This window comes from Psittacula echo, assembly GCF_963264785.1.
Source record: "Psittacula echo genome assembly, chromosome: 26".
NCBI lineage: Eukaryota > Metazoa > Chordata > Aves > Psittaciformes > Psittacidae > Psittacula > Psittacula echo.
Window position 1 is genome coordinate 3,749,862 of NC_137761.1, and position 281,160 is coordinate 4,031,021.

A 281,160-nucleotide genomic window follows, 5' to 3' on the forward strand; every position below is an offset into this window, starting at 1 on the left:
GGCACTGAAAATGTTGTCCAGAGAAGCTGTGGCTGCCCCATCCCTGGCAGTGTTCAAGGCCGAGATGACAAGGCTTGGAGCAACCTGGTCTAGTGGAAGGTGACCCTGCCTGTGGCAGGGTGTTGGAACTAGATTATCTTAAGGCCCTTTCTAACCCAAACCATTCTGACTCTATGGCATTCCAGTGATAGCAAAGGGGGGAGTTTTTGTTTCTAATGACCCCATTATCTTATCCTGTGACCATCCCAACAACTGCCGGTTTGCACCCAGACCTCAGCTGTGTCTATGCAGATGTTGCCTGTATGTGTGCCTTGTGCTTGTCAATCAGAAGGCAAACTGCTCCTTACACGTGATGTAATTAGTAGCCTTTGACGTCTTGAGACTCATCCTTTAAATTGGGTGTGTGCAGGTGTTCATCATAATGGAGTTCAGTTTGAAGAGCATGGCTCATGTAAAACATTAATGAGCATTTGTAAGGAGTTTTAAAAGGTCCTGTTCTGAAGATGCTATTTAATGTCTCTGTCTGTACTATTGTGTTATATATGGGTAAACATAGGTCTGCATAAACATGGCACCTGTGAAGACCATCTTAATTTATCAGTAGAGCAAAGCTAAGGTGTGGGGTGAGAATAGGCTATGATTCAGGTCACGTCATGAGAGATGACTGAGGTTTAACAAAGTTAGAATCACAGAATCACAGAATGGTTAGGGTTGGAAAGGACCTTAAGATCATCTAGTTCCAACCCCAAAGTTTAATGTTCTTGTCCTCTTTCCAGCTCAGAGTATCTCTTTAGAAAAAGGCTCACTGAAATTAGCAGTTTAGCTCCTGGATTTTAAAAAGCTAGTAAATATAATACAAGTGTGTCTATTATAAATGGGAATATAGTTATAACCATGAATACTGACTCCTGTTGCAACCCTTTTCTTTTAGGACCAAATGATGGATACAGGCAGAAAGCTCAATGCTTCATCTTGGTATCAGATGTTAAGCAATAGTCACTGCCATCTACTTCAAGGAAGAATATTGTTCCCGGTAGAATGCACTGTCCAATTAGTTAAGTTTAATTCAGAGGTAATGATCAGAGGCAGAAGCTTTTTCATTCCTGCATTTACCTTGGTGTATTTGCCTGAGTGTGGCAGGTCATTGCTCTTCACCTTTCCAGTACATAGCTCATAATAAAACATGAGACCCTCAACTGCTGGGTAATAATTCTTTTCAATGGAAAAATGCGTATTGCTTCTCTGGTTCTCAACCTTCCTGGTGAATTTGTGGCTCATGGTTTAATGTTGATGTATGAGCTATCACACAGAGCAATGAGAAGTATCAGGACTAGCTGATAAGATTGAAAGCCCCTTGTTTCTGTAGCTGTTCACATCTATAAAATTCAAAGCAACTAATGGAAGGCTAAGTTATGGGAAAGTGTGTAGTTCTCTGCAGAATAATGTAGTGATGCTGATGGTTTGAGGCTGGGCCAGTGGGAAATTATAGGTTTGGTTAAGTGTATAAGGCAACAGTTTTGGAGCTCTTCTATGGAGAACAGGCATCAAGGCTGACCTTTGGATGTTTGCAGTGTGCCTCCAAGCCTGTCCTGATATTTTGTAAGGTGGGCATCAAGCTGGTCTTTCAGAAGTAGTGTAGCTCTGGAAATTACTCATGGGATATCTGAAGCCTTGTTCATAAGAAAAAACCATGCATCACAATAGTATAATGCAATCATTCAATGCAAAAATCTGTTCCACACTCTCATAGTCACAAGTTCAACTCTCCTGCAGCTGCTGTCCCTTCACAGGCTTTGTGGTATTTAAGATAAATTTAGGATTAAGTTGGAAAAACCTCAGTGTCTTCTCATGTCTGTATTCTTTTTTAGGAAATGAAACGTGCTGAGCCTCTCAAGGTTACAGTCTATTTAGCTGTAATACGGTAGTTACAAAGCTGATCTCACATACCTGCTTTCGAAGGAGAATCCAAGAGAAATGGATGAAGCTCTGAGCCTCAGATTACTTTCATACACTTTCCTAGTCAGCCTGGTGAAGAGAACACCTTTTTGGGCACTAAATCGTTATTAGCCAAAGACCATGTAATTGATGTGATTATTTCTAAGGTTTCTGCCTCACTTGCTGTGGTGTGCACACTATACCACATACATTTTCAGTTTTAAACTTCATTATTTGTTGTGGTGTTTCAATGAGCTCAGGGATGGATTGACATCTTGATATCTGCTGTTTTGGCCAGTATAATCAAATGGATGTCTTCAGAGAGCTCCCTGCTTTTGTGGCAAGCTCTAGCTTGTTCCTTTAAGGTTTTATACAGATTTCCTACATATCCTTACAGAGAGAGGACTATTAAAGTCTTGAAGAATCTTAATGTATCAGTTAAATACAGAATAAATGTGTCCTGTCAGCACTTCTGAGTGATTGAAGGTGTTGATGGCTCTGGTGTTCTTTGTATCTCACGATGAATACAAAGATGGTGGGGTTTGAGTTTAGTATCTTGAGTTTTTAAGGTGTTGGGGTTTGATTCTTGAGCTTGTTTTAATGACTAAATAGAGTTGACATGTGCACTGTTTAGTTTCCTTATGGATGCACTCTTTAGGTGCTGAGTTTTGATTCACTGGTTGGCTCATCACTTTTATTTCCTTGTCCTCTTTGGTAGTGAGCTGGCAGTTGTAATGCTCTTGTTAAAAAAAAATACATATGTCAACATCAGTTGTTCAGAACATTAATGAGCGTTTATGATGTGCTTTGAAATGTTTTCAGAAAGCTTTGACATGCCTGATGTCAGTGTTGTTAACCTTTATGTTCAGATAAATGGATCCTGTAGTGACATTAACCCCAAGCAGTCTGCAGCAGAGAAAGCAACAAACTCCAGCAGTGTGGGTTCTTCTCACATTGAGTTGAAGATCTGACTTCTCAAGACAGAATTATTAATATATTTCCAAAATAAGACTTACTACTTAATTTTATCTTCTGCTGGCTAACTTCAAAATAGTAGTTAGGTATTGAATTCCAATGTTTTTGAGCAATTACTGTAGGGGTAAGTTGCTACCCAGACTAAGCTGAGATAAGGACATATGTTGCAATTCACATGGTTATCTTCAATTACAGAAAAGGCAGAGCAAATTTTACAAAGGAATTACAGGTATCTTGTGTCATCCTCAAACATAGTGACTCTATGAAGATAAATCTCAGTATGCAATTAAAGTAGGAAAGCACCCCAGTCATTTCCCACTGTTGAGATCTTGAGGTTTCTACTCAACAGCAGCATATACTGCTGTCCTTCAAATCAAATTTTTGCTGCCAATCTGATAATATAGAAGATGTTTCCCTTGAGATTCCTTGGAAGGAGGCAGCTTAAGTTCTGCAGTGTTACCACATACACTTCTATCTCTACAAAAGGAAGGCTTTTCCTTGCAAGCACATGCTGCTGAGAGAAAGGGAGAAGGCTTTGTGAGATTTAGTGCAGTAGAAGAGCCCAAGTTCTCTCTATTATTACAGAAGTAGAAAAATGTCTTTGTTTTGAAGTAAAATGAAGTGTAAATCAGAATGAACAAGTTGCTACCTCTTATGGTCAGGAGGGAGTGTCTGTGTGCCACACGCCATTGCCATACTTGGCATCTGTTGACTCTACAGCTGAGTGTCAGAAGTCTTCCTCCTCATTCTGGTGTTTAACACAGACGATAACCCCACACTGGCAGTTGCAATTCATCAGCCATTGGGATTCCAAACTGCATCTTCCACTCATTGTTCTATATGTGCAATGTGCATTATTAGAATTGCTTTAGGTGCTTCTTTACTGAAGAAGCAATTCACTGTAAAAATTGCTTGACAAGGTCTTGCTTAAGTCACACCCTATTTATTGTCATTTTGCTGAACTCTAATCAGGTCATGATTTATAGGTTCATATTATGAGACATTTAACTTCATATAAATATGGCCTTAGACTTTTTTTCCCTTTTTTTGTGGCTAAAGCTTGCATGTTGAAGGAAACTCGTGCTTGGTGTCTAATTGGAAGAGCTTCACTGACTTACTTGGATATAGAACTCTATAAAATTCAGGATTTCTGCAGGGTGCCAGAGCTTTGATCAGACTTTGCATTAACCTCATTTCATCACATGAACCTGTCTACCCCTAGGCCGAGGACATGGGTTATCCCTCACTTTTGCAACTCTTTCTGGGCTGGACCAAGTATGTTTTCTTCCAAGAAAATGGCTACTTGCCACCTGCCCCGAAACAAGTTCATTCATCAAGCATAAATCATATGAACATTTTATCTTTCTCCAAGGTGCAGGGCACAGTATCCCCTCTATATAAAGTTTTGAAAGAGCAGAGATCAGATGGCAGTAAAGTACAGGTCATATAGAGTAGGACAGACTAATAATTACAAAGAGCGATTTATTTAACATTCATTAACAAAGTTGAGTCTGACAGAAATGTGTTTAGTAATCGATTAGAATGTTATGCACGTAGGTGATTCATGCTTTGGGCAGTTTAAGGGCAAGTATAAAAGTGCTCAACAGCAGATCTTGTAAAATCATTTCTCTTATTTCTCTTGTGAAGTAGGTAAGTTACATCTGAATTCCTCTTTCTAACAAAGCCTTTCTTTATAGTTATAAATTAAGATGAATCCTGTGCAAATGTTTTATATCAGCCTGAACTTTTCTTGATATGAATCAATACCTTTCTGACTGTTCAGCTATTGGCTTTGGTAAATGCATATCTGGATGATGAGCTCTGATTAGTTTTTCATGAGAACTCATTTCCAGGACTTATTGTGTTCAAATACAAGATTTAAAAGAATCTTTTAGGAACTGAGCTATGAAAATTCTGCCTTTCCTTCTAGCCTGTTTTTGGTCTTTTATTATAAGGTTTGATTATGAAACTAAAAGAACTTGTGCCTTCTTTTTATACTATTTCCTTGCTCTTCAGATTAGCCACCCCCGAACAATGGTGCACTCTCTAAGCCCATGCACTGACGGCAGTGCTTCCCCATGTGGGGTGGCTGTGCCACAGCCCGTTGCTGATAGCTGCAATGAGCCCTGTGTCCGTCAGTGTCCTGACTCCAGGGTGGTGATCTACCCTCCGCCAGTGGTTGTGACCTTCCCTGGACCCATCCTCAGCACCTTCCCTCAGCAGAGCGTTGTGGGATCTGCAGGAACTCCTGAAGTTGGAAGTGGATTTAGTGCTGCCCGTACTCCTGGGACCTCTCTTGTTTATGGTGGTGCCAGATGGGGACGGGGATACCCAATTGGAAACTGTAGACCATGCTAAACCTGTTGCTGCTGAAACAAGAATATCCAGGACATGTCAAACAGGATGTAGATGATGTGGCTGAGCTCCAGGGCACAGCATTTAGGAAGGGTTGAGCCATTTGGAGCTGCCATTAAATCCATCTGTAGATGCTCAGATCTTCTGAAATATCCATTTACATCCTTCTTGGATTACTTCTGCTGTTTTTCTAATGCCTTCCTGTTTTTCTAAGTAAGTGCTCTGTTCTTGATGCTATGGGACTATATCGCTAATTCCTTGGGGGCTAATTCATTGTGGCAACGTAAAGGGATCTGGTATGACATTCATTTTAGGTCCCTTTTTTCTGTGGCAACTGATGCATAAAAGAGAGTCACGGAAACAACTAGCCTCTGTTTCTGTGTTATATGTGTCTTGCTCTGATCAAGGCTGAGTATCATCCCAGAGTTGCAATAGAGAAGCGCCATCAGTTATTACATGAATCATCTTGCATCAAACCACAGGTTGCAGGCAATTTGTAATCTGTACTATACAATCCTACCTCTGTATGATCTGCTTCTTTCATTAAAAATGACATTGCAACATGTTGCTGGCCTTGACGTGTGTGCGTGTCTGTGTTACCCTCTGCTCCTCCTAATTCAGGTGCCTTTGTCCTGCTGCACCAAACTAATGCCATCAGTCTGCTTCAGGATAGTGATACTGTTGAGAGATTTGGCTGTGGGTTGTGTGTACAGCTCCTTCCCACAACAAGCTCCATGCTGTATCTGTCCCTTCATGAAATTGCTGCTCACCTCTTTGCTTTCATTGCTCCAGGTCTTCCTCAATATTGGCTTTTCTGGAACAGTGCATGTTTCCTGGTGTCCTCAGGCTCAACCTCCCCATCTAGGTGGTGGCACAATGCATAAGGGCAGAGGTGTGTGGTATTGCCAAGAATGATACGCAACCATGTGTTAGGTAAAAGAACCTGGTTTTGAGTGTGTAAGTTAAATTTCTGGCTTTATTGCTCTGCTCAATGTTCTACAACAATGTAAGCTATGCATGTGAAAATGGATGGTGATGTTCATTCATGGAATTTCCAGTTTCTTTGGGAATACATCAATAATAAACATTCCACAAGCTTCCCATGTGGCTGTATGTGTTTGAAATGTTATGTAGCGTGTTAACATTTTGTTACAGAAACACTATAATTCAGTATCGCAGGGTGCCACGAGAATGTGGGATTATTTCATAGTAGTCACTCTTTGGAGAATTATTATCCTTATGTGTAAGGAAAACAAAGCTGACCAGGCATTGTAATAATGTGTAATTGAGTGTTGGTGAGCTGTAGAAGAGGTGATTAAACCAGATTCTCACCAACCACATAAATCCTTCCCTGCAAAAGCGAAATCCCCCAAACCTCAAAAGCCAGACAAAGGAATCTTCATTGTTATGTTAATGGCATATTTGGAAATGAATTCAAGTTTATTATTGAGGCCTCTCTGGTTGCACTTTCCATGTAGTAAGTTGAGACTTGCAGTCACCATGAAACAGCAAGTGCCAGTAAAATCAGGAAGTTTTGCCAGTGGATTTCTATGGGACTATTTATAATGCACCTTTTATTCAATTTGATATAATAGCTGCTCATGTGAAATGCTTTGAGGCTTTCAGAGAACTGAAGATATCAATTATCTTGTTAAGAAGCTACCAATGTCTTTTTAAGATAAAAGCATTTGTTAATGGCTTTTAGGTTAATTATTGCATTATGGGAGAAGGATATTAATCTAAATATGGTGAATTTTGAAATGCTTTTCATTTCTTTCATTGTAAGGCCAATTTTCCTATACCAAGGTGCACTTTCCCTTCTCTTAAAAGGTTTGGTGTAATACTGCACTCTTAAAACCTTCCAGTCCAGTTTGTGCAATAATCAGGAGCCAAATTTCTCATTTTGGGCTAAGCTTACCTTTAAAAAGGATTCTCTCTCTTGCAGTGAATCTTTGTGCTAGAGGCCTGTTCTGCAGCATGCCTCATGTGTGGGTTGCTCACAAGGTGCATTTAACTTGGTAATTTCCCACATGCATGCAGTAAATACATCCTGTTCCAGACCAGCATTCAGAAGTTGAAATGAAATTACAAGAGTTAGTTTTCTGTTAGCTAAATTAGCCATCCATCATCTATTATGATAATATCACGTACACAGTTCCTCTAATCATTCACCTTTTCCTAAGCCTTAGGGCATAAAACCCTAAGAAACAGGGAAGACGCTCTTCACACACCACTGAATAGGAATACGAGAAAAACTCAGAGCTTCCGAAGATGTTAGGTTGGAACCATACAAAATAGGCATCAGTGTTGTTGATTGATGGATGGGAGGGGCAGGGAATGGTGTGGACCCCAATTCTGCAATGATCTGGGACTCTTTGACTCATCCTGTTGTTTGAATGTATAGGTAATAAAATGATCCTTTTTGGTAGCTAAAGGCCCCTGTGGCAGGGGCACATGGAGTGAGAAGTTGGTTTCCCTCCCTGGTTGGTGGTTGGGTTCCAGTCTTTGCATAAGGCTGATCTGCAGCATGGCAGGAAATCCTGGCTGTGCCCTGGATCCTTGGAATGAGGAGAGGGCTGAGGTTGCTTAGGCGGGAGGCAGCAGCAAGATGCATTGGGGCAGCAGCAAGATGCATTGGGGCACCCCCAGTGCTGTGCAGGGAGATGGAGTCACAACTAGAGCAGTGGCATCTTCAAAACAGAAAGAGAAGCGAGGAGGTGGCAGGAGGCTCTGAAGCAGTGTGGTGGAGACTGGTGACAGGTCTGGGTAGGCTGGGCTTGGCAGGCTGGGCTTGGCAATCAATTACAGCCGGCTGGCAATGTTCCCCAGGCACTGGGTGGTGACTGCACTTGCTGTCGGAAGTGGTAGTGCCTCTGGTAATGAAACAAGTGGGATGTAGTGAAAGGAAGAGACATCATAAATACAGCTATGTTGGCAAACATGGATGGGGATGTTAAGCTGCGGCCAAAGGATCCTGGGCAGACTGAGAATTTCACGCAAATTCATGTTTTGTTATCTTCTGTGCATGTCTGTGTCAGCCCTTCTGCATAGTATGTGCCGATGGGAAAAGCCTTGTGTACTGGAGGGCATCCAAGGGAGATAAGCTGCATTTATTGTGCTGGGAGACTCCACCATTTCTTAATGTTTTCCCTGGGGAACCCAGCCCTTTTTGCTGCTGACAGCAGCTAGCAGAAGGATTACGGAAGATGTCTTAATAGCTTTGCCAGTTTCAAAGGGTTGTACTGGTTTACTGCCAATGTGCTCTGCTTAGGAGGCTAGGGTGGAGGTTGCTGCCCTCACCTTCTTCCTGGGGCATCCTGATTTGGCTCTGTCTTGCTCAAACTAGGGCTCAAAGAGCTGAGCTCCAAGCAACAAGGCAGCAGACCAAGCCCATCTCTTGGCTGTGACTGCTTCTTTCCCAGACAAGAAAATGGATCTGTGGGGCTCATCTGTTATAGTCCTGTTCAAGGACAAAAGGTTTAAGTGAAAACAATGTCATGGATATAAAGAAATGGACTTTGGACTGGAGGAATAGCATTTACAGTTTGCAGACTATCCTGCCTCCAGTTTTCTGCCTATGAAAGGGATTCTCTGATTTGCTCTCATAGCTTCTTGACCACCACTTTGCTCTGTCAGCCGAGGAATGCAGAAATGCTTGTGTAGGTGGCCACCATGGGAAGAGAAGGGGTAGTCACATAGTGTCTCTCTTGAAAATCTAAATGTAGCCCCTCACCATCACTTCTGCAACAAAAGTTTTGACCCTTGGTGATGTCTTTGATGTATAATTGGGCTTGCGTGGGATCCATGCAGTTTTGTCTAGGCTATGCTTGTTGAACCACCTTGTTCCATGCCAGATTGTAATCTTTAATATTATAAATCTAAATCAAGACTACTCTAAGGTGACATGGTAGAGGTTGACAGGAGCTCCCTGAATAACCTGGCTGTTCAGTTTGCAAAGGAGATGATCCCTCCAGCAGATGGTCATGGCTTGGTTGCCTTTGGTCTTTTCTCTTAGGTGTCTTTAACCTTGAGTGTCCTTGCTATCTTTCCTTAGCAGATCATGAGGCTTCCACTCAGTCTCTTTCTTTAGAAATTTAGTTTTCAAGCACAAAGCCCAGCTTGCTCCAGGAGTGTATGTGTTTGGTAATACAGAGTCAGGTGATGCCCTTTTCTGGAGAAGTATTTGTGTAAACCCAGGGTCACAGGTTAGCTAAAATGAGGTAGAACTTCATCCTACGCTGGGAAACAAGCTGGAGCTGGAGCATTTCAGAAGAAGACGTGGTGATACTCTTTAAAGTCTGGAGTCTTAACTTACCTTTTTTTTTGGTTGGTTAGAGTGGCAGTGCTGCTGGTCCCTGTAGTGTGGCCTAAGAGCACAGACAAAAGGAGAAGACTGGACATCTGATACTATTAAGCAGAGTAATTTTAATGAAAATGAAAACCACCGAGGAACTGAAAGAACAAGTTTGCAGTTTTACAGATGTGTCTTCAGCAAGCAGAGTGTGTCTAATGTTGGAGGATGCTTTCTCCTTGTGGAAACAGTGGAGTTTGACAGTCAAGACATGTTTCTTGCTTTCAGGGTTGCTTATAAATCATGCCAGGTGAGGAACAGCCTGGATATGTAACACAGCTTCTCTCCTAGGTGTCATCTTCAGTGAAGTTTATAGCTGAACAAAGTGCACTTGTCCGTGGTGGTTGCAGAAACTCCTATTACTATCGCAATACAAAGTGGCTGTGAATTAACTTAAAAAGCACTTTACTCACACCTGAAAGTCTTGCTTTACTCCATCAACATGCTGTAAAGACGGCTCAGTGCTTGCTCTAATTTAAGTTGCCCTTTAGAGTAATAGTTGAAGAAATGGAAAATATTAGAAAGGGTTATATATGGGGTAGTCTTACGCAGCTTGGCACCCACATGTCCCATTGAACACAGCCAGAGGTGTGGGTGCTCAGCGTTTTTCAGCATCATAACCTTAGCCATGAATCCGTGCCCTGCATTTCATTTCTTGGTTGCTATTTCTGTTGGTTCAGCATAGGTAGCAGTTTCAATAGAAGCATCTGCTTCCAAAACGAGAAGAGAAGGGGTAGCCATACCCAAATCCGTACATGTCCCCAAAGCCCCCATCAAACCCTCCATAACCGATCAAGCCTCTGTTCCCATACAGGCTCCCAAAGCTTCTGTAGCCACATGGGCTTCCATAGCAGTAGTAGCCATATGGGCTCCCATATTGGTAACCATTCAGGCCCCCAAAACCATAGAGGTCTTCATAGCCAAATCGTGAGTAGCACCCATCATCATAGAGGTCCCTGAAGAAAGTCATCGTTCGTCGACGCAGGTAAACCTGAAACACACACCCAGAAGCAAGGTGACCTTGTGGGCTGCTGACAGCAGGAGGAAGGGCTCAAAGCTTGGGCAGAGCTGATGAAATGCAACTCGCTCCCTCTTGTACGTCTTTTTCACCCTCTTAACCATCTGCCTTTTTTTTCTTCTCATCTGAATCCCAAACAACACTTGCATGGCTGACTATCCATAGAAAATAGACTTTTTACCAACTGAGAATTGAACTTTTCCACCCCAGAAGTTAGGGAAATTTGAATAAATTTAAGAAAAATATACTAGTTCAGATCCTAATGCTTATTCAGATGAGACCAACAGCCTATCACATGCTCCCCTCATCACCTGTAAAGCTGCGTGCCACTCGACATGGGATAAACTTGAACAGTGCAATGGAGGAATTTCCTTCCTGAGTGTCTACTTAAAGTAGTAAATGTTTCATAAAGTTTTTATCTAGGGATTTGAATTCCCAACACCTAATAAAAAGAAGCTGGAACTGGAAATTACTTCTGACTTCAAAACTGTGGCAGTAAACTTCAAATTTTCAGTGGTTTAAAGCCTACTGTCAAAAAAGCACAGGAAGAGCAAAAAAATATCAGTGAAGGAATTCTTTGATGTCACAGAGAATTCTGTGTTTGGGATTAGCTCCAAAATGACAAGAAATTGCTTAGGGTGTCGTACATATATGTATGTTATATATGTCACATATATATGCACACACCAGTGTCTTATTTATATATGTTCACATGTGCACAAACAATTATTTCTACTAACATATAGACATATATACATACATATATGCATACAACTATACATGCATCAGAAAGAGTATTGACTTACCTGGTTCACCAAGGGGAGTAACTCAAGAGAAGTTAATAGCATTTTGGAGTTGTAGGTCCCTATATATACCCTCTTCAACTTAGGTGTTAGTTCTGCAGCATATCTTCTTGCATGCATTATTCTTTCAATTGATGTAATTGGAGTCAGTGATTTTCATATTTTCAGAGTCTGATGTTATGACACATGTGTAATACCTATAGAATTTCTTTCATCTTAAAATAAGACGAAATTGGGCTCAGCATATTTCTAGTAAAATTGCATGAAATTCTTTGTAGTTGGAGGGATAGAAACAATTTGGGGAGATGTTTAGACCATATCCATTTGCACAATCTGCTTGTAGGTTCCCCAGTCACTTGGCTTTTACATCTATGGTGCAATGTGTGGGGGAGAGAAGGATTAGGCTTTGGTGTGCCGAAGCACTGTAGTAGAGCTTCTATTCAACAGCCTCGTGACCTCTAGTACTACTCAGTGATACTGGTGGGGAACTTCTGTCAAAAGCTTTGTTTGGGTTTTGTCCCAGTTTCTACAACAGTGGTTTGGAAGAAATCTTTCAATTCTCTTGTGAATGTTCCCAAATTTTTATTCCTATTTTAGATTTTTCTAATAGTTTCTGAGTTTCATGAAACATAAATGCATCACCTTATTAGGACTTCGACATAGGAGACCTTAATGTGTCTTGTGAGTGACCATATTATTAAATCTGGGGTGTCTTTCGGTGACAAACTATTAATATTTAAATACTGCAACACTTGGCAAATTGAGAACATCAATGAGTGTTTATGAAGTGCTTTGGTATTCAAAATTCTGAGGAAGCCTCAACATCCTGCTTGCTCATTATTGCCCTTATTTTATATTTAAATTAATGCCAGAAATTAGGTGAAGGTCACACAAGGATTTATGCAGTTAACTCCAGCGTTCCTCACTGTTGTAGTGGATTTGATACACGTGGTTGATTCTTTGCGAAGAAAATATTCATATGGCTCGTTGGAAAACAGAATTTAGTGCATCTCACAAAATCCTTATCATTTATTACTCCTCAGCCCAAGTTTCTACTTGCATTCTCTACTTAGTTCTGCTGAACTTGTGGTCAAGCCCTCCAGTGAACTAAACTGCAAACAATGCTGTAGTTGTCTTTCTGTCAAAACCATGTTTTCTGCTCGTGCAGCAGCATGACTTTTCTTCACCATGAACTCTGGAAGAATGCAATTAAGATTTATTTGCAGATCATGCTGGTCCAGTTTCCTGAGGTTGCCTATGTAGTTTAATATCAAATACCTACATTTATGTTTCATTTTCTTTAAACACACACCCTGGGCCATGGTGCATTAGAGTTTCCAGTGAACAACAGAGATTTTCAAACATGTGGGAAGGTTTATTTCTTCACCAAAAATTTCTTTCTCTTTGGGAACTTAGAAATGCTTTTAAATGATATAAAAATAAACTTCAGTTTTGACAGTGAAGACCATAAAATGGTATCAGGAATGTAGCTGACCCAGAAAATTTTAAGATGAAAGAAACCTGTAATACATGTGACATATGGGAGGCTGGGAACACACTAATAATCCCAAACAATGGAGAAAATTATATTAATTGAAGATATGACGTGTACAGGCAAATTTGTTTTCCAGCCAATAAGACTACAAACCTTTTGAATACACAGGGCGTCTAAGATAAGCCAGGCAGGCAAAGAGACAGTATAAAAAGGGCTCAGAGCTCTAGGCTCCTCATCAGCTCTCTTGCCTTCCTCCTCCTGGTGAACTCGGTAAGCCTCCATTCATATTCTTCATAAGGATTAGAAATTTTGAGTTAATAATTTATGTTAGGATTGTGGCTTCTCTGAAAGTTAAGATTTCTCAGTACCTTGTATCTGTGCTTATGTATTGGTGGGTTCAAGTTTTAAAGATGGGGCTGAATCTTTCCTGGTCCTGTTGATAACTGAGTACCTGGCTCCATGATGAGGATTGCTGGTTACTAGGTCTGCAGAAGTAGAGAAGGGTTTCTCCTCCATAGCCCTCAGAGAGGTCTTCCATAAATCTTCTATTTCGTTTTAAGGGAGATCTTCAGGTCTGTTTGGCAGGACAGCACATGTTCACATGTGTGCTAATGCTCCATGGTTTCTTGCATGTGCTGTCAGCATTTCCAGATTCCAATCAAAATTGGTGTAAATTACTGAAATGGGACCTTCTACTTTCAACCCTGCTGCAATCATAGAATCATAGAATCAGCTAGGTTGGAAAAGAACACCAAGACCAACATTTATCCCAGGATTAAACCAAAAGCTGAAGTGTGTTATCATGGCAAGTGTTAGACACTTTAAGCTTCCTTAAAGACTTTCTTGAAGGATTTGGGAATGTAGAGCTCTATCCAAAGCTGATATCCTGAAAGAAATTTAGGATTATTAACTCCTAACAGTATTCTCTAAGTAAAATCTTAAAACAGCAGCAAAGAAGTTTTGGTCTGTAACATGAATATGCTGTAGCCACTGTTTCACAAATCTCAGTGAGAAAAGACATAAACCCCATTGTTCCAAAGCAGTGGGAAAATGGTAAAATGATAGAAATGGGATGTAATAAGGAGAATAAGGAGCTGAGGAATTTGGTGATAATTTTGCTTCTGTCCTTGGTCTCACACGGCTGGTCTTTTGGCTCTGGGACTGTTCCTGCCACTGTAGTAATCATTATTTTTGCTTTCCTTCCTGCTGCTGCATTTCAGGTTTGCCTCCATCGCAGAAAGATGACTTTCTTCCAAAACCAGTGCGAGGATGACTGCTATTCTCCCTGCAATTATGGGAGCCTGTACAGCTACCGCAGCTACGACTGCGGGAGTCCCTGCGGCTACCGAGGCTATGGCGGCCTCTATGGCTACCGTGGCCTCTACGGCTTTGGGGACCGGTACGGCTGTGGTGGTCTCTACGGATACCGGGGCATTTATGGCTCTGGGGACTACTATGGCTCTGGAGGTCTGTATGGCGGCTATAGGGGCTACTATGGCTTTGGAGACTGCTATGGCTACCCAGGCTTCTATTCTGGCCGCTATGGTTACCCCTTTGGTTCACGATATGGCCTGAGGTTTGGCTACGGGAGCTGCTAAACCCAGCAGAAACGTCCCCGAAGTGAAGATCAACTCAGGCCCAGCAAGCACGGACTGATGGCGAATCTTGGCAGCAGTGGTCACTGGTGTGAAGAGCCCTGGTGACAACAGCCACCCACCCATCATGGAGGCTTTGAGTGTTCTGTGCTGCTGTTGAAGTGCTTGCGATAATTTATCTTCTGCTGTGTGTCTGCTTGCCCTCTTGCCACCCAAACCCTCCTCTTGATCAAAAGCTTGCTTCTGCAGTTCTTTGTGAACTGCTTTTCATGTTTGTTGCCATTATGTACACAAAACCTTAATGCTGATTGAATGGAATCAGCAGGGTGTAATGTGTCTTTGGGAATGTGGTCTTTCAGTTCTGTATGCCTTTGAAAGTCTATCTGCCTTTCGCTCACATTAAAAATTATGCTGCATCAATACTGCATCTCTGGTTTTATTTTTTACCTACATGCCTCAAATATCTTGAAATCAATAGCATCAAACAGATAGTGTGACAAAGTTATTAACTTTGTATACTCATGAATTTGCTTGTAGAGACTTGCCCTCCTCAAGCTGGGAAACATGGACTTCTGTAGATGCAAGAACTTTCAGCTGTACCTCTGGTTATACATGTTTCTGCAACTCCAGGCTTTGGCTTGGTGTATTCCAAATAAGTGGTTCATTTAAAGTACTTCATTGTTGCTGCTGGGATAATGTCATGTGGTTCGGACATAATCTATCACTGGCTGCGATCTGCAAATGTGTGGACTCATCAGGTTTTACATTTTGAAACAAGTTTGTGTTTTATATATTATCCTAAAATCATTAAACAGCCCAGGTTGGAAGGGACTTGGAAAGATCAGGGTTGAAAGATTAGGGATTCCCTGATGGAAAAGGGGTAGGAATTTTCCCTTTACAGTGTATAGAGTTTAGTTGGATTAATGGAAATCCTTTGGCCAGCACCTCTGAGGCATATTTTTGTCTGTCAGTTCAGGGAAGTACACTCAGAGCCCACAGTTTGGAAGGAGGCAAAGTTACAACTGATTTTTACTGACTTTTTTTCTTTTTCCCACTGAATATTATGGGCAGATGCTATAGAACCTCTGGGTTCACAACTGAGAAGCTGTGGCTGCATTAGGAGGAAGATGATGTGATGGCACTTTCTCACTGCTTCCGTGGCTGGAGGCAGCTACCCAAACACCCTGGAGACATTGAATACTGTTTCACTTGATTTTATTTTTTTAAGAACTAGTTGACTCTTTTTTTCCCCCACTTTTCTTTCTGTCTTTTAGCTTTTAGTCCACAGATTTAGTGAATTCTCATAACTGTAGAACTGGATTTTGTTGTACCAGTGTCTGTGTGAAATATGATAGGAAATTGTGACTCTGCTCACTTGAACATCTTTATATACTTTCTATAAAGGCTTGTGACTAATTCTCCATTTTAAAACATTATTATAAAGACTACTGCAGTCCTATTATGCTGAAATATGTTAACCTTAAATCTGGTAATAGCTTCAATTAAGTCAAGGGAGAAATTGTGGCATTTCCTAAATTTCTGAGGGGTAAAAGGGAAGAGAAGGGTGTATTTACTGGGACCAACTGCTCTGGAGGTGGAAGGGTATGAAATGCTTTGCCAACATTAGGAATACAAAGTCCCCTCAGGATGCTACCACCCTCTGTATATCCATGTAAACTAAAGACGGGAAAGAAAACAAATGGAATTCCAGGTTGGGTTTTTTTTCATGCAGAAAGAGTTTAATGCAATAAGAAAGGAGTTGGCACAGATACAGAAAGATTATAGTTTTGGGATACTGGAAAGAGCTATGGAAGATGAGTCATTGCACTACGCTACCTAGAACATTCCTTTTGTTGAAGCTGTGTTGTTCATCCCTTAGGTACTTGTAAATCGAGATCAAAGAAGAGACAGTTGTAATACTTCTCCATTACACAGTCCTGCAGCACCTTACTGGAAGTAGTTATTGAAAATGCAGATGACACAAAAGCTAATTTTGCAGAAGCCCTTTAACACCATTGCAGAAACTGTAAGAAGCTTCAAATGAGCTGCAGATCGTCGTCCCCGTTGCTGAAGAGTTTACATAGGGTATCTGTCAAAAAGGGTTTAAATGCAGAGTATCAAAAGAGAACTCCTACTTGTGAAAGACAGGAAGAAGCAGACAAAAAGAACAAAAATACAAATGCCAAAAAATATTAGAGAGCAGCCAAGCTCCTCGTTCTCAGTAACTTCAGTTGCTGCCACAGGGGCTCAGCGCTTCTGTAAGCATTGCCTCTGACATTAGCCATTCTTCGTTGCTTGCTGGGTTGGGGTTGATTCTTGTTTCAGGGGTATTGCCACTGGGTTTAACAACAGGGGTAGCAGCACCTGTAACTGTAGTTACAACAGGAAGGGTAATAATATCTGGTGGCACACGTGCCGTAGCTGCAGCAGTCTCCACAGCTGTATCTGCGCCGGTAGCTGCACAGGGTCCTGTAGCTGCAGGGGTTGCAGCAGCTGTAGGTCCGGGAGCAGCGCACGGTCCTGTAGCAGGGGGAGTAGCAGATGCTGTAGCACGGGTACACGTAGCAGCAAGACATCTTGGTGTGGTGGACGGGAGCAGGCAACCTGAAAGAGAGAGGAAGGTAAGGGGTAGGCTCAGCTTGCAGGGAGCAGCAGAAATGGCGTGGTGGCAAGAGTATCCAGTCCCTTTCTGTGCTCCCTCCTTGTTAAATCTGACTGTGAGACACAGTTTCTTTAGTTTTTCATCTTAAAAGTGAATATAATACCCTCTTTTTGGACTTTGGACACACGAGGTTCAGATTACAGATGTACATCCTCCTTGTCTGGTTTTAATCTTGTTATATAAACTATTCCTTTTCCTGTGCAACCTTGGCTTTGTTAGTGCCAGCTCTAGCAAGGATACTGAAAAGACTCTGCCAGGCAGAAAAATTTTAATGTTTAAGTCCTCTATTGCCACAGGTCACAGCTGCTCCAATGACTTTGGAGAGACTAAAGCAACTTATGTGACTTGTTCATATTCATTATTGCAACATCTTTCCATCCAAAAGCCATTTCCGCTTTGCATAATATACAATTCTGCCCACGAACCAGATTTCAGTTTAAACAGCTAAAGCAATAGAGCTGCTGCTTTCTGTTACGTGAAGACAAAACTTCTTACCAGGCTTCACATCTTACCAATGATATCTGAAAATTCATTCATCAATGTCCCCATCTTTTTTTACTGTACAGATTAAAAACATACAGGATAAAATACTTCCACCACTGTTACATATGAGAGAACGTTAGTAAAGGAGTCATTCCCAAGTTAAAGGAATCTCTGTGAGAACAGGACCTGAACTTACCGAGTTCACTGAGGAGAGTAAACCAAGAGGAGCTCTGGGAAGAGCGTTGGGTTGTGAGCACTTTTATACAGTTTCTCGGACCTCTGGAAGTCAGTGCAATTCCTTGTGTGCTTCCACTACCTGTTAGTCACAAAACACATTTCGGAAGTACATCACCAGTGCAATTGCTATAATTGTTTTCCTCCACATTTAGGTCAATTTTCAAATTCCTCTGGTAGCACATTGTGATTATGCCTTGGGAGGTTCTTTCATCTTAAAACTTTCCAGGAGAAATGGATTTCTAGGAATTCACCCAAGGGACAACTGGGAATGAAGCTGGAATACATGGAACTGGAATACATGGAACACTTCCAGCCACGCTGCCTGCCTGGCTGGGGAGTCAGTAGACTGTTTCTTTGTTATGCCCATACAAAAGACATGGATACCGCACATTGTGGGGTTGTGTAAAATACCTGGCCAGGAAAGAGGCATTACACTATGTGCTTAGGGCTTTTCCCAACCATTTTGATTCATTTCCGTCACAATTAATAACAGGCGTTCCATTGATTCCTTTAGGTTCTGCTATTGTCTATAATTTGGCATACACACTATGAGAAGTCTAGGCCAAGGCACAGGATCAATTACGTGAACATCTGACCAATGTGCCCGAGACTTGCTGTCTGGTTTATTTTGTCTTTTGTCTTTTTTCTTTCTCTTTTCTGGATGAAATCATTAGAAAATATTTTTTGAGTCAGTATCTTGTTATATCACACGCACATGCTATTTATTATATATTATTTTATATATATTATGTATTTATTATATAAATACTATCTATTTATTATAGAACTCATAGCAGACTTCCAATATGGGAATAAGGGTTAATGGAAAAAGTTTAAATAGGGGGAATACAGGTTAGATATAAGGAAAAAGTTCCTCCCTGTGAGGGTGCTGTGAGGGTGCCCAGAGAAGCTGTGGCTGCCCCATCCTTGGCAGTGCTCAAGGCCAGGTTGGATGGGGCAACCTGGTCTAGTGGGAGGTGTTCCTACCCATGGCAGGGAGTTGGAAATGGATGAGCTTTAAGGTCCTTTCCAACTCAAATCATTCTATGATTTATATGGTGCACATATATATGAGATACATAAATGCATATATTATACTGGGGCACTATCACTGCAGGTTCTAGTGGTGCAGAAAATTCTGGGTTTTCTTTTGGTCTACCATAGGGACTGCAGTGGAGAAAAGGAGAACAGCCTTTTAAGACTTTTAGAAAGGCTGTGGAAGGTTTCCAGTAGGGTGGAGACCATGTGCTCCTGACTGATTGGAAGCATTTGCTGGGGAGGGTGGATGGAGACCCTCTAGCAGTGAAGGGTCCTACGAAGTCTCTTGCTTTGCAATGGACTTTAGGATAATAAAAAGGTTTATGAAGTGCCATAAGGTGCCCACTGAAGAATGAATTTTTCTAAGCCAGGAATGGAGAAATCACTGCTGATTTTTTTGTGGTGGTGTTATCCAGTCAGTTACCATGAGGGTGATGAGGCCGTGGCTCAAGATGCCCAGAGAAGCTGTGGCTGCCCCATCCCTGGCAGTGTCCAAGGCCAGGTTGGACAGGGCTTGTCTAGTGTGAGGTGTCCCTGCCTGTGGCAGGGGATTGGAACTGGATGAGCCCTAAGGCCCCTTCAATGCAAAGCAGTCTGTGATGTGATGAGATATGGCTGTATCTCTGCCTACACTGAGTGAGGACGATGACTGTAACGCCTTAGTTTTAATAAAAAGAAACAGTGCTTAGCCTAGGGGTTCCCTTGTTGTTTATTGTCCAACATCAAGGTGCTTTTCAGCAACGATCCATTAATATTTAAATAACACAAACATTTCTAAAGTAAGTTTTAATGACTGTTTTGGAAAAACATTGATACCATAAATTCTGATGAGGCTCAGCACTTCTTGAATGTCTGTTATTATCCTCATTTAATATGCAAATGGGGAATGGCTCACTGCAGTGAAGGTCATGCATTTGTTGAGTTAAAATAAAAGGCTCTTGACTTTATATTTTGTGCTCTGCTTCCTTTGGGAAGCTGGTGTTTGGTGAGGTTGAAAACAAGCATCAATAAGATTTGTTGTAAAAGACTGTGTGTAATTTTAACTTCTCAATATTCTGATAACATCATTGTCACAGAATTTAATTTACATTTGCTTTGGTGATATCCTGAAAGAGTTTTATTATGGTATGAGCAGATGCAATGACAAGGTATAGACTCTGTGATTAATTCTTCCTCCTTCCTATTAATATGTTTGAAATTGTTACCCAAATGAATGCTGAACTTCTATAAATTCCCTGTGTTTTGATAGTGAACAACGCTGAAAGGAAATATTAAAAGTATAAAACAAAAAGTATTTTAGAGGAAGAGGAGAAAATACTTATTTTTTTCTCAGATACAAATCTCAGTTTGAGAGGTACAAGTAAGAGACAAAGTGGCATAAAATGATTTTGCATCCTCTATTACTCTAGGATTAGGATTTTTCATTCTGTGAGGAAGAGGGCATGCACTAGGGTTTATTTTTAAATGTATATTAGATAGATGTAAACGTATGGAACTTTTCCTTCTAGGAAATGCTGACATAATTCAGGTTACATACACGTTTAATACGTTAAAAAGACCCCAAACAGAGAAATTTTGATTCTCAGCCATCTCTAGCCTGAGGATCTGGCATTTTCTTGCCCATTTTGGTATCTTGATTTGATAATTAGAAGTGAGGATTACCCAAAAAGTTTTTAAGATGAAACAAGCCCATAACTTTTGCACCGTCAAAATGAGAAATAATGATCCCTGACGTTGAAGAAACCAATTATATTAACTCAAGTTGTGACGTGTACAGAAAAATTTAGTGTTGCTATTTGCACAGGTCAGAAGATCATAATTTTGGAGTGATCAAGAAACCTGTTGCGTTGTGGTTGAGGTCAGGTCCCTCACAAATACCTGAGGAGCACTGGAATGGCCATTAATTGTCCTGAAATATTTAAACACGTATATGAGGTTTTCCAAAGTTATCCAAGTGCTCAAAATTCATGGAATATTTTGATGTCCTTAATATTGAAAATCAGAAATTGAGCTTCGAAAGTGTCAGTTCAATAGTGCCTGAACTTCTGTACCTACAAATCAAAGTAATATAGAGAACTGCCCTAAACAGACTTCAAGATGTGCAGCAGTGTTCAGTCAGTAACTGGAAATACAACTCATAAAAAATCTTGGTAATTATAGAAAGATGGAGTCAAATTCACAGAGGGAAACATATTAAGACATTCAGTGAAGAGCCGTGATTCACAAGAACGTTACAGGTTTAAGTGTCTTAATCGCTATAAGATTTCAATTGCTTTTTGCCTTTTTTGTCAAATGATTTCTCCTATGTTATGCCTTTGTTGATGTAATTTTCCAGCTGGACTGTGGTAGATTTTACACCAGAACTAACATAAATATTTGAAAAAATTGAAAAACAATTACCAGTTTCTTTGTTACTCTGAAGTAGAAAAGTCTATGATATAATGCATCAACTGATAACTTCTCTTTAACCTTTAAAACAAATGTATGCATAAGCCACAGTTACTTTTAAATAATAAACCCCAACAAAAACCTTCAGATGCTGAATTTGCACTTCATGACCAGTTGAGGGAAACCTTGATTTGCATTTTTAGATTGCTAGATTAAAATATTTTCAGTAAAAGGAAATTAATTTAACAGTTGAGCACAATGAATATAAAAAGCCTTTGTTTTAGTAGGTAATTTGTCCAAAATAAGTTTCCAGAAGTGCCAGTTACTGTAGAACAGGATGGTGAATTTTCGAAGCATGGTTTGATGTATGTTTCTGGCAGCTCACCCAGGACTTGTGGGTTTGTTTTCTTGAGGTTTCTCTTACACAGCCTCCTCTGCAACCTCTTGAATAACCTGTTGAATAAGTGTTTAGGTTCTGCTTCATTTCTATGTTCTGCTTTTACATGGATGCAAATTCACATGAACCTCACTTCTGCTGGGAATTGGTGGCAACTGGCACTTACGGGATGAGAAAGGAAACCCTACAGCAATCCCTTTCCTTGCAGTCTACCCACCAGAGAAAGTCAGCATCATAGTCCATTAATTGTGCCTCCTACATGAAGATCAGTGTTAGCTGGAGAACTGAAGCTCCTGCAGACCAGGAGAAGGAGCATTTCCTGTTGGAAATCACTTGCAAAACTCAGTATTCTTGTAGCTCCAGATGGCTCCTGCCTGGGAACAGTCCTGGTAGGTTCACCCCTTTGTCATCAAGCTGGTAGCCACTTTTGTTTAAGCAACTCTTCCTTCTCCCTATCACATGTCCTCTTGGTAATTACGAGGAGGAAGAGGTTTCCACTCCAAGCCTCTCCTTATCTGGAATCTGCATGCTTCTGCTCTTCCTTTGTAGAACAGTTTTTGCTGATGGTGAAGGCTGGCAGATGATTACAGGATGCATGCCAGAAAGCCAGCCCAGCCAGGGCAGTGGTAGGAAGGACTGATCTCACAGCTCATTCACAGGACATCATAGAGTCATATAATACTAGAATGGTTTGCGTTAGAAGGCACCTTAAAACTCCATGTCCTTCTTATGCTGATGCCCCAGAGCTCAATGTAGAGCTGCAGGTGTATGTGTGTGTGTGTGTTTCACCAGAGTGGAGTAGAGGAGGAGAATCCCCTTCCTCAGCCTGCTGCTCATGCTGCTGGGGATGCAGCCCAACTGTGCAAAGTAATCGCTGGTGGAGAAACAGCAATATTGAAACCTTGAAACACATTGGGAAGAGATGAATGTGAGCTCCTGTGTGTTCTCATATTAGGTACCTACTTAGAGCTGCAGAAAGCCGAGGGAGTCCAGCATTTTGGGTCTCAGTGCATTTTGGATCCTCAAATAAAAACATAACTTGGGCTGGAATGTAGTTGGTAAGCACTGATTTAATTTTCTTTAATCTTTGTATTTCTAAGTTAGTATTTTGGAAATGAACAGTGTTTTGGTGTGTTTAGTGGAAGAGGGGCAGAATTAGGACATGGCAGACATGAGTTTTCAGGACTGTCCTGGAGGAGACAGAAATTTAAGTGCTCAGTACATCCTCTGTACAACCTCAGATTCTACAGGATGCTTGAAACTGCAGATGTGAGAAGTTTGTGCCTCCTTTTTTGCCATGTTTCAGGTAAATAATTAGTAAAGTCAAATATAAAAGAAAAACATATAACAAAAAATATTGTGATGCAAGATCTTTTAATGAGAGTGAGAGGCAGTTACAGCTTGTAGTAGTAAAGAGAAGCATTCAGGGATTCACACATCCTTTAAACAGAGTCACAAGATTGCACAGTAGATGCTTTTGGCACTATGGTGGTTGGCGAGGAGCAGAGCTGTCAGCACACCATATGGCAAGACGAGGTGTCTTCTCCTCTCTGCATCTTCTGTTGTAAAGCTACACATCAAACTACAAAGTACATCCAAAGGTTATGAAGGAAGAGTTCACCCTAATAGCAAGTTACTCAAAGTAGCTGCAGACATTGAAAAGAGGTGCTAAGCACTCAGGACCATTTCTGACTGCAGTAGCTGTCACAGAAGCTTAGCAAAGGTCAAATTCACACATTACTATTTTGCCTTTCATTTCCTATCTGGTTGTTCTACGGCTGGGTTTAGCAGGGGTAGCAGCTCCCATAGTTGTATCTACGGATGTAGCGAGAAGAGTAGGGGTAGCAGCAGCGAGAGCTGTAGAAGGGGTAGCAGTCACGGTAACCACACAGACTTCCATAGCTCTGGTAGCCACAGGGGCTCCCACAGTCGTAGGTCCGGTAGCTGCAGGGGCTTCCACAGTCGTAGCTCCTGTAGGTGTACACGGTCCCGTAGTTGCAGGGTGGGTAGCAGGAATCCTCACACTGGGTCTGGTAGCAGAAAGTCATCTTGGTGTGATGGATGGGGAGGCAAGTCTGAAACACAGCAGAAGAGAAGATAAAGTCTGCTCCAGAGACCAAGCAGATGCTTGCTGCTTCTAGAAAAACCTATGTAAGTATAAGTAAGAGGGAGGAAAGAAGTGCGAACATAGGAACTAGTCCAACACCTCCATTCAAAGCTATACCCTGACTCCTTGCCCAGCTCACTCCTTTCTGGTTTTCCTCCTTGGTTTTGCCATAAAAATATTTTATCCTGCTTGTTACCATTGCTTAGATTCGGCAGTCTGTTTTCAAATAGTATATGAAATAGGATCTTGCTAGGATTAGCTTGTATCAGTGTCTGACGTTTCTCTAAAAACCATCAATGAACAGACACTAGATTAGGAATGAATTCTGTCAGTTCTTGCCATTGAGACAAGACACCACAGAAGAAATCCTCTTCTTGTGCAATGATCTGATGAAAAAAGCAGCTTGTTTGTTTGAACCCGTGACCATGCCTTAAATACTTGCTTTTTGTTCAAAATAATGAAAAAACATGTAATACATTTCCTGCTTCATAATAAAGAAGCCTCAAAGGCTTCAGTATATCATAAATAAAGATAATTTCTCACAGTGCATTGCTAGTTGACACAATCTTCTAAACTTACGTAGGCATATATCCCATTTTAAACAAAATGGATTGTGCTTGCTGTGAAATCACAGCCTTTTCTGGAAAAAGCCTTTGCTTTTAAAGTATAACTGCTGTCTGTATAGCAATATAGTAAAAACACAGCATCTACACAGAAATAAAGACATTGTAGTAAGTCTGACTTACCAAGTTCAGTGAGAACGTAAGTCCGAAGATGCTAGTAGAGAGTGTTGAATTTCTCTCCCTTTTATATATTTATCTGACTAAGCCTACTGTGCTTTAAACTCCTATTCATCACAAAACAAATTTACTTATGCACGTCACTCCTTCAGTTGATGTAATTGTTTTCCTTGGTTTGTGATCATTAGTCAGTTCTTGGCTTCCAAAAGTATGACATTGCATTGCAGTTTTCTTTCATGTTCAGACTTCCTGGGTGAATTATATTTGTAGAATTAGTGTGGTGAAATCTGAGTTATAACAGGAAAGGGAAGGAAGGATATTGAGAGCAGAATTGATTGATGCTCACAATCCCAATTTTAGAGGAATGGATGAATTTCAGTCTATGAAGCCTGCAATGACTCTGGATTGGCTTGAGGAAGGAGGAATTTCAGGTTTGGTTTTTTTTTTTTCAGAATTAATAATCCCTAGAAAGCATTTCTTGTTCGGTTGTTCTTTTTTTTTTTTCCTCTTTTTTTAATTTCAAAATTACATTTTTAGGTCAGAATATTAGCAGTATTTGTATTTATAATATCATTTGTGTTATATCCAACTCAATAACAGAAGTACAAGAAAGGTGGTTGGATTAGAGGACATGTCTGGTCTGCACCTTGCTGCAATCAACATGCATGGACATGTTAACTGTTTATTGTGACCTTCACAGGAAAGTCATGTAGATTTGCCTGCTAGAAATGCTCTATCAATTACTTTTGCCAAAGTTCAACAGTCAACTCCTTTGTCTGCATAGAAGGAAACTGGAGTCTTTTTCGGTGTAAGAACAGTGGAAATAGATCTGAATAGATTAAAGTCACTGACAAGACTTTATGAGATCCCTGAAACAGGTAGCAATAAATAATCAATCTAAAGGATATTTTAAATTTTAAATTGAATAATATATTAAATAAACTAACAAATTCAGGCTCCTGGAGAGTCAACGCAATCTAGGCAAGTTTTATGGATCCAGAAATATCTCCTTAGAGATTGTTTATGCTTAGATCAGAAATGATTCACTCAGGCGTTCGTTACAAAAGAACAAGATAAGCCTAACAGGAGCATATATGTGTAATAACTGAAGTTTTCGTAAGGAGTCCCCCAACTGCTAAATATAGTTTAACATGACCTTTTCTTAATGTTGTTGAGGTGTTTAACTTAATGTTGTTAATGACGGTGAATAATGCTGAGCCCTGTGGATGTGACCTGGTAAAGCAGCAACGTCCTGGTCTTCTCTGTTGACCTTCACCTCAAAACACTGCTGTTTACTTGCATCTAAGGGAAGGATAATAACAGACATGTCAGACGTTCAGGGCCTTTCTCAAAATTTTGAATATCAAAGCCTTCATTAATACTTATTAAAGATTCACATGTACAAAGAGATTTATTATTTAAATATTAATACTATGTTAGTGGAAAACGCCCCAGCATTATGTAACACAGTTTCTAAAAACGTGTATCACGTTATCCTGTTTCTAGGCTTTATTAAGGATGTAATTTATAGCTGCAGAACTGAGTCTTGGAAAGGTGTTTTCTCAGAAAATACGTCATATACATGCCTTTTTAATGCTTCTACACCAATTTTCTAGCTGAATCAATGAGCACAGCAATATCATATTCCATGACAGCATCAATGCAAAGGTCTTAGCCGCTTTGCTAGTCACAGGAAATATTGGAAGGAATTGGTAGGAACGTGCTGTTTCACTCATCATTGAAATTATTAAATACATGAAAATGAGAGGCTCCCCCTCCAACAAGCATTTCAGGAAAAAAACCTGTACCAAAAAGCACATGGACCAACATGCACAGTGAGGCCAGTCTGCCAAAAATGAAGTTTGGCAATTTATACATCTTTGCATATGTTGCTGGACTGAAGAAGTGAATTCAGCACGATGATACCAAGGCTTAATTGCCCTGGTAGTTTTGAGATGAAAGAAACCTGGAGGGTGTAGCCTATATGTCACAGTGCTGGACCAATAATCAGAAACCCTGGGGAGAACCGGTATATCAATGAGAAGGAGTCATGAAGGAAGCAAAATGTGTATGGTAATTGGACCCTTTCATGCATGGGGCGGGACTAGGAGCTCTATAAAAACCCCAAACCACCGAGGATAATGCATTCGCTTCTCCTGCCTTATTCTCATTGCAGAGTGGGTAAGTTGGAATAGATTTAGGAAACCTAGGGAATAATGATAAAATTTTCCCTCTCTTCCCCCCCTTCCAGTTACCAATCTATGAGTGTTGTAGATTAATTCACTGGGAATTAGGGTTGTGATTTGATGGGATTTATTTATATGTAAGATATTTTTTCCTGCCTGGGTTTTCTTTGGTATTTCAGAGTTTGAAACTGTGACAATTCTGCACATATCCCTCTTTTCCCTTTAAGTCTTCATCTCTCTACAGCTATTAAGGATTTTCCAGCTTATTTCCTGACAGCTTCCTTTTGACACAGGCATCGCGATTCGCAATCACATCTCCCATCATGATCCAGGCGTGCAGCCAGTGGGGATGTGCAGCAAAGCTCACAAAGGCTGGTCAGGACAGAGGATTATGGGGAAGACCTGGCACTAAAAACAAAGATAGAACAATAGTGTCAGGCAATATGCCTGGGTTTGCTGGCTCTTTCTTCCCTGCATGCTTGCAGCGTTTATTTGGGTTTTACTTGCTGTTGGGAGCATTGTCTTACAGGCTTTTCCTTCCCTATGGTGTTTTAGGCTTGCCTCCCTCCATCACACCAAGATGACTTTCTGCTACCAGACCCAGTGTGAGGATTCCTGCTACTCACCCTGCAACTACGGGACCGTGTACGCCTACAGGAGCTATGACTGTGGAAGCCCCTGCAGCTACCGGACCTACGACTGTGGGAGCCCCTGTGGCTACCGGAGCTATGGAAGTCTGTGTGGTTACCGTGACTGCTACCCTTACTATAGCTCCCGCTACTGCTACCCCTACTCCTCTTGCTACACCCGTAGATACAGCTATGGGAGCTGCTACCCCTGCTAAATCAAGAAGGATATAATGGAAAACAAGGAGTGAGAATTAAACACTGAATTCATGGCTGCTCTTAAAAGGGAGGGTTTGCAGAAGCTCTGAGTCCAGGACTATAACTGAAAGCTGTAGTATTTTGGAGAGATCAGTGTTTCTGTAAAACTTCTGCAGTGTGCTTCTAAAATGTCTTCCTTCTTTCCTACAGACTTCTTAACCCTCCATGAGTTTGGTGGTGTAAAGGAAGCCGGGCTTAACATGGATGAACAACTTCTTAACTGACTTCTGTCTCTTTCCCAGCTAACATTAATGAAATCTGGAGTGTACTTGCACTAGCCTTCCTATGGATATGTTTTTGACTTAACTGCTTTTGAAGCTGTACCAAAGAAACAGTAAATCATCTGATCCGATTTGTTTCACTGGACTGAAAGCAAGTGCAAAAGGTTGAAAATGGAAATTAATAGTCCAATGCTACAGCTGTAGCAGCAAAAATAGTACTAATGAAACCAGATCTTCTGCAGATAAAATCTCTGTATGCATTCTTTCTGCTTCTGCTTCTTGTATTATTTTAGATTGTAACTGTTAGCTTTATTCTTATTAAAAATGTTATAGCATCATTACATGGCCCTGTTTTTGTTATTCTCATTTGGATGTACACAGATTTTTGTTCCCTGCTTGATGCATTTTACGATGACATACTGCACCCTGTAGCTCTTATGCATGTCAGCTGAACCTGAGCACACATTTTGCCAACTAAAAACTCAGTAAAATCTCAGAAAATGAAGCCACCCATTCTGGAAATTCCTAGGAAGGATTTGGAAATATTAACTTCAGCATCACAGTGTGTGTGCATACACTGGACATGACAGCACCACATCTTAGTGATTTGCAAATGCACTTTTGAATGGTTGAAGGAAAACTCAATATAACTGAGGAATAAGCTAAGAAGTTGGGAGAGAATCACTATTTCTCAAGAGCTTTTGTGCTGGCAATGTCTGGGATGACTTCTGGGTTTAGAGATCTGGTTCTGTTATAGAGCAGAAAACTGCACTCTTTCCATTCACCTAATTGTAAGTGTTACTGTAAGGTTCCATTTGAACGACAATGAAATGGCATGAAGTTCCCAAGCTGCACAATCACAGGGTGAGATCCATTGCCCAAGTCTGCAGTGACTTTATTATTCATGACTGAAGGACCTAACTGGCAGCAGGAGTAACCTCTTATTAGTATGATGCTGTAATGCAGTCTAGGCATGTAACAGCCGGTGAAGTGCTTTGGAATCTCTATTAAACCCTAGAACCTTTATTGTGAATGTAATTACTGTCCTTTGAACACACACAGCTGCCCTTTGATGTCAGTCTCACATGAGGAACAGAGCTCAATTGTGCTATAATACAAAATTCATTGAAAACCTTTGCACCGAGTTTCACCACCAGCACTTTTTGGGATGGAGCTTTCTCATTCCTTCTGAGGAGGTGTGTTCATAGGGAAGTTACTAAGTAAAAATTGGAAAGTATTATATCTCTCAGAATGCACAAGTAAGAGACAATATCAGCTTAAAAGGATTCCTAATATCTCAGTAGTCCTACAGACTGCTTAGGGACTTCGCTGCTTTAACACGTGGCCTAGTTAAAAGAAAGAGTTAGAAATCCATGGAATGCCTCACAGATGTATGTTTCTTTCACTCCAGGATATCATCTTCAGATAAGACCAGAAAGAAATCCAAATTTCTGGGATTAGAAAGCAAAGTAACTAATTGCAGGATCTACTAGAGTTGTTTGTACAGGGCCACATTTGAATGAAACATTTGAAGGCTATAAAATCTCTGACTAAAGCATACATTGAAATGTCTCAACTTGTACATTTGGAGTGACTATTATTCCATAAAGAAACTCCTGATAAAAGTTTAAATGGATTAATAACAAACTGTAAATATAGCTATGAGCATCTGAGTTCTTTGAAATTCCCAGACTATCTAGTGTTGTAAAAAGTGATGACATTGCATGCTTCTGTTTCAAAGAAGAACCACAAAGCAATAAATAAATTCGCCCATATATTTTCCTTCAAAAGCTATCCTTTACAATGGGCCTGTTTGTTGTGCGCTGCAACAAGGGAGTCTGTCAGAGGTCTCTCCCTTCCCCAATTAACTTCTCATCGTGTTACTCCAGCACTGCACATTGGTCTTGCAAACAGACAGTTCCAGTCAAAGCCATCAGCAAGGGCAATGTGGCAGCACACTGATCATTGCTGGAGAGACCAGGATAAAAAGGGTCATCTGTCCCATAACTACCCAGGTTTCCCTGCACTTTTTCTTAGCCACATTCTATGTGGTGGGGGTGAACTTAGTGCAGGGATGCAGGAACATGGAGGCAGTGGAGGGAAGGAGTATGAGGAGGTGCTTGGGATGGGTGAGACAGGTCCTGCAGATGACCCTGACAAGGCCCCACGTGGGCCTTTGCAAGGTGGCCCAGGGAGCAAAGGAAACTACTTGGCGTAATGTCTGTGGGGAAAAGAAGAAATGAAGCCAAGGGCAGACACTGCGATGCAACACAGCTTTTATTGCAGTTTAAAGGGGGAAGGAGTGGGGAGCAGAGCAGGGCCCTGGAAAAGGGCTTCCTCTGTCTCCTGGCTGTGGGCACATCAAAAATTAACATCAACTATGCGTCAGGAGCAGGCGTGCAGCATGGGGCTGCGATGTCAGGGGACAGCAAGTCCTGAAGTGAAACTCAAGCAGGGGAGGAGGAAGGCAGAGTTGGGCTTCAAGCAGACCAGAGACTTCCAAGCTCTGGATCCCAGAAGTGCCAAAGAAATGTTCCTCCACAGAGCATCATATAGGGATGTGCCAGGATATCTTCTGAAGCTCTCCCATGTCTGTGGCCGTACCTGGTGTGTGGTTAGCAGATTCCGCAGTTGCCACTGAGATATGAGCGGCCTCGACGCCAGCCTCCATATCCACAGCCCCCAAAGCCTCCATAGCCGCCAAAGCCTCCATAGCCTCCACAGCTACCGTAGCCTCCATAGCCACCGTAGCCTCCATAGCCTCCATAGCCTCCATAGCCCCCATAGCCACCATAACCTCCATAGCCACCAAGGCCTCCATAACTGCCACCATAGCCCCCAGCAATGGCAGGGACTCCAGCCGAGCCCACAACGCTGTGCTGAGGGAAGGAGCTGAGGATGGGTCCGGGGAAGGTGACCACCGTGGCTGGGGGCTGGATCACCACTGTGGAGCTCTGGCACTGACGCACGCAGGGCTCATTGGTGGTGTCAGCCACTGGGCACGGGGCGGCCACCCCACAGGAAGGGGCACACAGGCTGGAGCAGGACATCTTTCAGGCAGGCACGGAGTCCTGGAAAATGCACCATGGATTAGGCAAGGGTGAGGGCAAGAAACTCTATGAAGGGAGGCAGGGAGAGATCTGCAAGAGGCTCCCAAGAGCTGCACTTACCCGTTTGATCAGGAGAGTCAAGCGCAGGAATCTGGATAGAGGCTGTGAAGCCTTCAGCTCTTTTATACATGTCCCAGACTGCCTGGGGCATTGGTCAGGCGTGAGGGCAGGAACCCCTCAGTCTCATAAAACTCAGTGGAAAAGCTTCATGAAACAGAAAATGATGCAAGACAATTATATCCCTCTTCAATGGGGACATTGGCGTGCAAATGTCTCCTGAGTGTAGAAGGTTGATGGGAGGGCGAGACCTTGACACACCTTGTCATGAAACACAAAGTGCTGCTGTAGCTGAATTAGAAACCCCAATAAACCTTGCTCTGTTCCTAATCCCTCACTTTGCCTCAGTAGGAGAGTCCTGAGCATCTTGCAGAAGTGCTTTGCAATCCTGGGCACAGCCATGACGCCTCTCATTACCTCTCTTTTACAGGCTGGTAAACAGGGGCATCAAGATGTTGGGTAAATGGAGAAGCTTTTCAACACATTTGAGGTGATATTGACATCCCTTCCATCTCCCAGAGCAGCAAGACCTGTGCATGTCACGATCTGTGGGTCCATAGACATGTCTATGAATTGCCCAGCTCTTAAGAGTCTAGAGAGCAGTGGGATTTTTAGGTCATGATTTCACTTGGTGGCCATGCAAAGAGTGGAGGAGATGTGCCGGTGCATGGCAGAACTGGAAACACACAGCAGGCTGGAAGAGATGCAATGGGCAGACAGTGGGATAGCACATGGGAGATCTCTGATGGGGAAACACACACACACATATATGAAGGGGCAGAAGCGCAGCACTGGGGCCAGGTCACTGTCATTTGGTTTATCCTCATGTCCGTGAGCATGGTCTTCTACAAGGTTTGATATGGCCACATTGCCTGGAGGCACAGGCATGCTGGGCACTGCTGGTTTTGAGAGTGTGGCTGGATGGCTGCTGAACTTGGTGTAGCTTGGCACAGTTATATTCTGCAAGATGCTATTGATGGTTCTTAGGAGGCAAAGTGGACACAGTGGCACACACCACCAAAAAGACAAAGCACAGCCGCTACTGTGGTATCTTTCATCTAATCATAGAATCATAGAATAGTTAGGGTTGGAATGGACCTTAAGATCATTTATTTCCAACCTCCTTGCCATGGGCAGGGACACCTCACACTAGACCATGTCACCCCAGATCTGTCCAACCTGGCCTTGAATACTGCCAGGGATGGAGCATGACATGGTTAGTCCCTCCCATCACCCCCATTCTGTCAAGGGCACATTTGCATACCAGTGTCCCCAAAGAAAAGGAATATCTTTGTATCTCATCACTATGTGTCATGACTCTTGTCAGGGTGATTTTCAAGAAGACATTTGAGATCTGCCTGGCTTCCACCTGCTTTCCTTCAGGAATCACATCTTGCTATGTGAGGTTTATCCAGAGTAGGAACTATGCTCATCCCCATTGACCAAAGCTTTTCCCTCTTTGCCTTCCCTGTCTTCTCCCCATCTTATGCTTTGTCACTGCGTAGCCCAAGAAGAAGTGTTAGGACCAGCAGTGAGTTTACTGCCCACTCAAGCCATTCCCTTGGGCTGCCTGCATCCCCTGGCCTCCCAGGATTGGGACTCCAATGGAACCACCCAAACAGCAAAGGCCCAGCTCAGAGTCACTTGGGAGGCCATGAAACAAAGAGGGAGAGTGTCATCAATGCCCAGGATCTCCCCAGATGCCTTGCTTCAATACCCTATTCCATCGCAGTGCCCTCAGGGTACACCATGTGAGCCATAACCTGTTCTATGGTCAAGTGTCACTGCAGGGGGGTCTGGCCAGATGTGAGGATGGGCAGAGATGGAAACAGTCTGTGTCAGGAACAATAGATAATGGTCCATGGTGAAACACACAAAGATAGAAAAGTACTGTTTGTACGCTTTGGTTCCTCCCCAGAAAGTTCTGCTTCAGAACTCTCTGGAGAAGTCCCGACTTTTGAAGATCTTTCTAGATATTGCTGGCCAATTCCTCCGACATAGGCTGGCTCCCTGTGTTCAGAATGATTGTGCATTTTCGTTAGTATAAAAGCCAGAGCCTCACGCGATGAGGGGAACCAGAACTTCATACCACCCAGGCCAAAGTTGCCTCCGCGGGGATGCCTGCTAAAGTTGAGCCTGCCACCTTGCACTGTGATCGTGTTTCTCGAAGCTGGTTTCCTGATCATCATTGCATGGTCCTTGGGGTTGGTAAGATAACTAAACATCAGAGATATCCTTTACTGTATCTTTTGTTACCTCTATTATTTTCCCTGTATTCATAAACTAGCTATGATTCTTTATTGTGTTGCATTTCTCTCAACCTGGAATCCTCAAATTCGGGAACACAGCCTCAAGAAGAAAGACATGCAGACTTCACTTCTGGCAGTGGAAGAAGAATATATCTGCTGTTGCCATAATGCTGCTGTTTTCCCAAATCTTTCTGTTCACATTGCAAATGAGGGACTATTTCTGAGCTGTCCAGCAGTGACCAAAGAGCTGCCATTCTACACTTCCTGGTGGCTGTGGCTGGAACTGTTTCTGTGCAGAAACAGTGTCCAGTGCCAAGATAACCAGATCAAAAGTTATCCAGAGAAGGGAGGGACCTTGGAAGAGTCAGCAGTACAAACTCCCGTTCAAAGAGCTTTATGCTTCACGTGACTTGGATACCCATGGAGAAACCGTGTCTCTGAGAGGAAACTTGTGAAGATTTGGCTGTGTCACATCACTTCTCACTGGCCCACAGCTCTAGTTCGGGAAGGGGACACGGCCAGCACATGGCAGAAGCATGAATTTAATCTCCATTTCCCTTGACCTCCAAATGCAACCAATAAGAAGCCAACAAAAGGAGGCAATGGCAGCATGCTGGTTTTGTAGAGGATTTGGGAGAGCTTCTACAAGAGGATATGGTGCTTTCCTATCATCCAAGTGGGCTTTGAAATACATTGTGTTTATTGCAGGAGGGAGACCAAAGGAAGCTCACCGGGATGTGCTCTACAAGACTGATATGGAACAGTCATCATCAGTTAGAATGCAGTGAACAAACTGTCTAAATGACAAAAGGGCACAATCATGGGGAATTCAGGCAGCCAAGACCAAGAAGCCCAGAGGTTTAGGGCATGTGGGAAAGAAGAAGAAAGGATCAGGAAAAAGAAAGGGACAACATTGTGATGCAACACAGCTTTTATTGAAGTTTGAGGTGGGGAATTAATTGGGGAAAAAGCAGGGCCCCAACCAAGGCCATCCAACATCTCCGGGCTGCGGGCAGAACTACATAGAGCATCAGCCCTGTCACTGGAGCAGGCATCTGGTGTGAGTCTCTGTCATCAGAGTAAAATGAGTCTTAAAGGGATGCTCAAGCAGAAAATAAGGAAAAAGAAAAAAGAATTGGGACAAAAGCTGTCAGGAGGCTTCCAAGCTTTGAAAACTGGAAGTGCTGAAGGGAAGATCTTCCTTTGGGCATCATCACTTCGGGATGTGCCAGAGACTTTCCTGGAGCTCTCTGTTTTCTGAGGCTGGACCTGCGTGCGGCTTAGCAACTCCCGCAGCTGGCACCGAAGGACAGGAGGCCTCGTCCCCAGCCTCCATATCCACAGCCCCCAAAGCCTCCATAGCCACCAAAGCCTCCATAGCCTCCACAGCCTCCATAGCCACCAAAGCCCCCGTAGCCTCCGTAGCGGCCAAAGCCTCCATAGCCTCCACAGCTACCATAGCCTCCATAGCCACCGAGGCCCCCGTAGCCTCCATAGCCACCATAGCCATAACCACCATAGCCTCCAAAACTACCGCCGTAGCCCCCAGCAATGGCAGGGACTCCTGCTGAGCCCACAACGCTGTGCTGAGGGAAGGAGCTGAGGATGGGTCCGGGGAAGGTGACCACCGAGGCTGGGGGCTGGATCACCACTGAGGAGCTCTGGCACTGACGCACGCAGGGCTCATTGATGGTGTCAGCCAGCGGGCACGGGGCGGCCACCCCGCAGGAAGGGACGCACAGGCTGGAGCAGGACATCTTTCAGGCAGGCACGGAGTCCTGGAAAATGCACCACGGATTAGGCAAGGGTGAGGGCAAGAAACTCTATGAAGGGAGGCAGGGAGAGATCTGCAAGAGGCTCCCAAGAGCTGCACTTACCCGTTTGATCAGGAGAGTCAAGCGCAGGAATCTGGATAGAGGCTGTGAAGCCTTCAGCTCTTTTATACATGTCCCAGACTGCCTGGGGCATCAGCCAGGGGGTGTGGTTAGATTCCCCAAGGACACATGGAAACCAGTGGATAAACTTCATGAGGCAACTACTAAGACTAGAAACTTTTGGCCCTTTGCATTGGGGTCAGTGGTGCGCGAACGTGCTCTGGAGGGCATATGGGTGATGAGATATGGCATGGCACATTCTATGATAGGAAAGTTGTTGCTGTAGCTGACCTTGCAGCACCAGTGAACACGGATCTGTCATTAATCCCCCACTTTGCCAACCTACTGCTGAGTGAGTCAGCAGTGCCCAGCGCGACAGTGCCTGCGGGGAGCATGGCCACGCGCACCTTGGCTCGCTGTAGGTGCTCATCACCCTCTCCTGTCTCAGCCCTTGATGTCCAGTTGAGGAACTGAATCCCTCCAAAGAGGGCTTGACGCGGATCATTCTCACAGACACGTGGCCAAGGAACCTGGGGGAGTCCTGATTCCCTTCCTGCCCTCCTGAACCTCTGTGCATGTCTCCCTCTCACACGTGATCCTGCTGTTGGATATCACTGCTCCCCTAACACATCAGTGTTGAGCTCCCAGCCTGTGGCTCTCCCCACACACAGCAACTGCAGCTCCTACTCTTACCATGGTTCTTGGTCGGTAAGGACCAGTCACACCCTGATAAGCAAGGTCATGGAGATGGCCCAGGTTTAGGAATGGTTCTGAACTGCTGCCCCAAAAGGGTACTGGAATGTATTGGGCCTTTAGCATGTGGAATGTCCTCTCCCTTTGCTTAACCTGCCTGTACCGCTGTTCACCTCCAGGTAAAAGAGAGGTAATGCCAGGAGTGATGGCTGTGCCCAGGATTGCAAAGCACTTCTGCAAGGTGCCCAAGACTCCAACACATGAGCCAAGTGGGAAGATTAGTGACCGATCGGGGTTTATTGGTGCCATGAGGTCAGCTACAGCATCGCCTTGTCATTCGTGTCATGGCGCGTCAAGATCTGTTCCTCCCATTCTGGTTTTGCTCTCCAGGACACATTTGCTCGCTACTCTCCCCAGTGAGGATGGATTCACTTTGCTTCATAAGGCTTCACCGCTTGATTTCATCATTAGCTGGGGCTTCTGTCGCTGACACTGGCCACCGCCCCAGGCTGTGTGGGACATGTATAAAAGCGCTGAGGGCTTTGCAGCTCCCTATCCAGCTTCTTTCTCTTGACTCTCCTGACCATTCAGGTAAGTCCAAGTCTCAAGTCCTTCTTGGTTTCTTCAGCTGTGTATCTTTGTCAACATCTCTTTGCTGTCTTCTCCACCACAGAATGGATAGGATGCAATGGTGCTCTATCAGAGACAGGGAAATGTCTGAATTTTGATCTTAGGTCAGATGTATGAGTATACCAATGCACTCAAGTCCCTTGTGAGGGCATTGATGTCTTATCTGCGTTTGATGCAGGGACTTTTCTTGTTTCCTATGTGGCAGTCAGGCTGAGGATTCATGGAGGAGAGCAAGGGATTTACAGCAGCATGCCAGCTATGGGATGGGTTTTTGCTCTGCCTACCTGAGATGATCAGAGCATGTCCTGGAGCAGAGGTTGCAGGCGCAAGAGAGTGAGGAGGGATTTGTTGTCAGGCCTCGTACTGCACCGTAACTTTGTCTTCTCCCGCAGCTTGACCTTCTGAAGAGAAGAATGTCCTGCTCCAGCCTGTGCGTCCCTTCCTGCGGGGTGGCCGCCCCGTGCCCGCTGGCTGACACCACCAATGAGCCCTGCGTGCGTCAGTGCCAGAGCTCCTCAGTGGTGATCCAGCCCCCGGCCTCGGTGGTCACCTTCCCGGGACCCATCCTCAGCTCCTTCCCGCAGCACAGCGTTGTGGGCTCAGCTGGAGTCCCTGCCATTGCCGGTGGCTACGGAGGCAGTTACGGTGGCTATGGTGGTTATGGAGGTTATGGTGGCTATGGCGGCTATGGAGGCCTTGGTGGCTATGGGGGCTATGGAGGCTACGGTAGCTGTAGAGGCTATGGAGGCTTTGGTGGCTACGGAGGCTTTGGGGGTTACGGAGGCTTTGGTGGCTGTGGAGGATACGGCGGCTGGGGCCGAGGTCTCCTGTCCTTCGGTGCCAGCTGTGGAAGTTGCTAAACCCCACCTAGGTCTGGCCTCAGACAATAGAGAGATCCTGGAAAGCCTATGGCATATGCCAACATGATGACGCCCAAAGGAAGAACATTCCTTTCATCACTGCTGGGATCTAGAGGTTGGATGCCTCTTGCTTCTTGAAGCCCAACTCTACCTTCCTCCTGCTCTGCTTGAGTATCCCCTCAAGTCTTGTTACCCCCTGATGACAGAGACCCACACGAGGTGCCTGCTCCTGCAGCATGGTTGATGCCCTTTGGAACTCTGCCCACTGCCAGCAGGGGTGGATTGAACTTGCTTGAGGCTCTGCTCTTGTCCCTACTCCTAACTCCCTGAAAATTCAATAAAAGCTGTGTTGCATCGCAGTGCTGACCCTTGGTTTTATCTGATTCTTGCTCCATACAGAAGATCCCAAGTGGCAGTATGGGTTTCCACGAGTGTCCCAGACAGCTCCCTGCCATGTCCTTCTCGTGGAGACCTTTGGGGAGTGCTTGGCTTCCTCCTGCTTTCCCTCAGAAATCACATGTTGCTACGGAAGGGTTGCTCAGAGCAGGGACCATGCTCACGTTCATGGACCACAGCTAATCCTTCTTTCCCTCCCCAGCTTCTGCCTCCTTAAGCTCCTGCACTGTGCAGCTCAGAAAGAACTGTAAGGGCCAGCAGTGAGTGTGCTGCCCACTCTGGCCATTCCCACGAGCTGCCCGCAGCTCCAGCTCTCCTGGGACTGGCATACCAATGGAGCCATCTCAACGGTAGAGGTCCGGCTCAGAGTCACTTGTGAGAACACAGGTTGAAAGAAGAGTGCCACCAATTGCCAGCACCTCCCCAAATGCCTTTCCTCCATCACCCCCACATTCCTGCAACCTGGCACCATGTTCACCTAGAGTGTTTCCTCCATCTTCTCATGCTCCTCTGAGCACTTTTGGCCCCATCTGCCCCTCACTGCTCCTCCAGAATCTCTTCCCAGCCATGTCAACCACCTCACACTGCAGACCCAGAACTTCTCCGGAACAGCAGGAGGGCTTCCTATAGCCAGTGCTCCGAAAAAGACTTTGCTGCCTTTTCCTGCCCTTCCTCACACACTGGCTCACAATCTAGCCCGTGCTGCCAAATGGCTCCAAAAGCACCCAGATATGGCAGCAGAGATGGGATCACCCAAATGCCCTTCCACCACGGTGCCCACAGCAGACACACAGGGGACACCACGTCAGCCCCCACATTGAAGGTGTCTGAGAGAAAGTGCAGGTAAACCCGGGCAGATATGGGACAGAGGCCATGTCTTTACCTGGGCTTCCCAGCAATGACCAGCGTGCTGTCAACTTGCCCTTCTTGATAGCTTTGTCTTTAACTGTCTGTGTACAAAACCAGTGTGCAGTCCTGGGATCCCACTATGAGAAGTTACCTGGGGAAGGGAGGGATCTCGGCAGAGTTGCCAGTGTAACCTCCCTCTCAAAGAGCTTTACGCTTCGTTTAACTTGGATACAGGTGGAAAATCCTGGCTCAGAGAGGACACTTGGGAAGACTTGGCTGTGTCTATTACACACTTTCACAGTAGTACCCATATTTGGCTGGGCACAGGGACATGTCCAGCATGTGGCAGCAGCACTGCAGAAGCTGAGTTTTAATCTCCATTTCCCTGGACCGCCCAATGTGGCCAATACAAATCTGACAAAGAGAGGCAATGGCATCATGCCAGTTTTGCAGGGGACCTGGAAGACCGTCCAAGAGACACCTGTGGTGCTTTCACATCCTCCAAGAGGGCATTTGGTACGTATTATATTTATTGCTGGAGGGAGACCAGAGGAAGCTCACAGTGACATCCTGTACAAGACACAGTTGGGACAGTCATCAGTGTACGAATCACACTGAGCAAGCCACTCAAATACCCCAAAAGCACCACTGTGGGTTATTCATGTAGCCCAGCCCCAGAAGCCCAGAAGTTTCGGGCATGTGAGAAAGAAGCAACAGGGATCAGAAAAACCAAAAGGTTGGTACTGCGATACAACATAGCTTTTATTGAAGTCTGAGGTTTGGAAGGAAATGGGAGAAGTGCAGCAACACAACCAAGGCCATCCAAGGTCTCCAGTCTATGGGCAGAACTATAAAGAGCATCAGCCCCGTCACTGGAGCAGGCACCTGGTGTGGGTTTCTTTTATAAGTGGGCAATGTGTGTGAAAAGGGTGCTGAAGCAGAGGAGAAGGGAGGGAGAGTAGGGCTCCACCAGGCAAGAGGCATCCAACTTGATGCCACCAGTGCTGAAGGGATGTTCTTCTTTTGGGCATCATCATGTTGGGATGTGCCAGAGGCTTTCCTGGAGCTCTCTGTCTTCTGAGGCTGGACGCGGGTGCGGCTTAGCAGCTGCCACACCAACCACCGAAGGACCTGAGACCTCGGCCCCAGCCTCCATATCCACAGCCCCCAAAGCCTCCATAGCCACCAAAGCCTCCATAGCCGCCAAAGCCCCCATAGCCTCCACAGCTACCATAGCCTCCATAGCCTCCATAGAAACCAAGGCCTCCATAGCCACTGTAGCCCCCATAGCCCCCGTAGCCTCCAAATCCACCATAGCCTCCATAACTGCCACCATAGCCCCCAGCAATGGCAGGGACTCCAGCCGAGCCCACAACGCTGTGCTGAGGGAAGGAGCTGAGGATGGGTCCGGGGAAGGTGACCACCGAGGCCGGGGGCTGGATCACCACTGAGGAGCTCTGGCACTGACGCACGCAGGGCTCGTTGGTGGTGTCAGCCACTGGGCACGGGGCGGCCACCCCACAGGAAGGGACGCACAGGCTGGAGCAGGACATCTTTCAGGCAGGCACGGAGTCCTGGAAAATGCACCATGGATTAGGCAAGGGTGAGGGCAAGAAACTCTACGAAGGGAGGCAGAGAGAGATCTGCAAGAGGCTCCCAAGTGTTGCACTTACCCGTTTGATCAAGAGAGTCAAGCGCAGGAATCTGGATAGAGGCTGTGAAGTCTTCAGCTCTTTTATACATGTCCCAGACTGCCTGGGGCATCAGCCAGGGGGTGTAGGCAGAATCTGCAAATACTCATGGAAGACAATGAACAAACTTGATGATATGCATAATTAGACAAATAACTCTTATCCCTATTTACTGACGTCAGTGGTATGCAACTGTACCCTAGAGTGGAGATGTGTGACGGGATATGGCACAGCACATTCCATGATAGACAAGGTGCTGCTATAGCTGACCTTGCATCACTCATAAACACAGGTCTGTCATTAATCGCCCACTTTGCCTGCCCATTACTGAGAGATTCAGTAGTGCCCAGCATGCCTGGGCCTGTGGGGAGCATGACCACGTGCACCCTGGCTCACTGTGGGTGCTCATCAGCATCTCTGTTAGCAGCCTCCCTGTTAGCAGCCTCCAATGTTCTGTTAAGGAATTGAGTCCCTGCAGAGAGGGCTTGAGGAGGTCCGTGCTCACAGACACATGGCCAAAGAAGGTGGGGGATTCCTTTTTTCCTTCCTGCCCTCCTGTCCCTGTGTGCATGTCTCCTTCTCACCCATGACTCTGCTGCTGGATCTCATTGCTTCCCTAAGAAGTAAATTGACATCCCAGCGTTTAGGTCTCCTACCTCACACATCAAATGAAGCTCCAACTCTTCACATGGCTCTTGGCCGGTAGGGCACAGTCGCAACCTGATAAACATGGTTGTGGAGGTGGCCCAGCTTTAGGGATGGTTCTGAACTGTTGCCCCAAAAGGGTACTGGAAGTATCATATCATCAGAAGTCATTCCAAGCATGTGGAATGGCTTCTCCCTTTGCCCAAGCTCCCCGTGCCTCTGTTTACCACCTTGTAAAAGAGGGGTAATGACAGGCGTGATGGCTGTGCCCAGGATTGCAAAGCACTTCTGCAAGGTGCCCAAGACTCCAGCACATGAGCAAAGCGGGAGGATTAGGGACCGATCAGGGTTTATTGGTGCCATGAGGTCAGCTACAGCATCGCCTTGTCTTTCATGTCATGGCGTGTCATGGTCTGTCCCTCCCATTCCCTGTTTGCTCTCCAGGGCAGGTTTGCTCGCTACTCTCCCCAGTGAGGATGTGTACACTTTGTTTCATGAGGCTTCACCGCTTGATTTCATCATTAGCTGGGGCTTCTGTCACTGACGCTGGCCACCGCCCCAGGCTGTGTGGGACATGTATAAAAGAGCTGAGGGCTTTGCAGCTCCCTATCCAGCTTCTTCCTCTTGACTCTCCTGATCATTGCGGTAAGTCCTAGACTTATGTCTTTCTCTTCTTCTTTAGCTGTGTGTCCATGTCAACATCTCTTTGCTGTCTTCTCCATCAGCTTTCATAAGAATAGATAGGATGTGATGGTGCTCTTTTAGAGACAGGAAAGAGCTTGAATTTTATTCTTCAATGTAAGATCTGTAAATATTGGAAGGCACCCAAGTCCGTTGTGAGGTTCCTGATATCAAAGCTGTGTTTGATGTTGGGTCTTTTTCCCAAGGGGAAGTCAGACTCATAGAGCATGGAGGAGTGCAAGGGTTTACAGCAGCCATATAAACTGTGGAACAGGTTCTGCTCTGGCTGCTTGAGATGATCCAGGGAATGTCCTGGAGCAGAGGTTCCAAGTAGAAGAGAGTGAGGAGGGATCTGGCATCAGGCCATGTACGGCACCGTAACTCTGTCTTCTCCCGCAGCTTGACCTTCTGAAGAGAAGAATGTCCTGCTCCAGCCTGTGCGTCCCTTCCTGTGGGGTGGCTGCCCCGTGCCCGCTGGCTGACACCACCAACGAGCCCTGCGTGCGTCAGTGCCAGAGCTCCTCAGTGGTGATCCAGCCCCCGGCCTCGGTGGTCACCTTCCCCGGACCCATCCTCAGCTCCTTCCCTCAGCACAGCGTTGTGGGCTCAGCTGGAGTCCCTGCTATTGCCGGGGGTTATGGTGGCAGTTATGGAGGCTATGGTGGATTTGGAGGCTATGGGGGCTATGGTGGCTATGGAGGCTATGGAGGCCTTGGTGGCTATGGAGGCTATGGAGGCTATGGTAGCTGTGGAGGCTATGGAGGCTTTGGGGGCTACGGAGGCTTTGGTGGATACGGAGGCTTTGGGGGCTGTGGATATGGAGGCTGGGGCCGAGGTCTCAGGTCCTTTGGTGGTTGGTGTGGGAGTTGCTAAGCCCCACCTGGGGCTGGCCTCAGACAACCGAGAGCTCCAGGAAAGCCTCTGGCACATCCCAAAATGATGATGCCCGAAAGAAGAATGTAATTTCAGCACTGCTGGGATCCACAGCTTGGACGCCTCTTGCTTGTTGGAGCACAGCTCTGCCTTCTTCCTGCTCTGCTTGAGAATAACTGCAAGACTCATTGCTGCTGGATGACAGAGACCCACACCAGGTGCCTGCTCCTGCAGCATGGTTGATGACCTTTTTAGCTCTGCCCACTGGAGCAGTGGTGGACTGACCTTGCTCAGGGCTCTGTTCTTGTCCCAACTCCTTTCCCCCTTGAATTGCAATAAAAACTGTGTTGCATCGCAGTGCTGACCCTTGGTTTTATTTGATTCTTCCTCCATGCACAAGATCGCACTGTCATTGTTTAAGCACAGGCTGTAAATTAGAACCATGCAGTCTACTTCCCCCCACCCTTTCTTGCCCCTGCTCCTGGAGGGATGGGAAGGAGAATCGAAAGAATGCAACTCCCACGGGTTGAGATAAGAAGAGTTTAGTAACTAAGGTATAACACAAACCACTACTGTTACCACCAATAATAATGATAAAGGAAATAACAAGGGAAGAGAATACAACACCTCACCGATCGGTACCTCACCCCCACCCAGCAGTGATCTATCCCTTCTAGGAACTCTCAGTTCTACATCCTGGCCACGAGGTGCTGTGGTATGGAATACCTCTTTGGCTAGTTTGGGTCAGGTGTCCTGTCTCTGCTTCCTCCTGGCTTCCCGTCCTCCCTGGCAGAGCATGAGACTCACAAAGTCCTTGGTCAGAGTAAGCATTCTGACCAGCAACTGAAAACATCGGCTTTATCAGTATTATTCCCAGGCCGAAAGTCAAAACACAGCACTGCACCAGCTACTAAGAAGGAGAAAAAGTGACTGCTGCTGCTGAACCCAGAACACCCACGTGGCATTATGGCTTCCCATGAGTGTCCTACACAGTTCCCACACATGGGTTTCTCATGGAGACCTTCATGGAGTGCTTGGCTTCCTCCTGCTTTCCCTCAGAAATCACATGTTGCTATGGGAGGATTGCCCAGAGCAGGCACCATGCCCATGTTCATTGACCCCCGCTTATCCTTTTTTCCCTTCCTCGTTTCTGCCCTCCTTAAGCTCCTGCACTGTGCAGCTCAGGAAGAACTGTAAGGACCAGCAGTGAGTGTGCTGCCCACTCTGGCCATTTCCACGAGCTGCCCGCAGCTCCAGCTCTCCTGGGACTGGCATACCAATGGAGCCATCTCAATGGTAGAGGTCCGGCTCAGAGTCACTTGTGAGAACACAGGTTGAAAGAAGAGTGTCATCGATTGCCAGCACCTCCCCAAATGCCTTTCCTCCATCACCCCCACATTCCTGCAACCTGGCACCATGTTCACCTAGAGTGTTTCCTCCATCTTCTCATGCTCCTCTGAGCACTTTTGGCCCCATCTGCCCCTCACTGCTCCTCCAGAATCTTTTCCTTGCCATTTCCTGTGTTGACCACAGTCAGTCTGCAGTCCCGGCTCTGGCCGGGAACAACAGGACGACTTCCTCCACCCAGTGATCTGAAACAAATTTGCTGGCCTTTTCCTGCCCTTCCTCACACACCGGCTCACAATCTAGCCTGTGCTGCCAAGTGTCCCCAAAAGCACCCAGATATGGCAGCAGAGATGGGATCACCCAAATGCCCTTCCACCACGGTGCCCTCAGCAGACACACAGGGGACATCACGTCAGCCCCCACATGGAAGGTGTCTGAGAGAAAGCGCAGGTAATCCTAGGCAGATATGGGACAGAGGCCATGTCTTTACCTGGGCTTCCCAGAAAGCATTGGGGATATATGGTTCTTACTGCTGGAGGAAGACCAGAGGAAGCTCACTGTGACATCCTCCACAGAACCCAGGTGAAACAGTCATCATCATTCGCATCACACTGAGCAAGCCGCTCAAATGCTCCCAAAACACTACTGTGGATTATTCAAGAAGCCCAGCCCAAGATGCCAGAGGTTTAGGGCAAGGGAGAAAGCAGAAGAAAGGATCAGGAAAAACAAACGATCGACATTGCGATACAACACAGCTTTTATTGAAGTTTGAAGCAGGGAAAAAATTGGGAGAAGTGGCGTGCCCCAAGCAAGGCAATCCAACCACTCCAGGCAGTGGGCAGAACTACAAAGAACATCAGCCCTGTTACTGGAGCAGGCACCTGTTGGGAGTTTCTGATCTTAGAGGACAATGCCTCCGGAGCGATGCTGAAGCAGAGGAGGAGGAAGGCAGAGTTGGGCTCCAACAGGCAAAAGGTGTCAAAGCTCTGAATGCGAGAAGCGCTGAAGAGATGTTCTTCGTTTGGGCATCATCATGTTGGGATGTGCCCTAGGCTTTCCTGGAGCTCTCAGTCATCTGAGGTGGGTCCCAGGTGTGGCTTACCAGCTGCCACACCAACCACCAAAGGACCTGAGACCTCGGCCCCAGCCTCCATATCCACAGCCCCCAAAGCCTCCGTAGCCTCCACAGCTACCATAGCCTCCATAGCCCCCGTAGAAACCAAGGCCTCCATAGCCGCCATAACAACCAAGGCCTCCATAGCCACCGTAGCCCCCATAGCCCCCGTAGCCTCCAAATCCACCATAGCCTCCAAATCCACCATAGCCTCCATAACTGCCACCATAGCCCCCAGCAATGGCAGGGACTCCAGCCGAGCCCACAACGCTGTGCTGCGGGAAGGAGCTGAGGATGGGTCCGGGGAAGGTGACCACCGAGGCCGGGGGCTGGATCACCACTGAGGAGCTCTGGCACTGACGCACGCAGGGCTCGTTGATGGTGTCAGCCACTGGGCACGGGGCGGCCACCCCACAGGAAGGGGCACACAGGCTGGAGCAGGACATCTTTCAGGCAGGCACGGAGTCCTGGAAAATGCACCATGGATTAGGCAAGGGTGAGGGCAAGAAACTCTATGAAGGGAGGCAGGGAGAGATCTGCAAGAGGCTCCCAAGAGCTGCACTTACCCGTTTGATCAGGAGAGTCAAGCGCAGGAATCTGGATAGAGGCTGTGAAGTCTTCTGCCCTTTTATACATGTCCCAGACTGCCTGGGGCATCAGCCAGGGGGTGTGGGCAGAATCCGCAAATACTCATGAAGCCAATGGACACACTTCACGACACACGTAATTAGACAAGTAACTCTAGTCCCTCTTTACTCGAATCAGTGGTATGCTACCATGCACTGGAATGTATATGTGTGATGTGATATGGCACAGCACATTCCATGATAGACAAGGTGCTGCTGTAGCTGACCTTGCATCACTCATAAACACAGGTCTGTCATTAATCCCTCACTTTGCCTTACCATTACTGAGAGATTCAGTAGTGCCCAGCATGCCTGTGCCTGTGGGGAGGGTGGCCACGTGCACCCTGGCTCACTGTGGGTGCTCATCAACCTCTCCTGCATCTGCCCGCAATATCCAGCAAAGGCACTGAGTCCCTTCAGAGAGGGCTCGAGGAGGTCCACACTCACAGACACTTGGCCAAGGAACCTGAGAGAGTCACGGTTCCCTTCTTGTCCTCCTGCACCTCTGTGCATGTCTCCCTCTCATCCATGACTCTGCTGCTGGATCTCATTGCTCACCTAACACGTAAAAGTAGAGCTCCCAGCATATGAGTCTCCCCTCACAAATCAAATGAAGCTCCTACTCATGGCAAGTCTCTTATAGTTGTTAAGGCCCTGTAACGCGCTGAAAAGCAAGGTCATAGAGATGGCCGAGTGTTAGAGATGTTCTGAACTGTTGCTCCAGAAGGGTACTGGAATGTATTGGGCATTCAGAAGTCATTCCAAGCATGTGGAATGGCTTCTCCCTTTGCCCAAGCTCCCCGTGCCTCTGTTTACCACCTTGTAAAAGAGGGGTAATGACAGGCGTGATGGCTGTGCCCAGGATTGCAAAGCACTTCTGCAAGGTGCCCAAGACTCCAGCACATGAGCAAAGCGGGAGGATTAGGGACCGATCAGGGTTTATTGGTGCCATGAGGTCAGCTACAGCATCGCCTTGTCTTTCATGTCATGGCGTGTCATGGTCTGTCCCTCCCATTCCCTGTTTGCTCTCCAGGGCAGGTTTGCTCGCTACTCTCCCCAGTGAGGATGTGTACACTTTGTTTCATGAGGCTTCACCGCTTGATTTCATCATTAGCTGGGGCTTCTGTCACTGACGCTGGCCACCGCCCCAGGCTGTGTGGGACATGTATAAAAGAGCTGAGGGCTTTGCAGCTCCCTATCCAGCTTCTTCCTCTTGACTCTCCTGATCATTGCGGTAAGTCCTAGACTTATGTCTTTCTCTTCTTCTTTAGCTGTGTGTCCATGTCAACATCTCTTTGCTGTCTTCTCCATCAGCTTTCATAAGAATAGATAGGATGTGATGGTGCTCTTTTAGAGACAGGAAAGAGCTTGAATTTTATTCTTCAATGTAAGATCTGTAAATATTGGAAGGCACCCAAGTCCGTTGTGAGGTTCCTGATATCAAAGCTGTGTTTGATGTTGGGTCTTTTTCCCAAGGGGAAGTCAGACTCATAGAGCATGGAGGAGTGCAAGGGTTTACAGCAGCCATATAAACTGTGGAACAGGTTCTGCTCTGGCTGCTTGAGATGATCCAGGGAATGTCCTGGAGCAGAGGTTCCAAGTAGAAGAGAGTGAGGAGGGATCTGGCATCAGGCCATGTACGGCACCGTAACTCTGTCTTCTCCCGCAGCTTGACCTTCTGAAGAGAAGAATGTCCTGCTCCAGCCTGTGCGTCCCTTCCTGTGGGGTGGCTGCCCCGTGCCCGCTGGCTGACACCACCAACGAGCCCTGCGTGCGTCAGTGCCAGAGCTCCTCAGTGGTGATCCAGCCCCCGGCCTCGGTGGTCACCTTCCCCGGACCCATCCTCAGCTCCTTCCCTCAGCACAGCGTTGTGGGCTCAGCTGGAGTCCCTGCTATTGCCGGGGGTTATGGTGGCAGTTATGGAGGCTATGGTGGATTTGGAGGCTATGGGGGCTATGGTGGCTATGGAGGCTATGGAGGCCTTGGTGGCTATGGAGGCTATGGAGGCTATGGTAGCTGTGGAGGCTATGGAGGCTTTGGGGGCTACGGAGGCTTTGGTGGATACGGAGGCTTTGGGGGCTGTGGATATGGAGGCTGGGGCCGAGGTCTCAGGTCCTTTGGTGGTTGGTGTGGGAGTTGCTAAGCCCCACCTGGGGCTGGCCTCAGACAACCGAGAGCTCCAGGAAAGCCTCTGGCACATCCCAAAATGATGATGCCCGAAAGAAGAATGTAATTTCAGCACTGCTGGGATCCACAGCTTGGACGCCTCTTGCTTGTTGGAGCACAGCTCTGCCTTCTTCCTGCTCTGCTTGAGAATAACTGCAAGACTCATTGCTGCTGGATGACAGAGACCCACACCAGGTGCCTGCTCCTGCAGCATGGTTGATGACCTTTTTAGCTCTGCCCACTGGAGCAGTGGTGGACTGACCTTGCTCAGGGCTCTGTTCTTGTCCCAACTCCTTTCCCCCTTGAATTGCAATAAAAACTGTGTTGCATCGCAGTGCTGACCCTTGGTTTTATTTGATTCTTCCTCCATGCACAAGATCGCACTGTCATTGTTTAAGCACAGGCTGTAAATTAGAACCATGCAGTCTACTTCCCCCCACCCTTTCTTGCCCCTGCTCCTGGAGGGATGGGAAGGAGAATCGAAAGAATGCAACTCCCACGGGTTGAGATAAGAAGAGTTTGGTAACTAAGGTATAACACAAACCACTACTGTTACCACCAATAATAATGATAAAGGAAATAACAAGGGAAGAGAATACAACACCTCACCGATCGGTACCTCACCCCCACCCAGCAGTGATCTATCCCTTCTAGGAACTCTCAGTTCTACATCCTGGCCACGAGGTGCTGTGGTATGGAATACCTCTTTGGCTAGTTTGGGTCAGGTGTCCTGTCTCTGCTTCCTCCTGGCTTCCCGTCCTCCCTGGCAGAGCATGAGACTCACAAAGTCCTTGGTCAGAGTAAGCATTCTGACCAGCAACTGAAAACATCGGCTTTATCAGTATTATTCCCAGGCCGAAAGTCAAAACACAGCACTGCACCAGCTACTAAGAAGGAGAAAAAGTGACTGCTGCTGCTGAACCCAGAACACCCACGTGGCATTATGGCTTCCCATGAGTGTCCTACACAGTTCCCACACATGGGTTTCTCATGGAGACCTTCATGGAGTGCTTGGCTTCCTCCTGCTTTCCCTCAGAAATCACATGTTGCTATGGGAGGATTGCCCAGAGCAGGCACCATGCCCATGTTCATTGACCCCCGCTTATCCTTTTTTCCCTTCCTCGTTTCTGCCCTCCTTAAGCTCCTGCACTGTGCAGCTCAGGAAGAACTGTAAGGACCAGCAGTGAGTGTGCTGCCCACTCTGGCCATTTCCACGAGCTGCCCGCAGCTCCAGCTCTCCTGGGACTGGCATACCAATGGAGCCATCTCAATGGTAGAGGTCCGGCTCAGAGTCACTTGTGAGAACACAGGTTGAAAGAAGAGTGTCATCGATTGCCAGCACCTCCCCAAATGCCTTTCCTCCATCACCCCCACATTCCTGCAACCTGGCACCATGTTCACCTAGAGTGTTTCCTCCATCTTCTCATGCTCCTCTGAGCACTTTTGGCCCCATCTGCCCCTCACTGCTCCTCCAGAATCTTTTCCTTGCCATTTCCTGTGTTGACCACAGTCAGTCTGCAGTCCCGGCTCTGGCCGGGAACAACAGGACGACTTCCTCCACCCAGTGATCTGAAACAAATTTGCTGGCCTTTTCCTGCCCTTCCTCACACACCGGCTCACAATCTAGCCTGTGCTGCCAAGTGTCCCCAAAAGCACCCAGATATGGCAGCAGAGATGGGATCACCCAAATGCCCTTCCACCACGGTGCCCTCAGCAGACACACAGGGGACACCACGTCAGCCCCCACATGGAAGGTGTCTGAGAGAAAGCGCAGGTAATCCTAGGCAGATATGGGACAGAGGCCATGTCTTTACCTGGGCTTCCCAGAAAGCATTGGGGATATATGGTTCTTACTGCTGGAGGAAGACCAGAGGAAGCTCACTGTGACATCCTCCACAGAACCCAGGTGAAACAGTCATCATCATTCGCATCACACTGAGCAAGCCGCTCAAATGCTCCCAAAACACTACTGTGGATTATTCAAGAAGCCCAGCCCAAGATGCCAGAGGTTTAGGGCAAGGGAGAAAGCAGAAGAAAGGATCAGGAAAAACAAACGATCGACATTGCGATACAACACAGCTTTTATTGAAGTTTGAAGCAGGGAAAAAATTGGGAGAAGTGGCGTGCCCCAAGCAAGGCAATCCAACCACTCCAGGCAGTGGGCAGAACTACAAAGAACATCAGCCCTGTTACTGGAGCAGGCACCTGTTGGGAGTTTCTGATCTTAGAGGACAATGCCTCCGGAGCGATGCTGAAGCAGAGGAGGAGGAAGGCAGAGTTGGGCTCCAACAGGCAAAAGGTGTCAAAGCTCTGAATGCGAGAAGCGCTGAAGAGATGTTCTTCGTTTGGGCATCATCAAGTTGGGATGTGCCCTAGGCTTTCCTGGAGCTCTCAGTCATCTGAGGTGGGTCCCAGGTGTGGCTTACCAGCTGCCACACCAACCACCAAAGGACCTGAGACCTCGGCCCCAGCCTCCATATCCACAGCCCCCAAAGCCTCCGTAGCCTCCACAGCTACCATAGCCTCCATAGCCCCCGTAGAAACCAAGGCCTCCATAGCCGCCATAACAACCAAGGCCTCCATAGCCACCGTAGCCCCCATAGCCCCCGTAGCCTCCAAATCCACCATAGCCTCCAAATCCACCATAGCCTCCATAACTGCCACCATAGCCCCCAGCAATGGCAGGGACTCCAGCTGAGCCCACAACGCTGTGCTGCGGGAAGGAGCTGAGGATGGGTCCGGGGAAGGTGACCACCGAGGCCGGGGGCTGGATCACCACTGAGGAGCTCTGGCACTGACGCACGCAGGGCTCGTTGATGGTGTCAGCCACTGGGCACGGGGCGGCCACCCCACAGGAAGGGGCACACAGGCTGGAGCAGGACATCTTTCAGGCAGGCACGGAGTCCTGGAAAATGCACCATGGATTAGGCAAGGGTGAGGGCAAGAAACTCTATGAAGGGAGGCAGGGAGAGATCTGCAAGAGGCTCCCAAGAGCTGCACTTACCCGTTTGATCAGGAGAGTCAAGCGCAGGAATCTGGATAGAGGCTGTGAAGTCTTCTGCCCTTTTATACATGTCCCAGACTGCCTGGGGCATCAGCCAGGGGGTGTGGGCAGAATCCGCAAATACTCATGAAGCCAATGGACACACTTCACGACACACGTAATTAGACAAGTAACTCTAGTCCCTCTTTACTCGAATCAGTGGTATGCTACCATGCACTGGAATGTATATGTGTGATGTGATATGGCACAGCACATTCCATGATAGACAAGGTGCTGCTGTAGCTGACCTTGCATCACTCATAAACACAGGTCTGTCATTAATCCCTCACTTTGCCTTACCATTACTGAGAGATTCAGTAGTGCCCAGCATGCCTGTGCCTGTGGGGAGGGTGGCCACGTGCACCCTGGCTCACTGTGGGTGCTCATCAACCTCTCCTGCATCTGCCCGCAATATCCAGCAAAGGCACTGAGTCCCTTCAGAGAGGGCTCGAGGAGGTCCACACTCACAGACACTTGGCCAAGGAACCTGAGAGAGTCACGGTTCCCTTCTTGTCCTCCTGCACCTCTGTGCATGTCTCCCTCTCATCCATGACTCTGCTGCTGGATCTCATTGCTCACCTAATACGTAAAAGTAGAGCTCCCAGCATATGAGTCTCCCCTCACAAATCAAATGAAGCTCCTACTCATGGCAAGTCTCTTATAGTTGTTAAGGCCCTGTAACGCGCTGAAAAGCAAGGTCATAGAGATGGCCGAGTGTTAGAGATGTTCTGAACTGTTGCTCCAGAAGGGTACTGGAATGTATTGGGCATTCAGAAGTCATTCCAAGCATGTGGAATGGCTTCTCCCTTTGCCCAAGCTCCCCGTGCCTCTGTTTACCACCTTGTAAAAGAGGGGTAATGACAGGCGTGATGGCTGTGCCCAGGATTGCAAAGCACTTCTGCAAGGTGCCCAAGACTCCAGCACATGAGCAAAGCGGGAGGATTAGGGACCGATCAGGGTTTATTGGTGCCATGAGGTCAGCTACAGCATCGCCTTGTCTTTCATGTCATGGCGTGTCATGGTCTGTCCCTCCCATTCCCTGTTTGCTCTCCAGGGCAGGTTTGCTCGCTACTCTCCCCAGTGAGGATGTGTACACTTTGTTTCATGAGGCTTCACCGCTTGATTTCATCATTAGCTGGGGCTTCTGTCACTGACGCTGGCCACCGCCCCAGGCTGTGTGGGACATGTATAAAAGAGCTGAGGGCTTTGCAGCTCCCTATCCAGCTTCTTCCTCTTGACTCTCCTGATCATTGCGGTAAGTCCTAGACTTATGTCTTTCTCTTCTTCTTTAGCTGTGTGTCCATGTCAACATCTCTTTGCTGTCTTCTCCATCAGCTTTCATAAGAATAGATAGGATGTGATGGTGCTCTTTTAGAGACAGGAAAGAGCTTGAATTTTATTCTTCAATGTAAGATCTGTAAATATTGGAAGGCACCCAAGTCCGTTGTGAGGTTCCTGATATCAAAGCTGTGTTTGATGTTGGGTCTTTTTCCCAAGGGGAAGTCAGACTCATAGAGCATGGAGGAGTGCAAGGGTTTACAGCAGCCATATAAACTGTGGAACAGGTTCTGCTCTGGCTGCTTGAGATAATCCAGGGAATGTCGTGGAGCAGAGGTTCCAAGTAGAAGAGAGTGAGGAGGGATCTGGCATCAGGCCATGTACGGCACCGTAACTCTGTCTTCTCCCGCAGCTTGACCTTCTGAAGAGAAGAATGTCCTGCTCCAGCCTGTGCGTCCCTTCCTGTGGGGTGGCTGCCCCGTGCCCGCTGGCTGACACCACCAACGAGCCCTGCGTGCGTCAGTGCCAGAGCTCCTCAGTGGTGATCCAGCCCCCGGCCTCGGTGGTCACCTTCCCCGGACCCATCCTCAGCTCCTTCCCTCAGCACAGCGTTGTGGGCTCAGCTGGAGTCCCTGCTATTGCCGGGGGTTATGGTGGCAGTTATGGAGGCTATGGTGGATTTGGAGGCTATGGGGGCTATGGTGGCTATGGAGGCTATGGAGGCCTTGGTGGCTATGGAGGCTATGGAGGCTATGGTAGCTGTGGAGGCTATGGAGGCTTTGGTGGCTACGGAGGCTTTGGTGGCTACGGAGGCTTTGGGGGCTGTGGATATGGAGGCTGGGGCCGAGGTCTCAGGTCCTTTGGTGGTTGGTGCGGGAGTTGCTAAGCCCCACCTGGGGCTGGCCTCAGACAACCGAGAGCTCCAGGAAAGCCTCTGGCACATCCCAAAATGATGATGCCCGAAAGAAGAATGTAATTTCAGCACTGCTGGGATCCACAGCTTGGACGCCTCTTGCTTGTTGGAGCACAGCTCTGCCTTCTTCCTGCTCTGCTTGAGAATAACTGCAAGACTCATTGCTGCTGGATGACAGAGACCCACACCAGGTGCCTGCTCCTGCAGCATGGTTGATGACCTTTTTAGCTCTGCCCACTGGAGCAGTGGTGGACTGACCTTGCTCAGGGCTCTGTTCTTGTCCCAACTCCTTTCCCCCTTGAATTGCAATAAAAACTGTGTTGCATCGCAGTGCTGACCCTTGGTTTTATTTGATTCTTCCTCCATGCACAAGATCGCACTGTCATTGTTTAAGCACAGGCTGTAAATTAGAACCATGCAGTCTACTTCCCCCCACCCTTTCTTGCCCCTGCTCCTGGAGGGATGGGAAGGAGAATCGAAAGAATGCAACTCCCACGGGTTGAGATAAGAAGAGTTTAGTAACTAAGGTATAACACAAACCACTACTGTTACCACCAATAATAATGATAAAGGAAATAACAAGGGAAGAGAATACAACACCTCACCGATCGGTACCTCACCCCCACCCAGCAGTGATCTATCCCTTCTAGGAACTCTCAGTTCTACATCCTGGCCACGAGGTGCTGTGGTATGGAATACCTCTTTGGCTAGTTTGGGTCAGGTGTCCTGTCTCTGCTTCCTCCTGGCTTCCCGTCCTCCCTGGCAGAGCATGAGACTCACAAAGTCCTTGGTCAGAGTAAGCATTCTGACCAGCAACTGAAAACATCGGCTTTATCAGTATTATTCCCAGGCCGAAAGTCAAAACACAGCACTGCACCAGCTACTAAGAAGGAGAAAAAGTGACTGCTGCTGCTGAACCCAGAACACCCACGTGGCATTATGGCTTCCCATGAGTGTCCTACACAGTTCCCACACATGGGTTTCTCATGGAGACCTTCATGGAGTGCTTGGCTTCCTCCTGCTTTCCCTCAGAAATCACATGTTGCTATGGGAGGATTGCCCAGAGCAGGCACCATGCCCATGTTCATTGACCCCCGCTTATCCTTTTTTCCCTTCCTCGTTTCTGCCCTCCTTAAGCTCCTGCACTGTGCAGCTCAGGAAGAACTGTAAGGACCAGCAGTGAGTGTGCTGCCCACTCTGGCCATTTCCACGAGCTGCCCGCAGCTCCAGCTCTCCTGGGACTGGCATACCAATGGAGCCATCTCAATGGTAGAGGTCCGGCTCAGAGTCACTTGTGAGAACACAGGTTGAAAGAAGAGTGTCATCGATTGCCAGCACCTCCCCAAATGCCTTTCCTCCATCACCCCCACATTCCTGCAACCTGGCACCATGTTCACCTAGAGTGTTTCCTCCATCTTCTCATGCTCCTCTGAGCACTTTTGGCCCCATCTGCCCCTCACTGCTCCTCCAGAATCTTTTCCTTGCCATTTCCTGTGTTGACCACAGTCAGTCTGCAGTCCCGGCTCTGGCCGGGAACAACAGGACGACTTCCTCCACCCAGTGATCTGAAACAAATTTGCTGGCCTTTTCCTGCCCTTCCTCACACACCGGCTCACAATCTAGCCTGTGCTGCCAAGTGTCCCCAAAAGCACCCAGATATGGCAGCAGAGATGGGATCACCCAAATGCCCTTCCACCACGGTGCCCTCAGCAGACACACAGGGGACACCACGTCAGCCCCCACATGGAAGGTGTCTGAGAGAAAGCGCAGGTAATCCTAGGCAGATATGGGACAGAGGCCATGTCTTTACCTGGGCTTCCCAGAAAGCATTGGGGATATATGGTTCTTACTGCTGGAGGAAGACCAGAGGAAGCTCACTGTGACATCCTCCACAGAACCCAGGTGAAACAGTCATCATCATTCGCATCACACTGAGCAAGCCGCTCAAATGCTCCCAAAACACTACTGTGGATTATTCAAGAAGCCCAGCCCAAGATGCCAGAGGTTTAGGGCAAGGGAGAAAGCAGAAGAAAGGATCAGGAAAAACAAACGATCGACATTGCGATACAACACAGCTTTTATTGAAGTTTGAAGCAGGGAAAAAATTGGGAGAAGTGGCGTGCCCCGAGCAAGGCAATCCAACCACTCCAGGCAGTGGGCAGAACTACAAAGAACATCAGCCCTCTTACTGGAGCAGGCACCTGGTGGGAGTTTCTGATCTTAGAGGACAATGCCTCCGGAGCGATGCTGAAGCAGAGGAGGAGGAAGGCAGAGTTGGGCTCCAACAGGCAAAAGGTGTCACAGCTCTGAATGCGAGAAGCGCTGAAGAGATGTTCTTCGTTTGGGCATCATCATGTTGGGATGTGCCCTAGGCTTTCCTGGAGCTCTCAGTCATCTGAGGTGGGTCCCAGGTGTGGCTTACCAGCTGCCACACCAACCACCAAAGGACCTGAGACCTCGGCCCCAGCCTCCATATCCACAGCCCCCAAAGCCTCCGTAGCCTCCAAGGCCTCCGTAGCCGCCAAAGCCTCCATAGCCTCCACAGCTACCATAGCCTCCATAGCCCCCGTAGAAACCAAGGCCTCCGTAGCCGCCATAACAACCAAGGCCTCCATAGCCACCGTAGCCACCATAGCCCCCGTAGCCTCCAAATCCACCATAGCCTCCAAATCCACCATAGCCTCCAAATCCACCGTAGCCTCCATAACTGCCACCATAGCCTCCAGCAATGGCAGGGACTCCAGCCGAGCCCACAACGCTGTGCTGAGGGAAGGAGCTGAGGATGGGTCCGGGGAAGGTGACCACCGAGGCCGGGGGCTGGATCACCACTGAGGAGCTCTGGCACTGACGCACGCAGGGCTCATTGATGGTGTCAGCCAGCGGGCACGGGGCGGCCACCCCACAGGAAGGGGCACACAGGCTGGAGCAGGACATCTTTCAGGCAGGCACGGAGTCCTGGAAAATGCACCACGGATTAGGCAAGGGTGAGGGCAAGAAACTCTATGAAGGGAGGCAGGGAGAGATCTGCAAGAGGCTCCCAAGAGCTGCACTTACCCGTTTGATCAGGAGAGTCAAGCGCAGGATCTGGATAGAGGCTGTGAAGTCTTCTGCCCTTTTATACATGTCCCAGACTGCCTGGGGCATCAGCCATGGGGTGTGGGCAGAATCCGCAAGGACTCGTGGAAGCCAGTGGACAATCTTCATGACAAACAGAATTAGACAAGTAACTCTAGTCCCTCTTTACATTGGTCAATGGTACGCGAAGGTGCCCTGGAGTGCATATGCGTGAAGGAATTTGGCACAGCACATTCCATAATAGACAAGGTGCTGCTGTAGCTGACATTGCAGCATCAGTAAACACAGATCTGTCACTAATCCCGAAGTCTGCCTACATGGAAGAGTCCCAGGCATCTCCTAGGAGATTACTGTCATATAGCTTGTCCACAGGTAATCAAGAAGAGAAGCATGCAAACTTCATTACGCAAGCATTAATGTGAGAGAATTATATGCTGTTTAATTGGGGAAAATTTTGTGTTAAGAAGGAGCTGATAGGAAGCATAAACTGTGACACATCGTTCTATGCAATATGTCTCTATTATTATTCATGCAATGGCAGTTGTAAATCCTCATCTCTCCCTAATCCTCCCACTTTGCTCATGTGCTGGAGTCTTGGGCACCTTGCAGAAGTGCTTTGCAATCCTGGACACAGACATCACACCTGTCATTACCTCTCTTTTACAAGGTGGCAAACAGAGGCAATGGGTGGATGGGCAAACAAAGAAACCATTCCATATGCTTGGAATGGGTCCCAAAAGACCACCATCTTCCAATGCACTTTTAGGGAAACAGGTCAGGAGCATGTTTAAGCCTTGGCCGTCTCCATGACCTTGATAGGGTGTGATTGAGGATCATAATTGACAGAAATGCTAAGAGTAGGAGCTGCATTTGCTGTCTGGGGCAAGACCCACATGCTGGGAGCTCAACACTGCCGTGCTTGGAGAGCAGTGAGATCCACCAGCAGAGTCATCTGTGAGAGGGAGATGTGCACGGATAGCAGAAGAGCAGGATGTGAACCAGGACTCCCCCAGCTTCCTTGGCCATGTGTCTGTGAAGGTGGTCCTCCTCAAGGCCTCTCTGGAGGGGCTCGATTTCTCAGGTGGACACTGAGGGCTGTGACAGAGGCTGATGAGCACCCACAGAAAGCCAGGGTGCACGTGGCCATCTCCCCGCAGACACGGGCAGGCTGGGCAGTGCTGGCTCACTCAGTAGCAGAGATGCTGCTGAGGGCAGCATGGTTGGGCACGGCAATCCTCTGAGAGATGCCTGTGACTCTTCCATATAGGCAAAGTGGTGGAATAATGACAGACCTGTGTTTATTGATGCTGCTATGTCAGCTACAGCAGCACCTTGTCTATCATGAACTATGCTGTGCCATATCCCATCACCCATACGCACTTCAGGGCACGTTTGCATACCACTGACCCCAATAAGGAGGGACTAGAGTTACTTATCTATGTGTCATAAAGTTTATCCACTGGCTTTCATGAGTCCTTGTGGATTCTGCCCCCGCCCCCTGGCTGATACCCTGGGTTGTCTGGGATATGTATAAAAGAGCTGAAGGCTTCGCAATCTTTATCCAGATTCCTGCACTTGACTCTCCTGATCAAACGGGTAAGTGCAGCTCTTGGGAGCCTCTTGCAGATCTCTCCCTGCCTCCCTTCATAGAGTTTCTTGCCCTCACCCTTGCCTAATCCGTGGTGCATTTTCCAGGACTCCGTGCCTGCCTGAAAGATGTCCTGCTCCAGCCTGTGTGCCCCTTCCTGTGGGGTGGCCACCCCGTGCCCGCTGGCTGACACCATCAATGAGCCCTGCGTGCGTCAGTGCCAGAGCTCCTCAGTTGTGATCCAGCCCCCGGCCTCGGTGGTCACCTTCCCCGGACCCATCCTCAGCTCCTTCCCTCAGCACAGCGCTGTGGGCTCAGCGGGAGTCCCTGCCATTGCTGGGGGCTATGGCGGCAGTTATGGAGGCTATGGTGGACTTGGAGGCTATGGTGGCTATGGAGGCCTTGGTGGTTATTGGGGCTATGGAGGCTACGGTGGCTATGGTGGCTATGGACGCCTTGGTGGCTTTGGAGGCTTTGGTGGCTATGGTAGCTGTGGAGGCTATGGAGGCCTTGGTGGCTATGGAGGCTTTGGCGGCTACAGAGGCTTTGGGGGCTGTGGTTATGGCGGCTGGGGCCGAGGCCTCCTTTCATTCGGTGCCAGCTGTGGCAGCTGCTAAGCCATACACAGGTCCAGCATTAGACAACAGAGAGCTCCAGGAAAGCCTCTGGCACATCCCAACATGATGATTCCCGAAGGACGAACATTTCTTCTGCACTGCTGGGATCCAGAGCTTGGATGCCTCACTCCTGCTTCTGGGCCAACACTTCATTTCTTCTGCCTTGCTTGAGCATTCTTTCATATTTGTTGCCCTTGATAACAGAGACCCAGTCTTGTTGCCTTCTCCTGTGGTAGGGCTGATGTTCTTTGTAGTTCTGCCCACAGCCATGAGATTTTGGCTGGCCTTGGTCTGTGCTCTGCTCTTGTCCAAACTTCATCCCCACTTCAAACTGCAATAAAAGCTGTGTTGCCTCGCAATGTGACCCTTGGTTTTTCCTGATCCTTTTTTCTTTCCTTCTTGCCCTTAATCTCCAGTCATTAGTCTGCCCTGCTTGAAGCTCCCACAGTAGTGTCCAGGTAGTCCCATTAGGACTGTTGCTCAGTGAGTTCCAGCTATTGATGACCTTCAGTCTTGGTCTTGTGAAGTGCAATATGCTGAGCTTCCTTAGATGTCCCTACAGCAATAAACACAATGTATTCTCAAAGGCCACTTGGAAGATGTGAAAATGCTTTACAGGTCCTTTGGAAGTTCTTCCAAATCTTCAGCAAACTGGCATGCTGCCATTACCTCCTTTTGTTGGCTTGATATTGGTCACATTGGGAGGTCCACAGAAAGGTAGAAACAATAAGTGCATGTATCATCCGTGTCCCCATACCCAGTGGGAAAGTGTATGATAGACACTGCCAAATGCTCCCAAGTTACCTCTCAGAGCCATGATTTGTCCCCAGGTAATCAAGTCACATAAAGCACAAAGCTCTTCTAGTGAAATGTTGCACTGCTGATCCTTCGAAGGTCTCTTCCTTCTCCAAGTGTCTTCTTACTGTTGTATCTAGGCACTGCACAGTGGTCTTGCAGTGTTCCGGACAATCCCCCATCAGGAAGGGGAATGTGGCAGCATGTTTGTCACTGATGGGTATTCAGGAAAAGAGGAGTCATCCATCCTCTTATCTACCCAAGTTCCCTGAACTTTCTCTCAGTCATCAGCTCTGTCCTGGCTCACATGGTGTTCCATGTGAACCTACTGAGTGTACCGTGGTAGAAGAGGGCTTTGGTGATCCTGTAGTGGCTGAATGCTTTGGGAGATGTTTGACGGTGTGGGCTACACTGGGGGGTTGCATATCAGGAAGAGCAAGAAAAGGTCCAGCAAAGTTTGTTTCAGGGCATGGGGCTGTGGGAAGTTCTGCTGTCATTCCTGGGCAGAGCCATGTTTGCAGGCTGAACGTGGGTGACACTGGGAATGGACAATAAAAGCTTATGCTTCCCCAGCAAGGGTAGACGAGGCCAAAAGTGCTTCAAGGATCCTTGGAAGACAGAAGAAGCCTGGAGGTGAATATGGTGAAAGGTTGCAGGAATGTGGAGGTGCTGGAGGCAAGGCATACAGGGAGGTGCTGGGGACTGGTGACACTCTCCCTATTTGACCTTTATTCTCCCAAGTGACTCTGTGGTGGGCCTTTGCTGTTGAGATGGCTCCATTGGCATGCCAATCCAGGAGGCCTGGGGCTGCAGGCAGCCAATGAGAAATACCCCAGAGAGGTCAGCAAACCCACTGCTGGTCACAGCAATTATTCTTGGTCTGAAAGATACAGGAGCCAAAGGTGGTGAAAAGAAAAGGGAGGGAAAGAAGGATAAGATGTAGTCCCTCCAGCTGAGCACGGTCCCTGCTCTGGGCAAACCTCCTGTAGCAAGACGTGATTTCTGAGGGAAAGCCGAAGGACGCCAGGCATCCTCTGAAGGTCTACATGGGAAGGCCGTGGGTGGGAGCTATCTGGGACACTCATGGGAACCCTTACTGCCACTTTGGATTTTGTGTATGATGGAAGAGCCAGCATGGCTTCACTAAAGGGAAATTCTGCCTGACCAATTTGGTGGCCTTCTATGATGGGGCTACGAAACTGATGGACAGGGGCAGAGCAGCTGACGTCATCTACCTGGATTTGTGCAGTGTTTGACACTGTCCCACACGACATCCTTGTCTCTATATTGAAGAGACATCAATTTGATGGGTGGACCACTCGGTGGATAAAGATCTGGCTGGATGGCCACATGCAGAGTTGTAGTCAATGGCTCGATGTCCGGCTGGAGACCGGTAATGAGTGGTGTCCCTCAGGGATCAGTGTTGGGACTGGTCTTGTTCAACATCTTTGTCGGTGACATGGACAGTGGGATTGAGTGCGCCCTCAGCAAGTTTGCCGATGACACCAAGCTGTGTGGTTCGGTTGATACGCCGGAGGGAAAGGATGCCATCCAGAGGGACCTCGACACGCTTGTGAGGTGGGCTGATGCCAACCTGATGAAGTTTAACCATGCCAAGTGCAAGGTCCTACACCTGGGTCGGAGCAATCCCAGGCACAGCTACAGGTTGGGCAGAGAAGAGATTCAGAGCAGCCCTGCAGAGAAGGACTTGGGGGTGTTGGTCGATGAGAAAATGAACATGAGCTGGCTGCAGTGTGCGCTCGCAGCCCAGAAAGCAACCGTATCCTGGGCTGCATCAAGAGGAGCGTGACCAGCAGGTCGAAGGAGGTGATCCTGCCTCTGTACTCTGCTCTCGTGAGACCTCACTTGGAGCATTGTGTGCAGTTCTGGTGTCCTCAACATAAAAAGGACATGGAACTGTTGGAACAAGTCCAGAGGAGGCCACGAGGATGATCAGGGGACTGGAGCACCTCCCCTATGAAGATAGGCTGAGAAAGTTGGGGCTGTTCAGCCTGGAGAAGAGAAGGCTGCGTGGAGACCTCATAGCAGCTTCCAGTATCTGAAGGGGGCCTATAAGGATGCTGGGGATGGACTCTTCATCAGGGACTGTAGTGACAGGACAAGGGGTAACGGGTTAAAACATAAACAGGGGAAGTTTAGATTGGATCTAAGGAGGAAGTTCTTTACTGAGAGGGTGGTGAGGCACTGGAATGGGTTGTCCAGGGAGGTTGTGAATGCTCCATCCTTGGCGGTGTTCAAGGCCAGGTTGGATGAGGCCTTGGGTGACACGGTTTAGTGTGAGGTGTTCGTGCCCATGGCAGGGGGGTTGGAACTAGATGATCTTAAGGTCCTTTCCAACCCTAACTATTCTATGATTCTATGATTCTATAAAACCAAGTGTCAACACTGTGATGAAACAGTGTTTATTGCAGTTTAAGGGGGGAAGGTGCTGGAAGAATAACAAAGCCCTGGCAAAGATCAGCCCAAGTCTACTGGCAGTGGGCAGAGCAACAAAGAGCATCAGCACTGCGAGAGGAGCAGGTGTCCCGTGTGTGCCTCTGTCGTTAGGGGGCAATGTGTCTTGAAGGGACGCTCAAACGGGTCAGTGTTTGGCTCCAGAGTTGGGCTCCAACAGGCATGAGGTGTCCAAGCTATGGATCCCAGCAGTGCTGAAGGGTTGTTCTTTCAATGGGCATCATCATGTTGGTATGTGCCAAGGTCTTTCCTGGAGCTCTGTGTCATCTGAGGTGAGCATCAGCTGGAGCTTAGCAGCTCCCACAGCTGGCACCGAAGGACATGAGGCCTCAGCCCCAGCTGCCATATCTGCAGCCGCCATAGCCACCAAAGCCTCTGTAGCTGCCAAAGCCTCCATAGCCTCCACTGCTATCATAGCCTCCACTGCTACCATAGCCTCCATAGCCCCCATAGCCACCAAGGTCTTCATAGCCACCATAGTCCCCAGAGACTCCATAACTGCCACCATAGCCCCCAGCAATTGCAGGGACTCCAGCTGAGCCCACAACGCTGTGCTGCGGGAAGGAGCTGAGGGTGGGTCCGGGGAAGGTGACCACCATGGCCGGGGGCTGGATCACCACTGAGGAGCTTTGGCACTGACTCACACGGGGCTCATTGGTGGTGTCAGCCAGTGAGCACGGGGCGGCCACCCCACAGGAAGAAATACATAGGCCTTAGCAGAACATTCTTCTCTTCAGGAGGTCAAGCTGGAGGACAGGCAGAGCTACAGTACAGTAAAAGGTGTTACTCCAAATCCCTTATGACTCTCTTGCACTTGGAACCTCTTCTCCAGAACATTGCCTGGATCATCACATGCAGTCAGAGCTAAGTCCCATTCCACAGTGGACCTGCTGCTGTAAACCTTTTGCTCTCCCACATGCTCCCTGAGCCTGATGGCCTCATAGGAAAGAAGAAAAGCCCCCTCATCAAATGAAGATGGGAAATAGATTAGATTAAAAGTAGATGATGGGAAGCCGATGAATTCCAGAGGGACCTGAGTGCATCAGTGTTACCTAATCCTAAAGCAAGATCTTAATGCAAGTTTAAGTTCCCAGTATTTCCCTTGTTGTGAGAGAGCACCATCACATCCTAAATATTCACAATGTAAGGCAGGTGAAAAAGACAGCAAAAGAGACATAGAAGAAGACAGAGCTGACGAAAGAAAATGGGACATAAGTCTTGGACTTAAAGTCTTGGACTTACCACAATGATCAGCAGAGTCGAGCGGAAGAAGCTGGATAGGGAGCTGTGAAGCTCTCAGCTCTTTTATACTTGTCCTACACTGCCTGGGGCAGTGGCAAGCATCATTCACAGAAACCCAAGCTAATGATGAAATCAAGTGGTGAAGCCCCATGAAATGAAGTGAATCCATCCTCACTGGGGAGAGCAGCAAACAAACGTGCCCTGGAGAGCAAACAGGGAATGGGAGGGGCAGATCATGGGTCGCTATGACATGAATGACAAGGCAATGCTATAGCTGACCTCACAAAACCAATAAGCTGTGATCGATCTCTAATCCTCACACTTTGCTCATGCAGGAATGCTTTGCAATCCTGGGCACAGCCATGACGCCTGCATTACCTCTCTTTAACAAGGTGTTCAATAGAGGCATTGGAAGGTTGGGCAAACAGAGAAGCTATTCTTTATGCTTGGCATGAGTCTCAAAGGACCATCATCTTCCAATGCACTTTTGGGAAAACAGGTCAGGAATATACCTTAGACATCTCTATGACCTTGCTTATCAGGGAGTGATTGAGGCTCACCGATTGACAGACATTCATAGAGTAAGAGCTGCATTTGCTTGGAGCTCAACATTGACGTGTTTGGAGAGCAGTGAGGTACGACAGCAGGGTCATGGGTGAGAGAGAGATGTGCACGGAGGGTCAGGAGGGCAGGAAGGGAACCAGGACTCCCCCAGGTTCCTTGGCCATGTGTCTGTGAGCAAGGTCCTCCTCGAGCCCTCTCTGGAGGGACTCAATTCCTTACCTGGACATTGAGGGCTGCTACAGGAGAGGCTGGTGAGAAACCATAGAGAGCCAGGGTTCATGTGGCCATCTCTCCGCAGGCCCAGGCAAGCAGGGCACTGCTGGCTCACTCAGCAGCGGGGCTGCTGCTATGGGCGGCATGGTTGGGCACAGCAATCTTTTGAGAAATGCCTGTGACTCTTCTATGTAGGCAAAGGGGGGGGGATATTAATGACAGATGCGTGTTTATTGGCTGCAAGTTCAGCTTCAGGAGCACCTTCTCTATCATGAACTGTGCCATGCCATATCCCATTGCCCATATGCACTCCAGGGCACCTTAACATACCACTTACCCCAATAAAGAGGGACTAGAGTTACTTACTTGTCTAATTCTGTTTGTCATGAAGTTTATCCACTGGCTTTCATGAGTCCTTGTGGATTCTGCCAGCACCTCATGGCCAACGCCCCAGGCGGACTGAGAAATGTATAAAAGGGCAGAAGACTTCACAGCCTCTATCCAGATTCCTGTGCTTGACTCTCCTGATCAAACGGGTAAGTGCAGCTCTTGGGAGCCTCTTGCAGATCTCTCCCTGCCTCCCTTCATAGAGTTTCTTGCCCTCACCCTTGCCTAATCCATGGTGCATTTTCCAGGACTCCGTGCCTGCCTGAAAGATGTCCTGCTCCAGCCTGTGTGCCCCTTCCTGTGGGGTGGCTGCCCCGTGCCCGCTGGCTGACACCACCAACGAGCCCTGCGTGCGTCAGTGCCAGAGCTCCTCAGTGGTGATCCAGCCCCCAGCCACGGTGGTCACCTTCCCCGGACCCATCCTCAGCTCCTTCCCTCAGCACAGTGCTGTGGGCTCGGCTGGAGTCCCTGCCATTGCCGGGGGTTATGGTGGCAGTTATGGAGGCCATGGTGGCTATGGAGGCTACGGTGGCTACGGGGGCTATGGAGGCCTTGGTGGCTATGGGGGCTATGGTAGCTGTGGAGGCTATGGAGGCTTTGGTGGCTGTGGAGGATACGGTGGCTGGGGCCGAGGCCTCGTGTCCTTCGGTGCCAGCTGTGGGAGCTGCTAAGACCCACCTGGTGGCAGCAACACATGACAAAGAGCTCCAGGAAAGCCCCTAGCACAGCCCAGCAGGATGATGCCCATTGGAAGAACATCCCTTCAGCACTACTGGGAACCAGAGCTTGGATGCCCCATGCCTGTTTTTTTCCCAGCTCTTCCTTCCTCCTGCCCTCCTTGAGTATCCCTTCAAGACTCATTGCCCCCTGATGACAGAGACCTGCACTGGGTGCCTGTCCCTGCAGCCCAGTTAATGCTCTATGTAGGTTTGTCCACTGCCTGGAGACATGGGCTGCCATTGGTTGGGGCCCTGCTCTTGTCCCAACTCCTTATCCCCCTCAAACTGCAATAAAAGCTGTGCTGCATCGCAATGTTTGCCTGTTTTTTTTTCCTGATCCTTTCTCCTTCTTTCTACATGTCCTAAACCTCTAGACATGTTGTCCCGCTCTGTTTGAATCTCCCGTGTTGTGCCTTTGAAGAATTTGTGCTGAGTTTGCTCAGTGTGTTCTGACTGATGATAACCGTGACAAGATGGGTCTTGTAGAGCATTCCCCAGTGTGCTCTCTCCCGTCTCTCTCCATCAATAAACACAACAATCTCAATGCTCTCTTGGAATATGTAAAGGAAACATCATGGGTCTGGTGGCAGTTGTTCCTAATCCTCTGTAAAACCTGCATACTGCCGTTGCCTCCTTTTGTTGGCTTGGTGTTGGTCAGGTTTAGAGGTGCAAGGAAATGGAGAGAAAATCTCTGCATGTACAATTCTTTTGCCACATGCTGGACATGTCCCCATGCCCTGATAGAGGTGGGGACAAGTAGGAAGGGAAGTGATAGACACTGCCAATTCTTCCCAAGTGTCTCTCCAAGCCATGATTTGTCCCTGCGTTGCCAAGTCGTATGAAATACAAAGCTCTTTGAGCAAGAGGTTGCACTGCCAACGATGACGAGGTCCCTTCCTTCCCTATGCAACTTCTCATTGTGTGACTCCAGCACTGCACATTGGTCTTGCATATAGGCAGTTCCTGCCAAAGCCATCAGGAAGGGCAATGTGGCAGCAGGTTGGTCATATCTCGGGAGCTCAGGAAAGGAAGCATCATCCATCCCCATATCTATTGGGTTTGCTGTAAACTGTTTCTCAGGCATCTGTTATGTGCTGGTTCATGTGGTGTCCCCTTTGTGTCTTCTGAAAGCACTGTGTTGGGGTTTGTTTGACCCTGTCACGACAGTTGTGGCTGGATGCTTTGGGAGGTGTGTGGCCGCATGGTTTAAACTGTGGGCTGATGTTTGTGGAAGGACAAGAAAAGGTTCTCAAAGGCAGTTGCAAGGCATGGGGCTTTAAGCAGCTCTCGTGTCATTTCTGTGCAGAGCCGTGTCTGTAGGCTGAAGGTGGGTGACACAGAGACTGGCTGACAAGATCTTCACCTGCAGCAGTTGGGGCAGACAAGGGCAAAAATGCTACAAGCAGCACTGGGAGACAGATGAAAAACTGGAGGTGAAAATGGTGTAGGGGTGCAGGAATGTGGAGGTGATGGGGGCAAGGCGTCTGGGGAGGTGCTGAGGACTGCTGATGCTCTCCCCTTTGACCAGTGGCCTTCTAGAGACTTTGGACTGGGCCTTTGCCCTTGGGCTGTATATCCTTCCATGCCGATCCAGGAAGCCTGAGGCTGCAGGCAGCCAATGAGAAATGTCCTGAGTGGGCAGTAAAGTCTGCGTGGGGCAAATCATGCCTTGATGGGCTGCAGAGTGCAGGAGCCTAAGGTTGGGAGAGGAGAGGGACGGCAAAGAGGGGGAAACTGTGGTCAATGGAGATGAGCATGGTCTCTGCTCTCCGTAACAGTCCCGTAGCAATGTGCTGATTCCTGAGGGAAGGCAGGAGGAAGCCAGGCAGCTTCCAAAGGTCCCTCTGAGAAGGCAATGTGTGAGAGTCTCTTGAACTCCATGCTGCCACCTGGAGTACTGCATGTGGAGGAAATAATATAAAATCAAGGGACAACAATGTGATGCAACTCAGCTTTTATTGCAGTTTGAGGAGGGAAGGAACTGGGAGAAGTGCAGAGCCCCAACCAGGAGAAGCCTAAATCTCAAGGCAGTGGGCAGAGCTGCAAAGAGCATTAAGCATGCTGCAGGAGCAGGCACCCATCATGGGGCTGCATTGTCATATGATGCATGCCCTCAAGCGATACTGAACTGGGGCATAAAATACTTAGAGCTGGCCATCAACAGGTACCAGGCCTCTGAAATCTGGAACCCAGCAGTGCTGACGGGATGTTTTTCTTTGGGCATCATCATGATGGGAAGTGCAAGTGGCTTTCTTGCAGACTGCTGTCATCTGTGGCGGGACACAGGTGGGGCTTAGCAGCTCCCACAGCTGGCACCGAAGGACACGAGGCCTCGGCCCCAGCCTCCATAACCTCCACAGCCACCGAAGCCTCCGTAGCCGCCAAAGCCTCCGTAGCCTCCACAGCTACCGTAGCCTCCATAACCTCCATAGCCACAAAGGCCTCCATAGCCCCCATAGCCACCATAACCTCCATAGCCACCATAACCTCCATAGCCACCATAACCCCCATAACCACCACGGCCTCCATAACTGCCACCATAACCCCCGGCAATGGCAGGGACTCCAGCCGAGCCCACAACGCTGTGCTGAGGGAAGGAGCTGAGGATGGGTCCGGGGAAGGTGACCACCGTGGCTGGGGGCTGGATCACCACTGAGGAGCTCTGGCACTGACGCACGCAGGGCTCGTTGGTGGTGTCAGCCAGCGGGCACGGGGCGGCCACCCCACAGGAAGGGGCACACAGGCTGGAGCAGGACATTCTTCTCTTCAGGAGGTCAAGCTGCAAGAGAAGGGAGAGGTACGGTGCAGTACAATGCATAACCCCAAATCCCTCCTCACTCCTGCAGTTGCAACCTCTGCTCCAGGACCTTGCCGGGATCATTTCAGGCAGTCAAAGCAAAGTCTCTTTCCACAGTGGATGTGCTGCTGAAAAGCCCTTGCTCTCCCACACTTCTTCAGCCTGTCTGACTTCCCCATAGGAAAGAAGAAAAGCCCCCTCAACAAATGAAGATTGGCAATCAATGAGATCCAAAGGTGCATTATTATTCCCTACGGATCTTAGGTGGAAGTTTAAATTCGCAGCCTTTCCCTGGTTGTGAGAGAGCGCTCTCAGATCGTAACTATTTCTGATGAAACGGGGGTAGATCAGAAAGAGAAAAGAGCCGTTGAGGAAGACAGAGCTGAAGAAAGAAAGAAGGATATAAGTCTTGGACTTACCACAATGATCAGGAGAGTCGAATGGATGAAGCTGGACAGAGAGCTGTGAAGCCCTCATCTTTTATACATACCCAAGACTGCCTGGGGCAGTGGCAATGGTCAGCGACAGAAGCCCCAGCTAATGATGAAATCAAGCAGTGATGCCTCCTGAAACAATGTGAATGCATCCTCATTGGGGAGAGTTGCGAGCAAACGTGCCCTGGAGAGCAAACAGGGAATGGGAGGGACAATGACTCACCTTGACATGAAAGGAGATGTGATGCTGTAGCTGACCTCATGGCACCAATAAACCCTGATCAATCCCTAATCCTCCCACTTTGCTCATGTGTTGCAGTCTTGAGCACCTTGCAGAAGGGCTTTGCAATCCTTGGCACGGCCATCACGCCTGTCATTACCTCTCTTTTACAAGGTGGTCAACAGAGGTATTGGTAAGTTGGGTGAAGGGAGAAGCCATTCCGTACGCGATGGTGCCTTGGAGTACATATGGGTGACGGCATATGCACTGCACATTCCATGATATACAACTTTCTGATTTAGCTGACATTGCAGTTTTAATCAACAGGATCTGTCACTAATCCCCCACTTTGCCTACATGAAAGTGTCACAGGCATCATTCAGAAGATTGCTGTGACCAGCCACGCCGCCCTCCGCAGCAGCTCCACTGCTGAGTGAGCCAGCAGTGCCCAGCGTGCCTGTGCCTTCGGAGAGCGTGGCCGCGTGCACCCTGGCTCTCTGTGGGTGCTCACCAGCCTCCCGTTGTGCAGCCCTCAATGTCCAGCTGAGGCATTGAACCCCTCCAGAAACGGATCAAGGACAACCACGCGCACACTCACGTGGCCACGGAAGTTGAGGGAATCCTAGTACCCTTCCTGCCCTCCCGCCACTTTGTGCACATCACCCTCTCACACGTGATCCTGCTGCCGGATCTCACTGCTCCCGTAACACGCCAGTGCTGATCTCCCAACGTGTGGTTCTCGTCCCACACACTAAGTACAGCTAGCACTCTTTCTGTTGTTGTCAAACACAATCCTCAATAACACCCTGACAAGCAAGGTCACGGAGATGGCTAAGGCATGCTCCTGACCTGTTTTGCCAAAAGTGCATTGGAAGATGGCGGCCCTTTGGGACCCATTCCAAGCACGTGAAATGGCTGCTCTGTTTGCCCAAACTCCTCATGCCTCTGTTTACCTCCTTGTAAAAGAGAGGTAATGCAGGCGTGATGGCTGTGCCCAGGATTGAAAGGTGCCTAAGATTCCAGCACATGATTGGGAGGATCAGGGATCGATCGGGGTTTATTGGTGCCATGAGGTCAGCTACAGCATCGCCTTGTCATTCATGTCATGGTGTGTCATGGTCTGTCCCTCCCATTCCCTGTTTGCTCTCCAGGGCACGTTTGCTCGCAACTCTCGCCAGTGAGGATGGATTCAGTTTGCTTCATGAGGCTTCACCGCTTGACTTCACTATTAGGTGAGGCATCTGTGGCTGATGCTGGCCACTGCCCCAGGCAGTGTAGGACATGTATAAAAGAGCGGAGGGCTTCACAGCTCCCTATCCAGCCTCTTCCATTTGACTCTCCTGATCGTTGCTGTAAGTCCAAGACTTATATCCCTCTTTCCTTCCTCAGCTCTGTCTTCCTCAATGTCTTATTTGCTTTCTCCTGTACCCCATTTCATCATGAATAGTTAGGATGTAGCACTGCTCTCTCATAACAAGGGAAAGGCTGGGAACTGAAATTACACTTAAGATCTATAGGGAATAATAATGCAACTTTGATCTCATTGATTTCCCATTTTCTTATGATGAGGGGATTTTTCTTCTTTCCTGTTGGGAAGTCAGACACATGGAGTGTGTGGGAGATCAAGGGGCTCACAGCAGCAGTTCCACTGAGAAATGGGACTTAGCTCTGACTGCCTGAGATAATCCAGGGAATGTCTTTTACCGGAGGATCCAAGTGCAGGAAACTCAGGAGGGATTTGGGGTTATGCATTGTACTGCACCGTACCTCTCCCTTCTCTTGAAGCTTGCCCACTCGAAGAGAAGAATGACCTGCTCCAGCCTGTGTGCCCCTTCCTGTGGGGTGGCCGCCCCGTGCCCGCTGGCTGACACCACCAACGAGCCCTGCGTGCGTCAGTGCCAGAGCTCCTCGGTGGTGATCCAGCCCCCGGCCACAGTGGTCACCTTCCCTGGACCCATCCTCAGCTCCTTCCCTCAGCACAGCGCTGTGGGCTCGGCTGGAGTCCCTGCCATTGCCGGGGGCTACGGAGGCAGTTATGGAGGCCGTGGTGGTTATGGTGGCTATGGCGGCTACGGAGGCCTTGGTGGCTACGGGGGCTATGGGGGCTATGGTAGCTGTGGAGGCTATGGAGGCTTTGGTGGCTGTGGAGGATACGGCGGCTATGGAGGCTTTGGTGGCTGCGGAGGATACGGTGGCTGGGGCCGAGGCCTCGTGTCCTTCGGTGCCAGCTGTGGGAGCTGCTAAGGCTCACCTGGTGCCAGCCACAAATGACAGTTCTCCAGGAAAAACCTTTGCACATCCCAGCATGATGATGCCCATTGGAAGAACATGCCTTCAGCACTGCTGGAATCCAGAGCTTGGATGTTTTGTGCCTGCTTGTTGTCCAGATTTGCCTTCCTCCTGCTCTGCTTGAGCATCCTTTCAAGAGACTGGTTACCCCCTGATGACAGAGACCTGCACTGAGCACCTTCTCCTGCAGCATGGTTTATGCTCTTTGTTTCTCTGTCTACTACCTGGAGATGTGGGCTGACCTTTTTGAGGCCCTGCCCTTGTGCAACTCTTTACCCCCCTTAAACTGCAATAAAATCTGTGCTGCACTGCAATGTCGACCCTTGTGTTTTCCTGATCCTTGCTTCTTTCCACGTGCCCTAAGCCTCTGCGCGTGTTGACCTGCGCTGTTTGAATTTCTCATGTTGTGCCATTTGGTCACTTTGCTCAGTTTGTTCTGACTGATGATGATTGTCACAGATGGGTCTTCTAGAGCACTACACAGTGAGCTCTCTCTCATCTCCCAACAGCAATAAACACAATATACTGAATATGCCTTTTTGGAAGATATGAAGGAGCCACAGGGTTATGGAGGAAGACCTTTCAAATCCTCTGCAAAACTGGCATGCTTCCATTGCCTGCATTTGTTGCCTTGTTACAGAATCATAGAATCATAGAATAGCTAGAGTTGGACAGGACCTAAAAGATCATCTAGTTCCAATCCCCCTGCCGTGGGCAGGGACACCACACACTAAACCATAAATTGGTCATATTGGTATGTCCAGGGAAATGAAGAGAAAATCTCTGCATGGACAGTGCTCCTGCCACACGTTGGACATGTCCCCGTGCCCAGACAGTGATTGGGACCAGTAGGAAGGGATGTGATAGACACAGGCAAATCTTCCCAAGTGTCTCTCCAAGCCAAGATTTGTCCCTGGGTATCCAAGTCACTTGAAACATAAAGCTGATTGAGAGGAATGTTGCAATTCCAACACTGCTGAGATTCCTCCCTTACCCAGGTGTCTTCTCATTGTGTAATCCCAGCACTGCACGTTGGTCTTGCACAAAGACAGCTACTGCCAAAGGCATCAGGAAGGGCAATGTAGGAGCAGCAGGTTGGTCATTTCTGGGGAGCTCAGGAAAAGAGGCATCACCCATCTCCATGTCTATTCAGGCTGCTGTGAGCTGTTTCTCAGGCATGTGCTATGTGCTGGCTCACATGGTGGCGTGTGTCTCTCCTGAGGGCACTGTATTGGGTGGTACGTTCGAGCCTGTCACGACTGCTGTGGCTGGATGCATTGGGAGGTGTGTGGCAGCGTGGTCTACACTATGGTCTTCTATGTGAGGAAGAGCAGAAATGGTCCTCAAAGGCAGCTGTAAGACATGTGGCTTTAAGAAACCCTCTTGTCATGCCTGAGCAGAGCCGTGTCTGCAAGCTGAAGGTGGGTGACACAGGGACCGGCTGGCAAGATCTTCACCTACAGCAGTTGGGGCAGACAAGGCAAAAGTTCTCCAAGGAGCACTGGGAGACAGAGGAAAAACTGGAGGTGGAAATGGTGCAGGGGTGCAGGAATGTGGAGGTGATGGGGGCAAGGCGTCTGGGGAGGTGTTGGGAACTGTTTACTCTCTCCCTCTTTGACCAGTGGCCATTAGAAGCCTTGAGCTGGGTCTTTGCCCTTGGGCTGCGTTTCCTGCCATGCCAATCCAAGGGGCCTGGGGCTGCAGGCAGCCAATGAGAAATGCCCAGAGTGGGAAAGAAAATCAGTGTGCGACCCCTCATGCCTTTTTGTGCTGCAGAGTGCAGGAGCCTAAGGTTGGGAGAGGAGAGGGACGGCAAAGAGGGGGAAACTGTGGTCAATGGAGATGAGCATGGTCTCTGCTCTCCGTAACAGTCCCGTAGCAATGTGCTGATTCCTGAGGGAAGGCAGGAGGAAGCTAGGCAGCTTCCAAAGGTCCCTCTGAGAAGGCAATGTGTGGGAGTCTCTTGAACTCCATGCTGCCACCTGGAGTACTGCATGTGGAGGAAATAATATAAAATCAAGGGACAACAATGTGATGCAACTCAGCTTTTATTGCAGTTTGAGGCGGGAAGGAACTGGGAGAAGTGCAGAGCCCCAACCAGGAGAAGCCTAAATCTCAAGGCAGTGGGCAGAGCTGCAAAGAGCATTAAGCATGCTGCAGGAGCAGGCACCCATCATGGGGCTGCATTGTCATATGATGCATGCCCTCAAGCGATACTGAACTGGGGCATAAAATACTTAGAGCTGGCCATCAACAGGTACCAGGCCTCTGAAATCTGGAACCCAGCAGTGCTGACGGGATGTTTTTCTTTGGGCATCATCATGATGGGAAGTGCAAGTGGCTTTCTTGCAGACTGCTGTCATCTGTGGCGGGACACAGGTGGGGCTTAGCAGCTCCCACAGCTGGCACCGAAGGACACGAGGCCTCGGCCCCAGCCTCCATAACCTCCACAGCCACCGAAGCCTCCGTAGCCGCCAAAGCCTCCGTAGCCTCCACAGCTACCGTAGCCTCCATAACCTCCATAGCCACAAAGGCCTCCATAGCCCCCATAGCCACCATAACCTCCATAGCCACCATAACCTCCATAGCCACCATAACCCCCATAACCACCACGGCCTCCATAACTGCCACCATAACCCCCGGCAATGGCAGGGACTCCAGCCGAGCCCACAACGCTGTGCTGAGGGAAGGAGCTGAGGATGGGTCCGGGGAAGGTGACCACCGTGGCTGGGGGCTGGATCACCACTGAGGAGCTCTGGCACTGACGCACGCAGGGCTCGTTGGTGGTGTCAGCCAGCGGGCACGGGGCGGCCACCCCACAGGAAGGGGCACACAGGCTGGAGCAGGACATTCTTCTCTTCAGGAGGTCAAGCTGCAAGAGAAGGGAGAGGTACGGTGCAGTACAATGCATAACCCCAAATCCCTCCTCACTCCTGCAGTTGCAACCTCTGCTCCAGGACCTTGCCGGGATCATTTCAGGCAGTCAAAGCAAAGTCTCTTTCCACAGTGGATGTGCTGCTGAAAAGCCCTTGCTCTCCCACACTTCTTCAGCCTGTCTGACTTCCCCATAGGAAAGAAGAAAAGCCCCCTCAACAAATGAAGATTGGCAATCAATGAGATCCAAAGGTGCATTATTATTCCCTACGGATCTTAGGTGGAAGTTTAAATTCGCAGCCTTTCCCTGGTTGTGAGAGAGCGTTCTCAGATCGTAACTATTTCTGATGAAACGGGGGTAGATCAGAAAGAGAAAAGAGCCGTTGAGGAAGACAGAGCTGAAGAAAGAAAGAAGGATATAAGTCTTGGACTTACCACAATGATCAGGAGAGTCGAATGGATGAAGCTGGACAGAGAGCTGTGAAGCCCTCATCTTTTATACATACCCAAGACTGCCTGGGGCAGTGGCAATGGTCAGCGACAGAAGCCCCAGCTAATGATGAAATCAAGCAGTGATGCCTCCTGAAACAATGTGAATGCATCCTCATTGGGGAGAGTTGCGAGCAAACGTGCCCTGGAGAGCAAACAGGGAATGGGAGGGACAATGACTCACCTTGACATGAAAGGAGATGTGATGCTGTAGCTGACCTCATGGCACCAATAAACCCTGATCAATCCCTAATCCTCCCACTTTGCTCATGTGTTGCAGTCTTGAGCACCTTGCAGAAGGGCTTTGCAATCCTTGGCACGGCCATCACGCCTGTCATTACCTCTCTTTTACAAGGTGGTCAACAGAGGTATTGGTAAGTTGGGTGAAGGGAGAAGCCATTCCGTACGCGATGGTGCCTTGGAGTACATATGGGTGACGGCATATGCACTGCACATTCCATGATATACAACTTTCTGATTTAGCTGACATTGCAGTTTTAATCAACAGGATCTGTCACTAATCCCCCACTTTGCCTACATGAAAGTGTCACAGGCATCATTCAGAAGATTGCTGTGACCAGCCACGCCGCCCTCCGCAGCAGCTCCACTGCTGAGTGAGCCAGCAGTGCCCAGCGTGCCTGTGCCTTCGGAGAGCGTGGCCGCGTGCACCCTGGCTCTCTGTGGGTGCTCACCAGCCTCCCGTTGTGCAGCCCTCAATGTCCAGCTGAGGCATTGAACCCCTCCAGAAACGGATCAAGGACAACCACGCGCACACTCACGTGGCCACGGAAGTTGAGGGAATCCTAGTACCCTTCCTGCCCTCCCGCCACTTTGTGCACATCACCCTCTCACACGTGATCCTGCTGCCGGATCTCACTGCTCCCGTAACACGCCAGTGCTGATCTCCCAACGTGTGGTTCTCGTCCCACACACTAAGTACAGCTAGCACTCTTTCTGTTGTTGTCAAACACAATCCTCAATAACACCCTGACAAGCAAGGTCACGGAGATGGCTAAGGCATGCTCCTGACCTGTTTTGCCAAAAGTGCATTGGAAGATGGCGGCCCTTTGGGACCCATTCCAAGCACGTGAAATGGCTGCTCTGTTTGCCCAAACTCCTCATGCCTCTGTTTACCTCCTTGTAAAAGAGAGGCAATGCAGGCGTGATGGCTGTGCCCAGGATTGAAAGGTGCCTAAGATTCCAGCACATGATTGGGAGGATCAGGGATCGATCGGGGTTTATTGGTGCCATGAGGTCAGCTACAGCATCGCCTTGTCATTCATGTCATGGTGTGTCATGGTCTGTCCCTCCCATTCCCTGTTTGCTCTCCAGGGCACGTTTGCTCGCAACTCTCGCCAGTGAGGATGGATTCAGTTTGCTTCATGAGGCTTCACCGCTTGACTTCACTATTAGGTGAGGCATCTGTGGCTGATGCTGGCCACTGCCCCAGGCAGTGTAGGACATGTATAAAAGAGCGGAGGGCTTCACAGCTCCCTATCCAGCCTCTTCCATTTGACTCTCCTGATCGTTGCTGTAAGTCCAAGACTTATATCCCTCTTTCCTTCCTCAGCTCTGTCTTCCTCAATGTCTTATTTGCTTTCTCCTGTACCCCATTTCATCATGAATAGTTAGGATGTAGCACTGCTCTCTCATAACAAGGGAAAGGCTGGGAACTGAAATTACACTTAAGATCTATAGGGAATAATAATGCAACTTTGATCTCATTGATTTCCCATTTTCTTATGATGAGGGGATTTTTCTTCTTTCCTGTTGGGAAGTCAGACACATGGAGTGTGTGGGAGATCAAGGGGCTCACAGCAGCAGTTCCACTGAGAAATGGGACTTAGCTCTGACTGCCTGAGATAATCCAGGGAATGTCTTTTACCGGAGGATCCAAGTGCAGGAAACTCAGGAGGGATTTGGGGTTATGCATTGTACTGCACCGTACCTCTCCCTTCTCTTGCAGCTTGACCTCCTGAAGAGAAGAATGTCCTGCTCCAGCCTGTGTGCCCCTTCCTGTGGGGTGGCCGCCCCGTGCCCGCTGGCTGACACCACCAATGAGCCCTGCGTGCGTCAGTGCCAGAGCTCCTCGGTGGTGATCCAGCCCCCGGCCACAGTGGTCACCTTCCCTGGACCCATCCTCAGCTCCTTCCCTCAGCACAGCGCTGTGGGCTCGGCTGGAGTCCCTGCCATTGCCGGGGGCTACGGAGGCAGTTATGGAGGCCGTGGTGGTTATGGTGGCTATGGCGGCTACGGAGGCCTTGGTGGCTACGGGGGCTATGGGGGCTATGGTAGCTGTGGAGGCTATGGAGGCTTTGGTGGCTGTGGAGGATACGGCGGCTATGGAGGCTTTGGTGGCTGCGGAGGATACGGTGGCTGGGGCCGAGGCCTCGTGTCCTTCGGTGCCAGCTGTGGGAGCTGCTAAGGCTCACCTGGTGCCAGCCACAAATGACAGTTCTCCAGGAAAAACCTTTGCACATCCCAGCATGATGATGCCCATTGGAAGAACATGCCTTCAGCACTGCTGGAATCCAGAGCTTGGATGTTTTGTGCCTGCTTGTTGTCCAGATTTGCCTTCCTCCTGCTCTGCTTGAGCATCCTTTCAAGAGACTGGTTACCCCCTGATGACAGAGACCTGCACTGAGCACCTTCTCCTGCAGCATGGTTTATGCTCTTTGTTTCTCTGTCTACTACCTGGAGATGTGGGCTGACCTTTTTGAGGCCCTGCCCTTGTGCAACTCTTTACCCCCCTTAAACTGCAATAAAATCTGTGCTGCACTGCAATGTCGACCCTTGTGTTTTCCTGATCCTTGCTTCTTTCCACGTGCCCTAAGCCTCTGCGCGTGTTGACCTGCGCTGTTTGAATTTCTCATGTTGTGCCATTTGGTCACTTTGCTCAGTTTGTTCTGACTGATGATGATTGTCACAGATGGGTCTTCTAGAGCACTACACAGTGAGCTCTCTCTCATCTCCCAACAGCAATAAACACAATATACTGAATATGCCTTTTTGGAAGATATGAAGGAGCCACAGGGTTATGGAGGAAGACCTTTCAAATCCTCTGCAAAACTGGCATGCTTCCATTGCCTGCATTTGTTGCCTTGTTACAGAATCATAGAATCATAGAATAGCTAGAGTTGGACAGGACCTAAAAGATCATCTAGTTCCAATCCCCCTGCCGTGGGCAGGGACACCACACACTAAACCATAAATTGGTCATATTGGTATGTCCAGGGAAATGAAGAGAAAATCTCTGCATGGACAGTGCTCCTGCCACACGTTGGACATGTCCCCGTGCCCAGACAGTGATTGGGACCAGTAGGAAGGGATGTGATAGACACAGGCAAATCTTCCCAAGTGTCTCTCCAAGCCAAGATTTGTCCCTGGGTATCCAAGTCACTTGAAACATAAAGCTGATTGAGAGGAATGTTGCAATTCCAACACTGCTGAGATTCCTCCCTTACCCAGGTGTCTTCTCATTGTGTAATCCCAGCACTGCACGTTGGTCTTGCACAAAGACAGCTACTGCCAAAGGCATCAGGAAGGGCAATGTAGGAGCAGCAGGTTGGTCATTTCTGGGGAGCTCAGGAAAAGAGGCATCACCCATCTCCATGTCTATTCAGGCTGCTGTGAGCTGTTTCTCAGGCATGTGCTATGTGCTGGCTCACATGGTGGCGTGTGTCTCTCCTGAGGGCACTGTATTGGGTGGTACGTTCGAGCCTGTCACGACTGCTGTGGCTGGATGCATTGGGAGGTGTGTGGCAGCGTGGTCTACACTATGGTCTTCTATGTGAGGAAGAGCAGAAATGGTCCTCAAAGGCAGCTGTAAGACATGTGGCTTTAAGAAACCCTCTTGTCATGCCTGAGCAGAGCCGTGTCTGCAAGCTGAAGGTGGGTGACACAGGGACCGGCTGGCAAGATCTTCACCTACAGCAGTTGGGGCAGACAAGGCAAAAGTTCTCCAAGGAGCACTGGGAGACAGAGGAAAAACTGGAGGTGGAAATGGTGCAGGGGTGCAGGAATGTGGAGGTGATGGGGGCAAGGCGTCTGGGGAGGTGTTGGGAACTGTTTACTCTCTCCCTCTTTGACCAGTGGCCATTAGAAGCCTTGAGCTGGGTCTTTGCCCTTGGGCTGCGTTTCCTGCCATGCCAATCCAAGGGGCCTGGGGCTGCAGGCAGCCAATGAGAAATGCCCAGAGTGGGAAAGAAAATCAGTGTGCGACCCCTCATGCCTTTTTGTGCTGCAGAGTGCAGGAGCCTAAGGTTGGGAGAGGAGAGGGACGGCAAAGAGGGGGAAACTGTGGTCAATGGAGATGAGCATGGTCTCTGCTCTCCGTAACAGTCCCGTAGCAATGTGCTGATTCCTGAGGGAAGGCAGGAGGAAGCTAGGCAGCTTCCAAAGGTCCCTCTGAGAAGGCAATGTGTGGGAGTCTCTTGAACTCCATGCTGCCACCTGGAGTACTGCATGTGGAGGAAATAATGTAAAATCAAGGGACAACAATGTGATGCAACTCAGCTTTTATTGCAGTTTGAGGCGGGAAGGAACTGGGAGAAGTGCAGAGCCCCAACCAGGAGAAGCCTAAATCTCAAGGCAGTGGGCAGAGCTGCAAAGAGCATTAAGCATGCTGCAGGAGCAGGCACCCATCATGGGGCTGCATTGTCATATGATGCATGCCCTCAAGCGATACTGAACTGGGGCATAAAATACTTAGAGCTGGCCATCAACAGGTACCAGGCCTCTGAAATCTGGAACCCAGCAGTGCTGACGGGATGTTTTTCTTTGGGCATCATCATGATGGGAAGTGCAAGTGGCTTTCTTGCAGACTGCTGTCATCTGTGGCGGGACACAGGTGGGGCTTAGCAGCTCCCACAGCTGGCACCGAAGGACACGAGGCCTCGGCCCCAGCCTCCATAACCTCCACAGCCACCGAAGCCTCCGTAGCCGCCAAAGCCTCCGTAGCCTCCACAGCTACCGTAGCCTCCATAACCTCCATAGCCACAAAGGCCTCCATAGCCCCCATAGCCACCATAACCTCCATAGCCACCATAACCTCCATAGCCACCATAACCCCCATAACCACCACGGCCTCCATAACTGCCACCATAACCCCCGGCAATGGCAGGGACTCCAGCTGAGCCCACAACGCTGTGCTGCGGGAAGGAGCTGAGGATGGGTCCCGGGAAGGTGACCACCGAGGCCGGGGGCTGGATCACCACTGAGGAGCTCTGGCACTGACGCACGCAGGGCTCGTTGGTGGTGTCAGCCAGCGGGCACGGGGCGGCCACCCCACAGGAAGGGGCACACAGGCTGGAGCAGGACATTCTTCTCTTCAGGAGGTCAAGCTGCAAGAGAAGGGAGAGGTACGGTGCAGTACAATGCATAACCCCAAATCCCTCCTCACTCCTGCAGTTGCAACCTCTGCTCCAGGACCTTGCCGGGATCATTTCAGGCAGTCAAAGCAAAGTCTCTTTCCACAGTGGATGTGCTGCTGAAAAGCCCTTGCTCTCCCACACTTCTTCAGCCTGTCTGACTTCCCCATAGGAAAGAAGAAAAGCCCCCTCAACAAATGAAGATTGGCAATCAATGAGATCCAAAGGTGCATTATTATTCCCTACGGATCTTAGGTGGAAGTTTAAATTCGCAGCCTTTCCCTGGTTGTGAGAGAGCGTTCTCAGATCGTAACTATTTCTGATGAAACGGGGGTAGATCAGAAAGAGAAAAGAGCCGTTGAGGAAGACAGAGCTGAAGAAAGAAAGAAGGATATAAGTCTTGGACTTACCACAATGATCAGGAGAGTCGAATGGATGAAGCTGGACAGAGAGCTGTGAAGCCCTCATCTTTTATACATACCCAAGACTGCCTGGGGCAGTGGCAATGGTCAGCAACAGAAGCCCCAGCTAATGATGAAATCAAGCAGTGATGCCTCCTGAAACAATGTGAATGCATCCTCATTGGGGAGAGTAGCGAGCAAACGTGTCCTGTAGAGCAAAAACAGAATGGGAGGGACAATGACACACCGTGACATGAAAGGAGATGTGATGCTGTAGCTGACCTCATGGCACCAATAAACCCTGATCAATCCCTAATTCTCCCACTTTGCTCATTTACTGGAGTCTCGGGCACCTTGCAGAAGGGCTTTGCAATCCTGGGCACAGCCATCACACCTGTCATTACCTCTCTTTTTCATGGTGATCAATAGAGGTATTGGTAAGTTGGGTGAAGAGAGAAGCTTTTCCATTATGCTCAGAATAAATCCCAAAGGACCACCATTTTCCAATGTGTTATATGGCATCAAGACAGGAGCATCCCGTAGCCATCTCTATGATCTTGCTTGCCAGGGTGTGATTGAGGATCGCTGATTGACAGCAATGCAGAATAGAAGGTGCATTTGCTGTGTGGGGCAAGACCCACATGCTTGGAGCTCAACACTGACATTTTTGGGGAGCAGTGAGATTCAGCAGCAGGGTCACATATGAGAGGGAGACATGCATGTAGGGGCAGGAGGGAAGGAAGGGAACCAGTACTTTCCCAGCTTCTCGGCCATGTGCCTGTGAGTGTGGTCCTCCTTAAGCAATCACTGGATGGACTTGATTGCTGAGCTGGATGTTGAGGGGTATGCAATGAGAAGCTGGTGAACACCCCTAGAGAGCCAGGGTGCACATGGCCACGCTCCCCACAGGCACAGGCACACTGGGCACTGCAGGCTCACTCAGGCAAAGTGGGAGATTAATGACAGACGCGTGTTTATTGGTGCTGCAAGGTCAGCTAAAGCAGTGCCTTGTCTATCATGGAATATGCTATACCATATATCATCACTCATATGCACTCCAAGGCACATTCACATACCACTGACCCCAATAAATATAGCCAAGATTTACTTGTCTGTTTATGTTTGTCATGAAGTTTGTCCACTGGCTTTCACGAGTCCTTCCGGATTCTGCCCAAACCCCATGGCTGATGCCCCAGGCAGTCTGGGACATGTATAAAAGAGCTGAAGGCTTCACAGCCTCTATCCAGATTCCTGCGCTTGACTCTCCTGATCAAACGGGTAAGTGCAGCTCTTGGGAGCCTCTTGCAGATCTCTCCCTGCCTCCCTTCATAGAGTTTCTTGCCCTCACCCTTGCCTAATCCGTGGTGCATTTTCCAGGACTCCGTGCCTGCCTGAAAGATGTCCTGCTCCAGCCTGTGTGCCCCTTCCTGTGGGGTGGCTGCCCCGTGCCCGCTGGCTGACACCACCAACGAGCCCTGCGTGCGTCAGTGCCAGAGCTCCACAGTGGTGATCCAGCCCCCGGCCTCGGTGGTCACCTTCCCCGGACCCATCCTCAGCTCCTTCCCTCAGCACAGCGTTGTGGGCTCAGCTGGAGTCCCTGCCATTGCCGGGGGCTATGGTGGCAGTTATGGAGGCAGTGGTGGTTATGGTGGCTATGGCGACTATGGAGGCTATGGAGGCCTTGGTGGCTACGGTGGCTATGGAGGCTATGGTAGCTGTGGAGGCTATGGAGGCTATGGTGGCTATGGAGGCTTCGGTAGCTGCAGAGGCTTTGGAGGCTGCGGAGGTTATGGAGGCTGGGGCCGAGGCCTCGTGTCCTTCGGTGCCAGCTGTGGGAGCTGCTAAGCCTCACCTGGGTCCAGCCGCAGATGACAGAGAGCTCCAGGAAAGCCTGTGGTACATCCCAACATGATGCCTTAAGGAAGGGCATTCCTCGAACTCTTCTGGGATTCAGAGCTTGGATGCTTTGTGCCTGCTTGTTGCTGAGCTCTGCCTTCCTCCTGCCCCACTTCAGTATCCTTTTATCCCTCACTTCCCATGTCAATGTAGCCCTATGATGGATGCCTGCTTTTACACATGTTTGATGCCATCTGCTAGGAGATATCAGTTGCCCTTTACCTGATCCATGTCTCTTCTCCCAACTCCTCCCCCCCCCAGACTGCAATAAAAGCTGTGTTGTATTGCAATGTTGACCCTTTTGGCAGCTTCATGATTTTTGTTTTTCCAGTCACTGTTTCTGTTTTGTTTGTTTGTTTCTTGCTCATATTTTCCATTGCATTTTCCACCCACATGAATGAACCCTCAAACCATGAACAATTAGTTTGTATGAATTTATTCTTCACTCTGGCTGTTACTATTTCTAGATCAATAATGTGAACAATAATTCTAGAACAATAATATGAAATGTTACATCAACATTAATCTGCTTATCACATCTGTGGAAGCTCTGAATTTCTCTCAGATAAGAGTTTTGAACTGCAAGGTAGGGGTGTTCTAGCAAATCATGACCTTCATTACAAAAGACAGATTTCAAAGGTGAAATACCACTTTCTGGGGTTTTTTTGGTCTATAGAGGGATGAAAGTTAAAGTAGTGGAATATTTCTTTCGTATTCCTACTCTGCACCCTGTTCCCACCCAGTCGTGATGCTTGAGGTGATGCATTGAGCATTCCCCACGCAATGAGGCTAGTGCATTCATGAGTGCTGTCATCTGTGAGCAGCTTGAGGGCATCCTTTCCCCTGTGACCTTACGGGAAGCTCTGCAGAATGTATCAGGAGGCCATGTGTGGGCTCTGCATTTCTTCACCCTTCTGGCTGCACTCCAATATCCACATCTTGCTTTAGACTGGAAAAATTGCTCTGTCCTGAGATGGACGGGGCAAATTAGGACCTGAGCACTACCCAAGCCCTTGCAGGGATTGCTGTTACAAGTGGCAACTTCCAGGGACTCAGGCTGGTCCTAGAGATGTGTTAAATGTTCAGCACATATTTAATGACATTGTGTGGAAAAGCATTCCTGGGATCTTGTGACCTTTGTGCTTGAAGAAGAAACATGGAAAACCTATGATCAAGGATGAATTTACTATATATTCAATCGATAAGTAAAAGAAGAAGGAAATAATTATGTGATAATGAAAACCAGGAGACATACATTGTTACAGAAAATTTATTTGGAAAGAGACAGCTTTTCTACAATTCTGAAACAAAATCGTATAGAATATAAACACCATCTTTCCAGGGGATCAGTGAGGTTCTGGCTAATCACCAGTGTTAAGGTGATGCAGTCTATAAAAAATGGGTTTTCTTCCTTGGCACAGTTGCTGTGTGCAATTTCTAGCATCCTAAGTCACCACTCTAAGTTCAGTGTCAATAATATAACTGAAATAAGACAAAGCACAACATAAGCAGATGATTAAACTGGAAAGCCAGAGGATAACAGATCTAAACTAAAGGCAAAATGAGAAAATGCACACATGAACCTGCCTTTCACAGGTGCTGAGCATTCCCAGCTCTCCTTTGCAGCCAGACACCACTCAACACTGGGGCTGGTGCCCGTCAGCTCCACCCTCAATTTGCATCTTGAGTTTCCTTTGCTGCTTCTTTAAACCACTCTGTGCACACCTCAGTATGTCCACCGCTTCCCAGAGCGGTATGAATTGCATGGATGTGTCCATTGGGAAGAATAGGTATAGGAGTACTTTGGGGCACACCGTGGCTCAGGTCGGGTGATGACCTGGGGTGCAACTTTCTCAGTTGCTGCCTCCAGCCTCCCCATCGTCTCCGCTGGCAGAGATGCTGCGGTGGGAGGCTCTGCTAGGGCCACCTCTGAGGGCTCTGAGGCTCCCACGACGGTTTGCTGCGGGTAGGTAGTGAGGATGGGTCCTGGGAAGGTGACAACGACGGGGGGTGGGTATATGATCACCCGGGAGTCACCACAAGCCACGACGCAGGGCTCGTTGCTGCTGGTGGCCAGGGGTTGGGGACACTTGGCATTGCAGGGGTTGGTGCATGCCAGCTGCTCAGAAGCCATTGCCTGGCCGTGGTAAGGGAATGCCTGCAATTTATTTGCACAATTAGTAAAAACAATAAAAGTCTATGCACTTGGTTATTGACACTTCAAAGAGCAGTTCTGAGAGATCTTTAGACAGAGATAATTTGGAGAAGGACAGTAGTTAAGCTCCTTTCCTTCTATCTACCACCTTTCACTTTCAACTTTCATCTGTTTGGCCTTTCTAATTTGCTACTTCAAGTTTGCTCTCTTTCTTTCTTTTGCTCTGGGAGAGCAAAACCTCTCCCTTTCTTTGTGTGCCGTCTCCAAAACTGACATCTGCTCTAAAACCTCCCAGTCCTTTATAATGTTTCACGGAGACAAGCTTGAACTTGTTCCCACAGCGTTTCTTTTCCTCCCACACAGCTTCTCAGCCTGTGTTTTGTAGATGGAGCATAAGGGAGCAAGGGGAAAAAGATCTGGTTTTTTTTTTTAATAGCTTTGAGTATTGAATCATCTCTTTAGCTGCCTGCTTAATTTCCTACATGATTTTCCTTGCAGATTCCTGTTCTTTTCAGGTGCTAAAATGTTCCACTAAAACATAGAAAAATATAAGGTAAGAATAAACGGGGGTTAAAAATACTGGTTTATTTAGACACATAATTTAAAATCTTGTCAGCCCAAATAAGGAAACTTCAGCTTCAGTTAAGGTTAAATACATTTCATACTGTTTATTTATTTTTCCAGGTTAACTCTTTACATAGAAACTAGTTCTCCATTGTATAGTATTGCATTGTAGTTTAAGCTTGTAAATCAAAGATGCCTTATTATGATGAATAAGGAAAAAGTATTGTTTTACTCCCAGTTAAGTCCTGTTTGCTGCTGTCCTTGAGAACATTTGGAAGACAAAAGCAGGGCTTCAGGCAGCTTTGCAGCACTCTTTACAAATAGTTAACAGAAAATGTAGGAAGTTTCTAAAGCTAATGGTGGGCAATTTGGAGCTAATCTCTGAAATCAGCCAGTCTTATCTATGGAGAGGTAGAATACAGGATCTAAAATGTGTAGCCAGCAATACTTTCTGATAAATAAGCTATTTTATTGCCAAGCATAAAGTAAAAATATCCTGAAAACAACTTTACTTCAGAAGCTCAGTGCTATTTTGCACCAGGTTCTAGCAAAGTGCTGGCACAGGGGAATTGCCACTGAGCTCCTTGATCTGTTTACTTGTCTCAACTCAGAGCAAAGCAAGTCTACCCTGAAATGTATCATTCTGGGGAGAAAAAACAAAATAGAAGGCAAAAAACATGCATAGCATTTTACTCCAAATACTTCTAGGTTAGAACACAAATTTAACTTAAAAATTGCTTAATTTAATCTCGGTTAAAACACATTGAAATACTAGTGGAGTTTTAATAGAAATGAATGCTTATTCCCACTGTTACATTAAATGATAATATCTAATCATCACTTGGTGTAGCTTATTGTGACTCGATTTAGCTAAGGATGGCTAGCTTATGAACAGCAGCAATGCAGCATGTCTACACAGAACTAACTTTGAACAAGGATTTTTACGTCAATAGTTATCTGTGAAGTCACCCACCTAACAGCTGCTTAACCCCCTTGCAAGCCAGATAAGCCAAAACAAAGGCGAAATTTGTTCTCAGAGCTCTGCTGAAAATATTTCAGAACTAAGACTGAAATTCCTAATTCCATCATGAAATTAACAGCCCAAAGCAGTCTTGAGAAGCCCTTGCTTTTATTTTTGCATCCTTTATCTAGCATAGAAAGCCTCTGCTGAAAGATGCTTACTAATGTCCCTGAGAACCAGAATATTTACGCAGGATTTAGTCCCAGTTTTCACAAAAAAAAATCATGATAAAGCAAAATGAAACTCAAGGTTTTTATAGTTGTCAAATCAGACTTACTCAGTGCACCGGAGAGAACAAGCCAAGAGAAGTAGCTAGAAAAAAACTTGCATGGAGAGAGTATTTATACCCTTTCTTAGATTGCCTGGAGGAGCTGAGACACCCTTTGTATAAAGGCCTTAATTACTTATGAACCAAACCCTGTTGCATGTATTACTGCTGTAGTTGCAGTAATTGTTTTGTTCACTGTTTATGATTATCTAAAGCTGAGTTGGGTAATAACGCAAAATGCAGATGGTAACTTGCAAGTTCTTTTAATCTTGAAATTTCCTGGTTTTACTCTACTGATTTCATTAAGAATTACAAATGCAGTAAGGATTAATAGGCTTCTGGTGACTTATCTTTGCTGAAAACACAACTGCACAGGGAGCCTTGGAGATGGCAATGCACAGTGTGGCAACACACACAAGATTTTCTCATTGGAAATATAAGCTAACATCTAGTAAGTGTCTCCATGCTTAGATAAATCTCTAGAAAGACAGAGCTTGTTTTTCATCTGATATAATGTTAATAAGGTTTACGGATGTGTTCTTTAGCCAGGGAAGTATCTTTTGCAAAAACTTTAAAGAGCAAAACTGTCACAGATTTATCTTTTAAATAAAGATGAAGCCATCTCCAATTATGAAGCTTCAAATGAGTAGATTGAACGTTTTTCATATTTCAGATGCATAGGTCAGAGCAGTCTAAATCCACTGGGGTATTATTGCTATTAACATAAAATAATTTTCATGTATGCCATAGTAACAGATGTTTGTGAACTTCTTTTGGAATCTCATTTCCTGATGTCTTCAGAATATTCCTGATAAGCTCCACAGCCCAGGGGATCTTTATTGGCTCCATATAAAATAATTCCCCTCTAGTGGGAAGAGTGAGTGTGGTGAAGGGAGTTCTGGGAATATGGGTGTACTGCATGAGCACTTTGACAGGTTCCTCCCAGTAGCCTCTGCCACTGGAGGGAGCCACTGTGTGCATGGGAGCCTCCCATCACCATGTGCATAGGGGCAGGGGTGAGTCAATCAGTAGCAAATGGGGTAATGTTCAGCCTGTTGCTATGTGCTGTGGCAGAGTTGGCCTCAGATTTTCATGGTTTGATCCTAACAAGGTAGGATGAATGTCATATGTCAAAGGAGAGTCGCTAAAAATACAGTCTAGATTATTTTTCTTCCCCTCCCTAATTTATCAGTGCTTCTTGGTTCTAACTCTTTGGTAATTCCTAGCTGGAATATACAGAATCTTAGAATCGTAAAATGGTTTGGGTTGGAAAGGACTTAAGATCATCCAGTTACAACCCCTGCAATGCTTAGGGACACCTCCCACTAGACAAGGTTGCTCAAGGCCTGACATCTCTCCTCCAAGGTTCACATCAAAACGCCTAGTTCAAAACATCAGTATTAATACACATATAGCAAGTATGAAAGTCACCCTTACAAAACGATTCTAGCAAAGCACTCGGGATTCTTCTCTCACTTGAACTCTGTGGCATTTGGGAGATCCATGACAGAGCTTGGAGCTGAATCCTTGCTGTCATATTAAGATGAAATCCCTTGACTACAAACTAATTCACTCTTCAGAATTCTCCCATAATGTAGCAATACTATGCAAAATTTTCTCTTTCCCCCCTTCTTCTACTCCCCCTGCAGTTTGTGTTTAGTGGTCTGTTTAGTACTAACTGCTATAGAGTGACTAAGAAATGTAATAAAGTCAATAAAGTGCAGAGAATAATGCAGACTGCATGCACCACAATATAGAATGTTAATATTGTTGGTGCCTATTAATTTTAAATTGTTTTAGAAAATTATATCCTTGTGTAAGACAGGGACAGCAGTAATAATGGCTGTTGCCTAGCTAAGATACGGTTTCTGTGGTCAAACCAGTTCAACTTCAGAGCACAGAAGTTTTGTTTGTAAAGCTGAGTCAGGAGCATTTGCTAATGAAGAAGTAATCAAAGCAAGACGCTTGGGGATGGATGCTCTGCTGATGCAGGTCTGCAACATTCATTCTCTTCACTTCAAAGAGGCCCTACTTGCTTACATCATCTGAACACATACTATATCAGCAAGAATTCTGCCCATTAGACGTGTGAACTGAAATGTACGTACAGATTGGTAGCATGAGTTATGTAGTAGTGTATAGATACACCAGTTCTTACACTATCAGAAGCTTTGGCTTTCTGATTTTATACAAACTACAAGCGAAAGTTGGATAAGCAAAATTTGAGGCAGTGAATCACAGCCTAATTAGGACAATGCCAGAAATGACCTTGATAAATTTCCTTTAAGGTGATACTATTGCCCAACACTAGGCGTCACCTACAGCTATTATGATAATACAACTATTTGCATAGGCAATGCATTAATAAATGTTTGTGAAACACTTTCAGTCCTCAAAACATTCCCATGGTGTTTAATTATGCAGGGTGTTTCCAGAAACACCTCATAAATCCTAATTTATGGCAGAAGGAGCATGATTTAACAGAACTACAGCTACTAGAAAAAAGTAATTCATGGACTGGGTACATGAGAGGGTGAAGGATGGTCTTCTCCAGCATATTTGCCATCTTAAGAGAACAGAGGCTTTTCTGAAGGTCTTTTGATAAAATTTTGTGGGTAAAACTTTCTTGTATGATGGCCTTGTCATGTCTGCTGGCTTCTGGAAGGCTTTCCAACCTTCTCAGACCCTCACAAGTGTGGAGGCCTGGGATGCACCCCAGCTTTGTCTTTACCACAGGTATCTGGGGCTTAGCAGATCAGCAAAAAACCCCAAAATACAGTTAGAGACCCAGGACTTTAACTTTTTTTCTCACTTCTAGCTGGGATAAAACTAGATCTTGTATTCTGAAAAATAACAAAACTGTCAAAAACCTTATCATTTGGCATGATAAACTTAGAAGAAAGAAATTTTGAAGGAACACAGAAGGGAAGGGCATGATGTAGGGCAGAAGGCAGACACCACCCTCACTATGTGCTGATGGGAACAGTCCTGAAACGTATTGTAATACAAGAAAATCAGGATGCTAGCTTGTTCAGGACAAGAAAGCAACTGAAATTATTTAGACGTTGTAAAATCTATTTGGAGTATACCTATGTTGTATTCTCTCCCTGATCAGAGCATGATTTTATCTATTGTTAATCCTGTTTCTTGGTTTATAGGTGGAAACCCGAGTCATGCAGAGAAAGTCACAAGATGCTGAGTTAGCTCTGTGGGATTTGGTGTCCACAGCTCCCTCTGGTTGCCCCAGTTGACATTGCACAGCCGGCCTCACTTTCCTTTTAAGTCTTGAGGTTAGTGGTTTTCTTCTTACCCACTTCCCAGGCACCCACCTCAACTCTTCATTGTATGGCATTAGGCAGCAGGTAGCAAACTGTTTTCCTTCTGTCATGCGTAAGCCTTTGCCTTCAGAGAATTGTTATCTTTTGTCAATATGCATATAATTATGAATGCTGAAGATGCTGGCTGGATTCCTAGAGATAGATATGGAGCAAACCAGGCTGGGTTATAACTGTGTAAATCAGCTTTACCTTACCTGTAATGTCACAATTAAAATGAAGGCTACATTGTGTTGGCTATGAAATCCCTGAATTGGATCAGATCTCGGAACATCAGTCCAACAAAAAATGGGAAAGGAGCTATTGTCACCATTTATAGGTCAGGAATGGACGCACAAAAGTTAAAGGCTGAACTGTCATTCCAGGTGAGCACAAGTTAAAGAGAAGATCAAGCTGTGCTATTTGAGAAGATGTGTGGCAGGGGAATGAATGGAGATAACAATAAATAATAAACTGAAACAAGAGGGGTTCAGATTTATCAATCTGGGCAAGTCCAGGTTAGCTAAAAGGAAGAAGTTCCTTACTGTGAGGGTGGTGAGGCATTGGAACAGGTTGCCCAGAGAAGCTGTGGCTGCCCCATCCCTGGCAGTGTTCAAGGCCTGGTTGGACAGAGCCTCGGGCGACGTGGTCTAGTGTGAGGAGTCCCTTCCCATGGCAGGGTGTTGGAACTAGATGATCTGAAGGGCCTTTCCAACTCAAACCATTCTATGATCCTATATAAGGAGGAGGAAAAAACTGCCCATGAAGGGAACCCTCAGCATCATGGTCTGAATTCAGAGTTGATCCTGCTTTAAATGAGAGGTTGGATGACAGATATAAGGCAATGTTAGAAATGCAGAATTAGATCCTCAGCTGGTGCAGGTTTGCTTTATTAAGCTTTAAAATCTGTCATTTTCAGTCTTGTTATCTAAAATACAGTGTGCAGATTTGAAATGTTGCCTTAAAGCACAGTTGTTTCTTAATGAGTAGCCAACATACAGAATCAGTCTTGATAGATAGTTTTGAGTTGTGTGGTATCAGAGCTTGCTGAAACACTGGTGATTTGTAATACCGTAGTGTGGTGCCTGTAGAAGAGATGTTGTACAGCCTTCAGAAAGTTCTTTGAAAGTATTTGTGTTAAGTCTCCAACAGGATATATTTAACTAGTGAATTTTAACCCTGCAGGGGAATCTCACACATTCATTCATCTCAAATTTTAAGGACAATTTATGGCATGGAAATTTGAAGTTATTTAATCAGGAAAAAACCACAGGAATGTAAACAAATCGTGCAGGAGAATGAATGAAGCATTTCTAGCAATCTGTGGGTGTAGCAGCTAAATGTGATGTGATTCACCCTGTGTCCTCCCTGGCAGACCTCAGGCTTCTGTTGGTTAGAGGGTGAGAAATGCTGTCCAGCACAGACCTCTGCTCTCACATATCTGCCCAGGGGGGGCTGACTTTTAATGGGAATTAAAATATTCAAAGGTCAAGGTCTAGAACTAATGATGACTGTATTAACAATGTATCAAGAATGAAGATTTTATGTGTGATTTAAAGTGATGTTATTACTTGATATTTGAATGTAAGGAGTCTGACAAGAAAAGCTTTGATTCATCCTCTTTATTTGTTCCAATCTTCTGTGTGGGAAAAGCAGAAACATGTTTGACATGAGGATTTTGAACTTTTCTTCCATATGTAACTGTAGGTAGGTGTTATTGCTGGAAGGTTCCTTGAGAGGGCAGACCAAAAACTTGGTATGAACAAATATAGAATCATAAAATCATGGAATGGTTTGGATTGGAAAGGACCTTCAGATCATCCAGTTCCAACCCCCTGCCATGGGCAAGGATACCTCACACTAGACCATGTCGCCCAAGGCTCTGTCCAACCTGGCCTTGAACACTGCCAGGAATGCAGCACTTATCGCTTCCCTGGGCAATCTGTTCCAGTGCCTCACCACCCTCACAGTAAAGAACTTCTTCCTTATATCTAAGCTGGACTTCCCCTGTTTAAGTTTAAACCCATTACCTGTTGTTCTGTCGCTACAATCCCTGAAGAAGAGTCTCTTCCTGGCATCCTTTTAGGCCCCCTTCAGGTATCGGAAGGCTGCTGTGAGATCTCCATGCAGTCTTCTTCAGGCTGAACAGCCCAACAATGTAAAAGATGTGAATTTAGAAAATGAGCAAAGGGCAAGAATTTAATAGCACTCTGTCCTGATCCTGCACATAGGAGAAGCTCTCTGAAACTAGAGAGGGAAAGAGAGGGATGATGTGGAGAATAGGGAATGGGGAGTCTGCACAAGGGAAAGTTTTTGAGATGATGAACAATCTCTTTGCACATTCAAGGCTTATTATCAGATATAAATGAAGAGCTACTTTATAGTAAAGATCTGATTCCAGGAGATCTAAATGGAGTTACATGATATTAACTTTATAATAAGCACTTTGCCAATGTAAATCAATACAAAGTACTTACGAAGTATTTCGAAACTCTTTCCTTGAGGACACTGGGAGATTTCCCAGTGAATGACTTTGCCCTGGCTGACCCTCAGAGAGACATTCCACATGTTAGAGGTAGCTGGGAGTACAAATCTGATTAAATCAAAACCCAGGCTGTAGGGAAACCAGACTTCTAGTATGCAATCTGGGTCCCCGCAATATTTCCCTTCCTTCAGACTACAGCCACGTGGAGCTTTCCAGCACTGCTGCATGTGCCTGTCCTCCTTTATAACATGGCTATTGCCCAAAGGCCTGGGCCACATAGCAGTGGAGTGTATTCACAGCAAAATTACACTTGGCACATATATCTCAGGTAATTCATGGTTATGTTGACCAACACAGGTTTTGCACAGAACCTTAGGGAAGGAGAAACAAAGGACAGACACAATCTGCATCCAAATGAGCAGGGTTCCTCCATCACGACACTACAACAAGCACCTAAATCTTTAGGACAAGTGTGGTGGTGGTAAAGAGTGGTGTAACTTTAGTGGTGGATGGCAGCTATTAGTGTTTGGCTTGCTGATCTGCTATTAAATTCACCACCGCTGGAGACCCATTCATGGGCTAGGCTGTTACAGGGTACTGATACTCAAATGACATGAATAACAACCTCAAGCTGCACCAGGGGAGGTTTAGGTTGGGTATTAGGAGCAATTTCTTCACTGAAAGGCAATAGAACAGGCTGCCTAGGGTGGTGGTGGAGTCACCGTCCCTTGAAGTGTTCACACATTGTGCAGATGAGACCCTCAGTGACATGGTTTAGTGGTGGCCTTGGCAGTGCTGGAAGAACGGTGACACTTGATGAGCTTAAAGGTTTTTTCCAACCTGGTTGATTCTGTGATTCTGAGCTGAGCAAACTGAGTGTACTGCATACTGCATTGCTGAAGGAAGGCAAGATGTCTGGCTTCCATTCTCTTGGAATTTGTCCCATGACCTTTAAAATAAAACATCGGGGTGATTTGTTTAAAACTAAAAAAAAAATAAGCTCATGCATGTATTTCTAAATTGAAGGTGTTGCTCAACAAACACCTGGGTTGTCTAAATCTGGAGGCAGAGGCTTAGTTTCGCAATGCTCTGCATGTGTACCAATATAATTAATGCTTATGAAGTATTTTGAAAACTATATTTGTTATTACTGAAAGGATCACATAGAAGCCACCTGAATTTGAGTTTGATGTATGGGAAAAGAAGTGGCAGGTTTAATTTGCAGACTCCAATAACTTGAGTAGACTAATATGGAGAAAATACCCTAGGCGATGGGGAAGGCTGTTGGAAACTGTTCCTGGGAATTACAATGAGGAAAAGGTCTAATGCTCAGCCTAATAATTCGTTAGTCCTAACTATTATTGTATGTTGACCAGTATATATTCTTTGTGCTATGAAGTTGCATGTATCCACATTACAGATCCTTTTTTGCACAAATTCTCCCAATGAAATGACCCAGAGAAAGGGTTATAGTGCCCTGCTGCTGCCTGTTCGTACTTGGTCAATGATATTTGTTCTATTTTGAATAGAGTCATAGAAATAACTAGTTTGAAAAAGACACTTAAGATCATTGAGTCCAGCCATTACCACAGCACTGCCAAGTCCACCACTGAACCATGTCACTAAAGGCCTCATCTACACGCTTGTTTGAAATAGGCTGGGAAATTCCTCCTAATACTTCAATTAATTAAAATCTCTTAATCTTTAAGAGCCTGGGGAGGAGTGGGGAGGAGGTTTCACAGTGCTCCGTGCTGCTGAGCCTGCCAGCTTTCTGTGGCCTGCTTCAGAGGTGGACTGGCCCACCGCTGAGCAGGGTGAAGCACCCTCCAGAGCCAGCAGCATCTTTCTTCTCTGCAGTTTGGCTGAGGTTTCAAAACATTTAAAAGCTTATAAATATTGAATGGTGACTTAGTTAATGCTGATATGAGCGTTGAGCCTCAGGAAGGTGACAATACCACTTATAGTGGCACTCACAAAGGTTCAAAAATAAAATGTAGAGCAAAAGGAAACCCCAAAAGTGTATGCTGCATGGCAATATTTAATGGGAATGAGAAGCTGAATATACATGTGCAAAATGAGATGGATAGGATATAATCAGAAGAGTTCCAGGACTTCATGAGGGTCTACAATGAATCTCCAGTTCCACGATTTTACATAGAATGTTCTTCTTTGCTGAGATATTTTTTGAAGATACCTGTTATTACAATTGCTTGAAGTTGGAATTTGTTTTTGCCCTGGCTTGCATCAAATGAGATATAGGCAGAAAAATAAGCTGGAAAACCATTGCATCATGGCTCTAAGCAGAAATAAAGCACAATAAAGACTTGCAAAATGCCAAGTCTTAAGAAATGCCAAGTAGCGCTGATTTTTTTTTTTTAAATTGTAAATGCTGGCTCCACAAAATATACAAATGAATATGAATTTTGATAAAATTGATTTTGGAACCCAAGATTTTTAGTCATCTAATTTTGAAATATTTGGTGGTTTTTATTTCAGGAGAAATTGATAATAGAAAGTCAATATTGGCATAAAAACTTGAATTTATTGAGATACATTTTTATCAAACCGAAAATGTATTTTTTTTTTATTCTCGTTTCTTGGAGAATTCTTTTTTGGGTTTGGTTTGGTTTTTGTTTTTTTTTTTTTTATTTCATTCTGATTTTGAATATGATCAATAGTGAAAATTCAGTTTCTTGAAGTTTGGAAATTCAAGTCCTCATGCAGGTCTAGTGCCAGGAAGCCAATGCTTTATTGACTCTACTGGGAACTGTAGGAACTCAGCACTTCTATAATCCATTATCCATAAACTTAGTCGTGATCTTTCTTATTGTTCAGTACTGCTTTTCACTTTATCCACAGATATCCATGCAGGATTTAGGTTGGTCTGCAAGTTCTATAACAAAAGGGTATGGACAAGTGAGGAAAAGAAGGATTAAAGTTTCCTATATCATAAAATGAGTTACATGCTGTCCCAGAACCACACATACCCCTAAACCCATTAAATCCCCTGGAACCAAGCAAGTTTCTGACATCGAACAAGGCAGTAGATCCCACTATGGTTTGCTGAGGAAAAGTGGTGAGAGTTGGGCCGGGATATATCACAGAATACAGTGGCAGATCAGGCTCCACTATGTCCATTACTGTATCAGGGTATTTTATGACATAGGTCTCATTGGAGGTGAGGGCAAATGGCTCAGGGCATATCAGCCCAGGTGGCAGGCAGCACTCGTAGGGAGACATGGGACAGATCCAGACCTATAATACAAGAAGAGGAGAGGAGAAAAGGCAGTTGTTAGTCTAGCAAAAAGTTTCTGTATGAGACATCAAGATTTTGGGAAGACAGGGCTGCATGCTGGACATCATTGTTGATGGCAAAAGAGGAAATCACTAAGTTCATGTGATAGTTACATGTTTGTCCAGTTTCCTTTTTCCACCCAGTAAATCTCCTTCCTAAATAACCCTTTTGAATGTCATTTTTTCAGTATATGATGATATTTTCTAGATCACCATCATTTTCATCCTAAAACACTCTTCTGCTATTGCTTGTCTATTCTTCTTCTCTTACTCCTATTACCAATTCAAACTGTACTGAAAGCCACAACCCAAACTCAACTCCAATTTTTAAACTTTGGTTTTAATCCTCACTGCACTGGCAAACCAAAACATGGGGGGTGAAGCCAGTTGCCTCATCTCACCTGATTAGAAATGGAGCAGTATGATCTGGGATGGAGATCCACCCATCTTTTATTAGACACATTATATACCATCTAAATTACAGTATCTTATATCTGAAATCACACAGCTCTTTAAAACTGTACCTGGTATGAAGGCCAGATTTTCCTGGGCATTGTATAATTACAGATTAACAAGATGTCCTTGCCCTGAATTGTGCCCACACTAATGAGGCACAATTCAGTAGCAACCAGAGTGAGGGAGAAGCGATAATTTTCTTCACTTTATCTTAGTCTCTTCTACATCAGTTTCACAAAGGGCTGGCCTAAAAAATAGTCCTGAACTGACTTCCCAAATGAGTCCCCATAATTACCCCAGGAGACAAAATTCAGAGGTGGTTTCATGTGTCTAAACATCTTGTTTTAGTACACACTATAGTTGCCTTCTCCAATCCTGAGGGCTGCATCTTCAGCTTTTTCCAATTGACCTTTTGCCTTTGACTTAAAGGTAAGAAAAAGGCAACAACAATACTTTACCAGCTAAACAGCTGGATCTGAAATGACTAGTTTTGCCTTTGGAAAAAGAATTCCTACTACAGATCAGTCTAAGGGTAGGGATCTTTCAGCTCGTCCTAGTATCACTGAGAAGGGGTGAAAAAGAGCACTTGTATGCTCCTTCTAGATTTAAAATTCAACACTATAAATATGTTTTAAACAAAACCAGCAGAAAAGTGGCCTTTTAGTCAGAAAAAAAAAGTTACACGCTTTGTAGGATTTTGAAATTATTTATGACAAGCTCTCTAGCTGTTGAAAGAAGCTTCCTTGGAGACAGCTGAGAGTGAGAAGATATAAAAATTGTATTAAAAAAAAATATTTCTTCAATGACATATTTTTTCATCAATAACTTCTTTAATGAAATCTAGTCTTTATAATATGAAAAGGGTGCTTGCACGTCTTCAGTTGAGACTCTCTAGAGTTCTAAGGGTGTTCCATATGCTATACATGGTTTAAATGAACTGCTGTCCTAAGCACTAACATAGTTTGCAAATGCTGCCTTTCACCTCTGAAGTGTTAAACACTAAAGGACAACAAAAAGGCTATTTCTGGCTGAATACCCGCTTGCCATTTCCTAAGTTTCAACTATCATTGGATAATATTTAGATAGCAATAAGTAATTGATTAAAAATTTACTTACCTGGATCACCAAGGAGAAGAGTTTAAGAAAAGTGATTAGAAGAGTTCTAGGTAGCAAATGCTTTTATACACATAGCCAAATTGCCTGGAGGATGTGACACCCTTTTTGCATGAAGTCTTAATTAGTTGCAAAACAAACTTTGCTGCATGCATAACTCCTGCAAGTAATGAAACTGTTTTGCATGCTGTTTGTGTTTGCTACCTATTGGACCTTCACATTGTGTGCTAAATACGTACTACACCCTGCAGGCAGGATTCACTTAAACACTTCATGCGTCAAAAAGAACTTGATATACTTCATTAACCACATTTCAGTTAGATCATGAGTTGATCAAGCACTCTTTTATTTACATTTTCTGTTTTTTTTTCCCTTCAAGGAGTTCAAGGGAGCACCAGTAGCATCATTTGCTGGTAGGAAACAGGATTTTATTTTCATTTTTCAAACCTGACATTGTCTGGTGTGGAAGAGACGAGAGTGTTCCTCTGAAATCCTTTACAGGGCATTAAACTTGGCTGTATACAGCCATTATTCTCAAGGAATATTTATGGATGAGGAGAACAACTCAATAAATTCAAAGCCAAGAATGTGGCTGATCGTATCTGAACAGGATTGATTCCTAGGCAATGAGCTCTGTGTTATCTAATATTCACTTTAGTTTTTACAAATAACGCTTGCATTGTATTTCAGCAGAGCATTTGGATTTGTTTCAGGTCTCTTTGCAGGGTTTGACCATGTTGCAATTAAAGGCAGGTAGATGCCACCCACGTCTTCTTGCCACTGACTCAAAGTGAAGCCAGGGAGCATCACAGAGCTGGCTTCCTGCTTTTCTTTCTTTTTTCCTTTTCTTTTCCCCCCAGCTTTTTGACCAGGTTCAAAAGGGCAGTTTTACAAGGAAGGTTGCAGTGGGCTGTACTCTGAAACTGGTGTTTCCATCCAGGCTGTTTTAATGTGGTAGTACTAAAGTGAAGACTGCCAGTGGGGGTGGGGGGAAGCACATGAGAAATAGCTCTATCCAGTTGAGAACCTAACACAAAGGAGAGATGTAACTTTAACATAAGACTACCAAAGAATTGTAGGAAATGGAGGCTGTCAGTTTGTCAAGATTTTTATGAATGAGCCAGACATGTGGATTTAAAAATAGGTTTATAAACTCTAGAAAGAAGAAATTAACATGACAGAAATATTATGTTAAAGGAGGAGAGGGAAATCAGGATTCACATGGAAGCAACTTCTGAAAAAGCCAGCAGTCAATGCATCTAGGAGCTTTCTGGCATAACAGTCACTTGACCTTCCAGCTTGTAAATCAGAAAGAGGTTTTTTAATACATAAAAGGTATTCTTAATTAAAATCTTATTGTAATACCAGGAACAGGTATACATATTTCAGGACACACTGAAGTACAATACGACTTGCTGTGTTGCATACCTGATACACAATGCTTTATCTGCATAAATGACTGAGAATCAGTCTGAAATCCTTTGTTCTGTTTACAATTTCCTGTAAGTGCTTTTGCCTTAGGACCCCAGCTAATATCTCAAGATACAGACAATTTATGATATGAAGGAAAAATTTAAGTGAATGATAATTATGAACAAAGGAATGTTTCCTCCCAGTTTGCAAGGCAAGTAAGGGGGGCATGTCACCTTTCTAGCATCACTCAGTTACCCTTAACTTTAAATATAAATCTTTCAAAAGAGGAATAACAGTTTCGATAATCTTTGCCATGAAGTTCCAGGGCCTGATGGCTGCTTTAAGACAGTGAAGTGGGGCTAAACCACTTTTTGGGACTGGAGTAACTAAGAAAAGTGAGCCAGCTGAGAGGACACCAGTGAGGACTCCTCTGTTCAGGGCAAAGGGTGGTATTCCCACTTTATCCTGACACATGGGGATCCCTAAAGGCTTTTTCTTTAAGGGACAGAGGTGAACCAGCTGCTCTGGAAAGGGCAAAGTTCTAAGGCTGAAACACAGTATTTTATTGACATTTCACAGCCCTGCAGGTAGAGTCAAGGTTGATGCAAATTTGCATAAAGAAGTATATTTGCCTGTGGCTGGTTTTCCTATGCTTTTGTCCCTTTTCCTCTCTCTTTGCTCCATCCTGGTTAGAAAGCTTCATGCTTAGGCTGGCACCTACTAGATAGGTTGTACTCCTGCCTGTGCATTGCCATGCCTTCAGTTCTTGTGGGGATTACTAAAGCATTTATATTGATTTGTCTAAAATATTTCAAAATCAAATCTATCTGCTCGGTTCTATGAGGGGGAAAGAATGCCTGTTCCCTCTGCACAACATACGTAAGTTAGAGCCTTTCCTATTTACTGAAGGCAGCTGTTCTTCAGGGAGGCAAAGGGTTTTTTTATGTACACTTAAGAGCTCTGTCTCTTGTCTCTCATACTGATTTTGAGCATGTGAATCTATGGAGAAACACCATGGAGTGAAGCAGGCGCTTTTTGCCAGGTGGCCAAAACCAAAAGTCTGGAGTAAGAAGGTGGATTTATGTTTAACCTTAGTAGTGTTTGGGCTTTTCTTGGTTTTGAGTGAAAAGTTACTACATCTTAGTCAGGTTGGGGTTTTTTTAGGGCCATAATAAGAAATGGGAAAAAATGAGTATAGCTTTCTGATTAAAGAAACCAGGACATAGGGGTTTTGAGAGCTCTAGGCAGGCAAAAGGAAACTAAAAGCAGGTTGGAATGTCCCAAGATTTTGCCTAAACACTGCTCTGCCATTGAGGAGCTGTGTAACATTAGGCTGTGCAGCAGGATTTATTGGGCTGAAAAGGCATACATGCATATACAGGGAGATTAACAGATATGTTTATTTTCATTCAGAATTCATTTAGTAAGATTTGGGTCTTGGAATTTAGCCATGGATAAAGAAACGATCGGTTGTACCAACCTAAAATACGCACAATGTGCTGTTCATAAGCTAAGTGAAGATAAACCTTATAAGCTTGTAGGTAAAAATAAAATATATATATATATACTTTTTAACTGTCTGTAGACCACCACAGACATGTTCTTGCCTGGCAAGGAAAGCCTTTGCTGCCAACTATGCTAATCTTCTGTACCTGGGACATTTTGTGCCATTAATCCAGGTTTAGCACAACTCATGCTCCTCTTGTGGGCCTTTTCTTTTCTAAATACTGTCTCAAGAAACTGCTCAGTGCTTCGTGTTCATTGCACCTTCTTTTTACAGCCCTTTGTGCACTTTGTGCCATAGTATGTGGAACTCCTTGAGACTCACTCTCTTTGCAATTTTGGGCACTATATAAAATACTACTTTGTGCCATAGTATGTGGAACTCCTTGAGACTCACTCTCTTTGCAATTTTGGGCACTATATAAAATATTACTTCACACTTCCTTTGCATCTTAAGTTTTCATTGCCTTTGGCAAATCTTAATTCTAATTATTATCTAGGTTTAATAGTGAAGCACAGAGGCTAAATGAATTGTCAGAGGTCACTTGGTGAGCAAATGGAACAGCCTGGAGTAAAACAGGCTTTCCTCATTGGCATTTATCATATTATTTATAATTTGAATTTGTGCAAGTCTTTGAAGTCTTAACTGAGATTGCATTGGGCAAACAAAGGGCAAGTCCCCACACCAAACAACAAGCATTCAAACTGATTAGACCTGAGAAACAAAAGAGAAGGGATTACTTTTACGAAAGCAATGCTAATGCACAGGGATTAAGGGAGGGGCTCTCTACAGGGAAGTACTTTTTGATATGTCCTGAAATGACTTTTCTAGTTTTACTCAGGAAATCTGCGACAGTTGGGAAGTAAACACACTCCTAAATGTTAAAAAATTGTTTAATTTTAAGAGTACCCACTATATTCACATTCTTTCAGTGGTATTTCCACAATAAACTGAGGATTTGGTGTAGCAACTCAGTCTATAGGGTAAGTGAAATGTGTACAACCCCAACTAAGCCAGTGGTTTGGGCACCAGGACATCATTCTTTCTGGGACAGCCATGTTTACTGGAAGGGTAGGGGACTTGAAGTTGAATCTGAAGAGATAAGTGTCCAAAAGGGTTAGAAAACCTAGTGTAGTGGAGATCCACTTAGCCTGAACAAAGCACAGAAATTCAGTGGGGCTAGAAATTCTCAAACTGTGCTTCCCCTGCTCAGAATAAACAGTGAACATTGATTTTTTTTAGGGTTTTTTTTTTCCTCTTTCCAAAAGTATTTTAGGCACCATCCCTGGTTAAAATCCATGGCTTCATTTATGTATTTTGAAACCTAAGCTGTCACTTAAGAAATCTGCAATTACCAATGCTTTCAAATTACTAACTGTGGAGTAATAACCTTTGCTGAAAAAATAGTAGCCTTTCAATAAAAATCTTACATCAAAATTCATCCCCTAGGTAATGGTTGGTTACCAAGGAATGATTGTATTGACGTGGATTGATCTGCTTTTCTGAAGAGAACAGTAAAAGAGAGGGAAACAAAGAAGAGAAATAGGAGGCCTATTTAGTGGGAACTTTCTTAACTTAATTGAAAGATTAAAGAAGCGTTTTGTGCATGAGGTCCTCATTAGCTACCTAGATTATTTTATTCCCCAAGAGTAAGTTCTGCATGCGTCAGACTAGCCTGACTTGCATATTTTCTGACCTTCACATTCATTCATGAGAGAGGTACTAGAACCTAATCCTTTGCTCAAAACATTCTCCTGCCTCCTCTGAAAAGGCCTCTATATCTTTATTAAGGGTCTTGATTTTAATATTCCTTTACAATGTGAGTAGTTCAGCTCTTTCTGAGACATTTGCTCTAAATGCAAACAGAATTAAGCTGAGGAGGTCATGGAGGTTTATACAATTATTCTCTGTTTTCGCATACATAGTAAGCAAGCAGGTGCATGTTTGTGTAAGCTCTGAGAAGGTTCAGGTTTTCTCTGCAACAAGTTTCATCAGTTGTCTCTTCTAAGAATTCTGGCAGCAACAAAGCTACTTTTCAAATGAAAATCAAAAAAGTAGTATGATGCAAGAACCTTAATACATAACTAGAGAATATGAACATTAATAACTTTGACATGTATTTCAGGGTGACTTTGTAAGTCTCTTTTAAAACACTGCAATCATGCTGGATGTTTAAAATATGCTAATAAGTGTTTTTCATGTATAAATCATTAATGAGAGTTTGCAAAGTGCTTTGAAAACCTTTAATCTGAAACTTCTTCAGGGTGTTCCCAATGACTGGCACTGCTTTGGGATCTTTACAAAGACGTCTGCTTTACAGGAATGATTTAGAAGATGAGGGCCACAGATTGGATGAATTATATATATATATATATATATATATATATATATAAAAAAAAATGAAATAAGTATTTTTCAGAGGAAGGTGGTGGAGCATGAATGCTTTTTATACTGAAATCTCCCAATCTTCCACAAGATTGGGAGCAGTGGCAGCATCTTGCCCAAAGAGATTTACTTGCATAGTTACAGCAGATTGTACATTATACCTGCAAAGGGAGTTTTCTTATACCCAGCTACAATGTAATACCAGTATTAAGAGAGAGAAAGAGTCCTCTTTGCCATTCAACCTTGTCCAAACAGCTGAGATTGTTTGCTGCAAAATTATACCACCTGTCTGAGGGTAGGATCCAGCTTTGGAGTATAGAAGTGCTAAAATTAAGGAGCAAATCCTCCCAAACTCCTTCTCCTTTCAGGGTAATGTGAACTCACTCTCCCTAATCATTGCAATTTCCTTGGACATGGCTGATGATGATGATAAAATTACAGCCATGATCTTTGGTATTTCTTCATAGAGAGTGAGTGATTCCCTGTAATCCCACCTCTGAGATCCCCGTGAGTCTGGCCTCGGAGCTGGGTGAACTGTGAGAGACATTCAGGGAGACAGAGTTAAAAAGTCACCCAAATCATTCCTGCTTTATAGTGCAAGCTAAGGTTTGCTCCCACTAGAAGATTAAGAGATTCTGGTTGCCAAAGCCACAATGCCTCAAAGCACATAGATTTTTAGAAATTATTTGCCTTGAAAACAAGGTTCCAAATTTGAAGCTGGAAGTAAGTAGTAGTTTTGAGAGTCTATAGATGCTTTCCAAGCAGTGCATTGCAGCTCCCAGCCCATCTGTCTTGATGGGAAAGATGACAGAGGAACAAGAGCATCAGACTGATGACAGGCAGCTTACTAACACTGCTTGCAGTTGTGCCATTGAAGACGTGCTGGCTCTTAAAATACACTCACAGAAAGGGAATATAATCTGTCACTGAGATGACTTGTATCCTGAGAAAAAAATAGATCCACATTATAAGGCTTCAACACCTTCATGGTGTTGAAATCATTGCAATAATATACAAACCCATGGAATGGAGTTTATTTGCATCACTGGGATCATGTGATGGTCACATGAGACTGTAAGCGGTGAGTGGAATCTAAAATGAATGTAGTGTAGGAAAAAAAATGGAAAATAAACAAAATAAAGCAGTATAAGGCCAGGAATCCTGACCTGATTATGAACTGATTAGTGGAATGACATATGTGACTTTGATCTGTTTATCTTAAAGAGATATTATTACTCAATTCATGTGGGTGTCAGAAGCCAATACCACACTTCAAGTATAATAACATAGCACTCTGAATGTATAAATCATTAATGAATACTTGTGATATGACATTTGATCCAAGGAGGACGCAGAACTTCCTGATAAGAGTTATTGCCCTAGGGATCCCTCCAACACACCTAATAATTTAGGAGGGATTTACAGAGAAGAATTTTTACTGCTCTATTAGAGAAGCAAACAAGGAGCAGGTAAACAACTCCAGACAGGAAATTTGTCTTTAGGGAAAGGCAGGTCTCAGGATACGTGAGACACTTTCCCTGACTAACTCGTTCTGTAACAGCTACAGATTTTGACATAAGAGCCCAAAGATCAGCTACGTGGGGACTGGAGGCAGAAAAAGTCTTTGTCACCCTTGGTGGCTGGAGCTTTTCATCCTGATTCCTGCTGGCAGACCCTTTAATCAGGGATGACACCCAAATAAGCATCCCAGATGCCAGCCCTGCTTGAGTGCAGAATGGCAATCTATCAAGGAGGGTTAGGATGGCCAAAAATGTCCTTTCCTAAAGAATAAGAAGCAAAATACTAACTTCTGTCTAGACAGCACATTGAAAAAGAAGTGGTTATGTGACACCAAGCTTTTCAGTGCAATAAAGTGTCATGGCAAGTCTCAGACCCTTCCTGGTCTAGCCTGAAGGAGCTCACTTACAGTGGGATCACTGGATGAGAATTTTCACTAGGACTGTGGAAGCAGATGTATGGCTTTAGCTCTGCAAATAGGCAACTTGGTCTTCTAGTTGAACTGAGGACGTTATGTTTCACTGAGAAGGACATGCTATGAGAGACAAAGGGAGAGAAGCAATAATTTTGTTGCCCAGTGATGCTGTATTACATAGTCATAAGAATTTAGAGTAGCTATGGATCTGCTCCAGAAGTCTTATACAAGGTTATTAGTATGACACATACAAAACTACTTTTTAATGAAAAAATTCATAACCCTGGTTTCTGAAGCTATTAAATATTGCCTGCTTAGGGAGTAACTATGGCTCTCCAATTTAAAGTGATGGTATTAGCCAAGTGACATAACTATATAAATTTTGTCATGAATATTTGGGACCAGCTTTGAAGCTCTTTCCTTTAAAGAAGCCAGTGGAGAAACTTCAGTACTGTTTCACAGCCTTAGGGATCTGCAGACAGACACACCTCAGTAGCTTCTAAATATGTAATGGTGGTAAATGGAAGATGGAGATTCTGATACTGCTCAGAAGAAAACTAAGTGAAATATACTTTTTTGAATGAAAGAATATTTTATAAAAACATTTCTATTAATCCTGGTATTGATCGCTTATTCCACCTCAGTGATTACCGTAGGATGCATTCCCAATGAATATGTTTTTTCTCTGAACTGAATTCTTAGAATAATACAAATAAAATCACAAATTTGGGTGTGATGTTTTGTGGGAACTGTGCTGGGTGGATAATTTTATCCTTTCACCATCAGCTGAATCCTTCTTTTGCTTTAGTCATTAGGTGTATTAGGCTCTGTTTTAATGAATGAAATAAAACATTTCTCTCTTCAGAAAAGTTTCATGCAGTAGTGGAAATATTTCAGCTTCAGACTTCCTTCATTTTCTTCGTTTGTTTAGCCAAAATTGCCACCTCAAACTATTTGAATGTAGTAGAAATGATTGTTTGCCACACCACCTGAATGAAGCATTTGGTTTTCTGTGTTTGGGTATGGTAATAAATCAACCATAAGTATGTGTCCAAGCAATTGCATGATGTCATATTCTCATGTGTTCACAATTGCTTTAATTTCTTTCCTACAGCAGAGTTGATGGAATACTGTAAGTGGACGTCCTGGATACCACATTGTTACACCAGTACGTAAAACTTTAACATAGTACACCCCTAATTAGACCAAGGAAGCAACTTGTACAATAGCCCAAATAGCCCATATCCAATACCAGATGCTGAAATTCTTTGTAGAACAATTCTGGTTTGCTTTAAAAAAAAAAAAACAAACAACAAAAAAAAACCCAGCCAGATTTGCTGTGAAAATTCCAAAGTCAGCATGTCTAAACATCTGCAGGACTTCTTTTTTTCCCATTGGGTTTCATCTCAAAAACTTAATGGGATGTTTTAGTATCTTGTATGTCTCAGTACATGGATGATTCAAAGTCCTGTTGTGAGAAGAGTTTTTTCTGTACTTCATAGGTGTCTGGACTGATTGATATTGCACAATGGACTGTAATTGATATCTTGAATGTGCAATTCAGTACTTGGCCAGTAGAAAGAGTTGACCTATTTAACTCGTTATCCTTGCAATGAGTTTGTACATGAGTCCATAAAGTCTGAAAGTTTCCAGTCTTAGGTTGGTGAAAGACTTCTCAGTCTGTCTGATGTCAGGAAAGTATTCTTCTAAGAGGTAGTTGCTTCATTTTCTGACTCCAATTAAAAACATAAGATATTCCCTAAAAGGAGCACAGCTTCTGCAAGAAGGGAAGGAAAAAGCACGCATTGAGTCTTTAAAGAAATTGCTCTGTGGCTCAAGGGGAAAATAATTTCTGAAAATGGCTTGAAGTGTTTAGTTGGCTTAGAAGAACATGATTTTCTATGATTCTATGATTTTTAAGCATTCTGAGAGTGCCATGTTGTGTATTGGGAGTTAAATACTCCCAATTTTTGGGAGATTCTACAAAATTAGGAAGTAGTGAAAAAATAAGCTATAATATATCATAATATAACCGTATCAATACCTAAATATAACCATGATGTGCTTGCAAAAATCGAAGGTTGACAAATGAATTCAAGTTTTGGTACCATGCAGGGTATCTGACCTAATTAGGTTTTTACCTAAAGAAGTATTTCACTTCTATTAACAGATTCAGGATGTGGTGCAATCCAAAGGAACAGAGAAAAATACCTGGAAATATATTTGTGCAAAACATGCAAATTTTCCAATTAAGATGAGTCTCACATCACTTTAATTTGAAAATGGCCCTGTGAAAGCCAAGCCAGTAGCTAAAATGACAGAGGGAGGAGGAAAAATACATTGCTTTCCAAGCAGATCACCATAAATGACTAAATTACCTGAATCAACAGTGCTGTGCTAGAAATTCGTTTGATCTCTAATTGTGTCACGTAAAATAAGGCTCTGTGGTGGAATGGGCATGCCATTAGCAAGGAAATGAGGAGGTAGCATTGCAACTATGAAATCAAAGTGTACTTCAGTAGTAGGGAATGCTTTCCATACATGATGAGCTTGTTGGTAATACATTACTATGCACAAAGGGTGCCTCTGGGCCTGGGGCAGCCTAGACCAGTATAAAAGGCAGTCCAACTGCAGGATCCCTCATCCACTTCCTTGCCTTTTCCTCCTTGCTGAACAAGGTAAGTAGCAAGTGCCTCTGTCAATTTCTCTTCTTTGTCCTTTTTCTCTCTTTCGTGTAGCTTTTCTGAGAGCCTTGCTCCTTGCCAACATCATGGAAGATGGGGAAGGTCTACAGCTTTTCTTGCAGCAGCTTCTTAAAGACCAGGACACTTTAATTTCTCTTTCTCTGTACACAGGCTGTCCCAGCTCTCAAGCCTGTGCCTTTGCTCTCACCTAGCAGGCTGTCTCTATAATGCTGCCTGTGCTTTCCCTGCCCTCTCTCCCAGGTCCACCTCCATCCCACAGCCATGTCCTGCTACGATCTGTGCCGTCCCTGTGGGCCAACCCCACTGGCCAACAGCTGCAACGAGCCCTGTATCAGGCAGTGCCAGGACTCCAGGGTCATCATTGAACCATCTCCTGTGGTGGTGACCCTGCCCGGACCCATCCTCAGCTCCTTCCCCCAGAACACCGCCGTGGGATCCTCCACCTCTGCTGCTGTTGGCAGCATCCTGAGTGAGGCCGGAGTGCCCATCAACTCCGGGGGCTTCAGCCTCTCTGGCCTTGGTGGTCGCTACTGTGGCAGAAGGTGCCTGCCCTGTTAAAGCCAGGTTGGACATCTCCAGTGAGTGCATGGACCAGGAAGCCCGAAGCCAGGTGCTGGACTGAGGACATTGCTGCTGGCCAGAGTTCCCAGATGGGTTGAGCACCCTTGCTTCCTCCTGCAAGGGAGGGAGACAAGTAAGGTGCCAGCCTGTGGTGTCTGGAAACACAGCCAGCTGATGTCTTCTTCTTCTCCTGCTTTCTTCTCCACATCATGAGTCCTTTTTGCCTCCTGTTGTCCTGTGCCATGGGTTCATCCTGAAGCAAGTTGAGAAGGTCCATGCTCAACACCCTCTGCGCATGTGTGTCAGATGAAGATGTGTGTCCTGTTGTTGTGAAGAGCTGCCTGACTGTCAGGTGCCCTTGTAACAGCCTGGACATTGTCTCTTCCAGGATGCACTGCTTTTTTTCTCTCTTTATTCATTAAAGTTTATGCTGCATTATAACTTGAGTTTTCCTTGTGTTCCTTCACTCCTGGGATTTCCAGCCAAGATGTGCAGTGGGAAATAGGATAACCTAGAGCAGGAGAGATTGGGTGGGTTAGGGACAATGTTTAACCTGTCTCATGCTTGGAGGAGCTGAGTACCTCAGGTCTACGGTCATTGGAAGAGAGATTGAATGGTGGGGGGTTTTGTGGTATGATGTGAACACAAAAAGGGTGGCCAGAAGCTCCTGTAGTGGACATGTGAACAACAAGCAATAGTGGATACTGTCTCTGGTTGATGAGGCAAGGCACTGACCTGCTGCAAGACATTTCTGTGCAGTCCAACACCCACCTGTACAAGGCTCTGGTTCCATGTTATCACCTGCAACTGATCCTTGCCCTTCCTTCCTCAAAACCCTTCTTGGAAACCCTGGATGTGAAGGGAGTGCCAAAGAGACTGAAATTAGAGGTGTCAGCCAGAGCAACTATACAAAGGGAGATGTGAGCCCTCTGCTAGATTTAGGCAAAGATGGAATAGGTTGAGCATCAATGTGTATTTGATAGATATGCACACACAGGGCTCATCATTCCTCATCAGAAAGAGATGGGCAGTGCTGGTGATATGTGCTGGAAACTGTGCAGAGCTAGAATGGAGCAGGAAAAGCATTTTTGCATCCACTAAAGCAGTCTTGTGCTGAAAAAAATAAGGCGTTGCGGAGTTTTTCTTTATCTGTCACTGTTCTGTGTAGGGAAATGATACTGGCACAATTGTGCTGCAAAGCTTCTAGAAAACCCACTCAGCCGCTGAGCAAGCTGTGCTTAAGGAGGTCCCAAGCAGTGATTATTTTCTTTCTCCAACCATACGACTAGCTGGGGAGACTGAAGACATGGCGCTGCAATACCTCAGTTCTAAGTCCCTCCATCACATGCAGGCAATACTTCGTGCTGCTGCTCTGGTTGTGCTTCAGGTACAGTAGGAGGCACCTGCTGTGCTGTGCTCTTCCGATTGTACTTGCAGAGAAACATAGACCTTGCTAGCACCTGAGCAGGATTCTGTGTCCTGTGAAAATCCTGCCATGTATTTGGTCATGCCTGGTGTGCAGCCATCTGTGTGGTTAAAGCAGAAGTGGTGGCAAAGACACGGGAAAGAAGAAGGATGTGTATCAATTGGCCAGGATATGCCTTGGTCACTCGGGTACATCCAGCTTTGCCCATGGTCTCTAGCAAAGAGTGCTGGAAGGGAAATAGCCTTGGATCTTAAGCACTGGTACTCTGCCGTTAAAGGTGGGTGGGGATGAGGGAGAGAAGGAAGATGGCAAAAGAGGCAGAACAACTTCTGCTGAGGTCAAAGCTCAGTCTCAGACAGCATGTCTAAACCCCACAGCAGAGCTGCCATGGCTAGAAAGGCGATGGTTAATAAAGTGTGAGTGAGCACAGAACTAGAGCAGGTAGCTGATGCTGTTGACCCTTATGTGTGGATGTCCAGGCTGAAGCCTCAGGGTTCTGAGGAGATGGGACCCATGCATCAGGAAACACTTTAAAGGGACACCCTGCAGGCCAAGGGGCTTGTTCACTTGGTGAAGGAAGGATACTCCTCATCACTGGCTGCAACATCTACCCATGCTGACATGTCATTTCCCCTAGAAACATTTTGGCCTCTAATAGTGTCAGTTGAAAGGAGCCTGTGTGGCTGAATGGGCACGTCATGATCAGGGAAACAAAAAGAGAAGGTTGCAGGGCAGAAATAAACCCCCTAATTTTTTAAATTGTGATGCTATGCATGTAAGAAGATCTTGTTGGGAAACACATTCCATGCGCAGTCTTCCTCTGGGCCTGGGGCAGTCTTGAGCAGTATATAAGCCAGTCCAGTATGGGCTCTCCCTCATCCACTTCTCTTGCATTCTCCTTGGTGAACGAGGTAAGTAGCAAGTGTCTTCTGTTTGTCTTCTTTGTAATTTTTCTCTTTGTCTTCTGTTCTTGACTGAGTCTTTACTTCAGTTGTGTTTTGCTTAGACCATTGCCACTCATCTGTTCTCTTTGCCAAACTGTGGGGAGGTGGGAGAAGGTTTTCTCTGTTTTTGCAGGGCCCTATTGAGGACTGCAGCTCCTAAGATTCCCTTCTTCCCTATGAAGCTTGCCCTTGCTCCCAAGCCTGTGCTTTGCTCTGACTGAGCAGGCTAACAGGCTGCCCCTCACACTCTGCCAGTGCTTTCCCTGCCCTCTCTCCCAGGTCCACCTCCATCCCACAGCCATGTCCTGCTACGATCTGTGCCGTCCCTGTGGGCCAACCCCACTGGCCAACAGCTGCAACGAGCCCTGTTTCAGGCAGTGCCAGGACTCCCGCGTGGTGATCCAGCCCTCTCCTGTGGTGGTGACCCTGCCTGGACCCATCCTCAGCTCCTTCCCCCAGAACACCACCGTGGGATCCTCCACCTCTGCTGCTGTTGGCAGCATCCTGAGTGAGGCCGGAGTGCCCATCAACTCCGGGGGCTTCAGCCTCTCTGGCATTGGTGGTCGCTACTGTGGCAGAAGGTGCCTGCCCTGTTAAAGCCAGGTTGGACATCTCCAGTGAGTGCATGGACCAGGAAGCCCGAAGCCAGGTGCTGGACTGAGGACGTTGCTGCTGGCCAGAGTTCCCAGATGGGTTGAGCACCCTTGCTTCCTCCTGCAAGGGAAGGAGACAAGCAAGGTGCCAGCCTGTGCTGCCTGGAATCACAGCCAGCTGATGCCTTCTTCTTCTCCTGCTTTCTTCTCCACACCATGACTCCTTGTTGCCTCCTGTTGTCCTGTGCCATGAGTTCATCCTGAAGCAAGCACAGAGGGTTCCTGCTCATCCCCTTCTCCCCATGTGTGTCAGATGAAGATGTGTGTCCTGTTGCTGTGAAGAGGTGCTTGGGTATCAGGTGCCCTTGTAGCAGCCTGGACGTTGCCTCTTCCAGGATGCACTGCTTTGTTTCTCTCTTTTTATTCATTAAAGTTTATGCTGCATTGTAACTTGAGTCTTCTTGTGTTCCTTCCCTTCTTGGATGCTCAGCCAACCTATTCAATGGGAAATCACAAAATCACAGAATGATATAGGTTGGAAGCTGCTTTTGGAGGTTGTCTGGTCCAACCTGTTTTTCAATGAGTTCAACCTAGAGCCAGTTGCTTTTGGCCCAGATTGCTTTTTGTTACCTTCAAGGATCTAAACCCTATCTCCTTGTGCAGCCTGTTCCAGTGCTTAGTAACACTTGCAATGAAAAGGTATTTCCTGACATTCAAACAGAGCTTTTTGTGTTTCATTCTTGCCCCATTGCCTTTGTTCCTTTCAATGGCCTCACTGAAAAGAACCTAATTCCTTCCTCTTTGAACCATACCTTCAGGTATTTCAACAGATGAATGAGCACCATCCCTGGGAGCCTGCTCTTCCCATCTCTCAGTATATATGATGCTCCAGTCTCTTAATCATATTTTAAATTTAATTTTCATTCATCATGGACTTTCGTTTGACTCCTTTTCGGTGTGTCCATGTCTCTGTTACACTGAGGAGCCCAGAACTGTTCATGGAACTCCTGGTGTGGCCTCATGAATGCTGAGGGAAGGGGAAGGATCATCTACCTCAACCTGCTCGAAATACTTTGTCTAAAGCAGCCCAGTGTACAATAGTAGTTTGCATTAGCAAATGTGATCCCAAGCAGGCTGAAAGGATGTGGTGCACTTGCGTTCATCTGAGGGTCTGAGAGTGGGTGTCTCACTGATATAGTTGGATAGAGGGCACTGTCCTTTACATGTGACAAAGCTATCCAAAGACGCCACATTCCTCTGTCCTGATTATCTGACTTGTGTCTCTCAGCAAAGCCATGCAAAGCCTTCCATGGCTCCAAGATGTGTGACAGATGCCCAAGGAGATGTAATCCTTCCTTTCTGCCCCCAGTCTCTGTGTGTCCCACCCAGCCCATTTCAGAAGTACTTTAGGAATGTTGGCACAGCATCACAGTCACAGCTTTGGAGCCTACATGACACTCAATTGAGGGCATTTATCAAGTCTTTCTCCATCCCTTGCCCTTGAACACAGGAGGATGGAAAAAACCAAACCCTCCAGGATGCAGCCATCATGTCTTCCTGCCTTTCTGCTCTCAATTGCAAGTCCACAGACATCAGGGTGGGAAGTAACCTTGCTCATGCATGGGGTTGGCATGTAGCTGGTGATGTAGGAGAGGACAAGCTGCCTGTCCCTTCCTGCCTTATCCTCTAATCCTCCACTGGTGATATTTGCCACATGCCCCAGAACTCCTGCTTCAGGTAGAGTACGAAGCACCTCCTGTACTGTCACATATGCTGTGGGAACCCCTACACTGCCTTTCGCTGGAGCTAAAGCCCTGTCTTTTCTGAATGACAGCTGCTGTCAGCAAAAACTCTGTGCCCCTCTGTGCATTCCCTCAGGGAATGCACTGTCCACCAACACTCATGAGCCATGCTGATCTGACAGCAGAAGCAAGGTGGGCTGAAAAGATCATACTGGGGAGGGAAGGCAGCATCAACTGCATGTAATCAGAGAAACCAGGGTGCAGCAGGCCATTGGAGTCTTTCAGCAGATCCTCACTGTGGGCACTGACAATGTGACTGCTACAGGCCAGTGGGAAACTGCATGTCTGAGTGCACTTACATGCCTGGGAAGAGGAAACAGAGATCCTGATGTCTACTTGTGTCCAGCATATTCTGGCATATGTTCCTAGACTAGTATTTGTTATGAGTTCTAGTGTCTCATGGAAAGCTTTCCAAGCTGCTTGCAGTGCCTGTCATTGAGTTAGGGTGTGGGCTCAAAGAAGAAATGTTTGGTAGCCTTAGGCATGAAGAAGGAACAGTTGGGAAGCCCCAACACGTATCTTTGGTGCTGGTGGGGTTAGGGTGGGAGTGGAAATAGTATGTGTTGGAGAAAAGTTTTTCTGTTTTTCAAACATCCTTCTCCTGTTGATCAGAAGCTGCTGGAGGCTATCCTCACTTGAATGGAGTTAAGTATTATGTTATTCAATAGGTATGGTGACTCCTGCCACAGAAAATTCTCTCTAATTCTGGCCTTTTATTTTAGGGTAGCCAGAAAACATGCCCTACTCAACATGAGAATCCTTAAAGTGAGGCCCTGGAGGGCAAGGGGCTGACTTCATCTGGCAAAGTGGGGCACTCGTCATCACTGGCTGCATCATCTGTCTGTGCTGACGTGTCATTTCCCCTGGAAAAGTTTTGGCATTTAAAAGTATCAGTTGAAGGGAGTCTATGTGGCAGAATGGGCACGTCATGAACAGGGAAATGGAAAAGAAGTATTGCAGAAAACATAAGCAATGTCCCCATTTCTTTAATTATGATCCTTTGCATGCAAGATGAGCATGTTGGTAAACACATTGCATGCACAAAGGGTGTGCCTGGGGAGGTCTGCACCAGTATAAAAGCCAGTCCAACTTCAGGCTCCCTCATCCACTTCTCTTGCTTTCTCCTCCTTGCTGAACAAGGTGAGCTGCAACAAATTTTGCCTTCTTTGTGTCTTTCTCTTTTTTCTCTTTGTCTTCTGGCTCCAACTGAGTCTTTGTCTCCATGTAGCTTTTGCTGTAAGCCTTACAACTTGGTTGTGCTGCTAGCATCTGTGTTCACTTTGCTGAAATGCAGGGAGGTGCAAGAAAGACTTGGGATCCCTTTACAGGAAAACAGTGGGGCTAGGGTTCCTAATCCTCTCTTCTTCCCTAAGAAGCTTGTTCTTGCTCCCAAGCCTGTGCCTTTGCTCTGACTGAGCAGGCTGCCAGGGTGATTCTTTGCCTGCTGACTGTGCTTTCCCTGCCCTCTCTCCCAGGTCCGCCTCCATCCCACAGCCATGTCCTGCTACGATCTGTGCCGTCCCTGTGGGCCAACCCCACTGGCCAACAGCTGCAACGAGCCCTGTTTCAGGCAGTGCCAGGACTCCCGCGTGGTGATCCAGCCCTCTCCTGTGGTGGTGACCCTGCCTGGACCCATCCTCAGCTCCTTCCCCCAGAACACCACCGTGGGATCCTCCACCTCTGCTGCTGTTGGCAGCATCCTGAGTGAGGCCGGAGTGCCCATCAACTCTGGGGGCTTCAGCCTCTCTGGCCTTGGTGGTCGCTACTGTGGCAGAAGGTGCCTGCCCTGCTAAAGCCAGGCTGGACATCTCCAGTGAGTGCATGGACCAGGAAGCCCAAAGCCAGGTGCCAGGCTGAGGTCATTGCTGCTGGCCAAAGTTACCAGACGGGTTGAGAATCCTTGTGTCCTCCTGCAAGGGAGGGAGACAAGCAAGGTGCCAGCCTGTGCTGCCTGGAAACACAGCCAGCTGATGTCTTCTTCTTCTCCTGCTTTCTTCTCTGCATTATGAGTCCTTGTTGCCTCCTGTTGTCCTGTGCCATGGGTTCATCCTGAAGCAACTGGAGAAGGTCCCTGCTCACCACCTTCTCTCCATGGGAGTGGAAGGAAAACACTTGTCCTACTACTGTGAAGAGCTGCCTGACTGTCAGGTGCCCTTGTAGCAGCCTGGACAACGTCTCTTCCAGAGTCCACTGCTTTGTTTCTCTCTTTTCACTCATTAAAGTTTATGCTGCATTGTAGTTTGAGTCTCCTCGTGTTCCTTCCCTCCTGGGATGCCAAGATGTGCAGTGGGAAACGGATACCCTAGAGAGGAAGAAAATGAGTGGGTTAGGGCCAATGGTTTACATGTCTTGTGCCTGGAGGAGCTGAGTACCACAGGTCTATGGTCATTGGAAAAGAGATTGAGTGGTGGAGGGTTGTTTGGTGTGGTCTGAACACACAAAGTCTTGTCAGAAGCTCCCCCAAGGAACATGTGAGCAACAATCAGGCTCGGATACTGCCTCCAATTGATGAAGCAAGCCACTGGCCTTCTGGTGCTTGCTAACACCCACCTGCCCAAGACTCTGATTGCATGTTACTGCTTCTAATTGGTCCTTGCCCTTCCTTGCTCAAAGGCCTTCTTCAAAACCCTGGATGCAGAGGGAGTTCCAATGAAGTTGAAGGGACTAGTGTCAGTCAGAGCAACTTCCTAAAAGGAATTAAGCACTGATTTTCAATTTTTTTTTTTTCCCCTCCCTTCTATGGTCTATTTTTAACAGGGTACAGTTTGCAACTGGCCCTACAGTCAGAGTCAGAAACTATTCATACGAACTTCCCTGGTGTTAAGAGTACGTTTGCACCAGGTGAGTGTCTTCTGGTCTTCCCTGAAAGAAAACTATAGCTCAAAATATCCTTTTGTTTTTATCTGCCAGGAAACCCTGTAGAAATGCACTCCCATCCATAGCTGTAAGCCATGCTGATCCCGTAGAAGAAGTATGGCCAAAAAGTGATACAAGGGAAGTAAGGCAACATCCTCAATACATGCTCATAGGAGCAGGGTGTTTCAGCATGCTTGAACCTTTATGTAGACCTTCAGTGTGGGGGACTGAGCTGGGAGAATGGACGAAAGTAGGAAATAGATTCTTTGCTTTGAAAGTTTTGCTTGTGGAATGTTTTTAAGTGGAAGTACCACGGATAGAAAACTGGTGTGCAATATGATCTCAGCATAATGAAAATGCTTTCATGTTTGAAAACGTGCATGACGAAACATGCAGGGTTGCTGTTTTGCAGTTACACTGGGGATTTCTTCTACATGCATGTTTAACTGGCTAAGTATCTCCTGTCAACCTAAAAGCTGTTTTCATCTTCTACCATGAGAAATTTGGCTTGGATTTCTATGACTAGAGAGTTGCCTGTCTCATATGAAGTCCTATCCTAATTGGGGAAGGGGTTTTGTCCACCCTTTGCAGTGAGGACCCACTTGGGGTGTCAGAGAAATGTGGCTGGTGCCCCAGGCAGGACTGTCATTCCTCTTGGCAACATTCAGCCCTTGTGTCACTCCAAGAAATACAGTGTAGAGCACTAAATCCTTCCCTTGAAATGCCTCTCTGCGGAGATCCTGACATCTGCTGCTCTCCAGCCTGTCTTTGCTGGCACTGCCAGTCCTCTCTTGCTAATGCAGAGGGTTTTCTATTGAATTTAAACCTTGCTGAGTGTTTGGAACTGTATGTGCCATCCTGTCAGGATGAAAGGATAAAGAAGAGGTTGAGGAATGTACATGGAGAATGGAAGAAGGAAGAGTTTTGAAGCCAGAAGACATTTTAGTGAGGGAGTGGTTTCGGAAAGGTAAGAGCAATGGCTAGCTGTGGGAAAGCAACATCATCATTCCTTCTAAACCATTCTTGTTCTGCTGATTGGGCAACTCCAGGCTATGCTGAAAGAAGTGAGGCGCAAACAAGACAAGCCTATTCCTTCTAAGGGCAGTGGAAAATACCAAAGCAAATTCAAAATGAAACAGCATAGTCTTTCTGATCAAAAAAAAGATGCCTAAGAAAGCTAAAAAGATCCTGGAGGCACAAACCTGGATTTGGCCAGTCCCAGCATAACAAAATCCTGCCTTTTAATTCTATGTTTATATGGAAAAAAATCCTGCATTCATTACAATAAAAGCAAGAAGGGAGCCTCAGGAGGGTAAGATGCTGACATCACCTGAATATATGGCACCACTCCACCCATTTGATTGAACCATCTGCCTGAATTTGTTGTAAATTCACAAGGGAACATTTTGGCCTCTAATAGTTCCAGTTGAAAGGAGCATATGTGGCTTAATGGGCATGTCACAAACAGGGAAATGAAAAGGCAGTGTTTCAGGGAACAAAAACAACCACCACATTTACTTAAGTGGGATGATTAGCATAAAATATGAGCTTGTTGTTAAACACATTATCATGCTCAAAGGGTGCCTCTGGGCCTGGGGCAGTCTGGAGCAGTATAAAAGCCAGTCCAACTGCAGGTTCTGTCATCCACTTCTCTTGCCTTCTCCTCCTTGGTGAAAAAGGTGAGCTGCAACTGAATTTTCCACTCTCTTGTCCTTGTCTTGTTCTCCTCTTTGTCTTTTGACTTCAACTGCATCATTGCATCACTGTAGCTTTTGATGAGAGCCTTGTTCCTTAATTTTGTTCCCATTTTTTCTGTTCAATTTGTTTTTCAATGCAGGAAGGTGGGAAGCCATCAGCTTTCTTTCCAGGGTGTAGTTTGGGTTCAGGGCTTTTTAACCTCTCTTCCTCCCTATTGGGGCTGTCCCTGCTTCCAAGCCTGTGCCTTTGCTCTGACTGAGCAGGCTAACAGGCTGCCTCTTACACGCTCCCTGTGCTTTCCCTGCCCTCTCTCCCAGGTCCACCTCCATCCCACAGCCATGTCCTGCTACGATCTGTGCCGTCCCTGTGGGCCAACCCCACTGGCCAACAGCTGCAACGAGCCCTGTATCAGGCAGTGCCAGGACTCCCGCGTGGTGATCCAGCCCTCTCCTGTGGTGGTGACCCTGCCCGGACCCATCCTCAGCTCCTTCCCCCAGAACACCGCCGTGGGATCCTCCACCTCTGCTGCTGTTGGCAGCATCCTGAGTGAGGAGGGAGTGCCCATCAACTCCGGGGGCTTCAGCCTCTCTGGCATTGGTGGCCGCTACTGTGGCAGAAGGAGCCTGCCCTGCTAAAGCCAGGTTGGACGTCTCCAGTGAGTGCATGGACCAGGAAGCATGAAGCCAGGTGCTGGACTGAGGACGTTGCTGCTGGCCAGAGTTCCCAGATGGGTTGAGAATCCTTGTGTCCTCCTGCAAGGGAGGGAGACAAGCAAGGTGCCAGCCTGTGGTGTCTGGAATCACAGCCAGCTGATGTCTTCTTCTTCTCCTGCTTTCTTCTCACATCATGAGTCCTTTTTGCCTCCTGTTGTCCTGTGCCATGTGTTCAATCCTGAAGCAAGTAGAGTGTGTCTCTGATCACCACTCTCTCCCTGTGTGTGTGAGATGAAGATGTGTGTCCTGTTGCTGTGAAGAGGTTCCTGACTGTCAGGTGCCCTTGTAGCAGCTTGGATGGCACCCCTTCCAGGATGCACTGCTTTGTTCCTCTTTTTAATAAACATTAAAATTTATGCTGCATTGTATTTTGAGTCTCCTCGTGTTCCTTCCCTTCTTCAATTGCAGTCTAAATGGGGTAGGGAAAAACGGGATGCTATACCTGGGAAAGGTGTCACTAAAGGCATGTAGAAGATTCATATCTTCCGTGGGGGATTTGGAGGAGGGAAGTCCCACTCAAATGGTCACCTGAATATCACTGTTCTTTGCATGCCTACCTAAGGTCATCCATATCCCTTTGTCCTGAACACTAGGCTTGCTGTTTCTGGGAGCATACCCCTGCAATGATTTCCATAGCTCCAAGACAGAGAGGACAAGCTGCCTATTCTTTCCTCCCTTATCTTCTACTCTTTCACAGGTGATGTTTTGATCTGTGGTCCTCAGTCCTGCTTCATGTTGAATGAGGGACACCTCTTTTGCTGTCCCATACCCTATGAGGATCCCTACACTGCCTTTCCCCAGAGGTAAAGGCCTGCTTTCCATGAATTAAAACCACTGTCATCTAAACTCTGTGTCCTTCTGTGCAGGAAGACACTTGCTGAATGCATTGTCCACCAATTCTGACGAGCCATGCTGAGCTGACAGCAGAAGCAAGGTGTGCTGAAAAGATCATACTAGGGAGGGAAAGCACCATTAATTACATGTGATCAGAGAGAGCTGGGTGCAACAGGGTACTGGAGACTTTGAGCAAACCCTCACCATGGGCATTAAATGTGGCAATATGGAGGTCTGGTAGGAGACCCTATGCATGGATTTTCTGAGGCAGAGGTGGGATTGAAAAGATGCTTAGAAGAAAGGACAGATTTTGCACATATACAATGAATGTAAACTTGCTCTCTTGAAGGAAAAGTCCCTCCCTCCACACTGTGGTCATAGATGGAGCTGGTGTGCTGTGTCCCAGGGGCAGAGATTTGCTCTTCTTGCACATCAGTGGCCTGAGTGCAGGAACTCCCAATCCAATGGCCATGATGAGCCTCACCTGGGGTCTCTCAGGCCTCCTACTCCCCTTTAACCCAGTTCTCTATTTAAGCTCTGTACAGAGCCCTTATCCTTTTCTTCAGTTTAGCAGTAGGAGTGTGAGCTTCCTGTTCTTTAGTACATTTGTGTATGCCTGAGCCCCTTGATCCAGACCCTCAGTTGTGGATGGAATTCCCAGCTTGTGCTTGGGTCTGCCTGGTTATTATGGCCGTTGTCAGCAACTGATGAGCTTTGTGGCCCAGGTCAGCATCCAGGGATCTGCTCCTAATGTGCAGAGAGACTGTGGCCTTATGTCAGTCCTGCTTCATCACCAGGAGCTTGGTGGTTGACCTTGACTCTGGGCTGCACCTGTCTACTGTCTGTGCATTTTCTTTGCTCAGATACTGCTTCTGAGATTACATGTTGCATGGAAATCTTGCTGATTCTTTGAAGCTTTGTGTGGTCTCATGTTGATATGTTGAGCAGAAGCTGAGGGATGGACCATGGGGAGGAGGAAATGAGATGTATTAGGTACCCAGAATGTGCTTTTGTTTTGGGGAGGGACATCCCAATTTAAAAGGATTGGTGAACCAATACTTGGTTGTGGCAGAGCAATGTCCCTGATGAAAGCTGCTTCTGTTTGTGACTAGGCCATCTAGATTCTTCTATTATTAGTGAGAGGGAAAAAAGCCATGCTTGTAACTCCAAAGAGCAATGATCGGTATCACAGAAGCACAGAAAACACAAGGACATGCTTGGAAAACTGATACCTGAGACAGCCTGAGCTGGTCCGTAGGTAAAGCAGAGGAATTTGCTGGTCCTTCCATGGCAGATTTGTTGGAATTCTGACCTTTAATGATAAGTATCAAAGCCATGAGGCTTCACATCTTAGAACAAAACCTGAAAATAAGCTCCAGGAAGGTGAGAGGCTGGCATCAGTTATTCAGGTAGGCCATCTCCTTCTTGCATTCCTCTTCTTCCTTCACTATTGTGCCAATTCCCCAAAAATATTATGGCCTCTAATGCTTAAAGTTGAAAGGAGCCTGTGTGGCTGAATGGGCACATAATGAACAAGGAAATGAAAAGGCAGAGTTGCAGGGAACATAAACAGCATCCCCATTTCTTTAATTGTGATACTTTGCATATAAGATGAGCTTGCTGGTAAACACATTCCATGCTCAAAGGGTGCCTCTGGGCCTGGGGCAGTCTGGAGCAGTATAAAAGCCAGTCCAACTGAAGGTTCTGTCATCCACTTCTCTTGCCTTCTCCTCCTTGGTGAACAAGGTGAGCTGAAACTGCATTTTCCCACCCTTATTCTCCTGTTCTCCTCTGCCTTCTAGATTTACTGAGATCATTTCTCATTGCTTGTGTTCAGAATTGGGTGTCTTCAATCTCCCTTCCTGCTGAGGCTGTCCCTGCTCCCAAGCCTGTGCCTTCGCTCTGACTGCAGGCTGCTAGGCTGCCCATCACACTCTGCCTGTGCTTTCCCTGCCCTCTCTCCCAGGTCCACCTCCATCCCACAGCCATGTCCTGCTACGATCTGTGCCGTCCCTGTGGGCCAACCCCACTGGCCAACAGCTGCAACGAGCCCTGTATCAGGCAGTGCCAGGACTCCCGCGTGGTGATCCAGCCCTCTCCTGTGGTGGTGACCCTGCCCGGACCCATCCTCAGCTCCTTCCCCCAGAACACCGCCGTGGGATCCTCCACCTCTGCTGCTGTTGGCAGCATCCTGAGTGAGGAGGGAGTGCCCATCAACTCCGGGGGCTTCAGCCTCTCTGGCATTGGTGGCCGCTACTGTGGCAGAAGGAGCCTGCCCTGCTAAAGCCAGGTTGGACGTCTCCAGTGAGTGCATGGACCAGGAAGCATGAAGCCAGGTGCTGGACTGAGGACGTTGCTGCTGGCCAGAGTTCCCAGATGGGTTGAGAATCCTTGTGTCCTCCTGCAAGGGAGGGAGACAAGCAAGGTGCCAGCCTGTGGTGTCTGGAAACACAGCCAGCTGATGTCTTCTTCTCCTGCTTTGCTGTCTGAAACATGAGTCTCTTTTGTCTCCTGCTGTCCTGTGCCATGAGTTCATCCTGAAGCAAGCTGAGAGGGTTTCTGATCACCACCCTCTGCGCATGTGTGTCAGATGAAGATGTGTGTCCTGTTGCTGTGAAGAGCTGCCTGACTGTCGAGTGCCCTTGTAGCAGCCTGGACATTGTCTCTTTCAGGATGCACTGCTTTTTTTCTCTCTTTTTATTCATTAAAGTTTATGCTGCATTGTAGTTTGTTTCTCCTCGTGTTCCTTCCCTTCTGGGATTTCCAGTCAAGCTATGCAGAGTGAAATGGGATGCCCGGGCAATCTGCCCAAGGGAAATTGGGATGCCTTGAAGGGAGAGAGTGTGGGTGGGTAAGGGTCAGTGGTAGACCACCTTTGTACCTGGATGAGCTGAGTACACTCAAGTGGGATGAGCTGAATGCATTCAAGGGCTATGGCCACTGAAAGAGACATTAAGTGTGTTATATTTTCTGAACATAAAAAGGCAGGCAAGGAGCTCTGTCAGGGCACATGGGAACCACAAGTGGGGTAGGATACTGGATTCTATTTGAGTATGCAATACAATAACCTGCTGGAAGACATTTCTATGCAGGCTAAGACTCACCTGCCCAACACTCTAACTGTATGTTACCACTCGCAATATGCCCTTGCCCTTCCCTCCTCCAAGCCATTTGTGCAAATCATGGTACAGGACATAGTCTCAAAGGAGTTAAAGGAAAGCTTTCAGCCAGGGCAACTGTAAACTGAGATGTGACCTCTCTTCTGGATTTTTTCCACATTTGGGAAGGGTTTTGTCATGGATGGGTAAAAGTTGTAGGAGGGGGCTCTGTGCACATAGGGCTCATCTAAAGAGATTACAGTGTTGTCACCTGCTGGAAAGCACGTGGAGGGTGAGCAGGGAGCAGGAGAAGCATCTTTGCCCCACCTGGAACAGTCTTGTGGTCAAAAGCACTGCTGAGTCCTTCTGTATGTTACTGTGTCTGAAGGGAATGCGCACTGCAGCAGATGTCCTGTGAATCATTGAAGTGTTAGGTTTTAAAAGGGACATTAAATGTCATCTAGTTTGACTTTCCTGCTAAAAGATGGGACAACTTCCACTAAATCCTCCAGAAATCCCACTCGGGTGCTGTGCAGGATGTGACTGAAGACATACAAAACAGCAATACTTTTGTCCTTTCAAGCATGTCTCAAGCTGGAAAGGCTGAGGGAGTGGTACCCCACCATCTCAATTCTCAGTCCCTTCATCACATGCAGGGAAAACTTTGTGTTGCTCTTCTGGTTGTGCTTTGGGTAGAGTAGGAGGCATTTGTTGTGCCGTGCTCCTCCAATTGTCCTTGCAAAGAGTCATTGGCCCTGTTCACATCTGAGCAGGGTTGTGTCCTCTGTGGAAATTCTGCCAAGCACTTGGTCATGCCTGGTGTTTGGCCATCTGCATAGCTAAAGCAGAAGTGGTGGCAAAGTCGTGGGCAGGAAGGAGGACATCTTCATTGGCCATGAAATGCCTTGGTCCCCCGTGTGTGTCCAGCTTTGCCTGTGGTCCCTATCTGGGAGGGGAATAGCCTTGGTCCTTAAGCACTGGTAGTCTGCTACTAAACACGGGAGGGATGAGTGAGAGAAGGAAGATGACAAAAGAGGAAGAACGACTTCTACTGAGGTCAAAGCTTGTTCTCAATGAGAGTGTCTAAACCCCATAGCAGAGGTGCCCTGCCTAGAAAGGTGATGCCTAATACAGAGTGCATGAGCATCACACAGGAGCGAGTGGCTGATGGAGCTCAGCCTTGTGTGTGGATGTCCAGGCTAAAGCCTCTAGGTTATGAGGAAACTGGCCCCATGCATCAGAAGCACTTTAAAGTGAGGTCCTGCAGGGCAAGAGTCTGACTTCACCTGGTGATTTAGGACACTCCTCATCATTGGCTGCATCATCTGCCTGTGCTGACTTGTCATTTCCCCTGAAAAAGTTAGGTCTCCAATAGTGTCTGTTGAAAGGAGCCTGTGTGGCTGCATGGGCACATCATGAATAGGGAAATGAAAAAGGAAGTGTTGCAGGGAACATTAAGGACAGTTCCCATTTCTTCAATTGTGATGCTTTGCATGTAAGATGAGCTTGCTGGTAAACACATTCCATACTTAAAGGGTGCTTCTGGGCCTGGGGCAGTCTGGAGCAGTATAAAAGCCAGTTCAGCTGCAGGCTCCGTCATCCACTTCTCTTGCCTTCTCCTCCTTGGTAAGCAAGGTGAGATACAACTGCCTTTTCCCGCTCTTTCTCCTTTTCTCCTCTGTCTTGTTGCATTCCTGAGTTCCTTTCTCTTTGTGTCCTGAATCTTGGATCCTTGCAACCACAACAGAAGGTGGGGGAAAACCTTTTTCAGGAGATGCTTCAGGACTGGGTGTCTCGGATCTCTCTTTGTCCCTACTGGGGCTGTCCCTGCTCCCAGGCCTGTGCCTTTGCTCTGACTGAGCAGGCTGCCAGGGTGATTCTTTGCCTGCTGACTGTGCTTTCCCTGCCCTCTCTCCCAGGTCCACCTCCATCCCACAGCCATGTCCTGCTACGATCTGTGCCGTCCCTGTGGGCCAACCCCACTGGCCAACAGCTGCAACGAGCCCTGTATCAGGCAGTGCCAGGACTCCCGCGTGGTGATCCAGCCCTCTCCTGTGGTGGTGACCCTGCCCGGACCCATCCTCAGCTCCTTCCCCCAGAACACCGCCGTGGGATCCTCCACCTCTGCTGCTGTTGGCAGCATCCTGAGTGAGGAGGGAGTGCCCATCAACTCCGGGGGCTTCAGCCTCTCTGGCATTGGTGGCCGCTACTGTGGCAGAAGGAGCCTGCCCTGCTAAAGCCAGGTTGGACGTCTCCAGTGAGTGCATGGACCAGGAAGCATGAAGCCAGGTGCTGGACTGAGGACGTTGCTGCTGGCCAGAGTTCCCAGATGGGTTGAGAATCCTTGTGTCCTCCTGCAAGGGAGGGAGACAAGCAAGGTGCCAGCCTGTGGTGTCTGGAAACACAGCCAGCTGATGTCTTCTTCTCCTGCTTTGCTGTCTGAAACATGAGTCTCTTTTGTCTCCTGCTGTCCTGTGCCATGAGTTCATCCTGAAGCAAGCTGAGAGGGTTTCTGATCACCACCCTCTGCGCATGTGTGTCAGATGAAGATGTGTGTCCTGTTGCTGTGAAGAGCTGCCTGACTGTCGAGTGCCCTTGTAGCAGCCTGGACATTGTCTCTTTCAGGATGCACTGCTTTTTTTCTCTCTTTTTATTCATTAAAGTTTATGCTGCATTGTAGTTTGTTTCTCCTCGTGTTCCTTCCCTTCTGGGATTTCCAGTCAAGCTATGCAGAGTGAAATGGGATGCCCGGGCAATCTGCCCAAGGGAAATTGGGATGCCTTGAAGGGAGAGAGTGTGGGTGGGTAAGGGTCAGTGGTAGACCACCTTTGTACCTGGATGAGCTGAGTACACTCAAGTGGGATGAGCTGAATGCATTCAAGGGCTATGGCCACTGAAAGAGACATTAAGTGTGTTATATTTTCTGAACATAAAAAGGCAGGCAAGGAGCTCTGTCAGGGCACATGGGAACCACAAGTGGGGTAGGATACTGGATTCTATTTGAGTATGCAATACAATAACCTGCTGGAAGACATTTCTATGCAGGCTAAGACTCACCTGCCCAACACTCTAACTGTATGTTACCACTTGCAATATGCCCTTGCCCTTCCCTCCTCCAAGCCATTTGTGCAAATCATGGTACAGGACATAGTCTCAAAGGAGTTAAAGGAAAGCTTTCAGCCAGGGCAACTGTAAACTGAGATGTGACCTCTCTTCTGGATTTTTTCCACATTTGGGAAGGGTTTTGTCATGGATGGGTAAAAGTTGTAGGAGGGGGCTCTGTGCACATAGGGCTCATCTAAAGAGATTACAGTGTTGTCACCTGCTGGAAAGCACGTGGAGGGTGAGCAGGGAGCAGGAGAAGCATCTTTGCCCCACCTGGAACAGTCTTGTGGTCAAAAGCACTGCTGAGTCCTTCTGTATGTTACTGTGTCTGAAGGGAATGTGCACTGCAGCAGATGTCCTGTGAATCATTGAAGTGTTAGGTTTTAAAAGGGACATTAAATGTCATCTAGTTTGACTTTCCTGCTAAAAGATGGGACAACTTCCACTAAATCCTCCAGAAATCCCACTCGGGTGCTGTGCAGGATGTGACTGAAGACATACAAAACAGCAATACTTTTGTCCTTTCAAGCATGTCTCAAGCTGGAAAGGCTGAGGGAGTGGTACCCCACCATCTCAATTCTCAGTCCCTTCATCACATGCAGGGAAAACTTTGTGTTGCTCTTCTGGTTGTGCTTTGGGTAGAGTAGGAGGCATTTGTTGTGCCGTGCTCCTCCAATTGTCCTTGCAAAGAGTCATTGGCCCTGTTCACATCTGAGCAGGGTTGTGTCCTCTGTGGAAATTCTGCCAAGCACTTGGTCATGCCTGGTGTTTGGCCATCTGCATAGCTAAAGCAGAAGTGGTGGCAAAGTCGTGGGCAGGAAGGAGGACATCTTCATTGGCCATGAAATGCCTTGGTCCCCCGTGTGTGTCCAGCTTTGCCTGTGGTCCCTATCTGGGAGGGGAATAGCCTTGGTCCTTAAGCACTGGTAGTCTGCTACTAAACACGGGAGGGATGAGTGAGAGAAGGAAGATGACAAAAGAGGAAGAACGACTTCTACTGAGGTCAAAGCTTGTTCTCAATGAGAGTGTCTAAACCCCATAGCAGAGGTGCCCTGCCTAGAAAGGTGATGCCTAATACAGAGTGCATGAGCATCACACAGGAGCGAGTGGCTGATGGAGCTCAGCCTTGTGTGTGGATGTCCAGGCTAAAGCCTCTAGGTTATGAGGAAACTGGCCCCATGCATCAGAAGCACTTTAAAGTGAGGTCCTGCAGGGCAAGAGTCTGACTTCACCTGGTGATTTAGGACACTCCTCATCATTGGCTGCATCATCTGCCTGTGCTGACTTGTCATTTCCCCTGAAAAAGTTAGGTCTCCAATAGTGTCTGTTGAAAGGAGCCTGTGTGGCTGCATGGGCACATCATGAATAGGGAAATGAAAAAGGAAGTGTTGCAGGGAACATTAAGGACAGTTCCCATTTCTTCAATTGTGATGCTTTGCATGTAAGATGAGCTTGCTGGTAAACACATTCCATACTTAAAGGGTGCTTCTGGGCCTGGGGCAGTCTGGAGCAGTATAAAAGCCAGTCCAGCTGCAGGCTCCGTCATCCACTTCTCTTGCCTTCTCCTCCTTGGTAAGCAAGGTGAGATACAACTGCCTTTTCCCGCTCTTTCTCCTTTTCTCCTCTGTCTTGTTGCATTCCTGAGTTCCTTTCTCTTTGTGTCCTGAATCTTGGATCCTTGCAACCACAACAGAAGGTGGGGGAAAACCTTTTTCAGGAGATGCTTCAGGACTGGGTGTCTCGGATCTCTCTTTGTCCCTACTGGGGCTGTCCCTGCTCCCAAGCCTGTGCCTTTGCTCTGACTGAGCAGGCTGCCAGGGTGATTCTTTGCCTGCTGACTGTGCTTTCCCTGCCCTCTCTCCCAGGTCCACCTCCATCCCACAGCCATGTCCTGCTACGATCTGTGCCGTCCCTGTGGGCCAACCCCACTGGCCAACAGCTGCAACGAGCCCTGTATCAGGCAGTGCCAGGACTCCCGCGTGGTGATCCAGCCCTCTCCTGTGGTGGTGACCCTGCCCGGACCCATCCTCAGCTCCTTCCCCCAGAACACCGCCGTGGGATCCTCCACCTCTGCTGCTGTTGGCAGCATCCTGAGTGAGGAGGGAGTGCCCATCAACTCCGGGGGCTTCAGCCTCTCTGGCATTGGTGGCCGCTACTGTGGCAGAAGGAGCCTGCCCTGCTAAAGCCAGGTTGGACGTCTCCAGTGAGTGCATGGACCAGGAAGCATGAAGCCAGGTGCTGGACTGAGGACGTTGCTGCTGGCCAGAGTTCCCAGATGGGTTGAGAATCCTTGTGTCCTCCTGCAAGGGAGGGAGACAAGCAAGGTGCCAGCCTGTGGTGTCTGGAAACACAGCCAGCTGATGTCTTCTTCTCCTGCTTTGCTGTCTGAAACATGAGTCTCTTTTGTCTCCTGCTGTCCTGTGCCATGAGTTCATCCTGAAGCAAGCTGAGAGGGTTTCTGATCACCACCCTCTGCGCATGTGTGTCAGATGAAGATGTGTGTCCTGTTGCTGTGAAGAGCTGCCTGACTGTCGAGTGCCCTTGTAGCAGCCTGGACATTGTCTCTTTCAGGATGCACTGCTTTTTTTCTCTCTTTTTATTCATTAAAGTTTATGCTGCATTGTAGTTTGTTTCTCCTCGTGTTCCTTCCCTTCTGGGATTTCCAGTCAAGCTATGCAGAGTGAAATGGGATGCCCGGGCAATCTGCCCAAGGGAAATTGGGATGCCTTGAAGGGAGAGAGTGTGGGTGGGTAAGGGTCAGTGGTAGACCACCTTTGTACCTGGATGAGCTGAGTACACTCAAGTGGGATGAGCTGAATGCATTCAAGGGCTATGGCCACTGAAAGAGACATTAAGTGTGTTATATTTTCTGAACATAAAAAGGCAGGCAAGGAGCTCTGTCAGGGCACATGGGAACCACAAGTGGGGTAGGATACTGGATTCTATTTGAGTATGCAATACAATAACCTGCTGGAAGACATTTCTATGCAGGCTAAGACTCACCTGCCCAACACTCTAACTGTATGTTACCACTCGCAATATGCCCTTGCCCTTCCCTCCTCCAAGCCATTTGTGCAAATCATGGTACAGGACATAGTCTCAAAGGAGTTAAAGGAAAGCTTTCAGCCAGGGCAACTGTAAACTGAGATGTGACCTCTCTTCTGGATTTTTTTCACATTTGGGAAGGGTTTTGTCATGGATGGGTAAAAGTTGTAGGAGGGGGCTCTGTGCACATAGGGCTCATCTAAAGAGATTACAGTGTTGTCACCTGCTGGAAAGCACGTGGAGGGTGAGCAGGGAGCAGGAGAAGCATCTTTGCCCCACCTGGAACAGTCTTGTGGTCAAAAGCACTGCTGAGTCCTTCTGTATGTTACTGTGTCTGAAGGGAATGCGCACTGCAGCAGATGTCCTGTGAATCATTGAAGTGTTAGGTTTTAAAAGGGACATTAAATGTCATCTAGTTTGACTTTCCTGCTAAAAGATGGGACAACTTCCACTAAATCCTCCAGAAATCCCACTCGGGTGCTGTGCAGGATGTGACTGAAGACATACAAAACAGCAATACTTTTGTCCTTTCAAGCATGTCTCAAGCTGGAAAGGCTGAGGGAGTGGTACCCCACCATCTCAATTCTCAGTCCCTTCATCACATGCAGGGAAAACTTTGTGTTGCTCTTCTGGTTGTGCTTTGGGTAGAGTAGGAGGCATTTGTTGTGCCGTGCTCCTCCAATTGTCCTTGCAAAGAGTCATTGGCCCTGTTCACATCTGAGCAGGGTTGTGTCCTCTGTGGAAATTCTGCCAAGCACTTGGTCATGCCTGGTGTTTGGCCATCTGCATAGCTAAAGCAGAAGTGGTGGCAAAGTCGTGGGCAGGAAGGAGGACATCTTCATTGGCCATGAAATGCCTTGGTCCCCCGTGTGTGTCCAGCTTTGCCTGTGGTCCCTATCTGGGAGGGGAATAGCCTTGGTCCTTAAGCACTGGTAGTCTGCTACTAAACACGGGAGGGATGAGTGAGAGAAGGAAGATGACAAAAGAGGAAGAACGACTTCTACTGAGGTCAAAGCTTGTTCTCAATGAGAGTGTCTAAACCCCATAGCAGAGGTGCCCTGCCTAGAAAGGTGATGCCTAATACAGAGTGCATGAGCATCACACAGGAGCGAGTGGCTGATGGAGCTCAGCCTTGTGTGTGGATGTCCAGGCTAAAGCCTCTAGGTTATGAGGAAACTGGCCCCATGCATCAGAAGCACTTTAAAGTGAGGTCCTGCAGGGCAAGAGTCTGACTTCACCTGGTGATTTAGGACACTCCTCATCATTGGCTGCATCATCTGCCTGTGCTGACTTGTCATTTCCCCTGTAAGTGTTTGGGCTCTAATTGTGTCAGTTGGAAGAGGCCTGTGTATCTGAATGGCTGTGTCATGAACAGGGAAATGAAAAGGAAGCTTTGCAGGCAACATAAATACTGTTCCCATTTCTTTAATTGTGATGCTTTGCATGTAAGGTGAGCTTCTTGCTAAACATATTTCATGCTCAAAGCATGCCTCTGGGCATGGGTTGTCCTGCACTAGTATTAAAGCCAGTCCAGCTGCAGGCTCCCTCATCCACTTCTCTTGTCTTCTCCTTGGTGAACAAGGTGAGCTGCAACTGAATTTGCCTCACTCCTCTGTTTCGCTTAAACTCCTCTTTTCTTTCTGAGCTTGTTAAATCTTTTACTGAGAGTCTTGGTCATTTTCACACTCCTGACCTTGGACTCTTAGCCACCACTATGACAGGTAGAGAAAGGTCTTTGGTTTTCATTCCTGTTTTGGGTTCGGGTTCTTATCCCTCTTCCTCCCTACCGAGGCTGTCCCTGCTCCCAAGCCTGTGCCTTTGCTCTGACTGAGCAGGCTAACAGGCTGCCTCTTACACGCTCCCTGTGCTTTCCCTGCCCTCTCTCCCAGGTCCACCTCCATCCCACAGCCATGTCCTGCTACGATCTGTGCCGTCCCTGTGGGCCAACCCCACTGGCCAACAGCTGCAACGAGCCCTGTATCAGGCAGTGCCAGGACTCCCGCGTGGTGATCCAGCCCTCTCCTGTGGTGGTGACCCTGCCCGGACCCATCCTCAGCTCCTTCCCCCAGAACACCACCGTGGGATCCTCCACCTCTGCTGCTGTTGGCAGCATCCTGAGTGAGGCCGGAGTGCCCATCAACTCTGGGGGCTTCAGCCTCTCTGGCCTTGGTGGTCGCTACTGTGAAAGAAGGTACCTGCCCTGCTAAAGCCAGGTTGGACGTCTCCAGTGAGTGCATGTACCAGGAAGCATGAAGCCAGGTGCTGGACTGAGGACGTTGCTGCTGGCCAGAGTTCCCAGATGGGTTGAGCACCCTTGCTTCCTCCTGCAAGGGAAGGAGACAAGCAAGGTGCCAGCCTGTGGTGTCTGGAATCACAGCCAGTTGATGTCTTCTTCTTCTCCTGCTTTCTTCTCCACATTATGAGTACCTGTTGCCTCCTGTTGTCCTGTGCCATGATTTCATCCTGAAGCAAGAGGAGAACATCTCTGTTTATTACCCTCTCCTCATGGGTATGGCAGGAATATACATGTTCTGTTGCTGTGAAGAGGTGCTTGACTGTCGAGTGCCCTTGTAGCAGCCTGGATGGCATCCCTTCTAGGATGTACTGCTTTGTTTCTCTCTTTAGACTAATTAAAATTTATGCCGCATTGTAGCTTAAGTCTCCTCGTGTTCCTTCCCTCCTGAAATGCCCATCTAATCTGGGTAGGGGAAAATGGGATTTCCTAAATGGGAAGAAGATTCATGGAAAAGCCAGTTTTTGACCTCTGTTGTGCATGGAGGAGCTGAGTACTTTCAGGGGCTTCAGTCATTCTAAGAGATGTGGTATGGTGAATGGTAGTGTGTATCTGAACACACAAAGGGTTTTCAGAACTGCCCCAAAGAACATGTGATCAACAAGTAAGCTTGGAGATGCCACTAGTTTATGAGTCTAGCCATTAAGCCCTTGGAAGATATTTCTAGGCAGGCCAACATGTACCTGTATAAGGCTCTGATTGTGTGTTATAGCCCTTAATTGGCCTTGCCCTTCCCTCCTCCAAGTACTTTTTCCAAGGCCTGGAACTGAAGGGAGTCCAAAAGGAGCTGAAGGAACAGGTGTCAGCCAGGGCCATGGTGTAAGGGGAGATATGGCCTCTCTACTATATATTGACACAATGGGGATGTGATCATTATGGTTGTGTAAAACATTTAGGAGAGGAATGGTCACACAGGGGTAACTCTCTGAAAGAGATGGGCAGTGCTGGTAACATATACTGGACTCTCTGTGAAGGGATAGAAGAGAACAGGAAAATCACTGCTGTCCACACTGGATCATTTCTGGGGTCAAAATCTTAAGGTGTTGCAGAGACCTTCTATGTGTATCACTGTGTCCTGAAAGGCAGTGGCTCTCAAACTGATGTGCTGCAAATCCTCCCAAAACCTCTCTCAGCTGCTGTGCAGGCTGTGCTTAAAGAAGTCCCAATCAGTGATCTTTTGTTTCTCCAACCATGCCCAGACTGGGGAGACCGACAAAGTGTTACGTCACCACCTCAATTCTCAGTCCCTCCTTCACATACAGGCAATACTTTGTGCTGCTTTTCTGGTTATGCTTCAGGTAGAGTAGGAGGCACCTGCTGTGCCATGCTCCTCCAAATCTCCTTGCAAAGGTTCATAGGCCCTGCTCGCTACTGAGCACGTTTGTGTGTCCTGTGGAAATCCTGCCAACATGTGTGCATGCCTGCCTGGTGTGCATCCATCTGTGTGGCTAAAGCAGAAGTGGTGACAAAGACATGGGGAGGAAGAAGGATGTGTATCGATTAGGTTCCCAGAGTGCATCCAGCTTTCCCGTGGTCTCCAGTAAAGAGTGTTGGGAGGGGAAAAGCCTTGGTTCTTAAGCACTGGTAGTCTGCTGCTGTCATGGTTTAAGCCCAGCCTGTAACTCAGAACCACACAAGCACTTGCTCACTCAGCTCCATTCTTCCTCCCCTGGCTCCCGGAAGGATGGGGAGGAGTGTAGCTCCCCGGGGTTGAGATAAGAACAGTCCAGTAACTAAGGTATAATACAAAGCCACTACTGCTACCACCAATAATAATAATGATAAGGGAAATAACAAAGGGAGAGAATACAATTGCTCACCACCCCCTGACCAATACCCAGCCTGACCCCAGCAGTGATCTGGGCCTTCCTAGTAACTCTCCTCAGTTTATATACTGGCATGACATGCTGCGTTATGGAATACCCCTTTGACTAGTTTGGGTCAGGTGTCCTGTCTCTGCTTCCTCTCAGCTTCCCCTCCTCCCTAGCAGAGCATGAGACTCAGAAAGTCCTTGATCAGAGTAAACATTATTTAGTAAGAACTAAAACCATCGGTATGTAATCAGCACTTCTCCCAGACTAAAGTCAAAACCACAGCACTGCACCAGCTACTAAAAACGAGAAAAATGACTGCTACTGCTGAACCCAGGAGAGCTGCTAAACACAAGAGGGATGCTCAAGAAAAGGAAGATGGCAAATGAGGCAGAACAAATTCTGCTGAGATTAAAGCTCAGTCTCAGAGAGTCTAAACCCCATAGCAGAGGTGCCCTGCCTAGAAAGGCAATGCCTAACACAGAGTGCATGAGCATAGCACAAGAGCGAGTGGCTGATGGAGCCAACCCTTGTGTGGATGTCCAGGCTGAAGCCTCAGGGTTATGAGGAGACGGGACGCATGCATCAGAAACACTGTAAAGTGAGGCCCTGCAGGGCAAGAGTCTTGCTTCACCTGGTGAGGTAAGAAAATCCTCATCATTGGCTGCATCATCTGCCTGTGCTGACGTGTCAATTCCCCTGGAAACATTTTGGCCTCTAATAGTGTCAGTTGAAAGGAGCCTGTGTGGCTGAATGGGCACGTCATGAACAGGGAAATGAAAAGGAAACATTGCAGGAAATATTAACAGTGTCCCCATTTATTTAATTGTGATGCTTTGCATGGAACATGAGCTCTTTGGTAAACACATTTCATGCTCAAAGACTGCCTCTGTGCCTGGGGTGTCCTGCATCACTATAAAAGCAAGGCCAACTGCAGGCTCCCACATCCACTTCTCCTGCCTTCTGCTTGGTGAACAAGGTGAGCTGCAACCAAATTTGCCTCTCTCCTGTTTTGCTTAAACTGTTTCCTTTCTGAGCTTGTTGTATCTTTTGCCGAGAGTCTTGGTCCTTTGTCCTGCTCCTGACCTTAGACTCTTAGCCACCAATATGAGACGTGGAGAAAGGTGTTTGGCTTTCATTCCCATTTTGGGTTCAGTTCTCTTATCTCTCTTCTTCCCTACTGAGATTGTCCCTGCTCCCAAGCCTGCGCCTTTGCTCTGGCTGAGCAGGCTAACAGGCTGCCCCTCACACACTGCCTGTGCTTTCCCTGCCCTCTCTCCCAGGTCCACCTCCATCCCACAGCCATGTCCTGCTACGATCTGTGCCGTCCCTGTGGGCCAACCCCACTGGCCAACAGCTGCAACGAGCCCTGTATCAGGCAGTGCCAGGACTCCAGGGTCATCATTGAACCATCTCCTGTGGTGGTGACCCTGCCCGGACCCATCCTCAGCTCCTTCCCCCAGAACACCGCTGTGGGATCCTCCACCTCTGCTGCTGTTGGCAGCATCCTGAGTGAGGCCGGAGTGCCCATCAACTCTGGGGGCTTCAGCCTCTCTGGCCTTGGTGGTCGCTACTGTGGCAGAAGGTACCTGCCCTGCTAAAGCCAGGTTGGATGTCTCCAGTGAGTGCATGGACCAGGAAGCATGAAGCCAGGTGCTGGACTGAGGACATTGCTGCTGGCCAGAGTTCCCAGATGGGTTGAGCACTGCCATTTCCTCCTACAAGGGAGGGATGGAAGCAACGTGTCAACATGTGCTGTCTGGAAATATGTCCAGCTGATGTCGTCTTCTTCTCCTGCTTTCTTCTCCACATCATGAGTACCTGTTGCCTCCTGCTGTCCTGTGTCATCCTCAAGCAAGCAGAGAGCTCATCACCCTTTCCCCATGTGTGTGGAAGGAAGACGCTTGCCCCATTGCTGTGAAGGGTGCCTGACTGTCAGGTGCCCTAGTAGTATCCTGGGCAGTATCCCCTCCAGGTTGCACTGCTTGTTTCTCTCTTTAAACTCATTAAAGTTTATGCTGCATTGTAGCTTGAGTTTTCCTTGTGTTCCTTTCTTCCTGGGATGCCCAGCCAAGCTGGGCTGGGGAAAATGAGATTTTCTAGAGGGGAAGAGAGTGAATAGGTAAGGTTCACTGTTTGATCTGTCTTGTGCTTGGAAGAGCTGAGTATTCTTAAGGGGTATGGTCATTTGAAGAGAGATATGGTGATGGGGGGGAGTGTGGTATAGTCTCAGCATGAAAAAATTGCCATGAACTCTCCGAACGGACATGTTAGCACCACGCTAGCTTGGATACTGCCTCTAATAACCCAGTGGAAGACATTTCTATGCAGGCTAACAGTCACCTGTCCAAGGCTCTGAATGTGAGCTTCTGCCCTCCTCCAAGTACTTCCTCCAAGCCCTGAACTGAAGGGAGTCTAAAAGTAATGTTAGCCAGGGCATCTAAGAGGAGATGTGACCTCTCTCTGGATATTGGCACAATGGGGATGGGTTCATCACTGTTGTGTAAAATTGTTTAGGGGGGAGAATGGTCACACAGGGGAAACCCTCTGAAAGAGATGAGCAGCATCAGTGACATGTTCTGGAAACTCTGTGGAGGTCTACAAGGGAGCAGGAAAATCATCTTTGCCCCCACTAAAGCAGTTCATTGTTCAGAAGCACTAGCTGATGCGGAGTCCTTCTGTGTGTGTCAATGTGTCCTTAACAACAGTTGTTCTGAAGCAGATGTGCTGCAAATCATCCCCAAACCCCACTCAGCTGCTGTGCAGGCTGTACCCATAGAGGTGTCAAGCAGTGATTCCTCTGTCCCTCCAATCACCCCCCAAGCTGGAAAGACTGAGGAAATGGTACCCCAACATCTCAGTTCTCAGTCCCCCCATAACAGGCAGGCAATATTTTGTGCTGCTGCTCTGGTTGTGCTTCAGGTACAGTAGGAGTTGTGCCGTGACACTCCTATTGCCCTTGCAAAGATTTATGGACCCTGCTTGCTGGTGAGCAGAGTTGGGTGTCCTGTGGAATTCCTGCCAAGTATTTGGCCATGCTTGGTCTGCCAGCTGTCTGCGTGGCTAAAGCAGAAGTGTCAAAGACATGGGCAGTAAGAACACAGATTCAGAGAATCACAGAATTACAAAATCATTTATGTTGGAAGGAACCACTAGAGATCATCCAGTCCAACCCCTTTGCCAAGTTATGGCCACCTAGAGTGGGTTACACAGGAATGCTACTGTGCTGATTTGAAGTGTCTCCAGAGAAGGAGACTTCACAACCTTCTTGGGCAGCCTGTTCCAGTGCTCTGAGAAAGAAATTCTTCCTCATTTTCAGGTGAAACTTGTGGTTTAGTTTATGGCTAGTGACTCCTCATTCTGTTGCTGAGCATCATAAAAAGAAGGACATGTATTGATTACCAGCATGTACATTGGTCATCGGGGAGTATCCAACTTTGTAAGTGGTCTCCAGCAAATAGTGTTGGGAGGGGAATAGCCTTGGTTCTTAGGCACTGCTAGTCTGCTGTTAAAGGCAGGTGGAGATGAAGGAGAGAAGAAAGATGGCAAAAGAGGCAGAACAACTTCTACTGAGATCAAAGCTCAGTTTCAGAGAGTCGAAACCCCATAGCAGAGGTGCCCTGCCTGGAAAGTCAATGCCTAATACAGAATGTGTGTGCATAGCACAAGAACGAGTGGCTGATGGAGCTGAGCCTTGTGTGTGGATGTCCAGGCTGAAGCCGCAGGGCTGAAGGAGATGGGCCACATGCTTCAGGAACACTTTAAAGTGAGTCCCTGAGGGCAAGAGTCTGGCTTCACCTTGTGAGGTAGGACACTCCTCATCGCTGGCTGCATCATCTGCCTGTGCTGACTTGTCATTTCCCCTGGAAACGTTTTGGCTTCTAATAGTGTCAGTTGAAAGGAGCCTGTGTGGCTGAATGGGCATGTCACAAACAGGGAAACAAAAAGACAGCATAGTAATGAATATAAGCAGTGTCCCCATTTATTTAATTGCGATGCTTTGCATGGAAGATGAGCTTCTTGGTAAACACATTCCATGCTCAAAGACTGCCTCTGTGCCTGGAGTGTCCCACACCTGTATAAAAGTCAGTCCATCTGCAGGCTCTGTCATCCACTTCTCTTGCCTTCTTCTCCTTGGTAAGCAAGGTGAGATACAACTGCCTTTTCCCGCTCTTTCTCCTTTTCTCCTCTGTCTTGTTGTATCACTGAGCTCCTTTTTCTTTGTGTCCTGAGTCTTGGATCCTTGCAACCACAACAGAAGGTGGGGGAAAACCTTTTTCAGGGGATGCTTCAGAATTGGGCGTCTAGGATCTTTCTTCCTCCCTACTGAGATTGTCCCTGCTCTCCAGCCTGTGCTTTGCTCTGACTGTGTAGGCTGTCAGTATGTTCCCTGCCTGCTGACTGTGCTTTCCCTGCCCTCTCTTCCAGGTCCACCTCCATCCCACAGCCATGTCCTGCTACGATCTGTGCCGTCCCTGTGGGCCAACCCCACTGGCCAACAGCTGCAACGAGCCCTGTATCAGGCAGTGCCAGGACTCCAGGGTCATCATTGAACCATCTCCTGTGGTGGTGACCCTGCCCGGACCCATCCTCAGCTCCTTCCCCCAGAACACCGCCGTGGGATCCTCAGCATCTGCTGCTGTTGGCAGCATCCTGAGTGAGGCCGGAGTGCCCATCAACTCCGGAGGCTTCAGCCTCTCTGGCCTTGGTGGTCGCTACTGTGGCAGAAGGTGCCTGCCCTGCTAAAGCCAGGCTGGACGTCTCCAGTGAGTGCATGGACCAGGAAGCATGAAGCCAGGTGCCAGACTGAGGACATTGCTGCTGGCCAGAGTTCCCAGATGGGTTGAGCATCCTCTTTCCCTCCTGAGAGGAGGTATGGAAGCAAATTGCCAGCCTGTGCTGTCTGGAGACATGGCCAGTCATCTTCTGCTGCTGCTTTCTTGTCCGCATCATGAGTCCCTGTTGCTTCCTGTTGTCCTGTGCTATGAGTTCATCCTGAAGCAAGCTGAGAGGGCTCCTGCTCATTTCCTTCTCCCCATGGGCGTGGGAGGAAGGTGTTTGTCTTGATGCTGTGAAGAGGTTCCTGACTGTCAGGTGCCTTTGTCGCAGCCTGGACGGCATCCCTTCCAGGATTCACTGCTTTGTTTCTTTCTTTAGATACATTAAAGTTTATGCTGCATTGTAGCTTGAGTCTCCTCGTGTTTCTTCCCTCCTGGGATGCCCAGCCAAGCTGGGCAGGCAAAAATGGAATGCTATACAGGGGAAAGGCGTGGGTGAAGGTATGTGGTGGTTTACATCTTTCTTGGGAGATTGGGATGGTGTGTTCAACTGAAGTTGTCACTTGAATGACATAATTGCATCCGATAGTGCCTTTCCAAAGTCACACACATCCCTTTGTCCTGTACAAAAGACTTGTGTTTCACATCAAACCCCTCAATTCTTTCCATGGCCGGTAGATGTGTGTGGCATGTTCAGATGTCAAAAAAACAGTAACCCATCACTTCTGCCCCCAGACCATGTCTACTTGCCTCTCAGACCCCTTTCTGAAGTACATAGCAATGTTAGACCTGCAGAGTCACTGCTTGGGAGTGTACATGACTTGTTGTCCATGAAGCTGTAGTGAAGCCCTCTGTCTCTTGTATACCAGAAGATGAAATGAAGAAATACTACAGGGTGCAGCCATTGTGCCCTGAACAGCAGTCCACTGAGATCAGGGAGGGAAATCTCCTTGCCCATGCATGGAGTTGGCACGTAGGTGGTGTGGCCTACACCTCTGAGATATAGTAGTTGCTACTGCAACAGGTGATCTAGGGGATGATGAGCTGCCTGTCCCTTCCGGCCTCATCCTCTAGTCTTGCACAGTTAATGTTTTGCCCTTTGGTCCTCAGTATTGCTTCAGGCAGTTATGGGCACATTTTGTGCTGTGCCGTATGTAGTGGGAACACCTACAGTGTCTTTCCCCATACCTAAAGTCCTATCTTCTCTGAGTGAAAGCTGCTGGGCATTAAATGTGGCAATATGAAGGTCTGGTAGGAGACCCTATGCATGGATTTTCTGGGGCAGGGATAGGATTGAAAAGATGCTTAGCAGAAAAGACAGATTTTGCACATATACAATGAATGTAAACTTGCTCTCTTGAAGGAAAAGTCCCTCCCTCCACACTGTGGTCATAGATGGAGCTGGTGTGCTGTGTCCCAGGGGCAGAGATTTGCTCTTCTTGCACATCAGTGGCCTGAGTGCAGGAACTCCCAATCCAATGGCCGTGATGAGCCTCACCTGGGGTCTCTCAGGCCTCCTACTCCCCTCTAACCCAGTTCTCTATTTAAGCTCTGTACAGAGCCCTTATCCTTTTCTTCAGTTTAGCAGTAGGAGTGTGAGCTTCCTGTTCTTTAGTACATTTGTGTATGCCTGAGCCCCTTGATCCAGACCCTCAGTTGTGGATGGAATTCCCAGCTTGTGCTTGGGTCTGCCTGGTTATTATGGCCGTTGTCAGCAACTGATGAGCTTTGTGGCCCAGGTCAGCATCCAGGGATCTGCTCCTAATGTGCAGAGAGACTGTGGCCTTATGTCAGTCCTGCTTCATCACCAGGAGCTTGGTGGTTGACCTTGACTCTGGGCTGCACCTGTCTACTGTCTGTGCATTTTCCTTGCTCAGGTACTGTGCAATAAAATCATTCTTATACTTCTGTGTCATGTTTCATGTAATAATTTTGTCCTCTGATATTGTCACTTGAAAGGAGGCTTGTTGCTGAATGGCTACGTCACAAACAGGGAAATGAAAAGGCAGCGTTGCAGGGAATGTAAGCACTGTCCTCATTTCTTTAATTGTGGTGCTTTGCATGCAAGATGAGCTTGTTGGTAAACACTTTACATGAGCAAAGGGTGTCTCTGGGCCTGGGGCAGTCCGGACCAGTATAAAAGTCAGCCCAAGAGCAGGCTCTCTCATCCACTTTTCTTGCCTTCTCTTCCTTGGTGAGCAAGGTGAGCTGCAAGTGTCTTTGTCTTCTATCTTGTTCTCCTCTTTTTCTTTTCGCCTCAGTTGTGCTCTAGCCTTTTGGTAGCTTTTGCTGGCAGCCTTTCTCGTTGATCCTGTTCCCTGTGTTTCTTCCTCTTGTTCTCCACTTGGGGTAGGTGGAAGAAATTCTTACACTTTTCCTGTGCCTCCTTGGGAACTTCAGCTCCAGAGGCTCTCTTCCTCCCTACTGAGGATCTTTGCCACCCTACACAGGCTGTCCCAGCTCCCCAGCCTATATCTTTGCTGTCACTCTAACACTGCTGACTGTGCTTTCTTTGCCCTCTCTCCCAGGTCCGCCTCCATCCCACAGCCATGTCCTGCTACGATCTGTGCCGTCCCTGTGGGCCAACCCCACTGGCCAACAGCTGCAACGAGCCCTGTATCAGGCAGTGCCAGGACTCCCGCGTGGTGATCCAGCCCTCTCCTGTGGTGGTGACCCTGCCCGGACCCATCCTCAGCTCCTTCCCCCAGAACACCGCTGTGGGATCCTCAGCATCTGCTGCTGTTGGCAGCATCCTGAGTGAGGAGGGAGTGCCCATCAACTCCGGGGGCTTCAGCCTCTCTGGCATTGGTGGCCGCTACTGCGGCAGAAGGTGCCTGCCCTGCTAAACCCAGGCTGGACATCCATCAACCAGGAAGCCCAAAGCCAGGTGTCAGACTGAGGCTGGAGCTGCTGGCCACAGTTGCCAGATGAGTTCAGTGCTCCTCTCCCTCCCTGAAAAAGAGAGAGAGAAGCAAGGTGCTGTCCGGGCACTTGGCCAACATGTCTTGTTCTTGAAATTCCTGCTTTTGATGACTCTCCATGCCTCTGTGATTTTGAATTTCACGTTGTCTTGGTATAATGCTGTACTTGAAAATGATCAGTGGAGGGTTTTTGTTCAGAACTTGAGGAAAAGTGGAATCTCTCTTGCTGTCTTTCACTTGCAATGGGTTAAACGTTTTTTTTCTCTTTTATAAATATAGATATCTTTTGTTTGCTGAATGTTGCTTGACTTTTCATGATTAAACTCATTTTGCATCAATTTGCAGTTTCATTATGGTTTTCTTCTCCTCCTTTTTTCATCCTTTTGGGGAAGAATATGTCCTGTGGCAAATCTCTGCAGAGTACCTTCTCAGTTGAAAATGTGAATTGAATAGTCACCACAATCAACATGATAAAAAGAATTTCATTGTTCAGACTCCTGTGAAACTGAACATTTTTACGTATATATTTCTCTTGCTAATTTTTTTCCACCTCTGTGCTTAAAAGTACAATTGTACTCTTTTAGTTTTGGAACTTTCTGATCTTATCACTTATTTGGCATCTGTAGAACTCTCAGAATATGAAACCCCATAATTCAGAAGCAGTATTTGGGTATCTGGTTTTGATTAGATTGAATACTACCAGCCTCTGAAGCTTTAACCATGACATTCTTTGAGTGATTTTGACTCAGGGCTTCAAAGCAGAAGTTGAGTGTTCACACCTCAGCAGAATCAGAAAACTATGTTGATGATGGGCTTTCATATCTTCTTGTTCAAACATTAAGCACAATCCATGAAATCTTGTTGCTTAGCTAATCCACACAAAAACTCTCATAATTTAAGGGGAAAATGAGTGAAGAAGTAGATAAATGGCCATAGGTATTTCCTGTAAGATTAAAACCAAATTGCTCCTGTTACCTTCTAGGGTTTTTCTCAAAGATGTTAAAGCTCAGAACATTGTGTGCAGCTAAGAGACATCAAAGACAGATAAAGAATAGCTTGTCTGTAGGCACATAAGCTTCTGAGAAATTTATCCAAGTTTTTAATTGCATCTATGCCTTTGTTCTTCTGCTGGTGCTACGTAGGGTCTAACAGAACATAGGACAGGAAAGCAACATGAGTGAGAGTTGTGTAATTTTGACAACTGTCCACTTCATTCAGGGCTTTCTCCTTTAAAGCCCACTAATATCTATTTCAAAATTGAAATGTTGTAGTGCTGATGGAGATAGTGAAGTAACCAGAGGGAAGACAACTGGCATTCAGGTTCACTGCTAGAAGCAGCTCAAATGTTCACATCCCAGGGGAAAAAAGATAGGTTTATATTTTTTCAAATGTTTTAAGCTTATAAGCTTTCTTTGCTTAAAAATTACTTACTTGCAAAGTTACCAAATTAGAGGTAGGGGGAGAATGGTTTAGAGATAATATGGGATATGTTTACTTTTAGACTGTAGCTTGAGGCAGCAAAAGCAAGCTATGAAAGATGGGAAATCAGTAGGTCCTAGACTGAATAGAGTCTCCGCTTAAAATTTGATTTCTATGACTGTGCTTTCTATACAAATAATTGAAGGGACTTGAATGCATCCACAAGTATTTGGTGCCCTGTTGACATAACTGGTGTGACTGAAGTAATTATTCACACAGATCTCTGAGTAATCACTGATTGCACTCTGATGTACATCAAAGAATGGCTTCATTCTTGGTGGCAGAAAGGCGTCTTTCTATGATGCAAATGAACCTGTAGTAAAAGTACAGAAATGAATTTCAGGAGAATAAAGTGTCCAGTTGTTAAGTGGCCTTTTCTCAAGAACAGCCTGTCCTGAAAGGTACATTTGTGCTGCTGGTGAATGAAAAACCTTGGAGAACTAGTCTCTGCCATAAGCCCCTTGGTCTATGTTTGCTGATTTAAAAGAAGAAAGAAACCAAAGTCCTGGAATTGGCCATCTTCAGACAGCATGATGTCATGGAATTACTGTGAAAGATGCTCAACAAGGAGGTTCAAACCCTGCAGCTTGTCCAGGAGAGACTGAAAAGTAAAGTTAAAAAACATTTAGTGTGTATATATATATATATTCCACTTACATAACAGAATTCTAACAGTTTGTAGTGTAATTACTGTTGTACTTCAGTCTGTAGCAAGGGAAAAAGTTCAGTGGCGAACAAGTCCTTATGTTTTCTGCTGGGGTTTTTTCCCCTATGTGGAGAATGATACCTCAAAGTATTTTACAATTTGTATTTGTCCTCAAGGTGACTTGTGCAGCGCTATTCACATATGTGGTCTGAGATGGTACAGAATGGAGATACAGGTTCTTTTTTTAAAAGAACAGATAAATCAGGTCTACGTATCCCCATGTGTTATCAGCTGTGTCTCAGGCTGTGTTATTGAAGTGTAATAGGGTGATACTATGTAAATTTGATATAGTATAAAAGTATTTCACACAGGGCTTTGATTCTTTTTTCTGCATTCAGTGAGATTTCAGGTGTGCATATGTTTGTGCTTTTTTGTGCCTTCACAAAACACCAAAGTTCAGTCTGGACTGTTCTTATGCTTGGCTGGAGTCGGAGCTTTGTAAACACTGGTGGCGACAAGAATTTCTTAAGGATGTACACTCATAATCTTTAATAAAAGAGCAGCTTTGAATGATGAATTATGCATGGTATAAATTCTTAATATTTTTGCTTATGACTAAGGTGAAACATATACTGAAACATAAAGTTTGTCGTGCCTGAAAGGTGGCACTGGAATAAATTTGCTCCATAATACCAGAAGATGAGAGATACTTGTGTGATGGAATATCTATGTCAGAAGATAAGGAAATAAAAACAAAGTAATAAATAGTAAGGAAAAGATATTTAATCAGTTGGAAGCACTTTGCATTCAGGACATACTCGCTGGTAAATAATTTCATGCACAAAGGATGTCTGTGCTCCTGAGGCCATTCGATATGCAGTATAAAAGCAAACTCAACTCAAGGTCCTTCCTACCACTTCTCTTACCTTTTCCTCTTTTGTGAACAAGGTTAGTTCAAATCTACTTCTTTCCATTTGCTGAATTCTTACCTTCATAACAATTTGTTTGCTGTTGTTTTTTTACCACAGTATTCTGCTAGCTGCTGGTTTGGTTGGGGGGAAGACTTCTTCTCTTTAAAACATTGGGTTTTGCTGTTGGAAATGCAGGTATTTCTGGACTTCTGACTTGGCCATATAGATCCTTGAAAAGGTGATATAAGTTTATTCAAATATGGGCTTTCAGATATTCAGATATAATAGTGGTATTAATAAAGATGAACAAACTGAATGGGTAGTATGTCGGTGCAAGGGGGGTTGGAACAAGGTGATCTTTAAAGGTCCCTTCCAACTCAAACCATTATAAGATTACAGAGATCTCTGTGCTCAATCATCTTTTAAGTTCAATGTGCTTTTTATATCTTTAAGGGTCTTATCCATCATCTGTAATGCCTGAATTTTCAGCTGGGTTGATATGAAAACAACAGTGTTTGTGAAGCATGTCAGTTCATTTATCTTCAGAAATGTCATAAAAAAACTTCTTTTCTTTGCTGTTTATTCCATAGAAACTTTTCATTGTTGCCCATTTTTATTGTGATGAACTTATTACTTGGCCCAGTGGGAAGTAAGTGATAAGTAAAATGATACATATACTAAAAGAATCAGCTGGTGAGCAGAGAAACTAAGAAGGTTTAAAGCAGAGGTCTGTGGGTTATAAAATCGATTAGATGGAACCACAAGTTTTTGAACTCTAAATACCACTTTCTAAATGAAGATAAAACAGAGCTGCATACTGATATGAGAAGGAATAGCCATAGTGAGTTCAGCAAGGATAGCAAGGATATTGACTCTAATCTCATACCCTGAACCTTCTACTATAATAATCAACATGGACTTCAACCTGATAAACATATCAGAAAGCTCTGCTTGGTGTCTCATAGTACTCAAGGTTTGAAATTCTGTTATAGGGAGCAATGACATCTACTGCAAACTTAGAGAACTGGTTTCAGGGACTGTGAGAACAAAGGAAAAAAATAGCAAAAATAGAGGAGACCTCAGCACCCAACAAACTGGGATAAACATAGGAAACAGCAAACTTTGTTCTTAGTGGTATGCTGGAACCAGACACAGTGAGTATTCAGGGAATATTTTATTCAGGGAGTATTTTGTTCAAGGCCAGGTTGTTGTTGCCCAAGGCTCTGTCTAGTGTGAGGCAACCCTGCCCATGGTTTGGGACTAGATGATGTTAAGGTCCTTTCCAGCTCTTACCATTCTATGATTCTAAATCCTGGCTTTCTCATAGGATTGAGATCTTGTCCACTGTGGACAAGTTGTCTGGGAAAGATTTCCTAAGACATCAGCTTCAAGCATCCTTAACGATACTGAAATTCATACCTCTTTGTAGGCAAAGTTGGAACCTGGAAAATTATTCATTTCATTTACCAGCTGTCTGCTGAACTGTATCTGTAAGTGCACTTGTAGCTAGGTATTACTCATAATTACTACTACTACAATCCTCTGAATACCTGGAGCTGGATCTCAGTAGTGTCTTTCCAGACATACAGCCAATCAAAATACTAAAAGTAATGATATAGGTATGTGTCCTTTTGTTCTGCTTCCAGCTATTCCACTGGATCACCAACAACTGAGAGTGAATTACTTCAGCCTCCATCTTCATGTAGCATATTTAAGAATTTGCTTTCTTTCTCAACTCACACCCCACTCAGTTGCAAAAACAAATCCTTTGAAAGCTCCTATTGTCCTGAGCTGAGTAAATGTAAATGTAATATGATTCCTACATTGCATTCACTTCTGATCCTGTATTTCAGACTTGCCTCCATCCCACAGACATGTCCTGCTATGAGCGGTGCCCCCCCACCTCCTGTGGCCCAACCCCACTGGCAAATAGTTGCAACGAGCCCTGTGTCAGGCAGTGCCAGGACTCAACAGTGGTGATCCAGCCCTCTCCTGTGGTCGTGACCTTGCCTGGACCCATCCTCAGCTCTTTCCCCCAGAACACCACAGTGGGATCTTCAGCATCTGCAGCCATTGGGAGTGCTCTCAGTGCTGAGGGAGTGCCCATCTCCTCTGGGAGCTCCTTGGGGTTAGGGAGCTTTGGCTATCCAGGCCTGGGCAGTGGGTACAGCCGGCCCTACCGTCGCTACAACACCTACCGCAGTGGCTTCTATGGGCCGTGCTAAAGTGTGAGGAGCAAGCAGGAAGAAATGACCAGGAACGCTGAAGCACGACTCGACACAGGACTGAGCTCATGGCCATGTTTTTCAGATGCGGTGTTAGACGCCCACAACCTGAAGTTTATGGAGCTGTGGGAGCTAGTAATTCCCTAAAATGAGGGCCCTCCTCTTGTTGTTCTATTTTATATTTGTAATCAAGTATGCAGTTCTGCTGCACAACTCTGTAATTGATACTGACTGGTGTAAAACTTATAATTTAGACAGTAGATGGGACTTAATTGTCAAGGTGTAATGCTACACTAAGAGCTCTGTCCATGGAATCATCACAAGATGTGCCATTCTTCCCATGCTGAAATCTATTGCTTTGCAGTATTTCAATTCACTCTTTAGTATTATTAAAGTTATGCTTTTATCACATCTCTGATCTTCTGTTTTATTTCGCTTCCTCACCTACCTTCTTTTGAGACTTCTTCTGGGTGAAATTCTTCACTGCTTAGATCATCACTGCCCAGGGACATGATATGAATAATACTGGGGCCACTAATAAGAGAAGAACATATGTTTAGAGCTCCAAATCAAGAAAATGTCTAATTTAGCAGCTGAATTGCTTATTGATTCCACACTGACTCATCATATTACTTGGCTTTCTGCATCTCTGCCAAGAAATTATTCTCAAGGTTGGAAGTGTTTTATGATCTAGCACAATGCCAGGGTATCTAAGCCAGCATATAACAATGTTTGTTTTAAGGAATCTTGTGATTCACACTCTCAATTACTCTGATGTGGAGCTTCAGGGTACAAAGAAAGATTTACATTCTTTTACCACCAAATCACTGCTTGAATAATTGGATTTATGAAGTAAAACATAAAAACATGACTTGTGCTGAAATAAAACAGCAGAAGTCTCAAAGAAGGGATACACATAGCATCTTCAACAACAATATTTGATGTATTTACTTGCTATTTACTGCATAAGTACCATGTATTTTAGGATTTCTGATAAGAAACAAGTAGTCTTTACTGTCCTGATTGCAACCCTACAGAATTCCAACATGAGCTCAAGGAATGAAGCATGCCAACACAAAATAAGTATAGCACATGCAGGCATTAAAAACTTCAGAAATCCTCACAAGTAAATTGTTTTTGCTAAAGGGCAGAGCTGAGATTTAAATGAAACTTGCAACAGCTACTAAAGCTACTAAACCAATAGGTTTGAGGGGGGGAAATGGAAGAGACCCTCATGTAGGCACTGAAATAAATCCAGTCATAAAATTCGTTGCAGCTAGTACATTGTCCCCAGTAGCTAAATTGTTCCCAGGAGTTAAATTGTTTATGGTTTATGTACCAGTCTAGTCTCATCCTGCCTTTTAATGAAAAGCCTTCCTCAAAGCTTCTTTCATCTCAGAGATCTGATGATCATTTGAATGCCTTGTTCTATTACACTCAGGCCTCTGAAGTCAACATAGAGATGCTACAAATTTCAATTCATGTAAGTAATTTGTCAGCTCTTTGGCAATTTTGTAGTTCACCAGACTGACAGTGAGCTCTCTGTTGTTACACAAAAGGTTGTAATTGGGTGTGTGGAATGTGAAACTCCATCACTGATCTGTAAGTGAGAAGTATCCTTGTCTAACAGCCTTAATCCCAAAAAGCAAGATCCAAAGGCTCTCAATCTTTTGGGTGAAATCTAAACTGAACTAGCAGAATATCAATGAAAACATTTTCAGGCTGTTAATGTTTCTAAAATATTATATACCCTCCAAGAAACACTGCTTATGTCCCTAGAGGTGAGAAGGAGGAAAAGTTGGCATTTTACAGATGAAAGGGGAATGAATTCTCCAGGTAAGTGATAGTTTTCACCTTTATATAGGATGAGGAGCTATGAGGAAATAATTTTTTAAGAAGACTCCAGGTAGCATTGGATAGTAGAGATGTTGAGGAAGGGGAAGAAAAAGACTCTGCTTCTTAAATAGAAAGGCTCATAGCAGCCTTCCAGTATCTGAAGGGGGCTTATAAGAATGCTGGGGAGGGACTCTTCCTTAGGGACTGTAGTGATAGGACAAGGGGAATGGGTTAAAATTTAAACAGGGAAAGTTTAGATTGAATACAAGGAGGAAGTTTTTTACTGTGAGGGTGGTGAGGCACTGGAATGGGTTGCCCACGGATGTTGTGAATGTTCCATCCCTAGCGGTGTTCAAGGCCAGGTTGGACAGAGCCTTGGGTGACGCGGTTTAGTATCAGGTGTCCCTGCCCATGGCAGGGGGGTTTGAACTAAATGATTTTAAGGTCCTTTCCAACTCTAACTATTCTATGATTCTATTCTATGATTCTATGACAGGAGAATTTTCTTGTGGAGAATCAGTGAAAAATATAGACTTTTTTCTTTTAAAATATCATTTTTTAAAAATCCTTGTATGGTATTTAAAGAAGATGAAGATTTAGCTGCTTTTTTTTTTTTTTTAATCAATTAGGGAAATTTTTAATAGAATCATTAAAGTTTCTGAAGGTGTTTCCCTTGAATTACTTTGTGAAGTTCTTTGAGTGATCTTGACTCACACACTTCAAAATTGGATTATTAGCCAGGCGATGCGAGTGCTGAGATCTTGTCATGTACCTTGAACATCACGTAACAAGAAACTTTGCATATTTGAGCCATTAGTGAAAAGCTTTTCTGAACTTTGAAGTCCTTTGTTCTTCTGAAGACCAAGACCAACCCTTCATTTAGAGTTAATTCGTATCTCCTGCTGAGGGACAGTGGTGCTAAGAGGAGAGATTTCATCCCTGCTTTTTCTGTCCTTTCCATCTCTGCCAGTGTTTCCAACATGTTGGAGGACAGCCATTGCAGGCTGCAGAGGTGAAAGAATCATGTAGTGATTAATGTAATGGAGAACTGCTGGTTGTAACTTCTCCTGATGCCATTGTTTGACTCAGGCAGAACCCCAGTTCTAAGAACCAATAGTTGAAAGCAATCTTTAATACCCACATTTGTCTTTAATTTGGTGTGAAAAATGCTGCACATCCCAGCGACTTAGTGTGATTTCAGGTAGGAATAATGGTGATTCCTCAGATGAGAGACTGCACAGAAATCATATTGAGAATTAGAGGCAGTTAATAAATGTCACAAAGTAATAAGATCAGATAATCAAGCTCTTTCATTGAAAGTGTGCTTGAGTTTAGCAAGGAAAATGAAGTTAAATTTATGATTGGGTAGAGAAATGCAGTCTTATGTGTGTATTAGCTGTATTCATACGTACACTGGGTTTGTATGGAGAACTGTGGGTTAGTCCAAGCAGCTCTAGAATGTGTTTTATTGTCTCTGATCAGCAGTTCTCACCAGCCTGAATTTTCTTTAACCTCAGCTCTATGTGTGGGATTGAAACAGTGCAGAAGTGCAAAATTTGGGAATACCTATTCTACATCTTGTCTTGTGGTAAAGCTAAGTCCTTGAAATGGAAATGCTTGAGCCCAAATCCCCACCTCAGTCCTAAATGATTATTCACCTAAAGGACTGAAGTCTTGAGTAAGGACTATGCATCTCATATACTCCCTTAAGCAGTGTCTTGATGACTAAAATGAAGCATAAAATTTACATTGGCCTTAGGAGGTGACATAATTACTGCTGTAATTCAAACGAATCACCACAGTCTTCCAAGCAATTCAGTGGGTCCCCATTGGTGAAGATGAAAGCTTCGTCTGTACTGGAATGTGAATGTAATAAGGGGAAGAGAAGAAAATAGAGCAATAGTGAAAAAGATTTTGAGTCAGAAAAAAAAGGTTGATGAGTTTGGTGGATTTTGCATGCAAAATCGTGAAATAATTTCATGCATAATGTATGTTTCTGGTCTGCTGGCAGTCTGGAACATGGTATAAAAGCCTATACAAGACAAGACTTTTCCATCCAGTTCTCTGGCCTTATTCGCCCAGGTGAACAGGTAAGTCTGAATCTACACAGTGTCTTTTTAAATGCTAAACTGTTACTTTGATGACTGCTTTTCTGCTGTTGTTATTCTTTGTCCTTTACAAATATTGCTAGCTTCCCCCCCCCCCGCCCCTTTGGGAAGGAAAATTAGAAAGCCTTAGTTCTATCAAAAACAGGGTTTTATTTACTTGTGAAGCAGGGTGTGATGAGACAGGGCTTAGAGGATACTGGCAATGTTGTCTCTTAAAGGAAACAGCTTCATGCTCCATTTTAGAGACTCCTGCTAAAGATGTAGTTAGCCAATGAACCTGGAAATACAGTATCATCTTAAGAAACTGGCACGAGCAAAATCATAAATCCATGTTGAGTGTGAGGATCTATCCCTAAGTCCTCTTTTTCACAGGCAGAAGAGCAGTGATCCCAGCAGACCCAAATACATTGAATTCAAATCAAGGCAGAAACCTCTGATGAGGAAAATAATGCTTCTGTACACTCCAAATTTGCCTGCTGTGGTCATACAACATTTGGGCATTTGGGAGCAAAGGATACTTCTCAGACACTGTTCAACAGCTCTGCAAACAGTGCTGGCTGGGCTGTTAGCATTAAGTTCTAGCATTAAGGCACTAAAACCAGTTATGTGTCAGTGTTCATCTCAGGGTTGCTATCCATGCCTCATGAAAGCTCTCCAGCTGCTGTTCTTCATCTCCTGGTCACAGTCACAATTGTACTTCAGGGAGACAGTGCAAAGGGAAACTACCAAAGAACAGGAGGTACCTTTGCTGGTAAGGCTTACCGTAAATTTTGCCATGACTGGCACCACAGTTCAGAGGCCAGCGCAGAGGCATCTTCCAGCAGCCTTATAAAGATAAGAGAAAACTCTATGCTATTTTCAGATTGTCTGCCGTGGACTTGGATCTGATAAGTGATCACCTTTCTGACTACCTGCTCTAAGTACTTTCATAGACACTACGCTCCTGCCTGACTTCTACAAACTTATTAGAGAATTTTATTACGTTTACTTTCTTTCCTATATTTCAGACTTCTCTCTGTCCTACAGTCATGTCCTGCTATGACCTGTGTCCTCCCACCTCCTGTGGCCCAACCCCACTGGCAAATAGTTGCAATGAGCCCTGTGTCAGGCAGTGCCAGGACTCCACGTATGTGATCCAGCCCTCTCCTGTGGTCGTGACCTTGCCTGGACCCATCCTCAGCTCTTTCCCCCAGAACACCACAGTGGGATCTTCAGCATCTGCAGCCATTGGGAGTGCTCTCAGTGCTGAGGGAGTGCCCATCTCCTCTGGGAGCTCCTCAGGATTGGGGAGCTTTGGCTATCCAGGCCTGGGCAGTGGGTACAGCCAGCCTTACCATCGCTACAACACCTACCGCAGTGGCTTTAGTGAGCCATGCTAAAGTGTGAGGAGCAGCAGGAAGAAATGACCAGGAACGCTGAAGCACGACTCGACACAGGACTGAGCTCATGGCCGTGGTTTTCAGATGTGATGTCAGACACTCAAAATTCCACCTGAAGTTAGTGGAACTATGGGAGCTTCTAAAATCAGGCCTTTGCTTGTCTTATTCTTTGAATACTTCATACTTTTGATGAAATATTATTTTTTTCTATTGCTGTAAACAGGACTTTATTGTCTCAGTTCACAGCAGCACTGAGAAAAGTAACCCAGGATGAAAGACACTTTAGCTGTTGTCTTACTGAATCCTGGAAATATATAGTTTGTACTTTTTTATTCTGCTTTTTGCCCTCATTAAAGTTATGCTGCATCACTATCCAAGTCTCCTGGTATTTGTTTGAAAAACTCTCAGCAGCTCACTTTTGGTAAGATTTCTTACTGTTTCTCTGTTTTATTAATCAAAAGCTGCTTTTCCATGTTGACTAGAGGTAAGTATGACCTCTGATGACTTCTCTGCTAAGAGATCATTTTATAGCTGGGAAACTGGGGGAATATTGTGTATACAAGGTCGATTGTTTGTAGGAAAGTAGAGGCTGTTTGGGAAAACAACTTAGTTACATTGTAGCAAAGTGGATACTATGTATTGATATAGTATCTACTTTGTGTAAACATACCATACGTTTGCTACTTTTCCTTCCCCTGCTCTGGCTTTCATCATGAGGGTAAGACCATTCACTTAAGAGCACTTGTTACCAAATTCTCTCCTTCATTGGAAAGCATTTCTGAGCCAAATGGGACACAAAACCGGGAGTCTGGAAGGGAATACTCTCAGAGTAGACCTGCTCCCCCTGCAAATCATATTGAATATTTTTTATAACTAATTCTAACCTAAGGCTACTCATATTTAGATTTGTAACTCATGTTGTTAACTGAACTGCTGGTGCCTCTGTGGATCTTCACGGACTGGTACTGAAACAGTTGGGCTGGCAGAGGTACCTGTGTACACTCACTGATTGTAGGTATCTGTAGCGTAAGCGACAAGTTGAATTTTCACCCAGTGTGAAAATCTGATTTCAAATTCTATTTTGAGCATGAAAACCTTTCTTTTCTTACTGCATAGAAAGGCTTTAAAAGGATGTATGTTAGTCCTGGGTCTCCAGCTCCAAACAAGAAGTCTGTGATCTTTTACTTCGTAAGTGACTAATGGAAGTAAATGTAAAATCAGGGACCTGGAGTCTGATTGCAGAAAAAGGCACCTGAGCAATGCCTCATTTGATGCTCAGCAGAACTAATGCCTGGTGAAAAGGTTTTATACCAATATTTATTGGCAATCCCTTGCTCTGAGGTGATGGATTACAAGCACACATTCATTAGTCTGGGTGGCACCAAGACATCATTCTGCAAGGAAGATGTCTGACATATAGGACCTTGGGCAGTGAAATACTGATCGCACTCTTACAATCTGAAATATAATGAAAGTCTCCATTTCAAATATATTTAAATAATAACTAAAGACCACCCATTTGGGGAGTGGTGTTTTGCAGTGATTCTGGAGAGTAAATAATTTCTCCCCTCCAAGATAAATTAATTTTTGTTGTTGTTTTCTTTTACTCTTCCAATTGAATTCCAGCCTAATGACCATGCTACACCTGGTTCTTTGCAGAAATACCCCACAGATATGTATGCAGTAGTTTTTTGTCAAAAAGGGAAATTGTAATGTAAATTGATGAAGTTTATCAGACCACAGTCAGATGCAAAACCAAACCTCAAACTTTAGTCATTTGAAAGTTGTTCATTACAGTATTTGAATAATATTAACAATGAAAATAGATATGTTAATGTATGAACTCAAGGACTACATATCTACCCATATTTGAACATCTTTGCCCTGAGGGAAACTCTCTGAGCAGCAGAAGCTGAAGCTGCAAAGCTCAAATTATAGGCTTTGCCTACACCAAAAGGCATCTGAGATTACACATACAGCAGTGCCACTCATCTGCCTGGGCTAAATAACAAATTATAGCAAATAATGAGTGGTGGGTTGCAATAAAAAGAGCAGTGCCAGGCAGAGGCATCCAGTCTGACTAAGTTGAACAACCCTGTGCTACAGATACATCTTCTGTTTTAAGCAATAAGCCAGAAATTGCTAACACCATGAGGGCATTAAGCAGATTTCACCCTCAGTCACCTGGAAGCAGATGCCATGGATTATTCTGTGAACTTCAAATGGTGTGTAGGACACACAGATTGCTCCTAATGTTGTCAATAAGCACCTATATTAATACAATTAGCTAAGAATGAGGTTTGAGATAAAAGCAAGAACTATCAGAACTATTGTGAATGGTGAGAGAAAGGAGAGCTCTGAGTTGCTAGAACTTTTTCAGATTAGTTCAACTTCTCAAAGCCTCTGAGGCATCAATTTCTTTATATAAGCTAATTAATTAAAAAAAAAAAAATGATTGCAGATGGTGCTCTTAATTCCTTTGAAATGTCCATTTTCTATGTGTCTTTTTCTCCATGCACACATTTGGGGTCACTTTTGTGTCTGGGGCCATCACAAGGGGATTACTGTGAGTAAGATTTCAGTTCCACTCTGATTAAGGTTTTTTGTTCAGACATTTCATCACTCGCTGTTGTCTCCGGAGGATGTTCTCACATTATGCAAAGAATTGTAATTATAATCTGAATATATAGGTCTGTCCTTGATCATATAAAAATCCCTGTGTACTTCTGATTCATTCACTTGAATTCATCTCAAAGATGGGGCCATTAAGTCATTTCTGCCTGTATAATAAATTGGTTGGAGTTAGAAAAAGAATTTTTTTCCTTTTTTTTTTTTTTTTTTTTCCCCAAGGAAGGCTGTAGACAGCTCTGAAAATGTTGCTAGGTCTTTTTTATTTTAAACTTATAGTCTGAGACTCTCCCTTGGAGCACTGTGTCCAGTTCTGATTCCTCAACATAAGAAGGACATGGAGCTGTTGGAGCAAGTCCAGAGGAGGCCACGAGGATGATCAGGGACTGGAGCACTTCCTTTACGGAGACAGGCTGAGAACATTAGGGCTGTTTAACCTGGAGAAGAGAAGCTGCCTACCCTTTAGAATATAGAGAAGTACTGAGGTATGGGGAGGGTTGGTGAAGGTAGAAAAAGTTAGGCCAATTTATCTGGGAATTTCCTTGAAATATGTGATGGTTTAAACCAAACCTTGAGCTATTTCTTTAATTAAAAATGAAATACTTTAATTCCTTCAGCTAGGAACAGTGACATAAATTTTAGAACCCAATAACTGACCTGCACTCTCAATCCTTAATAATATATTATTATAGCAGTGATAGAAGAATTCAAATATGGGTCATGTATCTTAAATTTGCACATCTCTTTCGCATGCTTAGCACTTTAATAAAAGCTTCTGATAAACTTTGAAGTTCTCAGGAGCCTATGGCCAAGCCAAACAAGTTTCTCTTCCCAGGGGATCTTATAAAGACACTCCTAATTTAAAGATGATTTACATGTCTCAGTAGTTCAAGTGCTAAGAGAGCAGAAATTTCAGTACTAATCTCTGTGTGTAGTATTGCTTATGTATTTTACTCATTTATTATTTATCCTGCATCCCCCACACGCTCCCAAAAGGGCTCAATTTCATTGTGCAATCCAAAGACTGCTGCAAAGTGACAGAAAAATTGACTACAAGTGAAGAAGTTATTGACGCTTTCTATACTTTTTATACTTCTCCAACTGGTACCATTGGTCTACAACACATCTGTACCAAATATTGCAGCATAGCTGGAGAAATGAATGCTGCAAGAGGAAAAGAAGAATTCGCGTATGTGATGTCTGCCTCCACAGCCGACTTTCGGAAATGCTTATCTTTTGCAGAACTCTTCCTTGAGAATAAGTGTCACCAAACAATGCAACATATTTATGCATGTGGAAGTTAACCTAAAGCCAGTTGCTGTTATTTTGAGATCTGAGATAAGAAAAAAAGTGAGTTTGTGGATTCTGTAAAGAACTCTTAAGTGGTTAGAGCCAGGATTAGAGACAGACTCTTTCACAGAAGTGCTGTCACTTGATATTATCTCATTAGACTGGACTTCTAACACTCTTTTTTGTTTCCTCTTCCATGACAAAGGAACTGTATCTGGTGTGTTTTTCTAGGTATATCTCAGCCTTTGTACACAGCCATGACCCTTCAGTTTCTTCTGATTCTCACAGGGTTCTTCAGTGTCCCTCCCTTTTGTATTTGTGCTTCTTCTCTAATTTTGGGGCTGGAGTTGGGTGAAAACTGTGTTATTCCTGGCTATTTTCTGCAAAATTCAGTCTTTCTTTTCCCTAAAAGCAGCTTGAATTCCCAAACTACAAATGCTTATGGGTTGACTTCCAAAAGCTGAAATTCTTCATGGTTTCCAACAGTATTTACCTTGCAGAGAAGGGTACAAGGGACTGTATTATGTAAATTAAGCTTAATCTCCTTTAATGACACCAAGCAGATCCAAAAGGGTTTTGAAGGCAGAATAAATCCTTCTGAATTAATCATTCTAGTGTTTGGAGAAATTAACTTGGCCCAGAATATTTTAAGATGAAAGAGACTTGTGGTCAGATATTCATGCCACAAGATAAGGAAGTGAAGCACTAATACACACAAATACTAAGGCAAAAAACCATGTAATCAGTAGTGGCTCATAAATAATTTCATGCACAAAAAATGCCCTAAGTTGTTGGGCAACCTGGGACTCAGTATAAAAACCTGAGCAACTCAAGGCTCATCCATCTATTTCTCTTGCCTTCTTTGCCTTTGGTGAGCAGGGTAAGTCTGAACCCATTTCTTCTCTCTTTATATGTTGAGCTGTTGCCTTGATGATTTTGTAGTTTTTCCTCCCAAATGTTGTAGTATGAAAGAGGAACTTTTCTGTTGGTGGTCAGTCATAAAAATCATTGAATGGGGTGATTAACCACAAGTTAGAAAGTTAGGTGTATTTAATCAACTTTGGGATCCAAACAAGCTTTCAGGTCCAGCAGTTGAACATAAAATATCTCTAGTGAATTCTTGGGTCTCTTCAGAGTAGTGTGCTGGTCTGTGGAGAATTCAGCTAAGGCCAGATCAGGAAAACACTGGAATAGTGGCCAATACTGGCAGTCCTGGACCGCCAGCTCTACACATAGAGCCCATGCCTGCCTTTGAAACTCAATTCTTAGTTTTTCTGTAAGCAAGGAGTGACCTTCTCCATCCTCCAAACAACTGCAGACAGCTTTGCACTGTAACTTGTAAGATCTGCTAATGATTTTAATATTAACAATACACAAAACCAGAAGCATTGCTGGATTCAGCTGCCTGTTTCTATTTCATATAGAACAAATTTTAAGTGCTTAAGCTTCTATTTTCCACTTTCTAAAACTTGACAAAAGGACCTCCAAGAGAGGTCTCCTTAGAGAAAATTCAAGATCAACCCTGTTGAATATCATCTTGTTTGTGATAAACTTCCCTTATCAGAGAATTCAAGCTGTACGAATGCAGTTTGATTTAAATTCTTGTATTGCACTTCTTCCTTCTTTTGTGTTTCAGATTTACCTCCATCCCACAGACATGTCCTGCTACGACCTGTGCCCCCCCACCTCCTGTGGCCCAACCCCACTGGCAAATAGTTGCAACGAGCCCTGTGTCAGGCAGTGCCAGGACTCAACAGTGGTGATCCAGCCCTCTCCTGTGGTCGTGACCCTGCCTGGACCCATCCTTAGCTCTTTCCCCCAGAACACCACAGTGGGATCTTCAGCGTCTGCGGCTGTCGGGAGTGCTCTCAGTGCTGGAGGGGTGCCCATCTCCTCTGGCAGCTCCTCAGGATTAGGGAGCTTTGGCTATCCAGGCCTGGGCAGTGGGTACAGCCGGCCCTACCGTCGCTACAACACCTACCGCAGTGGCTTCTATGGGCCGTGCTAAAGCGTGAGGAGCAAGCAGGAAGAAATGACCAGGAACGCTGAAGCACGACTCGACACAGGACTGAGCTCATGGCCATGTTTTTCAGATGCAGTGTTAGATGCCCACAACCTGAAGTTTATGGAGCTGTGGGAGCTTGGCATCTCCTAAAATCAGGCCTATGCTTGTCTTACTTTTGTTATGCTTTACTTTACATTTCTGATCAAAAGTTTTGCTCTCTCATGCTTTTTTTTTTTGTATTTGAAAATGACTAGAAAAATATGTAATTATTAGAAATTGTTTTGCATGGCTGAATTAGTACAGTTCACTTAAACAAAGAAGAAGGAAGATCTTGTTTTGCTGAGTGTGTCATGGTGAGAGGGATGAGTGGGTACTGTCCTTAGTGGACCATGGAAATGTATTCCTTATACTTTACATTGCTTCCTTCCATTCCTCAGCCTCATTAAATTTGTGCTGCATCATAACCTGAGTTGGCCTGTACTTCTTTCTTCTCCCAGCCCCTTTTCCAGCTTGTCTGTACTGAACCAAGTCCCTTTACAAGTCACTAGTTCCAGAAAACACTGTGTGCATAACTTCATATCCATTGCCAAAGGAGAACGAGTCAGACTGCAGCTGTAGAAGATTTTCTGTTGTCTATATGTGGTAAATCAAGCCTGAGACAATTTATCAAAGCCTGGAAAGTGCTGACGGTGATCCGTAATAGGTGTGCCTCCTGTTGTTGCATAAGCAGGAAATTTTAAACTAAGGAAGCTTCTTCTGTTACACTTTAAAGACCCTTTACCTACAGTACCATGATGATAGAAAAAGGCCCTGTAACTGTTTCAATATTCCTGCTTTATGAGAATATGTTTGGTTTGAGATTAATGTCTTTGAATGGGGATGAGAATGGAGCAATAAGCTGATTTGAGAAGGGGGAAATTCAGTGAAGAGCTTACTGAGGTGATTACTGTTTCTGGTTATCCTTCCATAGATGTAATAGGTAAGAGTATCCTTGTAAAAAAAGAGGATAGATGGATACAGCAGGAAAATTTACTAGGAACACTCAAAATTATAGAGATAAAACTTTTTCTGAAGCACTACATCCACTCAGCAGCTTGTTGCACAAATAGGATATATATACTATTACCTGGGCAACATAGAAGATGATTGTGGTTTTCTTTATCTTATCTGTGGTACTTCGGAAGACTCCTTTAAAAGGACGGAGGGATTATGCTTTTCCTGAGCACAGCTGAGATTGCTCAGGGCACAGGTGGTGGGGGAGATGCAGTAAGCTGGAACACTCTTTTGAATGGAGCTTAGAGCTTTCTGATGGGTGCAGCACCTCTTGGCATCTGAGTTTAGGCCCTGGTAAGTCTCAGAGGGAAGGAAGGGAAGGCTGTGTGAAACTGGTCTTTGAAATTTGCTGGCCTGGAAGCATGTCTAGGAGAAAGATGAAAAGATTTGAAGTTCTAAGCCTTTCTTAGTGTGTCTTTATAAACTGACTCCTATTTGTTGTGCTGGTAGATCTGTACTTTATCAGGCACTGCTTTGGTTGGCTGTGTTCTAATAAAGGTGGTGTTTAGAGACTGAGAGCTTTGGTCTTTACAGGAAGAAGGTTTGAAAAGCTCTGCCTGAAGGCTCTGGATGATTCAGTGTCCTGTCAGCCCATACAACTCACAGCCTGATATCTCTAAAACTTCTTTCTTGGAGTCTTTGTATCTGTACAGACTGATGTTGAACTGTAATTAAAGCCAGGGAAAGATGTTGGTGAAGTTATACTGACTGCAGTCATTACTGGCACAAAATTAAAGGAGGTTCATCAGTTCCATTGAAGAATTAATAATTTTAAGGACTAGAATTTCTTAATAAACAACAGAAGAGAATGGAAGTTTAGCAACCTGATATTATAATATAGCAGAAGGTTGGTCTGAATTAAATATCTTTTTTTTTTTTTAACTCAGCTGAAGCTATTGCTCGATCAAAGAAGATGCATTCCAAAGAAGTCATCACTCATTTGCAGTTGTTGCAAAATTGCTTTCTCTTATGGATTAAACCTATGTATCTAACATAGCAGAGAAGTTATAATTCCACAATATCAATATGGCTGGAAAGAATAATGGTAACACAGTGCAGGTATTTTTAACATATCCAGGTGGACAGAGAATGACTTTTCTCATGATGAAGTACATTTTCCTATTCTTGCAATCCCTTTCTGCAGTTCCCTCTAAAGCTTTCTTCTAATCAAGTCTTTCAAAGCTCTTTGCAGATTTAAGTCCGTGCATGTGCATTCTTTCCAAAGTTAGGATCTGTTCCTCAAGTGATCAGAAATTGCAGCAGAAAAAACTGCCTAATTTGAGTTAAAACTTATTGTAGCTACAAGTGTAGCACAGAATCAAAGTAAAAGGTTTCTCTGTATGATTCTGTAGTTAATCAGAAACTGGTTTAGGCACTGCTGCAGTATATGAGCTAGATTATAATGTTACAGAGAACTTTCTAGGCAAGACAAGCTCAGGTGGTACCTCTCAAGTTATTATCATGTTTGCTTTGGAAATGTCATACCATGTTAGACTGGGGTTGACAAAATCAGGCAGCATGTGTCAATAAAACATAGCATTAAACAATGAAACAGCAGCATAAACCCCAGTGCATAGTAGAGTACTCATGCTGTGAACAAAAGAACAGTCTGTCTTCTCTATCTCACTTTATAAACTCACATCTGTTAATACCTATCAGTGAACAGCTGGAACAAGTTGGTCTCATAAGAAAAAGAATAACATGAGATATTTTTGCAGGATAATAAATATTTACTACTGTTGCCAGTGAAAACATATCTCAGTACCAAATTTTGTAAAACTCAAACCAGAATTGTAGTGTCTGATGTGTATATAGGGGTAAGGTATGAGGCAGAAAGGCTCTGAAGACCAAGGGCTTTTACAGCCTTCTTGGGCTGCCTGGAGGATCTGAGACTTTCTTGCACATTTACACATTTACTAACTAGGTTCTGCATTTATTAGAGCTTTCTTTTTCTTTCTTTTTTCTTGCATGCAGCTGCATTCCCATCAATGAAGTGGTTTTGTTTGCTGTTTATGTTTATTGTCTGGACTTATCCTGGTGTTGGATGAAAACCACAATCCACAGTGTCTCTTTCATCTTTTTGATTTACATCCATTAAATATGCCTGGCTCCATCATACTGACTCCACCTTCCCAAAATATGAAGGAGTCAAAATTCAATTTGGTTGAGAATTTTGTCTGCATTGCAGTAGTTTGGTTATACTGGCCCACGAAAGTACCACCACTGTCACAGCAAGAGCTTGTAATTTCAGTTCTGAGTGTGCAACTTTATCCCTGGTAAGTGGCTATGAGAATTAGGATCACTACTCTTTGTAATATTTCAATATGCAACATCCCAAAGCTTTTTGCTCCTGGGAGGAGGAGATTGAGCCAGCCAGGCTAATTTGACATATGATCACCTTCACAAGAGACCTTGTGATTCATTTTATCATCATCATACCTTTTGATGAGTTTGTTTTCAAACCCACATGCTTCTCTTATGGTCAATAGGTAGTTATTCCTATAAAGGAAGATGTTTCTTTACATTTTGGTACCATAGTAGTGTGTCTCTGTGTGTGCATTGGTAAGAGCATCGGGGAAAGGCTGGTCAATCTCAGGGGATAGGAGAACTTCAACCAATAGTGTCACTAGTGGAGATCATCACATACCTAAGGGCGTCCAGTAGCTGATGATTAGAATGAGGTTTTTAGCATGATTTTGTGGAAAGTCTTACTTGTATTTTATGTGAAAAATGGAAGTACAGCAGTTTGTGACACCAATGTGAGGAAGTTTGAGAAGTTTGTTAGTAATCTTGGTAACAAACTGTTAATGCTGATCATGTTCAAATAGTGTCCAATACTTTCACATTTTCTGATAATGCATCATTTGCACAACTGAGCCATTGATGAAAACATGTCGTGAACTTTGAAGACTTTTGTTCTACAGAAGTGTACAGTCAGCATTTATTTCCCAGGAGATCTTCTTGAAGATACTCACAGTTCAGAGATCATTTGCATGTCTCTAGCTAAGTGATTTAAACATTAGGAGACGACAGGTGAGATTCAAATACTGATCCCTCCCCTAAAGACTGCTTATGCATTGTATAGAATTACTTTTTAATCTAGAGATTGTCTTTGAAAAGAAATTGAGTTGTTGCACATTGCAAAGTTCTTTAAGGCCATGCAAAATGAAGACAAAATTATTTGCTTTCAAAAGATGAAAAAAGAACAAGAATATTATAAACTGCTGTAAGTAGCTACCATTAATTTGGAGTATAATTTTGTGTAATAGTTCAAGACACAGTAGGGGAAAATTATAATTTAATGGCAAATGTAAAACTGTTTGGCGTCTTTAATGACCCCATAGGTAAACTTGTGCAAGACTTTGAGTGCCAGTGTCTCTGAGTAGGCTAAAATTCACATGCATCCTCAATCTGATCTCAATTGTTTTCCTGGAGTTTGATGTAAGAAGAAAGCTAAAACTGCAGACTTCTTAGATTAAGGACTTTGACTCAGTTCCCAAATTGAAGAGCTATGTCTCAAATTCCTTCATGGAAGTGTAGTAGTTTAATATTAAAAGAATAGATCAGACTGCCTATACTCTTTCATCCTCTCTCCTGAGTCAACAAAGTAAAATGTGTTCCCTCAAATAATCTATTTCCCAGTAAGTGCCTTGGAGACTGGAAAAGTGTAATTAGCTCTACTAAGCACTGTCTATAACAATCTTATTTGCTGAATCTGTGCAGCTGTCTGGTTGTTTGAGAGGAATTTGGTGAAACTACAGTCCAATAGTCAGAAATTGTAACTTCTGGCCTTTTCAGAAAGGAATGTGTCAAAAACTTCTGCTCTCCATGAAGACGGAAAGGGGATCACACAGGGGAGTTCGCATATATCTTTAATACATGTATTTATCTGTGTCAAATTATGTACATTGCATATACTGTCATTAGGATGCAAAATAATTTCGTTAGTAACTCAGATGAATCAGCTGATCTGACCAGGAATTAACTGGGCTCATAAGATCTTAAGATAAAAGAAACCTCTCCAGTGGAATGCATACATTACGGTGAGGAAATTAAATCAAGACAATAAATACAAACAGTGAGGAAAAAGTAAATCATCATCTGGGAATATTTTGCATACAAGAAGTCTTCAACACTTAGCTGGTAAATAGCTACGTGCTATTATGTCTCAGGTCCTCAGGCACTCTAGGAAACAGTATAAAAGCCAGCACAGCAAGAGCTGCCATCCACTTCTGCTTTTTTCTCCTTGGTGAAAGGGTAAGTCTGAATCTGTTTTCTGTCTTTCAATGTCTCGAATTGTTGTCTCCATGTCACTTTATTTTTACACTGTCTTGTCAATAGTAGTCTAAGGTTTAAGCTCTTTATCTGTGTGTGTGTGTGAGACCTCTGAGTAGATCTTTCTCTGAAAGAAGGTAGCTGTTCCTTGAAGGGTGGCAATTGCTGGCCACAGGACTTCAGACTCCTTTTTCCGGATCATTCAGTTCCAAGATGTTCAGATTGCTGCATGTGAATTGTTCAGCAGCTAGAAGCGAATGTGGAGAGTCTGTGCAGAGATTTTGGCTTTCTCAGGGCTTTTTCTGTAGGCAGATAAGTGGGCTGAAATTTTCGAAAGTGTGCTGAGCAATATTGAAAGTGCATCTCTTCTTGCACCAGGATATTGTGAAAATAAGGTTTCTCCTAGCTATATCATACAGGAGATCATAAGCCTCGTCCCTTGCTTCCTTCATGTTGCAGGGCTGCACACGTCCTGGAAGAGTGTTGTGGGAAATGAGCTATCAAAGACTGCTCAGGAGCAGGTAGAGCTACCCCTTCAGCTGTCCTCTGTAGCATACAGGAGTTTGAGTTTCATTGAAGTCTCCTTTGAACCTTAGACAAACACATTATTCCATTTGCCATATAGTGTCTTGCATGCTCCATCATCTTAGAAGCTTAATTTACACGACTATAATTGCAACTTCTTTCTTGTATTTATTTCCTTCCATGTATTACAGACAGTTTCAGCCTTCAAACATGTCCTGCTATGACCTGTGTGCTCCCACCTCCTGTGGCCCAACCCCACTGGCGAATAGCTGCAATGAGCCCTGTGTCAGGCAGTGCCAGGACTCGACGTACGTGATCCAGCCCTCTCCTGTGGTGGTGACCCTGCCCGGACCCATCCTCAGCTCCTTCCCACAAAATACCACAGTGGGATCTTCAGCATCTGCAGCTGTAGGTGATGCGCTCAATGCTGGAGGGGTCCCCATCTCCTCTGGCAGCTCCTTGGGACTTGGGAGCCTTGGCTATTCAGGTCTAGGTGGCCTTTATGGGAGGTCCTACCGTCGTTACAATCGGTGTGGGCCTTGATAAAGCCTTGGAGGAAAAAAATCAAAGCAACAAACAGAAGCTTACAAGTATGATCCGAATGCAGGACTGAGTTCATGACCACGGCTGTATGCTTGCTGACCACCCTCAGCTTTCCCCTGAGCTACTGGGACTGCAGGAGCTTGGCATTGCTGATTGAATGCCTTTCTCTGTTATCAATGAGGTGAAAAAAGTAACTTTTATTGTTGCATATAGGAGTCAGGTGTCCAGCTGTAAAGCATTGCCTTGAAATGGATGATTAGTTTTATCCAGATTCAGCCCTACTGCTTTCTTATTCTGTACATTTTTTTTTTAATTCTACTTCGCATTAAATTTATGGTGCATCATAATACGTATCTTGCTATGTTCTTACTCTTTGGAGCCTTCTCTTGGAGAAATTTGCTTATGCATAAATTGTCAGTACAGGCAGAGCACCATTTAACTCTTACCCTACCAATTAGGAAAGGAGGTAAGCACAGGTAAATGTAAGCAATGAGTAATACCCCTTCTTCTATAGGGTATATTTTCCTTCAGTCACACTTCCCTAAGTACAATATGAAATTATAATTCCTGGCTGACAATCAATGAGGGGAAAGAGATGGGAATGATAACACTGTCTTACAGGAAATATATAGTTTCATTGTTTGGAATTCCAACTTTTTTGAGCTCATAAAATCCTAGCAATCTCTAGTATTATTTTCATACTCACTTTTTAGATTATGAAAATTTGCTAATAACAAAGAATGGTGGTAAATATCAGGAAGAGTATTTAAAAATTGACCAATGGAAAAAAAAATACAACCACTCTGTATGATTCTTTTGTTGGATGCTAGTTAGGGAATGCTGCAATTAGGAGGAATTGGTTGCTAAATTAAGTGGTGAGTTGGGGGCCTTTGGGGTGTCATCAGAAGTCCTCAGAGCTAAAACAATTACCCCACCAGTTCTGAACCTTGAAGATAATGACTATTAAATTGCTAAGCACATTCATTAACACAATGCCCCTGATGCCTTAAGGATGTCAATTAAACTTTCATTCTACATTTTATAGAGTAATTGAGCAGGCCAGATTGTTTGGTAACTTGACTCAGTATACCAAGGATTTTTGCTCCTGGAGCAGGCTGAGGATCAAACGAAAACTAGAGAGGTTCTTATGCAACACCACAGAGATTTAATGCTAAAGAGAAACCAGCCATTCACAGAGAATCAAGGCAATACAAGGGGAACACAAGTGTGATGCAGGTATCACGCTCTGGTACCAGCACTGTGTGCAGGACCCACGGGACAGCCGAAGTGATAGAAGGATGTAGGAGATACTGGGGCTCAGTCATGCAGCCAGGGCACACCATGGCACAGGGCAGTGGGCTGCTGGGCACACACAGCCCCCTCAAGTCCCATGCCAGGGCAGCTGACGCATGCTGCTGGTCCCCATGGCTCTTGCTCCACATCCTGGTGACATGATCCTTGCTTCAGGGTTATTGCTGGTTCTGGGTTCCATTCTGTGGACTTTAGAAAGCCCCGCAGCTCCCACGGCGGGACCTGCCCCACCTCTGGGAGGTAATGCCAGTGCCACAGGAGGAGAAGCCAGAGCTGTAGGACCTCCCACAACTGCCAAAGCCACTGGACCCGTATTGACCCCCATAGCCCAGGGAGCCCCCGTAGCCCAAGTCAGCTCCATAACCTAGGGAATGGCCATACCCAAGTGAGCCTCCATAGCCTCCCAAGCCAAAGGAGCCCCCATAGCCACCCATACCAGAGGAGCCCCCACAGCCCCGGAAGCCCCCATAGCCCAGGGAGCTACCATAGCCCCCCAAACCAAAGGAGCTCCCGTAGCCCCGGGAACCTCCATAACCCCTCAAGCCCAGGGAGCCTCCGTAGCCCCCCAGACCAAAGGAGCCCCCATAGCCCCCCAAGCCCAGGGAGCTCCCATAGCCTTGGGAGCCCCCATAGCCCAAGGAGCCTCCATAGCTCCCCAGACCCAGGGAGCCGCCATAGCCCCCGGAGCTTTGGGAACTAAAGGACCTCCCCAACAGGGCTGGACCTGATGATCCCACAACACTCTCCTGAGGAAAAGAGCTGAGTATGGGGCCCGGCAGTGTCACCACAGCTGGTGGGGGGAAGATCACTGCTCTGGAGTTGGGACATTGCTGCACACAGGGCTCATTGTAGCTCTCGGCAATGGGCTGAGGGCAGGTCACCTCGCAGGGTCGGCAGGACTCACTGTAGTAAGACATCCTTCTGCTGTTGGCTCTGAGTCTGCAATGCACAGTAGTAAGCAGGTTTCAAATGCAAAAATATTCACCTGACTCTAGATGCAGACATCTAGTGTCATGTAGAGTGAATGAGACTTGGTATCAACTGCTCTTGCTTGTAGTATGATGAATCTAATATATTAACAAGAGCTGAAACACACTGAATTTTGTAATATGTTTACAGCATGTTAATAAAAGAAGTGTCAGATATAGGCAGCTATTTCTGTAGTTTCATATTGATTCCCCAGTAGTACCCAACTTCCACACAGGAATATTTACCCTTTTGGTGCAAATAGTACTACAAGGTCATAGATACTGTGATCACTTTGATATTTTTTAAATTCATAAAGCTTGTAGTTCCTGAATTGGAGATGAAATGCCTGGGAAATGGTTATTCCAAGTGGCATAGTATAACTTCCCATTTTGTTCTAAGAATAACGCCTTCTTTCTATCACAGTTCCCGACCCTGCCAATCCATAGCATCATGTAGAATTTAGTATTGTCAGAAAAAAGCTTGAGAAGGATGAAGGTTGAACCAGATCAGACTTACCCTGCTCACCAAGGAGACTAAACCAGGAGATGTGGATGGAGAGGCTTGGAGCAGAGGCACCTTTTATACCTTTCTTAAACTGCTTACAAATATGAAACACCCTTTCTGCCTCAGGTCCTACTCAGTAACAAAACAACCTTCCCATTGAGGGATTTAATTTTGCTGGCTTTGCATTGCCACTCCCCACCTTCCAAAACAAGTGTGATACAATTTCAGTACTAAGTTGTGGGCACTGGTCTGGTGAATGATGACATCTTTCAGACATCTAATACCCAGCACCAGCACTGGGCCTCTGCTGTTTTTAGGGTCGATGAGTAAGTATCATTTAAAGTCATTTGTCTTTTAGTAATAGTGCCATTTAAGTGAATTCTGTGAAAAGCTGGATAAAAAGAGGGAGGGGGTAATAGAAAGAGGGTGAATTTCAGGTATCTACATCCGGTTTAGAAACATGGGGTTTTAAACATCTGCATTTGCAGATCAAATACCAGTAATTGCTTGTGAATTATAAGGTGGATTCCATTGTTACTTTTAATGCTGTCTTTGGAATGTCATTGAGACAATGACACTTCAGTGATATTCCTGATCCTCCTAGGAATGATAAGAGGCTTTACAAACACCTACTAAAAATTCACGTTTGATGTGTTGTACCATGATTATACACAACATGCAATGATCAGCATTCAAATCTTGTGCAAGAGCATCAATCTGGGGATGTGTGAATGAAGTGATATGTCGTTAGGTACAGCTTCATTAGAGGTGAGAGCAAGTGATCTGGAGAGTCTAAGAGTAGAGATTTTAGAACATCGATCTATCTGATCCCTTGTTTTTCAGAACATGGAATAATAGCCAGTTAAGCCTGAAAATTCAGATAATTGTTATTTTTTCCTCAACAGAATTGAAGGCAATAGACATCTCAGGCATAGTAGCAAAATACTGGCTTGGGAGGTGAAGCTACTAGCTACAGTTGGTAGCACTGACATACCATAATCTCCCCAAACTTATTCACACTTAGTAAAAGTATTACTGCTCACTGATTTGAATGAAAATCACATCATTGCTAGTAGTGAAGTTATAAATCACGGTCTGATTGGGGAATCAAAATCATTGGCTGGCATATTTTTAAATGATGCTATTTCATAACCAGGGCACTTCTAAATCTTACCTTTCTTCATTGAATATGATAATAACAGAAATTGCAAGCACTAACTATTAACGAGTATTTGTGAAGCAGTTTAAAGTCATTATCTTCCAGGTGCCTCATTATAATCAGCAAATCCTGATGACACTTCAAAGGCATAACTATCTTACAATTTAGAGGTAATTTATAGCGTACCTTTTGCAATATTGTAAAATTAGAAAACAACAGATTTGCAAATAACTGTATGATGCCACAGACTTATTAAAATATATCCCTTTTTACTACTATTTTATTCATTTCCCACTTCTTAAGGGGTCAGGACTTTGGGGAATGAGGAGAAAATTAGGATTGCTTTGAAATGTATTTCTAACAGAACTTCTAGAAGTCGAGATTTCAAATGAAATTTTGACATGTTTGGTTGTAACTTAGAAACAAAGTCTGGCTCTTTCAGTAAGGTCTTTTCTGCTTCTTTGGAGATGTTACTTAGGCTGGCCATTCCTCTGTTGACCTAGTCTCATCTGAATTGTCTCAAAACTTGAGAGAAGGATGTTAGAAAAGTTTTCATGGACTGATGGGTTATAGGTAACACCTCTAGTGATGATGGAACTGCATAGAATCATAGCATCAATTAGGCTGGAAAAGACCTTTAAGATCATCAAGTCCAACCATTACCCCGGGAGTGCCAAGACCACCATTAAACCATGTCACTGATGGCCATCATTCCCCTGTACCATTTGGTAGGTGGAGTAAATCAGGCACAGACCTCACTGCCTACGTTAATTACAGGGAAAATGAAAAGCTTAGACCACCAGCTAAAAACTTTGCCAGGTCTTCTGCTTTCATGCTGTTACTAGCAATAGTGATATCCCGTCAGGAGTGAGCCTGTATCATGTCAACTCTTTGCTCTGCTGTGTAACAGCATTTGTGGATCCCCGCAAGGAGATCAACTTGTGTCATCTGCAAGTCCGCTCCAAGAAGTTGTGTCCTCTCAGGGCCACACATGTAGCTTGTGAGGTGACCTTCACCTGGTTTGTGCACGGGGCAACATAAAGGATTCCACACCATGTAAGCACTCCCTGGAACATTAAAATTGGACTAACGTGATGCATGATTCTTGTTCCGGCTTCCACTTGATGATTGCATGGCAACCCTTGAGCTTCAAGTTCCCAAAATCCCCTAAAATGACAATCAGAGGTAAATGATTGTATCAGCAGTTGTATCACACCCACACTAATATTTGGGAGGGACAGTGCTGAGATGACAAAATTAGAGCTCCCACTATCATGTTTTGTAACAGATTAGGACCAGAGGCACAAAGGCTGGCTTAAAGAAGGGTATAAAATCTTGTATCACCCACAGCCTTCTATCCAGTTCTCCTGTCTCAGTCTCAGCAGTGAACGAGGTAAGTGTGACTTCACTCATTCTTTCTACTACTATTAGCATTTACTTTGACAATGTTTTTGTCACAGAGTTGATTCCTGCATGTGTTTTCTCAGACTTAGATCCTTTGTTTCCTCTGAAAACATGTCTTTGTCCAGATGCAGCATCAGGAGTCACAGCATTAGGATAGGAAATAGTTCCCAAGCTATAGAAATACTTGGGGTGACTTACACATCATGAAGTCTGAATTCATACATATAGTCAACAAGCCTTTTCTCCTATTCCTGTGGGCTTCTTTTTCACTGGTTCTTATACTTCGTAGGCACACCCTTGCCTGTCCAAGTTTCTACAGACAGATCTGTCCATCCAATTTATCCAGTACTGAATTTCTCTTTCATATTGCATTGTTCCAAAGGTGATCATGATGAGATGAAAGAAAGGATAAAGGTAGAGTTGGTACAAGAATGAGTTTAATTTTTTTAGCATGCATAAATGTATCTGTTTACCTGTTAACTTCTGATATTTCAAACACTGAATCATTGCTTAAAAATATTGGTTAATCTCCTCCCACCCAGTTCTAGTATTTGTTCATTTACCTTAAAACTCCTTACTGCAGACTCAGAGCCAACAGCAGAAGGATGTCTTACTACAGTGAGTCCTGCCGACCCTGCGAGGTGACCTGCCCTCAGCCCATTGCCGAGAGCTACAATGAGCCCTGTGTGCAGCAATGTCCCAACTCCAGAGCAGTGATCTTCCCCCCACCAGCTGTGGTGACACTGCCGGGCCCCATACTCAGCTCTTTTCCTCAGGAGAGTGTTGTGGGATCATCAGGTCCAGCCCTGTTGGGGAGGTCCTTTAGTTCCCAAAGCTCCGGGGGCTATGGCGGCTCCCTGGGTCTGGGGAGCTATGGAGGCTCCTTGGGCTATGGGGGCTCCCAAGGCTATGGGAGCTCCCTGGGCTTGGGGGGCTATGGGGGCTCCTTTGGTCTGGGGGGCTACGGAGGCTCCCTGGGCTTGAGGGGTTATGGAGGTTCCCGGGGCTACGGGAGCTCCTTTGGTTTGGGGGGCTATGGTAGCTCCCTGGGCTATGGGGGCTTCCGGGGCTGTGGGGGCTCCTCTGGTATGGGTGGCTATGGGGGCTCCTTTGGCTTGGGAGGCTATGGAGGCTCACTTGGGTATGGCCATTCCCTAGGTTATGGAGCTGACTTGGGCTACGGGGGCTCCCTGGGCTATGGGGGTCAATACGGGTCCAGTGGCTTTGGCAGTTGTGGGAGGTCCTACAGCTCTGGCTTCTCCTCCTGTGGCACTGGCATTACCTCCCAGAGGTGGGGCAGGTCCCGCCGTGGGAGCTGCGGGGCTTTCTAAAGTCCACAGAATGGAACCCAGAACCAGCAATAACCCTGAAGCAAGGATCATGTCACCAGGATGTGGAGCAAGAGCCATGGGGACCAGCAGCATGCGTCAGCTGCCCTGGCATGGGACTTGAGGGGGCTGTGTGTGCCCAGCAGCCCACTGCCCTGTGCCATGGTGTGCCTTGGCTGCATGACTGAGCCCCAGTATCTCCTACATCCTTCTATCACTTCGGCTGTCCCGTGGGTCCTGCACACAGTGCTGGTACCAGAGCGTGATACCTGCATCACACTTGTATTCCCCTTGTATTGCCTTGATTCTCTGTGAATGGCTGATTTCTCTTTAGCATTAAATCTCTGTGGTGTTGCATAAGAACCTCTCTAGTTTTCATTTGATCCTCAGCCTGCTCCAGGAGGAATATTCACTCTTCTACTCGGAATGCCATAGAAGTGACAATTTTCCTGTGATAAGGGGGAGTTTCTTTCCTCAGCAGTAGATACTTTGTTATTTGAAATTCATTCCTAGTCCTCATAAAAACTGCACACAGGTTTTGTGCAGTTTTCTTTGAGGGGATGGTTTCCTGAGCCATTTTCAGTAGATGGTGTGATAGGCTGTGTACTGGGATTGAGCAATGAGTTTGCAGACTCTGCTATCCTTGGTAGAAGAGCTCAAATAAATGATGAAGAAAATACGAGGGTTTTTCTTAGATCTAAATGTTCTTGTTCCCATGAACCAACAGTAGCCAAGGGAACAGCGGGAGTGCCCCATGAAAGGTAGGACTGGGATTTCTGCATTTGTCTGCCAGTGATGAGGGTGTTAACCTGATACTAAAAGCTGAACTTCACAAACCGTAAGACTGTTGACAAAGCCACACTAAAAGATGGGTTAAGCAGAAAGATGATTGAATTATGCAGCAGAACTTTAATCAGAATGAAAGTTACAGGAAAACAACATAAACCTCTCCTTCATTGAAAAACAAATATCCTCAACCAGCATAAAATCAGAACCAAGATAGAAATAATGCAGATCATTAATCCAAAGGAAAAGGACATTAACACTTTCAGGAGATTAACCACAGATGCTCCTGCTACTGTTAGCAGGGCCTACAGGTGCTGTGGAGGAACTGGGTGTATTGGGATGAGGAGTATGGGCTGCAGAGCCTGGGGGCTTTTCAGGTTGGTCTAGCAGGGCCCACGGGCGTCCCACAGCCTCTGGCTGTAGCGGGGCAGAGCCAAAGGGCTGCAGGCGGAAGGAGCGTAGGGTCTGCCAAAGGTGCAGAGGCCCCCCGAGGCCTGAGTGGCCCCGGCACCGTAGAGGCCTCCCAGCCCCAGGTTGCCCCCAAAGGCGGGTGCTCCGGAGGAGCCCACCACGGCTTGCTGGGGGAAGGAGCTGAGGATGGGGCCGGGGAAGGTGACAACCACAGGCGGTGGCTGGATGAAGGCTGAAGAGTCGGGACACTGGCGGGCGCACAGCTCGTTGCAGCTCTCAGCGATGGGCTGGGGGACGGCCACGCTGGTTCTTGGTGGGCACAGGTCGTAGGAAGACATCTTGGTGTGGGGTGGAAATTGGAAATCGAAAAGACTAAAAAAAGGCAGAAGATTTATGAGATAAATTTCAAAATGCTGATGTGAAATTGCTATGATGTGCTTTTGTGTGCTATAGTATGTATTTTATATTCAGCCTTGATCAACTTTCTTAACACTAGCTGAGCACCTGGATCCAAATTTTCTGGCTGTATAAAGACCTCCCCAGCAATGACCATACACCACTGAAGGATCTTTTTTCTGCGCTTACGTGGATGTGTATTACACTTCCTGCAAACATGCACACTGAAAAACAGTGTAAGAACTTCAGTCACATCTACCACAGAGTTCCCAAAGTGGGGAAACAGAGTCAAGTTAAATGTGGCTTTGCTTGAAGTAGGGGGGTTTATTTTTATCTCCCAGAAAGATGCTGAACACAGATGAAAACATGGCTATCCTACACATTTAGCTTAAATTTTATGAAGTACTAAAATAATAATCTGAAATGATATTTTCAGCTGTGATTTTTAGCTTTCTAGTTACTTAGAACACTCAAATATATTTCTCAGAGTTTCTGCACTCACACCCTGTTTCCCAAATCCTGCATTTATTACTCTTCCCACCAAAAGTCTGGACAAAAACTTTGTAATACTCATAGAAATCTTCTTCTACTACTCTTATACACATTCTGATTAAATAAATAGAAATAGACTGAAAAATCATACTTACGAATCTCAGGAGGCTGAAGAAGCCCAAAGATGTGTGTGGATGAACTCTTGGACTACAGCTTATATAGAGTTTCTCAGCATTCCAATGGGGTTTGAATCTTCCATGGTGCTGGGGTTTGCATCTGGCTGCCTAACAGGAATTGTTTAGGAGCTCTGAGTGATGAAAGTTTTGTGTTTGCATGGTTATGATTTTATTCAAACTCTCGCATCGTGTGATGTCCATGTTACACCATCTTGATTTCTTTAATCTTGGGTCTTAATTGGTTAGAGTTGTAATTCCTTGTATCATTATGATGACTTCACTGGAATTGCCACGTGCGTTAAGCTGACTCCACATGTTACTTCTTCCTTTACAAAGTTGTCATAAGCTTGTCTGCTTGGAGATTTTGTAAGACTTATCTTTGGCTGACATGTACATTTTTCCTTAACAGTCCTTTAATCTATCTCGTAAATTAATTGGAGACAGAGTGCAGCTTCTCCTAGGATTACCCAGGATTTTGTCTTTTCTATCCCTAACTTAAATAGACTTCATTGATCTAAGCTGTATTTAAAGTAGTCACAAACATCAGTAGAGATCATACAATACCCATGACAATTCCCCAAAAGCTTTCCATAGACAGAAACAGTCTTTTGAATGGCAACTTAATCCTATGTAAAAGTATTTTTGTTTCACTAGAAGAGGTTAAGTGGGAATTGAAATTCAGCTTTAAAAGAAAGAGCTCATGGTTCTGCTGACTGTAATTTGAGCCAAGAAGTCAAAGAAATCACCATCTAGATATGTATGAGGCCCATGATCCACCAAAACAAGTAGAATTTTGAGGACAAATCAAAGAAACAGATAGAGTTTTTGTTAGATGTCGTGAGTGTCAGCTCTTATCAAATATGTTCTGGAGCTTCTTGGGGAAAAAGTTATTTGGAATGATTTCACAAACAATCATAAGCTGGTGTTTCACAAACAATCATAAGCTGGTGTTCAACACCATGAATATTTTCTATGGGGTTCATGTATGAAAATGTGTGAGTGATTTAGATGCTTCACTGTTACACAATCACATTTACTCTAATGTACAGGAAACAAGACAGTGCATGCCATTACTTTAATGAGATCATTAGAATTGTGCCATTAGAAGTCATGGGTCAACATTAATGTAGCTCTTTCATTAAAAATTCACCTTTCAACATTCTGAATCAAATCCTCTGTTAGTATAAGTTACCACATTTGCTGTGTTATGTCAGCATTTTGAACTATACTTTCCAGAAAAAAATTCTACATACATTGTGATTATTTACACTTTTTCTGTGCTTTTTCAGAGGACAGTCAGTATCTTTTATCCAACTTTTAATGTCTTGCACATGTCCAAGGCATTTTACAGACCCTTCTCATTGTCATACCAGTGAAATTCCCCAGAGCTGAAATATCTTAATACCTGCGATGATTAAGGTGCATACTTCTTGCTGTGATACAGCTTCACCCTGATATTTTCGTTTTCTCTTCAAGAGATAAAGGAATTGTGTTTAGGTTGTAGGTTTTGTTCTGACATGTATTGTTGTACTTTGGGAAGAGTTGTGGCTGGGAAGGTAGGTGGAAACAATAGCTGGCTAAAGTGGCTGTTTCCCCAACAAAAATTATCCTGCATTTACTGCAGGGGAAGACAAAAAAAACACTTTCCAGGCATAGAAAGTGAATTACTGCCATCCACATCTCCCAGCCTAGGGGTGAATTCCTTGCCTAGATTCACATTTTACCACAAAGTCTGCAAGTCAGAGCAAGTTGTGTCTCACTACTCTCTCAGGGCAACAAACTCTCTCCACATCAAAGGTCTCTAGTTTCTCTTGCCACCTGGTAGCATTATTCTGTATTTAATAACATTGTGATTTAAATGCTCTGTCAATTACAAAATGTCTTTGGGGGTTCCCGTGGGAAAAAAATGCTTATTGCAGATTTTCTCTAACCTCTCCGGAACAAAGTATAAAAAAGCGCTTTAGAAGCACTGACTAATGATTTATGCATGCTGGTTTGTTGTTGTAATGAGATTTGTGTTCCCAATAGTGATTATTATCATCAGTCTAAACAGGGAGATGCTCTTAATCATGTCACTTCATTAATCAGATTGTGGCTCCTAGTTGCTGGGGCTGGCCAGCTCTGTCCCTACCCTGCTTTCCCCTTTGTGTCACCCATGGCAGTGTGCTCCTTTCACAGAGTGTCTACAGCTGTCTTGAGCAAGAGCTTCATAGACTGTGATAAAAACCTCCTGATCTTTCCAGTATCTCTCTAGACCTTTAAGCAATCAGAAAGGGTGAGATTGGATGTTAAAGACAAGAGATGAGGAGAGTTTAAAGGTCATATTTTCAAAATGAATACTAATTTTTGCATATTAGAGACAGGAGTATTTCATTGGTCTGGAGATCTGTTACTGTTCTAAAGTACTCTTAAAACTAAGCAAGTGTGACAAATTTTATCATAGGCGAGAAGGTGGAATGTATTTTCATGGAAGATGAAGAAAGTGAAGGTTTATGTGTAATAGTAACATAATCAACCAAAGAAAATTCATGATTTATTTTAAATTATATTGATAATCATATGATAATGAAGGTCAACTACACAGAATAGACAACAACCAAAAAATCATGCAGGTAAGGTGCAGGAGATGATGTTAGAAGATAAAGAAAAATATTGAGAGAGAGAAAATACATACAGTATGGAAAAGATGGAAACAGCTATTCTCGATCCTTAATTCTGTTGCTCTCTACTAAATGTGTACTAACATGGCCATGAATGACTAGTACAGATCAAAAATATAAATCATAGAAAATCTGTAAAAAATGGGAATGTAAAACATAATTGGAAGGAAATAGACAATATGGACTAAAGCATGGAAGCAGAATATCTTCTGTGCAATAGCCAGGTATAAAATCAGCTGAATCCTCAAAAAATATTTAGAATAAGAAAAGATTATAAAAACACACTGAAAATGTGATGCATAAAGGATTTATTGAAAAAAAAAGCTGTAAAATCAGACTGATAAAACAAAAAATAGGAGGACAAGAAGAATAAAAACCAAAAGAAAAAGTGCAGGTGAACATTTCTACTCTTAACAGTTGTCAAGTTAAAAATTCAACCAAAGCTAACAAATTACAATATTTTACACAGGTTCATGCCACAAATTATAAAGATAATGACAAAGCAAAAGACACCTGAAAATATAGCACATTGAAAATACAGAAAAGAGCATAATAGGGAAAAGATGTGTGAAACTTGAGTGAAACAAAAAATTGAACACAGAAAAATAAGTGTTCATAGAAAAGATTAATAGTTGCAACACTGGGCATAACTAGCTTCTACAAAGTACTTCCATTACTGACAAGTACAAAGGCTATAGCAGTTGCTCTAACAGGACCCACAGGAGTTCCACAGCCTCTGGCTGTAGAGGGGCAGAGCCAAAGGGCTGCAGGCGGAAGGAGCGTAGGGTCTGCCAAAGGTGCAGAGGCCCCCCGAGGCCTGAGTGGCCCCGGCACCGTAGAGGCCTCCCAGCCCCAGGTTGCCCCCAAAGGCGGGTGCTCCGGAGGAGCCCACCACGGCTTGCTGGGGGAAGGAGCTGAGGATGGGGCCGGGGAAGGTGACAACCACAGGCGGTGGCTGGATGAAGGCTGAAGAGTCGGGACACTGGCGGGCGCACAGCTCGTTGCAGCTCTCAGCGATGGGCTGGGGGACGGCCACGCTGGTCCTTGGTGGGCACAGGTCGTAGGAAGACATCTTGGTGCGAGAGAGCTGAGCCTGCAATACAAGGCATCAAGGATGGGTGTCATGAGTGAGGGCCAAAACACCTCCTCCCGTTAGGTGCCCTTTTCCTAAACCAGTCCTGGGGCTGGAGGGATGACAGCCACTGCCTAACCTCACTGCCCACTGCTTTCCACGCAGATCCCCTCAGGGCCCTACACTCACAAATAGAGGCCACACAACCCCTTTGCCAGAGCCTGTGCTGATCGTGGCTCTGCATGTCCTGGCCATGCAGCTCCTTTTTCCCTCCTCCTGACTTGGATGAGGGCGCTCTGGCCATTGCTGCCTGCTGCCAGCATCTCGGTTGATGTCAGAGCTCTCCTGGCCAGGGAAGCCCTCTCCGGCCTTGGCCGCAGGAGGCAGAGCCCAGCAGGCACCCACCTACCCTTTTCCTGAGCAGAGCAAGGCAGGAGCGGTGGATGCCAGCGCTCAGCCTGGGCAGTGCTTTTATGCCTGGCTGGTGAGGGCGGGGAGCAGCGGCCGCGCTGGGGGCACGTGGCTCATGGCGGCCAATTCCCGGCCTCCTCCCTGCGTGGTGCGGGGCTGTTTTGCTGATGCCGGTTCCTCGCCAGCCCCAACCCGCTCTATCAGCCACAGCAATTACCCTGCTTGGCCGCTTGTCAGCTGCCACCTCACGGGTCAAATTGTCCCCACTGGCTTTTCATTATCTCCATGTGTTAGAGGGCACGCGGTGTGACAAAGGCTGACTGCAAGTGCCGTGCGTGCCATGGCTCTTCCTCAGGGGCTTGGTCTCAGGACATCCTCAGGCGTTCTTTGCAGAGCCACTGGGCAGATGAGGGCGCTGAGCAAGAATTTGCTTTGTCAAGGCCTCCCGCACGCCAGTGACAGTGTGATGTGCTCCCAGCGTCCATTATCTGCAGAAGCGTGAGGTGATGAAATGCCAAATCCAAGGCATTCCTGTTGGCATCTGCCTGCTCAGCACTGTGTATCGCTGCCTGCTCAAACCAAAGGAGAGGGCTCCCATATGCCTGCAGGCACTGGCCATTGACCTCTGCCAATCTGGGCCAGCAAGAGTCCCCACGCTCTTCTTTCCTCAGGTAAGTGGTGTAAAGAGCACAGATCCCCACTCGGGCCCACGCATAAAGGGATGTGTCCAGCCCTGCCCCGGCACTGAGAGATCCTTGATGGTGTCTGGGGAGCTTTGGAGGAACATTATTGTGTGGGGGAGATGCTAGCTCTCATGTAGGCCACAGAGCAGAATGGGGAGGGAAGGAAGCCTGGAAGTAGCATGTGCTGTTCAGCAAGGGGATGCTGACTCAGGGAGGGGCAGGAGCCAGACAGCCCCGTCATCATGGGCGCGAAGGTGGTTCCGCCTCTGCAGATTGGTCCAGGCCGCTCCGAGCCGTGGCAAGGCCGGTATAAAAGCTGTGCCTCTGCCAGTCTCTCCCAACCACCTCTCTGGTTGCCTTCTCCTCGGGGAACAGGGTAAGTCTGTGGAAGCTTGTCCTCCTGGCCCCGTGCACCAGCCCCAAGCCGTCCATCTTGGGAGTTACCCCTTGCTGCTCTCTTGCAACCTGTGACTTCTTGCAGAGCACCATCCCGTCGCACACCAAGATGTCTTCCTACGACCTGTGCCCACCAAGGACCAGCGTGGCCGTCCCCCAGCCCATCGCTGAGAGCTGCAACGAGCTGTGCGCCCGCCAGTGTCCCGACTCTTCAGCCTTCATCCAGCCACCGCCTGTGGTTGTCACCTTCCCCGGCCCCATCCTCAGCTCCTTCCCCCAGCAAGCCGTGGTGGGCTCCTCCGGAGCACCCGCCTTTGGGGGCAACCTGGGGCTGGGAGGCCTCTACGGTGCCGGGGCCACTCAGGCCTCGGGGGGCCTCTGCACCTTTGGCAGACCCTACGCTCCTTCCGCCTGCAGCCCTTTGGCTCTGCCCCGCTACAGCCAGAGGCTGTGGGACACCCGTGGGTCCTGCTAGAGCCAGGTCAATGCCACCATACCTCTGCTGGGGTGAAATGGCTTGCACAGGGTACTGAGGAGTGCTGAGCATCCTCATCTCCAGCCAAGGCCTTGGTAGCTGGCAACGTGGCACTCCCTCCGCTCATCCCTGCTCTCTTCTGCCCTCTGCTCTCCTCCCGTTTCCTCTCTCTTCTGAGTTGTCACACGGAGCAGGATCTGCACCCATGAGGCCCTGAGGGGCTGATGGCCAAGTCCTGGGGATCTGAAATGCTTCAGCAAGGCAGTATGCTGCGCTTGAAGCCTTGCTCTGGAGACAATGCCTCTGCTTCCTCCAAGAAGTGGCCATCAGGCTCTCTGGGATTTGCCCTCTGGTTCTGTGACAGTCTTTCCTGCCCCTCTGGGCACAATAAAGTTTTCCTGCATCTAAGGTTTGTCTCCCTCCCTTCTTCTCCCAGCTGGGGAGACCATGGAGGTGGCTCTCAGGCAACTGTGGGAGGGCAAATGCTGGTCCTGAGATGCCCAGGTCAGGTGAGGGTGGGTGCTGTTGGGTCATTGAACATTCAGGCAGGATGGAGAAAGGCTTGTGGTGGGTCTTGCAGGAGCTGGAGAGAGGGCAGATACTTAGACAGGTTCAGGCAGTGCTCTTACGCCTGCTCTTCACCGCCTGGGAGTGGCACCAGCTGCAACAGGTCGCGATGCTCTGCAGAAGCAATACAGCGTTTCCAGGCATCTGCACAGAGGAGACTTGGCAACAGAGAGTATTAAACCCTGGGCCAGCCACGTGGCATGGGTTGTGAAGAGCAGTTTGTCAGGAAAGGCCCTGGGGGTGCCCAGGGACACCAACAGGAGCAGGATCCAGAAACATGCCTTGGCCAAAAGCATTCAGCTGTATCCTGTGCCATAAACATTACATGTGGCGGAGTCCTGCTTTTCTGGAGATGGCTGAACATCTGCTGTCAACGGCAAGTCTAGAACAAATTCCTTGTTTGCTTTGCTTGCCTGTATCGCGTTTGCTTCCCTTATGGAGGTGTCTTTTCCTCATCCCGTGAGTTTCCTCAATTTTAGACCTCCAATTCTCAGTCCATCCCAGCGGGGAGGTTGTGAGCGAGCTGCTCTGTGGTGTTTAGTGGCCAGCTCGGATGAAAGCACGAAAATGATGGCAGGACAGAGAGAAACTGTCCTGTGGTGAGGGCATCAGAGAGCTGGGTTAACTACTGCTCATACAGAGGATGCTCACGGGGTCTAATCAGTGTGCACACAGGTCTGAAGTTAAGCTGTCGAGAAGCTGGAGCCAGGCTCTTTTCAGAGATGTCCAGTGCCAGGACTACAAGAAATGGAATCCAGGGAAACCTTGACTTCCCAAGACGGTTTTTTCACCGTGAGGATGAGCAAGTACTGGAAGAGGTTGTCGTGGATCTTGTGGAGTCTCTGTGCTTGGAGATGGACAACAGCCCCTGGACATGTTGCTGGGCAGCCAGCTCCAGGTGATCTTGCTTGAGGCAGCAGCATGACAAGATGCCTTCCTTGCAAAGGCTGCTCCCACTCTCATCAAGCTGTGATTCCTGTGATTTAGTGTGTGCATCAGGGAAAGAAGTTGGTGCAAACATGTTGGTCTGTGCTGGGAGTTAGCGAGAGAAAAAGATAAGGAAGGGGAAGAAGAGGGAATAAGCAGAAGTGTAAGGGAAGGAAGAAGAGGCAAGGGGTTGAATAAGGCAGGAGGGAACAAAAGAGAGCAGGAGAAAAGGGATAGGCATAGCAAAGAGGAAGTGGAGGCCTCCCCTCTGCTATTTCCCGCAGAGCATCAAGGAGAGCCAAGGAGGCACACAGGGCTGGAGCCACTGCAGACATTGCCCCTGCCCGCCTCTAGTCCCTGGTGGAGAGGCAGTGATGCACAAGGAGGCTGGAGGTCTGCAGACGCCTTAGGGCTGCATGTCCCACTGGCAAGGGAGCAAGCGCCTTCAGCCTGGGCTCCTGGAGCTCAACTGTGGGGCCGTGTGTGTCCAGAGCTCCCCAAAAGCAGCTAAGCCTGGCTTTGTTGCTGCCGGGGCTGGGAGACTACCATGGTTTGGCTGGCAGGGCCCTGAGCAGAACCCGGGAAGCCTGTAGCCCAGGCTGAGCAATGACAGAAAAGTGCAGAGGCAGACATTGGATGCAGACTTGTTTTATTGCAGGGGAAAAAGACACATAAGGCAGAAGTCAGAAGGTTTTCCTTCACAATTTCCGGAGAGGTGTTCCTTCAAACTTCTCCCAGTTGGAGGCTGCTTTAGAGACAAGGAAGTTCCTTGTGGGATTCTGGTGGAATAAAACATCTGAGCACAGGCAGGAGCAAGGAGGAAGAGAAGTGTCATGGAGAGAGGGAAAGCCTGGTAATAAAAAGGGGAGGCCTAAGGGTGAGGTGTCCTGGGAACTCCGGGGAATGTGGGGCTGGCTCTAGCAGGACCCACAGGAGTTCCACAGCCTCTGGCTGTAGCGGGGCAGAGCCAAAGGGCTGCAGGCGGAAGGAGCGTAGGGTCTGCCAAAGGTGCAGAGGCCCCCCGAGGCCTGAGTGGCCCCGGCACCGTAGAGGCCTCCCAGCCCCAGGTTGCCCCCAAAGGCGGGTGCTCCGGAGGAGCCCACCACGGCTTGCTGGGGGAAGGAGCTGAGGATGGGGCCGGGGAAGGTGACAACCACAGGCGGTGGCTGGATGAAGGCTGAAGAGTCGGGACACTGGCGGGCGCACAGCTCGTTGCAGCTCTCAGCGATGGGCTGGGGGACGGCCACGCTGGTTCTTGGTGGGCACAGGTCGTAGGAAGACATCTTGGTGCAAGAGAGCTGAGCCTGCAATGCCAAGGATGGGTGTCATGAGTGAGGGCTTGATTCCCCCCAATCCAGAAGTGCTGTTTTTTTCCTCATGCTGCCCTGGAGCTACAGGGGCCAGAACCACTGCCTTGCCTGCACTGCCCAACGCTTGTCTTTGGCCCATCCATTCCCCATCTACGCCCTACTCTTCACTCACAGTCAAAACATTCCCTTCCCCAGAGCCTGTGCTGATCCTGGCTCTCATGTCCTCGCCTAGCGGTTCCATCCTCCCTCCTTCCGCCATCATTTAGGGCTATCTGGCCACCCCAGCCTGCTGCCAGCATGGCCACTGTGCCAGAGCTCTCCTGGATAGGGAGTCCGTCGCCGGCCTCAGACACGGGAGGCAGAGCCCAGCAGGCACCCACCTACCCTTTTCCTGAGCAGAGCAAGGCAGGAGCGGTGGATGCCAGCGCTCAGCCTGGGCAGTGCTTTTATGCCTGGCTGGTGAGGGCGGGGAGCAGCGGCCGCGCTGGGGGCACGTGGCTCATGGCGGCCAATTCCCGGCCTCCTCCCTGCGTGGTGCGGGGCTGTTTTGCTGATGCCGGTTCCTCGCCAGCCCCAACCCGCTCTATCAGCCACAGCAATTACCCTGCTTGGCCGCTTGTCAGCTGCCACCTCACGGGTCAAATTGTCCCCACTGGCTTTTCATTATCTCCATGTGTTAGAGGGCACGCGGTGTGACAAAGGCTGACTGCAAGTGCCGTGCGTGCCATGGCTCTTCCTCAGGGGCTTGGTCTCAGGACATCCTCAGGCGTTCTTTGCAGAGCCACTGGACAGACCACACTGCTTTCACTGGGCAAGAATTACCCTTTCAATGGCTTCCCCTATATGAGCAGCTCTGTGACGTGCAGCCTATGTCCATTATCTACAGAGACGAGAGGTTACGAAATGCCATATCAAAGGCACTCCTGTTGTGCACTGCCTGCTCAGCACTGTGAACAACTCTCCAGCTAAAGGGGAGCTAGCTTCCATGTGCCTATGGGCGCTGACCTTCAGCCTCTCTAATGCTGGGGCAGAAAGAGCCATCGGACTTTTCTTTCCTGAGGTACATGGTGTAAGGAGCACAGATCCCCACTCGGGCCCACGCATCACGGGATATGGCCAGCCCTGCCCCAGCACTGTGAGGGACTTTACAGTGTGTGCGGTGCTGGGGAGGCACAGGGTTATGTGACGGAGATGCTAGCTGTCATGTAGGCCACAGAGCAGAATGGGGAGGGGAGGAAACCTGGAAGTAGCATGTGCTGTTCTGGCAAGGGGATGCTGACTCAGGGAGGGGCAGGAGCCAGACAGCCCCGTCATCATGGGCGCGAAGGTGGTTCCGCCTCTGCAGATTGGCCCAAGTGGTGCTGAGCCGTGGCAAGGATAGTATAAAAGCTGAGCCTCTGCCAGTTTCTTCCAACCACCTCTCTGGTCGCCTTCTCCTCGTGGAAACAGGGTGAGTCTGAGAGTGCTCTGTCTCGTAGCAACCTGCTCCAGCCCTGGCCTCTCCATCTTTTGTGCTCCACCCTTTTGATCTCTTACAACTCCTTTCTTCTTGCAGAGCACCATCCCATCGCACACCAAGATGTCTTCCTACGACCTGTGCCCACCAAGAACCAGCGTGGCCGTCCCCCAGCCCATCGCTGAGAGCTGCAACGAGCTGTGCGCCCGCCAGTGTCCCGACTCTTCAGCCTTCATCCAGCCACCGCCTGTGGTTGTCACCTTCCCCGGCCCCATCCTCAGCTCCTTCCCCCAGCAAGCCGTGGTGGGCTCCTCCGGAGCACCCGCCTTTGGGGGCAACCTGGGGCTGGGAGGCCTCTACGGTGCCGGGGCCACTCAGGCCTCGGGGGGCCTCTGCACCTTTGGCAGACCCTACGCTCCTTCCGCCTGCAGCCCTTTGGCTCTGCCCCGCTACAGCCAGAGGCTGTGGGACACCCGTGGGCCCTGCTAGAGCCAGGCCATCCGCATCATCAGCCCCGCAGGGGTGAAATGGCGTGCACGGGGTACTGAGGAGTGCTGAGCATCCTCATCTCCAGCCAAGGCCTGGGCAGCCAGCTATGTTGCATGCCTTCTGCTTATCACTCTCATCTTCTCCTACCCTCTGCTTTTCTCACCATCCCTCTCTTCTCAGTTGTCACAGAGGACTGACCCTGCACCCAAATTCCCTTTGGGGCTGGTGAGCTAAGTTCTACAAATCTGGAATATCGAGCCAAGGGGGCATGCAGAGCCAAAAGCCTTGCTCTGGAAAAGATGCCTCTGCTGCCCCAAAGATGTGGCGGCCAGTCTCTCTTGGATTTGCTCACCGACCCTATGACAGTCTTTCCTGCCCCTCTATGAACAATAAAGTTTACCCGCATCTAAGGTTTGTCTCCCTCCCTTCTTCTCCCAGCTGGGGAGACCATGGAGGTGGTTACCAGGCAACCGTAGGAGGGCAAATGCTGGTCCTGAGATGCCCCAGTTATGGGAGGGTGGGTGGTGTTGGGTCTTGAGCCATGCAGGAAGATGTAGAAAGGATTTTGGTGGGGCTTCAGCTGCCGGGGAAAAGACAGAGATCAGGACAGGCTCTTGCAGCGCCCCTGTGCCTGCTCTTCACTGCCTGGGAGTGGCACCATATCTGACAGGTTTCGAAGCTGTGCTGCAGAAATACAGCCATGCTCTTTTCAGAGATTCCCGGTGCCAGGCCTAGAGTAAATGGGCTCCAGCAAAAAGAAGGAGGCTCTACCTCAACGTCCCAAGCCTTTTTATCATCATGAGAATAAGGAATTGCTGGCAGAAGTTGTTCAAGATCTTGTGGAGTCTTTGTGCTTGCAGATGCACAAAAGCCCCTGGAAATGGCGCTGGGCAGCCGGCTCCACATGATCCTGCTTGAAGTAACAGCATGACAAAATGCCCTCCCTGCAAAGGCTGCTCTCACTGTCACCAAACTGTGATCCCTGTGATTTTGTGTGCACAGCAGGGAACCATGGAGCAGTGAGCATGCTGGTCTGTGTTGGGAGTTAGCAAGGGAAAAAGAGAAGGAAAGGGAGAAAGAAGAGGAAATAGGCTAACGTGTGAGAAGAGGAAGTAGAAGAAAGGTGTTAAGTTAGGAGGAGGGAATGGAACAGAGGAGAAAGAAAGGGACCAGCGTAGGGAAGAGGAAGGGGAAGCCTCCCCTTTACTTTCTCCCACAGAGCCTCAAGCAGAGGTGGGGAGGCACACAGGGCTGGAGCCACTGCAAGCATTGCCTCAGGCTTCCTCCAGTCCCTGGTGCAGACCCACTGACGCACAAGGAGTCTGGAGGTCTACAGATGCCCTAGGGCTGCATGTCCCACTGGCAGGGGAGCAAGGGCCTTCAGCCAGGGCCCACAGAGCGCAGCTGTGGGGCCGTGTGTGTCCAGAGCTTCCCAGGCTGTACTGTGCCCCAAGGGCACCTCAGCCTGGCTGTGCTGCTAGGGCTGGGAGACTGCCGTGGCCTGCCAGCCACGGCCCGGATCAGGATAGGCTGGGCAGTGACAGACAGGCGCAGAAACAGGCATTGGATGCAGGCTTGTTTTATTGAACTGGAAAACAACACGTAAGGCAGAAGCAGACAGATTTTTCTTCTGGGTTCAAAGAAAGGTGTTCCTTCAGGCTTCTCTCAGCAGGAGAAAGGTAGAGGAAGTAAGAGAGGAGGGCTAAGGCTGAGGTGTCCAAAAAACTCTCAGGTATTTGGGGATAGCTCTAGCAGGGCCCACGGGTGTCCCACAGCCTCTGGCTGTAGCGGGGCAGAGCCAAAGGGCTGCAGGCGGAAGGAGCGTAGGGTCTGCCAAAGGTGCAGAGGCCCCCCGAGGCCTGAGTGGCCCCGGCACCGTAGAGGCCTCCCAGCCCCAGGTTGCCCCCAAAGGCGGGTGCTCCGGAGGAGCCCACCACGGCTTGCTGGGGGAAGGAGCTGAGGATGGGGCCGGGGAAGGTGACAACCACAGGCGGTGGCTGGATGAAGGCTGAAGAGTCGGGACACTGGCGGGCGCACAGCTCGTTGCAGCTCTCAGCGATGGGCTGGGGGACGGCCACGCTGGTCCTTGGTGGGCACAGGTCGTAGGAAGACATCTTGGTGTGCGACGGGATGGTGCTCTGCAAGAAGTCACAGGTTGCAAGAGAGCAGCAAGGGGTAACTCCCAAGATGGACGGCTTGGGGCTGGTGCACGGGGCCAGGAGGACAAGCTTCCACAGACTTACCCTGTTCCCCGAGGAGAAGGCAACCAGAGAGGTGGTTGGGAGAGACTGGCAGAGGCACAGCTTTTATACCGGCCTTGCCACGGCTCGGAGCGGCCTGGACCAATCTGCAGAGGCGGAACCACCTTCGCGCCCATGATGACGGGGCTGTCTGGCTCCTGCCCCTCCCTGAGTCAGCATCCCCTTGCTGAACAGCACATGCTACTTCCAGGCTTCCTTCCCTCCCCATTCTGCTCTGTGGCCTACATGAGAGCTAGCATCTCCCCCACACAATAATGTTCCTCCAAAGCTCCCCAGACACCATCAAGGATCTCTCAGTGCCGGGGCAGGGCTGGACACATCCCTTTATGCGTGGGCCCGAGTGGGGATCTGTGCTCTTTACACCACTTACCTGAGGAAAGAAGAGCGTGGGGACTCTTGCTGGCCCAGATTGGCAGAGGTCAATGGCCAGTGCCTGCAGGCATATGGGAGCCCTCTCCTTTGGTTTGAGCAGGCAGCGATACACAGTGCTGAGCAGGCAGATGCCAACAGGAATGCCTTGGATTTGGCATTTCATCACCTCACGCTTCTGCAGATAATGGACGCTGGGAGCACATCACACTGTCACTGGCGTGCGGGAGGCCTTGACAAAGCAAATTCTTGCTCAGCGCCCTCATCTGCCCAGTGGCTCTGCAAAGAACGCCTGAGGATGTCCTGAGACCAAGCCCCTGAGGAAGAGCCATGGCACGCACGGCACTTGCAGTCAGCCTTTGTCACACCGCGTGCCCTCTAACACATGGAGATAATGAAAAGCCAGTGGGGACAATTTGACCCGTGAGGTGGCAGCTGACAAGCGGCCAAGCAGGGTAATTGCTGTGGCTGATAGAGCGGGTTGGGGCTGGCGAGGAACCGGCATCAGCAAAACAGCCCCGCACCACGCAGGGAGGAGGCCGGGAATTGGCCGCCATGAGCCACGTGCCCCCAGCGCGGCCGCTGCTCCCCGCCCTCACCAGCCAGGCATAAAAGCACTGCCCAGGCTGAGCGCTGGCATCCACCGCTCCTGCCTTGCTCTGCTCAGGAAAAGGGTAGGTGGGTGCCTGCTGGGCTCTGCCTCCTGCGGCCAAGGCCGGAGAGGGCTTCCCTGGCCAGGAGAGCTCTGACATCAACCGAGATGCTGGCAGCAGGCAGCAATGGCCAGAGCGCCCTCATCCAAGTCAGGAGGAGGGAAAAAGGAGCTGCATGGCCAGGACATGCAGAGCCACGATCAGCACAGGCTCTGGCAAAGGGGTTGTGTGGCCTCTATTTGTGAGTGTAGGGCCCTGAGGGGATCTGCGTGGAAAGCAGTGGGCAGTGAGGTTAGGCAGTGGCTGTCATCCCTCCAGCCCCAGGACTGGTTTAGGAAAAGGGCACCTAACGGGAGGAGGTGTTTTGGCCCTCACTCATGACACCCATCCTTGATGCCTTGTATTGCAGGCTCAGCTCTCTCGCACCAAGATGTCTTCCTACGACCTGTGCCCACCAAGGACCAGCGTGGCCGTCCCCCAGCCCATCGCTGAGAGCTGCAACGAGCTGTGCGCCCGCCAGTGTCCCGACTCTTCAGCCTTCATCCAGCCACCGCCTGTGGTTGTCACCTTCCCCGGCCCCATCCTCAGCTCCTTCCCCCAGCAAGCCGTGGTGGGCTCCTCCGGAGCACCCGCCTTTGGGGGCAACCTGGGGCTGGGAGGCCTCTACGGTGCCGGGGCCACTCAGGTCTCGGGGGGCCTCTGCACCTTTGGCAGACCCTACGCTCCTTCCGCCTGCAGCCCTTTGGCTCTGCCCCGCTACAGCCAGAGGCTGTGGGACACCCGTGGGTCCTGCTAGAGCCAGGTCAATGCCACCATACCTCTGCTGGGGTGAAATGGCTTGCACAGGGTACTGAGGAGTGCTGAGCATCCTCATCTCCAGCCAAGGCCTTGGTAGCTGGCAACGTGGCACTCCCTCCGCTCATCCCTGCTCTCTTCTGCCCTCTGCTCTCCTCCCGTTTCCTCTCTCTTCTGAGTTGTCACACGGAGCAGGATCTGCACCCATGAGGCCCTGAGGGGCTGATGGCCAAGTCCTGGGGATCTGAAATGCTTCAGCAAGGCAGTATGCTGCGCTTGAAGCCTTGCTCTGGAGACAATGCCTCTGCTTCCTCCAAGAAGTGGCCATCAGGCTCTCTGGGATTTGCCCTCTGGTTCTGTGACAGTCTTTCCTGCCCCTCTGGGCACAATAAAGTTTTCCTGCATCTAAGGTTTGTCTCCCTCCCTTCTTCTCCCAGCTGGGGAGACCATGGAGGTGGCTCTCAGGCAACTGTGGGAGGGCAAATGCTGGTCCTGAGATGCCCAGGTCAGGTGAGGGTGGGTGCTGTTGGGTCATTGAACATTCAGGCAGGATGGAGAAAGGCTTGTGGTGGGTCTTGCAGGAGCTGGAGAGAGGGCAGATACTTAGACAGGTTCAGGCAGTGCTCTTACGCCTGCTCTTCACCGCCTGGGAGTGACACCAGCTGCAACAGGTCGCGATGCTCTGCAGAAGCAATACAGCGTTTCCAGGCATCTGCACAGAGGAGACTTGGCAACAGAGAGTATTAAACCCTGGGCCAGCCACGTGGCATGGGTTGTGAAGAGCAGTTTGTCAGGAAAGGCCCTGGGGGTGCCCAGGGACACCAACAGGAGCAGGATCCAGAAACATGCCTTGGCCAAAAGCATTCAGCTGTATCCTGTGCCATAAACATTACATGTGGCGGAGTCCTGCTTTTCTGGAGATGGCTGAACATCTGCTGTCAACGGCAAGTCTAGAACAAATTCCTTGTTTGCTTTGCTTGCCTGTATCGCGTTTGCTTCCCTTATGGAGGTGTCTTTTCCTCATCCCGTGAGTTTCCTCAATTTTAGACCTCCAATTCTCAGTCCATCCCAGCGGGGAGGTTGTGAGCGAGCTGCTCTGTGGTGTTTAGTGGCCAGCTCGGATGAAAGCACGAAAATGATGGCAGGACAGAGAGAAACTGTCCTGTGGTGAGGGCATCAGAGAGCTGGGTTAACTACTGCTCATACAGAGGATGCTCACGGGGTCTAATCAGTGTGCACACAGGTCTGAAGTTAAGCTGTCGAGAAGCTGGAGCCAGGCTCTTTTCAGAGATGTCCAGTGCCAGGACTACAAGAAATGGAATCCAGGGAAACCTTGACTTCCCAAGACGGTTTTTTCACCGTGAGGATGAGCAAGTACTGGAAGAGGTTGTCGTGGATCTTGTGGAGTCTCTGTGCTTGGAGATGGACAACAACCCCTGGACATGTTGCTGGGCAGCCAGCTCCAGGTGATCTTGCTTGAGGCAGCAGCCTGACAAGATGCCTTCCTTGCAAAGGCTGCTCCCACTCTCATCAAGCTGTGATTCCTGTGATTTAGTGTGTGCATCAGGGAAAGAAGTTGGTGCAAACATGTTGGTCTGTGCTGGGAGTTAGCGAGAGAAAAAGATAAGGAAGGGGAAGAAGAGGGAATAAGCAGAAGTGTAAGGGAAGGAAGAAGAGGCAAGGGGTTGAATAAGGCAGGAGGGAACAAAAGAGAGCAGGAGAAAAGGGATAGGCATAGCAAAGAGGAAGTGGAGGCCTCCCCTCTGCTATTTCCCGCAGAGCATCAAGGAGAGCCAAGGAGGCACACAGGGCTGGAGCCACTGCAGACATTGCCCCTGCCCGCCTCTAGTCCCTGGTGGAGAGGCAGTGATGCACAAGGAGGCTGGAGGTCTGCAGACGCCTTAGGGCTGCATGTCCCACTGGCAAGGGAGCAAGCGCCTTCAGCCTGGGCTCCTGGAGCTCAACTGTGGGGCCGTGTGTGTCCAGAGCTCCCCAAAAGCAGCTAAGCCTGGCTTTGTTGCTGCCGGGGCTGGGAGACTACCATGGTTTGGCTGGCAGGGCCCAGAGCAGGACCCGGGAAGCCTGTAGCCCAGGCTGAGCAATGACAGAAAAGTGCAGAGGCAGACATTGGATGCAGACTTGTTTTATTGCAGGGGAAAAAGACACATAAGGCAGAAGTCAGAAGGTTTTCCTTCACAATTTCCGGAGAGGTGTTCCTTCAAACTTCTCCCAGTTGGAGGCTGCTTTAGAGACAAGGAAGTTCCTTGTGGGATTCTGGTGGAATAAAACATCTGAGCACAGGCAGGAGCAAGGAGGAAGAGAAGTGTCATGGAGAGAGGGAAAGCCTGGTAATAAAAAGGGGAGGCCTAAGGGTGAGGTGTCCTGGGAACTCCGGGGAATGTGGGGCTGGCTCTAGCAGGACCCACAGGAGTTCCACAGCCTCTGGCTGTAGCGGGGCAGAGCCAAAGGGCTGCAGGCGGAAGGAGCGTAGGGTCTGCCAAAGGTGCAGAGGCCCCCCGAGGCCTGAGTGGCCCCGGCACCGTAGAGGCCTCCCAGCCCCAGGTTGCCCCCAAAGGCGGGTGCTCCGGAGGAGCCCACCACGGCTTGCTGGGGGAAGGAGCTGAGGATGGGGCCGGGGAAGGTGACAACCACAGGCGGTGGCTGGATGAAGGCTGAAGAGTCGGGACACTGGCGGGCGCACAGCTCGTTGCAGCTCTCAGCGATGGGCTGGGGGACGGCCACGCTGGTTCTTGGTGGGCACAGGTCGTAGGAAGACATCTTGGTGCAAGAGAGCTGAGCCTGCAATGCCAAGGATGGGTGTCATGAGTGAGGGCTTGATTCCCCCCAATCCAGAAGTGCTGTTTTTTTCCTCATGCTGCCCTGGAGCTACAGGGGCCAGAACCACTGCCTTGCCTGCACTGCCCAACGCTTGTCTTTGGCCCATCCATTCCCCATCTACGCCCTACTCTTCACTCACAGTCAAAACATTCCCTTCCCCAGAGCCTGTGCTGATCCTGGCTCTCATGTCCTCGCCTAGCGGTTCCATCCTCCCTCCTTCCGCCATCATTTAGGGCTATCTGGCCACCCCAGCCTGCTGCCAGCTTGGCCACTGTGCCAGAGCTCTCCTGGATAGGGAGTCCGTCGCCGGCCTCAGACACGGGAGGCAGAGCCCAGCAGGCACCCACCTACCCTTTTCCTGAGCAGAGCAAGGCAGGAGCGGTGGATGCCAGCGCTCAGCCTGGGCAGTGCTTTTATGCCTGGCTGGTGAGGGCGGGGAGCAGCGGCCGCGCTGGGGGCACGTGGCTCATGGCGGCCAATTCCCGGCCTCCTCCCTGCGTGGTGCGGGGCTGTTTTGCTGATGCCGGTTCCTCGCCAGCCCCAACCCGCTCTATCAGCCACAGCAATTACCCTGCTTGGCCGCTTGTCAGCTGCCACCTCACGGGTCAAATTGTCCCCACTGGCTTTTCATTATCTCCATGTGTTAGAGGGCACGCGGTGTGACAAAGGCTGACTGCAAGTGCCGTGCGTGCCATGGCTCTTCCTCAGGGGCTTGGTCTCAGGACATCCTCAGGCGTTCTTTGCAGAGCCACTGGACAGACCACACTGCTTTCACTGGGCAAGAATTACCCTTTCAATGGCTTCCCCTATATGAGCAGCTCTGTGACGTGCAGCCTATGTCCATTATCTACAGAGACGAGAGGTTACGAAATGCCATATCAAAGGCACTCCTGTTGTGCACTGCCTGCTCAGCACTGTGAACAACTCTCCAGCTAAAGGGGAGCTAGCTTCCATGTGCCTATGGGCGCTGACCTTCAGCCTCTCTAATGCTGGGGCAGAAAGAGCCATCGGACTTTTCTTTCCTGAGGTACATGGTGTAAGGAGCACAGATCCCCACTCGGGCCCACGCATCACGGGATATGGCCAGCCCTGCCCCAGCACTGTGAGGGACTTTACAGTGTGTGCGGTGCTGGGGAGGCACAGGGTTATGTGACGGAGATGCTAGCTCTCATGTAGGCCACAGAGCAGAATGGGGAGGGGAGGAAACCTGGAAGTAGCATGTGCTGTTCTGGCAAGGGGATGCTGACTCAGGGAGGGGCAGGAGCCAGACAGCCCCGTCATCATGGGCGCGAAGGTGGTTCCGCCTCTGCAGATTGGCCCAAGTGGTGCTGAGCCGTGGCAAGGATAGTATAAAAGCTGAGCCTCTGCCAGTTTCTTCCAACCACCTCTCTGGTCGCCTTCTCCTCGTGGAAACAGGGTGAGTCTGAGAGTGCTCTGTCTCGTAGCAACCTGCTCCAGCCCTGGCCTCTCCATCTTTTGTGCTCCACCCTTTTGATCTCTTACAACTCCTTTCTTCTTGCAGAGCACCATCCCATCGCACACCAAGATGTCTTCCTACGACCTGTGCCCACCAAGAACCAGCGTGGCCGTCCCCCAGCCCATCGCTGAGAGCTGCAACGAGCTGTGCGCCCGCCAGTGTCCCGACTCTTCAGCCTTCATCCAGCCACCGCCTGTGGTTGTCACCTTCCCCGGCCCCATCCTCAGCTCCTTCCCCCAGCAAGCCGTGGTGGGCTCCTCCGGAGCACCCGCCTTTGGGGGCAACCTGGGGCTGGGAGGCCTCTACGGTGCCGGGGCCACTCAGGCCTCGGGGGGCCTCTGCACCTTTGGCAGACCCTACGCTCCTTCCGCCTGCAGCCCTTTGGCTCTGCCCCGCTACAGCCAGAGGCTGTGGGACACCCGTGGGCCCTGCTAGAGCCAGGCCATCCGCACCATCAGCCCCGCAGGGGTGAAATGGCGTGCACGGGGTACTGAGGAGTGCTGAGCATCCTCATCTCCAGCCAAGGCCTGGGCAGCCAGCTATGTTGCATGCCTTCTGCTTATCACTCTCATCTTCTCCTACCCTCTGCTTTTCTCACCATCCCTCTCTTCTCAGTTGTCACAGAGGACTGACCCTGCACCCAAATTCCCTTTGGGGCTGGTGAGCTAAGTTCTACAAATCTGGAATATCGAGCCAAGGGGGCATGCAGAGCCAAAAGCCTTGCTCTGGAAAAGATGCCTCTGCTGCCCCAAAGATGTGGCGGCCAGTCTCTCTTGGATTTGCTCACCGACCCTATGACAGTCTTTCCTGCCCCTCTATGAACAATAAAGTTTACCCGCATCTAAGGTTTGTCTCCCTCCCTTCTTCTCCCAGCTGGGGAGACCATGGAGGTGGTTACCAGGCAACCGTAGGAGGGCAAATGCTGGTCCTGAGATGCCCCAGTTATGGGAGGGTGGGTGGTGTTGGGTCTTGAGCCATGCAGGAAGATGTAGAAAGGATTTTGGTGGGGCTTCAGCTGCCGGGGAAAAGACAGAGATCAGGACAGGCTCTTGCAGCGCCCCTGTGCCTGCTCTTCACTGCCTGGGAGTGGCACCATATCTGACAGGTTTCGAAGCTGTGCTGCAGAAATACAGCCATGCTCTTTTCAGAGATTCCCGGTGCCAGGCCTAGAGTAAATGGGCTCCAGCAAAAAGAAGGAGGCTCTACCTCAACGTCCCAAGCCTTTTTATCATCATGAGAATAAGGAATTGCTGGCAGAAGTTGTTCAAGATCTTGTGGAGTCTTTGTGCTTGCAGATGCACAAAAGCCCCTGGAAATGGCGCTGGGCAGCCGGCTCCACATGATCCTGCTTGAAGTAACAGCATGACAAAATGCCCTCCCTGCAAAGGCTGCTCTCACTGTCACCAAACTGTGATCCCTGTGATTTTGTGTGCACAGCAGGGAACCATGGAGCAGTGAGCATGCTGGTCTGTGTTGGGAGTTAGCAAGGGAAAAAGAGAAGGAAAGGGAGAAAGAAGAGGAAATAGGCTAATGTGTGAGAAGAGGAAGTAGAAGAAAGGTGTTAAGTTAGGAGGAGGGAATGGAACAGAGGAGAAAGAAAGGGACCAGCGTAGGGAAGAGGAAGGGGAAGCCTCCCCTTTACTTTCTCCCACAGAGCCTCAAGCAGAGGTGGGGAGGCACACAGGGCTGGAGCCACTGCAAGCATTGCCTCAGGCTTCCTCCAGTCCCTGGTGCAGACCCACTGACGCACAAGGAGTCTGGAGGTCTACAGATGCCCTAGGGCTGCATGTCCCACTGGCAGGGGAGCAAGGGCCTTCAGCCAGGGCCCACAGAGCGCAGCTGTGGGGCCGTGTGTGTCCAGAGCTTCCCAGGCTGTACTGTGCCCCAAGGGCACCTCAGCCTGGCTGTGCTGCTAGGGCTGGGAGACTGCCGTGGCCTGCCAGCCACGGCCCGGATCAGGATAGGCTGGGCAGTGACAGACAGGCGCAGAAACAGGCATTGGATGCAGGCTTGTTTTATTGAACTGGAAAACAACACGTAAGGCAGAAGCAGACAGATTTTTCTTCTGGGTTCAAAGAAAGGTGTTCCTTCAGGCTTCTCTCAGCAGGAGAAAGGTAGAGGAAGTGAGAGAGGAGGGCTAAGGCTGAGGTGTCCAAAAAACTCTCAGGTATTTGGGGATAGCTCTAGCAGGGCCCACGGGTGTCCCACAGCCTCTGGCTGTAGCGGGGCAGAGCCAAAGGGCTGCAGGCGGAAGGAGCGTAGGGTCTGCCAAAGGTGCAGAGGCCCCCCGAGGCCTGAGTGGCCCCGGCACCGTAGAGGCCTCCCAGCCCCAGGTTGCCCCCAAAGGCAGGTGCTCCGGAGGAGCCCACCACGGCTTGCTGGGGGAAGGAGCTGAGGATGGGGCCGGGGAAGGTGACAACCACAGGCGGTGGCTGGATGAAGGCTGAAGAGTCGGGACACTGGCGGGCGCACAGCTCGTTGCAGCTCTCAGCGATGGGCTGGGGGACGGCCACGCTGGTCCTTGGTGGGCACAGGTCGTAGGAAGACATCTTGGTGTGCTACGGGATGGTGCTCTGCAAGAAGTCACAGGTTGCAAGAGAGCAGCAAGGGGTAACTCCCAAGATGGACGGCTTGGGGCTGGTGCACGGGGCCAGGAGGACAAGCTTCCACAGACTTACCCTGTTCCCCGAGGAGAAGGCAACCAGAGAGGTGGTTGGGAGAGACTGGCAGAGGCACAGCTTTTATACCGGCCTTGCCACGGCTCGGAGCGGCCTGGACCAATCTGCAGAGGCGGAACCACCTTCGCGCCCATGATGACGGGGCTGTCTGGCTCCTGCCCCTCCCTGAGTCAGCATCCCCTTGCTGAACAGCACATGCTACTTCCAGGCTTCCTTCCCTCCCCATTCTGCTCTGTGGCCTACATGAGAGCTAGCATCTCCCCCACACAATAATGTTCCTCCAAAGCTCCCCAGACACCATCAAGGATCTCTCAGTGCCGGGGCAGGGCTGGACACATCCCTTTATGCGTGGGCCCGAGTGGGGATCTGTGCTCTTTACACCACTTACCTGAGGAAAGAAGAGCGTGGGGACTCTTGCTGGCCCAGATTGGCAGAGGTCAATGGCCAGTGCCTGCAGGCATATGGGAGCCCTCTCCTTTGGTTTGAGCAGGCAGCGATACACAGTGCTGAGCAGGCAGATGCCAACAGGAATGCCTTGGATTTGGCATTTCATCACCTCACGCTTCTGCAGATAATGGACGCTGGGAGCACATCACACTGTCACTGGCGTGCGGGAGGCCTTGACAAAGCAAATTCTTGCTCAGCGCCCTCATCTGCCCAGTGGCTCTGCAAAGAACGCCTGAGGATGTCCTGAGACCAAGCCCCTGAGGAAGAGCCATGGCACGCACGGCACTTGCAGTCAGCCTTTGTCACACCGCGTGCCCTCTAACACATGGAGATAATGAAAAGCCAGTGGGGACAATTTGACCCGTGAGGTGGCAGCTGACAAGCGGCCAAGCAGGGTAATTGCTGTGGCTGATAGAGCGGGTTGGGGCTGGCGAGGAACCGGCATCAGCAAAACAGCCCCGCACCACGCAGGGAGGAGGTCGGGAATTGGCCGCCATGAGCCACGTGCCCCCAGCGCGGCCGCTGCTCCCCGCCCTCACCAGCCAGGCATAAAAGCACTGCCCAGGCTGAGCGCTGGCATCCACCGCTCCTGCCTTGCTCTGCTCAGGAAAAGGGTAGGTGGGTGCCTGCTGGGCTCTGCCTCCTGCGGCCAAGGCCGGAGAGGGCTTCCCTGGCCAGGAGAGCTCTGACATCAACCGAGATGCTGGCAGCAGGCAGCAATGGCCAGAGCGCCCTCATCCACGGCCAGGCCAGGACACACAGAGCCAGGCCCTGCACAGCTCTGTGGAAGGGACAGTGTGACCTCTATGTATGGAGAGTAGGGTGCTAAGAGGGACTGGATGGGCCAAGCACAGGTGTTGGACAGTGAGGGTAAGGCAGTGGCTTTGGCCCCTGCAGCCCCTGAAAAGTATGATGAACAGGGCATAGCTCCACCATGGTGATCTGGCCCTTGCTTATGACATCCATGCTTGGTGCCTTCCTTTGCAGGCTCACCGCTCTTCTCACACCAAGATGTCTTCCTACGACCTGTGCCCACCAAGAACCAGCGTGGCCGTCCCCCAGCCCATCGCTGAGAGCTGCAACGAGCTGTGCGCCCGCCAGTGTCCCGACTCTTCAGCCTTCATCCAGCCACCGCCTGTGGTTGTCACCTTCCCCGGCCCCATCCTCAGCTCCTTCCCCCAGCAAGCCGTGGTGGGCTCCTCCGGAGCACCCGCCTTTGGGGGCAACCTGGGGCTGGGAGGCCTCTACGGTGCCGGGGCCACTCAGGCCTCGGGGGGCCTCTGCACCTTTGGCAGACCCTACGCTCCTTCCGCCTGCAGCCCTTTGGCTCTGCCCCGCTACAGCCAGAGGCTGTGGGACACCCGTGGGCCCTGCTAGAGCCAGGCCATCCGCACCATCAGCCCCGCAGGGGTGAAATGGCGTGCACGGGGTACTGAGGAGTGCTGAGCATCCTCATCTCCAGCCAAGGCCTGGGCAGCCAGCTATGTTGCATGCCTTCTGCTTATCACTCTCATCTTCTCCTACCCTCTGCTTTTCTCACCATCCCTCTCTTCTCAGTTGTCACAGAGGACTGACCCTGCACCCAAATTCCCTTTGGGGCTGGTGAGCTAAGTTCTACAAATCTGGAATATCGAGCCAAGGGGGCATGCAGAGCCAAAAGCCTTGCTCTGGAAAAGATGCCTCTGCTGCCCCAAAGATGTGGCGGCCAGTCTCTCTTGGATTTGCTCACCGACCCTATGACAGTCTTTCCTGCCCCTCTATGAACAATAAAGTTTACCCGCATCTAAGGTTTGTCTCCCTCCCTTCTTCTCCCAGCTGGGGAGACCATGGAGGTGGTTACCAGGCAACCGTAGGAGGGCAAATGCTGGTCCTGAGATGCCCCAGTTATGGGAGGGTGGGTGGTGTTGGGTCTTGAGCCATGCAGGAAGATGTAGAAAGGATTTTGGTGGGGCTTCAGCTGCCGGGGAAAAGACAGAGATCAGGACAGGCTCTTGCAGCGCCCCTGTGCCTGCTCTTCACTGCCTGGGAGTGGCACCATATCTGACAGGTTTCGAAGCTGTGCTGCAGAAATACAGCCATGCTCTTTTCAGAGATTCCCGGTGCCAGGCCTAGAGTAAATGGGCTCCAGCAAAAAGAAGGAGGCTCTACCTCAACGTCCCAAGCCTTTTTATCATCATGAGAATAAGGAATTGCTGGCAGAAGTTGTTCAAGATCTTGTGGAGTCTTTGTGCTTGCAGATGCACAAAAGCCCCTGGAAATGGCGCTGGGCAGCCGGCTCCACATGATCCTGCTTGAAGTAACAGCATGACAAAATGCCCTCCCTGCAAAGGCTGCTCTCACTGTCACCAAACTGTGATCCCTGTGATTTTGTGTGCACAGCAGGGAACCATGGAGCAGTGAGCATGCTGGTCTGTGTTGGGAGTTAGCAAGGGAAAAAGAGAAGGAAAGGGAGAAAGAAGAGGAAATAGGCTAACGTGTGAGAAGAGGAAGTAGAAGAAAGGTGTTAAGTTAGGAGGAGGGAATGGAACAGAGGAGAAAGAAAGGGACCAGCGTAGGGAAGAGGAAGGGGAAGCCTCCCCTTTACTTTCTCCCACAGAGCCTCAAGCAGAGGTGGGGAGGCACACAGGGCTGGAGCCACTGCAAGCATTGCCTCAGGCTTCCTCCAGTCCCTGGTGCAGACCCACTGACGCACAAGGAGTCTGGAGGTCTACAGATGCCCTAGGGCTGCATGTCCCACTGGCAGGGGAGCAAGGGCCTTCAGCCAGGGCCCACAGAGCGCAGCTGTGGGGCCGTGTGTGTCCAGAGCTTCCCAGGCTGTACTGTGCCCCAAGGGCACCTCAGCCTGGCTGTGCTGCTAGGGCTGGGAGACTGCCGTGGCCTGCCAGCCACGGCCCGGATCAGGATAGGCTGGGCAGTGACAGACAGGCGCAGAAACAGGCATTGGATGCAGGCTTGTTTTATTGAACTGGAAAACAACACGTAAGGCAGAAGCAGACAGATTTTTCTTCTGGGTTCAAAGAAAGGTGTTCCTTCAGGCTTCTCTCAGCAGGAGAAAGGTAGAGGAAGTAAGAGAGGAGGGCTAAGGCTGAGGTGTCCAAAAAACTCTCAGGTATTTGGGGATAGCTCTAGCAGGGCCCACGAGTGTCCCACAGCCTCTGGCTGTAGCGGGGCAGAGCCAAAGGGCTGCAGGCGGAAGGAGCGTAGGGTCTGCCAAAGGTGCAGAGGCCCCCCGAGGCCTGAGTGGCCCCGGCACCGTAGAGGCCTCCCAGCCCCAGGTTGCCCCCAAAGGCAGGTGCTCCGGAGGAGCCCACCACGGCTTGCTGGGGGAAGGAGCTGAGGATGGGGCCGGGGAAGGTGACAACCACAGGCGGTGGCTGGATGAAGGCTGAAGAGTCGGGACACTGGCGGGCGCACAGCTCGTTGCAGCTCTCAGCGATGGGCTGGGGGACGGCCACGCTGGTCCTTGGTGGGCACAGGTCGTAGGAAGACATCTTGGTGTGCTACGGGATGGTGCTCTGCAAGAAGTCACAGGTTGCAAGAGAGCAGCAAGGGGTAACTCCCAAGATGGACGGCTTGGGGCTGGTGCACGGGGCCAGGAGGACAAGCTTCCACAGACTTACCCTGTTCCCCGAGGAGAAGGCAACCAGAGAGGTGGTTGGGAGAGACTGGCAGAGGCACAGCTTTTATACCGGCCTTGCCACGGCTCGGAGCGGCCTGGACCAATCTGCAGAGGCGGAACCACCTTCGCGCCCATGATGACGGGGCTGTCTGGCTCCTGCCCCTCCCTGAGTCAGCATCCCCTTGCTGAACAGCACATGCTACTTCCAGGCTTCCTTCCCTCCCCATTCTGCTCTGTGGCCTACATGAGAGCTAGCATCTCCCCCACACAATAATGTTCCTCCAAAGCTCCCCAGACACCATCAAGGATCTCTCAGTGCCGGGGCAGGGCTGGACACATCCCTTTATGCGTGGGCCCGAGTGGGGATCTGTGCTCTTTACACCACTTACCTGAGGAAAGAAGAGCGTGGGGACTCTTGCTGGCCCAGATTGGCAGAGGTCAATGGCCAGTGCCTGCAGGCATATGGGAGCCCTCTCCTTTGGTTTGAGCAGGCAGCGATACACAGTGCTGAGCAGGCAGATGCCAACAGGAATGCCTTGGATTTGGCATTTCATCACCTCACGCTTCTGCAGATAATGGACGCTGGGAGCACATCACACTGTCACTGGCGTGCGGGAGGCCTTGACAAAGCAAATTCTTGCTCAGCGCCCTCATCTGCCCAGTGGCTCTGCAAAGAACGCCTGAGGATGTCCTGAGACCAAGCCCCTGAGGAAGAGCCATGGCACGCACGGCACTTGCAGTCAGCCTTTGTCACACCGCGTGCCCTCTAACACATGGAGATAATGAAAAGCCAGTGGGGACAATTTGACCCGTGAGGTGGCAGCTGACAAGCGGCCAAGCAGGGTAATTGCTGTGGCTGATAGAGCGGGTTGGGGCTGGCGAGGAACCGGCATCAGCAAAACAGCCCCGCACCACGCAGGGAGGAGGTCGGGAATTGGCCGCCATGAGCCACGTGCCCCCAGCGCGGCCGCTGCTCCCCGCCCTCACCAGCCAGGCATAAAAGCACTGCCCAGGCTGAGCGCTGGCATCCACCGCTCCTGCCTTGCTCTGCTCAGGAAAAGGGTAGGTGGGTGCCTGCTGGGCTCTGCCTCCTGCGGCCAAGGCCGGAGAGGGCTTCCCTGGCCAGGAGAGCTCTGACATCAACCGAGATGCTGGCAGCAGGCAGCAATGGCCAGAGCGCCCTCATCCACGGCCAGGCCAGGACACACAGAGCCAGGCCCTGCACAGCTCTGTGGAAGGGACAGTGTGACCTCTATGTATGGAGAGTAGGGTGCTAAGAGGGACTGGATGGGCCAAGCACAGGTGTTGGACAGTGAGGGTAAGGCAGTGGCTTTGGCCCCTGCAGCCCCTGAAAAGTATGATGAACAGGGCATAGCTCCACCATGGTGATCTGGCCCTTGCTTATGACATCCATGCTTGGTGCCTTCCTTTGCAGGCTCACCGCTCTTCTCACACCAAGATGTCTTCCTACGACCTGTGCCCACCAAGAACCAGCGTGGCCGTCCCCCAGCCCATCGCTGAGAGCTGCAACGAGCTGTGCGCCCGCCAGTGTCCCGACTCTTCAGCCTTCATCCAGCCACCGCCTGTGGTTGTCACCTTCCCCGGCCCCATCCTCAGCTCCTTCCCCCAGCAAGCCGTGGTGGGCTCCTCCGGAGCACCCGCCTTTGGGGGCAACCTGGGGCTGGGAGGCCTCTACGGTGCCGGGGCCACTCAGGCCTCGGGGGGCCTCTGCACCTTTGGCAGACCCTACGCTCCTTCCGCCTGCAGCCCTTTGGCTCTGCCCCGCTACAGCCAGAGGCTGTGGGACACCCGTGTGTTCTGCTAGAGCCAAGTAACCCCCAGCACCACCCCTGTAGGTGTGAGATGTGTACAGAGCCCTTAGGGGTGCTGAGTATTCACATCCTTGGCTAAAGCCTGGTCTTTTGGCAATGCCACACGCCCTCCGCTTGTCACTGTCCTCTTCTTCCGCCCTTTGCTCTCTTCTCCTGACCTCTCTTTTCTGCTGTTGCTTCAGGCAGGATCTGCACCCAAATGGCCCTGTGGGTCTGACGGATCAAGTCCTTGTGATCTGGATTGCCACACCAAAGACGCATGCAAAACGATATGCCATGCTCTGGAGAAGATCCCTCTGCTTCCCCTAAGATGAGGCAGCCATTATCTCTCAATATTGCATACTAGCTCTTTGTGAGTCTCTCCTGCCCCTTTGTGTACAATAAAGTTTTCTTGAATCAAAACTTCATCTCTCTCCCTTTTTCTGAATTTTTGTGCCTGGTAACTCTTGAGGGCTGATGTTTTCATCCTCATAATTTACCATGGGATATCATGTACCTTACCATATCTTGGAGAGGAAAGGTGTTTCTTAGTTTATCCTGCTCTTCTCCAGGCATTTGCTGTTCAGCTTGGTGATAATTTTCCCTAATTGGTGAGAGAAGTTTTTTAATTGCAGAATTGTAGCAATAAATTGGTAGCAGGTCACTAAGCTACAGATGCCTCTTCATATGTGCATACTAATGTATAAATACATGTGCAGGTATATATGTGGGCCATAATATTTATGCATTAGAAGGTCTTGCCTTAGCTACTGGCTTTTCAGGACATATAATGCTCCCCTCTCACTGAACGAAATTTCATACTTTTATAAAACTGCTACCATATGACATTGAGGGAATTTATAACTACCATGGGGTCAAAAATCAAACACAGATCATCTTTTTCTTAATTTTCCTCTTGATGACCCATCCCAGAACATCATTCTACCTCTTACTGTTCTACATGTGAGTTCTTTTATCTTCAGATTAGTGCCATTCACGTTTCTTGGATTCACATTTTCTTTTGGAGAAGTAGTGGCACGTTGGCAGTAAGGACAAAATCAGGCGTGCTCTTCCCCCTCCTTCTACGGGTTCTGCTTATAGTACCACTACTCTGTGGTATTCTATATTTAGCATGGATTCACTCAAGAGCATGCCGTCTCCTTGTACCTTACCATCACCTGTTGGGGCTACTCAGAGACTTTCTTCTTCTGTCACTTCTTTCTGATTATAGCTTGTATCACACCAGATCTTTTCTCCATAGTCAGCAGCTGCATGGCTTTGCACTGTATTACTGACATTTGGGGAATAGCATTACTGTTATTCCCATCAGTTAAGCCATCTTGGTTTTCCTGTCTTAAAGCCTGATTCCCTCTGCTTAATGTCACTTAGCTTTATGTTATCAGCAGATAGAACAGAACGCTCCCAAATCATGTGTCAATGTCATTAATGGAAATAAATAGAGTTTTTCTGAGAGTTATCCTTGAGTAACTGATGTAGTAAATTCTCCATTCCTCTAACTCCCATATAACATGAGACCTGATAGAAGTACGTCTCTATGTACTATTTTGCAATCAGACATGAGCTCATCCTGAACAGGCATCCAGCCCAAATAGAAGCTATGTAATCATGTCAGCTGGGTGCTAATAGCTCTCACCAATCTTGTTATCTTGGGCTAGGCACTTACTGTCTGACACAATACACATCTAATAGGAAGCTTGCTGGTACCTATCTGACACTGTATTACTGAGAGAAACAGTGGAAAAAGTTGCAGTTGAAGGTCAAGTGTTCAGCTGTGATCATACATGATTTACACTGAAGTACCTCCTACAGGCTCTGTGTTAGAGTAAGGATCCTGGTGGGAGCAGAAGAGAAACAGAGAAGAAACAGAGAGGAGTTCTGGTGTCTTCAACATAAGAAGGACATGCAGCTGTTGGAGCAAGTCCAGAGGAGGCCGCAAGGATGATAAGGGGGCTGGAGCACCTCCTCTATAAAGATAGGCTAAGAAAGTTGGGACTGTTCAGCCTGGAGGAGGCTGCATGGTGACCTCATAGCAGCCTTCCAATATCTGAGAGGGGCATACAGGGATGCTGGAGAGGGACTCTTCATCAGGGACTGTAGTGATAGTACAAGAGGTAAGCAGTTCAAACTAAAATAGGAAGTTCAGGTTATATATAAGGAAGAAGTTCTTTACTGCAAGGGTGGTGACATTCTGGCACAGGTTGCCCAGAGAAGTGGTGAATGCTCCATCCCTGGCAATGTTCAAGGCCAGGTTGGACAGATCCTTGCACAACCTGGTCTACTGTGAGTTATCCCTGCCCATGGCAGGGGGTTGGAACTAGATAAGAACTAGTAAGGTCCTTTCCAACCCAAAGCATTCTATGATTCTATGACACCAGGCATCCTTGTGTTGCAAAGCTGTCTCGGGAACTCTCCTGGGCTGAACTAGCTGGGAGGAAAGAGGGCTTTTCTCAGCACAAGAGAGGCACCTGAGCCAAGGAGATGCAGGGTTGGTGTAGCAGGAACCAAGAGGTTGGTTGCTGAGCTCCTGGGAATTCACGGCAGCAGTGTTCTTGAGTGGTCTCAAGCCATGTGAGCATGGAGAGCAGCAGCAGGGACAAAGAGCTATTTCTTGGTGCCGCAAAGGCAGGAGACTTTCTTCTGCAGCTCAGCTGTTGGGTTCTTCACAAATCCCAGACACTCATGGGTCAGCAGCTGGGCTCTCAGCTGAGTCCTGCAAGCTCCACTCCCTTTCCAGACACCCCTGCCACCTTTCCTGATCTTTCCCAAAAATCCCAGGGCCATGAGGTTAGGCAGTGTTGGGACAGGGGGGATGAAGCAGGAGAGTCTTTCAGTGAATAACTTCTCTTTGATCAAAATATTCTCAATAAATACTTGCTAAATAGTAAAATAAAATGTTTTCTTAAAAATGAGATTTGTGTGTACTAGAGACAAATTTTCATTTCAATTTGTTACTTCTTATAGCACATAGCCATCGGACGTATCCAGTTACATTTGGGGGGGAACATTGAAGTTACCTGTTAAAATCAAACTTGCTGTTCCATGACACTGACATATGCTCAAGAAATTCTACCTCCACATGTGGAGCTGTTCCTTGAAAGAGTCTCAGTGAAATCCTCAGGTAAATCCTTCGTAATGTATTAGTTCCTATTCTTTTCACTTCACCCAGGTGACTTACGCACTCAGACAAAACTTCCGTGAGGCAACTGTTATCACAGCAGTGATTAATAAAAAAAGAGGCAGTGCTTGATCTTTGCTCATGAGATACCTATCTTAAAAATTGCTTCCTATTATTTACCTTGATCCTGTTGTTCTTTTTCAGAATATGCTTTGACAGAACTTCAGGCGACATTTTTTTTACTTTGTCTTTGATCACATTTTGATGATTTCTGGTGCATCACCTGAGAAGATGTAAAATTAAAAGGAATTCAAACACTAAATTAGCTAGTGAAAAGAAAACTTGTGCAATCTACTGGATGTCTGACAACTGAAATGGTTAGTAGGGGAGACACTATTTTCAGCTGAGTAGCAATGAAAGACTGGGCAGAAAGGATTCTTAGGAGCAAGATCAAATGTGGCCAGAGCTTCCAGGGCTGCGGAGTGTCCCCAGAGGCAGCTCAGCCTAGCTCTACTGCCAGGACTGGGAGACTCCTGAGGCTTGGCTGGAAGGGTCCCATGCCACAGCAGGGCCAGGGAACCCTTCAGCCCAGGCTGGGCTGTGACAGAAAGGTGCAGAGGTAGGCTGTGGATGCAGACTTGTTTTATTGCAGTAGAGAAAGATACATAAGACAGAGGCAGGCATGTTGTCCCCCAGGCTTCAAGAGAAGTGTTCCTTCAGACTTCTCCCAGGAGGTGGCAGTTTCATGGAGAAGCAGGCATCCTCTAGGATGATGGTGCAGTTACACATTTAGCCACTGGCAGGGGCAAGGAAAAGGAGATGAAACAAAGGAGGAAATCAGAAGTGTAATTTATGGAGCTATTCTGACTCCACTGTTTGAAGTGGAAGTCTTCGATGCTCTGCCCCTTACTCAGGAGCTCAGTTGAGGATCGAAGCTATATCATGCATTTGCCGGTCATTCTTTGGTCAGGGGATATTTCAGTAGGATTTAGCAGGGGCCGCAGCTGCCACGGAGGTACCTGCCAAACCGGTAGGAGTAAGGGCTGCAAGAGCCAAACCCATAGGATCTACCATACAGTCCCCTGTAACCCAGAGAGCCCCCATAGCCATAGAGACCACCATAGCCCAGGGAGCCATAGCCCCCATAGCCATAGAGACCTCCATAGCCCAGGGAGCCATAACCCCCATATCCGTAGCCCCCATAGCCGAGGGAGCCATAGCCTCCCAGGCCTCCATAGCCCCCAACAAAGGGAGCTCCAGAGGATCCCACAACTGAATCCTGGGGGAAAGAGCTGAGGATGGGGCCGGGGAAGGTGACGACCACTGGAGGTGGCTGGATCACAGTGGTGGTATCAGGGCACTGACGGACACACGGCTCATTGCAGGTGTCAGCGAGGGGCTGGGGGCGAGCAACGCCGCAGGCAGAGCTGGAGACCAGGTCGTAGCAAGACATCTTGTAGGGATGGAGGTCAGTCTACAAAAGAGTTGATTTTACCAAGTACAAGAATTATTTACATACATTAAAGTGCTATAGAGTTCACCGCCTTTCCTCAGACAAGAGTGCTTTGAACTACACCAAGTAACTGATGTCTATTAGAAATTAAAATTGAAGTAGAACTGCAAAATTCTTTACTCAGATGTTCTGGTGACTCAGTAGATCAGCAAGAACTGGGACTCCAAGAGTGGAATGTGTTGTTATGCTGGATTTCATTACTCTAGCTGTTCCTTCTCACTGATCTCCTTTGTGCTGAGACTTGCCAGAAAAGGGATTATAAGTCATTGTCTACTCATTTTGCTCAGTAACTTGTTTGATGAGAACATTGCAATGGAATTACAAAGATTATTGTCCCTAGTTTCCACACATTGAATCAGGGCACTGAGATATTTACAACTAGCTTAACAACATAGTGTTTTGATTCTGAGTTCTGAACTCTCTTGAAAAACTTCTCACCCAAAACAAGTTCCCCCCCTTGACACAAAAATCCCTGTCAGCTCCTTAAACTCCTTCCATTACCCCTCTTAAACACATTTCTTAGAAAGCATTTCCAACAGCTCTCAGTTCCTCTGTGTGACACTCTGTCTTAGCCAGTGTCTGATCTCTGGTAATATCCATGCACAATTATCTTGAATTCATATAAAAGCACTTTAAGCGATCTGTAATAGAATAAACTGGAGATAATGGAAGTTCTGCTTCTCAGCTCAGCATTTCCCTTGTGAACCATGAAGATTTAAATTTTTTCAAGTCATTTACAGTTACCCATATAACCATACAGAGAAGAGGAATGTATATTGAACTAGTCCCATCATTTCTTCAGCTGTTGGAAGCGGCCCAATCATGAACTTAGTTTTCTGCTATATCAAAAAACTTCCAGGTTGCTTTGCAATTAAATGCTAACCCTGAAGACAGAGAAGAGCTGTTCGTAACACCTTTAATTGTTTTTGTAAGATTTATCTTTTCACCTAAAATTTTACCCACTAGTTCTTAATGGAAAAGACCATCCTAGATTAAACTGTAGAGCAAAGAACTATTCCAATACCTGGAAAGAGCAGATTCAAACTTACCCAGTTAGCTGAGAAGGAGCGAAGAGAAGAGCTTGGAATAACCCTGAGTGGAGAGAGCTTTTATACAGTTTAGACTGCCTGAGGGATGAGAAGCTGGTTTTGCGAATGTGGATCTAATTAGTTGACACGGCACATTTTTTGTATTGATAGCTCCACAAAGTGATGAAATTGTTGCGTTTTGTTTTTGTTTATGACTTGATTTCAATTATCATTAACATAACACACACATTTCATCACATACGGTTCTTTCATCTAAAAGAATGATGGGTGAAATTGATGCATCTTTCATCCTAAAACATGATTCATGAAATTAATATCAGTTTTCTATTCTCTTTGGAGCTGCACCATGTAGTAAGCTGCTTATACACGGATGTTCTTCTTTTGCTGTCTTATATGAAAATGGTGCTCAGCCATTTATCAGAAAAAACCTGTGGTGAGGTGTTTCTTTCAAAGTCCATTACATAAGAATTGATCTTAAAAATAAAACAGTCTATCATGTTTATGATTCTATGATCATTAAATCCTTAGAAAGATGGGCAATATTTTTTGTTTGCTTAAGATTATTTTGATTATTATTTTGATACAGTTCATATTGGAATCCATGCAGGATTCTCAGTACTCTCTGAATCAAATTGTGTTGTGAGCATTTCCAAACACACAGTGGCAGATGTCCAAAATGGCCTTAGGTTTTATCTGACCCTCAAATTACAGCATAAAGCTGAATTTAGTTCTGAATGGAGAGATATTTATATTTTTAATGCTCAGGATTGAAAGACAGAAATAATCAATGTGTACACTGAACTAATATCTTGGTCCTGGTCTGCAACTGACCTTGCAGCTAACCCCAACACTGGTGGCATCTTTCAGTAGAGAACAATTATGAGGTGGGAATCAGCTGGGAAAGGCAAATCCTGGCTTTTGCTGAGGTTTCTTTCTTTGTTTATGCCATTGTTGTAATACTGTATTATTATCATGGTTATCATAATCATCAACGTGGTTATCTTCAGACCACATATTATTTCTTAATTATGAGCTTTTCCAAATCTGGTGATACATATGGAAATTTCCTGAGCTGTAATACTGCAAAAAGTCATCTGAAAGTTTTATGAGAACATTCCAAAGGATTTTTCAAATACCACATGAACACCCATTACTAGCTTATACATACTGCGTCATAATAATATAAAAAATATATAAAGTAGGTGGATGCATACACCCCACTGTTGAGAGATAATCACATGAAAATAGGTAAGTTAAGGTCACTTGGGTCTTTCCATAGCCAGTTTATGGTTTATAATACTTTTTGGACCTTAATTTCTTTGACTTCAACAAAAAAGAAAGTAAATTTATTTTTAAAGGACACGTTTGTCTAGAAACAGAGATTCGCTGATGTTCCCTGAACTACTAAGGAAAGAAAACCCCAACCAAACAAAAAAAGAAACCCACAAAAAACCAACAAAAACCTCTAGCCAGCTAACACCAAACCAGAACAGGGTACAATGGAGCCTGTCTTCTTTGTGTCAGGGATACAGTCCCTTTCAGTAGCCATGTCTTGTTGCCTGATGTACTTGCTTCTCTTAGTCCTATGTTCCTAGGTATGTCTCTCTAACACATAACAGTAGGAGAAGAAAACACAGTAAAATATAAAGGAAGGAAAGCCAAGCTCAGTGAAACTTCTCAGAAAAAACCAGTTTCTATAGACTTGGGATTTCCAGCTGAAATATTTCTCTGTTCCCAAGGCTGAAAGTCAGCTATTAGAGAGCCATCCAAAAGCCATTAAAAGATATTCACGACTATTGTGTTCACCTTGTACTGAGTAGCTCAAGGTAGAAATGCTAAGCCTGTAGGAGAAATGTTCCCACCCTTGTTGTCTCCAGCCTTCATTTGAGATCCTAAAAGAAATTGCATTTTGTCTCCTTGTATACTGCTGATTACACTAAAAGACCTGTCACTGGTCAAAAGATATGACTGTCATCCTAATTATGCAGGAATCTTAAGTCAGCTTAAATCCTCCCTTAATGTTAAAGAGAGCAATGGAATAATAAAATGTAATTCCACATATAAAGACAGTAAATAATAGAGAGGTTTGTGGTGGAGTGTGCATGTCACGCTATGTGTGGGCTTGCAATGCCTGCAACGCACAAGCAATAAGCAAAAACAGTTTCAGCACTTTAAGGAACTACGTGTCCTACAATTTGTTGTTGGTACCTAATTATGAGCTCACACATAGGATGCTTGATGTCCTCCAGGCAATCACCAAAGCTGTATAAAAGCCCTCTGCATTGAGTCTTTCCATCCACTTCTCTCAACCTCGCTCACCTTCGTGAACTGGGTAAGTCAGATTTCTCTCAAACTTCTCTGAGTTTACCTTGCTATCTAGAACTCTTGGTTTTAACTTAGGACCAAGTCCTCTTCAGTTACTGCTAGGCTGCCAGTGGTCTGTAGATTGTTTGCTGCTGACGTAGTGTTTGGTTTCTCATTTGTTACTGGGTCCTGTAAAGAGAGGCTCCAGAATAAGCAGTTTTGAACCCCAAATCTGTAACTTTTTAGTGCTCCAAAGAGTTCCTTGACTATTTTAAAAGGTTAAGAATTGTTCGTGTACATGCTTGTATGTGGCTGCATTTAGCAGAGTTCTGCTGAGTTTATAACAGGAAAGATGAAACTTGCTAAATAGAACCCATCAAAATTATCTCATCTGGAAATACCAAATATACAATTAAAAAGTATGTGACATGAAGATGACAGTCAAAATTAGCCTCCAGATTACAGTGCTAGCAATAGCAAGAGAAATAGGTTTTCGTCCCAGATTTATGACTATTATGCTATTGGACTGCTTCATCATAATCTAACGTTTGATATTTTTTGATGTTAACATAAACAACTACGTTTTACAGACTGACCTCCATCCCTACAAGATGTCTTGCTACGACCTGGTCTCCAGCTCTGCCTGCGGCGTTGCTCGCCCCCAGCCCCTCGCTGACACCTGCAATGAGCCGTGTGTCCGTCAGTGCCCTGATACCACCACTGTGATCCAGCCACCTCCAGTGGTCGTCACCTTCCCCGGCCCCATCCTCAGCTCTTTCCCCCAGGATTCAGTTGTGGGATCCTCTGGAGCTCCCTTTGTTGGGGGCTATGGAGGCCTGGGAGGCTATGGCTCCCTCGGCTATGGGGGCTACGGATATGGGGGTTATGGCTCCCTGGGCTATGGAGGTCTCTATGGCTATGGGGGCTATGGCTCCCTGGGCTATGGTGGTCTCTATGGCTATGGGGGCTCTCTGGGTTACAGGGGACTGTATGGTAGATCCTATGGGTTTGGCTCTTGCAGCCCTTACTCCTACCGGTTTGGCAGGTACCTCCGTGGCAGCTGCGGCCCCTGCTAAATCCTACTGAAATGTCCCAGACAAGGTATAACTGACAAATGAGATGTGATGGCTTCAGAGCTAACAAGGTCTGAACCTCCAGTGCTCTGTTCCATGACCATGAGACATATCCCTTAGCCCCTTTTGCATTTCTTCTCTTAACCTCTACTTTCGGTTCCTGCCTTTTCTTCCATGATATTTCTATATTGCCTAGTGTGAACATGCAACAAAGTTGCTCAAAATGATTCCTGTTTTTTCATATCAACAGCTAAAACTCAGGAAAAAAACCCTAAAACCAATTATATGTGACTATATCCCCAACCAGAGAACAGTTTCATTCTTAGAGGCTCCAAAAATTTATTCCTTTTCTCACTGTCATTAAAAGTTCATTGTATCAAAGTTGCTGTGTTCTGGTGCTCTTTTCATGTGCTTTTGCAATTGTTATTTGTCTTAAGAGAAACCTAACCTGAGCAGCCTTCAGTAACAGTCCAAGATGAATGTACTGCTAAAAGAATGCGGGATTTCAAATGAACAAAAGCAGTGTGAAGCCCTCAACACAAAAGGAACTACTGTCCTGTCCTCGCCATTTTCCACATCAAGATTCCTGACATTTTTGAAGATTTTGGCTTCTTGGTTGTACATCCACTGTTTACAGATTCGCAGTGGTACAGAAATGAATCAACAGATTATGGATATTAAACTCTTTCATAAAAAAATTATATTTTAGTAAGGATTTCTTCCCGATCTGTCTTCAATCTCTTTGAACTTCAGGTTCTCACTCAAATACTTAAACTCTATCCTCAGTAATAGTCTGTGCTGAAAATTGAATTAGATTTTGTCGAATCCTTAAAGAAATTAAGTTTTCTGGGCCATACAATGGAACTTTAAGTCTGAATTGTGGGTACTGCTCTTTCTCTATAATCCTGAAATCTAAGGTGTCGGGTGTTTTTAGACAGAAAACCAGCTACTTCATACAGCTACCCCAAATGCTAATTCATCTATGCCAGCAAGAAGAGCTGGAAATGTAGAACACAATTACAGTGCCCAAAAAGCTTTAAAGAGAAGAAAGTCACAATCCTGCACACATATCCTTAACACTGTTGTGTTTCTTAATTTCTTCTGCATAAGAACTCCTCACAGCAAAAATCTCCTTTTCAGCAACTCTAACTTTCAGCCTCTCCCATGATATTCCTCATCTAAAAGGTCTATTGGACAACCTGTCCATCGCTGAAGAGCTCTTCTCCTTGTTGCAACTCCTTCAAAACCCTCTCTCAGCAGCTCCATGCTAACATCCTTCATTGCCCTAAACCCTTTTTGATGCAGGAGCATCCATCCCACCTGAAAGCCTCCTTATCTACCACCCTTTCTCTGTAATCTGCTTTGAATCATGTCTCAGCTGAGCCACCAGCTCTGCTCCTGTTATAATCAGTAATGACATTCAAGCAGTTCATTAAGGAATGGAGATCTAGTGTGGTTTCTTTCTAAATATAATGTTATTTTTGTAACTCAGGCCAGCTGCGGAGGGAGGATTCCTGCTCTGAAATGTATGCATTGAGTGCAGCAAAGGTTGACTCACTTCACTGATAGCTGGGACACTTCAGCTGTGTTTTTGAAGTCTGAGCTTCATCCTATGTAAGAATGTGAGTTTTCCCCGTTTACAAAGGGGAGAGTTGTATATTCATAGCAGAAGAAATTAAAACTAAAAGCTTTTTTGATGCAGAGTAGAATCATTTTAATGAGAAATAAGCATTCACAGAAAAGCATTGCAGAATATCAAGAATATGCATCAGAGTGCAGGCAATTTCTCCCAAAATTGTTCTTTGGTTGGATAGTGATGTGCCATTTTATAAGAATGGAAATTAATTGCTTTATCCCACCCATTATACACATAGATGGAAGAAAGATCAAAAAGACCATGAGTAGAGGGTAAAGAAATTAAGTATGTTGTGTTTGTTCCCAGCTTCAGTGCAAGGAGGTGGCAGAGATCAGGACTTCACAACATCTCCTTTGGGACCACTGCTGTGGATTGAGGTTGTATCTCTCAGTTGCCAGTTATTCACATCTGGGATATTCCTGTAGGATTTACCAGAAGCCACAGTTGCCACGGAGGTACCTGTTGTGCCAGTAGGAGTAAGGGCTGCAAGAGCCAAACCCGTAGGATCTCCCATAACCATACAGGCCCCTGTAACCCAGAGAGCCGCCATAGCCATAGAGACCACCATAGCCCAGGGAGCCATAGCCTCCATATCCGTACAGACCCCCATAGCCCAGGGAGCCATAGCCCCCATAGCCATAAAGGCCCCCATAGCCATAAAAACCCCCATAGCCACCGTAGCCTCCCAGGCCTCCATAGCCCCCAACAAAGGGAGCTCCAGAGGATCCCACAACTGAATCCTGGGGGAAAGAGCTGAGGATGGGGCCGGGGAAAGTGATGACCACTGGAGGTGGCTGGATCACAGTGGTGGTATCAGGGCACTGACGGACACACGGCTCATTGCAGGTGTCAGTGAGGGGCTGGGGGCGAGCAACGCCGCAGGCAGAGCTGGAGACCAGGTCGTAACAAGACATCTTGTAGGGATGGAGGTAAGCTGTGACACACAATACTGGTTAGACTAAGTAGAAGACAAAGAGTTCAAATATCAGCAGTTTACATTAAAATAACGAGCAAAGTACAGGATTTTGAGTAAATACGTCAATTTCCCACTTTGCAGTCATTATCCTTGATTCTCAAAAATTCTCTGAAAGATGTCTACAGATATGAAAACAGGTGGGAAATGTTATGTCTAACACTTGAAGTGTTCTTCTTCACAAATTTCCTGCAAAAAACTTTGATATAATTCTACACATTAAACTGAAATCTGAGAAGCAAAACCAGAGACAGCAAAGTGACCTTGTCCAAGGTTATTTGATGAGTCAGTACGAAAACTTGGATTTGGGTTCAGCAGGTTTACATGAGATGTAGTTTATATACAACTTAATTACAGTAGCTTCTTCTTCCCACTCATCCTAATTTTGCAGAGAGTTGTAGGAACAACAGATTACAGGACTGTGACTGCCTTGATTGCTAAGAAAGCCATTTGACAAGACAATAAAGGATACATGGTAACATTATTATCCCAATTTCCATTTATGAAGCCATTGTATGCATTTAATCTGGACAACTTCAATATAAATAGAGTTTTTAGTCCCCAGTGTCTTTCAAGAAACTCATTTCAAATTATTATTCCCGAGACAAACTAGGACTCTTTGGTAAACCCAAGAATTCAGCCTGTATTCTCCCCTCTAAAGTTATTTTCTCCAAGGGTGATTTTATTCTTCTCCACTCAGTATGTCCTATAAATCCTTAACAGTGTTTTGAGGAACAATATGAAAGCAAGAAAGAAAAAGACAGCTAGAAGATTTGATGCACCAGAACAACACACACAATGTTCTCAAAAGCATTGCTCATTCATCTCAGGTTGCATGAATGGCTGCAGTGGTGATGCCCTTATTAAATGCTGAACCTGATGTGCAAACTTTGGAATATGTTAAATGCATTGAAGTAAGAATCATAGATTTTCTCAAGTTAGAAGGAAAACATAAGGATCATCAAGTCCAACTCCCTGCTCCTTGCAAGACTACCTAAAACTAAGCCAGATGACTAAGAGCATCATCCAGTTTCTCCAAGTTCCAGTGTTTCTAACACTGAGAACTCCAGGAGTCCCCACGCACCAAATAGGTGTATCTGCCACCATAGAACCAGCATTAGAATCTCTGTCCCAAGGCAATGCAGATACACTCAACAGTATGGGTGGTGGGCATCAACTTTAGTTGAAACCAGCAGTAAAAAGATACCTGGATAGCAGTATAGAAGACTCAGACTTACCCAAGTCACCAAGAAGTCAAGGGAAGTGTTTGGAAGAGCTATGAGAGAGAAGAGCTTTTATATCAGAGCATCTGGGAGGCACAAGATCAACGGTGGCTGCCTGCCCCTATTTCAAACACGTGTAACCCATCAAGATGATGAAATTGCTGTTTTCATTATTGGCGTTTATGAGTCCTTTCAAATTTGTTTGTATAAGGATGTAAACATTACTTTATAGATAATTCTTTCATCTTGTGACAACTTCGGGAAAATGAATACCTGGCATTATTCCAGTTGCTTCCTTGAAGTTACAACAGAAATTATTAAGCCACCTCCTCTTGTATTAACACCTGGAGAGTGTCTCATGAGTTTATCAAAATTACAAACTATTGTTGTGGGCAGGATTTTTGTTTAAGTGCATATGATTCATATTACAACCTGCCAGGATGAAAGGTAAAGACTATCAATGTGACAGGAAGGTTCGGGGTGATTTAGCTTCCTCACCTACAATTGCAGGACACAGCAACATTGGAAGTCAGGGATATTTTCCAGCAGCATTTGACAGGGGCTAAAATGCGGACAATTCAGTTCAGAAGAGAAAGAGCAACTCCAGGAACCTGCTTCAGTCTCTAAATAGGTTTTATGTAGAAATTGAAAATTCACTTGAGCAAAAAAAAGAAAAGAAAGCCTTCATTTTGGCATGTTGGGAGCTCTTTTCACCAAGCTATGATCTGAATCAGTTTCTGCATCCATCAACCACTCAAGCAGTTCTATTCTTGAAAATGTGTAGAACTAACTTTGCAGAATTTCACACAGAAGATGGAGGGGAAGCCTTCATCTTCCTCAGGCTAGCTTTTGGTTTTTTAAGACATAAACAAGGAATGAGTTTCTGAAGTTAACTAAAGGCATAGGAGATCCCAAAGAGACCTTTTTTCAGGTATTGCTGGCTTGATGTTGCACGTACAAAGATGGGATTTGAGAATATTTAACAGATCTGAGGAAATCTGAGTTTTTTCTGTACCAATGGATCCTCTGGTGCGAAAAATGAAATGTGACAGAAGTGCTTTGATTCTCAGGAATTCATGGCCTCTTGTAATACACTGTTGTGGCTGCAAGCCGTAAGTCCAGAACAGGGCTGAACTGGCAGTTTCTTGGAAATAGGAAACAATTACAAACTTGGAATGCACCACAGAAAACAATGGCTGGTTCGTCCCTTCTTTACAGGTGTACTATTTTACTACTGCGGACTCTATGCCATAGATTATCTCTGAATTATGAGGTGGGTTTCTTAGCCTTTGAGGTGGTTAAAAGTTCTTTTGGACAATAATATTTTCAAGCTTCCAGGGAGCAAGTCTTTTCAAATGCCACAAACTAATGGTTTGAGAATACAATCTTACATTATACTGAAGGCATGTACCTGGATTTAGGTATCTAGCAATTATGGAATGACATCACATTAAAGTATGTAAGCCAAGTTATTTGTATTCTTGGTATAATCAGTTCATTGCTGAATACTGAGGATTTGGTCACCTTCCTTTTTTTAATATTCTAGATTTTAATAAAATATTAAGTTTTACATAAGATACAGCATTTCACAAGCTGTATCATCAGTGTATCTTTATCATTTTCAGTCACACAGACCACAGAAACAGAGGACTCAATTATTTCTTTAGATGTTGCAATTCTATCGATGATCAGCCTTTATTCATGTAAATGATTTTCTCTTTATTGTGGCATATATACAGATAGCTTTAACAAGTTGCCACCAGTCATGTTTTGTTAATTTTGTTCCTCAGCAGTATTCAATATTGCCTGATCTGAAGATGGACCTAACCCCAGGAATCCTGGATCCCTGAAGGCTTTGTATCAGGAGACAGAAAACTAGAAAATGTGGCAGTCAAACCCTTCACAAAGAAAGTACATTGCAATCTTGAGAACAGAAAGGTTAATTGCTAGTTTGACTCTAGACTCCAGCCTGGGTTGAAATACACCTAGAGATCTGTTTGACAAATCTTAGTAGTTTACAAGGATGTTCTATTCCTGCCTTTTGTTTAATATGGTCCAAAGGATTTGCCTGGTTTTGGGATAAGAACAAGGAGAGTAAGTAATCCACAGCTGAATGCACAACAAAGAAGGCAAGAGGTGTTTCCTCAAGTCCTTTGTTCATTAGATGAGGCCAGCATTGTGTTAGTGGCAAAAAACAAAACAACAGAAAACCATTTAAGCTCCACAGGATGTTTTCTATTACTTCCTTTGGGTGCAGTATTGATCTCACATTAAGTGCAAATGATCAAGATAAAAATGATGACCCCAAAGTTGTTCCAATGGAGCTCAATTTTATCTCCAGGTGTCTTACAGCCTGGATCTAATGGAAAAATCTGTGCACATCGGGTGATCATGCCACGCAATGGGTCTTGCCATTAATAATGGAGAAGCCAAGGAACAGCATTAGTATAATTCTTGTTGTAATGCTAAGGATGTGAATGGAATGATAACAGGAATGAATAGGACATGAAGCCACTTGAGATGAAAGAGGCTTCCATGACAAAATGCACCTATCACATTTCACGAGACTTAGAATAACAAATGAACAAGCAGTCAGCAAGATTTTGAGGACCTACGTGTAGTATGAGTTTGGGATTTGCCCCAGTTACGCACATGCTCAAATTGCACCCTGGCTGATCCCCATGGTCTAGAGAACGGTATAAAAGCTCTTCCAACTCAGGGCCCTTCATTCCACTTTGCTTGCTTTATTCACCTCCGTGAAAAGGGTAAGTATTACTCCATGTGCTTTCTTTCCTAGAATTCAAATATCTATTTTCTGCCAGTTTTAATTAAGGTTGAAATAATCAATAAGTATTCTAAGATTCTTAATAGTGTTGGATTATTTTGCCATGAATTAATTTTTCTTATTTGATATTGTTCATCAATCTATTTGGGTTTAAAATTGTAAAACTAGAGTATTCAAAAATTATTGTTTCCTGCTAATACAAATTTGAGCTGTCAAAGCAGCTTCCAAAACATCAGCAGAAGGCTCATTCAGTCACCAGGGAGTTGTTAAGGATTTTGCATGTTTGTTATATGTGTCTGTGTATATGTATGTGTTTGTTAAATGGACAAGCTTAACTAGAAAGAATAGAGAAGTATTGTCTAAAGAAGTATTCGAAAACTAGGAATTAAGTACTGGAAAACTAGGAGATGAAACTAGGAAATCCTAAGCTACCTTTTACATTGCCCTTGCTTTAAGCAGGGAGTTGGACTAGATGACCTCCAGAATTCTATTCTAATGTCTCATTGGTTCTAGTGGGGGAAAAAAAAATGGTTTCCATGGGTTTTCTTTAAATTGGATTAGATCCTATGGTAAAAATCTTTCTGAAAGCTCAGATCCCAAAATACTTATCTGCAGTAGGTCACCTGAGTGTGCAAGTTTCTCATCTGGGGAATCAGACAATCTTTTAACCCACCCTGTGACTCTCAAGCTGCTTTGCAAGCACTTCAGGGCAGAGAATGCCTTATTTAGTCCATCTTTAAGCAGATTCAGCATACTGGTAGCATGATATTAGCTATTGCTTCTGGAAGCATGTTTAAAGTCAATATACCAGAGTTGTTCTTCCAGCTACCCATTAATTTACCGCATGAGCTTTGCTGGTTGTCAGGTTACATTGCTTTGTTTTTGCTCGTATAAAACAAACATGAAACAACCTTTCAGACAGAGACACTTGTAAGAGTGGCTGCAAAGTTTAGTGGAAGTAATTTGCAAAGTAAAGCACTGGATTATATTTTTGCAGTGTTTAGCAGCAGGGTGGGACAAAGAACTACTTCTTCAAGAGAAGCAAGTATAAGAAATTAGGAATGAGACAGTAGAAGGGCTGACTGCTTAGAGTGAAATCTGGGCAATGCTGATTTGCAAGAGGGAGAGATGTTTCATGAAAATACTGAAGAGAAGGAAGGACAAGCAAGACCTGAAAGATAAAGCCATTATTCTAGTCCATGTGTCCAAATTTCAAACTCTTTTTTCCCATTAAACTTGTAGCCTTCTTCCACTTATCAGTGTCTGTCACAGCTTACCTCCATCCCTACAAGATGTCTTGTTACGACCTGGTCTCCAGCTCTGCCTGCGGCGTTGCTCGCCCCCAGCCCCTCGCTGACACCTGCAATGAGCCGTGTGTCCGTCAGTGCCCTGATACCACCACTGTGATCCAGCCACCTCCAGTGGTCGTCACCTTCCCCGGCCCCATCCTCAGCTCTTTCCCCCAGGATTCAGTTGTGGGATCCTCTGGAGCTCCCTTTGTTGGGGGCTATGGTGGCTATGGGGGTCTGTATGGATATGGGGGCTATGGCTCCCTGGGCTATGGAGGTCTCTATGGCTATGGGGGCTATGGCTCCCTGGGCTATGGTGGTCTCTATGGCTATGGGGGTCCTCTGGGTTATGGGGGTCTGTATGGCTATGGGAGATCCTACGGGTTTGGCTCTTGCAGCCCTTACTCCTACTGGCACAACAGATACCTCCGTGGCAACTGTGGCTTCTGGTAAACTCAACAGAAAAATCCACTGAATAGTGTGCAAAATGCAGATTCACCAGTGAGCAAAGGAATGGCAGCTCTCACAAAACCTGTTCAGTGCAATGTCTTCTGCATGCTCCACACCTCTCCTTTTTTCCTTTTGAATTCTTTCCTGATACCTTCATGGGTTCAATTGCTTGTTATCCTCAACTTGATCATACTTGTGCCTGAATTCAGTGAGACATTTAACAGCGTCTTTCAAAATGCATTTGCCTCTGACATCTTGGATATACATTCTTGATATTGCAATATACTTTTGTTCTTTTCATTCTCATTAAAATTCTGTTGCATCATTTAAAATAAGTGTGTTGTGGTTTTGCATTCTCATCCATTCTGAACTCGCCAGCTTTTCTGGATAAAGCTGCCTGTTGTACATAGGGCTGCAATAATATTGTGCAAACCCTGCCCTCATAGTGAAAGTCTCCATGAGGAGCCCTTGCTAGGCTTGTTTCACTACTGAATTGCAACAACATGGTCGCAACATGCTGGCCATGGATGAACAGCAACCTTCTTGCACATTACTTTATTAGACTCCCCATTTATGAGTTTGTGAGAGAGTTCTTTGAACTACAGGAGACTGTTCACACTCTAAAAATTCAGGCCCGGTTTATTCCACTGCAGACTTTTAATCTAATGTCATACAAATAATTTCACAACCACAGCTCTTAATGGAAGATTGGTGAATGCTATAAAATGAACTTCATATTCTGTGTTTCTCTGGCATAGGCCAGCTTATACCTGTGCTATTAAATTGTCTCACACTCCAAAATGCTGGCTGTGTGCAAATGACACTTCTTCAAAACCACAATAAGGACCATGTGCATAATAATTTTTGATTAAGTTCATACGTTTGGGACTTCTTTGGTTCCATTTATGTTATGTATACATTAAAAACAAATAAATTTTTGTGAATATTATATAGGTAGCCTAAAACTGAACAAAATTACTGCTCTGTACATGGCATATCTTTTTAGGTTATCAGTAAGGCATGTAACCATCTCCTTACTCAAGCAGATGCTTATCTTGCAAGATAGGTTTCTTCAAGTGGTTCTGCTGCCAGAAGATCTTAGGCTACATATTTTACTACAGTAAGATGCATGGCCAAGCGTAATGTAACAGTGTGCAAAGAAATTGCAACCAGAACCTGAAAGCAGAATATGAAGAAAAAAAACCAAGTGCTGCTGCTCATGTCCAGCTCCACTCTCTATAAATGGACAGTGCATACCACACAATTCTCAGCATTCATTACCTAAGAAGTCAGCTATAAATCTGCCTTCTATTTGTTTTTATTTAGTAGTCTCAGGTAAATTGAATAGCTCTACCTGCAAGACCAATACCTTCCACAGTGGTATCCAGTTTTAAAACAACAGCCAGAAGGGATATTCTACTTGCTGCCAGGACCTTAAAACCTGCAAGACAATCCCTTGTGGTAAAGATGACCATAACAAAAGCTCCTGTAACAAAAGGAGCCCTTAAAGTATAGGTGCTAACAGAGATTCTGTCCTGAAGGAAGAAACTAAGCATCTGGGCTGGTAATGTGATGACAGTGGATGGTGGCTGAGCCACTGCCCTCAGGTCAGGGCAATCAGTTCCTTGGAGCTCTTGACACTGGTACTGGACATGAATTGGTGAACTGGAAACATGACTAAATGTAAGTGTAACACAGTACAGATTCCTCTGGAACAGGAAGAAAAGCCTATATCTCCTGGAAATGGGAAAGGTACAGCAGTCTGGATCCTCTGCAACACTAATTTAATTCCAGATCCACCCCACCTAATTGTAACTACTCTCTCCTTACCCTCCCCCCATGATCTACTTGTTGCTGTGGACGTAATTCCTCAAATTGGTATAAGCTCTATAAAAAAATTCTTTGTCAGTGATGGTTAATTGTTTAGTGGAAACACAGGAATATAGAAGGTCACATGCTTCCTATGACAAATGGTTGTTTTTATCCTGTACCTTGTCTGTGATAAAAGGCAGTTCCACATGGTCTGAAGTTTAGTGCATTGTTGAATGAATTGTCCAAAGCCTAACCTGATTCCTAACACCCCAGATGGCCTTTTTGCTGTAAGTAGGCAGCTTTACTTACATTTCTTTCAAGATTTGGCTTTCTTCCATACAAACAAATTTGAAACAGCAGCTGAAAGACCAAGTAATTAAATATCAAGAGGACACATGCTCTGTTAAACACGTTTGCAGCTGAGACCTTTATGGTGCAGGAGTACAGAGCAGAACTACAGTCAGGGTTTTGGTATCTGTTTAACAGCTTATAGCTCAGATTTGAGCTAGTAGAGATCTTAGCCCTTAAAATCTGAATATAATATTGCTTCCTCATAAATGACAAAAGAGAACCAAACTCAATCTACAGAAAAAGAACAATCTGATATCTAGCAAACAGCTGGCTCTGGGAAGAAGAAGGCAATAGAAATAAATGCAAGGCAGTTTTTAAGAGGGACTTTTCATGCATTTCCTTAAACTGTCTGGAAAACCTGAGGCTCCCATTAACCCCAGCCCACATTTATCACAGGTGGTTCACCTCACGGTGATGTAACAGTTTTGCTCAATATTTATGTGTATTAGTTGATTCAAATTCTCATGATGCGTAAAACGCAAATTACAAAACAAATATTCTTTCATCTTAGCACTTAATTGGCAAGATTCATTCCTGGTAATGGTCCATTAAATACATTAGAATGACAGGAGGAATTATGCTGGCTTTGTTTTTTTACCTCTTCTTCTATTGGTTGACATAATGATGGTGGCTCAAATGTTAATCATAATTGCCATCTGCTTTAATATGCAGGTTTTCTCTCTTTCTTCATTACCTATGCTAGACAAAGTATAATTGATACAATCCATGGTGTTTTTTCTGCAAAATTAGCAATACTTATCTGAAGTTGGAATTCGGATTTGGACAGGACCAGCATGCACTTTTCAGAGGAAAAATCAAAACACAGTTTGCAAAGTACTTTTTAAAATCACCCAGTTTGTATCCCAGACAATCTAGTTGTTCAGTTTCTTCATATTTGGTCAACAAAGGTAAAGAGTTTCTTTGCCAGATTACAGGCAACTTGTTAAATATATCGTTTTAGGAAGCTGAGCATGTGTTTAAAACACAGAAGAGTGGTAGAGCACTTGTAGTTAGACTAGGAAAACCCTAGGAAAAGCTCTCAAAACATGAGAACACAGGCAAGTGTTGCAGATCTTTGTTCCACAAATAGTGAAGGTGCTGTGAATTAATCCAACATCAGCCCTGAAGGAGCTTCTACACGAACAAATAAATGAAAACCTGAACTATGAAAGAAAATCAGCTGAAAACCTAAGGTTAGAAATCATGATCTGGCAAAGAGAACAGGAAGAGTATGCTTGACCAGTACAATTTAATAAACGTATTTCAAAAGGCTGGGCTGTTTAAATCCAACCACATAGTTATATTACAATAATGATACACCACTTCATGCGTAAACTACTAAGGAGGATTTGGTAAGTGCTTAAAAACACACACAAAAAGAATTTGAGCACCTTTTGTGAAGATCATTGTTCTTGTAATCCCTTGGGGCCATCTCAAAGTCTCATAACTTATGTATAACTTCTGGCAGAAATATTGCAGTGCTTAATTAGCAAACAACCCACCTATAAGAAAATGAGGATTATGGAGGTTGGGACAGGCCTTTTTTATTACATTTATTATATTGAGAGTATTGGAATATGGGTGGGACACATATCATCAAACCTTCCCTGTTTAAAAGCTGGGTGTTTCAGCTGAGCTTGTTTTCTGTCTCCGTAGTCAATGAAAACAGAATTGGTATGTTTTGAGAGTGATACTGATTCTGCTAAAGTCAGCATCCAAGATGGGATGAATTGTCTTGTAGAAATTCTTGTCCCTCCCTACTAAGTATTGGGGAAGACTAAGTAATTTCAAGCGACAAGTCACTGGGTAGTGAAAATCGGGCAGTGCAACAATATGCACTTAGTAGGTAATGCCCTGCTAGTCAGGAAAGAAAAATGAGAAAAATAACAAATCCATTGTTGGATTCCTCATATCATTCCATTGCTTTTCCTGACACCCAGTAAGTTTGGGATGGAAGAACTAAAAACTTCTCTGTGTTACCTCTCTCTACAACTACCTTAAAGGAGGTTGTGGTTAGGTGGGGGTCTGTCTTTTCTCCCAAGTAACAAACCATAGGACAAAAGGAAATGACCTCAAGCTGCACCAGGGGAGGTTTAGGCTGGAGATTAGAAACAATTCCATCATAGAAAGGGTGCTCAGGCATTGGAATAGGCTGCCCAGGGCAGTGGTGGAATCACCCTCCCTGGAAGTGTTCACAAACCCTGTAGATGAGGCCCTCAGTGATATGGTTTAGTGGTAGCCTTGGCAGTGCTGTGGGACAGTTGGCCTTGATCTTAAAAGTCTTTTCTAACCTAGTTGATTCTACGATTTTTTGATTCTTTGAATTCCTTTGTAGGATGAGGGATTAGATATAAGGGCCAAACTACACTCCATCATATGAACAAAGAGAAAGAGAATATATAGACTAAATGAACGCAGTGCTGGACAGAAATGTGTAATCTCACAAAGAAACTGAGACATTTGCTCCTGCTTCACCATTCTCTTGTGTTCTGTCCTCTTTCAGAGCTGTGCAACCAATACAGAGAAGCTAGTAATTAATCTGTTCGCATTTACATCCATTCTACATTGCTGAACCTGTGAGATAATCTGTGTGTGCCTTTAAGAATCCAGGTGTAAAATAAGGAAAACCACCCCCATCAGAGGGAACTTCAGCTTTTGGTTTAAACATTGTTTCATGTACTAAAAGATGCTGTTTTCTGCTGGTCTTGCCAAGCAGCAAGGAAAAGCCAGAATTTCTAAATCACAGACCATAGGACAATGTCTGTGATTATCACAGGTACAAGACCTCTCTCAAGTTTTGTGGCTGTGGGTGGGAAAAGGATCAAAAGGTGTCTTCGACCTCACTGAACATTTCATTGCAAAATGTGTGAGTAGATTACAGCCTAGATCTGAAGCACTTAAATACAAACATGTATATGACAGCAGGTTATAGCTCTGATTAAAATCATTACAGGAAGGTAATGAAGGAAGTGCCAAGTAAATAAAACCAGTTTAATTCTTCCTGCAATGCCAGTGAGCAGGGTGGAATGATACCAGCAATGAAGCTGGTCAATTAGGCTTCAAGATGAAAGAGAACTGGGAGCTGGAATGTGCATATCATGCTATTCAGAGATTTAGGGTGATTTTGCAAACAGCAAGCAAAAACAGTTTCGTCACTTTCGAAAGTTATATGTGCTTCAAATTTGGGCTGGTTGGTGACTATGACTTCATGGGTACAGTGTGCCTCAGCCCCACAGGCAATGTGAAGCAGCATATAAAAAGAGCAGGGACTCAGACCTATTCCATCTCACTCTCCTCCGTACTTTACATCAGGTAAGTCTGATGTGATTTCATTTCTTTCTAAATGCCAGAATGCCTTTTCTGGAGCTTAGATTACTTTTCACTACTATTACATTAGAGCTTTTAGGACTATTTTTGATTCTCTTTTTCTCTCTCTCTTGGGTTGGTTTGGTTTTGGGTTTTGTTTGTTTTTTTGCTTGTCTGGGTTTTTTTTTTTTGCCAAATTGTGTTACTAGCGGCTTTAGGAGTCAATTCTAGGGTTTGAAGCATTTATTTCAGTGTAATTCATATTTGGGCATTCTTGTACTCTCAGCACATTTAAAATGTAGGATGGCATGACCTTTAAAATGCAGAATTCTCCTATACCGTTCCAGTTAATGACTGCATCAGAAAGAGCATATCCTAAACTGTGCAATAACCCAGCTGAAGAAGCAGCGTTATCTAAATGGGAATTAAACTATAAAATAATCCTGGCTTGTATTTATTTTTTATAGACAGGTGTCCATAAATCCCGCTTATTTTAAACCCTTATTATTTTCACCAGAGACAATACTAAAGGAAGGAGACTGGTGGTCTGATTCAGTGAACAAAGTAGTATTTCCTCTTCTTTACTTGAAAAAGTGCTAAATCACAACCTTTTGTGATCAGATACTTAGCTGAAATCGTAGTTTGCAAACTGTATTTTTATCTGATGAAGGAAATAATCTTCTTACATTGTACCAACCTGTTTCACACTCTCTATGAAATTACACAGCTATGCCAAGAAATATTTGGACAGAAATAATTTATAGGGTATATTTACTTATTTAATCAAGCCTATCTATCCTAAGGCTCAAATGCCATGGGGTTTTTGCTGGAGGGATCGTAAATATTAAGAGAACTGAGAACTAAAAGAGAACTGCAAAGTATATTACCTCAAAGAGCTTGATAAGAAACAGGGACCTTGAAAGGAGAAGGAAATGTATGGTTAAAGCAGTGTTGGGTTTTTAACTCCACCCCATCTCTCCCAAGATAAAACCTGCTTCTGTCCCATTCAGTGCAAAGAGGAGCTCTGTTGTAGCTCCTGCAGCTCCTGGCTTTCAACCCACATTCACCAGGGAGAAGTGGTGGTGTTTTAGTAAAAACTGTGCTGCCAACATTCTTTTCCTCTGGGAGGAAGCATCAATTAAGAGAAGAAAAGAAGCAGCAGTTTCAGAAGGCTTGGCAGATCTGACAAGTGCTGGGATTACTGGATGGAGAAGATATAAGAGTGAAGTTGATAGACTGGGAAGCTTGTGAACAGGCATCAGTTTTTCCCATGTGTCTGGTGATCATTTTGTCTGCTCATCAACAACCCAGCACCAAACCTTGACCTGTTATTCCAGCAGATCTTGTGCTTTGCTTTGACTCAGTTCTGTGTTCTGTGTTTCAGGATCGCCTTCATTCCTGCAAAGAAATGTCTTGCTACGATTTATGCCCCACCAGCAGCAACATCGCCTGCCCCCAGCCCATCGCTAACAGCTGCAATGAGCCCTGTGTCCGCCAGTGCCCTGACTCCACTGCTGTGATCCAGCCACCCCCTGTTGTCGTCACCTTCCCTGGCCCCATCCTCAGCTCCTTCCCCCAGCAAGCCGTGGTGGGCTCCTCCGGAGCACCCGCCTTCGGGGGCAACCTGGGGCTGGGAGGCCTCTACGGTGCTGGAAGCGTTATTGGGGGCTCTCTTGGATATGGAGCCCAGTATGGATATGGGAGTTCGGCCCTCTCCACGCTCAGCAGTGGGTTCTGCAGCCCATTCTCCTCCCGCCGGTACAGCCGCTTCCTCCGCAACAGCTGTGGGCCCTGCTAAAGGCAGCAGAAAGGTCTCAGAAGAGAGACATGAAGACCCAAATGCAGAGCAATGAGGATGGGGGTTCAGCATTTCTGCAGCCCTGCAGTGGAGCTACTGCCACTTTGCATTTCTGATCTTTCTTCTACATTTTGTTCAACTTTCCATTTCTAGTTTTTTGTTTGCTATTGTTGCCTGTTCAGCTTTCCCTTTTTTTTTTTTTAACAATCATGGGGCAGCCTATTCCGTATGGACATCTCTCACAGTGATGAGTATCTTCGTCAGTAACTGCGCAACAGATCGAAGAAAGCCAGCTGAGAAAAGCAATATCTCTGAACAGGACATTTGTTGACCATTCTCTGAAATAGTCTGGAAACAGATTTTTCATATTCTGTGGTATCTTGCTTTGCAAATCTAGGTGTTTCTTGCTCATTAAAATTGTGTTGCATCACATGGCAGCCTTCTGGTTTCCTTTTCTCCATTTATCTGCAGCCTGCCCTAGGTAACATCTTCCCCTGGGCAGGACCAAGCTGCTAACTGAGCAGTTTTACTGCAGAACATTCTAGCACAGACTGAATTTATACAGTATCACAAATGTTTCCATAGTGACACACCTGAGCAGGATCTTTCCATCTTTTGCAGATGTGAAAAGTTTAAAATAACGAAGTATCTTAACTCCTTTAATGTCATTTAAACATTATTTCAGTGGGGTCTTCCCATGAGCATCCAGAGAATTGGATGATGGTGAGACACTGGCAGTGGTTGCCCAGAGAATCTGTGGCTGCTTCATCCCTGGCAGTGTTTAAGGCCAGGTTGAAGCAACCTGGCCTAGCGGCAGGAGGTTGGAACTGAGTGAGTTTTAATTTTAAGGTCCTTTCCAACCCAAACCGTTTTGTGACTCTATGATTCTATGCTAATTGTGGGTTTCCATGTTCAGCTCAGCTTAACCAAATGCCACCAAGGTGGTGCCCAGCAAAGCACTTTCCAAATGTAAATTTGCACCTATAAATTCACAGACACAATGCTTAATCTACAGCAGTGACACTGCTCAGTGTTCCAGACATCCCAAGCAGTGTTTTCACCCCAGTAAAAAAGAGGAATAACCCTGTTCCCTGTAAGAAATAACTGTAGTACATTAAATGTCAGGGGCAGCAGAGGCTCAGTGCTTTAAGCTTCTGGTAATACAGCCAATTCACATTGTAATGAAGCTGCAAATGAGGCGTTGAGTGCTGTGTAAACAAAGAGCAAAGGTAGTCACAGCCCTCAAGTGTTTTCAGAGTAAATAGACAAACAAAATGTAAGCATCCTTAGCATCTTTCATACAGAGGTTAAAGTCTGTGTTTTCTATATTAATAAAAACATTAGTAAATATTTTCCCCAGTTGACAAAGAAATCACTTGGCAAAGCCCAGAACTGAATTCCTCTCTCCAGTGTCCCCATCTAACAGTTGTACGGTCTCTGTTTCCAGTTTTCTATTCCACTGGTTAGCTTCAGGTTTGCTTTTCATTCTTATTCAAGTTTTCAAGGAGTTCTGCTTATTTTAGCTGAAAAATGGTGCATGGCATGGCCAGTAAATTACAGGCCACATGACCTTTAAGAGATCATAGAATCATGAAATCAAGGAACAGTTTGGACTGGAAAGGACCTTTATAGATCACCTAGTCCAACTCCTTTGCCATGAACAGGGATACTTTTTCACTAGATCAGGTTGCTCAAAGCCCCATCTAAACTGGCCTTGAACACTTCCAAGAAACACTGACCTGAAGATTCAAGACATGGGGTTTATATAATTTGTTTTCTAAGTAAAAGGGGCGAATAAGCTGGGGGAAAAAAAAAAAAAAAAATTTCTTTAAGTTTCTCGGACAGAGCATTTTATTTAAAACATCTGAAACATTCAAGTTCAGATCCTCCAGCTGCAAAACTGATTAAAAGTAGACTGCAAGTAGTCACTTTACTAATTCCTCCAGAACCAAACCGTGGAAGGAAGCTGTCATTCAGCTTATTTCTGGCATATTTCTGGATGTGTTATGTTAAGCCATTGTGCCTGCAGGCTATTTACCAGTGGTGTCAGTCTGAACCACATAAAAAACCATTAGGCTCTCGTAATGACTAAATATTTTGTGAATCCACCTATTTAAATCAAACATGAAAGGCTTAGCTCCTACAGATATCTGTCTTAAAATGTAATTTAGTGCGTGGGGAGGACATATACTTCAGGCTGTGTTTACATCATCTTTATGAAGCAACTTCTGATTGCATCTCATTTAACAATAGTGTTACCTTGTACTAAGATACAAGCACATGTTTAGAGCACACTTAGACAAGAGAGAGTGTAGTGACCTCTATAGTTCAAGATGGGACAGTGTGATTTCATTTATTGTTGCTTCCTGTTCTTGGTAATTACTTGTTTCACTTGCAGGAGGAACAGGAATTGCTGGTGCTGCCAACAGCCTGGACTTCACATAATTGACCAAGAATTGCAGGAGACCTCACAGCCAGATATGTTCCCCATGTCTCTGTGGCCAGCAAACTGCCAAGATCTCAAGACTTCTTCCAGATCATGATGATAAACAGCAGCTGGCATTCCTCTTATACCTTCATGTGGTGTGACTTGAGACGCTTTGGTACTGATAGTGAAATCACTTATCTTCTGCTGTACTCATCTGTATTTCACTTAGATGAAAGTGTAATCCAAGTTCAGCCTGCTGTGCACTTGGGAAATGGCAGATTGCTGGTTGTCAGGACCTGTACAATGGAAGGCAGTTAAAGAACTGTCCTTTGGTGTTTTCTCTGGTCTGTTGTCATAACATGCAAATTCAGACTGGCAAATAATGGTGGTGTGAATTGCTATGTCTTCAACCATTCAAGGTCAGTAAAGTCCATCAATCAATCAATATGTGTTCTGGTGATCTATTTTTAGTCTGGGCTCTAACCTTCAGCTCCCACATCTGCCTCTTCTGTTGTATAAACAATACACAGGCAGAGCAGCTTCATCCAGGTATGCTGATAACATCTACATGGAAGGATGTTTGAGTGCACCTTTTCATCTCAGTGTGAGAAACCAGCTGCTATTGCAAGTCCAGAGCATTTTCTCAGCAAGATGGGCTGAGAGGAGGATCAGTGTAAATCTACTGTGTGGGATGAAAACAAAAGTCGTGAAACGAGGACTTCTGCAGTCAAGACACCATGGTGATGTGTCTTGAAAATACCTGAACTGGTAGCTTTAGTACTCTGCATGCTGGTACAAATAAGTACTGTTTTTTTGACAGCATCCTTGGGACTCCAAGAATAATCATGCAGTGCATTGGAGACAGGAAGTATGAAAACAAGGCAAAGCCTTCATACACATCCTAACAAGAAAGAGGTGTGGCCTGGCTACCTCATGGGAGCCTTATATTATTTCAGCTCATTTTACAAGTGAAGTCACACCTCCAAACCCTTTGAAGTTATTGCCACATTCTTGATCCTGTCCAAACAGATTTCTGCGGTGTGAGGCAGGGTTTGCCTGGAATTAAGCTGCTCAAGCCTTATGAAGTTTGTCAGTGCATTGCAGGTACTCCTAGGAAGAGCAGGTTCACACAGGGAAAAGCAGAAGTGCTGATTAATGTCTGATGTATGGTCCATCCTAGTTGGCATTGCAAGCATTGGATGGAGTGAATGCCTCTTAATAGGCTGTACTAATAGCACAATGTACAAATTGCATCACTAGAAAAACATCTTTAAAGGACATCATAATGAGCAGCTTGGAACCGTGTTGTTGAGCAAAGAAAACATACCCAGTATTCCTTAATTGAGGGCCTCAAGGATGATCAGGCGGCTGGAGAACTTTCCATATGGAAACAGGCTGAGAAAATTTGAGCTGTTCAGCCTGGAGAAGAGAAGCTGTGTGGAGATCTCAGAGTAGCTTCTGGTGTCTGAAGAGGGCTACAAGGATGCTGGAAAGGGACTCTTCATTGGGGGCTGTAGTGATAGGATAACAGGAAAAGGTTTAAACTTAAACAGGGGAAGCTCAGATTAGATATAAGGAAGAAGTTCTTTACTGTGAAGGTGGTAAGGCACTGGGACAAGGAACTAGTTGACCAAGGAAGTTTTCTATGTTCCATCCCTGGCAGTGTTCAAGGCCAGGTTGAACAGGGCCTTGGGTGACATGGTCTAGTGTGAGGTGTCCCTGCCCATGGCAGGGGGGTTTGAACTGAATGATTTTAAGGTCCTTTCCAACCCAAACCAGTCTATGATTCTATGTTTCTATGATTCCACGGTCACCTGTGAGAAGCCCAAAATTTATGTGTAAAGTTCCTGAGATGGAAAATATTTTTTGGCCTGAATGATATGTGTTGTTCTGCAGGGAAGGTTTAAGAATTAATCTTTTCCTTATTTTAACTGGGGTTGACAAGTATTTAAAGGTATTAATGGGAAAGTTCAAAGAACTCACAAAATTTCAGCAAAGATTTGCCATTCGGTTAAAAATTCCCTATGGTTATTCAAAGGAAAGTTTTACCCACAGATCATTGCATCCTATTTTTAAACAATGAAAACTGTCTTAAAACCAATGTATGGGAACATAATTAAACTGGAGCCTCAGGCAAGTAGTGAGACACATTGATCTTCAAAGTTGCTCATGTGTGTAACTTTCTTTTCTAGCATGTAGGAAATACACACTGTAACCACACCTGTGCTGGAGGAAGTTTCAAACTTAGTTGTAAGGGTTACAAAACATGTTTATCAAGCATGAAATTATTTTTGTGAAGGCAGTTATTATGCTCATTCCTGCTTAAAGGGCTTGGTCACTTTCCAACTTTAGGCATTGAAAGAAATCAAACACTCATGTTTCACTATAGAGGGTGATGCTCACCCAGAATGGTATGTAAACAGCAAATTATGGACAAAAAAAACCAAACAACAAAAAAGCTCAGAATTTTGATGCACAATAATTTAATGAGAATGTAAGAAGCAAATATCTTACTAAGAATAAAAACCACAGGGAAAATATTGCCAGGGTCTCATTAAAGGCTGCAAGTAAAGAATTGCTCCAGGGCTATGCCTTCCACATACATTACTCTTTCATAGCATAGAAAGACTTACACAATCTCATCCCACTTTCAACCAGCCAAAGATCATTGATATAACTAATTCGAGGCCATTATTATCAGGAGCCACTGGAAAGAATAGTCAGAAAATGAAATTAAATCATAAGCTTGAGAACAACATGTAAGAGTGATTTTTAGCGATGCACAGTTCATGCTCCAGGAAAGCAATGCTGGTAACAGGAGTTGTGGAGGCACGTCTTCCACCGTGTTGAGTGATTGCTCCTTCTTCATTACACTTTTAACATGGTCTGCAGCTCCCAAAACCATAACCACTGGATCCATAGGAAGGATATGACCTCCTATAATTGTACAAACTCCTAGATCCATAGGAGCCACTGTGACCCAGAGAGCTTATGGATCCAAAGAAGCTCCCAGTGCTGGATGGTGCTGAGCTGCCCACTATGCTCTCCTGAGGGCAGGAGCTAAGAATGGGTCCTGGGAACGTCATGACCACAGGGGGTGGGTAGATCACAGCTCTCGAATCACCACAGGAGGTGACACAGGGCTGGCTCCAGGCATTTGCAATTGGCTGCGGGCAGGTCACTTCGCAGGGTGCAAGGCAGCGGGAGCTGATCGTCTGTCTGTAGGAAGACATCTTCAGGGAGCAGGGACAAACCTGAAACACACAACATCCAGGCAACACAAGGCTGAGAGCTCAGATACCAGTGAAATTGAGACTGTGCTTGGAAGAGAAAGAATACAGGACAGCAAAAAGACCAGAAGGAGGCTGAAGAATTCACTTTTGCCTTAGCAACCATACCCCTTTTCTCATCTTCTCATGCTCTCCTCCTCTCTCCTAGAACAATCCTTATTTCCTTTGACTCCTCATTATGGAGCCAAGTTAATGCATAAAAATATCATTATCAAACAAAGAAATTGCATGTTTGATCTTGAGCTATCCCCCTGTTCTTCACCATTTCTCCTTTCCACCATTCCCTTTTGAATCTGACTTCCTGAGACATTGACCATTTCTTTTATAAACAGCTGCAGAAAAGAATAGAAACACTGGCTAGCACTTCTATAGTAACATCCTGTGCTGGTTCTGCATCTCCTGTGATCGCTACAATTGTATGAAGCAAGCCATTGTCATTCCAGCTTTAAGGAAGAGGTAACTGAGGCTGAGAAGTGAATGCATTGCCTAGGGCCATTTGGTGAAGTAACTGGAGAGACTGAGTTAAAATTCGGGCAAGTCTGGTTGTTAATGACATTGTTATTCCCCAACCTTTCAGATGCTACAGCCGGCATCAGGGCTATCCTGCATGTTCTTTGCGCAGATAAAATGAGCAGCAGCCACATTGCTGAATTGTTCATAAAGAGAATTTGCTTGGCAGAATATCCCATGTTTGGATAGGAATATAGTATCAGTGAGCTTTCCAGTATAACCAGGACTCCTGCGAATGTGGTCCCAGTTGTCCTGCTAAAGATGACTGAGGTGACAGATGGCTGTGGCAAGACTAGGAGCTGTGTGTAATTTTGGGGAGTCCTTTTCTTTAATCATAAGATCATTTGATCACTCATTAAATCAATTTGCAACTCCTCTTGATCTCTGTCTTACCCTACTAAAACCCATAAAATGAATGGCTGGGAATAAAGAAAAGGAATAAAGTCTTGACCATAACAAGTGCATAATGTCATATATAACAGGCTTCAAATTCATTCAGAAATAATTACAAAGAACAGGATAAAACATTATTGCTAATGCTGGCTTCCTAGTTCAGTCTGAGACTCAGAGTTAACTTTTCTTGTAGCCACCATCACAAGTCAAGTTGAACAAAGTCATAAAGGCAGGATGGTCAGGAATTAGGAATTCACTAAATCTCACTATAAAGAAGTTTTCATACCCCAAACTGAAAAACTGCTCTGAAAGCTCTTGCCTTTTTACAGCCTGCCACTGAATAAATAGGGAACAGTTCTTTCTGAAAGAAAGCTTCAAACATTTCACACATTTCTAAGAATCAGTTTGTTTTCAGTTAAAATCCTGCACTGTCACAGCAGCATTGCTATAGAGTCAGGCTCAGACTTACCTCTTCTCAGCAAAGAGCGAGTCAGGAGAAATGGCTGGAGCAGCCCAGAACGGGGAGCGCTTTTATTCCTTTTCTTAGGCAATCAGGAGGATATGAAACATTCTTCATGGATGATGTCCTAATGCATTATCAAACAAAAATTTACCCCACCTGTAACTGCCCCAGATAACGCAATTATTTTGCTCAGTGGTGGTGATTACTATTGTGTTCTTGTCATTACATTGGCAGAGCAATTTTGTTTCTTTTATTGCTTTTTCCTATTTCTCTGATTGCTTCATGGAGCAAAGATTGCTCAGAAGTTTATCCATAAACAAAATATGCTGACGTACCTGAGATACTACCCAACTTTTCCAAGTCATACTCCAGTGAGGGGGCATTATGCAACTTATCCCATCATACCCACGCACATTAATTCCTATGACTCTGACACGAGACACATTACACTCCACAGACACAGTCAATAGGACTGAGTTTGGAAATGGGAAGCATTTGTTCCCATCCTCCTGGCCAAGAAATTAGCACAAAGCACATGTCCCACTTCAAGCTTTAACAGTACAGTTGGAGTAACCCATAAGCAGGGAGCTGCTGTTATCCAACCCTGGCATGGGGAACAGGAGAATGAGAAATTCATGTCCATCTTTCATTGTCAGGGACTCCATGGGACCATTGCTAAAGTCCTCAGGGCACCTGAGTGATGAACGATTCATGGTTTGGGTTGAAACTGGTCAGGGAATGAAGCCATGCATCACCCTAGAAAAACCTTGGGCTGAAATCTTAAAGTGCAGCTTCAGCTGATGCAGGAGATTAGCTGCTTACTTCAGCAGATTTATTCCTCAGATCCAGCACCCTGTCTTCAGTTCTTCAGTTATTTACTGATAAAACTATTTCCAGTCTCACCGTTCTGTATAGACAAGTTGACAGAATTTGCAAACACTTTTCTAACCTCCTGAAGACAAGTTCTTCCTCTCTAAAATCCAGCTTCTCTACAGAATTTAAAGTTGAATGCCTGGTTTCGAGTAACCTCAAGACTTCTGTCCTAAAATGTTAATTTTATTTGCTTGCTCATCAGCATTTGGTCACTGTTAGTAATACTGCAGTGCAACGCTGTATAGATGACCCATGGAAAGAAAGAAGAGGAAGCCTCTTCCAGGAAAGCCTTGGGGTTTTGCTCAGCTTGGTTTCCTGGCAATGTTTGTGGAAACACCCTTTGAAGTCACTGATAGTTTATGGTACAGGATTCACATAAATAAGAAACATGGTCTGTTCCTCCTGCCCAAACCACGCCTGGTTTCACTTTGTCTGGCAGCAGGTGATGACAGTGATCACAGATACCTACAATGAATCACATAATTTTGGAAATGTGTCCCTCTTCCAACCATCCTGCCCTCCTGAAGGGGCAAATGGAGCTACATACTAGTATTGATATTGCTGACACTCCTGACTGCTTCTTTTGACTCATGATTTTCAGGGTTACAGCTACATGCTTTACTTTAGTTCTTTTACACATAGTGGCATCCAGATAGAATTATAGAATCAACAAGGTTGGAAAAGACCTTTAAGATCATCAAGTCCAACCATTACCCTAGCACTGCCAAGTTCATGACTAAACCTTATCACTAAAAGCCTCATCTATATGGTTTTTTGATACTTCTACAGAAGCATTCAAAACACATAGAATCATAGAATGGTTAGGGTTGGAAAGGACCTTAAGATCATCTGGTTCCACTCCCCCTGCCATGGGCAGGGACACCTGCCCACTGCACCAGGTTGCTCAAGATGCTGTGGATACAACCAGGACCCTGTGGTTCAACCTGGGTGGATGAGCCAGAAGGAGAATGCAATAAAAAGGGGTAACTGCCAACAAAGAGGCATTGATTGCACTTGCTGTTCGAAGAACAGTATCTCTAAGTACTTGAAAAATAATATTCGTGCCTTGGTCTGACTAGACTTCAAGTCAAAAAGCATGACTGATGTTAATGTGGACCCATTGAACTCTGTTGCTGGAATGGCCCCAAAACTGGGAACATAAAATAAATATTCATAGGGATAACACAAGACTCAGCACTGCGCTCTTGTGGCTTAGATGAGAGCATGATTCAAGCTGAGTAAATCAGAGTTATCTCAGACACCTCTAGACAGGATGAATTCATGTCTCTGAGCTGAAGTGCTGGTGTGCCCTTAACTTGTCTGAAAATTGTGGATCAGAATTACTGATGCATCTGTAGGATCTCCTGAGGTAGGACTTCCATGCGTCCAAAAGACATGACTGAAATCTTCTCCAAACACAGTGTGCAAGGTTCAGCCAGCTCTTGGTGTACAGTGAAAACACGGATATGAAGTGAGGACAAAAGTGGGTATATTTATTTGAATAATACATCTATGTCAAATATTGGCATATTCTAACTCTGATAACAACACTCTGCATACTTATTCATTAACTGAGTCCTGAAGCAAAACCACTTCCCACTGCAAAGGCATATTTATGATGGCATAAGCCATGTAAGATGCTGATTCTAGTTCCAGCTGCTGAGAAGGAGGAATTACACACAGGATATATCCTGGCCTTTTCAATGTGGGTACATTTATAATCACAGAATCCCAAGGGTTGGAAGGGACCTCAAAAGATCATCTAGTCCAACCCCCCTGCAAGAGCAGGGTAACCTAAGGTACATCACACAGGAACTTGTCCAGGCGGGCCTTGAATATCCCCAACGTAGGAGACTCCACAAGCCCCCTGGGCATCTAATAAATCAGCTAATAAATGGATGTTAGGGAGGGAGGAGTGAAGAAAGGCTGGAATAAACAAAAAAGAGAATACCACCATTAGGATGCAGCATGATTTTTATTAGGAGCAAGAAATGACATTTACATCAATAACAAACTGTCCTGGGTTCAGCTGTAGCAGTCAAAAACCCAACACATGGAAAAGAAACTTCCCTAATATAAATTTTATCACATCTTTGAGGTTGAACATGAAACCAGAAAGAAGTGCAAGTGTTCACAGACAGGCTAAAGCACAAAATGACCCACTTTCTCACCCATACTGTCAGAATGGAAAAATGCACATTTTGCTAAATCAGTGCAGATTTACAGAAACAACATCACAATAAAACAGAGCATAAGAAAGACAAGCGAAACAGCAGTTCCCATGGGTGCTAAGAAGCACCCACAAGACCCAATGGATTAATTGGGAGCTGTGGGTGCCCAAGACTTTGGAGAGCTCCTCAGCTCAATTGCACATCCAGGTCTTGCCGTCAGCTCCTCCACTGCTTCTCCTGCCAGACACAGCTTCTGCCATGCTTAGCATGGCCCACAGCCCCCATAGCGCTGGCTCCAGAGCTGGCTGGAGGAAGAGGAGGAGAAGCAGCCCCCATAGATAAGGGAACCCTGCAGGCCCCTGGGACGGTCCAGCCCCAGTGGGGATGAGCTGCCCACGATGCTCTCCTGAGGACAAGAGCTGAGGATGGGGCCCGGGAAGGTGATGACCACGGGTGGTGGGTAGATCACGGCACGGGAGTCCCCACAGGAGGTGACGCAGGGCTGGCTCCAGGCATTGGCGATGGGCTGCGGGCAGGTCACCTCGCAGGGAGGGGAGCAGCGGGAGCTGAGCAGCTGCCTGGAGAAGGACATCCTTTGTGCAGAGAGATGAACCTGCAACACACCGGGGACCCTGAGTCAACCTTCTGCTCATGAGCTGCTGCACAGACCACCCTGCTCTGCCTTGCCAGCAGCAGGGAGGGCTCAGAATGCGCGGTCTGGAGCTGCTCTGCTAATGCTTAGGTGCTTTTTCTCTCTCTCGCTTTCCCCTTCCCTGCTCTCCTTTCTCCCTCCCGAGCAGCTCCTCCATGCTCTCCCAGGATTTCCACACACTGAGTGCTGAAAGCTTCCCAATCTGGCCACCCTCAAAGTGACATACAAGCTGGAGATCACCCGTCACCAAGTGTTGCAGCAAAACCCACTACATCTACCAAAGCCTGCAGAAGGAGTGCATTTTTGATGAAAAAGAGGCTTAAGAAAACAAGCAGAGTATTTCTGAAAGAGTTAGAATACTCAAGTGCAACACTAACCCAAAAAGATTAAGAGGGCTCAAACTTACTCAAGACACCAAAGAGGAGAAGTAAAGAGCAGCCGACTGGCACTATCTGTGCTGTGAACCCTTTTTATACTGTTTCTTGGGCTGCCCTCTGGTCTATGACAACTCATGAACAAGATCTTAATTAGTTCCCAAACATGCAGATTACATGTCACGCCTCAACTTCTCATCCAGGCAAACAGTTTCCTCACTGTTAGCAACTATTACCCAGCCCACACTATACTCAGTGTCTCTCAGGTTCTTCCTTCTTAGAAATCATTTAGCTGACTTCCCCAGGTTTGTGGGATATCTATTTATTACTTGATTTCCATACAGATATTGAAGTTTCTGTTTTCCAAGTTGATTTTGTACTCAAAGTTCATTGCAATATTTTAACTCCAAATACTGTTACCTTCCTGGGGACTGTTATTAAATTTCCTTTGGGAATATCAAGACTTCTAATCCTTTTGCTATGCTGGTGCAGGTCAGTGTTGAGGCTCTGAATCACTGAGAACATCCAAGTAACGTGGGACATTGCAATCATCTCCCAGCAGAGTTAAGGTTTTTTGTTCAGCTCCCTCTGCTTTCAGCCAGGGCCCCTGGTGTCTGCTTTTGCAGTAGGGTCTCTCCTTAGGGACAGAAGGAAACACATGGGGGTAGACCTCAACCTCAAGTGTCCTGTAACACAAGATAAAGCATCCTTTTCCCCTGTGGGCCTTTAGAGGATTGTCTTGCTCTGTTTTATTTTCATCTAAGTAAAACAAAGGAACAAACAAAACACCATTTTAATAGTTACTGAAGGATTTTCTTCACATCAGGCACAGGGACATAATATCACTGCAGCCAGGAGGATGTGCTGGCCTACATCTACTGAGGCTGTGGTGCAAAGACTTCAGAGGGACAGAATGTGTAGTTGTGGTTTTCTGTTCAAAGGCAAAAGAAAGTACAGGGATCTGCAACAGTTCACAAAACAAATCACCTCTATGCTTTAGTGTGCTGTATCAGACCTGCAGTGTGGAGCTGGGATAAGGAACAAAGCAGATGCAGTGTATCTTCAACTTTTATTCCAAGTATAAGCTCTACGTGCTTCAACTCAATATCAGCAGGGGTTTAGAAAAGCAAATCAGCCCACATGCATTGCACTACCTGTGATACTACAGAGTGCTTGAAAAATGCTGGCTATGTGAATCAATCGCTCAAGCAAAGTAGTTTTCCAACACTTTTGTCACATTTGTAAAATCAGCAAAATGCTGCAGGAAGTGAAACTGCTTCAAAAGGTTTAAGGAAGAAAGAAGAGGGTGTTGGAAGAAACTGATAATTGTCCAAAGATGAATAAAACAGTCATAGAAGCGTGGGGAGTGATGTATCTTGATGTGTTTTAATAACCTGAAACATGAAGGATGTCTCAATCCCCTCCAGGCAATCAAGGAGATGGTATATAAGGGCATCTGGCTCCGAAGTCCTCAGACCACAGGTCCTCACTTCTCCTCTTCGTTGATCCAAGTGAGTCTGATCCCTTCTTTACCTCTTTTATCTTTAGGTGCAGATAGTCTGAACTTCAACCAGTTCTGCATGAAGGCCTTTTTCTCTGATATTCTCATTGGTAAACAGGGCAGCTGCAGATCTGTCCAAGCTCCACTGTAGCAGCTACAAGTCAGAGGATTCAGCCAATATGGGGCTCAGTCCAAGTTCTTTCACTCTGGGGTGTGAACTGACTGGTGCACCTCAGCATAGCTTTTCAGCTGGCTTGGACAGCACTCAGTGTGTGGAAATCCTGGGAGAGCATGGAGGAGCTGCTCGGGAGGGAGAAAGGAGAGCAGGGAAGGGGAAAGCGAGAGAGAGAAAAAGCACCTAAGCATTAGCAGAGCAGCTCCAGACCGCGCATTCTGAGCCCTCCCTGCTGCTGGCAAGGCAGAGCAGGGTGGTCTGTGCAGCAGCTCATGAGCAGAAGGTTGACTCAGGGTCCCCGGTGTGTTGCAGGTTCATCTCTCTGCACAAAGGATGTCCTTCTCCAGGCAGCTGCTCAGCTCCCGCTGCTCCCCTCCCTGCGAGGTGACCTGCCCGCAGCCCATCGCCAATGCCTGGAGCCAGCCCTGCGTCACCTCCTGTGGGGACTCCCGTGCCGTGATCTACCCACCACCCGTGGTCATCACCTTCCCGGGCCCCATCCTCAGCTCTTGTCCTCAGGAGAGCATCGTGGGCAGCTCATCCCCACTGGGGCTGGACCGTCCCAGGGGCCTGCAGGGTTCCCTTATCTATGGGGGCTGCTTCTCCTCCTCTTCCTCCAGCCAGCTCTGGAGCCAGCGCTATGGGGGCTGTGGGCCATGCTAAGCATGGCAGAAGCTGTGTCTGGCAGGAGAAGCAGTGGAGGAGCTGACGGCAAGACCTGGATGTGCAATTGAGCTGAGAAGAAAGGCTCTCTGAAGGAATGGTGAACTATGGGTGCTTCTTAGCACCCATGGGAACTGCTGTTTTGCTTGTCTTCTTTATGCTCTGTTTGCTTTTAATGTCAGTTTTCTCACAATGCATCTTTTCGATTCTTGGATATCAAATTACTGATCATGAAAATCTGTTTCTCACTGTTAGAGCACAAAAGCACTTTTATCACTGGAAACTGGTCCATGTATGTTTTCAGTTGCTTGGGACCACGGTACTATTTCTTTGGTAGTTTAACACTTCGATTTCTTTATGTCTAATAGGAATCTGAACACCTCATACTATGATTTGTCACGTCCATTTGAAACTTGAACCAAGACAGAAAACAAGTGTGATGAAAATAAATCAGTTTGATACAGATTATTAAGCTGGCTCTTTTAAAATCCATCGTGTATTTTGCCTTACTTTGCTGAAAATCTGCACTTCTTGGTCCTAATAAACACTTATGATTGCATCCAAAGAACATTCATCTGTTTGCTTTCTTCTTTGTTTTGGGAGAATGTAGCTTCTGCAAATGAATTGAATCAAACCATCCGCTTATCTTAGAGATCTGCAGATGAGTCTTGTGCTCTTACAGACAGTGTTTATATAGTGCCTGCAGATTCATTCATCAGGAAATTCTGCTTACAGCATGCAGAGCTCTCCTGTGTGTCTGATTCAATCTTTACAGGAACCAGGTGTGAGAAAACTGCCCAACCCTTAGACAACAGTTTCAAAACCAGGGTGAAGTACTAAATAGCCACTCCAAAAGTACTGGAGAAGCTCATCCCTACTTCCCCTACATTTCCACGAAGTTTTACCAGAACTATTGTAATTCTATACACCATAAAAGAAGGGGAATAATAGATGATGTTCTAATTGCATAGAACATAGAAAAGAGAAAATATTAGACATTTCACAGCAGCAAAGGGAACTTCAAGAGACATTCAGAGAGCAAATTAGCTAGTGATGAAACTCCAGTCTGAGAAATAGGAAACTTGAATCTACTTCCCCACTCTGTACTTTCTTATCTTGCTTTCTGAGACCATAAATCTGCCTCAACTGGAAACATAAATGCCCAAAAGCAGGTAACTTTTTCTAGGTTAACTTCTTATTACTGAGCAAAGTAAAGGAGCCTCCTTGCAGAATCCTAAGAAACAGGGAAGTAGAAATTCGAGCCTAAAGAAGGTCAGCAGACACATTTCAAAGAACAGCTTAGATGACCAGAAACCAACTGTAGTAATCATAGAGAGTTTTCAATAAATAGGAAACAGTGATCCAGCAGTGTTTGGGAACCAGCTGGAAGCAATAATAAATTACTTCAAGGTAAATAAAAGCCAAGTAGCAGCTCAGTTGTTGCTTGCTGTTGTGTTAGTCCTATTTAGCAAGGTACTGGAATAGCATCAAGCTTATTGTGGAAACGCCTCACTAGAATTCCTGATGTAGACTACTGGATAGAGGTTTAGGAATAAGGAAAGGGATAAGATTGAAGGTGCAATGAAGATACACCCTATTGCGCTGTAAGAAAGTATGCTTGGCTAACTGCTGCTTTCCAGTAAGTGTCCTATGCTCTCTTGTCTTACTATTGCAGGCATGCTTCTGGGTGTGAAAATAATGGCAATTCTCTTTTCTGTTCCTTGCATTATTTTCTGTCTCCAGCAGTTTTCAAACAGTTCAAAATGGTGCAGTGCAAGGTCTAAAGTGGGCATGGATGTTGCGAGAACTCATTGCCAAGCAGAGGATTAACAGGGTGGATTTGATCTGTTAAGGTCTTTGCTCTCTTCTTGCTACAGGGTTTAACTATGATGGAAACACCAATGCCTGCACAAAAAAATTCTCTCAACTGTGTTATTTCATCAAAATAGGTAGAAAGCAAACCCAGAACGCTAAAATTATGATGCAACATGATTTTTTTTAATGAGCAATAGAAGAGGAAAGTTTACAAAAGCAAAACATGATCATACAGAGAACAAGGAATCTGAGGCTTTTCCAACAGAGGTTTCTTGTTTCAGGAAGTTTCATTTCAAGCATAGTGTTCTTTTCTTCTTTTGTAGCTGTAAGCTTGACAATACAGTCCAGTTTTCATCTGTTAACATTGCTCTTGATTGACATCAGGCAGTATCAAAAGGGAGAAATCACAGTATACAAACTTTTTCATTATGATGCTTCTATAATGTTACAAGGTTGAATGTGGAAGTTTTAATGCATTTGAAAATCTGGACCATGAGAAGAATATGAGAACACATAGATAAGAAAAGAGAAGTACATAAGCAGGTACAAGCACAAATACAATGTAAAGTGTTAGAAAGACTCAGCCTTTTTATGTCACCATCCTAAAACTTCATCTTACTCTTGAGTTTGTATCTTGCATTCAGTATCCTGGCTGCTCTTGGTGTAAGTGTACTCCTGCTGGGTTTGGCAGGGCTCACACCTAAAGCGATAACCAGTGAATCTCTGAGAAAAATAAGGGTATGAGAACTTGCTTTCCTGTGATCCCCCGTAAACAAAAGAGCCTCTGTAACCATATGATCCACCATAGCCTAGTGAGGTCCCAATGGCAGCTGGTGCTGAGGATCCCACTATGCTTTCCTGGGGGCAGGAGCTGAGAATTGGCCCAGGAAAAGTGATCACCACAGGGGGTGGGTAGACTACTGCCCTGGAGTCACCGCATGACGTAACACAGGGCTCATTCCAGGCATTGGCGATGGGCTGGGGGCAGGCCACCTCGCATGGTGTGGAGTACTGGTAGTTGCACAGCTGTCTGTAGGAGGACATTGTTCTGTGGTGGAGGTGGATCTGAAAGGCAGAAGACTGTGTGAAGCAATTCCATGGTAGGTCAGAGATTTATGTTCAGGCACTCAAGAATATTTGATGAGGAATCATAGAATAGTTATGGTTAGAAAGAACCTTAAGATCATCTAGTTCCATTCCTCAAGGTACCCACTTGAGTACCTTCCTGAACAGCAATGAAGTGGCTTTGTAGTTCCTGTCTCTCTCTCCCACCTCTTGATCACACTGCTTGAGTAACATTTGTCTTCTGTCCTTGCCAGACTCAACTCTTCTTCCTGTGTACATCAAGCAACCTACGCTTTTGACATATCTGTGCTTAATGTGTGAGAACATATCCCAAAGTGGTACATCACAAGCAGTGCTTGCTTCAGTTGTGTTCCTCTGTAAAAGGAGCACAAGCACTTCTATACCTTATGAGAGCACCTGTCATCTCACCCAGCCCCTTCTCCTCAGTAGTTAACCTGTAGGACAGGATTTATATGACCACCTGTTACACAGAGCTTCAAAACTGAGCTTCACGTTCTACTAAAGCCATGATAAGGCTGCAGCTCATTTCTATCTCGGAGCCAGAAGTCATGAATCCTAGAAGCACTTAGTAAAGATGTCAATATTCCCTCAAAAAGCTGGATAATGCCAAGCTCTCTGCAGGATTGGTGAAGCTGCTTTTTCAGAGAGGCTAGCCCTGTTAGTGTCATGGAAGACATCTATGTAGGATTCAGTTAAAGTTATTATAAAAAGTGCATGAAAAAGGCACAAAGAATTAAAAACTTACCCAAGTTCCAGAGGAGAAGTCAGGAGAAGCTGTTGGGAGAGATGTGAGCAGTGTGTGCTTTTATACTGCTCCTGGGATAGTCTGGAGGATCTGAGACGCCCTTTGCGCATGATGTTTGATCAGATTCAGAAAGGAAGCTATTACACATAACACCTCACAGCATATAATCATTTTGCTCACTGTTGGAAGTTATTAGGCAATTCTCAGTTTTCCATTACACCTTAGTACGTCATCCTTCTCTAAACTTTTTGATCATATTTAGATTCATCAGATTTCAGCCTCTCTGAAACAACTCCCAGAGAGGCAGTAATGAGAGGTAGTTCAGCCAAGTTAAAAGCAGCTGCTTGACAATTGTGTTGTATTTTATATCTCTTATATTTTAAAATTCACTTAGAGAAAGAGGACAGATTATTAACCTCGAAGCTCCAGGGTACAAACCTACTTGTTTTGCCTGCTTCATGTCCCCATTTGGAAAGCTGCTTAGAAAGGGTCTCATGTGCTGGCACCAACAAACGAGCAAATCCATGCAATTCACTGTAAGACAGAAAATGCAGAGTAGAAACATTGTTGACTTTAAACCTTATACACTTCTCGTCACCCCAAAATCCAAAGCAAGGGGTGATTTAGATCTGAAGAGAGGCTTTGCTCCAACTGTGCTAAGAGCTGCTGTTTATTCCCCTACTTTTTTCCCCCCCTTGTCTTTACAGTTACTTCTGTGTGTACTCCAGGACAAACTTGTTTCCAAATGTAGACACCAGGCCCCCATCTGCACCAACTGAATTTAGCTGACCTCAGCTTATATTATACGCTGTACAATGATTTCAGCAGTCTTTCAGCAATGTACTCCAACTCAGTAACTTTGCATCTAGCTGTCCTTCCTGTGCATGTCCTCATTCAAAGGCTCAGTATCTTCATAACTGGGCAATATCTGTATTCTTGGCCACAGGCAGCCTTGTTTTCAGAATCCCATGGCATAGAGCACATGATCATTACAGAAGAAGTCTTGTATAAGGATCTCATTGATCCTGAGAAACCAATAAATGTTTCAGTCCTCAACTTTTCTTTTAATCCATACGGTACAGGAGACACATAGCGAGAGGGGAAACTCCACCTTTTTTTATTATCTTTGCTCTCTAACAGGATTCTACAGGGCAAGACTTTAAGTAGCAGTGACACAGTGGCCATCAAGGCTCAACTACTTGACTCTTGATGAACATTTATCTTCTGTCCTTGCCAGACTCTCAACTCTTCCTAACCTTCCTGTGTACATCACAGCAATCAGTCGGATTGACAGTGATCAGTTATCTGGGGGGATGCAAAGGATTCAGCTCACAGACTCTCAGCAGTAAATGTCATGGGACATACTGTGGCATCATGGACCATGAAGCCAGATGCCTAACATTACTTAAGATGGAGAAGGATATTAGAGTAAAACAACCAGAAAAGAGAAGCTTGATTCATTCTCACCCAAAATCAACAAAGGGAGTGGATTGGTACCAGGAAGAACCTGGTCATTGAAGTTTTGAACGGAAATGAACCATGAGATGTAGCATTGTGTAACAACATGATGAAGCAGGGAACACCAGAGTAATTACGATAAGTCAGAAAGTTTTTACATCATCAAGATGAGCTGAATATGCAACAAATAACAGTTGGTAAAGCAGCAGGTCCTCGTGAGCAAGGTGGGTTTGTATACACAAAGAGTTTAAGAAAAGTGGAAAACTGTGCTTGATTGTCAAATCTTTCCAAAACACTCATTTTGCTATATGATTCCTGCTAACTTGGCTAAAATTAAATTTACTTGATAGTTTCCCAAGTGTGGAAATTCATAAAGAAGAGCAGCTTTAATTGCTAACCATATATTCTGCTAAAACCATGATTCTTGTAAGAGTTTGACATGAGTCTACCTTCAGGGAAACCTTTTGAACTTGAAGCAGTCTGTAAAAACTTGTTTATGAAATGCTAGGCAGAGACTTCTGTGTCAACAGAAGATTGATTAGGGTACCCTGTTGCTCTTATTTTTCATATGGGTTAATCTTCATGTATAATCTTTAGATAGTTTCATAATTGCTAAATTTGAAAGTATTTTGCTGTAGACAACCTTAGTTTCATATGTTCAGCTTTGATATAAAGTTCTCGGAAGAATTCAGGATATATATAAGGACAAAAGTCTTCGCTGTGAGGGTGGTGAGGCGCTGGCACAGGTTGCTCAGAGAAGCTGTGGCTGCCCCATCCCTGGCAGTGCTCAAGGCCAGGTTGGAAGAGGCTTGGAACAACCTGGTCTAGTGGAACGTGTCCCTGCCCATGGCAGGAGGTTGGAACTAGATGATATTAAGATTAAGATCCTTTCCAACCCAAACCAGTCTATGATTCTATGAAGGATCAGAAGCTATTCAGGTGTGTTAGGTGGGTGTAGGCTGTTTGTAACCATTTAGGGGCTGTCTGAAGGAAAAAGAAAAGGTCAGTCATCAAACATGAGCCATTTGACCCACACCATAGAGCTGTAGCATCCCCACTTGCAGATCTTTAGCTGACACTGAGAGATGAGTAAGGAAAACTGTATCAAAATGTGTATCTAAGCACTATTATGGAAAGATGGCTAAGGATTACACAGCAGGAAATATTATTTACATCTTCAAAGTGCCTGAGTGGTTCAACTCACTGAGTAAATCAAAGCAGGGAGTTTGTGGCCGCAGTCCTGTCCCTGCCCTCTCCTGAGTAAATATTTTGTGGTCTGGCAGGAGAAAAATGGATATCCCTGCAGAGATACTCCATTCTGTATTTATTTATCTTAAACAGTTGTCAGTTTATTTGTCTTAATCCCAGTATGTTTACCTCTGATAGGTTTATGTACTGATTTAACAAAAACGTTTGAAGCAAATTCAGGGTAGAAAAACAAACAGGAAAGAATAAAACAAAATCAGAATGAGCACAAGGCAGGTAGGTGGGGGAGACACAGACCACTGGGATTTTAAATGGTTTGCTCTCCTCTTTTCTTACTTCTGGCTTCATTCTGACAGAATTTCCTGCTCTCTTAAGTGATCCCTGTGGACTTAATGGTGACAGATCATCTCCCATGAGCCAAGTGGCTGCATCAGTAGCTTCTTGCCCTTAGTGTCCCTTCTGTAAAAGTGTATTTTTCCTTCCACATTTATTTTATTCTGGATGGAGACAGATTTCCTGCCTTTTCTCTGGCCTGGAAGGTCAGGACCTACTGCTGAAAGTAAAACCCACCTAAATTCTAATTGTACCAATGGCAGTAATAGGCACACCTGTATTTTCCTTCCCAACTCTTCCTCCAAATCAGAAACTGATGCAAAGAAAAACACTCTGCACTGATGTCTTGTCTTTCCTGTAACCACCACCTAGACTGCAGGGGTGTTGTGAAAATGTTGTCTTCCCAAGTGAGAGCTGCATTCCTAACCAGGTAGTCTCCATCTGGGGGAAGCCACACCTGCACCTGCCTGGCAGCTGGCTTTGTGCAGGGCAAGGTACCAGCCAGACCATTCTCGGAGTACTTCCCAGTGGGGTTTGGTCAGTGACTGGTGTCCAAAAGACAGACAGACATGCACCCTACTTCATAGTCATAGAATGGTTTGTGTTGGAAAGGACCTTAAGATCATCTATTTCCAACCCCCCTGTCACGCACAGGGACACCTCACACTAAACCATGTCACCCAAGGCCCTGTCTAACCTGGCTTTAAGCACTACCAGGGATGGAGCATTCACCACTTCTTTGGGCATTCTGCTCCAGTGCCTCACCACCCTCACAGTAAAGAATGTCTTTCTTATATCTAATCTGAACTTCTCTTGTTTAAGTTTAAACCCATCACCCCTTGTCTTATCACTGTAGTCCCTGTTAAAGGTCCCTCTCCAGGATCCCTGTAGGCCTCCTTCAAATACTGGAAGCTGCTCTGAGGTCTCCACATGGCTTCCCTTCTGCAGGCTGAACAGCCCCAATTTTTTCAGCCTGTCTTCCTATGGGAGGTGCTCCAGCCCCTGATCATTCTCATGGCTCTTCTCTGGACTTGCTCCAACAGTTCTATGTCCTTGTTATATTGAGAACACCAGAACTGGACACAGTACTACAAGCACTTGCCTATCGCTACCCATCACAACAGCACGTATGCCCCAGGATAACACCCTGGGTGTATTTGTACCTGTGTATTCCAGGACTTTCAGTAGGTGGATAATCATCACCCATGGGATAGGATATAGAAGGAATCCTGCTTCACCATGGTCTGCACCATGGGCTGATGGGATATTTGTGCTCCAGCACTTGGAACATCACTCCTCCCTTCTTCACTGACATTGGTATCTACAGAGCTGTTTCTTTCACATGTTCTCACTCTTTTCTCTGGCTGTAGTTTCCATTCCACATTTTTGTCCCTTCTCAAATACATTATTCCAGAGGTGCTACCATCATCACTGATGAGCTTGGCCTTGGCCAGCAGTGGGTCTGTCTTGGAACCAACCAGCATTTGCTCTGTTGGACATGGAGGAAGCTTCTAGCATGGAAGATGCATCTAACAGACGCCACCCCTGCGGTTCCCTACTATTGTAGTATTTGTATAGCATATTTGTGTAGCATCCATGGCTATAAAACATTTAAGATCTATATCAAGGTCTGGGATTTTCTTTTAACACCATAACTAATGCAGAAGACTAGTCATTGAGGGTTATTTTAGCATCAGTGGGCTATAGATTTAGAAATCTTATAAATAAAAGCATAAAACAATATTGTGATGCAGAAAGGATTTTATTGGAACTGACAAATGAGATTTATCAGACCACAGGAATACTGCAGGGAACACCACAGAAGAATTAAGTTAAATTTACACATAAAGCAAAGTGAAAAGGGCACTCAGCCAGAACATAGTGAGCAGAGATCTGTTATACAGAGGAAATTGATATTCTGGACTTGTTTCTCAGGATGGATGAGCATGTCCTGTTCCTGAGAATTCTCACTGCCTCTCTAAAAGCCACATTCCTGTGTTCGCTCATGAGCTCTTGGTTTGGTTTTGCTTCTGCTGGGTCTGGCTATCCTGGGAAATCTTGCCAGACTTAGCAGAGTGGTATATCCCATAGCTGCGGGAGTAGCTGGGGTAGGAGTACCTTCCACCCAGGCAGGTGCTGGACCCAAAGGAGCTCTGCACATCCTGTGAACTCCCATACCCAAAGGAGCTGCCTATCTCCAGTGGGGCTGAGGTGCCCACGAAGCTCTCCTGAGGGCAGGAGCTGAGGATGGGGCCTGGGAACACAATGGCCACGGGTGGTGGGTAGACCACGGCACGGGAGTCCCCACAGGAGGCGACGCAGGGCTGGGTGCTCCAGGCGTTGGCGTATGGTGCGGGGCAGCTCACATCATAGGGTGAGTAGCTGCCGTAGTTGCAGACCTGTCCATTGAAAGACATCTTTCTGGCTGGAAGTAAGCCTGAAACACAGAGGGTGGAAGAGCACAGGTGAAGGGTGACAGTGCAGGTATGCTTGCAAAGGGGAACCCTCATTTATTCAAAGCAGTGAAGGTGAAGAACACATTTGGAGGGCAAGTGCCACAGGAAAATCTGTTTAGAGTTGGAGATGAGAAAGACAAAATGCATTTTACTCTATTATAGAATATAAAATATAGAAAATGGAATCTATTTTGTATTACTCTATTTCATGTCTTGAAATATTTCTCACAGCATTCCTTAAACTGAATTTCTTGGAAGTATTGAACTGATGTGTTAGCTCAAACTCCCCCCTGCCCCACGAAATTACTTACTTGGTTGAATAGCAGAAGTGGAAGGAGTCTCGAAGAGAAGTGGCTTGAAGACACTGGGCTACGGGTGCTTTTATACAGCTTCTCGGTTTGCCCTAGGGGAATTGAACAATTCTTTTCCCCATTCGTACTTATTGTCCCTCAAATAGACCTGTTTGTCACTCAGTCAAGGTAATTGTAGTTCGTATTGTTTCTCCTAAATCACTCCACCTCAGATGGCTTTTCATCATTGGCATGATGCACGTAGACTTGTGTGTCAGAGAGGATTTCCATCTTAGTTATAACTCAGCTGGCTTTACTGGGGACAGAAGGAGATCAAGATTTACTTTGCTATGAGTCTGCAAATTAATTTGTCAAATTATCTTACTTTATTATAGCTTAACTGGTATCTTTATATGAGTTGGCTATATATTAGTGTTTGCTTAATTTTTACACTGTTATAAATACTAAGCCAGAGCTGGTGATTTGAGGTCCCAGACCTTTGTCCAAAGACACAGTATTCTGTTTAATCCTTCTACTACTATTTCAGCTTAACTTTTTTGCTTTCCACAGGAATTCATTTAGAGAGAAAGAAAATTTAAGGTTTGGAAGGAATAATTTTAAATCCTTTTAGATTTCATAGTCCATATATTCAGCATTGGACGGTTAGCTGTAAATTGCCAGAACTGAGTACTGCAAAATGGGGTACTAGATGTGCCCTATTTAAATGGCACGTTTTAACTTTGACATATGAAACACAGAAATTAGTACCCAGCTCTCAGCTAATGTAACTGGCCTTAGAACCAAGGCAGAGGGACATGGTTTAGTGGTGGTCTTAGCAGTCCTGGTGTAATGGTTGGTCTTGATGATCTTAAAGGTCTTTCCCAGCATAGTAGATTCTATGATTTTCATCATGATCATCCTTGACTTAAAGGATTATCTTTACTAATCCTAAAGAATACATACACCAACATGTATTGATTACTTCATTTGGAAACAGAAGTGCAGAAATAATATGGTTAAATCTCAGAAACCTGTGTTAGCCATCATGTACCTGTCCTATTATTTTTCTGGGCTGAGACATATCAGAGTCTGTCTCAGTTATGTTCAGGGTACTGATGGCACAGCCTTAATTTCCTGTAAATGTGTTGCACAGACATGAATTTTTCTTCCCATCATGTCTTGGAGATGGACAATCTCCTATTTTGTTTCTTACAGTTCTCCAAACATTTATCTTTGACTCAGTGTCACCAGTGCAGGAGATAAAAGAAGGAGGACTTGGTATGCTGAGTGCCTCAGTCTTTTAATAACCCCTTTAAAAAGGCAACAATAAAAATTGCTCAATTCCTTTGGGTGTTGTACAAGTGAGTGGCTGTGTATAAAGCAGTGGAAAAACAAGGGGTTTATATTCTCTTGATATATAAAAAGACTGAGATTGAGAAATAAGGCTGCATGTATTAAATGGGCAGAAACTAAACTGGTGTGATCGCAAAACAAACAGGGAAGGAGTTAAAAAGAGCACTGTAAACTAAGACCGTTTCTGAAGTCTGAGGAGGAAGACTATTGGGTGAGGATGAAGAAAGAAAGATAATGGTTCAGAAGTGGTTTGAAGGAAAAGTAGTTAGCACAGGTCAGGCACCATCTGGTCATTGCTTTACTTTTAGAAGGACAGCTGGTGGTCACTCAGGTCTCTCAGGAGACTTCTGCCTAGTGCAGACCTGCTCTCCTAAAGGTGCTGAGCTCACAAGATGTGCTAGAAACCAGGAAATACAAGTTTATTTTTTCCCGTACCCCAATGCTCTGCTGCTCTACCATGCTTCCATGACAGCAGGAACTGCAACTTGCCTCTGCATGCTCCTCAGACCTTCAAGTGTCATGGCAACATGAGTATGTGTGCAACTTAAAGACTTGCAGATGATCAGTTTTCACAGTCATTTCTGTAGGGACAGAAATGTGAACACCTTGTGAAGACAGAAAGAGAAAAATTGGAGATGTCCAGATTATAGACATGCTTCACCATCCCTCATTTTTCCACCATCCCTTTGAGATACACCCTAACTCAGACAACAGTTAATGTTGCACTGGCAACCTCGATCATCATGCATCTGGCTTTTTAAGGATTTAATTCCAGAGGTATTTTACAGGACCAAGGAGAATGTGTTGCAAGACTTAGAAAGTCCAATGTGAGGACTCCCCACTACTGCCTTCCAGGTCTGACACATCCTGGGGGTTTGGCATTTTGGTCATGAAACTCATTTAATTTAAACTGATCTCATGGGTCACTGCACTCTTGAGGTGCTCACCACAGACAAATTTTCATCTGATTTCTTCTGCTTCCAAATTAACCTTTCCCCTTTGCATTTTTCCCAGCAGGTAAAACACTGCTCTGTCCAAGCCAATGTAACACCCACATGAAATAGGCAATCACTGATGATGATTTCTAAAGGAGATGATTAAGACAGAGGCCAAATAATTTAGCAACATCTCTTAGCAATTAAGCGAGCCTCTGGGAGGAGATCTCAGGCATGTCTTGTACTTGTTAGTGTTATTATTTGTAATTATAATTCTATTATCTTTCAGCTTATGTAAATGAGGTTGTCGCCCAGAAACCATGAAAATAGAGAGCTCAGACAGTCACTGCTGCCAGGAACCAATAAATGCAACCAACTAGTTTTAGGTATGGTGAAAGGAAGGATTACTATCCCCTCACTCACTGCAGAGTGACAGCCTCCTACAGTGAGTGTAGAGGGACGGGTTGGATTTGCCCCAGTGCACGCAAGGAAACGAGGGCCATCCAAAAACGTCTCCCCATGTTCTTGCCAAAAGTTATGCTGAAAATGTGCTCCAGACCACCATGCCTTAACCCAGACATCTTTAACTTGCTCTGTTTCTTGGCTTGATGTTACTTTGTTTTCCAGGTTTTACTTTCCCTAGCAGATTCAGGAGCAAGACCAGGACAATGCCTCTGTTTATAATAAATGGCAAAGAAAACAGAATTTCCATGCCATCTGCTAAATCCACAGGAGATCAGATAATAGCTCATCATGGGGCAGGAACATGGTTCCTTAAATGAGTTTTTTTGTCAAAAGGGAATCATTGTGTAATCTAATTCAGCTCTCCAATCGCTAAATGCTGTAAACAATACTTTTGACATATAAATCCTTTAAGATCATCACATTTATATGTAGGTGCAGGAAGCCCCCGGTGTTTGATCACTCACTTTCATCTGTAGTCTGTTATCAAGTAAAGAATTGGGTACAGTTTTCCAGTTGTAAACGTTGCAAACTCCTGTACATGGCGAGACCAAGATCCACTCTCTGAAATGGTCCAACTAAATGTTTCAGGACAAAGGAATAGTTAGAAGCAGTACATTTGGGATTAACTTGTGCATGAGACTACTTCCTTCCCAGCAATCCTAAGCAAGGGTTTTCTTGCCCTTTCTCATAATGTTTTTAACTAGGCAATGTACAATAATATTCACCAGGAATTAAGTGAGATAGGAAGGCTTCCACAGCATATGAAGCCCTCTTTCCCCTCTTCATCACCCCTTCAAAATAAGCTGTAGTAACTCAATACTAACATCAGAAAGGACCTTACATCACAGAGCTGCTTTTCTGTAGCTGTGATCACCATTAACTGAAGCAGCTGAGGGCTGTGCTCTATGGATTTCTATTTTATATTTATCTATTGAAGAAAAAGAGAGAGGGATTAAAAGGGAGCAGAAAGGTACATTGCCAAGGTGGTATAAAAGTCTAAGTTTCATCTCTCTTTGTGATTAAAAGGTTTGAAAACCTTTACACCAAGCATGACAAAATCACGACATCATTTAAAAAATGAGTCTATTTTGTCAGATCAGCAATCTTCTGTTCTACTGATCTAAGTTACGTGCTTTGAAGCTTGGAGAAGTGGAAGAAGGAAGTAAAGGTCTGCAATGAGTAGAAAGAAACTAAGGGTGAACACTGCCCCTATTTTGAGATGAAAGCCTTCTGTAAGCTGCAAAATGGATGTGATACCATTCAACTAATAATTGCTTAACTGCAAATAACACGCAAGGATCCCTCCACCCCTTGATGTGACAAATGCAGGAAAGTTTGTTTTGTAACTAGGAAGAACTACATGCCTGAAGTGTAGCTCAGCCCCTGGAGCTGCTCTGAGGAATCCTATAAAAGAGCTTGGAACACAGAGCTCTTCAAACCACTCCTCTCGGCTTTACCCTTGTGGCGAACTGAGTAAGTCTGACTTCAGTTATATCTGTTCTCTGAGTTCAAAAGCTAATTCAATAAGAATTTTAATGCAAATTTGTCTGATTAATTAATACATCTTTTGCTATTAGTGTAAGAATGCTATTTTCATAAAAATATATTCAGTGACCTCTTTCAGCTTGGCAGGCTTTGGAAAATATGGGATTTATATGGAGAGCATGGAGTTTCAAGAGATTTTTTGCATGTTTTGGAGAAAGAATGATTATTGATGTTTGTCTATACCTAAGAGTACTTTGCAAATGAAGACAATAGTTTCAGAAAAAGTTTTAACTAAATATTGCTAGGTTAATCCTCTTCTGTCCTTACAGAGGCTTTGCTGACTTCTAACAGGTTACCTAATAGTCATGATTTCTGCATATGAATTGCAATCAGACTATATATTTAGCTATAGAAGAGTAACTTTGAGTATTGTAAGCTTTGAATAAATGAGAGTTCCCCTTTGCAAATGCACTGTCAACCTTCACCAGATAAGGAATGTTGCAAGAACTATTTCAAGATGTGAAATAGAGTAATAAAAAATGAAATAAGTAGAGTAAAATGCATTTTTCTCACCTCTAACTCTAAACAGATTTTCCTGTGGCACTTGCCCTCCAAATGTGTTCTTCACCTTCACTGCTTTGAATAAATGAGGGTTCCCCTTTGCAAGCACACCTGCACTGTCACCCTTCACCTGTGCTCTTCCACCCTCTGTGTTTCAGGCTTACTTCCAGCCAGAAAGATGTCTTTCAATGGACAGGTCTGCAACTACGGCAGCTACTCACCCTATGATGTGAGCTGCCCCGCACCATACGCCAACGCCTGGAGCACCCAGCCCTGCGTCGCCTCCTGTGGGGACTCCCGTGCCGTGGTCTACCCACCACCCGTGGCCATTGTGTTCCCAGGCCCCATCCTCAGCTCCTGCCCTCAGGAGAGCTTCGTGGGCACCTCAGCCCCACTGGAGATAGGCAGCTCCTTTGGGTATGGGAGCTCCCAGCAAGTGCAGAGCTCCTTTGGGTCTGGCACATCCCTGGGTGGCAGGTACTCCTACCCCTGCTATTCCCCCAGGTACACGACTTACCGTAGTGGGAGCTGCAGGCCCTGCTAAGCACTGCAAGGATTCCCTGGGGAGCTGGACCCAGCAGGGACCAGAGCAAATTCCCAGTCCATGAGTGAGCAGAGGGACATGGCTTTCAGAGGGGCAATGTACCAGGCTGCAGCAGGGGTTCTGAGGAGCTGTGCACACTCATCCACCCTGAGAAACAAACCCAGACATTGTATTTCCCCTCCTATTGGATTAGGTATCTGCTAAGAAGACCCCAGCTCTGAGAAACATAGAAAAGGCCTTAGCTGAAATTCAGGTCATTTATAGAAGAATAAGCATCAGTGCTAATTAGGTCCTCTATATTCTGAGCTCTCAGATGGACTGACTTTAAAACTTCTCAAAGCTCCAGTTTGATTGTGGGAGCCAGCCTGTTTCGTGTTGTCTGGGATTAAAAAAGAAAAAGAACGAAAAACCTCCAAACCAACTGTTGTGGTGAAAACCCAACTTGTTTTTCAAATGCTGCAAATGCAGCAAAGACAGATCATCTTACAAACTGCAGCCCCCAAAGAAGACACCCACATCTACCTAGAGCTAACCCTGCAAAAGTATTCTGTGCTCTCTGCATTGCTATGTTCTCCTGCAACGAAGTCCTTGCCCTGTTTCAATTAAAGTTTATATTCCATCACATTTGCCTTCTGGCTTTCTTTTCTTCTTGTCTTAAAACTATTGGACAGTGATGCTAATGCTAAAGTGATGCTTCACTTGAGACATGTCCTGATTGTTGGTTTGTGTGTTGTCCACAAAATGTAGACATCCTTAAAATCTTTTGTAAGGATTCATCACAAAAGGGGTAGGATTAAACAATCACACTAAACTGTTGGATCAGAGGTTGCCTTTATCCTTCCATTAGCTTAGAGAGAGGAAAATGTTGCTCACAATGGACTGCTTGCAGTAGAGACCTGTTTATAGGCAACAATTTTGGGAGTAACAGTGAAGCTTTACACTAATAAAAGATGTCACAGTCAGAAGAATAAGCCAAACCACACTTACTTGATCCACTGAAGAGAAAGTTAGGAGAAGCAGCTAAAAAGCCTTTGGTTGTGAGTGATTTAACTCTAACTGCCTGCAGGCTAGACGATCTATCTGGTACTAATGACTTAATTTACTTGTAAATCGGATGTTGTTACTTGGATCATTCCTTCAACTGCTGTAATTACCTTTCTAAGGGTTAGGTTTTAGGTCTGTTTAGGCTGTTTCTGATCTCTTCTTGTAACAGACAATAAAAGGTTTCCTTTCCAAACAAAATCTTCATTAGATTTTGAAAAATTTTCCAACCAAAATTCCTTGGTTAATGTGTTGAAGAAATCCAAGTCCTCCAGCTGGAAGCAGAGCTGGAGGCTGAATAAATCTGTGGACTTTATGAAGAATTGAAACTTCTTTACACAACGAAATAACAAACAAATTTGTTACTGGAAAGGAAAGGCTTATGTTATCTGTGTTGTATATGTTTAATTAAGAGAGCTTAATTTAGCACATTGCTTGACTGGTTTTCACACTTTTTTTAAACATCATAAGCCCAGATTTTATGTAGGGTAACCCTCTTGCATATCTTTTCAATTGACAGATGAAATTTACACCATGTAAAAACCAGAAGGTTCATAATTTTAAGACTTTGGTTTTAATATAGCAGAGAAAAACAAATTGTTTTCCATGACAAAGAAAATAACCTTGGCCTGCAGAGCTATGAACGATCTGTTTAGGAAGAGGACAAGGTCATGTTTTAAAGTGAAACTATTACTCATTATCAAGACCTAAAACTGCAGCAATGTCATTAATTTTATTACAGTTGAACTCTTATCTACAACACATTCAGCACACAGAAATGCTTTGAAGTCCTATATTCTGTGGAAAAAAATTAGAACCATCCACTAAGTGTGTCCTAGAGCTTCCTCATAACCATCCCACATAATTTAAGCACAATCTATGCTATGAAGGATGGGGTTTAAATTGTTAAGGGTGTAAACAAGCATGAAAGATGAATGAATTGCAGTAAGGCATGTTCCTGCTGCCCAGCCTACACACAAGACACAAGACATCCTGCCAAACCAAATGCCAGTTCAGAAAGCTGCATTATCCCAGCCATCAGGGTCAGCAGTTCAGCCCACAGCCATCATGGCAATGGACCTTATCCAAAGCTTGGGAGGAGAAGACAGGAGAGTTTGTATCTGGAGAATCAAAAGTCTCTGCCAAGTCTAATGGAAGGTGTTCCTGCCCATAGTAGTGGGTTGGAACTGGATGATCTTTAAGGTCCTTTCCAACCCAACCCATTCTATGATTCTGTGGTTATCACAACCAAAACCTCTATGAGTGTAATTTTGCAAACCAAAACATCTGTGGGTTTGTTTCACCCTTTCTCCTTACCTCACAGGGATGCTGCCTTTAGCCAGCCCCAAAGTAGATAAGGACGGTGTGCTGTGCCAGGAGTGTGTTAACCTCACCTATTACAAGCATCTAAGTTACCAGCTACTTCCCTGGGCTCATTCCTGTGGTGATCACCTGAGAAATGAAAAAGAAGTAACCAAATCATCCACCATAGCAGGAGGAGACCTTTACAAGGGCAGAAGCTTTGAGGGTGATATGTTGATTTAAACCCTGTTAAGCTGGTTAACAACTGGCTGTTGCAGCCATTGGAGAGAGTGGCGCATTCCTCAAAAAAAAAAAAAAAGCTGAAAAGCAGCCAGAGATTGGAATTCCCAAACCCTCTTTTTCTGTGGACAACAGAGGGAGTCTAGCTGGCTGGCTTAGTCCTGAATTCAGTGCCTAAAGCAAATCTCTCAGTCATTTTGTCTCACTTTGCACAGAAAGACTTCCTTGAGGAAGGGAGAGTTGAGTCTCTGTAAGCCTGAAACATGCAGCAAGGAGCTGTAATCATAAATCACTAAAAAAAATGGCCAGGAGTGAGTGAATTCCTGACCATTCTTCAACACGGTTGACACCCATGTGGGGAATCAGCAGAAAATTCCAGACTCCATTTATGGACTCATTATCTTATTATGTAGCCTGTAAATTCCAGTAGCTGTTAGATGCTTCAGTTATATTGGACACCCTAAAGGGACAGATACTTCACAAATGCAGGCCAAGACGTGTTGCTTTTCCTGGGGGTTTTACCATATAAGCATAAAATAATAGCATACAAAACTGCAGGAGACAGATTTATAGAACTAGTAGTGATAGTTAGAGTTAACAATTAATAGGTGTAAAATCAGCAGTGGCTGTTAAGAAACAATGTTCATGCTAATCCTTTTAAAGCTGACTTCGACAGCATTAGCACTGCATTTACTAACATTTACTTTCCTCTGGTCAGTAGTTTGGTCTCTAGCACTTAGGAGTCAGCAGCAATAAGAAATTAATAATTTATAGCATGAAAATACAACTTTAGGGATGAGTTTTCAGTAGCTTTGGTGGTGGTTTGCTGACTGCTGCCAGGGGAAACTAAGCTGGTTTAAAATGGGCAATGAGCATTGTCCATCTAGATCAAACCAAGTCAGGTCCCCCTTCCTGATCTCCAGCATGCCTTGCAAAGGACAGGATGGGCACACTGGTGCACAGACCTGGCTCAGGATATGAGGATTGTCCTGGCACACACTCATAGCTTAAGTTAGACTCTGTGACTGTGTGTAGCATCAAAAGCTTCTAAAGAGAGCCAGAGTTGATGAACTGGGTAATAACACTTTTTTTTTTTGCCTTCCTAACACCTGTCACTTAGAACTGAATAGTCATCACTGAGATAGATCCCAAGCTGTCACTATAAGGAGACTTCAGCCACTGACTCTTTCACAACTCTTTCCCATTCCTCATCCCATTCCCAGAAAGCTAAATGGGCTTCCTAGCCCAGCTTCAGGAAATACTGGTGTCAGAGCAGCAAACGTCCCAGCACTACCCTCCTGCAAGTGCTAGATAAAAGTGAAATAAAACGTCAGAGCATCCTCCAGGCAGCAGCTTCTTCCACACCAGTGCTGGCTTCTGGCCATAGCCACACTCTCAGCTGTGTGCGCAGGTGAGGGGTTGGCCCATTGAGCTGGAGAAAAGCCCCAGAACAAAGTCAGAACATCAATTCTAAGGCTTTCAGTCTTGACCTGAGTCAGATCTCCTTGAGGAAGCAGAACCAGTGTTGTGTTTTAGTGCGGAATGATTAGTCAACACTGGGGCATCTTACTCCAGCAAATACCAGGGTAGTAATAAGCCTGTGCATCACTGCAGTCAGAGAACCATCATTGTTAATATCTCCTGAAATGCCTGTTCTGAGCAAGCCCAGGTCTTTCCCAGGCTGTTGCTCCAGGGATCTCCATTATGACTCACCATAATCTGGAGATCATTTTGACACACTGGCAGCAAACAGAAAAACATGAGTGGATTAAAAGCAAAAACACAAATATTCTTTATGGCAAAAGGTGATGAATAATTCCATTGCACAGAGCACCATCCTGACCTTTTCTGATGAAGTACAGCCACCATCACCATGAACTTTGCCACCATCCTGGCTTCTCCACATTAATGACACTGTGCCTTTTTCTCTGTCCACAAACAGGCTTTGATCTGCCTGTGTGGGACGTGTTGCTGCTAGATATGATTATTGATGCTGTTCAGCTCCAGATATATATGTTCAAAGGAATATTTTCAAGTTAGGTCTTTCTAGCTTTCTTATTTTGGCATATGTCTATCACTTATACCACTTCGACTACTGAAGGCTGGCTTAGAATTGTTACAGGGAGGGAATAGTAACTTGCATGATGGGAGGATCTACCTCTTCTGCATCACCTTTCCAAAATAATATCTTTTGGATTATTAGCATGTCTTACTGACTCAAGTTTTGGAGACTAAAGAGTATTGCCTTGAAAATTTGCAGGGCTGATTCATGTACAAAGATTAAATCTCAACGTGGGATATGGCATTGTGCCCAAATGTGTGTCAAAACATTCCTGACTGCTTACTCAGAATGGAATAATTGCTGATACTTGTCAATCTTCTTAATATATTTACAGTATTGGCCTTTGTGTTGTATTTTATTGTAGCTGTTGTGAAGAATCACCGTAGGCATGAGTATTGCTCATTGAGTGTATTGTTTAGGCCAAGTTAACCCTAAAAAGGAGTGACAAGAAAGTGAAGGCTTCTGCACTCAGTCCGTGGGGCCCCACACATTCACAGGGCCCAGATTGTCCTAACATGTCATATTTAATAAACTGTTTTGAAAGTTTGCCACTTACTGAATGTCTCTACCACACCTGTAAATAGGATTTTCTCCTCTCAACAATCTTTTTTCTTTCCTTACCTCATTTTTTCGTGCTGCCAGACCAAAACTGCCCGTTATTTCATTTATGTCAGGGCAGCCAAACCTTAAAACTTCAATGTGGTGTTCAGGAAATACTGTAATTTGTGTTAGACATTTCAAAACATGACAACAGCTGAGTCTAATCCAAGCACCTCCGTGGAAAGAAGTCATTTAGTTTTAGGGCATCAGTTTTCTTTTCTACAAATGTGACAAAATAACTATCTGCTTTCCACAAAATATTACTGATCACTAGCAGCCATGGGAAACAAAACTTCTCGGAAAGTGACAGGCAGCAGACTTGGAGCTATCTCACAATGCAAACAGAAAAAGAGATTAAGGGAAGGGATTTATCACTGGGTTGATCTTCATGAACAGCCATTGAAGAAGACTTTGCAGAGGCCATGGCATACCAGCAGCTTTCCCAGGCAAATGGTGAGCAGCAAGGACTCCAGACACCAACCCAGGCCACTTTCACAGCTGGTTCATGATGATCCTGGCTGGGAGAACTTACCTAGACTTGCAGTCCTTGCTAAGTTGCCTTCATATCACGGTCTGAGTCAACTCAAGCTGTTTCCACAGGAGGGCAGCAGCCTCAGCACTGAACTAGGCAACCAGACCTGAACCCCAGCCTAGTCCCACAACCCTACCAACCTTGCCCTGATCCCTCAGGAGACAGCAGTCTGTCCCAGAGCATAACCTCCCAGGCTGGAAAGGGAGCTGGGAATAAAGAGAAACCTTCAAAATTCTGTGATGGAGACATTTATTAGTTTCTCCATCAGACCTTCCCAGCCATGGTAAGAAGGGTTCCTGGTTGTTCCTGAGGATCTTTGCAATGGTAACTTTGGTCTTTTGCCTAGACCTGGTTTATTGCTCAGGTTTTCCTGCTTACCGGTGTTTACCTCTCTCCTCAAATATCTGATTTGTTTAACTTCTGATTAGCTGAATGTGTGGTGGGGACCTAGGGGGACAATGCTGCTAGTCGTGACTGCACAGCATGAAGTTTTTCCAGCCTGATAGCTAGATGATTTACAAGGTTGCTGTCTGTATTTTCCCTAATAAAAACACTCAGGCTGCTGGATTTTTACCCCTCTGAACTATCAAAATCTATTCAATAGAGGGTTAAAAATTGCTTTTGGTGTTTTTGTGGTTTTATTGCTTTGTTTTTGTTTTTTTTTCCTAATGTTAAAAAACCCCAGCTTGTTTCAAAATGTGGTCACCAGGAGAGTGAACTTGCACTTCTGGAACTCTCTCACTGAGAGGTCCAAATATATTTTGTGAGTCCCTCTCTTCAACTTGGGCTGATTAAAAACAGCCCTATGCCTTTGTCATTGACATAATATGTATCATCATAAAGCAAAAGAAGAGCAATTTTTTAGTGAAAATCATCAGTTTACTATAAAAAATATATGTTGAGAAGAGATGGAGATAAACATGTGTGAAATCGTGACCTTTTTTTTCCAAATCAACTATTACAGTCTTTGGGAACGTAACCCAAGTAATATACTGTTAACATTATATTAACATACCACTTTACATGTGTAATACATCAAGGCATGTTTGTGAAGCACCCTGACTCCCTTTGTTCTGAGGAAGTCTTGGGATATAATAAGGTGGGTATAATTGCAAGAATGGCATGGTATTCTTAGGCATCAAAAGCCCATGACTTAAATATGCAAATACAAGCATGTAGCCATTACAGAAGAATGAAATGAACATAATCTTTAGTATAAAAACAGCACCTGAAATTGCTTAGCATGAACAAGACACACCTTGATGTCCTAAGCAGTGTTTGCTTAGAGAGATCCACTGCCGGCACCAGCTGGGTAGATATAGGCACCTGAAGCTTTGACATCCAGGAACAAGTAAGAAACTAGTGCTCCAGGTCCACATGTGACTGTTAACACTTAGATGTGAAGAGGAGTTCTTTGCAAAAGCAGGCCAGAAATGTTTTGATGCAGAAATATGAAGAATATCTTGAATTTGGCTTGTTTTGTTTCTAGAAAAGAAGGCCTCCAAATAGGACTGGTTATGAGTTGGAACAGGACACTCTAAAAATACACGTTTGCTATAATCTAGAAATATATGCCTAGAAAATGCAGAACCTTGTTGCTCTATGAATACGACTTATGCTCACTGGTTGCCAGACTACAACCAGGATTATATGACTGACATCCCATTTTCACACAGGGGCCTGCAGAGCAGAGCTAAATCCTAAATTTTACCTGGACATCAGGTTTTGAGTGGTCTACGAAGAGTCTTCAGGCCATCTTCTGTTCCTCTACACAAAGCTGAGCGTCACCAGGAGAGTATTGCAAATAAGTAGCAGAAGAAAAAGGAGATTCAGAAGGCAAATGGTTTGATGCAGCAGCATTTTAATGTAAATGCAAAGTGGAGTAAACATTTGCAGAAAGGATAATGCAGACTAGAAAGAGCATGTTTCTAGAGACAAGAAAAGCTAAACCCAATCACCCATTCCAGTGTGACACATTTCATCAAAATATCCACTTTCCTTAATCTCTCTGAGCCTGACATTCAAATCCCTATGTGTGCTTTGTTTTAAAACCACGGTCATTGTCAAACTGGGTAGAGAAAGTTAAAAGCACAGACGTAAGATGCAAAGCCACAAGAATAAAGAAAGCAGTAATCTAAGCTAAAGCACTATATAGGAATTAAATGTAGGGTCCTGGTTTTCAGGAGGGGCTTCCCTCTTCAGTAGCCATGCTTGTAAATCACTTGCCATATTCTTTCACTTCTTTGCTTGTTCTTTTCCCGCCACTATTCTTTGTTTTAGCCTGATTAGATCTTCTTACAGAAGCCCCTCCGGCAAGGATGCTTCCAGCGGGTGGAATAAGTGTAGGAGCACTCCGGCACGCATTTGGTGGCACACTGAGGAGCACATTGAGGAGCACACTTGGAAGCACACTGGGGAGCACACTGGGAAGCACACTGAGGAGTGCACTGGGGAGCGCACTGAGGAGTGCATGGGGGAGCACACTGGGGTGTGCACGGGGCAGCGCACTGGGGAGCACACTGGGGAGCACACTGAGGAAGACACTGAGGCTCACACTTGGTCACCAACTGTGTGGCACACCGGTCAATGCAGGGCTCCAAGCACTCAACACCCTTCTGCGATGAACCAATTGCCACTCCTGACTCTAACACACCAGCCAGCTCAGCTGACTCCGTGGAGCCCACAATAGTTTCCTGTGGGTAGGTGGTGAGGATGGGTCCTGGGATGGTCACGACCACAGGAGGTGGGAATATAATCACACGGGAGTCTGGGCAGGCGATGACACAGGGCTCAGTGCAGGCGGCGGCACGGGGCTCTGGGCATTTCCCATCACACGGGACAGAGCATGGCTCAGTGCACAGAGTTTTCTCACAGGACATCTTTTAGTTGTCTTGTAGACCTGCAAGAAACAAATGTGACACTGAAGAAGCTGGTAGGAAAGGATCAACACTAGAGCTAAGCTAAGGTAAGCCCTGAATACAAGTTGGTAGTTAGATTGATACCCATCCTGTTCTGCTCTGCTTTACTCTTCTCTGTGACCTTTCAGAGCTCATTTCCTTCTTACAGACACCAAACAGCCTCTTTGGGTCTGCTGCTTAAATAACATCTGCTTTCTTCTATGTAATTTAGACTCCAGAGGTGGAATTCAGTAAAATTAGGTTAACACAACACCAAAGCATTGCAGAAATGGAAAACACAGGAGAGGTTTTACGGTACATATTCCCTGGGCTAAGCAGATAAAAGACAGAAAGAGGTACATAATCCCTACATTGTACATGAGGGAGTCAATCCCATTAGGATACGAAGTACTATGTTTTTAGTGCAGTTAGTTTGTAACAGGTGGCTTTAACACAGCATGTTTGTTATCAAACTCACTTGGAAAAGTCAACAAATAAAAGCCATTTACAAGATCACAAGAAAAAAACCTGAAGCACAGCAAAAACCTGAATGCAGGGCTCTTGAATTGAAGTTTCAGAGGGGTAAAAACTGTTCACAAACTTAGACAGAATTCTACACCTTCTTTTTTTCTAAATAAGTTGAAGGTGGGCAGGTAATTTGAACAATGTCATAAACCTACATTTCATGATGTCATTTGAAACTTATCCAAATTCCAAATCAAAGCACCAAATGAAGGAACTAGTTCATCTGTTGTTTCAGACTGAATGGAATATTTTGGTTTCAGCCAAGGTGGCTACTTGTTTCTTGTCTGCACTGCATATTAGAAAAGCCTGGGTGGGGCTGTTAGACTCAAGCGATTTTTCTCAGATGTTTTTCGTCTTTTGTTGTTTTAGACACAGTGCCAGAACATTCATTATTCACCTAAACTTCTCCTGACCTTAAATGCTAATCCAGGCACTAACTCCAGTTCCCACCCTTTCATTCTACTGCGTCTATTAATTCTACGCTCTTGACTTGATCTATAAATCCCTCTAGCAGAAAGCAACCCAGAAAAAAAAACCACACCTGAACACATAACATAGAGTACAAAACAAAAATATAATGGATAATTTGTTCTTACACAGCCTGTTGAAGAGAATCATAGAATCACAGGATCATTTAGGATGTAAAAGACCTTTAAGATCATCGTTCAAATAAGATCACTGCTTTGCGTACACAGAACAATACAACCCAAAGCTACTTCCCAAGTAATATTAAGTAGACATTTTCTGGGTTCCTATTTCTTCTGTGCAGCTGTACTGACAGATGATTTAACAAAGGTCTGGCCGTTCAGACTGACAGTGAGCACCCGAGAGAATCCCAGGTGGGGCATTTCCAAAGTCAGACCAAGATAGCTGTAGAGCCACATCCACAGAGATGCTATATTCTAATAGCTGGCTCCAGTCAGAAAGGTGACTGCAGCTATCTCACCATCTCAGTTTTTATATAGCCTATCTCAATATTTATACATGGTAGCTCTGTCCAAAATCAGATAAAAACTGGAAGCCACAAGCTGAGAATAACAGCGCCAGTTGTATGCTGCCGGCTAAGATATTTTAAGGCTGTCAAAAGCCTATATGCAGTAAGTTTCCATAAAGTAATGGAAGTACATGTCTTTAATATTTTCTAGATTTCAAATGTATTTTTAAATGTCAATCCATCAGTACCTCTGAATGAATAACTACCAAATGACCTTTTCATTAAAATAAATTCCAGAATATTGTACAGAATGGCAGAATATTAATCCAAAATCCATCCCTGAAGGAAATGAAAAGATTTCAAAAGTGATACTTCTTTGGTTTTTTTGGTCCTTTTTTTTAGGAAGAAGAAGTTATATCAGAATCCAACTTACTCAGTCCAACGAGGAGAAGTCAAGAGAACCTGCTGAAAGGTTTCTGAATCATGAATGGTTTTATATACCTTCCTAGACCACCAGGCTGATGCAAGAAAATAACGTCATATTTGTGCATTAGGTTCCATTACTCCCCAAACAAAATTTGACGTGTAATTACAGTAATTGTTTTGCTTACTGTTTGTGTTGATTATCCTATTCTCACCAGCACATGACTTGCACAGCTCCATCCCTGGATTCCTTTCATTTTGTGGTTTTAAACTTCAAACCCATTCTTGCAGCTGAGACGGTGTGAAAGCAGCCGCAGGACTGAACTCAGTCTTGCATGGGAGCCCTGACAGAGCTGCAGCTGAGCAGAGGCTCTGCAGGACTCATCCTTGAAGTTCTTTAGAAAACAGGAGTTTGTTTTCCTTGCATAACATCATGATGTCCAAGAATGCATAAGAGCCTAACCTAGTATTAGTAGTAAGCGTGCTTGCTAGTTTAAAGCTTGTTAGGACATGTTTACACCAACTGTAGTCACTGCATGACTGTAGTGTCAAGATTACCTTGGAGAGACACCCCTAGTAGAGCACAGAATTGCCCGTGGTGGCCTGGCTCCTCATTTCATGTTCAAGTCTCTTCCAAGGCAAGAACATAAAACAGCATCAAGGCTTGAGGTGGCAGCTGCAGCCCAAATTGAGCATGAAGTCTCCTCCTCCGCAATAGGATTCCTGGGAAGAAACATACGGGGAGAAAGCTCATTTTGGTTAAAGTGGGATGGTGAGAGGGATCTCAGAATTGCTCAGTCTGGTTTGGAATAAACCACTCTGTCCGCAGTCCCTTTCACAGTGGTTATGGTCACAGCTGCATCAGAAAAATGCTTATGAGTGTGAGGCAGAGTGTTGTGGGAAACTCAAGGTAAGTGAGCAATGATCTGCAAAGCAAGCAAAGCTGGACATTCCCCACTTAACATCCAGGTGGGCCAGTAAAAGAAGAAGCAATTGATTTATTTAAGATTGCTTAGGAGGGCTTTGGCAATACAGAGAACTAAGAGTTATAATACCAGTTTTTGCCAAATTTGACCTGTTGTGAAGAAGCAGCAATTCATGCCATGTTTGAAGCACAGACCCAGCCCCTGCAGATGACACAATACTATTTAAATCATCAAATATGCCTTGATTTGGAAAGGTGCATATTTGGCTAACTTGTTCTAAATAGTATGATTATGATAACAGATGGCTGGCTTTTAATCAAAAAAACCCCAAAGGGATCCAAATTCCCAATGTGTTAATCACTGCCTGATTCAGAGAATCACGTGGGTGGCCCTGACACATATATTTTAAAGGGACGCTATGATTCAATACTGTGGAGTTTAATACTGCCAGCCTGTTATTAACATCATAGCACCATGATACTTTGCATATATAAAACATTGCTGTGTGTTTGCAAAACTATCTGAAAGCATTTCCTCAGAGCATTTCCAATCAGTGTTCTTGCCTAGAGGATCCTCCAAAATCACTCTGCTTCCAAGATATAATTGGTATTATAGAAGTTGCAGCAATAATAAGCAAAAATGTTGTATATGTATGGGAAGGAGGAAGGGGAAATGAACCCAGAAACTATTCAATGTCCACATGTGCCCCTTCTTGGGCTGGCAGGTCTCAAAATCATAGTAACTACCAGAACTGCTACCCAGGCAGATATACACAAGTTCTACTTACAGTTCTGGAGCTAATCAGAAGATGAGACATGTTGCTGAGAGAGAGTTTGAATGGTATCTGTCAGGTGTTCTTATTACAGGCACAACCCAAAACATCAACCTCTGGCAGCTTTGGAAAAGTGTAGAATGACTGGCATTCACCTCCAGCTCCATTCAGCAGCACCAACCCTGCCAGGCAAATTTTACAATCAAATGACTCCTCCTGCACACTTACATGGTCATCCTGTAGCTTTTGTCCTGTATTTGCCTGTCTAAGAGGCTTTTCCAGCTTCAGTTGTTCATCCTCTGCTATGATGTTTCTGACTCAGGCATTTCCCATAAAGCCCCATGGCAGAATCAGGGCTGCAGGAAGAACCGCTTGGTATGAGCCCACTTAACTCAGAGCAGCTCCAAAGGGAAGTCTGAGAGAGCCCAGCTTTCATACACATCCATACATTTACTTGCTCATATGTATTTATTTACATGCATAAAATCAGTGATAAGGAAGTAATCATACAGTCCTGTAAAGGATTTCAGACTTCAAACAGGTGAAGTTACAAACGCTGTTGTGAACAGGTACATTAAAAAAATATGAATTGCTTGAGAAGGTGAATATTCTTCAAAAATAATGCCAAGCAATGCCAAAGGCTTATTGGGAAAAGAACCAGAATTATAAGAGATCATTATGGAAGAGAACTGGTAAGGTTGCCCTCAATTATTCATGGAAAAGATTTCTCTAAGCTGTTCTTTAAAGTGTTCCCGTACAGGGATTCCATCTTCTCATTTGCAGATCTGTCAGCACCTGGCTTCTCCTGCAATTGGAAAGGGAGTTGGGGTTTTTATTTCTGTAAATCTAATCTCAGTCTTCTTTGTTGCAATATAAGATGATGACTTCACATCCTGTTTTTCCACTGAATAAAGTGGATTTTGTTGCCTTTCTTGCTTTATGATTTTGTATTCCTTCTTATGAACCTCTCTAAAATAAATCAAATATGCTTGAGAGTTTCTCAAAGTAAGTAAGTAAGACCAAGAAATAAGACCAAGAAGAGACTTACTTAAACAAATATAAGCAACTGAAAGGGAGGAGGGGAAGATTTGTTCAATTAGGAAATACTGTTATTAGAGAAGGAAGAATGTGCAAGCATTTAATTACGATTATAAGTAACCATTCAAATAATTTGGCAAAGATGAATTATTACCCACTGACTTTAAATCAAAAGTGGGTATTTAGTCAAAAAGTATATGATAGCTTAAAGAGAAATTAGGGAATAGAAAGTGTTGGGTAATATTTTCTGGTTCGTATTGTCCAGAAGATCCCTTCTGGCCAAACAATCTATAGAGACAAGAACACAAAATATCTCTTGTGACTTAAGGTATGGTGTGGCACCAGCATCCAGTCTCAAAACCTGTTACTTCCATGTTTTCATTCCAATTAATAGAATAGCAAAAAAACAGCAGAGAAAGAAAACCTATATACACACATGCCAGGAGAAAAGAAGATATTGCAAGATTTCCGATTAAAGGGGAAAAAAAAAAAAAGAGCTGATGCTGTACAGTTATACAATAAACTCTACAGTTACATCCACACTGATGTTAAAATTGTGTCTACAGTCTATATAAACACAGTAGACCTACCTTTAAGTTAACTTGTGTAGCTACATTTAGCATTGAAAGAGTTTCTTCCCATGATCTTAAAACCTGGGTAGAGAACCGTGATTCACCTTCCTGCCCCCATTGCTTTCATCAAGCAGGCAAAGTCTGTAAGGACTCTTTGACTCCGTCTTGCTTTTCCCTCCATTGTCTTTGCAGACATACAGAGACATGGAAGAGACAGCAGAAAATAATAATTATTATTTTCATATCACTCATTCTGTCTTTTCTCTTACTCACATTTTTCTTGCACTGACACATCTATGTGACTCCTGTTAGTCAGCAGAGTAGTCCAATCAGATTCATAGGGATTAGTCATGTCACTTTGGGAAAGTATCTTCATAACACTTAAGAAGAGCATAAGTCAGCCAAGGGAGAGCTGAAGAGCCTGTGCACGCAAACCTAAATACTCACTGTTTCTTTAAGAAAATTCTAAACCCCAGAGCCCTTTGCGTGAAAGAATTATCATGTCACAATTAATAAAAGCTGATACTATACATTCCTGTTTTCAGGTGGAGCATGTCTGCCACGAGGTCCAATTTCTAGGAAGGCATCAGATGATTTACCCTTTTGATTCTGTGCCAAGTGACAATACTACCACATACTACAGGATGTTGTGCAAAATTTATATCCTCTGCATCAAACACTACGCTAGAGTGTAATACGCAGGCTGGATTCTCATCCGGGACACATACAGACATCTCAGGGCCATTGCTGATTTACCCAGAAGATTGAAATTCATGAAAACATGAATTACAGTACAGAAAAGAAAACTAAAAAGAAGGTTCAGTTTGAATGCAACAAAGTTTTAATGACAGGGAAGCACAGGGTACATTTGGTGAGGACAGTCACGCAGGGCTTTTGGGAGCAGCCCCACACGTGCCAGCACAGTCGATCGCTTGGACATCACCAGGTTGCAGGGTCTCTTGGGATGTTTGCACAGCCATGGCTGCTGCAGCAGGACACGCTGCCCCTTCAGAAGTAACCACAGCTTCCCCCACCAAACCTCCTGTAGCTCCCACCGCTCTGACAGCTGCCCCCACCAAAGGAACGGCCACCTCCAAAGGAGCCCCCACCATAGGAGCTGCCTCCTCCGTAGGAGCCCCCGAAGCCTCCGCCATAGGAGCAGGAGCCAAAGGATCTTCCGCCTCTGCCAAATGACCTGCTTCCTCCATAGGAGCCCCCAGAGCCAAACGAACTACCCCCTCCATATGAGCCCCCCGTTCCAAAGGAACTGCCACCACCATATGAACCACCTAATGAACTGCTTCCTCCATATGAGCCCCCAGCACCATATGAGCCCCCTGATTCAATAGGGCCCGTTCCCCCTGAAAAGCCCCCAATGGAAGATGGGAAGGAGGTGCCCACGATGCTCTCCTGAGGGCAGGAGCTGATGATGGGGCCTGGGAAGGTGATGACCACGGGTGGTGCATAGACCACAGCACGGGAGTCCCCACAGGAGGTGACGCAGGGCTGGCTCCAGGCGTTGGCACATGGCTCTGGGCAGGTCACATCACAGGGTGAGGAGCAACCACTGCTCACAAGCTGTCCTCCTGAGGACATCTTTTGTGATGTAGATAAACCTGCAGCACAGGTTAAGGAGGAAAAGTAAAATGTATATGGAGGTCTGTGCCTTTAAACGACTACCGTGATGATAGAAACTGTATTTTTCCTCATAGAAGGATTTATTTTCTTATAACTATGAGAATACTCCTGTGGACATATCTGGCTTTACTCCAGTCTGAAACACCAAACTTTACTATTTTTAAAGCTGAATAGCACAAGCACAAATACTACTTCTCTAGCTGTTCAGTGTAGCTGTCAATAAAGAATATTCCTATCTAAAGCACCTTTAGCCTGTCTTTATCCTGAGAGGGTATCTTGCCCTCTGCCACTAACCTCTAGCTCTGTTAAGGACAAATCACTAATTTATTCATTCCAGCTACTGGGTTCTTTTGGAAACAAGTTTGACAGACCCTGTAGTAATAAACAGAAGTCAACAGTGGGGCTTTTGCCGTATACATATATGTGTGTGTGCATACATACATATTTTAATAAATGCCAAGCTATAAATTGTTAAGTCATAACCTCCTCATCAAATAAACAGGATTTAATTGACACTTTTCTTTTGTGGTCAGGAAGAACAGAGCCTCACATTTTAACACCTGAATCTACCAGCGGTTACTGCTGAATGGTTGCAAAAAACCCCTATCTGCTTAAGGAATAAAACAAAACTGATATTGGTGATCAGAGCAGATATTGGCATAGAGTTCATCCCCGAGTTAAACACTGATAGCAATATCCCAGTTAGTATAAAGGAATTAAAAGGAAAAGCACCTACCAGGTTCACAGGGAAAACCAGACTGAGAAGTTGTTGCTGAATGTGGAGGGAATGCAGTGCTTTTATATACCACTTCAGACTGCTACAGGATATGTAACACAGTTTTGTACATGGAACATAATAGTTAGCCAGCAAAACATTTTGCTGTATAAGCTACTTCTAATTGTAATAATTGTTTTGATAACTGATAATGATTAATAAATCAGCTGCACATCATCCAATAGCGCAACACACCCTTTGTCTTACTGTAATCCTTAAATAGTTTTAACATCCATTTTATGACTGCTGTCATGTCCTGACCTCATTTGAATTGCAACTGTAGTGAACTGAGCTCCATTTGCTTAGCAAGGCAAAAGCATCAGTCTTTCCCTTAAAAAAAGGTAAAAACACCAGTTTGGCTTTGTCAGGAGAAATATTTTCTTTTCTGCAGAAGATTCCATTTAAAATTAGAATTACACAAAGCTGGAAAAACTACAAATTGAGTCTTTTTAATTCCTCAGATGGGAAGGGTCATTTTTTCTACCTGTTTAACATTCACCCAAGCACCTGCTTACAAAAGTGCCTATTTAAATGCCCACTGTCGTCCAAGTAAGTACAAGGAAGCACCATAAAAGTAATTTTATTATCATCCTTCTCCTTTTGTCATCTTTCAGGAGAGCAGTGGTATTCTATCCAGACACACTCCTGTTGTCCAGGAGCCATCATTTGAGAAAAAATAGTCTTTTTAGATACAGAATGGATGCATATGGATTGCATAAAGATGATTTAATCTTATATAAAATACAAGCATGTTAAGAATGGCAAAGGCTAATTTCTTTTTCAAGAAAGCCATAGCAGTATTCCTAAACTAGTACTTAAAAGCCTCATATATTAGAAGACAGAGGAAGAAATGCATAAATAGCAAAAGATATCTCTAAGCAAAATTTCTTTCATCAATAACCAGAAACAGTGAGAATATTAGATGTGATCCATATTTTTGTGTGGTTACAATACAATGAAACAAAACCCCACCAAAACCCCACCATGTAGATCACTGATACAAACCACCCAACTTACAGGTTTTGTAAGTGAACTAAAATCTATATTTTAACTCTTAGCTGTGGCTGTGGGAGGAAAGCAGTTGCTACCTATCTGAATCAAAATGGCTGGGTTTTCAGTCTCTTCCACTTATCATTCTGTGTTTAATGTTTGTATCATTATAATGTTTGTATCATTTATATCACCAGATTTCTGGTGTTTTCAAGCCCAATTAGAAAATAGAGCACAGGGAACGTATATGGTTAAGGTTTTGCATCAGAATGCGAACAAGTCCTGTCAGGCATTAGGAGGCAGCCCTTGATATGACAGTTTTGCTAGTCAGCAATTCTTTGTTACTTCCTCAGTTAATGTATCTTCCCAGTTTCCTATTGTTGCATTGAGAAATTTCAGTTCACATGAAGAGCCCTGGGCACTGCTGCTGATTCTCACATTTCAGCAAGCGGTAGCACTTCTTTTAACCACCCAACTATTTGCAATTCAGATTTTAAAGAAGAAGAAAAGTAGAATATCGTATACAAAACCAATTTATCAGCTCCAAATAACCCTCACATGCATCTATACTCATTCCAGCTTCAATTCCAGTGACTGCCAGGAGCAATATTAGCTGCTAGATGACTTTGTCAGGACTGGAGTATTAAATTCAACATGAGGTGTGAAACGATTGTAACATGACTTGGAATTAAGAATAAAGTTGTGACCACATCACTTAAAGGAACAATTAGAACAATTAAAGAAATAATCCATACAGCAAAACATATTTGGTAACGCGTAGGAAGGTCTTGCACAAAGCATGGCTCACATCCCACTGGTGGTCTGAAGAGGTATATAAGAGCACTCTGAATGCTTCAGTTCCATCAACAACAACTCTTCATCTACACTTCTCCAGACGTGGTGAGTTGGATCTCATTCGTTCTCTATATGAACCATTAGGGAAATAATTACAGTATGCAGCTGAGGTCTTAGTCTTCTGCAGAAGTGTGATGCTAAGCAATGCTGTTTGCCTTTGGAGATACATAATTTTTATGATAATTTAAATGCATGTCTTTGCAGAGACAGTTGATGAATTTAAAGTTTGGATTTTCACAGGCACTTAAATCGATTTAATGTTGTCAATTATCTCCAGAACTCTATATGATAATCCAAGATAATCTTGAAAAAGAGCTGCTTCCAGAGACAGATGGAGTTTGGCTTTGCTATCCATGATTACTAGGATTTCTAGAGCAGCAGAAAGTACATTGGGAAGTAGCAGGTGTTAATTCATCCATGTCCAGAGAAATGTGTAAAACATAAACCAGAATCTTTCAAAATACTCTTCTTCCACCCATCTTTTTTCATGCTCATGAAAGACATCAGAACAAGGTTTATTTCCACTGGCATTCGGGCATTGCACATGTGCTTTATCTCCTGCTGCAGGTTTATCTACATCACAAAAGATGTCTTCAGGAGGATATCTCATGAGCAGTGGTTGCTCCTCACCCTGTGATGTGACCTGCCCAGAGCCATGTGCCAACGCCTGGAGCCAGCCCTGCGTCACCTCCTGTGGGGACTCCCGTGCTGTGGTCTATGCACCACCTGTGGTCATCACCTTCCCAGGCCCCATCCTCAGCTCCTGCCCTCAGGAGAGCATCGTGGGCACCTCCTTCCCATCTTCCATTGGGGGCTTTTCAGGGGGAACGGGCCCTATTGAATCAGGGGGCTCATATGGTGCTGGGGGCTCATATGGAGGAAGCAGTTCATTAGGTGGTTCATATGGTGGTGGCAGTTCCTTTGGAACGGGGGGCTCATATGGAGGGGGTAGTTCGTTTGGCTCTGGGGGCTCCTATGGAGGAAGCAGGTCATTTGGCAGAGGCGGAAGATCCTTTGGCTCCTGCTCCTATGGCGGAGGCTTCGGGGGCTCCTACGGAGGAGGCAGCTCCTATGGTGGGGGCTCCTTTGGAGGTGGCCGTTCCTTTGGTGGGGGCAGCTGTCAGAGCGGTGGGAGCTACAGGAGGTTTGGTGGGGGAAGCTGTGGTTACTTCTGAAGGGGCAGCGTGTCCTGCTGCAGCAGCCATGGCTGTGCAAACATCCCAAGAGACCCTGCAACCTGGTGATGTCCAAGCGATCGACTGTGCTGGCACGTGTGGGGCTGCTCCCAAAAGCCCTGCGTGACTGTCCTCACCAAATGTACCCTGTGCTTCCCTGTCATTAAAACTTTGTTGCATCACTACATTGGCCTAATGTTTTTTTCCTCACCTTTTCACCTACATCCCACATAGATTATGAAACAACGTTGCCATGAAGCCAGCTGACAGATGCAAGCTTTCTGTCTTAAGTCATTAAGAGACTGTCAGGTCCCTTTAGCTAACAGCAGGAATTTGGAGCAGTAGAAGTGGCACCCTGTGACACATCTCAGGGTTTGTGTTGCTGAAAGTGTATTCTGTTTCCTGGCTGTGTGTGATTATCTTTCCTCCTAGCTGTGGAGCTACATAAGATTGCAAGCAAATTATCTAATTGTTTTCAAATTAAGCCTGCTTCTTGAGTCATATTAATGTTTCGCTTGGAGTTGATGAGTCTCTTGTCTGCTTATATAAATCACAGATTAAGATTCCTTAACTTCTTTAAACACTGCAAACTAAGCAACCCTGGAAAGTAAGCAATCACTTAATTGTGTCTAGATCCTCCAAATTCTTTTTATTTTTTAGCTTATTGTCATTTTCACCTTAGTTTTAACAAACAGAGAAGGTTTTCAAAGTGGCACAAGGAAACTGTCTATGACAAGGACATTCTGTGTTCTGTCTTCTGGCTCTGCTAATAGTCGTCGTGTTTCAGCTCATCCTTCTTGACTTTCCAAACGTAAATGATCATGTAGCTCAAACCAAAGTATTAAAACCAAAGTCTTCAGTTCCTGATCTCCTTCATGTGCTTTTCAAGTAATATCAAATGGAATAGAGCTAGATTTTAACACATCTTTAGCATTCACTAGACTTCTCTTGAAGTCTCACCCATTTCACTCTTTGCATTTCTGCTCCCACTGATATCTGTGGAAAACAACACCATAAGGTATTATTTCTGGTTTCATGTCACTCACCACTCATGAACTCTCTTGCCAACCCCAGTGATACGAAAACACATTATGCTGCCGTATAAATGCAGCCTTTTGGTGGGACCACAGTCAAAAGAAATTCCTAAATGTTAACTAGGTGTTTAACACTGACAGTTCAAGCTGAAAAATCTCTGAAATCAAGTAGTTATTTGGTTGATTTTCAATCCCCAAAGAAATGTATTTTTAGATTGTATTGCATTCTTTAGGCAGTCTTGATAACATTTAAGTTGCCTAAACCTCAGACATCTCCAGGGACCCATGATAATTCCTAAAAATTGATTCTAAATGGAACATGTTGACGGAATGGATGAATAGACTCCTTCAGAAGAGAAGAGTTGGGCTATACCACAGAGTGTAAAATAAACCTGAATTTCCATTCTTCAGCTGATCATGTCTCATCCCTTACACTTTTTCCCATCCACCAGAGAGAGATAATATTGAGCAGCCTGATCTCTTTTGAAAAGGTCTTATACATGTGGCACTTAAAATCTCATCTCCCTCATTTGACGTGAAATGAAACAGCTGCACTGACAAAAAATGATCTATCTGAGGGTTGTCTGGCAAGTTCTGTTTGCTATCTGTTCATACACCAGCACAAAGAATTGAATCATCAGCTCCAGAAACCTCTGTGCCCCATGAAGAAGCAAGGCTGAACTGTTTCATGTGCTTACATTTTCAAAGCTTCATTCAACCACCCTTTTCACAACACCTTTATTACTTAAGCAATTACTATTATATTACCATAAAAGCATATAATTGTTGCTCACAGTCTATGTAAGCAGCTCTAGGAAGCTTAATGACCTACTGGAAAGGATAGGACCAAAATGGTCTTGTGGACAAAGAAAAGCTGAACAAAATTTGATGATGCAGGAGGATTTTAATGCAAACAGGAAATGTGATACATTGCAGAATGAGATGACACACAACACAAAGCAGACACTTCCTCAGTTCCAGAGAAGGGCACAGCGTTCACTGCCTACTAAGAGTCCATTTTCCACCAGTTGTTCTTCTTCTGTCAGAGTTTCATTGACAATCTCTGCGTCAGGCCTTTCAAATGATTTTCTTTTCTTACACTGATGCAATGAAAATGGGGATCTAGCATTGTGAGGTGATTGACAGAAGCTGACATTAATAATAGACAAAGTATAAAGTACAAGAAAAAGGTGTGGGCCAAGTATTCAGCAGTAGTGAGCAAGGGTGGCTCCCGTTGATGCAATGGGCTTTCGCCATCTCTGAAAGCCAGATCCAGATGCAGATCTGGAACTTGTGTATTCTTCTCCTAAGTTGTCTTGTGGTCTGCAGGTGTTCAGGCTGCCTTAGAATGAGCCACAGTTTCCAAGGCGGGATCCACAGCTGCTGATGTAGGACCTCCTGCTGTAACAACCGCCCATCCCCGAGGAACCTCCAGATCCAGAGGAACCCCCCATTCCTGACATGCCCCCGGAACCAAAGGAGCCCCCAGATCCATAGGAACCCCAGTTCCCTGAAGTGCTCCCAGAACCAATGGAACTCCCTATCCCATAGGAGCTCCCAGAGGTCAAAGCACCATAGGGCTGGGGAAACGATGTTCCCACGATGCTTTCCTGGGGGCAGCTGTTGAGAATTGGGCCAGGGAATGTGAGGACAACTGGTGGAGCATACACCACAGCCCTGGAGTCCCCACATGATAGCACACAGGGCTCAAGGCTGCTGCTGTAGGCACATGGCTGTGGGCACGTCACCTCACAGGCAGGCAAGCACCGGGAGCTGATGTTGCAGGACATTGTTCTCAGGGTTTGAGGTGAAGCTGGGAAAGACAACACGTAGTCAGGAAATCATCTCAGTCAGGTGCCAAGCGCTGCCCACCACACACGTGACAGCAATTGGGCTAGGTGGGCAGATAGATCCCTTTTCTTGCTTCCTATTTTTCCCTCCAAACCTCCTGTTCTATGATCTCATTTCTTTCCCCCTTCTTCCCCACTGTGAAGGATGCCTATGGCTTTGTTTATTCATAGAATCTTGAATGGTTAGGGTTGGAAAAGACCTTAAGATCATCTAGTTCCAACCCCCCTGCCATGGGCAGGGACAATTCAGTAGGGTTTAGCTTTATATTTACACTTGAAGTTTTAAAAGACATAAATAAAAGTAAAGTAACTCTTTAAATTCTATCTCTCAATACATAGAGAGTCTACAAATCTCTAAAACTACCACTGTCTACAAATGCTGCAGTGAGTCTCCTATGAAAAGTAAGATTTCACTGCGACATCTTACCTTTCTGCTAAAATCACAAATACAGACACAAGAGTCTTCCTTTAAAACTATCACTACAGAGACATGGTGGATTCAAAATTATCAGCTTAAATCACACTCACCTACAGCACCAAGATGAGTAAGTCAGGAGAAGGTTTTAGGAGACTCCTGAGATGTTTCTGCTTTTATACCTTTTTGCAGGCAACTCTAGGGATGTGAAGCATATCATAAAATCTCTAACCCTTACCAAACAATGAGATTTCTTTCCTTGGTGACTCCTCTAATAACTGTAATTATTTTCATAGATTCTAATAAATAAATCATCCACAGACCTACACAATGTGACTCTCATATAATAAACTTGGGGTTTCTATTGTGTTGAAATTATACAGCCAAATTTCTATTCGATATTATTTTGCTGACTACACTTTACTGAGTACTCCTTATAATTTTTTGGCCCCAAAAAGGGACACCCAAAAGATCCTACCCTACAAGTCTGCTTTCAAGAATGGCCTGACCCTGATGCTGAGGAAGAGGAGATAATTTTGAAGTTCAGCCTCACTTCTAGGTTTGAGATCCACCATGGAGTAAAAAGACCTGGTGATGTTTGGGTATGCCCTTGCAGTGGCCCCACTGCCGTCCTCATCACAAGGTTCTAGGCATAGCATCCCAGAATGAGTTTTGACACATGGATAAAATTACTCAGAGGGCTCAAAGCTTCAAGGAGATGCCATGTGGCACTTCAATCCCAGTTACCTGTGTTTTGAAACACTTTTTGCAGGGCCTCATCCTGCCCAGTGCTCAAGAATAGTTTGTGAGGCCGCATTCTGTCATGGTGCTGTATCATCCATTTGGTCAATAGGTACAGGTGGGGCTGCAAAGAATGCTGACCCCCCAATCCAAGGTGGGGTTGGATAATTCCATTTGGGAGGTATTATACCTAAACCTAAGGCTTACAAATAAACTGGGACTGACGCACCAGTAAGCCACCTTCCTTAAAGCCATTATGGAGAAGTAATCAGAGAGATCAATTCCTATTTTGGTTGAAACCAGAATGATGCCAAGAAGATTTTCCCACTAAGTTTGAGACAAAAGGAAACTGCTGGGTGTTGGATGCATGTCACTCAAAGCAGGGATCACTAATTACGAATTGAAATTAAAACAATTACAAGGCTTAGAAGAGTATCTTTTTCTTGGTAAGTGACATGAATTTAGTGAACAATGGGTGACCTCATAGCTTTCCTACTGCCTAAGAAAGTGTATAAAAGGTTAGAGAACCAAGAAATCTTCTATTCTTCCAGCTCTACTGACTTACTCCTCCAAGGCAACAAGGTAAGTCCAACTTCGTTGCATGTCTTCGTAGCAATACAATACTTAAAACTTCTTTTTTATCTTGAAAAATACTAGCAATCTTTTGAAAAGTCAAGGTAAAGAGAACAGATTTAGCAAAAACTCTTTGAAAAGCTAAGGAAAGGGAAGAACAGAGCAAGGAAAATTCTGTTACTTTCCTCTGGAGATTTTCTGAAGTTACAGGCAAATCTTCCTGTAGATCTGTTTTGAAAAGAGAATGAATGGGACTTTCCTGAACAAGTAATTGTGTAAGGATCAGGCAATCTACTCCCAGAGAAAAAAGCAATTTTATTTGAGATTCGGAAGAGTAAGGGATATAGATGGTACACAAAGAAAGAAGAACAGAGAAACCCTAGAAGGGGTTAATCAGGAAGGAAATAGCAGGGAAAATGGAGACTGTGATGGAGGGTTGAACTAAGTGTTGAGTATCAGCTGGAGGAGAAGGACAAGGTGCTTATACTGAGAACCTGTTGGCACCACACTGTGATGGTTTCCTGACTGCATGTTGTCTTTCCCAGCTTCACATCCATTCTCCAAGAATGATGATGAACAACAGTGTCTCTGAATGCTTGCCTGCCTGTGAGATGGCATGCCCACAGCCATGTGCCTACAGCAGAAACCTTGAGCCCTGTGTGGCATCGTGTGGAGACTCCAGAGCCGTGGTGTATGCCCCACCGGTCGTCCTCACATTCCCGGGCCCTACTCTCAACAGCTGCTCTCAGGACAGCATTGTGGGAACACCATTTCCCCAGGCCTATGGTTTTTTGACCCAAAATGGCTCTGATGAGTCCTATGGGATGGGGGGCTCCATTGGTTCTGGGGGCATGTCAGGGATGGGGGGTTACTTTGGAGGCTCCTTTGGATATGGAAGCTCCTCAGGGATGGGGGGTTACTTTGGATCTAGGGGCTCCTTTGGTTCTGGGTGTGTATCAGGAGCAGGGGGTTCCTTTGGGTATGGAGGTATGTCAGGGATGAGGGGTTCCTTTGGGTATGGAGGTTCCTCAGGGATGGGGGGTTGTTACAGCAGGAGGTCCTACATTAGCAGCCGTGGATCCCGCCTTGGAAACTGTGGGTCATTCTAAGGCAGCCTGAACACCTGCACAACAGCTTAGGAGGAGAAAACACAAGATCCAGATCTGCATCTGGATCTGGCTTTCAGAGATGGCGAAAGCCCATTGCATCAACGGGAGCCACCCCTGCTCAGTGCCTCTGAAAACTGGGCCCACACCTATTTCTTCCATGCTATGCCTCATCTTCTATCAATAGCAATTTCAGATGATGGCTTCTCTCTTGAAATTCTTATTGCTCATGTACTATGTCCTTTCTGGTGGAATGGGAATGCTTCAGAATTTGCAAGTGGGACTTTGCTGCAATGATTTCAGCTTTTCCTTGTAATGTGCAGCGTCTTTTATCATCAACATGGATGGTTTGGCTGCCTTTGGACTATGGAATAGATCATCAGTGAACTGCGCCATTCTATTCTGTTGCACTTCATGTCATATTAAAAGTCTTGTTGAATCATATTACTAGCTTTCTGGTTTTCCTTTTCTTCCATTTTGCTTTACAAACTAGTTTTAGCCAAATTGAACTCAGTGGAAATCAAAATAGCAGTTAGATCTCCATGTATGTAAAGGGAAGTAGAATTTAATACCCTGGTGATTGGGTGCATGAAAGCACCTATCTCACTGTTCTTTCTGTGTACAGAAGTATTTATACTTATTTTAGTGGCTGAGCCTGGAAGGAGTTATTCCCAAGTACTCATTTTAATATGAGAACATTTTGCGTAATGTGGTTTGCAGAGGATAAGTGGTAGTTGTGCCTACATTCAGCTTCATGCCCAATATTGCATTTGTCCAGTACTAAGAGGATCAGAGTCAGCAATTTTGAGGCAGAGCCAGGAATGTCTATATGAACGGCCATACAGGTGGCTTCAGTGAAGGTGATGCCTCACAGTTCACAAAGAGAGTTACACCCCCACATAATTCTTACTCAATAGGCTGAGGAATGAAACACTGAGTAATGAGAGTGAAAATTGCTGGGGCATTGCTGCTACAATCTTTTCTGCAGCATGCCAGAGCAAAATCTGGTGTTCCTAAACCCAGACTAGAATTGGAGTCACAATAGCTAAGTAACTCCTTTGGGATTTCGGGACCCCAGTGTGTACACACACATCTCTCCAAGTGTCTTCAAGCAGCTAAGAATACCAATTCTGCACTAGAAGAAAGGACTTATACCAAAATAAGACCAATTTTGCCCTTTTATGTTAAAATACATAGTATCACTTAAGTCTGTGGATTATAATCCAATAGCAGAACACCAGTGCTTTGCTTGATAGGTGTCTTGCAAAGTAATGCTTTTACCTCTTGGTGATATAATTCAAGCAATATTCAGTTAATGTTATGGCACAGTCCATTGCTACATAAACCCACAAATATGAGTAGAGCTATTTGAATATTTCTCCAAAGATTTTCTGGTTGAAATTCCAGTTTCACCAAAAGGCTTGCAGACCTATTACCTAATGTGCACGAGATATCAGTGAAAACCCCAACAGTTTGAAACCAGATACAAAGTTCTGGTGGAAGAATCTGTTTCTTGGACAGTTCTGGCAATGATTGTACATGAGGCACTTTGTGATTCTTAATTTGAGAGAGCACGTAGCTGTTGCCTGAGGGAGCCCATGGTGATGCTTAACTACCTCAGATTATTTACTGCATAAATGCTTCAATTAAGTTAACAAACCACAAAGATTAATACAATCAAAGGAAGGAAATTAGTGTTATGCTTGGCACAGCAGCACTTGCTCAGCCTACGCAGGAGCCCTCTCTTTTCATCAACAGCAGCACAGTGGAAATGGCTCCTAAAGAGAAACATTGATACAGCTGCTGGAGTGAATTTCCCAGCTTCAAGGCACATCACAGAGTGCAAGACTTGTAGTCTGATTCTCAATTGCATACAGATAACTTCTTCCCACTCCTTTTGGCTCTCCCTCCCTACAGTACTCAGATCTAGGCTAACCCATTTACCTTTGCAGTCTGTAACCAGACTATTTTACCATTAAGATTAGATAAATCAGAGCACATCTTTGCCTTCTGATAGAGTCAGAACCCAAGTAGTCATTTCAACTGCTGCTGAGGGTTAAAACAGCTTCCTTTGGGATGTTCAAGGAAAGACTGGTAATGCCCCTGAGTAACTGACTTAGCTTCAAAGTTATCTTGGTTTTGAGAGGGAACTGTATCAGATCAACTCCAGAGATGGAGATTGAATAGAACAGAACTACAATTTTGTTCTATTAGCATGGTATATATCAGAAGGGGAAAAATCACTTTATTGAAAGATTTCTGACAAATTATGTGGGTCATACAGAAGAATTAATTCTTTTCTGATGATAGCCCTCAATTAATGTATAAGAATTGAAACACAAAGAATTGAAACACTTAACTTTGTTGATACTAATTTGCAACTATGAAACTACACTGAAATAAAAGACAGAAGACAGTGCTATGATGCAACAGGGCTTTAATACAAAGAAAGACTGGAATACATTCCTGCAGAATGAGGCAAGGAAGAGACAAAGAATGTAATTTCCATTTCAAACACGGGCTACAATCAATCAATCATTCAGAGGAGTACAGGGCTCACAAGGTGTTCTTCTTTCAGCTGGATGCTTTCACAGTCAAATTCCATCACTTGGTTTACCCTCTTCAGATTCAGAAAGAACAAAATATAACATGAGCAAATGACAAAGTGAGGCAACATTGGGACCATAAGCCTTAGACAAAGCGCAATGAGATCCCAAGCAACCCCAGCTCCTCTAACATAGGCTGGTGCAGAGGCTGCTTGGCATGTCTGATTTCCAGGTCTATATGTCAGCTACTAGTTTATATTTTACTATTTCTCCAGTCATTAGTCTTTCTTAAAGATTTAAAATGGCCCATAATTTCCATAGCGATACCTATAATACCCTCTGGAAAAAAAGGGGGAATAATATCTACCATATCCTGAAAAATATGAGTTTCGGTAAAAGTTTCCCAAACGGGAGAATCCACCACCACATGAGCCCTCCCCACCATATGAGCCCCCTCCTATGCCACCACAAGAACCGCCTGAACCATGAGAGCCCATCCCGTAGGAGCTGCCTCCACCACAGGAACCACCAGAGCCTATTCCTCCACCTCCAGAGCCAATTCCACCTCCAGAACCCATTCCTCCACCTCCGGAGCCCATTCCACCTCCAGAACCTATTCCTCCACCTCCGGAGCCAATCTGACCCTCAATTTCAGGCATAGCAGTTCCCACAAAACTTTCCTGAGGGCAGGAGCTGATAATGGGTCCTGGGAATGTCACAACAACGGGCGGCGCATACACGATTGCTCTTGAATCTCCACATGAGCTGACACAAGGTTCATTCCAACAGTTGACATATGGTTGTGGGCATGTTACTTCACATGGCTCAGCACAGCGGGAGCTAATCATCTGTCCATAGGAAGACATCTTTGCAGAAAACAAGCCAACCTGAAAGGCAGAGAGTGCACTGGTCTGGTAAAGTTGCAGTCAAAAGAGTGGAAGAACAAATTGTTATAGTAATGTGGAATGGTATTCATCTGAACAGATGCAGATTCACAGGTCTGTGTCAACTACACTAAACTTCATAGAATCATGGAATGGTTTGAGTTGGAAAGGACCTTAAGATCATCTATTTCCAACCCTCCTGTCATGGCCATGGGAGTTGGAACCTGACACTGGACCAAGTTGCTCCAAGCCCCATCCAATCTGGCCTTGAAAACTGTCACAGATGGAGCATTCACCACTTCTTTGGGCAACCTGTTCCAGTGCCTCACCACCTTAAAATTCAAGAGTTGGTGATTAAAAAAAAAAAAAAATAAAAAAAAATCATGATTTCTAAGGTACAATCTATTCCACTCTAAAGTGGACTTACGCATTACAGATACCATCAACCAAGTGAGATGAATTACTGGGTGGGGGTTTCCAAGTCTACTCTCATCCCTCTCTAGTGCTCCATTGCCCAGTAGTCTATTCCCAAAATGATTTCTGGGAAGAATGTCTCTCCTTCCTTTTCTCACTTCATTGCCTTTGCAGTACTTTTGTCTGGGAGTCAGTCTCAGTGATATGCCCCAGTTCCTATGCTGATAGTTTCTGGGCCATCCTGTCTCCATAGATAGATACTTAATTCCTAGTAATTGCTACTATCTACATTTTTGGAACTCCTTTTCCTTTTTCTCCCCATACACGTGGCAATATCTGTATCCACCCTATTTAAAAGTTACAGTTCCCAAATAAAATACCTTTTAATAGGGTATAGGATATATAACCTCATATTAATGCTACCTATAAATCCACATCTATAATTATGAACTGATTCAGTTAAATCAGACTTACCCAGTCACCAAGAAGAGCAAGTCAGCAGAGGCAGCTACAGAGATCTGAGTTACAAGCACTTTTATATGCTGTCATAGAGAATAGAAATTGGGAGATACCTTTACGCAACCATTCTCTGCATCTTGTGAAACAGAATGTTTTCCCCTGGTGATGCCTGCCCTTGTTGCAACTGTTTTGATAACAGCTTATGATTATTAGATAAGTTCTAATCCCACAAGGCATGATGCGCGAGCTTCAACAATCTTTTTGCTGAAAATCTCACAATAAATTGGGGTTAGTTGTCTCTTAAATACTTGCTAGTACTTGTGAAGGCACCTCAGAGATGGATAAACTGCATGCTGCTAGTAAGTACAGGATTTCAGATTACCATTTGTCATTGCACGTAATAATAACCAGTGGCCTTCTGGATTTTTCTTCTTTATGAGTGGGAAATTTTTTTATGTTAAATAGCCGTTAGTGTCCACGGCCATTGTGTACTCATTCCAGGGGCTTTGGGACTACAGTTTATGGCTTGGGACTGTCTTTTGGGCAGATGTTCTCCGACATGACTATACCATGTCCAAAGTGAGTAGACAGTAAGAGACACAAAAGCAATTCACAAACACAATAATCCAATCAGAATTAGCACTGTCAGAGTTTTTTCAACCTATTAACAGTTCCTCATCCCAAGAAATCACTCTTTTCCAAAGGGCCTTCAGAATAAACAACAAAACCCCATTAATAACTATGAATTTTCCTTTCTGAGAATGCTTGTTAGAAGCCAATATGAGAGGCAAAATATATATCACCTATGGGACTAGAGGATCCAGAGGAAATATCACCTGAAGTACATGTCCATAACCTCAGCTAGAATAAATTCACAACGCCTCAAAAATGCTGATACTGCGATTCACATAATCACATTTACACGAAAAATACCCAACCCTCTTATCTGTGTTCTTGTGACAAATAATCAAAACCAAAACTAAAAAAACCAAACAAACCCCAAAACCCAGATAATTTGATTTAAATTTCATGACCATGAAATCAATGTAATGACCAGAGGAATGTATGCAGCCAATAGAGATGTGACAGCAAGCTGGACAGAATAACATGACTCACATAATTTATGGGAATGAGAAGTAATTAATAATCACAGTAATCTACAGCTGAAGCAATTAAAGGAGTTACCAA

The 281,160-nt window shown here is 45.7% G+C and overlaps 25 protein-coding genes and 32 pseudogenes across 57 annotated transcripts; 35 read left to right on the top strand and 22 right to left on the bottom strand.

Annotated features, from left to right (window-relative positions):
* Positions 1–4,944: 4,944 nt before the first annotated feature.
* LOC308230483 (uncharacterized protein) lies at positions 4,945–5,268 on the top strand (the record flags this gene model as incomplete). Its single annotated transcript, XM_080635194.1, has 1 exon — positions 4,945–5,268. One exon carries the CDS (start codon positions 4,945–4,947, stop codon positions 5,266–5,268), a length of 324 nt encoding a protein of 107 aa, XP_080491320.1.
* A 25,217-nt stretch (positions 5,269–30,485) lies between these two features.
* Positions 30,486–31,124, bottom strand: LOC308230499 (claw keratin-like; the record flags this gene model as incomplete). Its single annotated transcript, XM_080635204.1, has 2 exons — positions 31,041–31,124; positions 30,486–30,920 (listed from the first exon to the last, which is right to left on the bottom strand). Exon 2 carries the CDS (start codon positions 30,918–30,920, stop codon positions 30,486–30,488), a length of 435 nt encoding a protein of 144 aa, XP_080491330.1. The 5' UTR covers positions 31,041–31,124.
* Positions 31,125–34,566: 3,442 nt separating this feature from the next.
* LOC308230496 (uncharacterized protein) lies at positions 34,567–35,247 on the bottom strand (the record flags this gene model as incomplete). Its single annotated transcript, XM_080635201.1, has 2 exons — positions 35,164–35,247; positions 34,567–35,043 (listed from the first exon to the last, which is right to left on the bottom strand). Exon 2 carries the CDS (start codon positions 35,041–35,043, stop codon positions 34,567–34,569), a length of 477 nt encoding a protein of 158 aa, XP_080491327.1. The 5' UTR covers positions 35,164–35,247.
* A 1,649-nt stretch (positions 35,248–36,896) lies between these two features.
* Positions 36,897–37,343, top strand: LOC308230458 (uncharacterized protein; the record flags this gene model as incomplete). The annotated part of the gene is made up of 1 exon (XM_080635185.1): positions 36,897–37,343. One exon carries the CDS (start codon positions 36,897–36,899, stop codon positions 37,341–37,343), a length of 447 nt encoding a protein of 148 aa, XP_080491311.1.
* Positions 37,344–39,688: 2,345 nt separating this feature from the next.
* Positions 39,689–40,345, bottom strand: LOC308230498 (uncharacterized protein; the record flags this gene model as incomplete). The annotated part of the gene is made up of 2 exons (XM_080635203.1): positions 40,262–40,345; positions 39,689–40,141 (listed from the first exon to the last, which is right to left on the bottom strand). The coding sequence occupies exon 2, from the start codon at positions 40,139–40,141 to the stop codon at positions 39,689–39,691; it is 453 nt and encodes a 150-aa protein (XP_080491329.1). The 5' UTR covers positions 40,262–40,345.
* Positions 40,346–41,499: 1,154 nt separating this feature from the next.
* LOC308230497 (uncharacterized protein) lies at positions 41,500–42,478 on the top strand (the record flags this gene model as incomplete). The annotated part of the gene is made up of 2 exons (XM_080635202.1): positions 41,500–41,569; positions 42,005–42,478. The coding sequence occupies exon 2, from the start codon at positions 42,026–42,028 to the stop codon at positions 42,476–42,478; it is 453 nt and encodes a 150-aa protein (XP_080491328.1). The 5' UTR covers positions 41,500–41,569; positions 42,005–42,025.
* Positions 42,479–44,923: 2,445 nt separating this feature from the next.
* Positions 44,924–45,385, bottom strand: LOC308230414 (uncharacterized protein; the record flags this gene model as incomplete). Its single annotated transcript, XM_080635116.1, has 1 exon — positions 44,924–45,385. One exon carries the CDS (start codon positions 45,383–45,385, stop codon positions 44,924–44,926), a length of 462 nt encoding a protein of 153 aa, XP_080491242.1.
* A 1,870-nt stretch (positions 45,386–47,255) lies between these two features.
* LOC308230457 (uncharacterized protein) lies at positions 47,256–47,708 on the top strand (the record flags this gene model as incomplete). The annotated part of the gene is made up of 1 exon (XM_080635184.1): positions 47,256–47,708. One exon carries the CDS (start codon positions 47,256–47,258, stop codon positions 47,706–47,708), a length of 453 nt encoding a protein of 150 aa, XP_080491310.1.
* Positions 47,709–50,153: 2,445 nt separating this feature from the next.
* On the bottom strand, positions 50,154–50,615 carry LOC308230415 (uncharacterized protein; the record flags this gene model as incomplete). The annotated part of the gene is made up of 1 exon (XM_080635117.1): positions 50,154–50,615. The coding sequence occupies one exon, from the start codon at positions 50,613–50,615 to the stop codon at positions 50,154–50,156; it is 462 nt and encodes a 153-aa protein (XP_080491243.1).
* A 1,870-nt stretch (positions 50,616–52,485) lies between these two features.
* LOC308230456 (uncharacterized protein) lies at positions 52,486–52,938 on the top strand (the record flags this gene model as incomplete). Its single annotated transcript, XM_080635183.1, has 1 exon — positions 52,486–52,938. One exon carries the CDS (start codon positions 52,486–52,488, stop codon positions 52,936–52,938), a length of 453 nt encoding a protein of 150 aa, XP_080491309.1.
* Positions 52,939–55,383: 2,445 nt separating this feature from the next.
* On the bottom strand, positions 55,384–62,818 carry LOC308230416 (uncharacterized protein; the record flags this gene model as incomplete). The annotated part of the gene is made up of 2 exons (XM_080635118.1): positions 62,758–62,818; positions 55,384–55,920 (listed from the first exon to the last, which is right to left on the bottom strand). The coding sequence occupies exon 2, from the start codon at positions 55,897–55,899 to the stop codon at positions 55,384–55,386; it is 516 nt and encodes a 171-aa protein (XP_080491244.1). The 5' UTR covers positions 55,900–55,920; positions 62,758–62,818.
* A 1,372-nt stretch (positions 62,819–64,190) lies between these two features.
* On the top strand, positions 64,191–64,592 carry LOC308230462 (feather keratin 4 pseudogene; annotated as a pseudogene). The gene has a single exon. The product of its transcript is annotated as a feather keratin 4 pseudogene (transcript).
* A 2,341-nt stretch (positions 64,593–66,933) lies between these two features.
* LOC308230417 (uncharacterized protein) lies at positions 66,934–67,398 on the bottom strand (the record flags this gene model as incomplete). The annotated part of the gene is made up of 1 exon (XM_080635119.1): positions 66,934–67,398. One exon carries the CDS (start codon positions 67,396–67,398, stop codon positions 66,934–66,936), a length of 465 nt encoding a protein of 154 aa, XP_080491245.1.
* A 2,499-nt stretch (positions 67,399–69,897) lies between these two features.
* On the top strand, positions 69,898–70,335 carry LOC308230459 (uncharacterized protein; the record flags this gene model as incomplete). Its single annotated transcript, XM_080635186.1, has 1 exon — positions 69,898–70,335. One exon carries the CDS (start codon positions 69,898–69,900, stop codon positions 70,333–70,335), a length of 438 nt encoding a protein of 145 aa, XP_080491312.1.
* Positions 70,336–72,766: 2,431 nt separating this feature from the next.
* Positions 72,767–74,143, bottom strand: LOC308230418 (uncharacterized protein; the record flags this gene model as incomplete). The annotated part of the gene is made up of 3 exons (XM_080635120.1): positions 72,767–73,252; positions 73,526–73,652; positions 74,085–74,143. The coding sequence occupies 3 exons, from the start codon at positions 74,141–74,143 to the stop codon at positions 72,767–72,769; spliced, it is 672 nt and encodes a 223-aa protein (XP_080491246.1).
* A 1,587-nt stretch (positions 74,144–75,730) lies between these two features.
* On the top strand, positions 75,731–76,168 carry LOC308230460 (uncharacterized protein; the record flags this gene model as incomplete). The annotated part of the gene is made up of 1 exon (XM_080635187.1): positions 75,731–76,168. The coding sequence occupies one exon, from the start codon at positions 75,731–75,733 to the stop codon at positions 76,166–76,168; it is 438 nt and encodes a 145-aa protein (XP_080491313.1).
* Positions 76,169–78,599: 2,431 nt separating this feature from the next.
* LOC308230419 (uncharacterized protein) lies at positions 78,600–79,064 on the bottom strand (the record flags this gene model as incomplete). Its single annotated transcript, XM_080635121.1, has 1 exon — positions 78,600–79,064. One exon carries the CDS (start codon positions 79,062–79,064, stop codon positions 78,600–78,602), a length of 465 nt encoding a protein of 154 aa, XP_080491247.1.
* Positions 79,065–80,707: 1,643 nt separating this feature from the next.
* LOC308230420 (uncharacterized protein) lies at positions 80,708–81,358 on the top strand (the record flags this gene model as incomplete). Its single annotated transcript, XM_080635122.1, has 2 exons — positions 80,708–80,791; positions 80,912–81,358. Exon 2 carries the CDS (start codon positions 80,912–80,914, stop codon positions 81,356–81,358), a length of 447 nt encoding a protein of 148 aa, XP_080491248.1. The 5' UTR covers positions 80,708–80,791.
* A 1,777-nt stretch (positions 81,359–83,135) lies between these two features.
* On the bottom strand, positions 83,136–83,543 carry LOC308230461 (uncharacterized protein; the record flags this gene model as incomplete). The annotated part of the gene is made up of 1 exon (XM_080635188.1): positions 83,136–83,543. One exon carries the CDS (start codon positions 83,541–83,543, stop codon positions 83,136–83,138), a length of 408 nt encoding a protein of 135 aa, XP_080491314.1.
* A 22,737-nt stretch (positions 83,544–106,280) lies between these two features.
* LOC308230484 (feather beta keratin) lies at positions 106,281–106,577 on the top strand (the record flags this gene model as incomplete). Its single annotated transcript, XM_080635195.1, has 1 exon — positions 106,281–106,577. One exon carries the CDS (start codon positions 106,281–106,283, stop codon positions 106,575–106,577), a length of 297 nt encoding a protein of 98 aa, XP_080491321.1.
* Positions 106,578–109,250: 2,673 nt separating this feature from the next.
* LOC308230494 (feather beta keratin pseudogene) lies at positions 109,251–109,547 on the top strand (annotated as a pseudogene). Its single transcript has one exon. The product of its transcript is annotated as a feather beta keratin pseudogene (transcript).
* A 3,294-nt stretch (positions 109,548–112,841) lies between these two features.
* On the top strand, positions 112,842–113,138 carry LOC308230495 (feather beta keratin pseudogene; annotated as a pseudogene). Its single transcript has one exon. The product of its transcript is annotated as a feather beta keratin pseudogene (transcript).
* Positions 113,139–116,237: 3,099 nt separating this feature from the next.
* On the top strand, positions 116,238–116,534 carry LOC308230485 (feather beta keratin pseudogene; annotated as a pseudogene). Its single transcript has one exon. The product of its transcript is annotated as a feather beta keratin pseudogene (transcript).
* A 2,899-nt stretch (positions 116,535–119,433) lies between these two features.
* LOC308230491 (feather beta keratin pseudogene) lies at positions 119,434–119,730 on the top strand (annotated as a pseudogene). The gene has a single exon. The product of its transcript is annotated as a feather beta keratin pseudogene (transcript).
* Positions 119,731–122,484: 2,754 nt separating this feature from the next.
* Positions 122,485–122,781, top strand: LOC308230489 (feather beta keratin pseudogene; annotated as a pseudogene). Its single transcript has one exon. The product of its transcript is annotated as a feather beta keratin pseudogene (transcript).
* A 2,754-nt stretch (positions 122,782–125,535) lies between these two features.
* On the top strand, positions 125,536–125,832 carry LOC308230486 (feather beta keratin pseudogene; annotated as a pseudogene). Its single transcript has one exon. The product of its transcript is annotated as a feather beta keratin pseudogene (transcript).
* Positions 125,833–128,604: 2,772 nt separating this feature from the next.
* LOC308230492 (feather beta keratin pseudogene) lies at positions 128,605–128,901 on the top strand (annotated as a pseudogene). The gene has a single exon. The product of its transcript is annotated as a feather beta keratin pseudogene (transcript).
* Positions 128,902–132,102: 3,201 nt separating this feature from the next.
* LOC308230487 (feather beta keratin pseudogene) lies at positions 132,103–132,399 on the top strand (annotated as a pseudogene). Its single transcript has one exon. The product of its transcript is annotated as a feather beta keratin pseudogene (transcript).
* A 2,848-nt stretch (positions 132,400–135,247) lies between these two features.
* LOC308230490 (feather beta keratin pseudogene) lies at positions 135,248–135,544 on the top strand (annotated as a pseudogene). The gene has a single exon. The product of its transcript is annotated as a feather beta keratin pseudogene (transcript).
* Positions 135,545–138,125: 2,581 nt separating this feature from the next.
* Positions 138,126–138,422, top strand: LOC308230488 (feather beta keratin pseudogene; annotated as a pseudogene). Its single transcript has one exon. The product of its transcript is annotated as a feather beta keratin pseudogene (transcript).
* A 4,985-nt stretch (positions 138,423–143,407) lies between these two features.
* Positions 143,408–143,758, top strand: KRTAP13-2 (keratin associated protein 13-2; the record flags this gene model as incomplete). Its single annotated transcript, XM_080635193.1, has 1 exon — positions 143,408–143,758. One exon carries the CDS (start codon positions 143,408–143,410, stop codon positions 143,756–143,758), a length of 351 nt encoding a protein of 116 aa, XP_080491319.1.
* Positions 143,759–148,730: 4,972 nt separating this feature from the next.
* Positions 148,731–149,081, top strand: LOC308230482 (feather keratin 4 pseudogene; annotated as a pseudogene). The gene has a single exon. The product of its transcript is annotated as a feather keratin 4 pseudogene (transcript).
* A 5,575-nt stretch (positions 149,082–154,656) lies between these two features.
* On the top strand, positions 154,657–155,007 carry LOC308230480 (feather keratin 4 pseudogene; annotated as a pseudogene). The gene has a single exon. The product of its transcript is annotated as a feather keratin 4 pseudogene (transcript).
* A 6,060-nt stretch (positions 155,008–161,067) lies between these two features.
* LOC308230421 (feather keratin B-4 pseudogene) lies at positions 161,068–161,400 on the top strand (annotated as a pseudogene). The gene has a single exon. The product of its transcript is annotated as a feather keratin B-4 pseudogene (transcript).
* Positions 161,401–162,902: 1,502 nt separating this feature from the next.
* On the bottom strand, positions 162,903–163,628 carry LOC308230452 (uncharacterized protein; the record flags this gene model as incomplete). The annotated part of the gene is made up of 1 exon (XM_080635181.1): positions 162,903–163,628. One exon carries the CDS (start codon positions 163,626–163,628, stop codon positions 162,903–162,905), a length of 726 nt encoding a protein of 241 aa, XP_080491307.1.
* Positions 163,629–167,352: 3,724 nt separating this feature from the next.
* LOC308230451 (uncharacterized protein) lies at positions 167,353–168,078 on the top strand (the record flags this gene model as incomplete). The annotated part of the gene is made up of 1 exon (XM_080635180.1): positions 167,353–168,078. The coding sequence occupies one exon, from the start codon at positions 167,353–167,355 to the stop codon at positions 168,076–168,078; it is 726 nt and encodes a 241-aa protein (XP_080491306.1).
* A 1,166-nt stretch (positions 168,079–169,244) lies between these two features.
* LOC308230466 (scale keratin pseudogene) lies at positions 169,245–169,610 on the bottom strand (annotated as a pseudogene). Its single transcript has one exon. The product of its transcript is annotated as a scale keratin pseudogene (transcript).
* Positions 169,611–173,702: 4,092 nt separating this feature from the next.
* Positions 173,703–174,068, bottom strand: LOC308230478 (scale keratin pseudogene; annotated as a pseudogene). Its single transcript has one exon. The product of its transcript is annotated as a scale keratin pseudogene (transcript).
* A 1,599-nt stretch (positions 174,069–175,667) lies between these two features.
* LOC308230469 (scale keratin pseudogene) lies at positions 175,668–176,033 on the top strand (annotated as a pseudogene). Its single transcript has one exon. The product of its transcript is annotated as a scale keratin pseudogene (transcript).
* Positions 176,034–178,444: 2,411 nt separating this feature from the next.
* On the bottom strand, positions 178,445–178,810 carry LOC308230467 (scale keratin pseudogene; annotated as a pseudogene). The gene has a single exon. The product of its transcript is annotated as a scale keratin pseudogene (transcript).
* Positions 178,811–180,416: 1,606 nt separating this feature from the next.
* LOC308230465 (scale keratin pseudogene) lies at positions 180,417–180,782 on the top strand (annotated as a pseudogene). Its single transcript has one exon. The product of its transcript is annotated as a scale keratin pseudogene (transcript).
* A 1,748-nt stretch (positions 180,783–182,530) lies between these two features.
* Positions 182,531–182,896, bottom strand: LOC308230470 (scale keratin pseudogene; annotated as a pseudogene). The gene has a single exon. The product of its transcript is annotated as a scale keratin pseudogene (transcript).
* Positions 182,897–184,495: 1,599 nt separating this feature from the next.
* Positions 184,496–184,861, top strand: LOC308230471 (scale keratin pseudogene; annotated as a pseudogene). The gene has a single exon. The product of its transcript is annotated as a scale keratin pseudogene (transcript).
* A 2,411-nt stretch (positions 184,862–187,272) lies between these two features.
* LOC308230468 (scale keratin pseudogene) lies at positions 187,273–187,638 on the bottom strand (annotated as a pseudogene). The gene has a single exon. The product of its transcript is annotated as a scale keratin pseudogene (transcript).
* A 1,606-nt stretch (positions 187,639–189,244) lies between these two features.
* LOC308230472 (scale keratin pseudogene) lies at positions 189,245–189,610 on the top strand (annotated as a pseudogene). The gene has a single exon. The product of its transcript is annotated as a scale keratin pseudogene (transcript).
* A 1,748-nt stretch (positions 189,611–191,358) lies between these two features.
* LOC308230473 (scale keratin pseudogene) lies at positions 191,359–191,724 on the bottom strand (annotated as a pseudogene). Its single transcript has one exon. The product of its transcript is annotated as a scale keratin pseudogene (transcript).
* A 1,587-nt stretch (positions 191,725–193,311) lies between these two features.
* On the top strand, positions 193,312–193,677 carry LOC308230474 (scale keratin pseudogene; annotated as a pseudogene). The gene has a single exon. The product of its transcript is annotated as a scale keratin pseudogene (transcript).
* Positions 193,678–195,425: 1,748 nt separating this feature from the next.
* On the bottom strand, positions 195,426–195,791 carry LOC308230476 (scale keratin pseudogene; annotated as a pseudogene). Its single transcript has one exon. The product of its transcript is annotated as a scale keratin pseudogene (transcript).
* A 1,587-nt stretch (positions 195,792–197,378) lies between these two features.
* LOC308230477 (scale keratin pseudogene) lies at positions 197,379–197,744 on the top strand (annotated as a pseudogene). Its single transcript has one exon. The product of its transcript is annotated as a scale keratin pseudogene (transcript).
* A 4,110-nt stretch (positions 197,745–201,854) lies between these two features.
* Positions 201,855–202,319, bottom strand: LOC308230455 (scale keratin pseudogene; annotated as a pseudogene). Its single transcript has one exon. The product of its transcript is annotated as a scale keratin pseudogene (transcript).
* A 4,024-nt stretch (positions 202,320–206,343) lies between these two features.
* On the top strand, positions 206,344–206,808 carry LOC308230454 (scale keratin pseudogene; annotated as a pseudogene). Its single transcript has one exon. The product of its transcript is annotated as a scale keratin pseudogene (transcript).
* Positions 206,809–208,869: 2,061 nt separating this feature from the next.
* On the bottom strand, positions 208,870–209,355 carry LOC308230422 (scale keratin pseudogene; annotated as a pseudogene). The gene has a single exon. The product of its transcript is annotated as a scale keratin pseudogene (transcript).
* A 5,359-nt stretch (positions 209,356–214,714) lies between these two features.
* On the top strand, positions 214,715–215,164 carry LOC308230423 (scale keratin pseudogene; annotated as a pseudogene). Its single transcript has one exon. The product of its transcript is annotated as a scale keratin pseudogene (transcript).
* Positions 215,165–222,038: 6,874 nt separating this feature from the next.
* LOC308230463 (scale keratin-like) lies at positions 222,039–222,428 on the top strand (the record flags this gene model as incomplete). Its single annotated transcript, XM_080635189.1, has 1 exon — positions 222,039–222,428. One exon carries the CDS (start codon positions 222,039–222,041, stop codon positions 222,426–222,428), a length of 390 nt encoding a protein of 129 aa, XP_080491315.1.
* A 5,304-nt stretch (positions 222,429–227,732) lies between these two features.
* On the bottom strand, positions 227,733–228,089 carry LOC308230479 (feather keratin 4 pseudogene; annotated as a pseudogene). Its single transcript has one exon. The product of its transcript is annotated as a feather keratin 4 pseudogene (transcript).
* Positions 228,090–250,287: 22,198 nt separating this feature from the next.
* On the top strand, positions 250,288–250,653 carry LOC308230424 (feather keratin 1-like; the record flags this gene model as incomplete). Its single annotated transcript, XM_080635123.1, has 1 exon — positions 250,288–250,653. One exon carries the CDS (start codon positions 250,288–250,290, stop codon positions 250,651–250,653), a length of 366 nt encoding a protein of 121 aa, XP_080491249.1.
* Positions 250,654–278,511: 27,858 nt separating this feature from the next.
* On the bottom strand, positions 278,512–279,975 carry LOC308230425 (uncharacterized protein; the record flags this gene model as incomplete). The annotated part of the gene is made up of 1 exon (XM_080635124.1): positions 278,512–279,975. The coding sequence occupies exon 1, from the start codon at positions 279,079–279,081 to the stop codon at positions 278,512–278,514; it is 570 nt and encodes a 189-aa protein (XP_080491250.1). The 5' UTR covers positions 279,082–279,975.
* Positions 279,976–281,160: the final 1,185 nt, after the last annotated feature.